Raw genomic sequence first — 288,358 nt, 5'->3', positions numbered from 1 at the left:
TAGCCCTTAGGTCCCATTCTTTTGAATGATGCTGTGGGGTAAATTTGAAAATTCATATTCAAAATAAAAAGTTCAACAGACATCTATCTCTGCACAGAAGAAAATTGGTTAGCATGTTCTTGTTTCTAACAACTTGTGTCACTTTCTTATTTTTTTTTTGTTTTTGAACAAACTTAGAAACATTTCTCACTATTCTCACTGTACTCCAAATGAAGAAATATGATTCCCTAGTTCAATGCAACTACTTTGTCTGCCTAAATTTGACTGTGATGAATCTACTCCTTCTAAGAGGAAAGTTCTGGGCCCAGGACCAAGAACAAAGATGGTTGAACCACTGAAGCAAGTTGAAGATTTGGCCCTCAACTCAGGCCAGTAGAGTCCAGTTTCAGAGGTAGATTTGGAGGACTTCTGGACTCTTGAAGATTTTTTGAGTCTCTGAATGTTTTTTAGAAACTGAAAAAGCCTACTACATTCCTTTGCTTTCTCTTTATTTAAATTTTTGATTTTGAACCAATGGGCTCCTAGTGGTAACCTGACACTTTACTGGGATGTGTATTTTAATTTAAAATGAATCTTTGGGTCTACTTTGCCAAGTGCAGGACTTTGGTTCTTAACAAGCCCAGAAAATGATGCAACAGCCCTCACAGGAATCCAGCTGTTCCAATTTAGAGAGACTAACAAATCCAAAGCCGTGCTGTAGCTGTATTAGATGGCTTTCCAAAAGCACTGTAAATTTCATTGTTACTTGGAATTATATGATAATCACAGATCTTCTGAATTTTGGAAAAACATTCTCTTTTTGTTAATATGTTGAATAGTTATATAATTCTAGGCTGTGTTTTGCCCCTATGTATCTGCACAGATAAACTGTTGAATGCTCATTACAGCACTGTCTGTCTTCCTTTTCTCTGGTTGGAACCTGAACTACTCACTTTGATTACTTATCAGAGTTCTGCACCATTCACTTTACCTAGCAAACAGTGACTTCTCTAAATTTCAGTTTCTCCATTTAGGAAATGGGGATAACGTAAGAGTCCTAACGTCTTAGGGGGCTTTCATGATGAGATTTGCAATGTAGGTAAAAACCCTTGGCAGAGTGCATAATGATTGAGTATTTGCTGTTTTAATAATCAATTCTGCTGACTTTCATATTCGAGGGGTTGGAGATGGGAACTGAGGGTAGTAGTGGCCAATGGTAAAATCACACTAAAAGTACAAATTGAGAACTTCAATTCCATGATTGTCCTCCCATCAGGGAGGGGTTTTCTGAGAGTTTGGGAGACGAAGCTGTTTTATTTCTTCAAGGATGGATTAAAATGATCCCCACCCCAACCATCTTATCTTTCTCTTCAGATTTCACTTCTTTGCTGTGGTTAAAACTGGGACTTGTATTTTTCTTATGAAATGTTTGAGGTTTCCAGTTCCAAACATCTCTTATGTTTTTGCTTCTCTGTCTTTATCCAGACCGACAGCTTTTCTTCTCCCCATATAAGTCCAGAGGGGTGTCAGCTTGCCTGTTAGTCCAAGTATGATGTTTTAAAATACTTATTGTAGAGCTGGGGCTGTAGCTCAGTGGTAAAGTGCCTGCCTCACACGTGTGAGGCACTGGGTTCGATCCTCAGCAACACATAAAAATAAATAAATAAATAAATAAACAAAGATATCGTGTCCATCTACAACTGAAAGAATATATTTTTTTTAAAAAAAATAAAATACCTCTTGTAGTAGCTGCAGTTGTCTTTGTAGTCTCAGCTCAAGTGGACCCAAAGGTCTTTTTCTTTTTGCTATCAGTCTATCTGAAAACAAACAAAAATAAACCCACCACATCAGAAGTTTGGCCCTCCCTCTTTGGTCCTATCATCCTTCCTTAACTCTTTTTCCAGAGTTCTCACTAAAATGATGCTCTGTAGGCTTCCATTCATCATGTGTCACCAACACTACCACGCATGGATTTCCATGAAGTTAATCAATTTTCTTTTCCTTCTAGCTTACCTCTATTTTCATCACTCAAAAGCTTTCCCTCTTTGTCACAAACCAGTCTGTTATGGTTAGATATGAGGTATCCCCTAATAAACTCATGTGAGAAAATCCAAGAAAGTTCAGAGGCAAAAGGATTGGGTTACAGAGCCTTAACTGAATCAGCACATTAATCCACTTCAATGGATTAGATGGGTGGTAACTGGAGGCAGTTAGGGTGTGGCTGAAGTTACGAAGGTCACTGCGGGCATGCCATTGGGGTATATATTTTGTCTCTGGTGACAGGAATGCTCTCTCTGCTTTCTTGTTACCGTGTTCTGAGATGTTCTGAGGTGAGTGGCCCGGCTCTGTGAGCACGCAGGCTGTCTGCATGCTCACTCCCTTCTGCTTCTGTATGTGGAGCAGCTGTGACTAGGTTTACACTTTCATTACACAACCAGAACACAGACAGAACCTATGTAGCTTGCACTGCCAGAACGGTGCAGTTCAGATAGACCAGCATCCAGAATGAGAAACGTGAGTGTTGATTTGCTGAGACATGTATTTTGGGACCCTACAAGAATTTTCTGGTTGATGCTTGGAGGTACAAAGTAAGCAGCTGCCACTATTTGCCCCAAGTAGCTGGCTCAGGGATAACCTTCAGTCACGGAAAGTCCCTTCCCCAGTTAGTCTCTAGTTTTCCACTGGCTTGTCTTGCTGCTAAAATAAAACCAGGCTAATCCCTCAGCCATCCAGCATAACAGGTGGGGCTGCCTCTCTAGCCCCATTTGTCAGAGGTGTGAAGAGGTCATTTTTTACCCTCTGGCTGCCACAACTCTGACCCGCTCCAGCTAAACTGCTCTTATTCTTTCTGGGGTTGCTTTGCCAAGATCATCTTCACAGTTACTGCTTTCTCAGTTAACCTCCCACTGAACTTGGCCTCCAGAATTAACCTTGCTTTTGGTTTTGAAAAGCTAAGTCTATGAACATAGGCAGACATTAGCATAGGCACTGTGCTACCTACCAAAGATATATCATGAAACTACTAAGTTCTGGCTGCTCCCTTCTACCCAGCACTCATATGAATCCCACAGATGCAGCTCCATGACTTTCTTATGTCCTCCAACCACAAGATTGGTGCTATAGAAAGAATTAGCAACACGTACACTTAGAATTTATATTTATAAAAGCAGACTTAGTCTGGGTTTTTAGTCCTGCTGCAGAGAACAAAACTGACTACAGTGTGTGACTTGATTGCACAAGACAGACATTAACAGAACACAGCAAGGAACAGTCCACTCCTTTCTGCAGGGGCCCTCCCCATTTTCACTGATGTTTTTCCCAAACAAGCTTCTGGAGACATTTATTTACTTGGGTGGACTTTGTTGTTCATATCTTTAGTGTCTCCTTTGAGTGCCTTAAAAGAATTACGCCAAGTCAGTCATAGTGAAATAGGTTCAAAATTTTTTTTACATGTTAGATTGACCCAACCATTTAATTGATGGCCTCTGTGTGACCTATGGAAACCAATAATTTTTAAGGAATAAAGAATAACAGAAGATCAATTACAAATTTAGGAGATTTTTAGAAAAAGCACATAAAATATTTCACAGAAAGCACATTTGTGTTTTTAAAATTTAGGAAAAGCTTACTGTTCAAACTTGCAAAGTATCTTTTTTGAACAGTATGCAAATATTTGAGAGGAAAAAAATTTTAAAGGAGAATGTCCAATCTCCTTCTCTAATGAATGACTAGGAAAGGAGAGATGAGAAGTGATTTCAATTTCACAAGCAAACACGTATGTGTGCATACATTTGTATGTCTATTTTCTGATTACATCATACTCCTGGCAACCAGATGTTCTGTCAAAATGGGACTTCTCAGAGGCACAGCTGCCAGACAATGTGAGAAGGGAACCAGAATGCTAAGCTTTTCAACACCATGCTGGGGAGGGTCAGGTGCAAAAAGACACAATGTTCCATTAGCTGTACTCTTTGCAACCAGAGAGGCAGAGGAAAATGTGTTCATCCTGAGTAACTTCTGAGAACTTCAGGGAGAAAATCTGGAATTCTGATCATGCAAGCTGAGGGGCTCAGTTGTGGAGGCCCATAGAGTGATGCCCCTGGTTAGAACAGTTATTTCTCTGCCAAAGGTCATGTGGGCACATCACTGATCTGTGTGAACTGGAGGCTGAGCAAATACTGTTGCTTCACTGGGTTTTCTCCAGTAGCCCCAGTTCACAAGGCAAAGCCTGTCTGCTTGATGTTTCTAGTCTCTTAGTTCTGTGAGTGATTTTTCCTGCTCCTCCTACTGCCAGAAGAAAATGTCCCATTTCTCCTCCCATAAGTGGGTTTAAGGAGTAACAAGGTCTTTCCAAGAAGGTGGAGCCAGAGTAAAGGATCAACACAGCAGTGAGATTAAGACACTGAGAATAGATAAGCACCCAGGCATTGGTCCCAGTGATAGTTTCCTGTTCAGAAGAGTGTGTGACAGTGTCCAATCCTGAGTCCTCATGGTGTCAGGAGCCTGGGGGAACATTCAGTGTTCCTTCTGAGGAGATGACTAGCTGGGCTACCAGCTGGGTGGGGGCTTGGTCCACCTCTGCACCCTCTCCACAGTACAGTGAGAAATCACGATTTCACAGGACCTTGCAGAAATGAGATGGTGCTTTGGACCTATAGAGCAGTGGGAATCACAGAGGTGCGAAGGCCACACCAAGGTTTCTGGGCAGGAAATCCAAGCTGCTGGTCTTTCTGGGCATTCCCGTGGCCCAGGGAAGTATGCAGCCATGTTCTGATAAATGTCAGGTGAGAGTGGGAGGGTCCCAGACAGTGAGTTGACTGTCATGCAGCTTTTGTCCACGTCTAACTTTCTGAATTGACAATGCAGACACAGGTTAGGTGCTTCTGAGCTTCTCAGGGTTTGCCTCTGTCTGCAGTTGTGGCTTTTTTTCTGCCTCCCTTCTTACAGGGTGTAGCTCTCCCCCAGCTCCTCTCCTTCCTGTGTGAATGAGAGTTGACTCCACAGAGACGAGTGGAGTGTTTGGCAGTGGGTTTGTTGCTGTAGTCATTGTGTTCTTCAAGAATCAGCACCAAGATGGATCATTTGTTGTCCCCCTCTTTATGCTGGAGGCTCAGAATACAGGGATCTGGTCTCTCCGAACCACATCCAGGTCATCATCCAGAGTTAACAAAACCTGAGATGAGAGCGACAGAGAAATGAAAAGAATGCTTACTCACAGCCACACCACATCCCTACTTTGTGATTCCCACAGAGTAAAAACTCTGTTTCCTGAATTGTTTTCCTATCCTCTGTGGCTCCTACAATGTCTTGCTCATAACAAGCACTTATTATAACTATATAGTTCATTTGTTAATTAATTCAAATAGTCATGAAAATTTATTATATGTTATTCTAGATGCTGAAGATGTAGTTGAAGTAAAAGAGAAATATCCCACCCTCATGGAGTTTCCATCCAAGAGATGGCTTTCGATATGAAACAAATGCATGGGTAAAACACAGTATTTTAGAAAGCTATATGAGCTAAGAATGAAAATTAAACTAGGGAATACAGGACATGTGGGATTGGGTGTGGCAAATTTTTACAGGGTGGCCTGGGAAGTCACTTAGAAGGTAACATTTAGGTCAAGACTTAAAGAAAATGAAGTCTTTTGCACATATTAATGCTATATAAGAAATGGAGCCTTCTCCTCCAATTCTAGTTCCTTTGGCCACCACTTTCCCCATATAGAATCCTTAGCTCCATTTTTCGTTGTCGGTCTCTCTCAAGAACAGGACTATCAAAAAGAAAAGTCCTACAGAGTATTCATACAGATTGGATGAACTTCCCAAAGGTGACACTAGGGGGTAGCCCTGCTCCACTCTTGAGGTAGTACGGCCAGCCTGAGACTGCTTCAAGTGGATGGCTTTGGGAGTCCAGTGGTAGTGTCAAGGGAACCTGTGTGCAGGCATGACAGACTTTTAATTCTGAAATGTAAAAACAAGATTAGAGGATGATGGGAGCTATCATCCCAGGTTGACATAAATATGCATGGCTTCTGGGAAAGAATTTTGGGCAGAAAATAGAGGAATTACAGCAGAGATTTGGCACAGACGGTTAGAAGGCAACACAGGCCTGGCGGCTGCCCTGAACCACTCTAGGAATCTGTGAATCATTCATAAAATATTAAGTGAGAGCGGAGGAGTGGGAAGAGAAGGAATAACCCAATGTTATAGGAAATTTAGTGAATGCCAAAAGTGGTTCCTGGAGGGACTTCTGGGCATATGAGTCTAATAACCAAGTCAGTCCTGATGTGCTATGTTAGTTAGGAAGACGATTTTTGTCACTCTGTGTCTAAAATTATTGAAAAGTAAAAGCAAAATGAAAATTGAGATACGATATTTTTAAAAAAGAAAATGATCTGCATGTTGAATTATAATGAGGAACTGGAAAGGGAAATTATAGAGGAATATAAAAGAGGATGTAAGGAAGAGTGGAAGAGACCAGAATGTAAAGAGAAAAAGCAATAAAAAGACATGATAAACTCACCAAGAATGAGAAGACATGATAAACTCACCAAGAATGAGAAAAACAGGGCAGTAGCAGAGAGGAAGTGCCAAATGTCGTGGTCATCAAAGAAATTCAGCAGGATACACTCACGATTCTTCTCTCGAGATTCTGCCGGGGTTCCCTGGAGGAAGGCGAGGCAAGATAGGAGCAAGATTCCCACAATTCAACTGTTTCAGGGTTTCACATCCAGGAAGCCATAAAGAAGCTACTAGATAGCTCAAAAAATTAGCTTCCAAGAAAACAGACCTGCACACAAAACTTGTACACAAATGTTCACAGCATCATTCATAAGTCAAAAAGTAGAAACAGCTCAAATGTCCATCAGTGGGTGAATGCATAGATAATGTGGTGTAATCACACAGTGGAATATTATTAAGCAATAAAAGAATACAAAGTACTGATACAGCTGTAGCTGGGTGAACCTAAAACATTATCTTGAGAGAAGAAGCCTGACTGAAAGGCCATATGTTATTTTTTTTCATTTACATAAAGTGTTCAGAGGTGGATTTATGTTGCTGATCAGGGAGAAATGGGAGTGACTGCTTATAATTACGGAGTTTCTTTCTGAAACGAAAAAATGTTCTAAAATTAATAGTAAAATTAATAGTAGTGGTTGCCATGATGGAGAACTGAGACTTCGTCCCTGCGATATGCCTCAGATACAGTGCTGATTTCCAAGGCCTTAGCTTTCCTATCCTGGAGGGGATGTAGTAACAACCCCAACCCCTCCCAATCCCTTGCTTTTTGTTGATAGAGGGTGATGGTGATGAGAAAGATGGAGAAGATACACTCATCAAACATTTACATACAGTAAAACTTTACTGGGAACAGAATCATCATACAACAACACATAATGAAGATTGAATTTGCAGTGTCTATAGGTTTACAAATTTATAAAGTATTACCCTGAAAATGATGAGCCCATGTCACGGTTGAACATTTATGTGTGGACACTAAAACCCATCCCTTGGGCTGGGGGTGAAGCTCAGTGGTAGAGTGCTTGCCTAGCATGCGTGAGGCCCTGAGTTCAGTCTCCAACACCACACACACACAAAAAATAATAATAAAATAAAATAAAACCTATCCCTTCTGGAGGAAGCTTTCAATTTAGAAAATGTAAAAAATATTAAAAGCAGCAAGCACGATAAAGAGGGTGGTAGGAAAGTTCAAAGGAAAGATGGAAAGAGAACTGCTCACCTCCCAGCTGCTGAGATTCTGGAAGAAAAAATACAGGGCAGCAGCCCATACCACAGCGGTGGCCAAAATGCAGAAGAGTGGCACTGGGAGGACCTTCTCAGAGCTGCGAAGCTGTGGGGGAGACACAGTGGCAGTGAAGCTGGGGCCAGAACCTCTGCCAGGCAGGACCCTCCCAGCTCCCCACACCTGCACTTACCTTCATGATGATGTAGAAGGCCAGGTACAGCAGCAGGTTGCAGATGAAGATGCCCAGCATGTAGGATGCAAAGTCTCTGGGCCGGTAGATCAATCCAAAGAGGGCACTGGGGACATGGGAAGAAATATTTGTAGTGGAGAAGGCAGCTTCTTACATCATTGTCTTTTCCCTGCCCTACTCTGATTTGGAGGGGGAGGAGTTCATTAAAAAACCCACTTTAGCATACTGTCATGCATCACTTAATGATGGGGATGTTTTGAGAGATGAATCGTTAGGCAATTTGGCCCCTGTCAAATTGGCAAGCATCCTGGAGTATACTCACACAACATAAGGACAGCTGCTACATCACTAGGCAATATCATCTTATGGGACCAGTGTTTATATGTGGTCTTCCACTGACTAAAATGTCACTGTGCAACATGTGACTATATGCTGAACTTTTAAATTACTACATCTTCAAAACATTCATTTCTAATGACTATGTAAAAGTTCACAAAGTGAATGTGCTGTACACAGTCATCTTATCCTTCAGTTTTTCATGATCATAAACATTTCTGCAATGAATAAATGAATACCTTCACAATTCTGTTTGAGCTAAACTGCAATATCCCATGTAGTAGCCTCATGTGGTTATTTAAATTTATTATTAATTGAAGTTAAATAATATTGAAAATATTAATAAATAATATTGAAAATCCAGTTCCTTAGTCACAGTAGACACGTTTCAAGTTCTCAGTAGTACTAATAGATCCTGTATTGGACAATGAAGTTCAGAACACTTCTATCATTCCAGAAAGTTATACTGGATAATGTGGAGGTGGTCACTATACCTCTCTGCCCCTCCTTACTTCTGTTTATCTTACTTTTCAGGGATCTTTGAAATTTTCATCTAACTGGGCAAATAAATTTTAGAATAAAATCCCACTAATTTAATTATAGCTCAAATCCAAATTTATATATTAACTTGAAAACAGATATCTTTACAATAGTTAATCTTCCTGCCCAGACCCTGATACTTCTCTTCATTTAGTTACATTTTCTTTTATATCTCCTAATAAGACAATCAAATTTTCTGAAAAGAGGTTCTACACATCTCTCAAATTTTATTCCTAAGCATGTCAACTATTATTAACAGACTTTCATTTGATTCCCTTTGAATCCCAACTGACTTATAATACAGGAAACTTCTGCCTTCCAGATTTTGAAATCTTCAGTAAACTAAAAATCTCTTGCATAGATTTTAATCAGATCCACCAATTATTAGCTTTTTGCGTACTCGCTTTTTGATTCTTGCTCTCTCTCTCTCTAGTCACACATACACACATATATGTATACATTTAATAGCCATATTACTGTGTGCACATATATGTATATACACATCTGTACAAATGCATACACATACACATGTATACTACATACCTCTCTCTTTATACACACACACACACACCATTATTCCTCTTCATATCATAGGAAAGTGATTCTCTTTAAAACACCATTCATACCAACTCACAATGTGTCTTTGCAGAGCTACTGAGAGGGAGGAGCTCTCTAGCAGGTAATCAGGGTGTTAGTGTGTTATAGCACCTTGTACATGTGTAGGCCCTAGTATCTCACAGAGGTGTCTAAGAAGAGAGAGGTCATTTATCTTATCTTGTGAGAAGACTGTAGGTTTGATTCTAATTGTATGTGAGGCAGAGATGAGCCAGGTGATTCTGAATCGCTGGGTTCACAGTCATAGGTTGTTCATTATTAAGAGGTTGGAGCACAGTGGCACATGCCCACCATCCCAGCTAATTGTTTTGGGTTGATTCTGAAGGTATGTCTCTTTCTTCATGCTTCATATGTCTTAATGTGTGCCAAGAGCATGCATTTTTCTATCAAAGGACACTGATCCAGAGAAACATATCAGCTAAGAGCCATAAACAAAAGCAGCTAAAATTACTTATTTATTTTCAAGTTATCAATAAAATATCTCACATGGTCAAGTGAGACTAGGTTGCATAAAATAATCTCAGCTATTTTGAATCACTTTGAAGAAAAAGGCCAAGGGGATGACAAGAGACAAAAAGAGAAAGAAAAATGATAAAGGTGGAGGAGGAATAAGGAGACCCAGAGGGAAAGAAGGAAATAGGAAAAAGACTTGCTCTTGCTCTTATGCTCCGCCACTCCTCCATCTCTCTTTGACAGACAGTCGCACGTACACACACACAAAAAAGAGAGATTCTACCAAAAAGAATGCCTATGGGGGGGGGCTGTGCTCAGCAGTAGCACACTTGCCTGGCATGTGTGAGGCACTGGGTTCGATTCTCAGCACCATGTATAAATAAATAAACTAAAGGCCTATTAACAGCTTAAAATTTTTTTTAAAAAACTTAAAAAAAATGCCTATGGGGTAGCCTTTATAGAAAAGTTCTACAAAATAATTTAAAATTGTATTGCATCTTTGCAATACAATTCACTGATTAGAATGGCCCAATTCCTATGAGCAAGCATAATCTATCCATCCATCCCATCCCTTCATCCATCCATATGATCTGATCTGTCTTCATAGATGTTTTTCTTCTTGAGCAAATGAACTCAATCACTGTATCAATGCTTTAGAAGAAGCCACTATTGTCACTTTAGTGTTTTCTTTGCAGGGAAAAGAAAACAAAAAACAAAATCTTTTCATCAGGATTCCAACATGGCGTCGGGCGCGGAGAGATCAAGTCTCTGACCTCTTCAGCTGTGCGGGCATAGGGAGTCGTAAACAACTTAAATCTGTTTGCTCAGGATCACTAGGCAATGCTGAGCTGACGTGGATCTGGGGCGAACAGTCTGGGCCTCTCAGAACACACACTGAGCCCGGATCAGCTGAATTCAAACTCCCGTTTGCCTGCTTCCCGCAGACAAACAGCCCTGACTCAGCATTAATCCATCCGGCTGAAACAACTAGTCAGCCCTTCTCATCCTACGGAGGTAAATGCCTACCGAGCCTTCATAAGTAGTGGCCACAGGTTTGAAACGGGGCTTGGGAGAGACAGTAAGGACCACCCGTTGCATTGGTCGCCCGGCAAAGGGAAACGAACTGTCGCCATTTGCAAGAGACACCACTATGGCAGAGAACTGACGTCATCAGACTGTGGCGGAGGAGATAACTTCATTGAAATCTGCGACTACAGGTGTGTAATCCCCTAGCCTTCCCTCTCCACACATCGGGGAAACCTTAAGGGCCCCTCCCAGCTCTCCCGTAAGGGCCCCTCCCAGCTCTCCCGTGAGTGCGACAGCCAGCCCGAGGGAATCAGAGGTGGCGCGGGACCCGCGGCCCGGAACTACCGCTCAAACCAGGGCTGACTGCTGAGGTCTCTTGCACCAGCTACCGGGGGAGTGGCTACCGGAGGGCAAGTAAAATTCGCTGAGGATTCTCACCCCAAGCTCTACAAACTTAGGGTCTGAGGGAATGGCAAACAGGGAGAGTGTGCCCAGTCGTTCATGAAAACAGGGCTCCCGGGAGCAGCAGACCTGGCGTGTAGCCAGTATTGTGATGAGCGGTACCTGTGAGAGGGGCCTGGCTAGAGGAAAAGTGGGAAGTGACTAGACACAAGAGGAGGCCCTAGACACTCAGGATTGGAGACTCCCCCAGTCTGGGAGGAGCTGCTGCACAGTGATTGGTTCCCACATATTGACAGGAGAAACTTGACCTGGTGGGCACAGCGCCACCTACTGGAAGAAAAGTTAATCAAACTCTAAGACTGCATTTATTAGTTTTTTTTTTCCTTTTTTTCTTTTCTCTCTCTCTTTTTTTTTTTTTGATTTGGGTTTGTCTTTCATTTTCATTTTTCTTTCTTGTTGTTTTTTAATATTTTTTTACAATTTTTTAAAATTTTTTTTCTTCTAATTTTAATTTTAATTTTTTTTAATTATTATTATTATTTTTAAAATTTTTTCTTTTTTTATTTTCTATTGTTTTCTTCTTTTGTCTTTTCATTTTTCTAATCCCCCCTTCCTTGAATTCTACCTGCTTACTCTCATTCTCTTTAGTGACTTCTTCCCTTCCCTTCTAATACCTTTCCTCCCAAGCATCTAATAAATTTATAGGAGTAAACAGTAACTCAGCAGTCAAACAGAACAAGAAGTAACATGAGCAGCATCAAAAAGCAAGGAAGAAAAGGAGTACAAACAATGCAGGACAGCCTAAATATTCAAGAGGACCTAGAGTCATCAGAAAAATGGTCATATAAAGAACTCAAGGAACACCTTAGACAGATGGAATGGAACCTTAAAGAGGATACAAGACAGCAAATTCAAGCAGCGAAAGAACACATTGAGAATGAATTACATAAACAGATAAAAGAAGAAGTTAAGCATCTTTATCAGGAGATAGAGATTATAAAAAATAATCAAACAATAATTCTAGAAATGAAGGAAACGATAAACCAAATTAAAAACTCAATTGAGAGTATCACTAACAGAGTGGAGCAAGTAGAAGCCATAACGTCAGATAATGAAGACAAAATATATCATCTTGAAAAGAGTCTAGCCAACTCAGAAAGGCTGGTAAAAAATCACAAGAAAAACATCCAAGAGTTATGGGATAACATAAAAAAACCAAACTTACGAGTCATCGGGATAGAAGAAGGTACAGAGATTCAAACCAAGGGAATGAGTAACCTGCTGAATGAAATAATTACAGAACTTCCCAGAAATAAAAAAGGAAACAGATATACAAATTGAAGATGCATACAGGACACTGAGCACACAAAATCACAGTAGACCAACGCCAAGACACATTGTTATGAAGATGTCCAATATACAGAACAAAGAGAAAATATTAAAAGCTACAAGAGAAAGGAGACAGATTACATTCAGGGGTAAACCAATAAGGTTAACAATGGATTTTTCATCACAGACGCTGAAAGCGAGAAGATCCTGGAACAACGTATTACAAACACTGAAAGACAATGGATGCCAACCAAGAATTCTGTATCCAGCAAAATTAAGCTTCAGGTATGACAATGAAATAAAAATCTTTCATGATAAACAAAAGTTAAAAGAATTTGCAGCCAGAAAACCAGCATTGCAAAGCATATTGAGCAAAACACTACACGAGGAAGAAATGAAAAAAAATAACCAAAACCATCAGTGGGAAGTGCCTCAGTAAAGACAGAGGGCGAGGGGAAAGATAATCATGGAAAAACAAACTAAATTTTTTTAAAAAAGTATAAATAATCAAACATGGCTGGAAGTACAAACCATATATCAATAGTAACTCTGAATGTTAATGGCTTAAACTCTCCAATAAAGCGACATAGGCTGGTATCATGGATTAAAAAAACAAATCCAACAATATGCTGCCTCCAGGAGACACATATGATTGGAAAAGACATACACAGGCTGAAGGTGAAAGGATGGGAAAAAATATACCACGCACACGGTCCTCGTAAGCAAGCAGGGGTGGCCATCCTCATATCGAATAAAATCGACTTCAAGACTAAGTTAATCAAAAGGGATAAGGAAGGACATTATATACTGTTAAAAGGAACCATTCACCAACAAGACATAACAATTATCAATATTTATGCACCAAATAATGGTGCTGCAACATTCATAAAACAAATTCTCCTCAAGTTCAAGAATCAAATAGACCACAACACAATAATTATGGGTGACTTCAACACACCTCTCTCACCACTGGACAGATCCTCCAAACAAAAGTTGAATAAAGAAACTATAGAACTCAATATCACAATCAATAACCTAGACTTAACTGACATATATAGAATATATCAACCATCATCAAATGGATATACTTTTTTCTCAGCAGCACATGGATCCTTCTCAAAAATACACCATATATTATGCCATAGGGCAACGCTCAGTAAATATAAAGGGGTGGAGATAATACCATGCATTTTATCTGATCATAATGGAATGAAACTGGAAATCAATGATAAAAGAAGGAAGGAAAAATCCTACATCACATGGAAAATGAACAATATATTACTGAATAATCAATGGGTTACAGAAGACATAAAGGAGGAAATCAAAAAATTCTTAGAGAAAAATGAAAATACAGACACAACATATCAGAATCTATGGGACACAATGAAAGCAGTTTTAAGATGGAAATTCATCGCCTGGTGGTCATTCCTCAAAAAAAGAAAAAACCAACAAATAAATGAGCTCACACTTCATCTCAAAGCCCTAGAAAAGGAAGAGCAAAACAACAGCAAATGTAGCAGAAGGCAAGAAATAATTAAAATCAGAGTGGAAATCAATGAAATTGAAACAAAAGAAACTATTGAAAAAATTAACAAAACTAAAAGTTGGTTCTTCGAAAAAATAAATAAGATTGACAGACCTTTAGCCATGCTAACGAAGAGAAGAAGAGAGAGAACTCAAATTACTAACATACGGGATGAAAAAGGCAATATCACAACAGATGCTACAGAAATACAGAAGACAATTAGAAATTATTTTGAAAACCTATATTCCAATAAAATAGAAGATAGTGAAGACATCGATAAATTTCTTAAGTCATATGATTTGCCCAGACTGAGTCAGGAGGAAACTCACAACTTAAACAGACCAATATCAATGGATGAAATTGAAGAAGCCATCAAAAGACTACCAACCAAGAAAAGCCCAGGACCGGATGGGTATACAGCGGAGTTTTACAAAACCTTTAAAGAAGAATTAATACCAATACTTTTCAAGTTATTTCAGGAAATAGAAAAAGAGGGAGCTCTTCCAAATTCATTCTATGAGGCCAACATCACCCTGATTCCGAAACCAGACAAAGACACCTCAAAGAAAGAAAACTACAGACCAACATCTCTAATGAACCTAGATGCAAAAATCCTCAATAAAATTCTGGCGAATCGAATACAAAAACACATCAAAAAAATTGTGCACCATGATCAAGTAGGATTCATCCCTGGGATGCAAGGATGGTTCAACATACGGAAATCAATAAATGTTATTCACCACATCAATAGACTTAAAGATAAGAACCATATGATCATCTCGATAGATGCAGAGAAAGCATTCGACAAAGTACAGCATCCCTCTATGTTCAAAACATTAGAAAAACTAGGGATAACAGGAACTTACCTTGACATTGTAAAAGCTATCTATGCTAAGCCTCAGGCTAGCATCATTCTGAGTGGACAAAAGTTGAAGGCATTCCCTCTAAAATCCGGAACAAGACAGGGATGCCCTCTATCACCACTTCTATTCAATATAGTTCTTGAAACACTGGCCAGAGCAATTAGACAGACAAAAGAAATTAAAGGCCTAAAAATTGGAAAAGAAGAACTTAAATTATCACTATTTGCAGATGACATGATTCTATACCTAGAAGACCCAAAAGGGTCTACAAAGAAACTACTAGAACTAATAAATGAATTCAGCAAAGTGGCAGGATATAAAATCAACACACATAAATCAAAGGCATTTCTGTATATCAGCGACAAAACTTCTGAAACGGAAATGAGGAAAAACACTCCATTCACAATATCCTCAAAAAAAATAAAATACTTGGGAATCAACCTAACAAAAGAGGTGAAAGATTTATATAATGAAAACTACAGAACCCTAAAGAGAGAAGTAGAAGAAGATCTTAGAAGATGGAAAAATATACCCTGTTCATGGATAGGCAGAACTAACATCATCAAAATGGCGATATTACCAAAAGTTCTCTATAGGTTTAATGCAATGCCAATCAAAATCCCAACGGCATTTCTTGTAGAAATAGATAAAGCAATCATGAAATTCATATGGAAAAATAAAAGACCCAGAATAGCAAAAGCAATTCTAAACAGGAAGTGTGAATCAGGCGGTATAGCGATACCAGATTTCAAACTATATTACAGAGCAATAGTGACAAAAACTGCATGGTACTGGTACCAAAACAGTTGGGTGGACCAATGGTATAGAATAGAGGACACAGAGACTAATCCACAAAGTTTCAACTATCTTATATTTGATAAAGGGGCTAAAACCATGCAATGGAGGAAGGATAGCATCTTCAACAAATGGTGTTGGGAAAACTGGAAATCCATATGCAACAAAATGAAACTGAATCCCTTTCTCTCGCCATGCACAAAAGTTAACTCAAAAATGGATCAAGGAGCTTGATATCAAATCAGAGACTCTGCGTCTGATAGAAGAAAAAGTTGGCTCCGATCTACATATTGTGGTGTCGGGCTCCAAATTCCTTAATAGGACACCCATAGCACAAGAGTTAATAACAAGAATCAACAAATGGGACTTAATTAAACTTAAAAGTTTTTTCTCAGCAAGAGAAACAATAAGAGAGGTAAATAGGGAGCCTACATCCTGGGAATAAATTTTTACTCCTCACACTTCAGATAGAGCCCTAATATCCAGAGTATACAAAGAACTCAAAAAATTAGACAATAAGATAACAAATAACCCAACCAACAAATGGGCCAAGGACCTGAACAGACACTTCTCAGAGGAGGACATACAATCAATCAACAAGTACATGAAAAAATGCTCACCATCTCTAGCAGTCAGAGAAATGCAAATCAAAACCACCCTAAGATACCATCTCACTCCAGTAAGATTGGCAGCCACTATGAAGTCAAACAACAACAAGTGCTGGTGAGGATGTGGAGAAAAGGGTACACTTGTACATTGCTGGTGGGACTGCAAATTGGTGCGGCCAATTTGGAAAGCAGTTTGGAGATTCCTGGGAAAGCTGGCAATGGAACCACCATTTGACCCTGCTATTGCCCTTCTCGGACTATTCCCTGAAGACCTTAAAAGAGCATGCTACAGGGATACTGCCACATCGATGTTCATAGCAGCACAATTCACAATAGCTAGACTGTGGAACCAACCCAGATGCCCTTTAATAGATGAATGGATAAAAAAATGTGGCATCTATACACAATGGAGTACTATGCAGCAATAAAAAATGACAAAATCATAGAATTTGCAGGGAAATGGATGGCACTAGAGCAGATTATGCTTAGTGAAGCTAGCCAATCCCTAAAAAACAAATACCAAATGTCTTCTTTGATATAATGAGAGCAACTATGAACAGAGCAGGGAGGAAGAGTAGGAAGAAAAGATTAACATTAAACAGTGACATGAGATGGGAGGGAAAGGGAGAGAAAAGGGAAATTGCATGGAAATGAAGGGAGACCCTCATTGCTATACAAAATTACATATAAGAGGTTGTGAGGGGAATGGGAAAATAAACAAGGAGAGAAATGAATTATAGTAGATGGGGTAGAGAGAGAAGATGGGAGGGGAGGGGAGGGGGGATAGTAGGGGATAGGAAAGGTAGCAGAATACAACAATTACTAATAGGGCATTATGTAAAATTGTGGATGTGTAACCGATGTGAATCTGCAATCTGCATTTGGGGTAAAATTGGGGGTTCATAACCCACTTCAATCTAATGTATGAAATATGATATGTCAAGAGCTTTGTAATGTTGTGAACAACCAATAAAAAAAATCTTTTCATCAAGTCTCTAGGGCAAGCATATGCTTACCCTTTTCTTAATTTCAGATTTCCTTGTAAAAATGACAGTCAAGAGGGGCTGGGACTGTGGCTCAGTGGTAGAGCACTTGCCTATCATGCGTGAGGCACTGGGTTCGGGCCTCCACACCACATAAAGATAAATAAAGGTATTGTCCATCTACAACTAAACAATAAAGATATTTTAAAAAATGACAGTCAAGAAAAGTTAAACCACAGTATTACAGACATTAATAAAGACAAAAACCTATTTTTCTAAGACTACTTACAAGGACCAGTTAACCAGATTGCCCACAATGAGCAACACCATTCTATCCTGGAAAAGAGGAAAGAAAACATTAAAGGAGAGGTCATACAGGCTGATTTTTTTTTTTTAACCCCACTGTGGTGTAAGTATCAACCATGGGAAAATGATTGCCTTGTTGACTACCGTGTTCTGTGGTTCTAAGAAAGCCTTGCCTATCATCTGAAACTAAGCCTCTACAAGAACTAGAGGGCAAGGCCCCCCACTAAAAACAGACATGACCTTGTCCCCAGAAAAGAAAAGGAAATGCGGTCAGCAAAGTAGGATGCTGGCTGTTTCCCCCAAGGCTCAGCGGAGCTGGGCAGCTGGACCCACTTCTTAGTGTGAGGCCGGTGGTGAGTGCTGATTATCTAGTAGTGCTGATTATCTAGTAGTCCCTAGTTCTATGTGATTGAGGACCCATTCTCTGATTTTTGTTTCTTGATAACCTCCATTGCAACTGTCAGGACCACTGAGGGAGTTAGTTTTGTACTAATTACTCTGGCTCCAAGGAGGCCCTGCAACTCCCAGGCTTCTGGTCTCTAACGACACACAGTCTAGACAATATAGCTATTGATTAGAGGATAAAATACAGAGGAACAGTCCATCTTAAAGGGTAATTGCTTTGATAGAGGTTTATTCATAATCTGTTCCTGCTTCTTTGCATACTACTTCAAATTTTAGATACTAAATAATTATATTTTAATTTCCATGGTCACTTATCTTCTATTTAAAACTAGCAGTTCTCTGTCTTTAAAGGGGATCCACCCAATTTGGAGGAAATGTCTTTATTTAAAAAACAAAAAACAAACAAACAAAAACATTAATTCACTGATTAGAATGGCCCAATTCCCAAACTCTGACAACACCAAATGCTGAAAGGGTATGGAATGATAATAACTTTTGTTCATTGTTGATGGGAATGTAAAATTATACAGCCATTTTGGAAGACAGTTTGGCAGTTTCTTATAAAACTAAACACATGCTTACCATATGATTCAGCAATTGCTTTTCTTGGTATTTTCCCAAATGAGTTGAAAACTTATGTCCACAACAAAAACCTGAACACATTTGTTATAGCAGCTTTATTCATAATTACCAAAACTTGGAAGCAATCAAGATGTCTTTCAGTAGGTGAATGAATAAATAAGCCTTTAGATAATGGAATATTATTCAGCACTAAAAAGAAACTAGTTATCAAGCCATAGAAAGATATGGAGGAACCTTAAAAATGCATGATACTAAGTGAAAGAAGTCAACTTGAAAACGCCACACATTATGTGATTCCAATAACATGACATTTTGGAAAATGCAAAACTATGGGGATAATAAAAAGACTGGTGGTTAGCAGAGGTTAAGATGGAGGGATTGATGAACAGGGAGAGTACAGAGGACTTTTAGGGCAGTGCCACTGCTGTGTATGGCATTACAGTTGTCAGTACATGCTATTATTATTTGTTAAAACTCACAGAAAGCACAACACAAGTGAACCCTGTGCGAACTATGGGTAGGGTGAAGATGTGTCAATGTAGGTTCATCAATTGTAACCCATGGACTGTTCTGTTGGGGATGATGACAGTGGGGGAGTGTGTGCATATTCAGGAGCAGAGAGGATACAGAAAATCTCCGTACCTTTGCTTAATTTTGCTATGAACCTAAAACTGCTATAAGCACCACTTAATGTAAAACAACAACAAACAAACAAAACATGAATGGCCCTTCCTGGTTCTCAGCTAAAACATACGTAACTCTCAAAATACACATAGGTCCTAATGGGCTTTTTAATTCGCCACCTGAATAAACCCTTTACCCTCAATTTCCTCAATTTTTTGATGCCTGTAGTTCCTACCCAAGCTATAGAGGGCTATAAGACTCCCATGTTCTTTTACATAAAAATCGGTCTGATTATAAACTATTAGCAGGTATTTGTTGAACTCCTGTGTGCCAGGCCCAAATGTATCACTAGATCTGACCAAAGGCTCAGGCAGTGAGCTCAGACCAGACAAGTAGCCTTCCCGAGATCATTAGCCAGTGTGCCAAGACAGCTGGCCAGGGCCCTGGTCTCTAGGCTGAACGTAGAAATGGACAATATGCTAAAAACTATAAGAGAGGACTCTAAAGTTTATTTCAATCACAATTTTTGCTTATTGTAAAAACCAAACAATGCAGAAATACTTAATGTAAAATGTATTAAGCTCCTAATGAAAGTGACTAAGTGACTACATGTCCCAGTATGCTTGGGACAACTCTGGTTTTTACCTGCTGTTCTGGTTAATACATTAATAGCCTACCTTGTCATTTCACCAGGGTACCTCTTTAGGTGATTATTTATAGGGATATTCTGTCTTGATCCTCTTCCACAACAATTAACACTACTTAAAAGTTTGAATTAATTAATTTTTTCCCCCATAGATTAGCAAACATTTCATTTACAAAAATGGGACCATCCTAGCTTGTCTTTTATGAAAAGGAGTAAACAACATGCTTCCTCCACTAACTGGATCCCAGCCACTCTGAGCCATCTGGCCCTTTGGATTTTTGAAGCTTTGAGTGACTGCCCCAAGCCTGTACCTCCTGCTGTCCCCCGGCACACACACACTTTTTGGGAGAAGGCCAAGGAACAAGGGAGCATGCACGTACCATGTATAGTGGCCGGCTACACTGCTGGATACAGTCTGTGTATATCACCATGGCTGCCCGCCGGAAAATTCCCAAATCTGCTGATGACATAATCACACCATGATAGTCAGAGAAAACACAAACACTGGGAAACATTTGGAGCTTTAGAGGCTGGAATGCTATAGTCTTCATTTATGAAAATGTACTAGAATGCTTTGCACCTAATAGGTGAGCACTAAATGTTTGCTTTAAAAGTTGGTGTTGTCATGGGGGGAATGCCATATCCATGCATCATAACCCAGAACAGCAAGCAAGATGGACATGAATAACAAGCACCTGCAAACGACATGAGTGGCTCGGTGTCCCTTATTCTATTTCCCTGAGCTGGCTTCCATTTATTTACAGTTTGCTCTGCAGGTATTTCTTTCACAGCAGAGATGTCATGGGTCCCCTCAAATCAACCTTAAAACATTCCACTTTCCTTAGATAATGGGAAATCTTAGCTTGTGAAGGTTCCATCTCTATTTCTCAGTGTATGAGTTAAGTAAGAACTGAACCAAGGGATCCTGGGCTGTACTGTGTTCAGAAAGCCTATCTGTATTGAAGCAATAGTCAAAATACCCAAAAGAATGTAAGTTAAGTTGAGAAGAAAAAGACAGGGAAGTTTTTTAAAAATGCAATCTATCAAAGGAAGATATGAAATGTAGTAAGTGTGTTTGTTATAATTGCTATTGAATAGGGTCAAGGTCAAAGGTGGGGCTGTCTTTATGTGAGTCTGCCCACATTATAGACATCAAATGCAACACTGGGTCTGTCTAGAATAATCATTTCAGTTCCCAGTTCTGTTAAGAATACTATTTTATGCCTATAATCCCAGCTATTTGGGATGGGGAGGCAGGGGGATTGCAAGTTCAAGACCAGCCTGGACAACATAGTGAGGCCCCGTTAGAAAACAAAGCAAAAAATATCTAGAGGAGAATGAGAATGCTACCCCTTGTTAAGGCTACCCCATACACTGAATTTAACCAGGAGTGAGGGGTCTACCTATGTGACAACCCAGAAGAGGTTGGGTTGGAATTCAGCCTCGGCTCTGAGCCTCCCTCCATCCCACCACAACAATCCTGCCTGACCTGTCCACAGAGCAGAGCTGACAGCCTGATGGGCTTCTTTAATAAGGAAACAATCTAGAACATTGGGAAGGATGGCAGGACATTACCTGTGTCAGACACATCTGAATCAGTGGGAGGCAGAGAAGAAAAGAGAGAAAGAAATGATTTGTAAGAAGGAAACCAAACAGGTAGACTACTGGTCATTTTATTATTTTCTCAAAATAATGGCTATAATTTTATTTTCTAATTATAAAGTAACGTTTGCTCATCAGAAAGAACAAAGAATCTTTCTGCCTATCTCAAACAATCAGAAATTGACTCCTCAAGGAATGAATCAAGACTTTTCTCTCTCCCTGTTTACTTTTGTGCACGAATTACAATTTATACTCCATCCTCTCTCATGAACAATTCCTGAAGTCCTTTTCTAGAGCTCTAGGACTAAGGGACACGGTTGTGATCTGGGCAGGTAGCTCTATGACTTTCTGTTCTATTTTTGAAATGTTCTGTTTCATCTCTGCTGTCTTTCCTACATCTATGCTTATTTTCTTGAGTGACCTCAGGGCCACTCCTATTTAAAAAACAATGGTAGCGTGGGAAATGGATAGAGAGGTCAGAGTGGGTTCAACCACTGTCCACTAATCACCTCTGACTTTTGAACTAACTGTAAACATAATCATTGTCACAAGGAAATAGCAAGCTTTCCTTCTGACTCTGGTAAATCTATAACCACCCGGGAAAGACTCCCTGGGCATAGAACTTGAAAATACTTAGTTCAACCCTATGCCAGCCATTGTCCTGTTACCATTTGTCTCTTTGTCCTGTGCCTCCCTGGGGAGGCTGTATGACTACAGTGGGTTCGCTCACTGTCTTTGGATGAAGAAAATGGGGAGTACTGGCAAAACTCAAGGGACAAAGGAAAGAGAAAGAGCTCAGAGAGGTTATTTCCCTGCAGCCCTCCGTGAGAGGAGAGACCATGTCTGTCACTGGAGGTCACTGTTCCTTTCAGAGTGACTTCCTCTCTATGACACATTTTGGTAACCATTTCCTACCTTTCTTTGGGGTTTATGGATGGTAAAGGCCCAATGCCAGTGAGCCTTTCCATTCTCCTCTACTCCACCCATGTCTTGTGACTAGTCCCTTTGTGAATAAATTGTCATCAATTTTTGTGTGTGACATCATTTTCCTGTCAGGACTCTCATAAATTATTGCATGGTCATAGCATAACATGAAATTCCTTCTTGTTTAAAAGGAAAACGAATTTAATATTGTGTTACCTTTGGTCCCATTGGGACCATTAGGATAGCATGACCATGGTGGTAGTCATTACCATTACCTATGTCTATTTTCAAGTTGTTGTTTTGTTTCCTTAACTCTAGAAGAAACCAGAATGACAACATTCTAATTTATTTTCCTTATCAAAGTCTGGTTTACATGACTCCACTCACCTTTGTTCTGGAAGATGGGGCATGGCCAAAGCAACTTATCAAATGTTCTACTCCAATGGCTAGTGCCACTGGGGCATTTGAAGGTATACTGGCTATGTTAATGCCAAGGGTAGGTCAACTTACCATGCCCAAAGAAAATTAAACTGTGAGCATGAGAATGTATCTTATTTGATCTTCTGGACTTCAGGCCATTTGTTTATATTGAATTGCTCTTAGACCTGGGCCAAAGGGGTCCTTTATTTTAGAGGACCTTTATTCCCCCATGAGTGAGAAGTCTGCAGGGTAAGGGGACCAATCCTTCCTTTTCTGGATCTCATTCTCAATTCCTGGAACTAAAAATTTTCTTCTCAGATAACCACGGCCTGCTCTCAGGGTCTGCAGAGCCCCCTCCTCTGGTTTATATTCCCTGAGGGCAGATGACACCATTAGTGCGCAACTCTGTCCAAGGAAGGCAAGCCGGGCCATTTGTGAGGAATGTGGATGGACACTGGATATTGGACAAGGATGTCTTTATGCAGATCTGAGAAACCCCTTAAGATAGAGAATAGAGAACAAAGCCAGAGGTAGGAAGAATAGCTAGGTTCTGTAGTTGTTCTTTTGAGGGTCCCAAAATTCTAAATCTGAACCTGGACCTTCTAGGTTGTAATGAAGATAAATTTAACAGTTTGCTATTTTCTTTCTTTCTTTTTAAAATTATTATTATTATTATTATTATTATTATTATTATTATTATTATTATCATCATCATCATCATCATCATTTTGGTGCTGGGGATCAAACCCAGGGCTTTTTATATGCTAAACACATGCTCTACCACTGAGCTATATTCCCAGTCCTTCCTTCTCTCCCTCCCTCCCTCCCTTCCTTCCTTCCTTCCTTTTTTTTCATACTTAATAACTTTGAGCCTGTTTTATAAATTTGACATTTTCACATATATGTAAGTGAGCTTTAGTTTGCATTCTTCCCCTGGGCTCTGTGAATATCAGGGGCAGGCCTAAGCTTATATGCAATAATTTGTCTTTAAATATACAAAAGAATATTTAAATTTGACTTCATGCACCTTAAAATGATTTTTTTAATGTAAATGCTCTAAAACAACTTAAACTTCCTCCAGTGTATGACAAATAAGCAGCAGATCACAAGCATGCAGAACCCTCAGTGCTCCCTGATCAGTTCACACTGTCCTTGGAAGTTAAGCAGGTACCTACAATTGACAAATTTGTCTCAAAAAGTTCTTGCTCTAGAGCCTGGAAATACTATCTAATCTATTCTTGACAACCATTTCGCATAGTTAGAGGAATGCTTCTTTTTGAAAACTGCAAATAGAAAAATGTTCCTCTACGTGGGATAGTGGTATGACGAACATACCATTCTTCAAATGTACTTTCAAAGTTGAGCGAATTATATGGTGTTTGCAACTAGGAGCTGGAGGTATGTCTAGGCTCTGAGGTGCAGTAAGTTTAGTTTCTTAGCTGCAAACAGAACTAGTGATAACAGCTAATTCAATCCTATAAGGGAGAGGAATCTCTTGGAGAGAAACACAGCACAGACTTCAGAGCATGCAGTCATGGTGACCTGTCACATCAGTTAGGGTGAGTGAAGGCAATTTCCTGCTTTTTCAGGGGAAGTCAATTCAGGTGTTCACATAGAAAAATAGGTGACTCACCTATCTTGAAACGACCCATGTAGTAGATCTGGGTACTGAGGGCCAGAGAAGCCAGAATATGGATTGCAGACAAGATGACCCAGAACCACACATCATTTTTTCCAAACACCTAGGAATAATAATGGAGGTTACCTTGATCTACAGCCTTCTGAGGACTCATTAAATAAAACCATTCTCTTAGGCATACTTAAGGAGTTAAAAACTGAGCTGTGTGTGCATTTTGTTTTCTCCCCCTTCTTGGAACTCACAGGGATCTTTCTGCACAATGGACAGGAAAAAGAATGTCTATCTGGGCAAATGGAAATGGAAAAGAAAAAGAAAGGGGGGAAGGCAGCTAAATGGCCACAATAATGGGGCCATAGGTCTAATGTAGGGGCTAACGCTCTTCAAATAACTGAAGACCATCAACACTGTGGTCCAGGCACATTCAGAAAGTAGGTTCTGTTTTTTCAGGTTGGTCTCTCCAAAATCAGCTGGGATGTTTCTATTCCAATCTCAAATGAGTCAGGTCTCAGCTTAATATTAAAACTATCCAGGGGTAATTTTACAGGAGCATGTCACATTGTTAGAAATAACCAGCTGCATAAGTAAGAGTGCCTTGAGTGGACCCAGGATGACAGCGAACCCAAGATTACTGTAAATCCAAACCTGTACACTCGAGGTCCAACAAACAAACAAACAATACAAAAAGCCCCTCAAGAGAGCACTTTTTGAGAGCCAGACAGAAGGCACATATATAGAAAGGAACGCACCACTCCAAGGACGGTGATCATGATGACCACGGCAAAGGAGGCATAGGCAGAGTAGGCGCTGGCATTGATGTCCGGGTGGCGGGTCTGATAGAGCTTCAGCATGCAGAGGCCAGCGATCATGTACATGAAGGATGTGTCTGATGACCCAGAAGAGGAGAGGAGACAAGAGGTTTAGTGGGTGACAGACAGATGACACATTCCTGTGTTTCCTACATACTCTGAGTACCCCCTCACTCAGTGCATGTAGTATTTGCTGCTTTCAGACTGTGTGTAGACCTGCAGCAGTCAGCCTCCCTTGCTGCACTCTCTAGGCAGACCCAATGTGCTCCATTCCTAACCCCTCTCCAAGGCCATGCTTGGCTCTTAAAAGAAAAACACATAATAGGATAACAATCAACTCTCCCCACTTGCACAGTGTTTGCTTTTTAAAGGCTGATGTTCAAGAGTGATAGCAAAAGAATCCCTAATGGTGACAGTTTAGGCAGTGTGATGGTAAGATGAATGTCAGGTGGGTGTAGGAGGTTGCTCTCAGCACCCTGAAATATAACCTCATTGATTACTGCATGTGTGTGTGTGTGTGTGTGTGTGTGTGTGTGTGTGTGTGTGTGTGTGGTTTTATAGCCTAGTGATGGAAAATAGCTAGTCATTAAATGTAGCTTAGCTGAATTAGAACTGGGAAATGGGAAAATGCAAAGCAGAATGCATTGTCATGACAATGCAGGGCCCTATACTACTCAAAACTTTGCAAATAAATTAAATGTCTGATAATAACAAAAGTTAATGGTGGTGTGGGGGAAATGGAAACTCACACAGCTAGTGGAAATACAAATTAATACTCTGGAGAGAAATTTGTTAATTTTTGGCAAAATAAAAGATGCATATACAGGTGACTCACAAAATTCTAGGTCTCCCAGGGAACCTCTCTTACATCTGCACAAGGAGACATTTATAAGGATGTTCATTGTATGTAATAGCAAAATATCGGCATCTAAATGTTGTTCAATGGAGGAGTTAATGTGATATCTTTTATAATAGAATATGGTAATCCTTAAAAATGTATGAATTCCATGTTCTTGATTTAGTTTTGAAAAATCCTGAAAACACTGTTGAATGAATAAAGAAGGTAGAAAAACGATGTGATAAATTAACATTAATTTACTATGTTTGAACGTGATTAAAATATAAAAATAAACTGGAAGGATAAATATCAAATTAATCTTAGTTGTTCCTCCAGGGAAAATATTGAAAAATGAATTTAGTTCATGACACTTTATTTCTTAAAATGTAAGTCTAAGGTAAATACTTAAAAGTGTTGACTTTTTTCATTCAGAGTGGTGAATGATATTGTTCTCTGTAGTTATCTCCACTAAAAAGGCTTTATAACTTAAAATGATTAAATATAACAGAATTATGGTGGTGTTCTAACAGCAGGAGGCCAGAGAAGAAATATAAAAATGACTCTTTTAAATATCCTTACCCTGGAAAGTGGAGGACATTGCTAATTGGTTACCAGCTCAACTCCTCCCTCCCTCCTCTTGTAACAGCCTCAATATTGACTCAGTATTTACCCCTTTCAATTTAGAAATAAACATGCTTCCAGCCCCTTGGCTTCAGGAAAGCTAGTCCTGCCCTTGGTTCCAGGGATGGGTCTGATTAGTCTAAGGAAATCCCAACTCCTTTGCTGACTGGTGTAGCAACCCAGGCCTGAGCTAACCAGGATTTAGGGAATAATTCAGGAATGGGCTCAGGGGTGTAAGAGAACATTCTCTGGGGGTTTCTTGAAGTTTCCTTGTTCTTTAATGATGGCCCCTGGAAGCCAGCTTGAAAGCCCCTCTGGACTTGGGGAATGGTGATGTGAAGCCAGCACCTGCTCTAACTACTTTTGCCACCATGAGTGAAGTTAATCACGGTATAAAACCAACATATTGGCTGGGTACAACCAAAGGGATTCCATAGAAAAATGGAAACATAGTCAACAGATTCGTCAACCATAAACCCTTTCTATCTCTGTACTTTGAGTGAGCTATTAGATGTCCTTATTACTCAACCCAATCTGAACTGGGTTTCCTATTATTTTTACTCCAGAGCAGTTTAACTGCTAAATTACACCAAGTTATTCCAGAAGTCTGTTGGTGGATTCTCCATGACTTGCTGCCTAATGCTTAGCCCATTGTCTTCCTTTAGGTCTCTCTATGGGATTATCATTCAGCATCAAGTGTTTTCTAGTCTAAAACGTGGTGTAAAGGAAAAATGGTAAAATGTGGAAATCACACTTTGTGTTAGGTGCTCTCAGATCACTTCAGCTCACACAAAATGACTTTTAATTCCTGCAAGTTGAGTTGAGCATTTTTGGAAAGGTCCCAGAATAAGACTCCTAGAACTCAAATCTTTGTAGTTGTTATAAATTCTAATTACCAAACTGGAAATTGGAGTAATTAGGACAGACATGGTAACAAGCACTGAGCACTCCTTCCATCATCAGTGCAATGCCCATAGCGTAGAAGAGACCAAAGTGTTTGGGAATCCCGTACTCCTGAAAAAAGAAAAAGGTAGGTCAAAAGGAGGACACTGGTTAGTGATGTGCTCCCAGAAAGTGAAAGCCTAGGCTTTTGGCCTCAAGCAGCTCATTATACGTAATATATCATCTCAACATCAAGCCAGATGTCCTTCTCCTTTGCAGATCCTGTCTGGAATCATGGTCATTCCCAGCTCCTACCTCTGATTTGCCCACACTGTCCTCACCATAGCAAAGATGTCCTTGGCTTCCAGGGCTCTTCGATGGAGAATGTCCCGGCGCAAGACTATCAGCAGGAAGAGGAAGCCCAGAAGCACATGGCCCAGGTTACTCAGAATATTGTTGAAGGCACTAAGGGATGAGTGAGAAACCATGAGGGTGAAGGTCATCAAGAGAATTCAGAAAATGAATGAATGCACAAATGAGTGAGTGAGCTCGGCATTTTCACCACCAACCTGTCCTTAAGATTTCAGGACTGGAAAGTCATAGAAAATCCTCTTTAACCTAGCTCCTTCATTTTAAGATGTTTATTTAGCTTATGATAATATGTCTATTCCCTTTCAGGAATGCCCGCTCAGCATCCCTAACACTGGCCCCATCTCTTCTTGTCTCCATGGCACGGCAAAATATAAGTCCTAGGAAAGAAAGCTGACCCAAGTTTGTAGCAATATTCAAGTTACATAGCATATTCACTAACTGTGAACTTAAGGACAAATGTTGGCCAATCACAGCCAACAGCTTTCTATCAGGAAACGAAAGCTGATTTAGCTCTGGAACAAGAAGCCAACCTCCAGAAAAGTGTTCTTTCCTTGTCATCAAGTTCTAGCTAGAGATCAGCCATGATGGCTGCAGGCCTGGGGTGAGGTCCTCACTTCACTAACAGCTGAGGGAGCTTCAGCAAGTCCCTACCTGGCTATGCCTAAGCATCTTCATCTAAAAAGTGCTGGCAATGAGCATCTATCTCATGAGTTTTTGGATAGACTGAATGAGACTACAGGCTGCCAGCTCATGTCCATGAGCTCATGCCATGACAACCAAGGACCTGACCTTTTCAAAAACACTGATGCCTGCTTCTCAGCAGGTGATTTTAGGAATGTGGCCGGAGGGCTCTCAGGAATGAGAAGCATACCTGCTCTTAACCACTGGGTTGAGTTCCTCTTTACCCTAATTGGAGTAGTTTTCCACAGTTGCTTTTAATGTTTTTGAAAACTGAAACCACATTAGACAGAAAGGAACCTCTACATGCCTCATGAGCAACCAGAGGACTGGGTTTACCTCAGGACGCCCAAGGGGTGAGCACAGAGGAAGTTGTAGTAGCAGATGTCCTGGTTGCCAGTGACATTTACCACCTGTAAAATCAAGTGTGAGAAGAGGAAATGTGGTTTTTCTCCATCCTCCGAGCCCCACCTGAAGTCACAAAGAGCAGACGGGGCTCCCAGCCATGTCCTGTCAGTGGCTCACTGTGTATCTGGTGAGCTTTCCTTGTTAGGGCTGGTTCATTCTTTACCACCATTGCATATCACAGGCACGTTTCCCATAAATGTTAGCATCGAGCTTTTTTTTTTTTTTTTTTTGAATTGGGGGATGAATTCAAACATGCTTTACCACTGAGCCACATCCCAGTTCTTTTTAATTTTTGAGTCAGTGTCTCACTAAGTTGCCTAGGGCCTTGCTAATTTTCTGAGGCTATCCTCGAATTTGTAATCCTCCTTCCTCAGCCTCCTGAGTAACTGGGATTATAGGTGTGCCCTTCCAGGTCCAGCACCATTGTGCTTTGAATGCAGACATTCTATGTGTCTCACTAAGTGGCCTCAAGATGGAATTCAGCCAAGTGTAGGTCCTTTATTATCATAATAAAAGGACTATGAAAGAATACTATCATTTGCACCTGTTTTCTAAGTCTGCCTTGCTAGGCCCTATTTTCTTTATAAATGCTGGGGAATATGGAGTAGCCCCATTCTCTGGGTGGAAACGATAACCACCATTAGCAGGTAGACTTGTGTGCATTCTGCTGTCCATGTTTATCGCCATCTATCAAGAACCTACCCAAGCCACAGCACGGCCACAGCTGTGTTTTCTCACAGGGGCCCCAAAGTATGCAGAGAATATTTACATTATAAACAGTGTTTTTCAAACCTCATAAAGTCCTTGCCCTCATTATGTAACAAGTATGGAATGAACTAAATATTTTTAGACCATTAGCTCTCAAACATGGCTGTACTTTGGAATCAGTAGGGGTTTAAACAACATTGATACCTAGTACCACTGATACCCTGATCTTCCTGGGGCCCAGCCTAGACACTGGGATTTTTTAAAGTATCCCAAGCAATTTTAATGCACAGCAAAGTTTAAGAGCCACTGCAACAGAAATGTCTTCAGCCCTGTGCTGTTCTACAGTGGCTTTCTCATGTGCCTCAAATTCTGGAGAATTCACACTTAAAGTTACCTGGGCTCCAAATTAAATTCTCACATGTGAGTGATTTAGACCATCGGGTTCTGTGAAGGAGCAGTGGAGATTCTCAAGCTGTTTTGACATTGTCTTTATTTGATGTTTAACTTTTTTTTTTGTTTACATTTTACATTTTCTTTTTGTTTTAATATTTTTCTAGCTTCATGAAGCTGTCTTTCATTGTACAAAACTTATTTAACCTCCATGAGAAGGCACGGGTTAAAATAGATATCAGATTTCTTTGTTATGGTTTGAAACTTTACTCCTTGTTCCATGATGATCAGAGAGCTTAGACTGGAAAATAACAGAAGCAATTGGTAAATATTGTAAGTGAATGCGTGCAAGGTAATAATTTCAAGTTGGTAGACAAAACAATATAAAAAGTCCAAGGTTCCTTTGTGATCAAACAGTTGGGAAAGAGATTGAAAGGCCTGGTAAAAATCAGGCAATAGAGAAGTCCAACTGGAACCCAAATGGAAAAGTAATTCTTGAACTGATTCCAAGTTACACCTTTCTGGTAGGTCACAGTGAAGACTTTCCTGAGATTCTGGGGCTAGAGGCAGCACTTACTGTCTGGTAGGTGATGACCAACTGGATCACAGGTAGTGCATAAAACACAGCGATGGTGATGATGTTCCTAAGCAGGCAGAAAGAACCGCAGACAGACATTTCCAAGTTAAGAACAGAATCTGCTCAGTTAAAAACAAACAAACAAACAAACAAACAACAACTCTATAACTTGCAAAAACACCTAGAAGCTAATATTTGGCTCCTGTTTCTCTAGTTTTCCTTTTCTCTTCTTTTCCATTTGGTACACAATATCTTGACTAAAGGGGAGGTCTATTTATTTTAGCTTATGAAAATATTAACTTAAATGATATATTTAAAGGCTAATGATTGGCACCTAACAAATATTAGTCTTTTCCCTTTTCTCTTTATACAACCATTAGCAAAATAGTATAAAATCTGCTTCTGGTTCAACTGCATAAGAAAGCCTAAATTTTTAGGATGCTGTTATGGTTTAGATATGAGGTGTCTCCCAAAAGCTCATGTGCAAGACAATGCAAGAAAATTTAGAGGTGAAATGATTGGGTTATGAAAGCTTTAAGATAATCAGTGCATTAATTCTCTGGTAGGGATTAATTGGATGGTGACTTTAGGCATGTAGGTTATGGCTGAAGAAAGGAGCTCCTGGGGGAATGCCTTTGGAGTATATATTTTGTGAACTGAGCTTAGTTTCTCTCTCTGCTTCCTGGTGGCCGTGTCCTGAGCCACTCTCCTCCACCAAACTCTTCTGCCATGATGTTCTGCCTCACCTTGGGCACAGAGTAATGGAGTTGGCTGTCTTTGAACAGAGACTTCTAAAATTGTAAGCCCCAAGTAAACTTTTTCTCCTCTAAATTGTTCTTGTCAGGTCTTTTTGTCACAGCAGTGAAATGGCTGAAAATGGATGCCATTAGATTAAAAGTGATCAGAGTGCAAGTAATGGTCGAGTGACTGCACGCCAAGGGTGTAGCTCTCTTAGATAACTCTTAGTTCCATAATGATAGTCCCACTAGGAAATTCTATGTGGCCCCATTGTCCCTGTTTTCTCAGTAATGTCTGTGTTCAAGGACATAGGGCATTATTCAATAGAAAAGAATGGGAAGGGTTGCTTCACAAGAGGGCCTGGGCCTTTCTCAGGGGAGGAGGAGTCCTGGCCTGGTTGCTCAACCTTTTGGCTGGGTGGGAGGTTGCATCCATGAGTATGACCACCACAGGTCTATTTATCATTAGCTGGTGGCATCATTGCCTATCCCTGTGCCTCATTAAGCATCAACTTGTGACATAAGGGTTGCGTTTTTTACAAAGAACTTAAATTTAAGTAGTTTGATTTTATTTAGGGAACCATATGGGTCATCCACTTACCAAAAATAAATCTTATATTTTTTGCTGACAATTCTCCGGTCCTTCCTGGACAGATCTGACAGATAAAGGAACATCTGAGATACCAAAGAAAAAGAGAACACAAATCTGTACCTGAATTTTCTTGCATAAAACAGGGAGACTGACAAATTTCAATTAAATCCTTCCCTAGAATTTAAATTATTCAACAAGACTTTTCTTTTAATTTTGCTTTCCAAGGATACTTCAATAAAAATCGTTATATTTTCTTGAAATACTAAGAACTGGCTGATGGGAACCATGATTAGGTGTCTGAAGGCTTCTTATATGTTGAGTATTGATTTCCCAGCTTTTAGAGCTATACACCACATGGTTGTTGAATTATAAAAGGTTGAAACTGTATGATTATGTTCATATCTTTTACTGGTACAATATGGTAAATATATGGCAGAAAGAAAAAAACTTTACTCCTGAAAGACGATATGTATAAAAACTGGGAACTGTTGCAGGACGCCCCTCCAGTGGATCTTTCCCTCTGGTTGAATCCCTTCATCCCTTCTTGTCCACAGTTAGCCACCTCAGATCCTGAGAGTGTTTAATGCTCTATCTTTAATTGCTCACATTTCCCCCTCAAAAAAGTGTTAATGAACAGCATATTGCCTTGATTATGTACTTATGTTTTAATTAAACTTTCTAGGAAATTTCATTTTCTTGAAGGAAACCGAGGTACTGGTGAAGTTTATTCTATAGTTGAACTTTCTTGCCCTCTTAAAAAGCGTGGCCAGACAGAAGAAGTACCTTTGTCCGGATGACGTTTTTGTCACTCTCAATATCTGGCATGGTGTCAAAGTCACTCTCTTCCACGGAGCTGTCTGTGTCTGAATGGCATGGCTGCCCACCATCAGAGGGGGACATCTGCCTTCCAGGGCTGGAGCTCGACTCATCTGAAACAGAAAACTCACTAGCCTTTAAGAGCCAAGGACCCCTATGAAGTCCATTTCTCTGCATAAAGCACAGTGCTGACTCATTCTAGAAAGTACCATATTGGTCAAAAATCCCTCCTTGCCCATGAGGCATGCTCTTCCCTCATACCTTCCCAATGGACATTTAGCTTTCTCTTCTATTTTTATATTTAGCTTGTCTATCTTCAGGGCTGAATATGTTTTAGAATATAAAGACATCTGCTCTATTAACAATTTGGATAAAAAAATAACACTGTGCTTTTATTTCATGTCTCATATTTTAAAATGTGAAAACAAATATATAAACATATATATGCTTATAGTTATGTGTAGCATCTACCATAAAGATGTGTAAGCACACACGTATCAGCAGCTATATATTTCTCACGGATAAAGTATTTATACACAGAAATCCCCCACATGCCATATCTATGATTATATAAAGAGAACAACATTCTCAGGCAGAAGGATTCTTCTGTTCCCATGAATGTTTCCCAGAGCAGATGGGATTTGTGCAGCATGAGCACATGAGTGGAGCCTACCTTCCGTTTTATTTCTTCTGTCAGATGGCTTTAAAAAAATCCTGTTCTTACAGAACTAAAAATAAACAGCCTACACTGAGCCCACATGCTCAAAGTTACAGAAAAACAGGGTAGGAACACAGGACTCCCAGTCCCTGGACATGGACATTTTAAGGAGCATCTTTGACAGGCCCATGGGTATCCTAGAAGGGGCAGGGTGCTCAGTGGGCTCCAGCTCACAAGGCAGGAACAGTGATTCTGTTCTTTTGAGGCAGCTTAATTAGTGCTGGGTTTGCCACAGGAATGACTGGGTGGCACTGAGCAGGCTCAGTTGTGAAGGTAGCCAAAATGGAGGGCTATCAGGCTATCATGGTTCACCTGCCAAGCTGCCTCAGTCTTCCCACTGCCCTTACTCCACTGAAACCTGAGAATGCAATGACTGATCAATTGATGTCAGGTTCGCTGTGACACATCTTTCATGCCCTAGACTGGGGCTGGATATGTAAAAGTCCCTAGTAGGCCTTGGGAGTTGATGGAAACCATTATAGGGAACAGATTCAGGTGTGTCTAGCAGAGCCAAGAAATGGAACAAGAGAACTGCAGAAACTTAGAGCTGGAAGGAAGCTTCCAGATTATCTAACCGACTCCTCTTATAAATAAAAGACTATTTCATAGGAGACTGACTTGCCCATGATCATGGTTCTTAGTGGCTGGAATGCCACTTGTATGTTAATCTATGCAGGATCAGGAAACGGTTCCACCAATAGGCTCATCATAGGAAATACCTATTGTCCCATAATTGCTCCCTTCAGGTGTGCTGGCAGCAATGGGATGTGACACCGCCATGTTTCCAGAGCCTGTGAAAAAAAAATCAAACAGGCAAACATTTTATGTCTAGCTGCTAACACAAAACAATGCAACTCTAAGTAGCTCTAATCCAGATCACAGTATTTTAAATTTAATTTTCTTTTTACTCTGAAAGTCACCAAATTGTAGTCCTTAGGCCAAATCTAGCCTACTAGCTGCTTTTATATGGCTCTCAAACCAAGAATGGTTTTTACATTTTTAAATGTTTGGGGGAAAGATCAAAATAAGAATAATATTTCATGGCAGATGAAAATTATATGAAATTCAAATTTCAGTATTCAATTCTAAAGTTCTAGTGAAACACAGCTACCCTTGTTTGAATATAAATATGGTTGCTCTTGTGCTACAATGGCTGGTTGAATAGTTGCAACTTAGACGATATGACCTAGAAAACTTGACATATTTATTATTTGACTCATTAAAGAAAAAAAAATGATGACTTCTGCCTGACAGTATTGCAGAAGCATAGTATCCTGGGTCTGGAATCACTGGGAGGAAGGCTACCACCAAACTGAAACACTAGAGATAAACTAGAACTGTTAAGTCATAATAGTTTGGAGGTTCATTGTTATACCATTTAGCAGTTCCCTAACTATAGTCAGGAAGTCCAGGTAAGATGGAAGTTACTGCACTCACTGCAGCAGTAAGTGCTGACAACATGAACTCAAGACATGGAGACTGTGGCAGTGTGGCTATACTTCTACTGGCTGCTGTTTACTGGAAACTTACTGTACTAGACACTTTTTTAAGTTCTCCCCAATAATTTAGTCCTTTGACTTTTCTAGTTCTTTGAGGAATAGACTGGAGGCAAAATAGGTGTGTTTGTAGTCAACTGGTTTTGATAGTAAGAGAAAAATAGACTCAGATAATGCTCCTCAAAAATTTCCAGTGAAATAAAGACTTCTAGAGTCAGGGAGAGTGAACTCATTGCTCTGAGAATCTAGGGATTTTTCTGGAGCCACCCCATCATAAGCACCAGAGAAAAATATTTCCCAGACTTCTTCTTAATGGCTATTAGGCAAGATGCTATCCCTTTAAGTTTATGCCTTTCTGAGAATTAAACCAAACTGAACCGAGAGGATGAGATCTATGAACTAGCAGGCATCCAGGAAGGATCTCAGAATCTGACTTAGTGCCACAATGTTTGCAAGAGCCGCATCATCTATGGAATTTCATGAAGACATATCTTCACTGCCTTCTGAACTCTGCCAGGGATCTGGATAATGTCTGGCTGATGGGGATGTCAACAAATTCCTTTCTGAGAAGTGAAATTGCTGGTGTCACATGACAGATAAAGAGAGTCTGTGAATCAATTAGCCAGTTTGTCTATGTCTCTGTCTCTCTTTTTCTCTCTCTCCAGTGCTGGAGATTAAACCCAGGGTCTTGCACATGCTATGCAAATACTCTACTACTGAGTAGAACCCCCAGCCCACTGGTCAGCGTCTTACATTTCTTCCAGGATATATGTTTTAAGTGAAGAAACTTAGAGAATATTCTAAAATACCCTTACTGTAAATACATTTCTATGTCTTCAATGAAAATTTAATTTATTATAACTTCCAAGAAAGGTACAATGTACAACACATGTAAAAGAACCTAAAGCCTTAAATATTTCCTAGTTGTCAGTCAACTTTCTTCATCCAACTTTCAAATTTCATTTCCTTTGGTGGGTCGTAAAAATATTCAACACCACTTTGTAGGCTTGATTTTTTTTTAACTCTTTGTGTACCCGTTTGTTTCCTCCAAGAAGAAAAATAATTCAAAGTTAAGGTTACAAACTTTTAGCTAGGTGATGAGAAACAAATCTAATGTACTTGGAGACCCATTTTCCTTTGGTGTCTTAGCTAAGAGCTGGCTGAACTGCAAGGCTTTTTGCGAATGCTGTGTTCTTGGCAGGCAAGGTTGTTCCCAGAGCTTGCAGAATGTAGACTTTGACCCTTAGAGTGCATGTTCCCTGGCGTTCTTAGTAAGCTTGATATGTTTATTATTTAGAGAAAGAAAGTTCTTGACCTTCCTTGGGCTAACCCATACATATGCAACACAGCATCATACCACCAATGCTTTTTACCCAAGTTTGAGGCAAACGAACAAAAGTAGTTTACCTTCAGTCTCTTAAGTATGAGGGAGCAAATCTTTTGAGCACAATAAATGTTAAGTGAAGATGCTCTGTACAATTTATCTTCCTTTTTTTTTTTTGATGGAGGGCAGATTTGGCCACAGTTATAGCACAGAGCTTTGTTGTGCTTCTGCTACTGCTACTATTGACAAGTACCACCACAATTACCACCCCCTGGTACTGCTGTAGCTCCTAATGCTTTTATTGCTATTATTGCTGCTACTACTTCTACTGGATGCTGTTTATTGGAAAATTACTGTACTAGACACTCTTTTAAGTTCTCCCCAAGAATTTAGTCCTTTGACTTTTCAACAACCTATAGATGTGGGTACTCTTATTATCATCATTTTAAAGATGATAAAATAGAGGTGCAGAAGGAACAAACAGTTTGCCCGGTCACTTAGAGGATGGTGAGTGCTAAAGTGTTAAAATTTACCTTCCTTTTAATTTTAAAAAAAATTTAAATTGTTGATAGACCTTTATTTATCCATATATGGTGCTAAGTATCGAACCCAGTGCCTCACACGTGCCAGGCAAGTGCGCTACCACTGAGTCACAGCCCCACGCTTTATCTTCTTTTTTTTGAGGTTCATTATTTATTGTATATATTTAAGATGTTTAACTTATTTTGATAGAAATATGCATAGTGAAATGGTTACTATAGGTAAGCAAATCAACATATCCATCACCTTTCATAGTTACTTCTTTTTTATTGTAAGAGCACCTAAAAACCACTCTCTTAGAAAAAAGTTTTAATATAGGATACAATACTATTAACTAGAGTCCTCCTGTACATTAGACTCATTCGTCCTACATAAATACAAGTCTGCAAGTCTACTCACTGTTTCTATGTCTTATTCAATGTGTTGTCTGCTCTAGATTTCACATATAAGTAAGATCATACAGTGTTTTCTAGATTATATCATTTAGCAGAAGGTCCTCCAGGTTCATCCACAGAATCACGTAAAAAATGGTAGTATCTCCTTTTAAAAGGTGAATAATATCTCATCGTGTATATGTATCCCAAAACTTAGGGTCTTAATTGAAAAAGTACAGATATTTTCCTTAAAACTATGAAAAACTGGCAACAAACATGTTACTTTCACATAGTGCCTGAGAATATTTTTTAAGGAGGCTGTGGTTCCTTTGTATCTCCACTTTAATAAACTCCTATTTTTAAACAGTAAGAACAACTTTTGCTGTTTAGATTGGCTGGTGTGTCTTGTCAATGATTCCCTGTAGGGTAAGGCCACAGTGCTCCTTTTTTTTTTCTGTCTAGTTTATTGCCAGAGTCTAAAGATAAACCCCTGCTGTGGTCTCATGCTTAGATGATGTTGTAGTCTTTTACATTTCCCTCAGTATTTTTATATTAGCCTTTAAAGTTTAAGCTTCCGGTTTTTAACCATTAACCTATATATTTTGTTTAAAAGATAATTTTGAAAAGTTATTACGTGTGCAAATAGTACATAAAGAATGACATGGGAAACCGTTAGACTTCCAGTGTTAGTGGGATATGGAAAAACTGGAAGTGTGCACAGAAAAATGCCTAAGTTCTTCTGTGGTAGGAGGTTGAAATGTTCCTGGGAAGGTTTCAACCTGTTCTGGGATGTGTAATCAAAAAGAAACAGGGCTGGGCTGTATTTGCCTCACATGTGTGAGGCACTGGGCTTGATCCTCAGCACTACATAAAAATAAATAAAGATATTGTGTGTCCATCTACAACTAAAAAATATTTTAAAAAAAGAAAGAAAAGAAAAGAAAAGCCAAAAACTAAAATCAAAGCAAGGGAACAAATAAGGATCACCAGTTTTGTTAGGTAACAACTACGTTAAAATGAAAAAGTCAGCTGTATAGGTCTTTACAGACTTGGATGAACCACTGATGTCTGTGCTCTGCACTGGCTCCTAATTGAGCACGCTCTGATTTTGGTTTAGTTGCTGGCCCTGTTCACTTGGAGGCAACTGCAACATCATGGCTTCTGTCATGGATAGGAACACCAAGGTTGTTGTACAGTACAACTGCCAGATATAAAAATGAGTGACTCTATGGGTTTATCCATGCACGATTTTAAATATGAGATCAACCAAGGTGAATAACAAAATTCTGTTAATTTTCCTTATGTCTAAGGCCTTTTAAGAATGCAAAAAGTCAAAGCATATCCTTCTAAACTTCAAAGTGTAATCATGGTCATATTTATATTTTAAACTGTACAGCATTTAAAAAGCAGAATTAAACACAAGATAACAGTTTACAGGACAGATCAAAATGTTCTGGCTGGGAATAGCAGACATAAGATTGTGAATGAACACATCTTAATGAAGACACTTGTTTGGGTATATTTTTTCTCTGAGCATGAGCCTCTTGCCATCTGTCTCCTTTTTATCCTAAATGCCCTATGTGAGCAGAAGAAATTCATTTCCAGTTGAGCATGTTTGGGTTTTTCAGGGATTTCATATTTACAGTTGTCCTGCCCCTTTCACGAGATTGGAAGCTGAAGAGAGTCAGAAATGATGTGAACTAGCCATCAGGAAATGTTATCTTTATACCAATAGGCTACTACTCCAACTAGTCTCATGTTTTGTTTCAAAAGTTGAAGAAGACTTGAAGAGAACCATTAATCTTTAGAGAGAACTGACGTCACCAGACTGCGGCGGAGGAGATAACTTCATTGAAACGTGCGGCTACACCATCAAATAAATTTATAGGAGTAAACAGTAACTCAGCAGTCAAACAGAACAAGAAGTAACATGAGCAACTTGAAAAAGCAAGGAAGAAAAGGAGTACAAACAATGCAGGACAGCCTAAATATTCAGGAGGACCTAGAGTCATCAGAAAAATGGTCATATAAAGAACTCAAGGAACACCTTAGACAGATGGAATGGAACCTTAAAGAGGATACGAGACAGCAAATTCAAGCAGCGAAAGAACACATTGAGAATGAATTACATAAACAGATAAAAGAAGAAGTTAAGCATCTTTATCAGGAGATAGAGATTATAAAAAATAATCAAACAATAATTCTAGAAATGAAGGAAACGATAAACCAAATTAAAAACTCAATTGAGAGTATCACTAACAGAGTGGAGCAAGTAGAAGCCAGAACGTCAGATAATGAAGACAAAATATATCATCTTGAAAAGAGTCTAGCCAACTCAGAAAGGCTGGTAAAAAATCACGAGAAAAACATCCAAGAGTTATGGGATAACATAAAAAAACCAAACTTACGAGTCATCGGGATAGAAGAAGGTACAGAGATTCAAACCAAGGGAATGAGTAACCTGCTGAATGAAATAATTACAGAACTTCCCAGAAATAAAAAAGGAAACAGATATACAAATTGAAGATGCATACAGGACACTGAGCACACAAAATCACAGTAGACCAACGCCAAGACACATTGTTATGAAGATGTCCAATATACAGAACAAAGAGAAAATATTAAAAGCTACAAGAGAATGGAGACAGATTACATTCAGGGGTAAACCAATAAGGTTAACAACGGATTTTTCATCACAGATGCTGAAAGCGAGAAGATCCTGGAACAACGTATTACAAACACTGAAAGACAATGGATGCCAACCAAGAATTCTGTATCCAGCAAAATTAAGCTTCAGGTATGACAACGAAATAAAAATCTTTCATGATAAACAAAAGTTAAAAGAATTTGCAGCCAGAAAACCAGCATTGCAAAGCATATTGAGCAAAACACTACACGAGGAAGAAATGAAAAAAAATAACCAAAACCATCAGTGGGAAGTGCCTCAGTAAAGACAGAGGGCGAGGGGAAAGATAATCATGGAAAAACAAACTAAATTTTTTTAAAAAAGGATAAATAATCAAACATGGATGGAAGTACAAACCATATATCAATAGTAACTCTGAATGTTAATGGCTTAAACTCTCCAATAAAGCGACATAGGCTGGTATCATGGATTAAAAAAACAAATCCAACAATATGCTGCCTCCAGGAGACACATCTGATTGGAAAAGACATACACAGGCTGAAGGTGAAAGGATGGGAAAAAATATACCACGCACACGGTCCTCGTAAGCAAGCAGGGGTGGCCATCCTCATATCGAATAAAATCGACTTCAAGACTAAGTTAATCAAAAGGGATAAGGAAGGACATTATATACTGTTAAAAGGAACCATTCACCAACAAGACATAACAATTATCAATATTTATGCACCAAATAATGGTGCTGCGACATTCATAAAACAAATTCTCCTCAAGTTCAAGAATCAAATAGACCACAACACAATAATTATGGGTGACTTCAACACACCTCTCTCACCATTGGACAGATCCTCCAAACAAAAGTTGAATAAAGAAACTATAGAACTCAATATCACAATCAATAACCTAGACTTAACTGACATATATAGAATATATCAACCATCATCAAATGGATATACTTTTTTCTCAGCAGCACATGGATCCTTCTCAAAAAAAGACCATATATTATGCCATAGGGCAACCCTCAGTAAATGTAAAGGGGTGGAGATAATACTTTGCATTTTATCTGATCATAATGGAATGAAACTGGAAATCAATGATAAAAGAAGGAAGGAAAAATCCTACATCACATGGAAAATGAACAATATGTTACTGAATGATCAATGGGTTACAGAAGACATAAAGGAGGAAATAAAAAAATTCTTAGAGATAAATGAAAATACAGACACAACATATCAGAATCTATGGGACACAATGAAAGCAGTTTTAAGAGGAAAATTCATCGCCTGGTGGTCATTCCTCAAAAAAAAGAAAAAACCAACAAATAAATGAGCTCACACTTCATCTCAAAGCCCTAGAAAAGGAAGAGCAAAACAACAGCAAATGTAGCAGAAGGCAAGAAATAATTAAAATCAGAGCGGAAATCAATGAAATTGAAACAAAAGAAACTATTGAAAAAATTAACAAAACTAAAAGTTGGTTCTTCGAAAAAATAAATAAGATCGACAGACCTTTAGCCATGCTAACGAAGAGAAGAAGAGAGAGAACTCAAATTACTAACATACGGGATGAAAAAGGCAATATCACAACAGATGCTACAGAAATACAGAAGACAATTAGAAATTATTTTGAAAACCTATATTCCAATAAAATAGAAGATAGTGAAGACATCGATAACTTTCTTAAGTCATATGATTTGCCCAGACTGAGTCAGGAGGATACACACAATTTGAACAGTCCAATATCAATGGATGAAATTGAAGAAGCAATCAAAAGACTACCAACCAAGAATAGCCCAGCACCGGATGGGTATACAGCGGAGTTTTACAAAACCTTTAAAGAAGAATTAATACCAATACTTTTCAAGTTATTTCAGGAAATAGACAAAGAGGGAGCTCTTCCAAATTCATTCTATGAGGCCAACATCACCCTGATTCCGAAACCAGACAATCGAATACAAAAACACATCAAAAAAATTGTGCACCATGATCAAGTAGGATTCATCCCTGGGATGCAAGGATGGTTCAATATACGGAAATCAATAAATGTTATTCACCATATCAATAGACTTAAAGATAAGAACCATATGATCATCTCGATAGATGCAGAGAAAGCATTCGACAAAGTACAGCATGCCTTTATGTTCAAAACATTAGAAAAACTAGGGATAACAGGAACTTACCTTGACATTGTAAAAGCTATCTATGCTAAGCCTCAGGCTAGCATCATTCTGAATGGACAAAAGTTGAAGGCATTCCCTCTAAAATCCGGAACAAGACAGGGATGCCCTCTATCACCACTTCTATTCAATATAGTTCTCGAAACACTGGCCAGAGCAATTAGACAGACAAAAGAAATTAAAGGCATAAAAATTGGAAAAGAAGAACTTAAATTATCACTATTTGCGGACGACATGATCCTATACCTAGAAGACCCAAAAGGATCTACAAAGAAACTACTAGAACTAATAAATGAATTCAGCAAAGTGGCAGGATATAAAATCAACATGCATAAATCAAAGGCATTTCTGTATATAAGCGACAAAACTTCTGAAATGGAAATGAGGAAAAACACTCCATTCACAATATCCTCAAAAAAAATAAAATACTTGGGAATCAACCTAACAAAAGAGGTGAAAGATTTATACAATGAAAACTACAGAACCCTAAAGAGAGAAGTAGAAGAAGATCTTAGAAGATGGAAAAATATACCCTGTTCATGGATAGGCAGAACTAACATCATCAAAATGGCGATATTACCAAAAGTTCTCTATAGGTTTAATGCAATGCCAATCAAAATCCCAACGGCATTTCTTGTAGAAATAGATAAAGGAATCATGAAATTCATATGGAAAAAATAAAAGACCCAGAATAGCAAAAGCAATTCTAAGCAGGAAGTGTGAATCAGGCGGTATAGCGATACCAGATTTCAAACTATATTACAGAGCAATAGTGACAAAAACAGCATGGTACTGGTACCAAAACAGGCGGGTGGACCAATGGTATAGAATAGAGGACACAGAGACTAATCCACAAAGTTACAACTATCTTATATTTGATAAAGGGGCTAAAAGCATGCAATGGAGGAAGGATAGCATCTTCAACAAATGGTGTTGGGAAAACTGGAAATCCATATGCAACAAAATGAAACTGAATCCCTTTCTCTCGCCATGCACAAAAGTTAACTCAAAATGGATCAAGGAGCTTGATATCAAATCAGAGACTCTGCGTCTGATAGAAGAAAAAGTTGGCTCCGATCTACATATTGTGGGGTCGGGCTCCAAATTCCTTAATAGGACACCCATAGCACAAGAGTTAATAACAAGAATCAACAAATGGGACTTACTTAAACTAAAAAGTTTTTTCTCAGCAAGAGAAACAATAAGAGAGGTAAATAGGGAGCCTACATCCTGGGAACAAATTTTTACTCCTCACACTTCAGATAGAGCCCTAATATCCAGAGTATACAAAGAACTCAAAAAATTAGACAATAAGATAACAAATAACCCAATCAACAAATGGGCCAAGGACCTGAACAGACACTTCTCAGAGGAGGACATACAATCAATCAACAAGTACATGAAAAAATGCTCTCCATCTCTAGCAGTCAGAGAAATGCAAATCAAAACCACCCTAAGATACCATCTCACTCCAGTAAGATTGGCAGCCACTATGAAGTCAAACAACAACAAGTGCTGGCGAGGATGTGGAGAAAAGGGTACACTTGTACATTGCTGGTGGGACTGCAAATTGGTGCGGCCAATTTGGAAAGCAGTATGGAGATTCCTGGGAAAGCTGGGAATGGAACCACCATTTGACCCTGCTATTGCCCTTCTTGGACTATTCCCTGAAGACCTTCAAAGAGCATGCTACAGGGATACTGCCACATCGATGTTCATAGCAGCACAATTCACAATAGCTAGACTGTGGAACCAACCCAGATGCCCTTCAATAGATGAATGGATAAAAAAAAATGTGGCATCTATACACAATGGAGTACTATGCAACAATAAAAATGACAAAATCATAGAATTTGCAGGGAAATGGATGGCACTAGAGCAGATTATGCTTAGTGAAGCTAGCCAATCCCTAAAAAACAAATACCAAATGTCTTCTTTGATATAATGAGAGCAACTATGAACAGAGTAGGGAGGTAGAGCATGAAGAAAAGATTAACATTAAACAGAGACATGAGATGGGAGGGAAAGAGAGAGAAAAGGGAAATTGCATGGAAATGAAGGGAGACCCTCATTGCTATACAAAATTACATATAAGAGGTTGTGAGGGGAATGGGAAAATTAACAAGGAGAGAAATGAATTACAGTAGATGGAGTAGAGAGAGAAGATGTGAGGGAAGGGGAGGGGGGATAGTAGGGGATAGGAAAGGTAGCAGAATACAACAGTTACTAATAGGGCATCATGTAAAATTGTGGATGTGTAACCGATGTGATTCTGCAATCTGCATTTGGGGTAAAATTGGGAGTTCATAACCCACTTCAATCTAATGTATGAAATATGATATGTCAAGAGCTTTGTAATGTTGTGAACAACCAATAAAAAACATAAAAAAGTCTTTACAGAGAGATATAAAATTAAAACTTCCCTAGAGAAAAAATTGGGGGGGGGGAGGGGAGTCAAAGAAATTTTGAAAAAGAGTAGAGATCAGGACTAGAATTTGAAACCCATTTCCAGGCAGGCTGATGATGGGTTTTGTTCCTTGAGTTCCCCAAACTCAACATGCTCTTTGTCTTATCCCCATCAGACCCTGCTCTTTGATAAGTAGCTTATGAAATAATGACTCTATCCAAGACACAGTTTGGTCAGTGCCATGGTTTGAATATGGCTTCAGTGTATCCTTCAAGGTTTATGTATTAGAAGTTTGGTCCCCAGTGTGGCAATGTTGAGAGGTGGGCCCTTGTGCAAGGTAATTAGATCAGGGGATTAATAAAGTTCTTACAGGACCCTAATTAGTTCCCAAGAGAGCAAATAAAAGAGCAAGCCTGGGCTTCGAATCTCTTCAGGTTCCTGTGTTGTCATGTGACTCCTTTTGCACACGGTCTATCTACTTCCTCTGTCAAGCTGTGGTGCAGCCAAGGGGGCCCTCACCAGGGGCGGAACACATGGAGCTGCCTGATCTTGTACTTTCAGCCTCTAAAACCATGAGTTAAATAACCTCTTTTGTTTACAAATATTTAGTCTCAGATATTCTTTAATAGTGACCCTGTGGAGAGCAGGCTTTGCTCTGCTCTGAGTAGCTCCATGATTACAGAACAACAATTTTCAGGCTGTGCCTAAACTTGAGTTACTCCATGTTGAGTTTAAGTGCTAAGGTGGAATGATTCCATACCTTGTTTGTACAAGTAAACAACCACTATCTGCCTGGCACAACCATGAGACACAAACTGATGAATAAATTAATCACGGCAATAAAAAAATGACCACCTTTGAACTTATGAAAATAATCAGAAGCATATATGGATGCATGGGCATATCAAACTCATATTTGGAGACCCATATGGGAAGAGCCCCCTCAAGAGTGTATATGGCAGCATCCTGATCCCATCACCTGGTCGGTCACTCATCATAAGCCTTGCCCAGGAAAATCGCCACAGTGACAGACCTCTGAATCTCTGTCTTTGAGATTTAACAAATGGCTGTTTTTATTGCCTGTGATGATCATGCATGGCCCACTGCAAGCTGACATCTCAAGCTGATATTGCGAAACTGTTGCCCATTTGGACCTTGGCCTAGAATAAGTTCCTGTGTTTTGACAGCTCTGCACCCTGAACAAATTCTTTGGTTCTTAAACTTATCTAACTACCTCTAGTGACTCTTTGACTCTGCCTTCATATCTCTCTCTGCTTGTGTTCTTGGCTCAGCATCCTGTAACCCTGTGGCTGCCTGAATCCTTTCTTACTCTTTCTGTGACCTTTTACATATCATTGTGTGAAGTATGATGTGTGATGTGAGTGTTGTGGATATTAGAAATTAAGATTAGAATAATAGAATTTGTATTTTCCTGGCTTATGACTATCAGGTGACGGTGAGTATTTGGAGAACCACCACAAGTGGCATAATTTATTGTTATTCATTGTGGAAAGAGACAAACGTGTTTGGTCCACGTTAGTGACACAGCTTGTTCACACAGACAGAAAATGGACTAACAGTTGACCACTGCTTCTTAAATCTACTATCTTGTTGGGCTTGTCATCTCTCTCACTTGAGAAAGTAACCTACACTTAACGCTGCCCCTGTGGTTCGTGGCTCAACCATAAGGAGTCCTGCAAGGAAGGCTTCATTCTCTCTCTTCTCCTTTGGCAATTGAGTTTCTATAGAGGCTCTTTAATAAGTATTTGAAATTTGAGGTTTCTCCACTGATAGAGCCAGTGGAGGAAATGCTTCAAAGCACAGAGCCTTATCCAGTGTCCCTCAGATCAAAAACACAAAGCCCTTTCCTTTATGAAGTGAGGATTCAAGAATCCACTGTCCAGCTATTCTGACCATGACAAAAAAGTCTCTTCCAGGTCGGCTCTTTACCAGCTGTTTCCACCCCACCCAGGTTCCAGAGTCTCATCTTCTTCATTCCATGAAGTATGAAAGAAATCCATTTGCTTGTTTAGTAGAGTTGGAGCCAACATTTTGTATTTTTCAAATAAAACTTAGTTAAACTACAAATTCAGAGTAGCCAGCAGATTTTCAGATGCAGCCCTTCTATCATTACCTAACAAGACAGAGCCACTGCCATTTGGCAGCTTATATAGCACCTGGCTGTATTTCCTTCACCTCAATCAAACCTAGGGCGGAAGCATTATACTAAAGTTCTCTTGATGTTTAGCTCCATAGAGGTGTGGGATGCCTGTGAGTCTTGAATCTCTGTGTGATACCATCCCAGTTCCCCTTTCAGAAGCTCTCCTAGCATTTTCTCTGACCTCCAGCCCTCAGAACATTTCCTGTAGCTCTGAGCTGCAGAGAACTTCTGTGCCCTATGTCACACTGATCCTGACCTCAGGAGAGAAAGACATTTCTGTTTCCTTGTGCTTGTCCAAAGGTCCCTCCCACGGCTGTCTCACATTAACTTTCTGATCTTCCTGACTTGCCTTTGACTCTCTCTCCTGGCTGACTTCTCAAGCTCTGTCCCAGTCACTCACTGGCTCTTCCCTCCAGAAGAGCTTGTCTTTTCCTGCTCTTGATTTAAACAAATTGGTCTTGGCTTGCGAGTGGTCATGGGACACTGGAGGTGGTGCCAATTTTCCAAAAGCTTCCTTATATTACAAAGGCTCCTATTCTCTATGCCTCAAGCTGCCATTTCATCCAAACATTCTCACCTGTGCCTGGCAGCAGATGTGTTAGGTTAGGGATTCTCAAGCAGGAGAAGGGGGTCACTTTTGTCTCAAGAGAACATTTGGTAGGGTCTGGAGACATTTTCAGTTGTCAAAAGGATGAATTGTACTCTGGAATCAAACAGGAAGGCTGAAGGATGCTGTTAAACATCCTACCATGTATAGAAGAACCCCAATGACAAAGGCTTATCTGGCTCATCATGTCAATAATATTGATTTTGAAAAACCCTAGTCTTAGGGAGAGAGGATCTCCTTCTAATTCTAAAAGTGAGTCTGCGTGATGTGTACATAGACCTTTTCCTTGCAGTGACTAGTTTAACAGTATATTTCCCTGAAGACCACTGAAACATGAGAAAGTGGCTGGGGAGGGACTTCGGAAAAATGCCCTCCCTCCTCAGTTGGCAGGTAGAGGTGTGAGCCTAGACCCTTCTTCCCCACCAGTTCTTGGAGCCAAACAGAGTTGAGGGAATGACAGGGAAGTGGACTCCTTCAATTCTGAACCCCATGGCTCTGCTCACCTTCCAGGTAAAGGAACCTCAAATTGTTTTAGTGTGTTTGAGGCATTATTTTGTTGTGGTTACAGATTTTGTTCTTTGCAGTCAGGTAGATCTTAATGATGTAGCTTTATTATTTTTGGTCACTCATTTGTTTCTGCTTGTCCTCTGAAGGATGTCTGTACCTCTTAGCTAATTTTTAGAGCCTTCTTGATCTTGGACAATGATCTGGTTCAAATATCAACACTGCTTATTTATGCTTTATTGTTCAAGAAACTGGAACATGAATTCCTTTAATTATTATCACAATGAAAAAACAAAAACAACGGCACTTGTACAAAAAAAATGCCATCTATTCCCAATGAAATCCATCCAACTGGACTTAGTCCCAAGTTTGATTAGACCTAAACTAATAGCAAAACCTATCATTATAAGAAAAAGATAAGATTCAGATGAAGATAAATTTACTGAAACATTTTGTAAATAAAAGAGAAAACAGCACTTGGCATTTAGAGCTATGAGAGTAGATCTTCTTCTGCACAGTCTTTTATATTGGCAGTTGTTCATTAAAACAAAGTGCCTGCAAGGCTGGAAAAATAGACATGCTGACTTTAAGGAAGATGAAGATTAAAAAGAAAAGCAAGCCTTCCAGCAGAGGGAGAAATGGTCCTGCTGGGTGGGTGCAGGGCGAATTTGTATCTTTCTAAGATTCCTGTGGACTCATTAAGTGGGGCAGATATAGAACAAAACATCTACTATCTGTGACTTAATAGTTCGGTTCCCACTTCATCATCTCTTCTTTCAGATTCTTTCTCAGTACCAAATACTTTATCAGCACTGAGTAACTTATCCTGATTTAGGCTTTTCAAAAATGAATACTTTTAAACTTTTGATAAGATGATCAGGCAACTGAATTCCTTTGTTCAAATTCTTAAATTGGAGAAAAGGGCAGATAATGATGGTTCCATATTTAATCACTCTGGATTACCCCAAATTATCATATTCTTTATTATACTTGACTAATCTCAAACATTTTGGTTTTCTAGAAACCTAGTAAACAAACAAAAAAGCTTCTACCTCACTCTAGGAAATGTAAACTCTTTATTAGAGTTGACACAATAAATTCTTACTGTTGTTCCCAAATCAGTTTTGGGACACGATAGATATGAACAATTATTTCTAGGAAAAGAAGAAATGCTTTTAAAAGATGAGGGCTGACAGAAGGTCTGTGAATACAAGCGACCCTCCAAGTTAAGGTTTTTAGTGTGAGCTCGATGTCTCAATAATTATCAGCTACAAAATCAGTTCTCACTGGCTCCGCTTCTGCAGAAAGACTAAAGATTAGACTATGTGGGATAGGAATCAAGGGAGGGTTTGTAAATTGCAAAAGGCAGAGAGTCTAACATAGCACAAAAAGGATGTTATCACACTATTCAACATCATTCTGAGTTAAAACTAGGGATTTTTTTTCTTACCATCATTGGAACCAAAGCTTCCATCAATGGATTTTCTCTGAAACCTGCAAACAAGCACATATATGCTTCTAAGACAGTGAAAACTTCAGCATTTTACATTTGTTTGCCACGAAATCCATTGCAGATTTGTCTGATAGGATCTCTTTAAAATAGGTCTTTGGGGGCTGGGATTATAGTTCAGTGGTAGAGTGCTTGCCTAGCATGTGTGAAGCACTGGGTTTGATTCTCAGTACCATGTATAAATAAAATAAAAGTACATTAACAACTAAAAAAATATTTTTTAAAAAATGGACCTTTGGATATAGGGAAATTGGAACCCTGATACATCACCAATAGGAATGTAAAATGGTACTGTAACTTTGGAAAACAATTTCACATCTCTCAAGAAGTTAGAGTTACCATATGAACCAGTGATTCCATTCTGAGGTATATGCACCATTGATTTAATAGCGCAATAATTTATTATTTTTCAGATATAATTCACATATTGTAAAATTCACCCTATAAAGCACACCTATTCAATGAGTTTTAATATGCTCACAAAGTTGTACAACTATCACCATTATCTGATTGCAGAACATTTTCATCACCCCCAAAGAAAGCCTGTTCCCATCAGCAGTAACTCCTCCTTCCCCCCTTCCCAATCCATGACAACCACTAATATACTTTCTGTTTCTATAAATTTGCCTATTATGGACCTTTTGTATAAATGAAATCATACTGCATATGAACTATTTTGACTGCTTCTTTCACTTAGCATAATGTTTGCCAAGGCTTATCCATGTTGTAGCATGCATCAGTCAGTATTAATTCAGTCTTTTATGGCTGAATAATATTCATTATGTGTATATACTACTGTGGAGAGCGGTGGCTTTGACCATGGTCTTTGACTGCCTTGGAGCTATGGCTATGCTTTGTTCTGGGAACTTTCTGTGCAAAGGTGCAGGACAAGATTGCCCAGGAGCCATGATGAGCCCTGAGGGAGTTCTGTGCAAAGGCATGGAATTATATTAGTCTTGACCTTGAGTTCAGATACCAGCTGCCCAGGACAGGGTTCTGAGCATAACAAGATAACCAAAATATATCTTGCAAGTGCTGTGGTCTGCAAGCCTGCCTGATTTGCAGAAACTTTCCCACAAATAACCTTCTAATGGTAAAGCCTATATAAGAAATGTGCTGTGCTAGCTCTGGGTCATTATTCCTCTCTCAGAGGTCAGTGTCCCACCTGATCCCAGCTTTCTCTTTGTACATGTTTGTCTTTCTTTCTCTTTCTTTCTTTCTTTCTTTCTTTCTTTCTTTCTTTCTTTCTTTCTTTCTTTCTTTCTTTCTTTCTTCTCTCTCTCTCTTTCTTTCTTTCTTTCTCTCTTTCTGTCTTTCTTTCTTTCTTTTTTCAATGCTGGGGATTGAACCCAGGGCCTTTTGCATGTGAGGCAAACACTCTACCAACTGAGCTATATCCCCAGCCCCCTTATATCTTTCTTAGTCCCCTATCACCTCTTGCCGATCTTTAGGGTTTAGCTGTGTAAGTGGCAGCATACTACATTCCATTTATTTGTTTTCACTAGATGAATGTTTTTGTTGTTTCCACTTGCTAGCTAATGTGAATAACACTGCTACAAACATTTGTGTACACATTTTTCTGTGGATATGTTTTCAATTTGTTTGGGTGTTATACCTAGGAGTGAATAGCTGTGAGATAACTCTTGTGTTTAACTCTTTTCCCAAACTGTTTGCCATGAAGGCTATGTAGTAGAACTCTTTTGCATGGATGAGGGTTCCAATTTCTCTATATCCTTGCCAACTTTTCTTTTTCATTAAAAAATTTTATTATAGCCAGTCTTTTGGGTATGACATCTCTTTGTAGTTTTGATTTGCACTTCCCTAATGGAAAATGATGTTGTTGAACATCTTTTTATGTAATTATTGGCCATTTGTAAATATTCCTTGGAGAAATACCAACTTAAATCCTTTAATGATTTTTTTCTATTATATTTTTACAATTGAGTTGTAGGAATTTTTTATATAGTCTAGATATTAGACTCTTAGCAGATATGTGGTTTGCAAATATTTTTTCCTATTCTGTAGGTTGTATTATCAATCCTTTGATAGTTTTTTTAAGCATAAAAGTTCTCATTTTTATAAAGTTCAACTTATTTATTTTTTCTTATGTTACTTGTGCTTTTGTGGTCACTTTATGACTGCATCCCGCTGAGATCTCTGAACCCAGGCCAGATTAGCAGAGCCATCCAACTGACCCATGGATTTAAGAGCAAACCCATGGATTTAAGAGTAAATTCATTGCTATATGCTGCTAGAATTTTGTGGTTGTTTTTAAAGCAGTATTATTGTAGAAATGGATAACTAATAAAAGAATCAAAGGGAAGGATGAGGACTCAAGATTAGGTGGTTTGGACTCAACATCTGGCAGGGGTGGTTGTGAAGAACAAGTAAGAGAACACACATGCAGTGCTTGGCCTTAAGCCTGAACATTCTTTATAGAATGCTGAATGGATTGGGGCTGGAAGATGGACAGCAAATGGTGCTTACGTGCCAAATACAGCATAAAGGTACTATAATCTTAGCTCCCTGAGGGCAGGGCTCTGTCTCTTGTCAATATTTCTCATCATGATCTCATAGCACAAATTCCACTTGTACTAATAAATACTAAAGTTTAGGGGACCCATCAAGTAGATGTCATTATGCTGAGGAAACTGGTTTCAAATGGTTTTGCAGAAAACTTTGTTTCACTTAGTTCAGTGAAGGAAGAGATCTCCCATTAGCATTTCCCCCAGTCTATTCCTCTGTTTAGAATGCCACATGGTTCTTATGTCTCCAGATTTCTATTTTCAGTTTGTCTATCTTTAGAAAGAATATATGCTTGTGCATTTGACTGTAGCAAAATAATTTGCAGCTAGAAGTTTCAACAGAGCCTTAAGCTACAAGTTTCAAAATCTGTGCTCACTTCAGTTGGTTGAATAACAACTTTAGAGAGATTTCTAATCGGCTATTTACTTAATTTTTTTTGTCTCTGTGTTGATTATACATGCTAACTAAGACTAAATCCTATTTTTTAAAATCAGAAGTGGAGATAGTCTAAGAGAGGCAGAAGAGAGCTCCAGAACATTGGAGCTCATCTGAAGCAAAATTGGAAACTTTGGGGACCATTTTAAAATTGCATCCTTGCTGGGGTGCCTAGGCTTTTGGTAAGGTCTCCCTCACCAGGACTGTCTTCCTTCACATGCCCTGACCACTCCAGACCCATCTTGATCAGTCTGCCTAAGATATCAGGAGAGGAACCAGCCTGCCTGAGTTCAAAACCTAGCTCTTTCATTTACTGGCTGTGAATTTTTGGTCAAATTGCTTAATCTCTCTGTGCCTCAATTTCCTTAACTGTTACATGGTGATAATAGTGGTAAATACTGTTGGAGGCATGAGATGAGAAAAACTACTTAGAGGGCTCAGCACACTTCTTGGCACAGAACAGGTACTTGTTAAATGTTAGTGACTATGATCTGGTAAATTAATAAAGCTGATGATCAGTTAATATACATACTTTCCAGGTATAAAATTTGCCCTACCCTGAGGTTTTTGTTTTTAACTTTTTATTTGAAAATAATTTTAAGAACAGAATATAAAACATCCATATCCCCATTACCTACATTCACTTATTATTAGCTTATTACTCCATTTGCTTCTATTGTTCTTTCTCTGTATGTGTATCTAGCTATCTATGTATTTCATGTATCTATTTAAATTTTCTTTCTGTACCATTTGACAAATTGCATATGTTGTAGAGTTTTATCCTTAAATATTTCCAAAGAGTAAAGTTATTATCTTACATAACCATTATACAAGTATCAAAATTTCTAGTACAAGATCCAATCTGAGATCAGGTATTATCTTTAGGTGTCAGATGTTTTTACTCACCTTTGATATGAAACAATTCCATATATCCTTTGTCTTCTTTAAAAAAATTTTTTTTGTAGTTGTAGATGGACAGAATGCCTTTATTTTATTTGTATATGGTGCTAAGGATTAAACCCAGTGCCTCACACATGCTAGGCAAGCGCTCTGCCACTGAGCTATAGCCTCAGCTCTATCCTTTGTCTTCTATGAACATTTTGTGTCTAGTTTTTCCACATGAATAAATTCAACATATGTCTTTCTAAAACACCACCTATGTGATGTCATCTTCTTCAGGGTGTCATGTTCAGAGGACCACCCTCTCCTTGGTGATATTAATTCTAATCAATGTGTTTGATTAATTCTGTATAGTTCTTATCCTTTCCCCTTTCAACTAGAAAGCAATTAGTGAGAATATCCGTTAAGGTCACACAAATATCTTGATTCTCATAGGATTTCCCCTCTAAATTTAGCATCCATTGAAAATGTCTAACCTGATCTAGTCTTTACTATGATATTTCCAAAATGATAATTTTTCCAATTCCAGGATCCCCTTTCTATCTACCAGTCAGCTCTTGGTCTTCTGCTGTAGGCAAAAGCCCTTCCTTTTACTGTATTTGCTAGAGGCATCTTTCCCTAATGGGTATGTTTTAGTGAAGTTGTTGAATTCATTGGATATATATCTGCAGATATTTAAGTCTTTCCTTTATTTATGATATATGGGCTCATGGCTTTCCATTTTTCCCCTAACGGTTTGTAATTCATTGTTTTCAATTATTTTGGTGCTTAAATTCTCCCAGATTTGGCTAGAAGTGGTACCAGGGTTTTTGAGGGCAGTATCTCAATTCAAAAGCGTCCTAAAGATCAGAAGGGACTTGGTTGAGTCAAAGATAGTTTTCAATCATTGAGACAGCTGTATCATTGAGATAGCAGAGAGATTTTCCTATAGACGGATTCATCTTGCTCAACAGTCCTAAAACTCCATGCTGGCTTTGTTTTCTTGACATATTCAAGGGGAGAGAGAATATTTGTTTATTGTAAACCTCCTGCCATCCTTTAGTAGTTGTTTCCCAGAAAGCACAACAAAGAATGGAATTCTCAAGACTCAGTCCTGCTGAGAGTGAAAGAAAGATTGGCTTTTTTTTTAATGAGGGGCTCCAAATTCTTGGGAAGGGAAATTTCTTTGGCTAAATTATGGCACAATTAACTCCCTTCTTTTTCTCCAAAGGAACATTTTACTGGAAAATTGATACTATAATAGTAGAAAAGCACCTGGTAATGTGGTGGCATCAGAACATATTACTCTTGCTACTTATGGTACCTCAAGATTTATTTTAGGTATAAAATTTACTTATTTTATTTTTTATTTTTATTATTAGTTGTTGAAAACATTACATAGCTCTTGACATATCAAAAATTTACTTTTTGATAGAATGTTTAAAGCGGTTTCATGTTAGTTCCATGTTAGGGACAACTGATCATTTCCTACAGTCTATAGGATTTCAGTTTAAAAAAATAAGCTGCCTTTCGGTTGAGTTTTCATTATGAAAATAGCCAACACCGTATCAGCACTAACCATGTGCATGACCCTGACATGAACCCTGCTAGTTACACTATTCTATGAGGTAAATTATTATCTCATTTTACATGAGAAACCCGAGGCCCAGGACGTTAAGTAGCCTACCCAAGGTCACAGTCAGTGGCTGAGGTAGCTTTGACCCCAGTCAATATGGCTCTAAAATCTCTGCTGTCATTACATGGAGACAGGCAAAGGCGTGAACAGTCCTTGAAACTTTGGACCTACCTCACGTAATGAACAAACACCATGAGCAGGCATCCCACGTAGAAGGAAAAGAAGATGAAGACACTGAAAAGACTGGCTTTCACGTAAACGGATTCTGAGAGGAGAGAAATGATGTTGGTCAGGTAGTCCTCAGGAGGAGGAGGACTACGTCTGGGACAGGACAGCTTAATGGGCCCACCTCCATTATACCCCTTCTTAAGTCCCAAGAAATTTTCATTCAGAGCAGCATAGGTGCGGGAGGTCATCCACACATCACCCCTTCTTATTATCCTCAGGCAGCTGGCTTCCTCAAGGAAGACTTGGGAAGGACTGCTGTATTCAGCTCTAGAACCGGGTTCCCTTTCTAATGAGGTGTCCTGAATCCCTCTTCTATCTCTAAGGCAAATGGACTTTAGTTTTTCTGTGATGATCTTCTCTGGGAGGATGACCGTGTTGAACCATGTGTGAGAAATGTCCTGACATAGGAGTCTCTCCACCACATCCCAGAGTCAACACTGACCTTTAATGGAAGGAACGATGGTCACTTTAAGTTTCTTTGTTCGTTGTAGATTCCAAGTCTGGTTCTCATTTTCTGATAAAAACAAAACAAAAGCCAAACCAAACCAACAAAAATAAAAAAGAAAGACCGAAAACAACAACAAAAACAAAGCAGAAGGTGCAATGGATTAGATATGCAATTCTTGTCCTCTCTTCTGAGTAGTTGTACAAAAATGTTCAGCATTAACTCTGGCTGCTGAATTTCCTTTTAACAAGAAAAGGAGGAAAATCTAACTTTCAAATCTTCAAACTATCTAATATTCCTTTTGGTTAAAAGTCTCAATTTGGCCTTTGCCTGAGCACATTTTAGTTGCACCAACTGATGCAAAAGAGACTTCAGTGTCCTTCCTTCGGTGAAGAAGGATTTGGTCCTTCCCTTTATGTCCACAGAGATCTGAAGAAAACAGCTGTAAAAACCAGAAAGCTATGTCTTCCTTTAGTTTGCGTTTTTCTTCTGGCCAGTAAAAAGTTTGTTTGGTTTTTTTTTTTTTTTTCCTTGAGCAGCTTATAGCTTACTAAGGAACACTGACACTGGTAAAACTCCACAGCTATATAATTAAGAGATTAAAGAGCATGCTAGCAGAAATTTCACCCAAACACTGAAGGAACCATGTTATACTCAATAGTAAATACTCTCTGTGTTGTTCATAAATTGTTCTTCAGCAGGGGATGGGAGGTCAATTCCATTCCCAAGGTAGAACTGGGTAATTACCCATAACTCTTTGTACTATGCCTGAGAGCTCACATAACCCCTTATCTTTGGGATAAAGCCATGATACTCAGCTTTCTTACTATCTTATGTGGTATAACTTTGGCAACCTGAATAGTAAACTCTAAATTTTTCTTGTATGTCTTTATAGAAATGATTACTACTGATAAATATAAGGGTTCTATCTTAGGAAACTCAGGAAATAGACCTTGACCCACTGTGTAATATCTTTACTTCACAATTGCAAATATTTGCTGAGTAAAGGGCCAACCGAGCGAGTTTACTTACATGGCCTGAGGGAGTATAAGACTTTAAAATGTTAGGATGTACTAAATGACATTTTGCAGCGTCAATAATACCTTTAGTCTGTTATTTTCTTCCTCAAGTGTCTCTCAGACTGCCCTGCCAAGTCACTGCTGATGGACCCATAATGGAAACTAGAGATAAACTTGTGGCTTCCTTTCATTCCCTTCCAGGTATTTCTCACTATCTCTTACCCTGGATGAAGAATGATCCTCCACACGTGTAATCTTCAGGTTTTATCACAAACACCACGAAGAACTGCTCATCTGGAAAATCCTTCTTCTGTGTAAGACAAAACAACCTTATGATAGGCCCATAAGGAAGACAGTGAGAAGAAGGGAGAAAGTCCATGGGGGTAGGGACACAAAGAAAGAGAAAAGTAGAGTTCATTCCAGCCCTTTACCCACTTGGAAAGGACTCTCACATAACTGTAATTGATTCCAGATTATCTACAATAAGATAATTATTGCATCAAAGAAATTAAACAGATATGCTACTATGGTTTGAGTCTATTTTGTGCCCACATGAGTGCTTAGAACTATGATAGGCACCATACAAATAATGTCAATAACCTACACTTAATAATTAATATCTGCACATTAAGTTTTTGTTTTAAAATATAATGATAAATGACTTTTCTAAACATCATACACTCAGCAGTTAAATAAATAATTCAGGTGAGGGAGGTAAAAGACCCAAGGTGGGAGTTATAGTCTTGATTTTGACTGTCTTTGTGCTTCTCTGTGTCCCAGTTTTCTCATCCATGAATGTACTATGGTTGATAAGATAACATTTAAGGTATATTAGAGTTCTATAACCCTGAATTTTTATTATTATTTATTTATTTATTTTTAATTTTTTTATTAGCTACACATAACATTACAATGATCTTGGCCTGAATTATTTTTTATCATCCTCAAATTTCTGGTATTATGTTTTTCCCACTGAGAAAATGGTCTAAGACTGAAGTGGGGGCTCCAAAAGAAGTTTATTAACAATTACATCTAAGGCAGACATGAACTGATATGCCTTGCCCTTCATTAACGAAGTATCCTGGGTGAGGTAAAATCTGAAGTTCCCTATTATGGTTACTTTTCTGTCATTTTTGTTTATTTTGGACCATGTGATGCTGAGATGCTAAGGAAGAAATACTAACAACAAGAGAAGATATTTGGGATATCAAATTGAGACCCTCAAAAATTAAAGTTAGACTGATAGAATTTATGAGGCCTGATACCTCTTCATTCTATGCCTATTATTCAAGAAACAATATCACCTTTCCCTAGAGAATAGGTCAAGTCACAGGTTCTTTAAGTCAGTACCACTCCAAGGGCAAGGACAGAATCTGTTTGAAAATATGCTGCTATGATGTATGTACCTTTTTACATGGAAATAATAATTTAATTACAAATACCAAAGGAGTAAACTGCTGCACACAACAGTTCATATTGCTTTGAATCTGTCATTTTGTCCAGTTGAAGTCATATTTTGCTGTTACTGGTACAGACTGTTAGAATATATTTAATTGCTATAAGTGGATCTGATAAACTTTATTGTAAATTGACAGCTTCCAATGAGTAGAACTCTTTTGTCCTTATTTCTCTAGGCAATCTGTCAGTTATGTGTCCCACTGCACCATGGGTTCCCAAGAATCCCCATGGATGGGGAGAAATCCCTACCTAGAAGAATAGCATCATTTGTGATCACTCAGCTTTGATTTTACCAATAACAATCTTAGTTTTAAACCAATCAGAGAGGAAAGAGATCCAAGGTACACAGGGGATAGCCATTTCTTTTGAACGCTAGTTCAGTAGGTAAACTGACTACTGATTAAGCATTGTCATGACAACAGTGGACACAGAAGCAACGTCTCACCTGTAGTGTGATGGCAGCTTTCTTGGTCATGGACTGATAGACACCATTAAATTCCACATTGTGGTCAAGATCATACACTGGGCACTACAAAATGCATAAAGATTAAAATGAAAGAATCATTAATGTTACATAATGTCATGTCACATGTAGAACTTGTCCAGGCGTTTCCACCTGGACCACAGATCAGGGGAGTCCTTACTAAACCAGAAACCATGAAAGGTTTCTCCTCAGCACAGTTATGAAATAGCCCGCCTAATATCTGGTGTCTTGGCCTTTCAAGTTAAAGTCACTTTACACTCAAGATAACTATGAAAAGATTGTCTTAAAGTATATAACACATTCCCTATTTCTTTTTGTTAACACCTGGTAACATTGAATGTTACAATAAAAATTTTAAAACAGAACAAATGGTAGGTTTCTATTCTACTTTTTTTGCAGAACCCACAACTTGGTCTTCCTTGTTCTTTGTCAAGATCCATATTACCTCTTCCCTTCCTCTCTCCTTCCCTCTCTTCCACCCTTCTTTCTTTCTTTCTTTCTTTTTCTTTTCTTTTTTTTTTTTTTTGGTGAGAAGCCAACTATTCTTTGTCTTTTATCTCTCTAAATAAATGTCTGCAAACATGAACATGCACTTAGGTGCATAAGATACTTTTCTTATTATTTATCAATTTGGGGGAGACATAGTGTAAAAGGATGCTGTTGTCCTTGCTCTTCCCTTTCATTTATTCTAGATAATACAATACTACCTATTAGAAGGCTGACAAATATCAGGACTCACCATGATGTTCTGGACTGAGACAACAGAACATGGATAAGCCATTTCCGATACCACTTTAATGATAACTGAGTCCACATCTTTGGGAAATTTGTATAGAAAATACTGAGAAAAAGAAAAGGAAAGACATGATTTGTTAATATTAGGAAATACTTACAGTGATGGACTCAAACTATTTTCACTCGAATAAGACTGTATTCTCTACTATCAAGTACAAAGTTCAGATGCAAATCTCAATGAATTGTTATTATTTCAGACAGCACTCATCTCATGCATATTGAGCAACTGACAGTTCTTCCAGATGTTAGAAAGATTTAGCAGGAAATATGACAAAGTCACCATTCACCCAAAGATGCCATTTCATTTTATGTTGTGACCATTTCTTTTCAAATAAATTGTGCATTTCCTACTAAAGAAGTACCCCCCGCCCCCCACACACAAACCCTTAGAATTATAAATATGCGGATATAACATGAGGCAAGATTTATTTCTGTGTGGCCAATGTGAAATATGAAGCCTCACCTTGAAAAGCAGGTAAGCCTGTTCTTCAAGCATTTTGACCACTTTCTCATAGGCAAGAATTAGTGCTACACCAGTCTTTTACTTAGACCTTCCACCAAAGAATCTAAGAAGACATTTAGATTCCAAGATGAGATCCTATATCTAGCTCCTAAAATATGTTCACAATCTTTGGCAAACTCAGGCATATTTAAAGACACTTGCCAAAAAAAATCATCAGAATCAAAACATTTAAAAAAATCATCAGAAGTAGGAAACATTTCTAATAGAAAGAAGTTATACTATTTACATATACAGATTATGAGTCCACTGGGTATTCCCAGTGGACTCATAATCCATAAGTATTGACTCTTAAGTTTTAAACATGTCACTAATGATGAAGAAAGGGAGAATCTGCTCAATAATGATAAGCTTGGGAAGTCAATGAGAAACTATGTCAAGCTTCTGATTAAGATTTTGAGGAAAATAATGCAAATGAGCCCCACATCCTAGGACTCTAATAAACCCATCACTTTAAAAGACAAGCAAAACATAATACAATTTATATTCCAATATCATTTTTTTTTACTAATATTGTTTTGAGAACCAGGGCAATAAAAATGGAATGTTTTTCAATAATCCAAAAGTTTCTGATGGGGAAAAATCATATTAAGATAAAGAAATGTTAATAATGCTGCTTTTTTTAAAAGAATTCGCTTTTTTTTTTAAAGAGAGAGTGAGAGAGGAGAGAGAGTGAGAGAGGAGAGAGAGAATTTTTAATATTTATTTTTTAGTTCTCGGCAGACACAACATCTTTGTTGGTATGTGGTGCTGAGGATCGAACCCGGGCCGCATGCATGCCAGGCGAGCGCGCTACCACTTGAGCCACGTCTCCAGCCCAATAATGCTGCTTTTTGAAGTTTATTCATATCTTGTAACAGTCAGTGATACCTCCAAGAACTCTCTTCATTTTTGAGTTTGATTCAAATACATTTAATACAGGGCTCTTTAAAAGGTAGAGAGTCTGGAATTCCCAAAAGGAATTTTTGGTACTCAGGGGAATGGCACTTTGTAATTCAAGAGGATTATTATGATTACTATTGGCAATGTTGAGCATCATATATATTTCTCATGATGATTATTGAATTTGTGCAAGCAGTTGCTACTTATGGACACCTTATTGATATGCTCAAGTATTATCAATCTCGTTTTCTCTAAGTTACCATAAATCCCAAACAAATGTTTTTGACCCCTTCCCTAAGAATCTACTTCAACTAGAGTAAGCAAAGGACAAGTAGGCACAGCAATGGCTGGAATTTAGGCTAAAAATCACCATGTAGGCCCTGACTAGCCACCCAGTTTCTGTAACCAATCAGTTCAGCAACCTGCTTCTACCTTATAGGAGGAGAAGCAGTGATTGACAGAGGCTGTCTGGGAATGTACAGCTACATTCACTTTAGATGAGTTTACAGCATTAGAAAATCTTTTATGTAAACAAAGAGGATAATAAAATACAGGTCAAATGGAAATAGTTAAGAGTAAAGTAAGACTTTTATAGGTATCAAAGACTTTTCATGTTTTGTTTTATTAGTTTGTTCTAAGTATTTGTCATTCTAGTGTGGGGTTTATATACAAAGTATTTAGATTTTGACATTTACATATTTTTAAAAATAAAAAGGAGTCAAATATATAATTGTCACTGATTGTCAGACTACAAGCTCTTCTATTAGATTGTGTATACAATATTCATGGATCATATTTATCATAGTCTGTGCATACTTCACTCTTCCTGTAGTTAGTGCAAGTTGTTCTGTCTTTTTCTAGGTATCTCTCATTGTACCTAGAAATACTGCTTTTTTTTTTTTTTTTTTTTTTTAATTAATGGTCAATAAATGTTGAAGGCAACTGATTGTGGTCTATGGCCCTCTCCTGCCACAGGGTGGCAGCATATATGCACAACAGAGACTTTCACTGAAAGGGGCAATTTAACTTTTTTTTTTTTTCTTTTTCTGGTACTGGGGATTGAACCCAGGGCCTTGCTCATGGTAGGCAAGCACTTAACCCCTGAGCTATAGCCCAAGATCTTTTAAAGATTTTTTTTTTTTTTTGGAGACAGGGTCCTGTCCAGGCTAGCCTTCAACTTATGATCATCCTGCCTCAGTCTCTGCAGTAGTCAGGGTCACATGGATGTGCCACCATGCTTGACTAATTTTAATTTTTAAAAGATGTGTAGGAACCGACGTGATTCTGCAATCTGCATTTGGGGTAAAATTGGGAGTTCATAACCCACTTCAATCTAATGTATGAAATATGATATGTCAAGAGCTTTGTAATGTTGTGAACAACCAATAAAAAAAATAAAATTTAAAAAAATAAAAATTAAAAAAAAATTTAAAAAAAGATGTGTAGGAGTAAGTTCATACAGACTTGAAAAAGCTCATTGCATGCATCTCTTCCCAACTCTATGATTTTGAAATCAGCCATGATAGAGGTATTTACACCGCAGGAATGGGCAGATGCCATAAAATAAATGAAGGCATTTTCTCTGAGAAAAGTTGCTCAATATTTACCAGCACACCAGTGACTGTAATAGATTTACAACAGTTCAAAAATATTTTAATATCAGCTTTACTATATCCAAAGCAAAAGAATTTAGGACCAAAATTGTATAAAAGCCTGCAGAAAATTTATAATAAATACTAAGACAATAAATAAACCTGTTTTAAATTTGCTATTTATACTTTTTAGAAACTATAAAAAAGTTAAAAAAATTACCTAGAAATGTTACCAAAAACAGCCTGAAATAATTAAAATTTTCATGTATTCTGTTTGTGATTATGACTTCATGAGGAACACCCAAAATTAATTCTCATGTTACATTTTTGTCAGCATTCCTGCTCTTTTTTTTATGCCAGGAGAAACTTACATATTCTAGCAATAACACTGTATAAATTAAAATCTGGCCTATTTTTGTCGTACTTTCGAGTTAATTATTGGTGTATCTGTTTGGTGTGTGAGCCTTCCACTTTCTGTTCCTCCCCATTCCAAGTATTACATCCACAGTGATAGAATTTGTATCTCTCTCTTCTTTATCCTGTGCTCCCAGTACCTGGTGCAATCTCCATTGTACTTGGGACATAGTAAACATACAATCTGCTCAATGAAGATTAAACCAAGGCACGCCAGGAAACAAATATCATGTCTTTCATTTCACACCAACTAAGGGGATAAAATTAATGTTGTGGTGCTGGGATCGTGGCTCAACGGTAGAGTGCTCGCCTAGCATGTGCAAGACCCTAGGTTCGATCCTCAGCATCACATAAATAAATAAATAAATAAAATAAAGATATTGTGTCCAACTACAACTAAAAAATAAATATTAAAAAAAATTTAAATGTTGTGTCCCAAATCCCAGTGACAGGAGGAACAATCTAGAATGCAAATACATCTCAAATTGTGAAAGGTCAAGGGCCACACCGAACGCAGACTCTGCGTTACCATGGTTTCTGAGGGTAATACCAATAGGTGGGCTCTTAATAACTCTTGGGGCCCTCACTTACCTGAGGTTGAGAAGGGCTGGCAGTGAAGTGAAAGGCAACGTTTGTCCTGAGAAATGTAAGTGGGAGAAGGGAAAGAGGGAAAAGTGAGAAAAAAGCATGAGTTAGCATGCATAAATCATTTATTTAAAAAGAAAGTCATCTTAACCTAGACAGAAGGAGGGCCTTACGCTTTGTGAAGGGAGTTTATCCCCTCAAACTGATAACTAAATGGGGAGTTGGTGGTTTCAACTCTTAAGAATGATCAAATTGGAGAAGATGATTTTTATATCTTTAAATATCCACGAAGATCTACCTATATAAGTAAGTGCTTTGGTTGCTTTTAAGGACATTTTTGCCTTTGGACTCATATTTTTACAATCAAGTATAGAGTTTAGGTATTAGAAGTGAGTTGAAAGAAAAGAAATGAAGACTTGGGGATAAAGTAAGGTAATTACACTTTGGATAATGTAGGTATCATTTTAAAATAATTTTGATAGATACATGGCAGAAGATAATTGAAAAAGAAAACATGATGAATAGGTAATCACTCTAGCATGGTTGCTGGTGATAAGCACAGCTCTTTTTCTCTCCTGTTGCCTGACACACCTGCTCAAAATTCACCAAGATTTTGTCCTTCTTGGGTTAGGTATTGCCTTCTAAGGCCCAACTTTAAAATGTAAATACTGCCCAAAGAATATATTGGAAGCTATTTTCTCTCCAAATGAAAATTTACTGCAAATCATTTTATTAGATATTTATGACAGCAATGATCCAGGCACTAAGGAATGGAGAACTCAAGGAGTATGGAGGATGCATGCTTTGAAGGCTGCCTGGAGGGAACATCTGAGAAACAGTTCAAGAGGCCGGAAAACACAAAGGACAAATTGGTTCTTCTCTACACCTTGTGAGAGTTGCTCTTGGGCTGTTTTGCTTTTTCTGGCTCCTGCTTCATTGTTAGCCTTGTAGATCTTACATACAAGTCTACTGTTCTTGAAATTCTCCAAGCTGCTGAAACACCTCTTCTAGGGATGTCATACCCTAAACCTGTCTAATGTACACCCCTCTCTGCTTTTTGGGGAATTTGAACCGGAATTTTTGGAATTTGTCACCATCCTCATCTCCTGGAGCTCTGTGAAGACTCTTTCTTCCCACTCCTAATTTTCCTCTTTTAAAAATTAAATATCTTTTAAACTTGGAGCTTCCTTTATAAGGGGCATGTCAAGACATTTAAGCAAGATATGTATAATTTGAGGTTTTATTTAGAAGCATAAGACTTGAACACTATTTAAATAAAGACATGGCCACAATTTAGGCTTTTATTGAACTGGGCTCAGAATTTAGCTCATAACAATGGACGAAATTTTTATATATTCCTTTTCAACAGAAATCGTCATCCATGTAGAAGATTGGTTCTGCTAAAGCACTGTTGAAAACTCCTGGCCTTGGGCTGGGGATGTGGCTCAAGCGGTAGCGCGCTCGCCTGGCATGCGTGCGGCCCGGGTTCGATCCTCAGCACCACATACCAACAAAGATGTTGTGTCCGCCGAGAACTAAAAAATAAATATTAAAAAAAAAATTCTCTCTCTCCTCTCTCTTTAAAAAAAAAAAAAAAGAAAGAAAGAAAACTCCTGGCCTTAAGTCACCTAAAGGAGCCCAAGTCCATGTGAAACCCTGTTGTGAGTCTCTACTAAGGATCCACAACCTGAGTCAGGATCTGTGGTTTTGTGTGTGGCCTGAGAATCATCTGCTGTCATCAGGGCAACAGGGGCACTCAGCTCACTTTATTGACAGGTCAGAATAGGAAGAGGACACTGATTTTCTTGGTTAGCAACAGATAGCATGAGATTTCCTGAAACAACTGTGTACTTAGGGCAGAAATTTGATTTTTATCTACCTCTTCATTTGAATTCCATTATAACAGAATTTATGGACATCAATATGCACTTTGTTTTTTTCTTGTTCGTTATGTTTTATTTGCTAGTATAATGCATGAAAACTTTGAAAGTATATCATCATCAGCAACATCATCATCACCATTATTATTATTATTATTTTTTTGTACTGGAAATGGATCCCAGGGGTGCTTTACCACAAAGCTACATCTCCAGCCCTTTTTAGTTTTTATTTTGACACAGGGTCTCACTAAATTTCTGAGACTGTCCTCGAACTTGTGATCCTTGTCTTAGTCTCCCAAATGTCTGGGCTTACAGGCATGTGCCACCATTCCTGGCTGAAAGTACAGTATTGAATTTAAGACTATTACATTTAACTCCTTTTTTTCTCTTGGAGTCAATGGTATTTGCATAATAAGTGTTGTTTGTTGGGGATGAAATATTGTTTCTTCTTGTGTGGTTCCTAACAGAGGTGGAGATAGTTTTATCAAGGGTCATTAACCATAAGAGTAAAGCTAATAGAAATTCATATGTACTTTTAGTTTTAGAGAAAGAAGCATCAAATTTTCAACTTGTTTGTTGTAAAAATCAAGAACAGGAAACAATACTTATTCAACAAATACAAGAGATGAAAGTGCAATTTTGTTTCTTTGTTTTGCAATTTCAAGGAAGGACAGAGGGAAAAGAAACAGACAGAATCAAGGGCAGGTGCAGATGAAGGAGAGGGGATAAAGAAGAGGCAGACAGGAAATCATGGGGACAGAGAAAGAAACAAGAAATCATTTTTTTAAAAAAAATTTTGTATGTGTTTCTGGGGATTGAACCAGGGTTTTATGCATGTAAGGCAAACACTCTACCAACTGAGCTATATCCCCAGCCCTTTTGTGTGTATTTTTGGGGGCAGGAGTACAGGGGATTGAACTCAGGGGCACTCAACCACTGAGCCACATCCCCAGCCCTATTTTGTATTTTATTTAGAGACAGGGTCTCACTGAGTTACTTAATGCCTCACCACTGCTGAGGCTGGCTTTGAACTCTCAAACCTCCTGTCTCAGCCTCCAGTGCTGCTGGGATATAGGCGTATGCCATTGTGCCTGGTGAAACAAGAAATCTTTACAGGAGGATAATAAAATAGATGAAAAAGGAAAGAGGGTTGGGAAGAAAGGGTAAGTGGAAGAAGAGGCAGGCACAAAAGTTCAGTAGTTTTTTTTTTTTTAATTGCATATTTTAAATACATGACAGCCGGAAAAAAGTTCAGTAGTTTTTGAGGTGAGTCCCAGAGAGGTCTCTCAGAATCACAGCATCATACTCATCAGCAAGCCCCTGACACAGAGAGCCATGGGTGTTCCAAACTTTTATTTGTTGAAGGAAATGATGCTGTATTATTGCCTTGGACTATGGACTTCATTCCCTATAATCTTCCAACTGACATCTGTACAGAGTTCCAGTCACTGCCCAAACCTTTCTCCAGCCCTTCTGTCATCTCCAACCCTGTCCTTCATCCCTCTGGTCTAAGTATGAACTCTGTGCTTATATGCTAAATTCTATCCTTTCTATCCTTCTCCAGGACTTGGCTTTTACAAACCAACTTTTCTGTGAATTTAATCTGCCTTTCAACCCCTTGGTTATAAATATATCCCAGTATTGACCATTTTCAAAATAAATAACAAACCACCCCAACATTATTCTACCCTTATCTCTGTTTCTCCCTTCTTTAATGTAATCCTATACCCTGCCTTTTCTTTTTTTTTTTAAAGAGAGAGTGAGAGAGGAAAGAGAGAGAGAGGAAAGAGAGAGAGAGAGAGAATTTTTAATATTTATTTTTTTAGTTCTCGGCGGACACAACATCTTTGTTGGTATGTGGTGCTGAGGATCGAACCCGGGCCGCACGCATGCCAGGCGAGCGCGCTACCGCTTGAGCCACAACCCCAGCCCCCCTTCCTTTTCTTCACAAGCCAGCTTATTTATTTAAAGAGCTTCTACTCTCATTCATTTTTCCCTTTGCCTGCTCTCGTCATGGTTCCTTTCCCATCACCCCCTTGAAACTGCCTGTGCTGATGGGAACAGTCCCCTCTTGTTTCAGTCCATTTGGGCAGCTGTAACAAAATACCATAAACTGGGTGCTTACGTTTTTGTTTGTTTTCTTGCTTTCTTGGCTAGGTGTGGAACCCAGGGCCTCATGCATGCTAGGCAAGTGCTCTATCACACTGAGCTACACCCATCATCAATCAATGGAGTACTTACAAAGGTTAGAAATTTATTCCTCACAGTTTTGGAAGCTGGGAAGTCCAAGATCAAGATGCCTGCAGACTTGGTGTCTGAAGAGGGCCTGCCTCTTTATTGATGGTACTGTTTCACTGCATCCTCATGTGGTAGAAAAATGTGAAGAGTCTCTTCTACAAGAATGCTGATCCCATTCATGAGGGCCCGACCCTCATAACCTTTTCACTTCCCCAAGGTCTCACCTCCTAGTACCATCCCCTTGGTGGTTAGGATTTGAATATATCAATTTGGGGGAACACAAACCTTCAGACCATAGCACCTTCTAACAACTAAATCTAGTGACTTAACCCTCAACTATCTTTATCTCTCCATGAATCTGATATTGACAATCACTTTCTCTTTTTCTTTCCTTTCCACATTTTTTAATTGGTGCAATAGAGTTGTACATAGTGATGGAATTGTTGTTGCATATTTGTACGTGAACACAAAATAACAATATAATTTGGCCAATATCACTCCCCAGAACTCCCCCCTTCCTCCCACTTCTTCATCCATTTCTTCTACTGATCTCCCTTTGATTTTTAGGAAAAAATCTGCCCCCAACTTTGTTTTCCTTTTTCCTCTCTCGCTTCCTTATATGAGAAAACCATATGACTCTTAATCTCTAAGTTTTGCTTAACATGATGGTCTCTAGTTCCACTTATTTTCCTGCAAATGCCATAATTATATTTTTCTTTGTGGCTGAATAAATCTCTGTTGTGTGTGTGTGTGTGTGTGTGTGTGTGTGTATCCAACATTATCTTTATCCATTCATCTGATGATGGGCACCTGGGTTGGTTCCATAGTTTGGTTATTGTGAATTGTGTAGCTATAAACATCAATATGCATGTGTCATTGTAGTAAGATGACTTTAATTCTACAGGATGAATACTGAGGAGTGTATTCCTGGGTCATATGGTGTCCATGCCTAGTCTTTTGAAGAACCTCCATACTGATTCCCATAGTGATTGTACTAATTTGAAGTCCCACCAACAGTGTAAAAGTGTTTCTTTTTCTCCACAACCTCTCCAGCATTTAATATTATCTGTATTCTTAATTACTGCCATTCTGACTGGTGTGATATGAGATCTCAGTGTAGTTTTGGTTTGTTTCTCTAATTGCTAATGACGTTGAATATTTTCTCTATTTGTATTTTGTATTTTAACTATTTGTATTTCTTTTTTGAGAAGTGTTTGATTAATTCATTTGCCCAGTTATTAATTGGGTTATTTGATATTTTGGGTGTAAAGTTTTTTGTGCTCTTTATATATTCTAGATATGATTCTGTCAGAACAGTTGCTAACAAAGATTTTCTCCCAATCTATAAGTTCTCTCTTCATATTCCTAATTGTTTATTTGTTATGCAGAAGCTTTTTAATTTGATGCCATCTAATTTATTAACTCTTGGTTTTATTTACTGAGCTTTAGGGGTTCTATTGAGAAAGTTGTTGCCTATGCCTACAAGCTTTCTCTGTCTTGAAACACTTCCCTCCCCAGGCTTTATGATACCTGCTTTCCTGGGTTTTCTTTCACATATCTAACTGTATTTACTGAGCCTCTTTTGATAGCTCCCACTTCTCAAACCATTCTTCTTTTTTTTTTCTCAAACCATTCTTTACGAGATGCCAGTCATAGTTCTGTTCTTGATCTTCCCATCTTTCTTAGCCACATGTATATATTCAGTTGCCATAAATACTCCAAAAGTAATGGTGAATCTCAAGTTTCTCTGTCCAGCCATCTCCTGGGCTCCAGTTATAGAACAGAGATTACCTGTTAAGCTTCTGCCCTTGAACATTCCTCAAGCACCTCAAACTCCACTTGATTAAAATGGAAGGTACTGTCCCTTCTCTGATTCCGATTCATCATGTCTTTTTGACAATAAACCTCACCAGACTTCTAGCATCATCATGGGCTTCATCTCAGACTTCTCCCTATCACCTTCCATTTGAGTGATCCTCTCATTCTATTAGTGTGAAAGTTACGTGGATGTACTTGTTCCCCACTCAAAACACCATCTGTGCCCACTATAGCATCAATAACAAAAAGTAATATAAATATTTTGAGTCTCTCCCAAAATACTAAGGGATGATTACATAGTATAACACATAGTAGAATCATCCAAGTGCCTCTTAGCCATCCATTTCCTCAAACAAACAACAAAGAAAACTACTTTCGCAGCATGGTAGTTATGTCTCATTTACACATTTTATCTGCTCAAAAAAAAGATTCACGATCTTTACTTAGAAGGCTACAGAGGGTCAAAGGCTATAAATATTCACATAAGACTATAATTTTTTATGTCTCTTGTATCTATTGAATTTGTGAATTTGCCCCCTGTGTATTACTTGACTCTTCTTCTTCCTTACAACTTTGTTACCTCTATAATATGTTCAGGTTCTAATTATTATGTATTTTTCTCTATTCAACTAACTTTTCATTTGTCCATTTGCTTGTACTCTTTCCTCCACTCTAATCCATCTTCCACACTGCCACTGAAGTCATGTCAAAGGTCAGATACATTCATGTTATTTTGTTGCTTAAAATCCTTCAGTGGTGTCCCAACCCTCTCATTCAGCCTCCAAAACCTTAAACATCAAGGCTGGGTACTGTGTGTTTCTCTAGCCCTATCTCTCATAACTCTGCCTTAGATTCGATGCAGAGCAGCCTTCCTGAAGGATTTTTACTTAGTGGGCCTTTCTTTTGGTGCTAAGGATTGAACTCAGGTGCACTCAATCATTGAGCCACATTCCCAGTCCTATTTTTTATTTTATTTAGAGACAGGGTCTCATTGAGTTGCTTAGCACCTCACTATTGCTGAGGCTGGCTTTGAACTCTCGATCCTCCCATCTCAGCCTCCCGAGCTGCTGGGATTACAGGCATGCACCACCATGCCCAGCTCATCTTCCTTCTAGTAAGAGGACATTTTAAATTTTGTTCCTTTTAGTTATACATAAAAGTAGAATGTATTTTGACATATTATAAATATATAGAATATAACTTCTCATTCTTGTGGTTGTACATGATGTGGAGTTACATTGGCCATGTATTCATGTATGACCAGTAAGAAAGTTATGTCTGATTCATTCTGTCTTTCCTATTCCCATCCTCCCTCTTTTCCCATCATTCCCCTTTATCTAATCCAATGAACATCTATTTTTCCCTCCTCATCCCTTTATTGTGTGTTAGTATCCACATATCAGAGAGAATTTTAGGCCTTTGGTTTTGGGGGGATTGGCTTATTTCATTTAGCATGCTAGTCTCCAGTTCCACCTATTCATCAGCAAATGCTGTAATTTCATTCTCTATGGTTGAGTAATATGCTGTTGTGTATAGATAGCACATTTTCTTTATCCATCATCTGTTGAAGGGTACCTAGGGTGGTTCCATAGCATGTGAATCAAGCTGCTATAAATATTGATTGGACAAAGAGGAGGGAGGAAGGGAAGGGGCATGGAAGTAGGAAAGATAATGGAAAGAGATGAACATCACTGTCATAGGTACATGCATGACTGACTGCACATGTGATGTGACTCTACATTGTGTACAACCAGAGAAATGAAAAGTTGTGCTACATCTGTGTACAATGAATCAAAATGCATTCTGCTATCATGTATCAACTAATTAGAACAAATTAAAATTTTTTTTAAAAAGAATACAAGTAACAATAAATGTTGGCAATAATGTGGGGGAAAAGGTACACTCATACATTGCTGATGAGACCACATATTGGTACAACTGCTCTGGAAAGCAGTATGGACAGTCCTCAGAAAACTTGGAATGGAACCACAATTTAACCCAGTTATCCCTGTCCTTGGCATTCACCCAAAGGACTTAAAATCAACATAGTATAGTGACAGGTCCACTTAAGTTTTGTCAACTTCACTTCCTAAATTTTTTAAGTCACCTTCTCTTTATTTATCCTGACCACTGACTGCATCAGCCTTCTAAGTCCTCTGCCTCCAGTCTTGTCCCTTTCAAATCCATTCCCTGTGTGACTATGTAATGTAGACAATTATCTAAATTTCTTAACACCCCTCTGAACCTCCTCCCACCCTGTGATCATGTGCCTGTTTGCTCCAGAAAGCCCCTGCTGCTTCCTGTCTACAACTTCACACTGAGCAAGAGGGGGGGGCACTTTGGGAGTATGTGTAGCAAAGTTGTATACATGTGTGGTGTGTGGAGGGAGTGGGAGAGAACGGCAGTGAGTGAGTGCTTTAAGGCTGAATTGTTTTGTTTAAAGTTGGATTTAAATAAATAAATGTTTTATGGAATTGAGAAATATATTCAGGGGAACATAAAAATTGGAAGGACAGTTTTAAGTACAAAGTAGAAATAGCACATGATGATAAGAAGAACTCCAAACTGAGAGTTGGAAGCAAAGTTTAGCCCTGATTTTACACTTTCCTAGTTGTGTGATTTTGGAAAAGTCATTTAACATCTTTGAGCATCTGAGTCATAGGTAGTTCATGCCTGTAGTTCCAGTTACTCAGAAGGTTGAGGCAGGAGGATCACTTGAGCCCATGAGTCTGAGGCCAGTATGGGCAATATAGTGAGACCATCTCTCAAAATAACAGCAATAACAACAGTAACAAAGGAACAAAAATTCCCAAGCCATCTCTGAGCATCAGATAGCTCATCTGTGAAAATGAAATGGATGCTTTAGACTCCAAAATTCTTTCAGTTCTTAAAGCGTATGGTTCTAGCTGGCCACTGTGGTGCATGCCTGTAATCCCAGTGACTCAGGAGGCTGAGACAGGAGGATTAGAAATTCAAGTCCAAACTGGGCAACTCAGTGAGTCCCTGTCTCAAAATAAAAAATTAAAAGGGATGGGAATGTAGCTTAGTGACAGTATAACCCTAGGTTCAGTTCCCAGTACCTTCAGTGCCCATAAAAGTATGATTCAAGGGGGGGGGGGGAACAACCCCAAAACATGTTTCATATATTTTCTTGTCTGCAAAAACTACAATATCAGGAACTTCTGAGGTAATTCTTAAGTTTTTCTCTCAATAGCTGGAGCCCAATTCTTACAGCAATCCTCAGCCATAGATTCTTAGCCCCTGGGGCTGGCTGGGGTTGTAGCTCAGTGGTTGAGCACTTGCCTCGAATGTGTGAGGAACTGGGTTGGATCCTCAGCACCACATAAAATAAATAAATGAATAAATAAAACAAAGATATTGTGTCCATCTACAACTAAAAAAAAAAAAACAATAAAAAAAAAGATTCTTAGCCCATTCTCTGGATTTCTGGGTTATCAGCGATGCTGATAGAGCCAGGGAGGCAGAAACACAAATATCTCAGCTACCATTTTGGACTTATCTTGATCTCATAAAACTTGGTAACACTGTGAATTTTAAAATGCTCTCCATTTCTGGTTGCAGAGGCTAAAGAAGGCTAAATTGTATCATAAGATGTGGAAACAGAAACCGATGTGACAGAATAGATTTGCAGTTTCACTGACATGCGAATCATTCATTAACACTTGCACAGAGTTGTGACTTTATGACTTCAGTCTCTCAGAATTCAGTTCTCCAGGGGGTCCAATTGCCTCCCCCAAAACCCATACTACAATTCAAGTACACTGCCACCGGGTGACAGTGGGGTCAGAGACACTAATCAGCAAAGGCAAGTCTTCTCTGAAAGGTTAAACTGCACTCACTGTTCAGATAGTGGGCTGCCACCCCCACTTAATGTATAACCATGGATTCCCATATGGTTTAATATCAAACTGATTTTAAATTATTAAGTTAAACTGGATAACCACATTTGGAAATTGCTTTAGGGTAATGGTTCTCTACTCTGACTGCATGTTGGGATCATCTGGAAAACTTTAAAAACTGTTTCAGTGCACAAATCTCCTCACTAAAGACCTTGATTTTTTTTTCCATTCTTTTTTGGGGGTGAACGGAGGGGATGTCTTTTGCTCTTAACATTATCACATCATCTTTTTCAACACCAGAATTAATGCAAGGACTTAAAACAAACTGCTGGGTCTACTTCTCCAACCTTCTGACCATTCCTTCAGCCATTTATCCAGTTGTTTCGATAGGTACAGTAGTATGTCCAGGATGCGGTGAAGACTAAGATAAATATTCAATTCCTATTAGCAACTTCACTTGCTTAGACTGCTTTATAAATGGCCTTATTAAATGTAAAGAGGGGCTTTCTAATAGAACATTCTGTTCAGAAAAAAAAATGAGCTGCAAAATAAGGTAGCATATACTATTTTTTAAAATCCTGATTTTTAAACTAACTTTTTAATCAAAATAGAATAAACATACAGAAAAGCACAAAAATTGTAAGCATATTTCTCAGTGAGTTAATAGAACCACACTTTTACTATTTCCTTCTTCTTTTTTTAATAGATCAAATGATTTTATTCTTATGGTCTAACGTAGCATATTATTACATAATATGAATGAAAAATTCTTATATTACATATTTAAAAGGATTTTAAAGAAAAATTATGTGACTTCCATCTCCATTCGATATTTACACTTTTTTTCCTAATATTCACATTTCCCATCTTCTACAAGTTTTATTTATTTATTATTTCCTTCTTAAAGACATCACTATCTTGGCTTCTAATATTACAGAGCAGTTTCACCTGTTAATAAACTTTATATAAATGAAACCAAACAGCATGTACTTTTGGGGGGTGTGGGTATTAGGGATTGAACTCAGGGGCACTCAACTACTGAGCCACATCCCCAGCCCTAGTTTGTATTTTATTTAGAGACAAGGTCTCACTGAGTTGCTTAGCACCTCACCATTGCTGAGGCTGGCTTTGAACTCTGTCCTCCTGCCTCAGCCTCACAAGCTGCTGGGATTATAGGCATGAGCCACATGCCTGTTGCATGTGTTCTTTTGTCTGGCTTTTGTTCAACATTGTGAGGTTTTCCCATGTCATTAGGTACAACAATAGCTTGTCCACTTTTATTGTCATGGATATTCCACTGAATAAATATCACAATACCACAACCTCTAAATCCAGGAGTGGAGTATTTAGTTAGGACTGACACTACATCATCAGGCCTTTCAAATGATAATATTTTGGTAGTTGTAGTGGAATTTTATTGTGGTTTAAATTTATATTTCTGACAGCTTATGAAATGGCTTTTTTTTTTTCTTTTGAGGGAGCTTCTTTGGTGAAATGTCAGTTTCATGCCAATTTTTTTCCAATGGGCTTGCCTGTTTGTTTTGTTTTTTAAAAAACAGGGGGAAATATGCTAGTTACTCCAAAGAAGGACAAAGCCACATTGCTATCTACATTCCCAACCTCAATGAAGAAAACTAAAATAGCAATCAGGATAGAAAAATTAGTTTAGTCTTCCTTAAAACAAAATCACAACTTCTTCCAGGAGTGTGGCAGTGGTTAGACATACAATGGTATCCAGACACCAATAATTCTTGACTGGATTATAGGCAGGACTGGGCCATCTTGCAGTCTTCCAAAAATGGACATATCTATGAGACCAACAGCCCTTTCCCTCTGTACCAGTCCCCTGCTACCTCCCTTATGATTAGATTAAGGCTTTGCCGGGCAGGGCCGTTCAGAATGTGTTAAAATAACATGCTAAATGGATTATTTCCTTGCAGAGTGCTAATCTGTAGGGATGGAAGCCAAATTGAACATCTACAAGCACAGGAAATACAGACAAGCAGAGAAAGGCCGCATGAGTCCTGCTTACCGGAGCTGGAAGTTCTTGATCTTGGTGACTAGCAGTTTGTAGTGGACACCAAGTGGTGCCATGGATGCCACGTCTACAAATATCAGTTGTTCCAAAGGTCCTGTTTCATTGGTTGCTTTTGAGGGACATAAGGTGCGACTGACTTCCTGGTAGTTATAGCTCCTCTGATATCTGTAGCAGATAAAGGAGGGCAACATCAGCAAGAATAAGGAAGAGACTCGGTGAACCAGCAGGGGGAAAAGATGATCTCATTCCAATTATTTCCAAATTGCTTATTTTAAATTTTAGGCTGGATCTATTGATAGTGATTTTAGAACTGGTGTTGTTGGCCAGGCGTGGTGGCACATGCCTGTAATCCCAGCAATTTAGGATCCTAAATTCAAGGGCAGCCACAGCAATTTAGCAAGGCCCTAAGCAAGTTAGTGAGACGCTGGTTCAAAAAACAAAAAGGCCTGGGATGTTGATCACTAGTTATGTGCCCCAGGTTCAATCCCTGGTACGTAAAAACAAAAGACAAAAGAACAAACCCAACTAATGTTGTTGTGGCCTAATAATGGGCACGTGAGAACTGGTATGTGATGACTTAAGCACTGTCTACATTAGGTCAAGCCGTCTTCCCATCTTCCTATTCAGTGAGGAAAAAACATCAGATATTGAGGGGGATGGACAACCTAATTAAAAAAAAAAAAACTGGTTGATTCCATTTTTCTACTATTTTAACTTATGTTAAAATAGAAGATAAAGAAAATCCCAGATCTAATAGTGTAAGCTATCAGAGCCACTATTTCAATCTTCAAATTTCTGAACCTTTGAAAATGTATAATACCATACTCTGTGTCTTTGGGTTTTCTTTATTAGTGTGGTAATGTCTTACATAGTTCTTCCCTGAGAAAATATAAACTCCGTGAGGACAAGGACTTCGTTGTTTTTTGTTTGTTTGTTTGTTTGTTTTTTTTTTAACAGCTGTATCCTCAGCACCTACCACTTAATAGTGATCTATAAATATTATTGAATGAAGAGTGCACCAGCATGTAGGTGGGGGAGGTTACTGCCTATTTATATGTTCACTGCTAGGCCTAACTCACTGAATGGCTATTGGATGAACCATTTCCCAACCAAGAGAAAACTATGGTAGATTTTAAAACTGTAAAAGGGAGCTAGGCATGGTGGTACATGCCTATAATCCCAGTTACTTGGGAGGCTGAGGATGGAGGATTATAAGGTTGAGGCCACTCTGGGCAACTTAATAAATATTTATTTATTTATTTTAAAATAAATTTTAAAATAAATAAATAAAGGAAAAATTTTTTTTCCAGTTGCTGCAAATCTAAGAACAATTCTTATGTGAAATTCAAAGCAGATGGAAATGGAACGGAGATGAACAGTTCAGGGTACGCACCACAAACTTTATTTGCACTTTGCATTTATGACATTTCAATATTCCCATGTCTGATTTCTCCTTTCACTAGAAAACCAACTGATCATTGGTTACAGGACATTGAAGAAAACAAAATGTAATGAAACCATCTGGGGAAAGAATCACTTACAGTCCTTGGAAGAGCAGTGGAACCTGCCAAGATAGCACCTCTTTCTGCTGACGAACCACAACAAGGACTGGATAGCTGAGGTTCTCAGAGGAACTGTTCACATACACCCGCACGGCAGTCACCTGCATGGCAGGGCAGAGAGAAGAAGTTCAAACCATGTGTATGCACACATACACATGTGCACACACACCCACAGCACAGATGTCATCCCAAGCTGAGGCAAACTTTGATTTCTGCCATTTGTTTCTCACAATAATTCAAGTGACCCAGTTGTTTCCCTCATTTATACTGTAACCGGAGAGAGTCTCAACCTTGATTGTATGTTGAAATTACCTGAGGAAATTAAAAATAAAATTGATACTTTGGTCCATCCCCTTCCCACAAATTCTGATTCAATTGGTCTTGGATGATGCCAAATTATAGAGCCTTCAAATAGCAGGCTGAGTTTGAACTGAACAGTCAACCCAAGGTTTTAAGAATAAGCCCAGAATAGAAAAGGAAAAGATATTGATGTTTTTATTTTTATTTGAATATAAATACAAAAGATACAAATATCTTTTTAAAAAACCTCACTCCCTTGGGCTGGGGATGTGGCTCAAGCGATAGCGTGCTCTCCTGGCATGCGTGCGGCCCAGGTTCGATCCTCAGCACCACATACAAACAAAGATGTTGTGTCTGCCAAAAACTAAAAAAAATTAAATATTAAAAAATTCTCTCTCTCTCTCTGTCTTTAAAAAAAAAAAATACCTCATTCCCCCCCCACCATAGGGGCTGAGCGTTCATCTCCTTTCCCTGGTCCAAGGTATAAACCAACCCCTTACCCCCACCCCACAAAAGTTTCCTTTATATCAGCAGTTCCATGGCTCCTTCCGAATACACATATCAAGGTCTTAATCCTGTCATGCCTGTTTTGAAGATAGAAAGTGATGTAGATGGTTTTGGTGTTTTACTTCCAGTTTTACAATACCATAAACAATATCAAAGAGAACAAAAGAGAAGAAAGGCAAGTTAAGAAAAAAAGGTAAAATTTGATTTTCCACATGATTTTCCACACTGCCTTAGTGTTCTCTTGAAAACTCCTTTATAAAATAAGAAAATCTTGCAATCAGACCTGAAGATCTATAACACATTCAAAATGGAAACTGAGAGGACACAAAGGTGTGTGCATTCTATATTGCAACTTAGCTCATAGTGCCCACTCACCTTGATCCAGTCACTGTTTCACTTTTTAAATATTCACACAGTCTAAGAGTGATTTGTTAATTTGATCAGAAGCACTTGCTCATGAAGGGGAGTGTTTTCTTGTGCCTACACTCTACATGTTTCTATGGAAATTATGCTGCAGTTGGTAATTGTCAAAACTGTATCTCTAATGCAGATCTCTCTCCTAAGTTCTGGATATTCCACAGGCACTTGAAAGTCAGTGTGTCTGAAATGGAACTTGTCACTATCTTCAGCCCTCACTTTAACTTTATTGAATTCCTTTGCTCGATAAATAGTTTTACTATGCAGTTTCATCTAAGCCAGAAACCAGAGTGGCATCCTTTATTTCTACTTCTCTAGCTCCTTCAATCAATAGTTCTACTGATTCTAAGTCCTTCATACTGTTCATCACCAGGGCCTTCTTCCACCCCAAAGACATTCTCTTAACTCAGTCCTTCACCAGTGTGACCTCCTTGACAGCCCAGTTAGGCTTCTTATGCCTGGTGCTATATCCCTTAATTTAGCCAGATTTAAAGATAGGTAGTTAGTGGAGTTAGGTAAATCGGGTCTGATATAAACTCTTATTCTAAGACCCTCTAAACAGTAATCTTTCTTTAGTTTTTCAGAGCCCAGGACTTCTGATGGTCTTCAGATAACATTCTGATGGTCTTCAGATAACATGAAAGCATGATCTACAGATTTGCTAATCTTGTTCTTTAATTAAATCTGAAATAATATTTAATTTTCAGGCAAACAACATTTATTGATTGTTATTTTAAGGACATTCAGGCAGAAAAAAAAAAAAACAAAACACAAGGCTTGGATGATAAAATCATATGGCTGTGACCCTGAGAGCTGAGACTGGTAGGCAGCCCCTGCTGTGATTAGCAGTCAACACTGAAATGGGCTTTCTTGGTTGCAGAGGCCTGAAGTTTACATAGACTCCCCCAACCCCAGCAATAAAGAGGAGAATCAAGTTTTGTCTCAAACTCTGATTTCATAACCTCATCAGATTAATCCATTTGATGGATTAATAATTTGAATGGAATTCTGGATGGTAACTGGAGACAGATGGAGGTGTGAGGAAGCAGGTCATTTGGGGTATGCCTTTGGGGATTATATCTTGTTGGCTTCCTGACTGACATGAGCTGAGGAGCTTTCCTCCACTATGATATTCTTCCTTACCTTAGGCCCATAGAAACGAAGTTGGCTGACCATGGATTGAATCTCTGAAACTGTGAGCCCAAAATAAACTTTTGCTCCTCTAAATTGTTCTTATCAGGTAATTTGGTCACAGAGATGAAGAACTGACTAACATGATGTTTTTGATATTTTGGGGTATATACCCATGAGTGGAATTGCTGGGAGACATAGTCACTCTAGTTGAAACCTTTTAATGAATGGCCAAAATGTTTTCCCAAAATGTATATCATTTTACATTCTAATTATTTGTATAATCGGTGATGTGTAGGTTTCCAGTTCCTCTACATCCTTTTCAACACTTGTTTATGTCTTTTATTATAGCCATCCTAGCGAGTGTGAAGCTGTATTTCATTGTGGACCACACAATGTTTTAACTGTTCATTTAGTTGTTTGGCTCTTGGAAGCTGCGAACTTCATCTTTGGCATGCTAGAGCCCAGCAGAATGATTTACCTTACAATGCTTATTTTTGAGGTATAATATAAACACCAGCATTATAGAGCAGGTTAAATTCATAGCAGTCAGAACCAAGGTAATCCTAAGGAAAACTGTGAAATTGGTAAATTTCATTTTTAGCTGTCTTCTTTCCTTTTATTCACTTAGGAATCAACCTTATTTGCCTTTCTTAGGTACTTAGTACCAGAGGGGATTGCCTTCAATTTTTTTTCACACTTTGAGATAAAGCCAAGGATTCTCAAATCTTAGCAATTCATATCTTTAAGCCAACCACCAAATTTCTGTTTAGAAGATTAGGAATAGAAATTTAAGCTATGCATTTTTAACAAGCATGCTGGGGTATTCAGATGTACTTGGTTTGGGACCTAACTTTGGGAAGTACTGTTCCCAAGAAATGATCTAATGGATGACCCCATTTGTCAGCTGATCACCAACTGCTCATTATTATTAGATGCATATCTAGGAGCTCACCAATGTTATAACACATCTGGAAGCTGGTGTTTGCTGGGGCCAAAACTGGGCCTGCAGAACAACTGTAAGATTGCCATGTTTATCCTCACTCCTCACTCCACTGTTCATCTTCCCACCCTGGTGGATCTTGTAATCCACTTACTTTTTATTATTTAATAATGTTCTTACTAGTCATACTAAAACCAGGAACTGACAATGCTGGCATAATAAATTACAATGAAAATATTAGAGTAGGAGATAGAAGACACTAGGCAGTTTTTCAAGATGAATAGATAATATATTACCCTCAGGAAAGGATAAAGAGCTCTGTTCAAAATTTGTTTCCAGAAGCTAATGTGCAGCTGAGAAAATTGGATTACATTTGCAGCCGTGAAGTCAGCTGTGTAAAAGCAGAGCTAAATGAAGGATAGAGTACTGACCATACTTAATGGGTTCTGACACCTTGTAACAGACCATTCTTAAGGGCTAAGAGTTTTCCTCCTGTTGCTTCTTACTGTTGTCATGACAACTCAAGTATTTTTATTACGTAGATTTGTTTTCTCCTACATTTACTACAAGCAGGGAATTGCATTACAGCTAAAAGAGAATTTATTTAAGTATTTCTACCTCTGATATTACATAGATCATGATTATGAAAGGCCTCACAGCTTAGAGACTCCCTTTTTAATCTTTTAGGATATGTTGGTAGGGAAAAGTTCAAAATTGTAAGTAATAAATTTCTATTGCACAAAAAGGACAAAAGTGAGTTTAATTCAAACTCTAATTTATTTTTGCTAAAATAATGACAATTCAGCCTTTTAGTTGGAACATCAGATTACAACTCAGAGAGTATTGGCTTCCATTATTAAGTACACCAGAATTTGCCTGTGTGATCTTCAAAAATAGACTCCACTTGTAAAACAGCTATAAAACTATTTGCTGATGGTCCTTTTGGTTTATGTGTAAATATTTTAGCAACTCTCCTGTGTTCGCTGGGTGAATATCTGCAGCTGTTAAAGACCTTCCATTCTCCCTCCTTTTCTTCCCATGGTCCTGTAATCATTCATTAAACATTCACTGAGGATTGACCTGACTTGGGAATTATAGGGGATGCTGAGGATATGCTAAGGCAGCCCTGTCCTAAAGGAGGCTTGTGATCTACTCAGAGGCACAAATAGTACTCACACTGATAACAGCACAATGCCAGGAGAATTGTGACAGTAATATGAGCAGTTGCTGTGGACACAGTGAGGATAAGGTGACTACTCCATGGGGGCGTCAGGAGAAGTGACACAGAGGCTGTTCCTTCACATTAGGGAAGTTGGGCTCTCCTGCCACTGCCTATTTGTGCATAAGAGCATGACTCATAGTGTTAGAAAACCTACTGGGAAGGTGCTCAGGGAGATCATCTATCCAACTCTCCCATCTACAGATGAAGAGCCCAAGCCATGGGGGTGATGGGAATCCAGTGATACTCAAGTCATAGAAGAATCATGACTAGAACCCAAGCTTCTTCCTGTGTTCCAGTCTCTACAAAATGGTTGGTCAGAATATCCTGTCATCACTATCTTAGATCCTTGACTCCACTAAACAATACTATGAATCTTCTATTATTCCACTAGGAAATTTGGAAACTATATTAGCACCATAAATCATGAAAAAGACAAGCCACAGACTAGGACATGTTATTCTTCCCTTCTTCCCTCCCTCTTTCCTGCTTGCCCCCATCTTCCTATTAAAGATTGAACCCAGGGGCACTTTTATCACAGAGCTACATCCCCAGCCTTTTTAATCTTTTATTTTGAGATAGGGTCTTCCTAAATTGCTGAGGCTGGCCTTGACCTTGAGATCCTCCTGCTTTAGCCTCCTCAGCTGGGATTACAGGTGTGTGCCCAGTTTATTTATACATTTATAATAGTCAGAATACCAGTAGCTTAAACATATAAACATACAAAGAACTCTTCAAACTCATCAGATAAAAACACAACCACCAATGGAAAATGGGTTAAAGATATAATAGCAACTGAAGGAGACAAAACTGACCAAAGAACATGTAAAAGGACATTCACTACTGTATACTCATCAGACAGGTAAAACCTCAAAAGTGTGATGCTACCATATTTTCAAAGATGTAAAGTAAAAAAGGACTTTTGCATATTGCAAACCAAAATGCAATTTGGTACAACCATTCAGATGGAAGATGAAGATGAATTTTCATTACATTTTAGCATTTACACTCCTAAGTTTATACACACAAAAAAATTCCTACATGTGTACAAAGAATCATGAACAAAAAAATTTCACTGCCAGCATTATTTGCAATAATAAGACTTGAAACACCTAAATGACACAAAAATAAACTACACAACATACGTATGAATGAATAAATTGTATAAATTTAATAAATTAAATGCTATACAGTGGTTAAAAGTTAATGGACTGGGTAGATCCATGGATAAATCTCTAGAGGATAAATTGAGTGTATTTCAGGTTTCTGGAGGATACATACTGCATGGTCCCATTTATGTAAACTTCGGAAGTAAAACAATACTATATTTTTACATATTCATCTTTAGTAAAATATACATAATGAAAATAATAAGTGCTAAATGTAAGACTGTAGACTTCAAGAACTCTGGAGGATCTGAGACTTTACCCTATTTGATAAAATTTCATCAATACTGGGAGAAGATAAAAGTCTCCTGGCTTGAAGACAAAGAACTTTATCACTACTGTCATGACAAGCAGTATTAGCATCACTTCTGCTTGCCCAGAACTGTAAAGGTGTAAATGGGGGCAAATACATGCAGTGAGTTGCACAACAGGAGAGGAACCCCGAGATTTTAGGGAATCAAAATCTTTTATAATGGGCAGTAAGCCTATCTGCTATTTGCTCCAGATGGAGACACTATCCTTGTTTTCAGTCAACACTTTTTTGTAAGATGTGCAAAAATCAAGAGGGCTGTGAAGGATTATCTCCTAAAACTGGTTACTTTGGGAGATGAGGGAAAAGGATCAGGGTGAGGGTAAACAGATAACTATAATTGTTCTTTTCCTAAGATGGGTAATACGTCTTTTACATTATTTGCTATGCTTATTACTTACCTAAAAAGTTTCATAATAATGATTTTTAAAAAGCCATGATATGTTTGCCTTTGCATTTACTTACTGATGAGCAATAACTCTCATTTCCTAAGGCTTCTTCTTGCTTAAGGATGTGGCAAACAGGCAGTCAAGCAAAACTTTACTTGAGCTATTGCTTGTCAATTCCTACATTAAGGAGAACTGAAGCTAAAACTAACCAATCAGAAGCCACAGACTAATTTATATTACCTAGCAATATAACCAACTTACAACCCAACAGGATATCCCAAATATAGTAATTATAAAACTATAACCAATCAAATATTTTCTTTGCTTCATCTCTGTATTTACCTTTCAAAATGTTCTTTTTTTTTTTTGTTCCTTTGGCTAAGTACCCAAACCATATCTAGTTTAGAGCTGCATGACTGATGAATTGTCATTTGTTCAAATAAACTCTTTAAAAATGTTATTGTGTGTCAGTTTACCTTTCAATACTGTGATACTTTTTTTTCCTAGTGTAGGTAATTTTACTAGTAAGTAATTTCAAATTTTTGAGGGATATATATATATATAATATATATTATTCTAGACATAGAAATAAAACAACCAGAATAATTTTATGAACCAGTTGTCATCAAGACAATCAAATACAAGGGAAATTTTTTTAAAATGAAAGCTATTTTTGTATGTAATAGATATCAACACAAAATACTCAATAAACTTCTCTGAAGCCAAAATTCAGTTCAACAGTTGAATTATCAAGAACTCAGAATGACCCTGGCCTAGGCCCAAAGGTGCTTTATAAGGAAACTTTTTTCTTCCCCATATTTTTTATTGGTGTATTATAATTATACACAATGATGGGATTTGCTGTTACAATCAATATATGCACAAAATATAACAATATAGTTTGGCCAATATCACTGTCCATAGTTTGGCTATTGGGAACTATGCTGCTATAAGCCTATGTGTGTATGCATCACTCACTATAGTATGATGACTTCAATTCTTTAGGGTAAATACTGAGGTGTGGTATCACTGGGGAGTGGTTATCACTACTTCTTTTGAGAATTGTCTGTTTAATTCCTTTGCCCATTTGTTAATTGGGTTATTTTATTTGGGGGTGCTGTTTTTTGAGTTCTTTTTATATTCTTGATATTAATACTCTATCAGGAGAGTAACTAAAAAAGATTTTTTCCCATTTTGTAAGTTTTCTCTTCACATACCTAATTGTTTCCTTTGCTGGACAGAAGCTTTTCCATTTGATGTGATTCCATTTGTTAACTCTTGGCCTTATTTCCTGAGCTTTAGGGGTCCTATTGAGAAAGCCATTGCCCATGTCTATATGCTGGAATGTTTGGACCCCGTGTTTTTTTCTAGGAGTTGCGTAGGTTCTGGTCTAATACCTGGGTCTTTGATCATTTTTGAGTTGCTTTTTGTGCAGGGTGAGAGACAAGGGTCTATCAATTTTCATTTTTCCCAGCAGCATTTCTTTAAAAGGTTGTCTTTTCTCCAATGTATGTTTTTGGCAACTTTGTCAAGGATCAGATGACTGTAGATGAGTGGGTTTTTCTCTCAATCTTCTATTCCATATCATTGATATAAGTGTCCACTTTTATGCCAATACCATGCGGTTTTTTGTTATTATAGCTCTCTGGTATAATTTGAAGTCAGATATTGTAATGCCTCCAGTGTTACTTTTCTGGCTTAGAATTGCTTTGGCTATTCTGATTCTTTTATTCTTTCAGATGAATTTTAGGCCTTTTTTTTCTAGTTCTGTGAAGAATGTCATTGATATTTTGACACTGAATATGTACATTGCTTTTGGTAGTATGGCTATTTTAACAATATTAATTCTGCTTATTCATGAGCATGGGAGGTCCTTCCATATCTTTGCGTCTTCTTTAATTTTTTTCTTCAATGTTCTACAGTTATCATTGTAGCCTTCTTTCACCTAATTGGTTAGATTTAGTCCTAGGTATTTTTTTTAGACTATTGTGAATAAAGTTGTTTTCCTGATTTCTTTCTCAGCAGGTTCACTATTGGTATTTAGGAAAGCTTTTGATTTTTATATGCTGACTTTGTAATCTGCTACTTTGCAAAATTTGTTTTGTAAGCTTGCATGTCGCCGTTGAGGGCAGGACTGGTAGGAGCACTCACATGTAACTGGTATAAAAAAACACCTGCTGGTCAGCAAAACAGCTGCTCAGTCCTGGATCCCTTTCTCATTGGAGGCCAGGGCATCCTATAAATGAAACATTTCATCCCAAGATTTTCCTAACTATACTACATTAAGCTTAGCAGCTTCAATCAAAAGTTATACTTTTTTTAAAAAAATTATAAACATGAAAACAATTCCTGACATTATTGATGTGACTGTTTAAATTCTCTCAGTCCGATTCAGCCTCAGAAAATTTTCTGTATACTTATACCACAATGAAGAAAGATATATAGATGTGGTTTCTATTTCTGGCAGTAATATCTACAAACTTGGTAGCCTTTGATGTTAAATTCTCTGGATCTCAGTTTCCTCAATTATAGAGTTAGAATGATGACACCCAGACTATTCACTTCTCTGGGCAGCATGCATTGTCAACCAAATGGCAGGTGATGTGGAATGGTGTTGTGACCTGTAAAACATCAGGCAGAAATGTCCCAACTGTGCTTTGGGTTGGGATAACACTTTTCCACTCCTATCCATTCATCAATCAATTAGTAACTGACTGCCTGTTGCCCTGGTATGGAGACAATCTTATAAGCCAAATCATCCCTGACACGGGAGAAGCTATAGGTCCATATCCCATAGGGTATTAATTTCCTTTCACAGCCTGGCTTCTAGAAACAGTTCATTCATCTCATTGAAAAGAGCAGTTTATCCCTTGGGAACTATTTGCTTCCTATGCTTTCAGATTCTCAACATTTTGTATTCAGTGCATTTCTCTATGAAGAGTGCTTTATAGACCCCATCACACCAATTTCATTATGCCAACAATGATCTCAACATGAATACACTTATATAAGCCTTTACATTTTAGTTTATGATCTAAATTTTATATTAAAAATTTCAATTCCGGGGCTGAGGTTGCAGCTCAGGGGTGGAGCACTTGCCTCACATGTGTGAGACACTGGGTTTGATCCTCAGCACTACATAAAAATAAATAAATAAAATAAAAGTATTGTGTCCATCTACAACTACAAATATATTTTAAAAATTTCAATTTCACTAAAAACATGGGTAACCATTGAAGAGATGTATAATCATTGGTGGGCCAGGGATGCAGAACAATACACAGCCAGACTCTGGTTATTTTAAGATAAACTGTGTTTGTTCAATAAATATATGACTCCTTACCCTGTGTCTAGCATTACACTCAACACAGAGATATGTCAGTCATCACCGTGAACTCCTTTCCTCATGGAGATCAGAGGTTTGCATGCTGGATAGCAATTAACCCGTTTTATCACCATTTAAGCTTCTGCAAGAGTGCATAAAATATAGATATTTGGGAGAATATTTTCCCTAAAAGATGAGTAGAAAAAGACCAGAAAAATGGGTTGGTGGGTTGGGGCAGAGCAAGAAAAGTTTACAAATAAAAGGAAAAGTGTAGAAACATAAGAAAAGGGGAAATGAGAGAGAAGGTGAGAAACATGTTTAAAGAATTGAAGGAAAATCAATTTTCCTGAAGCATGGAGGACCATCATTTTCCTGAAGAGTGTTATAAACCATGTTAGGGACTTGAGGGCTTTATTCTAAGGGCATCAGAAAGCTTTTGGAAGGTTTTAAGTGCTGCCACTGTTTCCACAGTCATCCCTGGACATCCAATGTTGCTTCAATTGCTGCTGAATAACTTCTTCCTTGCATCATTGGCTCCCAAATCAAAATCTGAGGAAATCTGTTCTTATTGGCAGCACCTAGGCTATATGCCTATGCCTGAGTTGGACGGGTGTGGGGTTGTGAAAGCAGGAGGGAAGATGAGAAAGCAAGTGCCTGGTGTTCAACTGTGACATGGAAGGGGAACCACCTCCAGTTGAGACCCATGAAATGGGGAATTCCTCCAAACACATGGGAATGGGGTTCACATGCTGGACAGTCAAAACATGTCTTAGTTCTAAATGCAGTGTCAAGACTTGTCTTCTAAAACAATTATTCCATGAAGCACACTCTAGGCAATATTGTCCTAGATATTTTTCACAGGAGCTGATGTCAATACAGGTATGTCCAGAAGACTCTAACCTAACTGTGAGCTGCCTGTGCCTCATGCTTCAACACCTACCTGTCTTCTGTCTCAACAGGGTTTCTCTCCATTTTTGCATTGGTTTCTCAATTCCACTGGCTTATCTCTGAGCATTTCCAGGCTCAGTTCCTGGGACACAGCCAGCAACCTGTACTAGTTCACCATTCTTTTGGGTATCTGAGACTGTTCATTTGTATTGATTCCTTTTCTCCTCTTTAAATTTCCTGCCTCCTTCTATCTCTTGCTCAGTCTTTTCCTATAAGGAGACTTCCAAAAAATAATTATTTTATGGTTGAGCCAAACCCAAGGATCCACTCCCCAGTTTTTATTTATATGCTGTCTGATTGCACAGCAGACAAGCTCCTCCTAGAGCTATTTTGAAGCCTACTTAATTAATGCTCTGAAGATGGAGAAGCATCAGAAAATTTTTGTGATGATTGTAAATTATCTGTGCTTATTAGCTATTTATTTCTGTATAAAATTTGTTGCCCAACTGGTGCCATTTATAACTGTAAATAAGTGTTTATAGGATATAAGTGCTATCTAAAGGAACTGCTTTCTAAACAAGACAAAATTGATCATCTACAAACATGTTCCTTTTCAAAGTCTTCAAAGACAACTTCTCTAGATAAGCAGAAGGGGCCTTAGGGGAGAATAAACCATGTCTAACTGTGGAGTGACAATATGGCAGAGGTGAAATATCCTCTTTGAATTCTTTTCTGAAGAATTCAGGTGAGATGCTCCTCTTTAAATGGGAATAGATAGAAGGCAGTGTGTGCATATCAGTGTTCTTCCTGCCAATGTCTGGGTCTACATTAGCTATTCTCCAACAAATGCACTAGCTTCAGTGCACCCCATGAGGGCTTTTCTTTTCTTTTCTTTCTTTCTTTTCTTTTTTTTTTTATACCAGGGATTGAACTCAGGGGCACTCAATCACTGAGCCACATCCCCAGCCCTATTTTGTATTTTATTTAGAAACAGGACCTCACTGAGTTGCTTAGTGCCTTGCTTTTGCTGAGGCTGACTTTGAACTCCATCCTCCTGCCTCAGCCTCCCAAGCTGCTGGGATTACAGGTGTGCGCCATCGGGCCTGGCCCATGAGAGCTTTTAGAAGGGTTTGTTTGTAGGCTGTACAGCATCCAAAACTGTTGCATGTTTTGGAGGAAAATCCCCTATTCCATCCCACTGTATGAACTTTATGGGGGATGGACAAGGCAGCCTCTAGATCTCAAAGGCTCAGATGCAGGACCTATACATCCACTTGGCACTTTCAGTTGAGAGGAAATGACACAAAGATGAAGGGAAGTTTAGATTTCACTGGTGATGGAGACATCAATGGGGCACAGGTGGAGGCTATATGCAATGGTAGTAGAGGCAGTGATGGCAGAGTGGGCGCCATGACCGAGTCATTCCTGCTGCATAACTATGGCTGTGGTTTCCTATGGCTTAGTCTCTTGGTCCCAAATGTTGTCTCAGGCTGGTAACTCACGTTTCTCTACTTATGTTAGCAGGTTGACTTCTGTTGTTTTTAGACAAGAACCTTGCCTGACTCTATGTCCTCTTCCCTTCCCTGTCCATTTCTCTTATACCTAATAGTCATTTGGGGGCTTCACTATTCATAATTTTCCCCAATCCCTCTGCACACCAAAACTTCACCACTTTTTGTCTCTCCTTATCCTTCTGTTTTAAAGATAATCATTGTCTCTCTTTCCTGGAAACATATAATTCTTCCTGGTGAGAGTGGTATGGAAAGGGAGGAAGACAAATACAGGAATCTTTTAGGAGATAAGTGGAAGAAATAAAACTGTGGGCATTCCCGTTTTGGGCTCACAACCTATGCTTCCAGTTAGGAAGTTAATTATAATAGCTGTGAGTCACTCTGTCCACAACAGGGCAGTTAATCTCGAAGGACAGAAACAGTCAGTTAGTCCTGTTTATTGTGGCTTATCTTCATGGCTGCTTAGTGAGGATCCAGAAATACCAGTTCTAAAGAATAACACTGCCCTGAAGTAACAGGTTAGTTGCATGGGCCTCCAAGCTGCCCTGTATCTTGATGAAAACAAAAACCCTAAAGGGATGAAGACAGGCCCTCTGGGATCCAGAGGGGTCACTGTAAGCTCATGTTTGGTGGTGGCTGTGGTTCTTTGAAATACTTAAGAAAATCTGCCAACTTCATAGCTTGACTTAGTTTCTGCCCTGCTTGCCTGAGATACACAGACCAAAGAATGCATGGATAATTCATGGGGGAAAAACAATGATAAAAATCTTGTTTCACTTTTCAGTAATTGTAAGGAAGGTAAACATGAGTCTTAAACTGCATAGCCAAAAGGTGTGGCTGTGAGAATGACACTATAGTATTTTAAGATTATTGTTGTTGATAATCATTACAGGTATATATGCTCTTGTGGGAAGGAGAGTGATTTAATAGAAATATCCTGAGAAAATATCTTCTGGAATTTAAGATACATTCTTAGATTTGCTTTAAACTAGATTTTTGATTTTTGAATAAGTAATTTATTTCACTGGCTTTGAGTTTTCCTCCTGTTAAGTGAGAAGAGATTGACTTAATAGATTCTTTAATCCTAAGTTTAAAACACAATTAACCCTTTCTTTTGGTTTCAAAGAATATTTTATATAAGTTTCTTTTAGTGATAGAAAAAAGAATAGAAAGTCTCAAAGGAAGTCTCAAAAAAATTTCATTTCTGTAGCTAAGCAGACTTGAAAAAGACAACCATTTTGACTTGAGCAAAGAAAAGAGTGGCACATGAAGTCAACTCAAATATTGACTGTCTGCCCCAATAACATTTCCTTTTCATCCTCCACTGTTGGTACTGTTCAAACTCCCTAGCAAAATCTTGGTCATCAGGAGACCAGTTTCTAGTAACTGAGTTATTCATCATGGCTCTGAACCAGGAGTAAGAAACAAAACTTACCTCCTGGAACAAATAAGACATTTATCTTTGCAGTTAGCAAAGCCTCAAGCAAGTAGAGGAGATCATGTCCAGAGAAGCAAGGGAAACTTGATGGACTGTCCACGTTCATAAGATATTGGAAAGTTTAAAAAAAAATTAGAGATTCATAGAAACATAAGATGCAGAGCAAAAAGGAGAGACAAGAGGCATTAGAGGTGGTGGCAGCAGAAGGAAAGGTGGGGAATGATAATAAGAACACTAAGTACCAGGTGTGGAGTTGCTTTGTTCCAAAGCAGGCAGTAAATGCAAACATACTAAGAATATAGGGAGGGTTTTTCAACAAATGGTGCTGAACAAATGGACAGTATATGCAAAATAATAATAATAATGGCCTAAATAGAAACCTTAACCTTGAGATCTGTTAAATAAATTTGAGTTTGACTCTTAAAAAAAAAAGAAAACTTTTGCCTTTCACAAAAAGGAACCTCAAATGGATAATATACCTAAACACAAAATATGAAACTATAAAACTCCCAAATTTCTGGATATAAAACCATTGGTTGATATTAATAAAGCCAAAGATTGTTCTCTGGGCACAGAAATGCATAATACATGTCATTAAAAGACAAATGCTCAGTTTAATAAACATAAGAGACATTTCCAGGGAAACATTTCAAATTCTATGACAAACATTCAGTTCTGTTATTTAAAGCCTCAGAAGAGATAACCTGTTGTGCAGTGGTTAGATTTTTATTTAAGGGCTTCTTATTACCATCTACCTCACACAGAAACATCTGGTCATTGCCTTGCCAGTCTCTACAAGGATATTCTCATTTCCCGGTACACTTCAGTTTGTGCCCTCTGTCCCAAACAGATCCCTGGTGACTTTCCAATAAGGTGATTTCCTTGTAGTATGAATGAGCCCTGTGGTTACAGAACACCCTGTTTGCACAGTGTAACCCTATTCCTCTTAAAGAAAGTCTCCAGAAACTTCCTTTCCAGAGAGATGAAATGAACCTGATCTTGCCTAACCTGCACCTTCAGTCATTATCTCCATTATTTTTCTTCACACTAGTCACTCTACTGTTTCAGGTTTTTTTTCCCCCAAAATGGCAACTTCATATTTATATGACTCTATGGCTGGGAGGCATACAAGACTCTTCCTGGTGCTGAGTCCAGCTAACTTAGCATGACACAGCTGGGTAAACCCATCCTCTAGGACGGCATTTGGTATTGAAAATGCAGTGGCTGATGGAAAGTATTAGGAGCAAGGCACCCACAACTCCTTTCTTTCTTCACCAAAGCCTAAATTTATATTAGACATTCTCCTGAAAGGCAAAAGGAAAACAACAATGGCTTGAAGAGGAAGGGGTGAAAGATTAAAACTCAAATTTTTTTTCTAAACCACAATTTTTGTTGATTGAAGAAAGGTGATGGGAAATAACCTTGCAGGGAAAGGGACCCTGACCAACCGAGACATTGGTCAGGTTAGTGGAAAACCAGTCTAGCCTAAGTTTCTGCTCTGGAGATTACAGATCTTTATTTAGCAGAGCTCCTTAGTGAGTTTGAAGTTGACAGTGGAGGGGAAAAAAAAGTTCAACATGAGAGAGTAATGAAAATTTAGAGTGTGGAGGCCAGCATTTGGAAAATGTTGGTAGTTCAGGGCCTGAAAGAAAGAGCTACCATCTTGAAATCTGTTGCCTAAGTTTCTTTCTTTTTTTTTTTTTTTCTTTTTTATTTTTTTTGGTGGTGGTGCTGGGGATTGAACCCAGGACCTTGTGCATGCAAGACAAACACTCTACCAACTGAGCTATATCCCCAATGTCTCACCTACCCTGTGCTGTGGTGCAATTCCCTTGTGTTATTTCAAACCTTCAGTAAAATTCTGCTACACCCCACCACCTATGTTCATGACATTGTTCTTCAACTTGGGGCAAAGCAGATCAAGAAGAGAGGAGGCCATCAGTAGAAAATGAGTAATGGTTTGGACAGACAGATCTGGAAATGGTCATCTCTGGCAAAATCAACAGGAACATGGCTGGAGAGAAGAGGGTAATTTCCTCTGGTAAGTAGATTGGGGGTTCCACTCTTTCATTTACATATTGAAAATACGTCTCAGAAAACTGTAAGGTTTGACATCTGTTTTATATTAGTGCATACCGACATTAAAATAATTGAAATGATTCTCAAGTTCGTATTTCTCAAACTAGTAGTAACATTTTAGTGAAAATTCAAAGGACTGTGAGGTTGACAACTTTTAAAAAAACATTGTTTCATAAAATAAAGGTACTATCTTTTTTTTTTTTAAATGGTGTCTTATTATATTGCTGGTTGGCTTTGAAACCAAAATCCTCCTGTCTCAGGCTCCCAAGTAGCTGGAATTACAGAAATTGGTTTCAATAAAAGACATTTAAACACACATACAGGCAACATATAAAGGACACAATAGAATATTTTAAAATTTTTTGTTCCTCTTAAAAGTAAAATTTATTTTTGTTTTTATCTGAAATGATCTCACATATTCGAACCTATTAAATTGAAAGCAATGCATACTTTAACTTCAGCTTAAAGGTGTTTTAGTCTTTTATTCACTTACTTGTTCATTTTTTTTAAAAAAAATTATAAATCTATATGTGCCAGGCACTGCACTAGGTACTAAGATACAGTAATGAACATGATTGTGTCTTTGCCTTCAATAACTCAAGGTTTAGTAGGAAAATCAAGTAGGTGACCTCAACTGCATACACAGCAACTTGTGCTGTAGTAGAGAAATTTACACAGAACTAAGGAGGGAAAATCAAAATCAGCATTTAAAATGCAGTCAATTTGGGCTAGGGTTGTGGCTCAGTGGCAGAGCACTTGCCTTGCATGCGTGAGATACTGGGTTTGATCCTCGGCACCACATAAAAATTAATAAATAAAATAAAGGTATTGTGTCCATCTACAACTAAAAGAATATTTTTTTTTAAAAAGCAGTTAGTTTATCTCAAAGCAGCACTGCAAGAAACATCAAAGTCTGATGCTAGGATTTACTTTGCATGTGTAAGCTGTTTCCTTACCAATGACTGAGGGAGAAGTTGATACTGTACCCCTGAGATCATGGGGTTTTTCAGACTTATCCATTCCATGGGAATCACAGGGCTGGGAACATACCTCATGGGTAATATATCAATCAGCTTGTAGGGGACCTCATGCTAGATAGGAAGAAGTTGAGTGGGTTTGGGAAATAAAAACTGCCCCCTCCCACTTGTCTGCAATGTAAGTTACTGCACATAGTCCCTCTGTCCATTACAGGACATACAACCTGAAGGTGACAGGAAGGTGGAGCAGGGTAAGGGCTGTGCCGCCATGGACATAGTGCCACAGGATTGTCTGGCAGACTCAAGATGGGAAACTTAGGTCACTTCATCAGTACACAGAATTGGAAGATATCTGGGAGTAGCAAAAGGCACATTTGTCCCCCTCCCCGGCCCCACCACAATATAAGCCCTTTCTAGTTAAAGCAAGGAGGTTTTCCAGTTGTGAGCCTGAATGAGAATAACAATCAGAGAAGGAGAAATATGGTGGTATCCCAATCATCTGGTTCTGGAATTTTCCAAAGGAGTTGGGAATGCTGGCACAGTAAGGTACAAATAAACGCATCAATACGGGGAAGAAGATCCAGAGGCAGGTACACTGTAGATTCTTTCTCTCTTGTTCTGTGTTCCAGAAGGTACCATATTGAAGGGACAAACAAGCGAACCACATACATTTTCTTAAAATTATGTAATCAGAGTATATATGTCAAAAGCACAGTTATTGAAACAATCCTCCGCCCTTGTTTCACCTCAACTTTCTCAGAAATAAGTCTAGAACTTTTACACAATTATTCATCCTTACTTAAGATAAAATCCTGGGCAGATCAGGTGATGGCTGCAGTTCCAATGTCTTTGACCAGGTCTTCTCTCTTCTCTGAAGCACATACTGTGACAATGGTACCGAAAGGCAGGAAATGACTATTGAACACACGGAGGTTCTGCAGCTTTCGTCCATTCTCACACGATTTCCATTTTAGAATCTTAACAGCTCTCCCTCCCCGTGCGCAATGAAATAGAAGGGTCTTGGATCACACAAATGAAAGGAGATTCCTTTCCCGCACGGGTTTGGGAACAGAGGTTCGGTCTTTCCTGCCCTCCCGCAAACCTAGGAATTATGACTTTCCTGGAGAAAGGCCCAGCAGGGAGCAAGGACCCGCAGAAGGTGCAGGGAATTAGCGCCTCTGCAGAGCCCAAATTACCAGTGACCAGGCCGGCGTAGGCGCGAGGTGAAGCGGAGTTGTCTCCGAGGCTGGCTGTGGCAGCTCTGGCAGGGCAGTGATTGCTTTTCGGGAGAAAGGAAATGATGGTTTCCAAGTCCCAAGGCCAATTCTCAGGGGAACCCAAAGTAGCGACCCAGGCGTTGAAACCTGGCAAGTTCTAGGAGTCGAGCGAGGGGAGCAAGTGTCTTACCTGGCCAGGCTGGCTGGTGTAGTTGAAGGAGTAGATGTTCTCGGTGCTGAGGTTCACCACCCCGCTGTAGACGTGATCGAAATCTGCGCCCCTGGCGGGGTCGCTTGGGGCGCCGCGCAGCACTGCGGACTGCGTGGGGGGCTTCGCCGGGCGACCCGCCGCCACAGCCCACAGTAGCCAGGGCAGCGCACAGAGCAGCGCACAGAGCAGCGTGAGCCGCTGGCAGGCGCGCATGGTGGGCGCCGCGCCGGGCAGGGAGCAGAGCCACCCTGGGGAGGGGGCAATCCGGGAGCCCGTCCTTCCAAAGCGGTTTGCAGAGCCGGCGCCGGCTTCAGCGCAGTGAGAGCAATGCCTGGCAAGCCCCGAAGGGCTGATTAAACATTGATGTGCTGCCTGGGGTCTCCAAGGGAGGTCACTGGTGGAGAGTAAGGGGAACGCGTGCTGTGGGGGCGGGGGTCTGCTGCTTTCCCCTCCTGCTTCTAAGTCTCGCCTTCCTCATCGCAGAGAATCTCCCACTTACCCAGACAGAATTTCAACCGATCTCTTCCCCCTCTACCTCAACAAATATAATAACAAAAAAGCTATTGAGCTATTGAATACATTAGTCTGGAAAAATCGACCTGACCAGCCATCCGAGGAGGAAATACGGTCCCTTTCAAATATGCACCCTGGCTGCCGGTGAGCAAATAGAAAGCAAAAGAACCTGTACCCCAAGAGGGTGCACGAGTTCGGTTTTGCAGGTTGCTCTCTGCAGAGAACTCTTGAGGGTGTGAATGATGATTATTCTCTATTCTCCCTTCTCTGAAAGGAGCCCTTCTCGGACACCTGTTTTATTTCCCTGTTACCTCCTATTCTCTCAGGAGAGCCTCACGTCATCACTCTCTCTCTCTCTCTCTCTCTCTCTCTCGCTCCCTATATGTGTCACGTATGTAAATATGAACAGTCATAAAAAAATAGATATGGTAAAGAGGACAATTTCAGCTCTGCCTGAAGTCTGGTCCCAGAATTTGTCAAAGACGACTAGAGTAACTAGATTTATGCAGACGGCATTTCTTCCTAGCGTCTTGCTTGCTTTACCTCTGCAACGACTTCTTGCAGATTCCAGGATAATTCCCAGTATCCTAAATTGCTTTTTAAGAAACAGAAACCACAGCCCATCACAAAAAGGAAATACCCTTCTGGCAAAAATTGGGGCTGTAGATTTAGAGAGCAATAGTACCAGGTAAGGAGTAGAGTAAGAGGATCCATGATAAGTCCTTGGAAAACAGCCAATTTAGGTGTGGGAGAAGACTGACTGTTTTATTTCAGCATTTTGTAAACTAGAAGAAAATAGAATTGTTAACCTGAAGGGACATTAAAATAAATCTACCAAGAAAAAAGATCTTGTTCAAAGATTTAAGATTAGAGATTTAAGTCTTAGTACTCGCCATTCAAATGAAGGAGGATGTTTGTTTTCCTCACTGAATTCCTACAAATTATTAAAGTATCAGGAATAAATGCAGTATCTATACAGTTTTTAAACTGTAATCAGAAAACAATGCTGATGGAAGATTGACTTAGACTACTCCTTATTAGGACAATTTTCACTTTAAAAAAATAAGCTCTTGAAAATGTATACACATGTAGGCAAAAAAAAATCTTCCTTCAGAGAAGTGTCTAGGAGTAAAAATTTTAAATAGAATTTACTATTTTTGAGAAACATAATAATTTCACCAATTTGAATGGCTTTAAACTGCTTTATTGATAATGTGTATTTCTCTTTTGAAAATCTAACAAAATTTCACTTTGAACTTGAAATTTATGAAGGCCTTTGAAATTAGTTGGGGTGGCCAGTCCAAAGCAGTCTCTAGAGATGTAGGATACTGGAGTCTTAAACATTATGAGACATTAGGAACTGGCTGTTTCACAAAGCAACACCTTCTTTTCTGGACAAGCATCTCATTTGAAAGATATTTCAGATTCTTAGTTGAAACCTACCTTTCTCCCAAATTCACTTATACTAGTCCAGCCCTCTGGAGCCACTGGAATAAACCTAATCCTTCTTCCACATGACAGCCTTGTAGATATTTGAAAGGAGCTGTGATTCTTCCTTCAAAACTTTGTCCTAACTTTAAGCCATGAAATTAGGAACAATTGGAACAGATTCTTGGACACAGAATGAATATTTATTATATAAGTATTTATTCCTAAGCCATTGTAGGTGGTATCTATTTTCTACCAGAAAACTTGCCTTATGTACTACACATGATTCTGTGCTATGATCTAATCCTGATTCTGGAGACCAAATCCATTGAGTTACTTTCGATAATTAATCTCAGAATCACAAGATTGTTGTAAGGATAAAAGGAAGAAAAAAGTATTAAAAGTGTATTTAAAAGTTTATAATTGTTGTACAAACTAGCATTATTATTGTATGACTGCCAGTTCAATAACTAAAAAATAAAATATGGTCCATTGGTAGGTATTTTTAATATCTACAGCTCCAAAATTCCACTTTGAGAGACTGAATATCCAAATGGGCATTGGGAATAAAACTTTGGCCCATAACTTCTGCAGCTACTGACTCAGGAATCTGACCTATAACCTTAGTGGCAACCAGTTCCGTGTACCAAACTACAACCTTGGCAGCAAGTGGTACAGAAAGTTAGGATTGGCCAGTGAGTCAGCTTACCTAGCTTTTGGCCCTGCTTTCAACACAAGATCTACTAGAGGAAGCCAAATATGCTCCTCAAATCATAAAGTGCCTTGCTTCTAGTTAGCCTTCTTTCAGCTTCTCCACACCATAAGCCAATCGGCACGTACCTGAAATGCTCTCTTGTTTTTTTTCACTACAAAGATTTCTCTCCCCTGCTTACCTTTGAGTCTCTGCCAAGCACAAGTGATGGTGGCTCAATCTCTTGCTACATCATGCTCCGAATGACCTGTATTTGTTTTCATTTGTGTGATCTTTGTTTATTTCCATAATTTTTCAGAAGATTCCACAGAGGTACTATCTGTATATCCTGTTCCTGTGCACCCTAGTTATCTACCAGATGTGATACTCACCCCTTGCGCACACAGCTTGAATATGTATTAACATGTCAGACCAGCGTAGTGTCTGAACCCAGCTGTCTTAGCTTTTGCTTTGGCTACCTAGGCTCATTTTGGTACAGAATTTTGGTTTTGGTTCCCATTGTTGGCCATCATTTTAAAAAAATATTTTGTTTATTTAGTTGTAGTTGGACCCAATACCTTTATTTTCTTTTTATGTGGTGCTGAGGATCAAACCCAGGCCTCGCATGTGCTAGGCAAGCGCTCTACCGCTGAGTCACACCCCAATGATCCCTGTTGGCCATCTTTGTACGAGTTGGGCCATTCTTTTTTTAATCCCTTTTTGCTCTCTTCTCTGCTTCTGTTTTGTGTTGTGCTGTCTAAAAGTGTCACAGAGTAGAACATAGGCATAGGCCCCATAACCTTTCAGTTTGAGTTGGCCTTTACAGATCAATGCGGTTCTCATTCATTCAGACAAACTTTGCAGTAGGTCACCAATAAAACCAGATAGAATCATCTTTCCACCTGAGAATTTGGTCCACAGAGTGTTCTCTCTGGTATTCCACCTGCCTGGGAGCACAGATTATCAGGTCTGCATTTGGAGACAGCTAACCAATAAGTTGGGGGCTCAAGATGCAAAAGTGCAAAGCTTCACTTTTGACCAACCATTTCTGGTTCTTATGAAGTCAACTCAGTCTGATTTTTCTCTTCTTCCAGGAAAAACTCCATCTTATATATACACACACCACAATCCTAATTCTTGCATTTAACTCCCTGAATGGCATAACTTCACCAAAGATAATAACAGCTTTCAGTGACCATTCTGGGAAAACAGTAGAATTGAACAAAATTGTGTAGCTGAGATAGATCCTATCAAACTGTTAACACCCAAACTCCCCCAATATCCACTGAAACCAAAAGCAAAGAATGACCTCAAACTTACAGTTAAGGGCTTTATATCCAAAAGTGCACTAGCCCTTGCAACATTCCTATGCCACTAGGAAAGTAACTAAATGGACAAAGATATTGATTTGTTCAAGATCTCAGGAAGGAGTGGGGATGTAGCTCAGTGGGAGAGTACTTCATGAGGTCCTGGGTTTGATTCTCAGCACTGAAGACAAACAAACAACAAAAATAAAAAAAATAAAAAAAATAAAAAACTCAGGGCCACAAACAAATGGTTACTTCTCATTCCTCATTAGCATCGAACCTAAACACTATCCTGTAATTAGCTCCTCTTCAAATTCTTCCTCATAGAGGATTATTGCCTTGCTTTTTTCAATGTTTAACAACAATTAATATCTTTTTGCTTTCATATGAGAGGATGACACCATACCAGGATAGTAAGACCCCTGGGACTCAGTGAAATCCTTTCCCATTTTCCCTAGGCCCTTAATCAAGAACGAATAGATCCAATTTCCCTTGTTATTAAGGTTGGCTATATATGTACATGATCTCCTACCTTGTTCAGAAAAACTTAGAAAAAGCATTCCATTTACTTGCTGTAAGTAGTAGTAGAAAAGGAACATAAAGTTTCAAGAAAGGTAAATTAGTATTTGCCAAAACATAGTCCATGTTTTGGAGCATGACCTATTTAAGCTAAAGACTGTCTAAACTTATTGGAAACCCTGACAAAACTTCACTGGCAATGACTTCTGTGTCTAACGGTGTATGTTTATGACAATTTTGGATGCCAAATTTTTTGAGACTGTGACACCTCTATGAAATGGGTAAATCCCCAACGACAGCCCTTGTCTTCTGAGAGCCAGTGTATTGAATGAGTCTTCTATAATCTGAAGCAGGCTCTTCAATACCTTTTTTCCCCTGGCATCTTTAACTACAAAAAAACTTTTCACCTATTTCTGCAAACCTCAGAGGTTTAACCCAACTTCATGAGAACCATCAAAATACATCACTTACTGCAACCTCAGCCTCAACCCAATTGCAAAGCCTTTGCCTTTGGGTAATAGCACCACTGTAAAACCTGTTGAATTTGTCCCAGGCTCCATTATTGACCTTATGGTTCCTCGTGCAGTACAGACTTTACAACTGACTGAGAACATGAACACTTTCCAGCCTATTAGCCTCTTTTTTCTAATGGACTATCATTTTACTGCCTATTTCTCTCTCCTTTAAGCTTCTTAATCTCTTCAAAGTTTCTGTTTTTCTTTCTCACATTACTATTCATTGCTGTAACACTCTGACTCCTGCCACTCTCCTGACCTTACCAAAAGAAGAGGAACCTCATGAATATCTTACCTTACTAAAGAATAGCCTTGCAACATCTTGCTCAGATTTATTAGAAAATTCCACCAAAAATATTCACAAATAATCTTATAATATTTGTTGATGGGTCACACCTCAGAATTGGGATTACTGAGCTACCACAAATGCTATTCCTATCTGAGCTTTCCTCTAAAAGTCAGTCTTCTACCTGAGGTAAACTCAGATGAGATTGCAGGACTTGAAATACTTATTAGGGCTTTTCAATTAGCCAAAGACCAAGGAGTAAACCTGTATTAGATGGAAGATATGCTTTTGGCATAGTAAATGATATTTTGGAAATAGAAGATTTTCCTGGAAATGTAAGGGTTTCTTACCTCTGCAGGAATGTTAATTAGATATGAACAACAAATGGAGGGGTTTTTAGACACATTCCTACTTCTAGTTAAGTCATTCTTATAAAGATTGAGGCCCATGTCTAAAGAGATAACATGAAAGTTAAACTAAATGCTCTAGTATAAACAAACAGCTTTAATAAAGATATTGATACTAACTAAATCCCCAAAGGATAGCTCTCTAGACTAACTGAAAGGTGCTTACATAAAATATAAGCATTTAGTGTCTGACTTAAAAAAAGAAGAATGGAAAAAAAATTGATTTTTTTCCTTCATTCAGATAATCTTGACACTCCTAAATTGGCTATTTGGTGGTGCCAGGTGATTTCAAATGAATAGTTGAATTTAGTTGAATTTCTTTATGAAACTATTCATCATGGTAAAAACAGATTAATTACTATCTTAAATCAACATTGATGGGGAAACTTTAAAAAGACGTCTGAGATTTGTTTTGGGGTAACAAGTTACTTGTAAACAAAACAGTATTGGAAAAATGGTTAAGATGAAGAATGGCCCAAAACTGAATCCTCAAGGAATCTTTGAACATCTTTAGATGGGATATTTCCTACTTTTAGGATGGGTTGAATGTTTCCTTGCTGAAAATCTCCAGCCCTTATAGTCTCTAAAAAATTGTTTAACTTTGCACTTCCAACTTGGGTTATATCAACTTACTGAGGCACACAATTTACAGGAGTTATTGCAAAATAATTTCACAATTATTTCAAAAGAATTTTACCCCATTCTCAACTACTACACAACCCGTACCACCTACAAATTGCTATGCAGATTGAAAATACCAGTGGAATCCTTAAATTAAAATAAGCAAAATTTTCAAAACTTCTTGAGCCACCCTGGCTAAAGACATTCACACTAGCCCTTATAGACATATGATCTATTCTCTCAAGGAACACATTGGTTATCCTATTAAGAATCATCAACAGAAAGGCCTCTGTTTTTAGAAATTTCATCCCTAGTACTAGACTCTTCCCTGCTGCATGTAGATTTAGTAAAATATTGCAAGGGATTCATTTACTGTACCTAGCCCTAAAAAGAAGAAGTTAAGGCCTCCTTCCCACAACATCTTCCTAAATGAACTCCTATGAACATCAATCAGGAAATTTCATTTATGGAGAGGAACATTGGATAACCAGTGTTGTCATTTGAGAGAACCTTAATCAGGTATACTTATTAACAGATACAGCAGTGAAATTCCAACAAGCCAATCTTGACTTTATGTCTCACAACTGTATTAGTCAGCTTCTCATTACTTTAATGAAACTGAGATAATTAACTTAATATAGACAAAAGGTTTATCTTGGCTCACAGTTTTAGAGGTTCTAGCCTAAGATCAGGTAGACTCACTGCTTTGGGCTTTTGTGGACATCCTGGATGGCAATGGAGGGGAGCGCATGGCAAAGCAAACCAGGAAGCAAAGGAGAAAGGCATCAGGGTCCAAAATTCAGAAAATTTCATTAAATGAGAGACAAATTGGAGGAAAATTGCTCTTGCACTTCATTGGAAGGAACCTTAATCAGGTACAGTTATTAACTAATATAGCAATGATAGAAAACTAAGTGACCTCAGGACCTCCACCTGGGCCCCAGCTCCTGAAGATTCTCCCATCCTCCAATAGCACTATCCTCAGGACCAACCCTTTAATTCATGAGTCTTTGGGGACATTCAAGGTCCAAACCCTAATAACAACTATAGAAAGAACTCAGAATTCCATACTATTGGAAGGCTCTTCCAATAGGGGACCTTAAGCTGAAAAGTCTCAAAGATCCTCAAGAAGCAGCTTATCTTAGGAAATAGCCACTTGACTGGAGATCTTTGGAACAGAGAGATGACCTCTTAATAGATAGCTTCTACTCAAGACCTCAGACCAAGACCTCTGTTTAAATGATTATCAATAAGCTGTTTTGTTTTTAACAGCTTATTGATAATCATTCTTCTCATTTACTAAAAGCCACTAGTTACAGACAACCCCAAATAGCCCTTTTTCTGTTTTCACTTCCTCTTTATTGTAATTGTTAAATTAGAACATATTCATTCTAACACAATTATTAGATTATCCCAAACAGTAGCCACTGTCATCAATTTTACTGTCTGTTGGATATGCCATCCATTACAGGACCATCATAATAAAAGTCTGTCGGTGATTCCAGCCTGATCAAATGAGATCATAGGGACTTACGGCCCATGTCATTTCCATCTACACTTACATGGACAAACAGCAAACACATTAAAATGTGAATTGGCTAGTTTTCCTTCTTCTAAAAGGAGAACCAATATTAAAATCCTTTTATCAGATACCAGGTAATTTAAAGATTGAATTCAAAAAATTTTGAAGGTTGATGCCAAATACTTGCCATGTGGAAAAGACTAATAGATATCTAAATACATAACCCAACTAATGTAAGGCCTTGGTTATGACTTCATGTTATGAATACTTTTTTTTATTTTTTGGATTATGGGCCACTACCCCTTTTGGAGGCAGGACACATGGTCCCTTTTGCCTTAGATTACCACTTTATGAACTTTAGTAACCATATGCCAAGATTTGTCTGCACACAATCTTTTGTCATTGTGTTAGATGTATGTCTTTTGTAGATGTATTTAATCAGGTTGAGGAGGTTTCTTGCTCTTTCTGGATAACTGAGAGTTTTTATTAAGAATCAGCACTGGATTTGTTCAAATGCTTTTTCTGTGTCTACTGAGATGAATATCTATATATCTAAATCTATTACCTATTTTTTAATGTGTTGAATTACATTGACTGACTTTCAAACAAGTCCCATTTGTTCACAATGGATCCTTTCAGTATATTTTTAAATTCAATTTGGAAAATTTTGCTAAGTTTTTTTTTTTTGCAGTTATCTTCATGAAGAATATTGGCTTGTAGTTCTCTTTTCTTATAATACTTCCTTCTGTTTTAGACCATGGGGTAGTACAAGCCTCATTGAAGGACTTAGGAAATATCCCCTTCTTCTTAGTTTTTCATTATACAAAATTGTTAATATTTCTTCCCTAAATGTTTGGTAGAATTTGCCAGTGAAGGCTTTGGGGACTATAGCTTGCTTTGAGGGAGGGTTCTTAACTACAACTTCAATTTAAAAAATACGTACATTTTTTAGTTGTTGGTGAACTTTTATTTTATTCATTTACTTGTAGTGCTGAGAAGTGAACCCAGTACCTCACACATGCTAGGCAAATGCCCTACCACTGAGCTACAATCCCAGCCCTGGCAACTTCAGTTTTTAAAATAGATTTAAGGGTTATTCAAATGATCTACTTTTTTCTTGAGGCTTTGGCAATTCGTGCCTTTCAAGGAACTTGTCTATTTTTATCTGTGTTGCCACAAATTCAAAATATTATATAATTCTTAATTTTTTTTATCACAAATGGGTTTTATTTTATTGTTCTTTAGGATCTATGAAGTCAGTAGTATTATTACCTTTTTCATTACTGATATTAGTAATTTATGGCTAATTTTACCCTGATGAATTTGGATAGAGGTTTATCAATTTGATTGATCTTCCCAAAGACCTATCTGTTGATTTTGTCCCTTGGTTTTGTTTTTCTGTTTCATTGATTTAGCTTTGATTCTAAATATTTCTTTTCTTCTGCTTTTTTGATTTTAACTTGTTCTTTTTTTCTAATTTCTAATGGTAGACTCAGATCTTTCTTATTTTCTAATACAGGTGTTTAGTTCTGATATATTGCATTTTCATTTTTATGTACTTTAAAATATATTCTATTTTCTGTTTTTATTTCTTGCTTGATTAGTGGCTGTTTTAGTCCATCTGCACTACTAAAACAATACAATTTAGACTGGGTAATTTATAAGTAAAAGAAGTTTATTTCTTATAGTTCTGGAGCCTGGAAGGCCTATAATCAAAGCACCAGCAGATTCAGTGTCTGGTTGCTATGTCTTCATAAGGTGGACGGGGCAACTATCGCATTTTTACATAGCAGAAGGGGTAGAAGGGCTAAAGGTCCTAATAAGCTCCCTCAAACCCTTTTATAAGGGCACCTCATAAAAGTCTCACCCCTTAATACTATTCCATTGGTGAATAAGTTTTAAACTTATGAATTTGGGCGGACACATTCAGACTATAATAATGGCTTATTTAGAAATATTACTTTTTCCTTCCAAATTGTGGTGGCTTTTCCAAGACTAATTTGGTTATTTATTTCTAATTTAATTACATTGTGGTCAGAGTACACAGCTAGTGTGATTTGAGTCTTTTTGAATTTATTGAAACTTGTTTTGTCCAGATTATTGCCTATCTCCTAAACATTCTGTATACAATAAAGAACCTGTGTATTCTGCTGATTGTTGGAGGAATGTTCTATAAATATTAATCTGCTCAAGATGGTTGGTGTTGTTCAAGTCTTTTATAAACTTGATAGTTTTCTCTTTAACTTGTATTATAAATTAATCAGAGAAGGACGCTGTTTATAACTGTGAATTTTTCATTTCACAGTGGGGTACTATCATTTTTTGCTTCATGTATTTTGAAGCTCTGTTATTAGGTGTGTAAATGTTTGGGATTATTACATCCTTTTGATTAAATGTTTCCTTTGCCATTATGAAATGAGCTTATTTGTCTCTGGCAATATTCTTTGTTCTAAAATATACTTTGTCTATCATCAATAAAACCAGCTTTTTTGAACATATCTTTTTCTATTTTTGTCCTATATACTTACTTTTGTCTTTATCTTTAATGTATTTTTTTTCCTTGCAGGCAGGAATTTGTAAAATCTGATCTGATAACCTTTGCCTTTGAATTAGGGTATTTAGACCATTTATGTTTAATATGATTATTAAATGCATCATCTTGAGGTTTCTTTCCATTTTCTCATCTTTGTTTATTTTTTGCTCTTTTCTGCCTGCTTTTAGAATAATCAAGTGTTTGTTTTATTATTCATTATATCTTTTTACTATACATTTTATTATTTCAACAATACATCAGGAATGGTATAATATTCCTAAAATGCATAATTCTATTTCCCTTCTCTGATCTTTATGCCATTGTTCCCCAGCTTTGTACTTTTACATATATCATATAACTCATAATACATTTTTATTATATTTTTAAACAGTCAGTAATGTTTAAAGAGATTTAAATAATAAGAAAAATAATCACATGTATTTATCATAGTAGTTATCCTTTCCATTGCTCTTTATTCTTTTATAAAGTTATAAATTTCCATCCGGTATCATTTTCCTAATATTTGAAGTATCTCTCCCTTTAACATTTCTCATAATGAGAATCTACTAGTAATAAATTCTACCAATTTCTATGTGTGGAAACATTTTATTTCATTGTTTTTTTAAAATATATTTTTGCCAAAAAAGACTTATAAGTTGAAAGTTTGTATTTAAGCTATATTATCTTCTTGCTTGCTTTGTTCTAATAAGAAACTGATATTATCCTTATTTTTGTTCTTTTGTACATGTCTTTTTTACCTTTAGCTGCTTTTAAGATTTTTTTTTCTTATCACTGGTTCTGAGCAATTTGATTATGATGAACTTTAATGTAGTTTTCATTATGTTTCCCGGGCTCATGTTTCATTGAACTTCTGAAGATGAAAGTAAAGATGAAGTCTGTGAGTAAAGAAGCTGATAGGAGGATTAAAGTAGTGATGAGAGCTTATTGAAATTCTGATTAATTCAGTGTTACTAATGAAATAGGTCATTGGCTGAGATTCAGGATAGAAGATGTTGAATATGAGAGAAAGTATAAAATTGTCATAAAGGAGGGTAGATGAATGGAGGAACAGGGAACTTGAATAAGATTTTCAAGCATCTTTAAAGACCCACTTAAAGTTAGTGATCTTGAATTTAAAACCAGCATTGGTTTTTCTTCTATCAGGTTCAGCTGCAAGAGTGCAACACTTAGTAAGTACAAAGTTGGGATGCCCAGTATTGGCGAGTTGCCCAAGTGATTACAGCATCTCAGAGATGGGCAGACATTGAGAATATAAGCAAGGGCATGATTATATTGATTGGCCATAAAATATATCTATATCAAACTTCCTTAATCAGAGTGGAAACTATTAGAAGACAGTTCCTTACATTGAATATACATTGGTTGATCCAGTGTTTATTGGATGTATATATGTTTCTTAATAGTAGAAAGGGGGCTAAAGGAAGTTGTATCAGAGCCAATTAACAGTTTTTGAATGAAGTGTTATGTGTACAGTTCTGCCTGTCCTGGCTCCTGGGCAGCCTCCCCTTAATACCAACCACTCACTGTGCTCTCAACTCGAGACACATTGGACTTCTTCCTAACCCTTGCCATACACCTTTGTATATGCAGTTGCCTCTGCAGAAATGCTCTTCCATTACCTGGTAACTATTCATTTTTGCATCTAGGCTTTCCTTAGATATTCAACTATTCCTATAATAAACTCAGTATTTAGTTAGTATACTTCATTCTTAGTATTCATCACCGTTTTACTCTTACATTCGTGTCTTTGCTAGCTTTCTGCTACTATGCTTAAGCTTCCTGAGGACAGAGACTTGTCTATTTTTAGTTCCCACTGAAACTAGCATACTCTCTGGTAGACAGGTAAGTGGTAATAAACATTTTAAAACAGGGGAAAGCAAATAAGTGCCATATGCGAAGCCTAATGTCTCTCTTTTTCTTTTTTCTTTTGTACCGGGGATTGAACTCAGAAGCACTCGATCCTAAACCTATTTTTTATCTTATTTAGAGACAGGGTCTCACTGACTTGTTCAGAGCCTCACTTTTGCTGAGGCTGGTTTTGAACTGGCGATCTTTCACAGCCTCAGCCTCCCATCCCCTCAGGATTACAGACGCGCGCCACCGCGCCCGGCACGTCTGTCCTTTTGGAGAATTCTGAAGGCCCTGACTAACACTACTTGCCTATCTTTCAATGCTTTGCGGTGAATGCCACAGAGAGCTCACCGGCTGAAAAGAGACACTAAGAACCTGGTCCCAGAGCAGAGTCAGATTCTGGGAAGCGCAGGCGCACTGAGCTCGCCGGATATGCGCAAAGGCGTGGGGCGGGGCTCTGGTAACCCAGGCAACAGCCCGGAAGCCGCGGGCTGCATTGACCTGTGGCGCGCTCCGCGGTTCCTGAGCCTGAAGTTTTAGTAGCGGTGGAGGCAGTCGGAAAACAGTAAGGCAGGTTAAGATGCGGGGAGGAGGTCTGCAGCCCCCAGGCCCTTCAAGCCGCAGGGACCCGGACTACGGACAGGGTGGGGAGAACCGAAGTGGTGTCTCTTTCTGTCCCCCAGGTCCGGGATCCTTACTACAGTAGGCCCGACGACACTCTGTGTGGTTTGACTGTGTGTTTCTGTGTTTCTGTTTAGCGTTTAGTGCGCTCTCGGCGCACCTAAGTGTGCTCATGCACACTGCTTTTGGGCACTTTTGCAGCGAGCTGAAAATTGAGGGTACTCGATTGTGTCTTTCAAAGGGTTTACGGTCCAGCAGGTGAGGAGACGAGCTACCTTGGGGTACTTTGGGACAGGGAGGATCATTTCGATTGATGGGTGTTCAGAGGGATTTCTGAGAAGGGCCCTCTAATGTTTTGAGGAGGCTAGGAGGAGAAAACCCGGTAGGGAATGGAGTGAGCTTCTCAGGGGTGTGTCAGGCACAGAAAAAAGAATGGAACTATGTGTAAAGGTGAGAGCTTGGTTTTGGGATGTGTGGGAGATGTGAGGAAAAAACTGAAAGGTCAGTCGGGTCACATGGAGGGGGAGCTCTGAAGCTGGGTTCACAACAATGGGGCACCCTTTAGCTCTTTTAAGGAAGTGAGTAAAGGACTGAGATCTATACTCTATTCATGTATCTAGGTAGGGTTAATGAAAGGGTTTGGAAAGAGACCTTATTTCCCATATAAGTCGAAGTGTATTTGTTAAAATTCTGTTCTAACTCCCTGATTAAAGTTCTTCAGTGGTTTTTTGTGTATTCAAATTGCCCTGACTCCAAGGCCATGATCTGCCCCTCTGCCTTTCTTTCTAGGCTCTTCAGCCTATCACTCTCTCAAATCTTTGTTAAATGAAACTCATCAAGCTTTTGAAGTGCCTTCTCTCCTGCCTGGAACATCCCCTTCACCCCTTCTAACTTATTCATGCTTCAGCTCTCAGATTAAACTTTTTGGGTGAGTAGGGAGAAGAAGCAGCCTTATCTCATTGTGTAGAGTAAGTTAGGTATTTCCATGGCACATGGAATTTACTTCCCTCGTTGCTTTTTATTATAGTGACTTGTTTAATTGTGGTGCTCTGAAAAATTCTTGTGAGGGCACAGATGATTCTACTTTCTTGCTGTATCAGGTGCCTGGCTGTTAGCAAGCTCTTTTAAAATATTTGTTGAACTATTAGTTGGATAATGAAGTGAATGAATGATTGAGTGAAAGGAAAACAAAAGAAATGATGAGAACCTGGAAAAAATGTTCCTAAGAAATAGAAAAGAATGGATAGGTGGGAGACATATCTTAGGTAAAGAATTAATAGGCTCTGGTATCTGAGTGACTTAAGAGACAAGAAGGCTGTGATGCTAGCTAAGGTTTTAAACTGGAACAACTAGAAGGATTACAATTCTGTAAGTTCAGATTAATTCAGCAGGCATTTACTGAGCACCCAATTATATATCAAGAACTAGAGGTTGAAGGGAATATGGATGATGAGCTGCATTTTGTATACTGTCTTTGAGATATTTGGGAGATATTGTACAGTGGCAGTTAGAAATAAACATTTAGTATTTTTAGGAAAGGTATGAATTTTTGATTTGGTACTCAGTTCAGCAGTTTGTGTGCCCACCGTATTCACTGCTTCGTTTAAGGGATTTGGTGAGATCCCTGAGGGAAGATGTGAATATCCCTTGGTGATCTAAAAAGTAAGTTCTATAAGAACTGACATGATATTAGACATTTTAGTATTTTATCTCCAGTGCCCAACCAGAACATGGTATATAATCTACTTCCCCAAACAATTATTGGATTTAATGGAAAGGTAATAGGGCTGGGGAAGAACTGGGTAGAGTCCTTGCTTAAGATGTATGTGAGGAGGAGTCAGAATATTCTGTGAGGGAGGGGGAAAAAAAACAGGAGAAAGAATGTCATGGAACCCAATGGAGGAAAAGTCTTCTAAGAGTTGAGAGTCTGCACTGAAGGAAAGTGCCTGAGAAATAAGAATGAACCAGTAATTTTAGTAATTGGAAAGTTGGTAGTATTTCAGATTTTCCAAAGATAGGCCTGGATTTTCTGGGCTGTATTAATTTTATTTGATTTCTTAGCACAGTAAACCATCAGAATATCTCTGTCCTCACGTATTAGCAGTAAATAAGGCATTCTTTTTTTAATATTTATTTTTTAGTTTTAGGTGGACACAATATCTTTATTTTATTTTATTTTTTATGTGGTGCTAAGAATCGAACCCAGTGCCTCATGCATGCTAGGCAAACGTGCTAACACTTGAGCTACATCCCCAGCTAAATATTGCATTCTTATGATCTCTGGTTTTTATAAGTGGCACAAAATTTCTTTGTTAAACCACAAAATCTGATCCTTTCTTGAGAAAAATATCATCACCACTATTGGTGATATTCAAGAGAACATTTTTCAGTGCAAAGATGGGATCAGAGTTCTTATGTTAGCAGAAACTTGAGGTGTAATTATGTTAGTAAATAGGTGTTAAAATTTGCCTCTTTAGGAAGTTTGTTGGCAAAGGGAAGGCCAGAGATAGTTAGCTGCATAATTACTTAATCTTAGTGATCTTACAGGGCTTATTTAGAGTCAGCCGGTTGCTAGTTTACTATTTAACAAATTACCACAATTTAGTGATTTAAAACAATTACACATTATTGTCTTCATCTCTTTTCTGATGCATTAAATGTGAGACTGGGCAATTTATTAAGAAAAGTTTTATTTAGCTCATAGTTCTGGAGTCTGAGAAATCCAAGATCAGGTAGCTACATCTGGTATAAATCTCATGTTGCTTCATAACATGGTCAGAAGAGGCAAAACAAGAGGGCAGCCACTTTTTATAAACAGTCCACTCTCTGGATATACCCAATCGAGTTCCAAGAGAATTAAGCCAGTCCTCAGAAAGGCATCAATCTCTTTTAATGACCCAATCATCTCTTAAAAGCCCAACTTTGCAACACTGCCACAAAGGCAATCCAATTTTAACATGAGTTTCAGAAGGGATGAACCACATTCAAACTCTGACATTGTCTCAGTTTCCATAGGTTATGACTTTAGACAAGCTTAGCTGAGTCCTGTGCTTAGGGTCTCACAAAGCTGTAAGAAAGATGTTGGCCAATCAGCGTTGGTATCTGGAGGCTCAACTTGGTAAACTCCACTTCCAGACTCACTGAGGTTGTTGGCAGAATTAATTTCCTTTAGATGTCTGTATCACTGAGCCTCCCCTATGCTGCCCTCAGCTTCTTACTGAGTACTGCCCTCAGATCCTCAAAGCTACTTGAGTTCTGTGCCATGGGCCTTTTCCACAGTCAAAATGTGGCATTTTGCTTCTTCAAGGCCAGTAGGAGAGCATCTTTTGCTATGGTCATATCTAAGACTATGTTGTGTAACATAATGCAATCACAAGTCATAGTTCCTGCCCAAACATAAGGGAAAGTTATACAAGGGTGGGACTCATTAGAGGTCATTCACAACTAGCTTTACTAGGCTGAATTACCAAGTGAAAATATGAAAACAGATGCATACCTTTGTTTTATCACTGTGTCACATGAATATGGTTTCATTGAATAACATTTTCTTGTGTTAAAATTGGCAACTGTTCACATTCATGCTAATACTTAGGTATTTGATCATGTCCTTATTAATTTTCATAAATTTTTGCTTAAATTTTTTTTTGTTTGGATGCATTGTATTTTCTATCACAAATCATTATTAGTGTACAAATAGCATGATAAAAGACTTCTTAAATTTTTGTTGTTATATCAGGGCTTCTTCTATGAAAAGAAGCAAATATATGGGCCTTTTGACAACTGGTTTTGACTATTCAGAAGCCCTTGTGTCCTTCAGATTCATGACTGTTTTTCAGAATTGAGGCTGGTGGAATTTTACTGTCTAAATAAGAGTAATACTTTAAATATTAAAACTTCAAATAAAAATTCCTCCTATTTTAAAGAGTAACATAGATTCATTGTAGAAAATTTGGAAAATATGAACTCAAGCACAGTTAACCCAGTTTTATCAGTTTACTAGCTTATACTTTACAATCAGTAAGATCTGGTTTTGAGTGTTTTATGCGCTTCTTATTATTTTTGTGACTTTGAGCAATTAACTTATACTCTCTAAGCCTTGTTTTTCTCATTTGGGAAAGGAATTAATGATTGTTTTTACTGACATCATTATTGACAGCTGAGCAGGACTTAGTCTACCAGGCAGGGATTCTAAACACCTTGCATATTGAGTTAGTTCCATTTTAGAGTTAGTGGCAAAACCCAGTGTGTACCCAGTCTGTATCCAGATTGTTCTCTTCCATATTTTTTTCTCAAGACAATACATGCCTCCTAGAGTTGTGGGATTAAATGTGATGCTTTTAGCACACAGAATTGTTTTATTAATAATGCATATAAGCATCATTGAGGATATACTATACACAAACTTCTGTATTCTATTCATATAGATTTATTGACATTACAATTCCCCTTTGCTACTGCAGACTAAATTAGAAATCTAAGTGGTTAAAGATCTAGGTGGTTAAAATACACTAGGTTAGGTTCCTTTTATCCAGCAACTATTATATTTTCCTATATTTTTTTAGATAACACCTTTATTTAGAGATAATTAGTAATCACAAAATTTGTCCTTTTATTTATTTTATTTATTTTATTTTATTTTTTAGAGAGAGAGAGAGAGAGAGAGAATTTTTAATATTTATTTTTCAGTTCTCGGCGGACACAACATCTTTGTTGGTATGTGGTGCTGAGGATCGAACCCGGGCCGCACGCATGCCAGGCGAGCGCGCTACCGCTTGAGCCACATCCCCAGCCCAAAACTTGTCCTTTTAAAGAATACAATTTAGAAGGTTTTAATATATTCACAGAGTTGTACAAGCATCACCACTATTCCATAACATTTTAGTCATCCCACAAAGAGACCCTTTGCTCATTAGCAGTAGCTTTCTCTTCTCTCCTCCCTCCAGACCTAAGCAACTACTTATCTACTTTATATGTCAGTGGATTTGCCCATTCTGGACATAGATAAATGTTCTTATACAATATGTGGTCTTTTGTGTTCAGCTGTTCTTTAATGTAGTTTTCAAGGTGTATTCATGTTGTAGGATATATCAGTACTTAAATTCCTTATTACTGCCAAATAATGTTCCATTTTATGGATATATCACATTTATTTATACATTTATCAATTGGTAATTATTTAGGATGTTTCCACTTTTTGTCTATTAGAAATAATACAGCTATGTATAAGTTTTTGTGTGACCATATGCTTTTAAATCTCTTGGGTATATACCTAGGAATGGAATTGTTGGGTCATGTGGTAGCTGCTTTTTAACTGTTTGATGCATTGCCAAACTATTTTCCTGAGTGCCCATATCATTTTACATTCCCATCAGTAAACATATGAGAATTCCAATTTCTCCACACCTGTCACTGCTTATTGTTTTTTATTATAGCAATCCTAATGGTGTGAGATGATATCTCATTGTGATTTTCGTTGGTACTTCCCTAGGGATTGCTTAAATTGAGCCGCTTTTCAGGTGCTTATTGGCCTTCTGTAGTATCTTTTTTGGAGAAATGTCTATTCAAGTCCTATGCCCATTTTAAATTGTTTTTAAATTTTTTTTTGTAGTGGAGTTATAAGAATTCTTGATATATTTTGAATATACATCCTTTATCAGTGTTATAGTTTGGATCTTAAATGTCCTGCAAAGGTCCATTTGCTAAAGGCTTTGTTACCAGCCAGTGGTGCTGTTGGGAGGTGGTGGAACCTTTAGAGGGTATTACTTAGTAGAAGGAAGTTAGGTAATTGTTGGGGAGAGGGTGTTTATTTGAAGGGGATGTTGAGACTATCCCTTCCTATCTCTCTTTTTGTTTCCTGGCTGCTGTGTGGTGAGCAGCCTCTCTACTATTTGTTCCTGCCATGGTATTGTTCCTCACAGGTCCAAAGCAACAGGGCCAAGTGACCATGGACTGAAACCTCTCAAACCATGAGCCAAAGTAAACCTTTTGCTTTATTAAATTGATTATTCTAAGTGTTTTTCACAGCAGCAGAAAGCTAACACAATCAGATACAATAATTTGCAAATATTTTCTCCATTTTGTCGTTTGTCTTTTTACTTTACTTTCTTAAAGGATTGTGCCTTTGTGCATAAAATTTTAAATTTTGATGCTAATTTGGTTTTTTTAGTTGCTTATACTCTTAGTGCCATAGCTAAGAAACCATTGCTTAACTCAAGTTCCACAAATATTTATGCTTATGATTTATTTTTTTAATATTTATTTTTTAGTTTTAGGTGGACACAATATCTTTTTTTTATGTGGTGCTGAGAATCGAACCCAGTGCCTCACGCATGCTAAGCAAGCGTGCTACCACTTGAGCCACATCCCTTATGATTTCTTAGAGTTTTATAGTTTTAGCTTTTACATTTAAATGTGATTCATTTTAAACTAAATTTTTTTATGATATGAAGTAGTGGGATAGCTTATCCTTTTTTATATGAATATTCAGTTGTCCCAACACCATTTATTGAAAAGATTATTCATTCCCCATTGAATTGTCCTGGCACTCTTATTGGAAAATAAACTGACAATGAATGTAAGTTTGTTTTGGACTTTTAGTTCTATTCTATATCTTTTAAAGTGATATTTATGTCTCTGCTACTTACTGTGAACTTTACAGTTGGATAACTCTGTTCCTTAGTTTTCTCTCTATAAAATAAGTAATAAACAGTTAAGTACTTCATGGAGTTACTGTGAGGATTAAAGAAGATACTATGTGTAAGATACTATACTTAGTAGTATCTGGCTTATAAGAAACAATATGTGATAGCTGATGCCAATATTACTACTGTTACAATTATCATCATCATCACCATCATCATGCATTTAAAAAAAATTTTTGATATTATTCCTAGATGTCATTGGTCAGAGTGAACCGTTACTGTCCCCGGGGAAGTGGAAGAAAAACACTGAAAGTGAAGAAGAAGAAAACTTCAGTGAAGCAAGAATGGGATGTAAGTCTAGGTGGGATAATAAATAATATAATGTTACTCTGGAGGAATAGACACGATGACAAGGGTCTAGCCTCTCAGAACCGTATTTTGAATGGGGCTCAGTATTTAATATGGTAGAAGAAGTTTCTAGGCATGTTGTATCCTTGATTTTAGAGGAAAAAGCAAAATTCTTTGGGATACTCATGTCCAAGCTCTTTTAAAGACTTATAATTTTCACTAGGCATAAAGTATTTTTTAAAAAAGTCCCTTCTCCTCCACTTTGAGAACTCATTGCTCTAAGGCAACTCTGATTAACCTGTGTCACTGAAGTCTATGAATTTTTTTAAATTTTGGTACTTTTTTTAGATTAGCCTTTAATAACCAGTGATACCATAATTATGTGGATGGCACTTTGGACTGAAAACGTGAGTGAACCTGGCTCTCTTACCCCTTGATTTATTTGTTGCATACCCAGAGGGTAGTCAGATTCAGTACAAGATTCTCTTAAGTACCTGGAACATATATGAATCCTGGCTTCTAATCTGAGTATTACCTGGTATTATCTTTTGCAGCTTGATACTTAGGTATGGACATTATACTTTAGGTGCCTTTACTTTCCATTGTCGAGAGTAACTAGTCAGAGACTAGTTTGGATCTCAGGGATTTTATTTTGGACTTGGAATATTCTGGATAACACTGACTGCCTTAGTCAGATATTTTGGGCAGATCTGATTGGCTAATTACTTATAAGTGTTTTATAAGTATTTAGCCAATACTCTCCTCAGAGTAGTTACTTTGGGAGGTTCAGGATTTATTCATTATGTAGCTATTGGTCAAAAATTGAATCAAAACCTATCATTTGAAATTGCATCAAGAACCTTCCTTGTTTACACATTTGTTATCTCCAGTGCTGGAAAATTTTTATTTTTTGGAGGTAGACTGCACTTGGAAAATAGTCATAGATCTTTTGGAGTGAATGGGGAGAGATCAAACTAATTAATAGAATTTTGATAAGAATAGCAAAACATTTTCTGAAATGGCTTATAATTAGATTTAAAGCAATTTCAAAAGAAAATAGTTCTAAGCAATAGTAGTACTGGTAAAATGATATTTTCCCCCATGAAAGCTAATTCTAAGCATGTCACTTCTTTGTATGCCTGAATTTTACTAGGATTATTAAAAATAGTTGTACCTCTCTGCATTAATGTGTAAGGAATAACAGTTTTTGCCTTGAAAAATCCTTGATCTTAATACAAATCATGGCCAAAAAATTTAGTTTTGAATATATTGGAAATTATTTAGGTTCAGTTTTCTTAGTATATCCCACCATTTAGAAGTGAAACTCAGCCAGTGATAGTGGTACACTCCCATAATCCCAGAACCTCTGGAGGCTGAAGCAGAATGATTACAAGTTCAAGGCCAATCTGGTCAATTTAAAAAGATCCTGTCTCCAAATAAAAGATAAGAAGGGGTAGGGATGGAGCCTAGTAGAGTGCCTATGGATTCAATCCCCAGTACTGGGAGAAAAAAAAAAAAGTAAAATTTTAAATTGTTTTTATTTTCTGCCTTGTTAAATCTGTGACAAAATGACTGATGTCATTTTGGAAAGTGCCAAATTTCAGGACTGCTATTTAGAGCTGTGCATCACATCATTCAAGGGGCTGCTATTAACATGGAATAGGATATTCATGGTATACTTCCTGGAGTTGTGCAGTGAGATAACCCTGCCATGTTGGTTTAATGCCTTTTATATAGGTCACTGTTTTCATATTTTATAAGGTTATGCAATGCCTATATATTTCATCTCTTATTGTAATAATTTCTATGTTTAAGGTATTTGTGGACACTAATTGAACCTTTCTGTAGTGATCATACTTTCTATTAGAAATCTTTCCAATTGGAATTCTATAGAATACAGTTTGAAGATTACAATTTTAGTTAAATTTACTCATTTTGAATATATATTACCCTTGTTTATTCCTTGTTTTAATGTAACTGAGTACTTATTTTTTGTAAGACATCTAAAATTGGCCTGTTACTTTCTATAACACTGTAAATAATGTGTTAATTTTATATTGAGAAAACTGGTTCCTAGAAAGAAAGAATTTTTGGTATTAGCATTTTGAATCAATTTCCAGCCATCAGAACCTAGTAAACGTTAATATTTTATAAGAAAACTTTTTTTTTTTAAAGTGTCTTTTTTTTTGGCAGAATACTGTGAATGATCTAACAGTTCATCGGGCAACTCCTGAAGATCTGGTAAGTTTAATATCAAAAACAAAGTCAGTTGTCATTGTTTCATTTGGTATTTGATTTCTGACCTTCAGAATAGAAACCATAGTGACTTCTTAGGTGTTGTTCAATTACATTTAATTTTTCTTATGCCTGGATAAAATCAAAAACATATCTTCTGGACTTCTTGATTTTACCTAGTTACGTCAATTAATCTTAGAATTTCATTAGATAGATTTGTTTTGCACTTCAAATCTCTGTAGTCTAAAATTGCCCTGTATACATCTCTTTTCCTATATGTCGATATCTTCAGCATTATTTATTACTCTTTCATTATACAAAAATATTGATCTATCAGTATAATAATTTATCCCTTGAATATGCCATGCTCAAATTTCTACATTTGAGCTATAATTCATGCTATTTTCCTTACTTTAACAGATTCCCCATTTTCTTTTCCACCTGTCTAAATCTTGCTTTGCTTCTTTATCCTAGTTCAAATCCTACCATTTTCTTTTTTGTGAAATTTCTATTATAGGTGTTTTTTATCATTTCAGAATGAATTTTTTTTAAAAATTTTTTTTAGTTGTGGATGGACACAATACCTTTATTTTATTTATTTATTTTTTTAATGTCGTCCTCAGGATTGAACCCAGTGCTTCACACATGCTAGGCAAGTGCTCTATCACTGAGCTACAACTCTAGCCCTTAAAAAATTAATTATTTTTAATTGACATAACAATTGTACATATATGTAGGGTTGTTTGACTTGATACACATGTGTAAATTAGGGTAAACATCTATCTCTTCAAGCATTTATCATTTCTTTGTGGTGAATATATTCAAATTTCTTCTTTAGATTTTTTGAAATATACATTTTCTTTATCTGTAGTCCCCTTAATGTGCAATATACTGTAGGTTTTTTAAAAATGGATTTATTGAGATAAAATTTACATAGCAAAAAATTTACTCTTTGAAAGTATAAAATTCAGTGATTTTTAGTATATCCACAGAATTGTGCATCCATCATCACTATCTAATTTCAGAATGTTATCATCATTCCCCAAGAAAACCATATGCCCATTAAGTCATTCCCTATGCCTATCTCCTTCCATTCTGTGTCAATGACTTATCTGCTCTCTGAATTTGCCTATTGTGGACTTTTCTTTTAAGTGGAATACCATATATGACTTTTTGTGTTTAGTTTCTTTTTCTCAGCATAATTTTTTTTTCTCAAGATTGATACATGTTGTAGCATGTATATGTACTCCATTCCTTATTATTACTGAATAATATTTCATTATATGGATATACCATATTTTATTCATTCATCAGTTGGTAAACATTTGCATTGTTTTTTGGTTTTGGCCATTTTGAATATTGCTGCTGTTAACATTTGTATAGAAATTTTTGCGTGAACCAGGCTGTCAGTTCTTTTGTATACATACCTAGGAATAAAATTTCTGGGTCAGATAATATCTTCATATTTAACTTTCTGAATAACAGCTGAACTGTTTTCCAAAGACACTCTATTATTTTTATTCCACTAGTATGTATGGGTGTTCAGTTTCTCCACATTATTGTTATTGTCATCTTTTTAATTTTAGTTCTCCTTGGGTATAAAATGCTAGCTCTTTGTGATTTTGATTTACATTTTCCTAGTGAGGAATGATGTTGAAAAGATGATGAATATCCTTTAAAGTGTGTATTGGCCATTTTTAGTTTACTCTTTGGAGAAATATCTGTTCATATCCTTTAGTCAATTTTAAAAGAATTATTTCTGTTTTTATTGTTGAATCATACAATTTCTTTACATATTCTGGATACAAACTCCTTATTCAGATATATGATTTACAGATTTTTTTTTACTTGTCTTTTTACTTTCTTTTTTTTTTTAAATTTTATTTTTTAGTTGTAGTTGGACACAATTCCTTTATTTTATTCATTTATTTTTATGTGGTGCTGAGGATCGAACCCAGGGCCTTGCATGTGCTAGGTAGGTGCTCTACCACTGAGTCACAACCCCAGCCCTCTTTTTACTTTCTTGATAGTATCCATTAAGCATGAAAGTTTTTAATTTTTATAAAGTTAAATCTATCTATTTTTCCTTTTGCCACTTGTACTTTTAGTGTTATGTCTGAGAAACCTAACCCATGGTTCATAAAGATTTATCTTTCATTCCAAAAGTTTTATAGTTTTAGCTTTTATAGTTAGGTTTATGATTAATTTTAAGTTTTATATTTTTGTATATGGTGTGAAGGAAGGGTTCAACTTCTTTTTTTTTTTTTTTTTTTGCAAGTGATATCCAGTTGCCCAACCATCATTTGTTGAGAAGTCTCTTCTTTTTCCCATTGAATTACCTTGGCAGTCTTGTTGAAAAACTAATTGTCCATTAGTGGGAGGGTTTATTCTACACTTTCAATTCTATTCCATTAATCTATATGGCTTTCTTTATGCAATATCACAGTTTTGATTACTATAGTGTTGTAGTAAATTTGAAGTCTTGGTGTTTGAAACTGCCCAACATTTTTCTTCTCTGAACTGTGGCTTCATTTATTATCTAAATAAAACAGTGAGTATATGACATCTGTTGCATATCATTTAACCTTATATGGATATACCCAGTCTCTCTGGGCAGATTATTAATGCTTTGGGAGATAGAATGTAATTGTACTTATCTTTGTAGACTTTGTAGTCTTAATCCTATTAGGTACTCCTTAAGTATTTATTGAGAATAATAATGATACCCAATTGACTAAACATTTTTTAAAAAATATTTTTCTAGTTGTACATGGTCACAATAACTTTATTTTGTTTATTTATTTTTATGTGGTGCTGAGGATTGAACCCAGTGCCTCACATATGCAAGGCAAGCATTCTACCGCTGAGCTACAGCCTCTCCCCCTTAACATTTTTTTAATGAAAAATTACAAACTCAAGTCAAAGTGGAGACAGAAATATAAAGAACTCCTTTGAAACATCAGTTATTAAATTTTTACTATAGTTGTTTTATTTATCACATTTTCTTCCTTCGCTGAAATATTTTAAAGCAAACTCCAGAGAAAATGTCATTTTATGTCTACATATTGAGCTTGCATTTTAAAAATACAGACTTAAAACATACCAACAGTGCCATTATCGTATTCAACAAAAGTAAAAACAATTTTGGGGAAATATGTAGTACATGTTAAAATTTCTGTAATTGTCTCAAAAAATATTATCTTTGGGTGTGTGTGTGTGTGTGTGTGTGTGTGTGTGAATCAGAATCCTTGCATATTTGCTTGTTAACCTTTTAGTGGACAGATTTCTTATTTACATGGTGAAAACTCAACAATACATTTTGTTAGATGACATATGAAGTTTATTTACGTTCATAGTTCTGAATGCTAGAGTATTTGTAACGTCAGTTATCTGCTTTTATTCTTTAGCCACCTCAGAGAATTCCTCCCTTTTAATTCTTAAGACCTGTGGCTGCATATCTCTTCTTCTGCCTGAGGAAATTCAGTTCCCTGGATTTCTGTATTTGCTGTTACTCACTTCCACATGAAACCTTAGGGCTATAAAAACACTGTTTTACATTGTTCTGGGTCAGTGTGTGTATAAAATATTAGTTTTGACACACTAATTGATATTACCAGCCATTAAATGAGTTCTATTATTTGAAAAACTAGTTTAATGGATAGTCTTATACAAAGGAAGTAGAAATCAGATTATTTTCACTGTCTTTTTTTTTTTTTTTAAAGGGAGAGGGAGAGAGAGAGAGAGAGAGAGAGAGAGAGAGAGAGAGAGAGAGAGAGAGAGAGAATTTTAATATTTATTTTTTAGTTCTCGGTGGACACAACATCTTTGTTTGTATGTGGTGCTGAGAATCGAACCCGGGCCGCACGCATGCCAGGCGAGCGCGCTACCACTTGAGCCAATCCCCAGCCCTATTTTCACTGTCTTTTTAACTAGGTCTACTAGTTATAGAGAACTCCTTTTTTTTAAGATCATTTTTGAAAATTTAGAGGCCTATGAAAATTTGCTGTGAAATATATATAAACATATGTATGTTGGACCAGAAAGGATTTAAAAGTGATTGAATAAGATTATGTTGTCCCACCATCTGAATAAGCAAACTCTTTGTTACTGAAAAATATTCCTTCATAAATTTTTTCCTTCTATATAGGTACGTCGTCATGAAATACATAAATCGAAGAATAGAGCTTTAGTGCACTGGGAACTCCAAGAAAAAGCTTTGAAGAGAAAATGGAGGAAGCAGAAACTAGAATCTTCAAGTCTTGAGAAAAGAAGATTGTCTATCATGAGAGAGGTAATGCTAAAATGCATTACCTTTAGAATTAGAGGAAGGAGATAAATAGGTTTCTTTTTCCCTCAACTTGATTGACGTTATAGAGACTAGTAATTACTATATCTATATAATCTACATGTAGATTTTTAAAATAGCAGCAAATGATGATTTGGCAGTTTGATTCTTGCTCCCCAACTTACTAGCTGTATAACCTTAAGCAATTTATTTACTTTCTTAGCCTGAATTTTCTCATCTATAAAATGCCTTGTTTTGAGATTTTAATGATATAATACTTATATAGTGATCAGCACAGTCCTTGGTAAATAATTAGTTCCTTTTATATGTAAACTGCTATAGTTATTTTTCTCAGTTCAACAGCAGTGCTGTTAAGTTACTTAGCAAAGCAACAAAAAATGAATGCTGTGTCCTTTATGGTTAGTAAACCATTTATCTTTGGCTTAACCTTTTGCCCAATATAGGGTTTTTGGACAAGTAATCAGATAATATATGGATAAACAATGTGGGAAATAAGAGGAGACTATAACCATATATTTTTTTTTAATTTGAGCTGAAATCATTGTAAATTGTATATTGTATATTGTGCTTCTTGTTCAGATTAGAGTCTCTGACACTTAGCTGTCAGGGTTATCTTTCATTGCAGGTGTAAATTACACTGTTTTTTTCAGAAATTTATTTGGGTTTTTAATGAAAAAAGGAAGTCTTCATTTTATACATCATCAGGAAAAATTATATCTACCAAATAAATGTTTCATGTCCTTGAGAAAAGAACAGTGAATTGAAAAGAGAATGCTCCTTTCCAGATAAATATATTTTGGTGATTTTGGACAAGTTCACACACATTTAAATGTTATATGCTAATTCTCTTCAAAAGTCCTAAAAATACACATCTGACCAGGAAAGAAACCCAGTCTCCCTGAAGTATATCAGACTCTGAGCTTTTGTTTTCCTTCTCCAGTGGCTCCTGCTCATGTCCTGAATTTCTCATATAAGTAATAGATGTGGTAGAAGTAAGGTATTGGAAGTTGAGTGGTGAGAGGATGAATAAGGTTGCTCTGCCTTTCTTTGGTAGTGCAGCTTCATTCACTTCTAGTGTAGTGGTTCTGCACATTAGAATTACCATGGTTGAGAAGCTCCATTAAAAAATTATTGCTGTATCTAGAGGCTGAAGTTGTAGTTTAGTGGAAGAGTGCTTACTTAGAATGTGTGAGGCAGTGGGTTCAATTCTTAGCATTACATATAAATAAATAAAATAAAGGTCCATCAACAACTAAAAAAATTAAAAAAAAATTATTACTGTATCTGGACCTTTTACCCAGAGTGTCTGATTTAGTTGACCTGGAGTGTGATTCCACACAGATATTTTCTAGACAGTTTCCTGTGTGATTTTAATGCACTAGAGGGGTTGAAAACCTCTGCTCTTAATGGGATTCAGTTGTTTCTCTTCTCTTTAACAATGTATTTTGGAATTTATTTCATGTTAATACTTAGAAATCAACCGTGTGTGTGTGTGTGTGTGTGTGTGTGTTGCTGAGGATTAAATCTTGTGCATGCTAGGTAAGCACTCTTCCATGGAGCTACAAAGAGAGCCCTTTAATTTTTCTTTTTAACTCCCAGTAGTGTATAAATATACTAAAGCTTATTTATCAGTGCTTTTTTGGTGGACACTTAGGTTTTGTATTATAATGCAGTGTAAATTTCTGGAACAAAAATCCTCAAAACATAGTCATTTAAACCAAATAAAGATTTATTTCTCTTTTATAAAATAGTTCATTTGTAAATGGTATTTGGTGGGAGACCTGTACTCCTTCATTACATGACTTCTGTCTTGAGTATAGAATGACTGTTGCAGCTTTCTTCAGTTGTATGCAAGCCAGCAAAGAGAGGAAAAGACAATGTACTCCTTTTACATACCATCCAGAAATGTTAGTATCTATCCTGGTGGCCAGAAGGTCATTGCATGACCATTCTCACTTGCAAAGATGGTTGGAAATCTACCTGTATACTTGTTAAAACTTGGGAGTCCTGCTGTTAAAGCACAAAGCAGAAGAAAGGGTGTTAGTGGATAAGTAGCAATGTATGCCACCCACAGATTGCTTCCTACCTTGCTACTATAAATAATGTAATGAATATTCTTGAGTATGTTTTGGGATATATATATATATATATATATATATATATATATATTTGTAAGATAAATTATTAAGAATTGCTGAGTCAAAGGATAAGTGTATCTTTTATTTCAGTGTTACTACATTTGTAATGTCTAGGTTTAGGGGATGTCATAATATTAAAAAAATTCTCAATAAGAATATTCATGTAGGCTTAATCATTATACACTGAAGCTCTCAGGACCCATCGCCCTGAAACTGGACTCCTAGATTAATATAAATCAAGAGGAAAGCTCTTTGGCCAGTATAATCTTAGATTTCATTTACTGTATGATATACTAGGCCATAGAAATCAAGCACAATTAGGGTTCAGATTTAAGAGGAAGGGAGCCTTTCATAAAGCTTTTTACAAATTCCGAAAGTGTAATAAATTCCTAAGTATCTTTGTAATTTCTCAATTTCATCTGGTTTCTGTTACCATGCAATAAAAGGGCTAGGATGAGGAGTTTCCGATGATGTTTTTTCTGGGCTCCTGACTGATCGTTTGAAAATCTAAGATGTACACCACTACTTATAAGTTTAATTTTTTGCTCTGCAAATCCATCTGGAGTATAAATATATACAGATGGGCTTACAGAGATCAGTTTACCTATCAAGAGAATGGTTTTGTGAGAGGAGTGATAAATCTCCAAAGAGCAAAGAAAATCCAGCACATTGATCTTTGGTCACTCAAACCATGTACCCAAGGAGCCTGGTCAGAGGCTAGAAGAAGGGGGTAGAGCAGTAGCTTTACTTGAGACCTCAATTATAACTAGTATCAATTACATCTCTGTAATTTCCTTCTGTTTCTTGGTTTTGTTAGATCAGTACTCTCTTTTAAAAAAAATATAGTGAACTCTTAAAAACTTCCATTAGGATTTGATCCCTATCACCACAAAAATAAATAAACAACAATAACAAAAAATCTCTTGTCATTAAGAGTTAAATTTTTATAATTTTTCTAGTGTAGTGATAGATTAATAGATTGCATTCTTTCCTAAGCTTTTAATTGCATGTACTTGTAAGAGACTCATCAGTGATAGAAATTTATAGGATAATATAATTTACATCATAACAGTAGCTAAAGCTTCTCTAGAGTGTTGCATAAGTTTCCAGTGTGTCTACATCCTTGTAGCATCTCTGTAGGATTGAGGAGGTGTTTGCAACTTGGGAAATTAAGTTTAAAGAGGTTGGATTTTGCTTAGCATTTTTTTGTCTGGGCCTAGAACTCCAGTCTTCCAGCTCCAAATGTGCTCTTGATCTTACCCTTCCAAAGCTTACTCTTTGTGGAAGGAATAAATTCAGGACTTCATTCTTATCAACTGAGCTAGCTGACCTGCTTGGTCACAGCAAGTGAAGAAAGGGAAAAGTAACTTATTTTTCTTTCTGTATCCTAAAAAGGTTATATTGTGTAATTATTTCCATGATACAGAAAAATTCTGGTAGGAATATTTGTTACTAGATGTTTTGACTTGAGTCAGTGTTGGAAACTAGGTAGCTTCTTAATTTTGAGACTCCTTTCAATTTAAGAATGCCATCTGGTGGTGGTAGATGGAGTTGACTCATTTTTGGCTTGCGGCTTTGCTTGTAATTATGAAAGTTCTGTCCTGGTGGAAAAGCGTGTAATCAGAAGCAGGAATGTAATGTGATTTTTTTTTTTTTTAGTTCCCAAATCTTTGGGATTAAAAAAACAACTTTTTTAAAACACAGAGACATCACCTTTTTGTTTAATTCTAACACTTATTATTATTATTTTTTTATGTAAGTCATGACCCAGTGTAGATTATGAAATCATTTAAGTGGTTGAAACATCTCTGAGTTTATGGCTCAAAGATTTTTTATATTTAATCTTTTTTTTTTCAAATTGTGGATGATAATTTGTTAATGGATTATGAAGTTGAGTTAGTGTCTTGTCACCATCATTTAAAAATAGAAGTGAAAAAGAAAATATAATAGTACTTTTTAATGGAGAAAGTTTATTAAGTAAACTTTTGTTTCATATACATTTACATGTATGTGAGTGTTTGGGTTACAATTTTAATATGTATTACTTTGGATTGCAGCCAATCATTTGCAAACTACTAATTATTGTGATAGCCCCATCTACTGGTACTAAAGGATATTGTAACTGAAGGATTTTAGGTGGTGGTTTATAGTTTATGCTCTGTGCCTTTATATAGTCTTTTCCTTTGTGATTTGAAGAGTATATATATATTTTTTTTTCTGAGTAATATTTGTTATTAACACATGTCTAGATTCTTTCTGATCAATACCAGATGCAGGATGTTTTGGAGAAATCTGATCATTTGTTGGCTGCAGCAAAAGATCTGTTTGATGTTCCTCGTAAACGCACAGGTAAATAGTTAATTAAAATAAAGCTTCTTTTTCTTATTAACTATAGCCCACAAGTGGGTGTTTAGAAGAAGTTTAAATTCATTTCTCAGGCATTATATTATTTGCATTACAAATATTCAAGGTAGGTAGTATATAAGGTTGTTAGGGCTAAACTTTATGTAATTTTTTTGCTTTTTACTAAGATTATTAACTTATAAATTATTCAGCAAAGGAAAGATAAATCATTATATACTAAAATATGGTGTAATACCAGAAAAAACAAGTAACTCAATAAATGGGCCAAGGAACTGAACAGATACTTCTCAGAAGATGATATACAATCAATCAACAAATATATGAAAAAATGTTCAACATCTCTAGCAATTAGAGAAATGCAAATCAAAACTATTCTAAGATTTCATCTCATTCTAGTCAGTATGGCAGCTATTAAGAATACAGACCAATACATGTTGGCAAGGATGTGGGGGGAAAAGGCACTTACATTGCTGGTGGAACTGCAAATTGGTGCAACAACTCTGGAAGGCAGTGTGGAGATTCCTTGGAAAACTTGGAATGGAACCACCATTTGACCCAGTTATCCCTCTCCTTGGTCTATACTCAGAAGATTTAAAAACAGCATACTACAGGGACACAGCCACATCAATGTTTATAGCAGCACAATGCACAATAGATAAACTGTGGAACCAAACTAGATGCCCATCAGTTGATGAATGAATAACGAAAATGTGGTATATATACGCAGTGGAATACTATTCAAGATTAAAAGAGAATAAAATTATGGCATTTGCAGGTAAATGGATGGAGTTGGAGAATATAATGCTAAGTGAAGTTAGCCAATCCCCAAAATCAAATGCCGAATGTTTTCTCTGATATAAGAATGTTGATTCATAATGGGGTTGTGGGGGAGCATGGGAGGAATAGACAAACTCTAGATAGAGCAAAGGGGAGGGAAAAAAAGGGAGGGGGCATGAGGGTAGGAAAGACAGTGGAATGAGATGGACATCATTACCCTAAGTACATGTATGAAGATAGGAATAGTGTGACTCTACTTTGTGTACAACCAGAGATAAGAAAAATTGTGCTGTATATGCATAATATGAATTGTATATGCATAATATGTATATGCATAATATGAACTGTAATGCATTCTGCTGTCATATATAACAAATTAGAATAAAAAATTTAAAAAAGATCTTTTATCCTTTATATGAATAATGAATATGTTTATATTTATGTTTATATGAATAAACATAAATCAAATTTTTTCACTTTGTTAAAAAAAATCTATTATTGTGTTGGATCAGTTCTCCCACAGATAACAAATATAAACAATATGAAATATTATCTTGCTTTAAATTTTTTAAAAATATATGCTTATTCAAGGAAAAATATGGTGTAATAGGGATTTCATAATTTAAAATGAGACTTGCTTTTCAGCTTATTAATATGTTACCATATAATTAAAATACTTGTATTTATATATAATCTGCGTAAAACAATTTGAAACTAAAGCAAATTTATTTTCTTGCTAAAAGAAACTTTGAATTTTAGTTTACTGATCTGTAAAATAATCATAGTACCTACCTCATACAATTTTGTGAGGGTCAAAATGAGTTAATATACATATAAGCATTTGGAACAGTGGCTGATATATAGTAAGCAATATATAAGTTTAAGCTGTTTTTATTATTTTAGATTTTCATATAATGATGCATATATATGGCAGTGTAGAACTTGAGAAGTCAATTTAGTTAAACAAAATCATCATGACTTATTTTCTGTCCTCAGGGTTTCCAAATGTAACAATGGCTCCTGATTCCTCTCAGAGTCCCATAATGGTAAATCAAGATCCTATTGCCCAATCTATCCTTAATGAGTCTGTCATAGACCCTCAGGTAATGTGATCTACTCACAACTATAATGCTCATGCTGAAATGAAGTTTAAGTTGATGTAGGCATTTTGGTAAACATTTTAGAAGCTTAAATATTAATAACTTCTAGTTGCGGTTGCTAGTTACTCAAGCACATTGCATTTTATATGAGTACCATTTGCCTAAATAAGATTGGAGACTGGATAGTAATAGCCAGCGTTTATTGAGTGTTTACATAGGATCTAGGTACTGTTGTTATTCTCATTTAATAGAAAAAGAGACTGAGGTTCGAAAAAACTAAGTGAGTTGTTCAAGATCATTTAGTTTGCAGCAGAGACCAAATTCTAATTTAAGTCCTGTGGCTCCATAACACTGTCAGTACCTCTTAAGATATCTGATTGTCACAGAGTGCTTTTTGTTCGTTTTTATTAAATTGGAATAAAATATACCTGACATCCTTGTTGTATGGATCTTGAGATAGATTACATAAAGTATTTAGCATGATACCAGGAACATAGTACTTCATTAAATGTCAATCTCTTTTAATGTATTAGTATATTTAAAAGGGATCTGCCCAGAAAACTTGGAATTTACGGGAAATAATACTACATGAGGAAATGATACTATACTAATAAAATATTAATTAGCCAAAATCTAACAATTGAAATTTTTAGTCAAAATGTTAAGAATTTTGAAATAGTACATTTTTTAAAAGCTCATGAAGAAATAAAGCAGCTTTTTAAGATTGACTAGGACTTGCCTAGTCACCTGTTTATTCTAAACGATACCTTCCATGAAATAAAGGAAGAATCTTAAGTTGGAGGGATGATTCTAGGGAATGCAGGTCCAGAATCATAAAAGACAAGTTAATTATATTATTTTCTACTTAAAGGAAATTAAGTAGAATGTTAAACATATTTAAAGTAACCAAATCCATTAGCTAAGCAAAAAACATTTATGCTTTGGTACTTGTTGAAAAATCAACTCTCAGATATTTAGAAATTTAATCATTTTAGAATATCCTACTGTTGGAATATATCTGAAGGAAGCTTTTTCATTTACTTAAATAAATTGTATAATGTAGTGTTCTATTTATTTGGCAATCATACTTTCAGTCATTTGGAGCTGGGAAACAAGTGTACGATGTATCCCAGCATCACAGAATAAAGCAGTTAGATTTCATTCTGGTGAAGAGAAGAGTCCATCCTCATACCTGAGCCAGTTATGTTATTAGTAATTTCAAAATAATTTTCTCTATATAACTAGTTTTCCTAGCTGGCTTAATTTCTTTCTGAATTTACAACTGACAGATTAAGATCAGTGAGGTAAGCTTCTGAACATAAACCTGAGATAGCAGAGGAAAATGGCAGTGAGGGAGGAGAAAAAAGACACTTTTATAGGTAAGGAGAGAACCACTATACATCAGAAAAGAAACTGATGTTGCAATAGATATCCTGGAGCCTCCAAGAAAAGATGCATTTATAACTGCATTACTTAAATTCTCTGGATTTTACTTTAGAACAGGAATGAGTGAGACTAAGTTTATATACTTGTTCATAGTGTAGTATATTAGGCCCTGCACTAGAGGTTGGGATACATGGATGAATAAGGTATGTCTTCATTGGGATGGAGAAGTGGCAAGATCTGAGGTTAGAGAAATAGGCAGGAGTAGGTCCTGAAGGGCTAAGGACCTGGAAATTAAGAATAGAGCCACTAAAGGAGTTTAAGAAGCATGTAGTCATGATGAGATTGAGTGGTATGGAAGATGAATTGGAGAGAGGCTAAGATTGAGAGAGGGTCTCTGTCCTAGCCTGTTTTTTTTTGCTGCTAATAACAAAGTACCACAGACTAGATTAGTTATAAAAATAAAAGTGGTTTATTTTGGCTCATGGTTCTTGTCCAAAATTGAGGGGTCTTATCTCTTGATGACCTTGCTTCCAGAGTTTTGATGTGACACAAAACATCACTTGGTAAGAGAGAGACAACAAGAGAGACCTAGGCATGCTGGCTTTTAAAAGCAGAACCACTCTTGAGATAATCCATTAGCCTATTAATTCATTAATAGCATGAATGGATTTATGTACTCATGAGGGCAGGACTGTCAGTACCTCATAAGGGTCCCACTTGGACCTACCTCTTAATATCTCATAGTTGGGATTTAAATTTCAACATGAGTTTCAGAAGGCATAAATCATTTAAACCATAGCAGCCTGGTTAGAAGACTTAGTTTGGAATTGTGTTGAGAAATAGTAAGGGTGTGGCTCAAAGTAGTGCCAGAGGAAGTAAAGGATAATGATACATTTGAGAGAGGTTAAAATGAGATAGAGTTGACAGGATTGGGTTGCTGATTAGTTGTGATGGGTGAGAAAGAAGGATAAATTTCTGTTTTGCCAGCTTGGGCATCTGAGTAGATGGTGGCAGTGTCCATGGTCTTATGTAGTATTGGCAGAAAAAGATTTCTGTAAGATTGCTGGGAAAGACTTAGGAAGATGTTCAGTTTCGGACATATTGAGTAGGAATATCTTTTAGGCAGTTGAATATAAATGTCTATGGCTCAAGAGAGTTCTGGTTGGAGAAAGAGATTTGGAAATTAACAGCAAATGACTTGTAATTACAACTTTGGACTTGGATAAAATCATTGAGAAAGTAGATCAAATGAGAGGAGAAAAGGCCCAAAGGGAGGACCTTGAATCCCACCAGATACTAGGGAAGAGTAGAAAAAGAAAACCAATAAGGTAGATTTGGAAGGAGCAGCCAGAGAAAATGAAGAAATTTTTAAAAAATACAGTATCATGGAAGTTAAAGAACAAGTTTATCAAGAAAAATTTTAAAAGAAAGAAATGAATCATCATCAGAATCTAAGGTGTCATAGAATTGAGGGAAAACAAATACAGAAATATTCATTTGATTTAAGAATAAACATGTTGATGCTGAGTTTGCAGTGAATCGTTTAGAGCAGTAGGGCAGAAACAAAATTGAAGGGTATAAATGGCATTTGAGAAATAGGAATAAGTCTTTAAAGAATTTTGGTGGTGAAAGAGAAAAGATAGTCAAGGTAGCTATGAGATCAGGGCAAGATGGGAGAGTTTTGCTTGCATTTAAGTCTTTGATGAACTTAAGCCAACAGAGAGATTAAGGGTGGGTGCTGGAGAGAGAAACTCCAATGGAGTGGAAGCAGGTAAAAGGGTTTGGGTTCCAGAATATGTATGGAGTGATTAGCCTTAGGGAAGTCTCTTTCTGTTATGATAGAAAAAAGGATGAGAGTGTATATAGTCAACTTATGTTGTTATTTTTATTATTGTTTTGAGATAGCCTCTTTTTTTTTTTTTTTTTGAGATAGCCTCTTAATGAAATAGATGATGAAGGAGAAGAAGGAATTGTTAATAGCCAGTCAGAAGAAAGTGAGAATGAATTGGATAACTCTCTGAACTCTCAATCTAATACGAACACAGACAGGTATGTAAATATGGCATAAATAGCTACAGCTTTTACCTTTTTTTCAAGCCTATTTCAAATGTTTATTGCATCTTTTTTTTATTAACAAAGGGTATATTTTTATTAAAAGTTTTGGTATTTTGATATAATTTCTGAAAAGTTTTAAAAGTAGTAGAAATACCTCCTCTGTACTTTTCACCCAAATATACCAGTTATTAACATTTCCCATTTTTGTTTTATCATTTTTCTCTTTTTTGTGAATTTATACACATACACACACATGCATATGTACACATACACATTTTTTAAAACTTTTTTTGTAGTTGTCGATACACAACATGCTTTTATTTATTTGTTTATTTTTATGTGGTGGTAAGGATCCAACCCAATGCCTCACATGTGCTAGGCAGGTGCTCTGCCACTGAGCCATAGCACTAGCTCCTACATACACATTTTTTGAGAACCATTTGGGAGTAAGCTACATACTACATGTTCCTTTATATCCAAATACTTCAGTGTGGACTTTCTAAGAGCAAGAATATTCATTCACAGAACCACAATACACTTATCACAATCAGGAAATTAAGTTAATACCATACTTCTATCAATTAGATTTCTCTAATTGCCCCATTCATATTAATTATGGTCCTTTTTTATTGTTTGGAGAACCAATCATGATAGTTTATTGTATTTATTTTTCACATTTCTTTGACTTTAAAGATCTGGAACCTTTTAAAATCTGATTATAGTGTTTGTCTGTCATAATATCTTTGTGATTTCCAAGAAGTACATAAGCAGTTACTTTATAGAATTTCCTCTGATTTGGTGTTCTCTGATATTTCCTTGTTATTAGACTCAGTTTATACATTTGGGGCAGGAATATCTCTGAAGTGATGCTAAGTCCTTTTCAGTGTATCATATAATGAAACAGTGATGTCATGAGTGAGAAAGAAGGATAAGTATTGATGCTGTTAATTTTCATCACTTGGTTAGTGATGCCTGCCTGGTTCCTTTATTAGTTAATTATGTCTTCTATTTTGATGTTCATTTGTCACAGATTTGGCCAATGAGAGCATCTTCAAGTCATTCCTGTGTACTTTTTACAAATTATCCCCCTGTCCCCAACTTAATTTCTGGTACAACAGTCATGCCCTTGGCCTGGAATCAGCCATTTCTTTGAGAAGTCCTTATTTGTTTTATTGAAGAAGGGTGTTTAGAAATCAAGATCTAAGTATTAGGTGTGCTTATTGTACCTGACAATCCTGGTTTTTAGTACCTTTCAGCAGGTACAAACACAGATACTCATATACACCTATGGTCATATGCATATGCACATATCCATATTAATATCTTTTTAGTTATAAATTATGAGCTTATACTGATACTTTTAAGACCAGTTTAATAGTATTGGATTTTGATTAGTCTTTCTAATCAATTCTATATTTGTATTTCTCTTCTTTCACACTGAGATGCATGTTTCTATGCATAGTATATTTACTTCTATTCAAGCTTACAATGCATAGAAAGTAGTTTTGGAATTGTTGCTCCCATACTACCACAGAAATAAACCTACTAAGTAGAGTTCAAGATTGTTAGAGTATGTTTTTTAAAGGTTATTCTATTCATTTGAAATATAATTAGGTACATTTTTCTATTTATATTCATTTTAAAGTTTTTCCCTCCATCCTTTTCACAAAACCATACAAAAAGCTGTTTTCAGGGTAGTGTTACCCATGCCCTATCCCTTCTAATGATTTGCCATATGTCCTTACTCTGTACATAACTAGTTTAATTAGTTTTGGTTTTATTCTTCCTGAGTTTCTTTTTATAAATATAAGCAGATGCACATATCTTATTTTACTATACTTATGTAGCTTACTATATTTGCCTTTATCCTGGAAATCACCTCACAGCTATTTAAAAATTTATAGGCTCTCCTTTTTCCCCCCTTTTTTATTGCAAATGAAACAGGTGCATAGTTCTGAACTGTGTGAATGTGTTATGGTTTGAACACTCTGGCCATTTAGGTTTTTTGCAGTTTTATAATTCCAGAAATACTGCAGTGAATAACCTTGAAGATATGTATTTTTTTTTATTATGGGGGGGGGTCCATATTTAGGGAAAATTGTTAGACATAGGATTTAGGGCTTAACAGGTAAATGCTAAGCATTTTGTGAAGGCCATAATATTTTAATATTTTGCATTCTTACTGACTGTATGTGTGTGTCTGACCAACAGAGTGTATTGTCAGGATTTTAAAAAAATTTTTGCAATAATCTCATAGGTGAGCAGTGATATCTTAGTATAGGTTTACTTTTCATTTCTTTTATGAGGTAAATTGAAATACTTTTCATATGTTTAAGGGACCTTATAGTGAATTCTCTATTCATGTCATTTGTCTATTTTTCTAGGATTTGATCTTTTCTTCCTTAATTTGCAAATATCTTTGCATATTAAAATGTTAGCCTTTATCTGTGTAATGTAATGTGCTATAAATATTTTTCCTAATTTATCTTTTACATTTGTGGTGGCATTTTTTTTCTTGCCAGCAAAATATAGTTTGAACTTTTTTTTTTTTTTTTTTGCATGCGGATTCTGAATCATACTCTGAAATAATTTCCCAAAACCCATATTATTGAGGAATTGAGGAATTCATTCATGTTTTCTTTTAATACTTGTGTGGTTTATTATTTTACATTTAGTTCTCTGATCACCTAGCTAAGATTACTTAACATTTTTGGGGGTATATAATATGAGGTCTGTGTCCAATTTTTCTTTTTTTAGATGACTATCCAGTTATCCCAATACTATTTATTAAAAAGACAAATCATTCTTGCCCTACTTATTTGAAATGCTACCTTTGTCACATATTAAATTACCATAGGTACTTGGATCCATTTCAGGATTTTGTACTCTAATTTGCAGGCCTTGTTTCTCCAGTCATGCTCCAGTACCACACTGTTTTACTTAGAGAGAATTTGTAGTGTTTTAATAGACTCACTCATAGCTTTTTTTTTTTCCCCCCAGAGTTTTCTTGGGGATTCTTACGTATTTTCCATTTGAACTTTAGTATTAGCTTGCTTAACTTTGTATAAAAGCTTTTTGATATTTTCTGTTAGGACATACTATATCATTAATTAGTGAGAATTGATGTCTTTTTGATGTTGAATTTTACTAAGAATAAATTTATTTTTCCATTTATTTCAAGTATACTTTTCTAAGAGGTGTTTTAATCTTTTTCTCCTATAGATTTTACTGTTTTCTTGTTTATTCTTATATATTTCATGAATTTTTTCTTATTTTTTAAATGGCTTTATTATATGTTCTAGTTATCATTTGTGCTTCTGAAGGCTTTTGTATCTGTATTTTATCTTGATATTCTGTTACTTTATTGAATCTTGATAGAGTTAGTTTTAGCATTGATTTTACTAGGATTTCTAGGTCTACTATCTTGTTATCTGCAAATCAATAGCATTTTTACTTTTTTTCTTAGATTATAATTCTAAATAGTTTCTTTTGTGTATTATTTATAGGAGAGTATTAAATAATTGTGAATATAGTGGCATCCTTGCTCTGTTACTGATCTTATGAAAATGTTTGTTTTTTCTTTTTAAGGTGCTAGCTTCTTTATTGAAGCCTTTAAAAAAAATGCTAGCAAATGTCTATCAAGTTTTTTTTAACATTTATTTTTTTTTAGAAGTAGTTGGACACAATACCTTTATTTTATTTATTTATTTTTATGTGGTGCTGAGGATCAAACCCAAGGCCTCACACATGCTACACAAGCACCTTACTGCTGAGCCACAGTCCCAAAGTTATAGTTTTTGGGTTTTTTTTTTTTGTGTGTGTGTGTGTGTGTGTGTTGATGTTGTTTGTTTGCTTTTTGTTTTTGTGGTTCTGGGGATTGAACCCAGGGCCTTATGCATGAGAGGCAAGCACTCTACCAACTGAGCTATGTCCCCAGCCCTCTATGAAGTTTTATTAAGTGTTTTTACCAGTAGTGATTGTTGAATTTTGTCAAGAACTTTTTTATTGTCTATAGAGATAATATGAAGTTTCTTTAGACCTATTAATATGGTACATTTTTTATAGATTTTCTAATATTAAGCTATCTTTGCATTCCTGAAATAAATTTTACTTGGCCAAGGTGTATACTTTTCATTAATATAGTGTGGGATGTTTTTTATTACTATTATATTTAGTATTGCATTAAATTTCATAAGTGATATTATCTGTAATATTGTTGTGTCTGGTGTCAGGTTGAGGTAACACTGTGATACTTGATTTCATAAGAAACATCTGGAAGTTTTTCTCATTTTTCATAATAAACATTCTAGAAGTTTTAAATTTCTTTTGTGTTTATGAAGGGTGTAATTTTGTGTAGCTTTGGGGTTGTCTATTCTTTGAAAGCTAATAGCTTTCTTCGGTAAAGGTGTTTGTGCCTGGTACTTTTTTTTTGTTAACGAAGGTTGAAAATATATATATTTTTAGAATATATTTTCTTAGGAAATTTTCTATTTTATTTAGGTTAATCACTAGATTTCTGTAAAAGTATGCCAATAGCTCTGTACTTCTGAAAAATTTCTTACTTGGATATATGAGCACTTGGTAAATGAGCACTGTTACCCATCATATATTTTAGTCCTCCTCTTTCCTTAAAATTAGGCTAATTAATGATTTGTCCATTTTAATTTTTCATAGAATCAGGATTTTCTTTATTTATTAGAGCTGCTAGTTTTCTGATTTCTTCTTCATCAGTTTTTGCTTTTATTTCTTTCTTGTTCTTTCTTTTGGTTAACTTTGTTTTTCTGGCTTTTTGAGTTGGAAATTTAAGTTATTTTCATTATTTTAATATTAAAAATAAATTAGTTAAGGCTCTGAATTTTCCTCTAATTACTTCAAATGTATACCATACATTCTGGTGTAGTAGTGTTTTGTTACTTTAGAAATGAAGTAATTTCAATTTATATTTTCCTTTTTATCTAAAAGTTGTCTATTAGAAAATTTAAAGAAAATTTCCAGAGCCACCTTATTGTTTGTAGTTTTATTACTTTGCATTCACAGTGTGATTTGCAGTATTTCTACTTGTGGAACTTAATGATGTTTTCTTTGTGACCTAATATATGATCACATTTTTGTGAATGTTCCATGTGTTTGCTTGAGAAGAGGTTATAACTCTATTAAAAAGGTATAAAGTTCTATAGTATTTCCATAAGATCTGCCTCAGGGGTTATGCTGTTTCTTCCTTCCTTATTTTTGCCACTATCTTCTTATACTGAGAGTAAAGTATTAAAAGTCTCCTGTTAATGTGTTTTTGTTTCTCTTTGATTTTTTGCTTAAGTATATTTAATTGCTTAAATCCTTTTTTATAAAGATGATGTGTTTTTTGGTACCTGGATAGTCATAAATGTTATATCTTTGATTAATGACTTTTTAGAATTGTAAAGTATCCTTTGTAACATTTAATGCCTTTTAGTTCAGTTCTGTTTTATCTCATATTAAGAATGAAACCTCTTTTTTTGTTTCAGGTTTTTTTTTTTTTGTTTTGTGTGTGTGTGTGTGTGTGTGTGTGTGTGTGTGTGTGTGTATTTGTTTGTGTTGGGAGTCTCCCTCTGTTGTTCAGTGTGGTCTCAAACTCATGGGTTCAAGGGATCCTCTTACCTTACCTTCCCAAATAGCTGGGACTATAGGTGCACACTACCTGCCAACTTCTATCTTTACTTTTTATATTTAGTTTTTTTTATTTTATATTCTTTTACATCTTTTTAGAATTGTTTTGTATCAGGTATGTTTTGTGTTCAGTGCAGAGTTGAGTGTGACTTTGTTAGACAATTTGAAAATATTCTTCTTTTAATTGGTGAAGTAAGCTTGTACGTTTTTTTATATGGTTGGTATGTTTAATGTTAATTTTTTTAACATTTTATTTTAGTTGTAGGTGAACAAAATATCTTTATTTTATTTATATGTTTTTATGTGGTACTGAGGATTGAACCCCGTACCTCATGCATGTGAGGCAAGTGCTCTACCACTGAGCTACAACCCCAGCCCTTTAATGTTAATTTTGTCTTATTATTTTTTAGTATGTTGTATTGTAATACAGTTTTCCTTTTCTATGAATATTTTTAAAGCATTTCTTTCAGTGTTTAGGAAAGATATAATTTTGTTTTGTTAACTACTTTTTTATATATACTTTTTACAGAGTCTTTAGTCTTGTTTTCTTATTTAACCTTTCTCTGTCAGATGTGTGCTTTAAATGTTGTTTTTATTTTTTACTATTTATTTTTATTTTTACGTATCATCTGTGAAACAAACAAGGCATTCTATATTTATATTCTTTCTGTTCTTCTTTCCATTTTTAGTTGCTTTCTTTTTGCTTTGACAGACTATAAAACATTTACATACTGTGCTTCCAAGTTTATCCTCATTTGTTTTTTTTTTAACTTTTTTTTTAAGATTTATTTTTTAATTGGTCACAATATCTTTATTTATTTATTTTTATGTGGTGCTGAGGATCGAACCCAGGGCCTCACATGTGCTAGGCGAGCGCTCTACTGCTGAGCCCCAGCCCCTCATTTGTTTTTTTATCTCAGAGTTACAATTAGATAGAGTAAATGCTCATCATTAGCCTTTTTATGTTTCCCTAGTTAGCCTTTAGTTGTATCTCTCCATTATATGAAGCCTCTGCCATTAGGCTTGTGAACGTGGTGTTCCCCAAGTTTTTCTATTGCTTTTATATTTGAATGACAACTTGGCTTAATATAAAATCTTTGCTTCACATTTTGTTGCTCCACTCATTGTTTTCTTTGTATGTTGCTTTTGAGAATTCTGATGATGGAATAATTTTCTTGTACTTATAAGTAATTCGGTGTTTTTGTCTAAGAACTTGATTTTTTTCTTCTTAAGAATCTTTCCTTTATCTTTAAATTAAGCATTGCTAAGATATTTCTCAGAATTTACCTTTTCAAGTCAATCTTTCTTTTCTCTTAGGTAGCCTTTTAAAGTTATAGATAGATTCAGTTTTTTTCCCTTACTATGATAGGAAAATTTTCTTGGATTATAGTTTTAAATATTAGTTCTGTATCATTGTTTCGGTTTTCTTTTTCAGGAATACAGCTTTTATTTATATATATATAATCTTCTTTCCTGTGTCCCATTTCAAGTACTTTTTCTTTGACACGTTGTAATTCTTTATCTTGTTTTCATTCTTTTTATTATTTTCCTATAGTTCCTCAATGTTACATATTAAACTTTTCTTTAACAATTCTCCATTGAACACATTGTTAATTAATCTTTATTTCTGAGGTAGTTTTTTCTTTTTAAAAAATTTATTTTCTGAGTTCAGTCAATTCTTTCTTTCTTTGTTTCTTCCTAGGGTTTGTCCATTTTCTGTTCTTAATTTTGAAATTTCAACTCAAAACTCTGTGTGTGTATATGTATGTATCTCCAAATACTTGTTTAAGTCCATCTAATTAATTATATTTTCTTCTGCACCCCATTTTTGGTGCGGTTGAAGATAAATTTTATTAACTGAATTATTTAATTTTCTATTGTGTTACATTATCTTTATATAGATGGTAGATTGCTTTAGTCTGTATATTTTGTGGTTAAGGTTGGGAGTTTGGGTTGGCTTACAGCATTCCTAGTTTAAGAGCACATTATTCTGTCAATTATAGTAAAGCACGGTTTTTTTTATGAATACTTTTTTCTTTAAGGTTTTGGTGAGGAAAGTTGATTTTTTTTTTTTTCAGTTCTCTAATATTATGGTTCTATTTTGCCTTGAAGGACTCTTGCTCTTTTTCCCTTCACTGAATGAAGTCTCTAAAGGGAAGCTCTCCCTAAGAAGTGATATCTTTTTAAGACTATACACAGTCTCATATTTCTTCTTTGCAGTGTTGAGACCTCTCATGTATTTTTTTTTTCTTTTTAAGTATTTGCAGACTTGGAACAAACTTTTTCTTTCCAGGGACAGTATTTGTCACCATTAGGCTCTTAACTTTCTTCTTCCCTGTGCTCATTTTGAACTGGCACCCTATTTACAAAAGCTTCTGGCAGCAGCTCAGGAAATATCTTTGATGGAATTTGGAGGGGCTGTTTTCTAATTAAAGGTAATTTCAGTTAGTATACCTTCTAGTAATTAAAAAGGTGTGTGTTATGCACTGGTTTATTTGCTGTTCTTGTTGCACTGGATAATGTTTTGGAGGATATATAGAAGAATTTAAATTTATTTGGGGATACCTGGAAATATATATCAACTTTTAAGTATTTTTTCTTTCAGAAGTCTAGTATAACTAGTTTCAAATACAATGCTTTGATTCTTTACATTTGTTTGAGATTACTATTTTTTACTTAATTGGTTGAGATGGTATCCTAGTACCTTAATTTCAAAATGTTGCCTGCTAAGTATTTATTATGAGGTATTGGAAGATACATTAAAGTTGGACTTTAGAGACCAAGCTTTTGGCTATTTCCTAGTTAATGTGTGGTTTGTTTCCTAAGTTGTAAAATTTGATAGATAAAGCATGTGATGTTTAAGGAGCCTTTGGTTTGACTGTTTCTATGAATATATGCTTCTGTTAGCACTACAGAGAGTTTTCATGAAGATAATATTCTAGCCCAATCCTCAAAAGCCTTTTTTGGGTCATTGATGTTTCTGAGATCAGTACCTTCAGAAAAAGAAGCAGTGATCACAAATTTTTCCTTTACATTTCTCTTTGCCACTCACTGTCTTATTCACCCTGTATCCTTTTGTGAAAGAAAAGGAAGGTGATATTAGAGGGTCAGTAGCATAAGGGAGGAAATCCCGAGGGACAACATCGTGGGGACAAGGGAAATTGCTTGGGAAGCTTCTTTTGTGTGGGGTGTTTGTATGTTACAAATTAAAGATGCTGATGTTCCTAAATTGTGTATGAACTCATGTCTTTAGAATACTGTTGTAGTTGATGGTGCCATAAAATAGAATTGGTGCTAGTTGGTAGAGTGCTTGCCTCACATGCACAAGGCCCTGGGTTTAGTCCCCAGCACCCCCCCACCCACACACACACACAAAAAATAGAATTGGTGCTAAGTAGTCATCAACAAAATTAAAGGAGCTTGGATTTAAATCAGAGTTCCAGATCTAAGGGAGTTTATAGTCTTTGGATGGAGATAAACACTTTAAAGTTCCTCTACACTTATATTTTTAAAATAATATATTAAAAGTACTTTAGGCTTTTAAAATGAAAGTTGATAAACACATCTAATATGTTGTGTTAATTTCTAGGTTGCTCTAACAAACTAGTACATGCTTGGTAGCTTATCACAACAGAAATGTGTTGTTTCCCAGTTCAGGATACTAGAAATCCAAAATCAGATTCACTGGGCTAACATCAAGATATCCTCAGTGCTGCACTTCTTCCAGAGGTTGTACAGGAGAACTTGCTCTTTGTCTTTTTCAACTTCTGGTGACTTTGGGCTTTCCTGGCCTTGCAGCCACATCACATCTATCTCTGCTCCCATCTTCACATCACCTTAGCATCTATGAGTCAAAATATTTCTACTAGCCTTCAGAAGGAAGCAGGCTACACCTCTTTACTTTGAAATATTGTTAGCTAAATTTCTAAACTCATTGCTTACAAATTTCTGCTTTGCATGCAACTAAAATTTCTGCTCCTTTATACCAAGGATTGGCTTTCCTTTGGTTTCAAATCATGTGTTTCTTATCTCCTTCAAAACCCTCACCAGAAGCTCCTTTAATATATTCGTTCATATCAGTATTCTATTTATAATATGTAATATGTGTATTCTCTAAATCATTATATTCTTTCTCCACCATGCTTCTTACTTCCTGCTGAGCCCTCACTAGAAGAGTCTTTAACATCCATATTTCTTACCAATAGTCTGTTTAAGGCAATGTAGGCTTTTTCTGTAATTCATCTAAATATCTGTTCAGCCTTTACTCATTATTCAATCTTAAAGTTGCTTTCATATTTTTAGGTATTTATTATACCAGTACCCCATACCCAGGTCCAAAATCTGTACTAGTTTTCAATATTAGTTTACTGAACAAACAACAAACTTGGTGGCTTAAAGTAATAGAAATTTATTCTCTTACAATTCTTGAGGTTAAAAATATAAAATAATTTTTAGTAGACTAAAATCAAGGTGTTGGTAGGGCCATGTTCTTTCTGGAGGCTCTTGATGCAAATTTATTCCTGGCCTTTTCCACCTTTGATGGCTGTTGGCATTCCTTGACTTGTGGCTACATCACTCCAATCTCTGCCTCTAACTTCACATCTCCTTCTCATGATGTATTTCAGATCTCCCTCTGCCTGCCTCTTATGAGGATGCATACAATTCATTTGTAGGACCCTTCTTGGTAATCCAGGATCATCTCCTCATTTTATGATCCTTAATCAAATTTGGCAAAATCACTTTTTAGTCAGATAAAGTAATACTCATAGTTTACAGGGATTAGATTGTGTTTTCTTTTGGTGGCCCATTTTTTTTCTATTTATTTATTTATATTGGCTCTTCTTAGTTATACATGACAGTAGAATCCATTTTGATAAAATTATACAAACATGGAATTATTCTAATTAGGACTCCACTCTTGTGGGTGGGCACGATGGTGGGATTCACTTAGGTATTTTCATATTTGGACATAGGAAAATTATGTTAGATTTATTCTACTGTCTTTACTATTTCTATCCCTCCTTCCTTTTGTTTTCCTTTGTCTAATCTACTGAACTTCTCTTCTCCACACGGCTTTATTGTGGTTTAGCTTCCACATATCAGCGAAAACATTTGACCTTTGGTTTTTTGGAATTGGCTTATTTCACTTAACATGATAGTCTCCAGATCCATTTATTTACTGGCAAATATCATAAAGTCATTTTTCTTTATAGATGAATAATATTCCATTACACCCCCTCCCCCCCACACACACAAATGTATGTATGTATGTCACAATTTCTTTATCCATTCATCTGTTGATGGGCATCTAGGTTGGTTATGTAGCTTAGGTATTGTGAATTGTGCTGCTGTAAACATTGATGTGGTTATATCCTGTAGTATGCTGATTTTAAATCCTCTGGATATATGCTGAAGAGTGGGATAACTGGGTCAAATGGTGGTCCCGTTCCTAGTTTTCTGAGGACTCTCCATACTGCTTTCCAGAGGGGTTGCATCAGTTTGCAGTCCCACCAGCAATGCGTGAGTGTTCACTGTTCTCTACATCCTCACAAACATTTATTGTTATTTGTATTCTTGATAATTGCCATTCTGACTGGAGTGAGATGAAATCTCAGTGTAGTTTTAATTTGTATTTCTCTAATTGCTAGAGATGATGAACATTTTTTCATATATTTGTTCATCATTTGTATTTCTTCTTCTTTTTTTTTTTTTTTTTTGGTTTTTTTGGTGTTAAGCTTTTTGAGTTCTTTGTATATCCTGGAAATTAACACCCTGTCTGAGATGCAGTTGGCAAAAATTTTTTCTCATTCTGTACATTCTGTCTTCACGCATTCTATCATTTCAACAATGAATCAGTTGAAAGAGAAATCAGGAAAACTATCCTATTCACAATAGCCACATACATAAAAGTAAAATACTTAGGAATCAATCTAACAAAAGAAGTGAAGGATCTGTCTAATGAAAACTACAAAACACTAAAGAAAGGAACTGAGGAAGACCTCATAACATGGAAAGATCTCCCATGTTCTTGGATAGGCAGAATCAATATTGTCAAAATCGCCATACCACCAAAAGTGCTATACATATTCAATGTGATTCCCGTCAAAATTCTAATAATGTTCTTCATAGAAGTATAAAAAGCAGTCATGAAATCCATTTGGAGAAATAAGAGGCCCAGAATAGTTAAAACACTCTTTAGTGAGAAATACAAAACAGAATGCATCACAATTCCAGATGTTAAATTATACTACAGTAACAAAAACAGCATGATATTGGCACCAAAATAGGCAAGAAGACCAATGGAATAGAACAGAAGGTACAGAGACAAACCCACCTAAACACAGTTATCTCATATTAGACAAAGGCACCAAAAACATACACTGGAGAAAAGATAGCCTCTTTAACATATGGTGGTAAGAAAATTGGAAATCCATATGTAATAGGAAGAAAGTTAATCCCTGTCTCTTACCAGCACAAAAATCAGCTCTAAGTGGATCAAAGATCTAGAAATTAGACCAGAAACCCTAAACATACTAGAAGAAGAGGTAGCCCATCACTTCAACATATTGACACAGGAACTGACTTCTTGAACGAGACTTCTAAAGCACAAGAAATTAAAAAATCAATAAATGGGATGGCATCAAACTAAAAAGCTTCTTCGCAACAAAATAAACAATCAAGAATGTGAATAGAGAACCTACATTGGTGGCCCATTTATTAGCCAACTGTAGATGATATTGTATTTTTGTTGTTATGATTATTTCACATAACTGACTCTTAAAAATACCATAAACATTAGAGATAGTAATATAGGTGTCAGACTGGTTGGAGTTTATTTGCCCAAATTGTGTAGAAATCTCATTATAGTACTTCTTGAGATTTATCCGGAAGGTTGGATTTATTTTTTCTGCTGCTTTGTTAATTAGTCCCCTTTGAATAAACTGTATCATGGACATTTTGCTAAATATAGCTTTTAGCAAATAGTGTACTAATGTGCCACCCATATGTTGCTTGAAAGCAACTAAGGTTTTAGAGCCACTAAATAAGATTCCCTTTTCCTCCCTCCCTTCCATTTTTCTTTCAACAGCTTTATTGATTTATAATTCATAGGTGTATAGCATGCTCATTAAAAATGTAATATTCAATCTTTTTAGCATATTCATAGCTATACAATCACTAACCGTTTTAGGAAGTTTTATTGCCTCATAAAGAAATCCCATGGGGCTGGGGATGTGGCTCAAGCCGTAGCATGCTCGCCTGGGATGCGTGCGGCCCGGGTTCGATCCTCAGCATCACATACCAACAAAGATGTTGTGTCTGCCGAGAACTAAAAAAATAAATATTAAAAAATTCTCTCTCTCTCTCTCTCTCTCTCTCTCTCTCTCTCTCTCTCTCTCTCTCTCTCTCCTCTCACTCTTTAAAAAAAAAAAAAAAAAAAAAAAAAAAAGAAATCCCATGCTCTTTAGTTGTCAAACCCCATATCCTCCCAAACCTTTTGGGCCTAGATAACCACTAATCTACTTTCTATCTATAGAATTTGTCTATCTGTGTATATGTTTTTACAAATATTTATGTATTCTATCTCATATTTATGTATTTAATATTATATGTGTGTGTGTGTGTGTGTGTGTGTGTGTGTGTGTGTGTATATATATATATATATATATATATATATAATGCATTATGCTCTGTTTTGTCTGGTGTCTTTCACTTAGCACCTTATTTTCAAGGTTCATCCATGTTGTAGCATATATCAATACTTCATTCCTTTTAAAGGCTGAATAATATTTTATTGTATGACTACACCATATTTTACTCATCCATTCATCAGCTGGTGGACCTTGAGTTGTTTCTACTTTTTGGCTCCCTACCTCTTTTAAATATCAATCCAAGTAAGAAAATAGATACATGAATCAGACTAGTCAAATATTAAAATATCAACTTAATCAGTATAAAGATGTTTATAGCATAAAGCTTAGATCTGTAATGAAAGAGCTTGCAAATACTAAGCCCTAAACTACAGCTTTTCTTTTTACTTCTGTTCTCTGCCTGATACATAGAGTCCTGTTCTGCTCCAATGAATTTACTTCAGTACGAGCAGTGGCTGTCTGCTCAGTGGGCAGATTCTTTTGTAGGAGAGAGAAACCAAAAGGAGCTGAGCTGTATATACTTAATTATTTTAGAGAAAGGGGAAGATGGAGCCATACCACCAAACTGCAGAAGGGGCAAATGCTTCTATATTAGGGACCCAAGGTAGATAGGAAACTGAGAAGCAGATGGGATGATTCCCTCTAACACAAAGAGGAATAGATATTTTAGCTATCTACCTATTTTATCAGTTAAAGAGAAAGTTAGTTTTTCTTTGTGATTTCTAAAAATCTTTCAAATCAAATATGTAAACATTTGGACAGTTTTAATGATAGTACTTTTTAACACTACTATACGTATTGTCTTGAAATTTATAGGTTTCTCCACCAACTAACGGAAGAGAATTCTGAGTTAATTAGTAAACTGTGGACTAATATTCAGCAGAAAATAGCAACACAGTCAAAAATAACAACCCCTCCAAGAACTCCATCTGCTGTTTCATCAGGGGAACAAAGAGGTTTGTCTTTGTATTATTCCTAGTAGCCTACTTGATTAGTTTTTTTCTTGAATACAGTAATTTATTTATTTATTTATTTAGGTATTAGGGATTGAACTCAGAAGCACTTTACCACTGAGCTACATTCCCAGACCTTTTTATTTTTCATTTTATTTTTAGACAGTCTCTTACTAAGTTGTTTAGGGCCTTGCTAAGTTACTGAGGCTGGCTTCGAACTTGTGATCCTCCCTCTTCAGCCTCCTGGGTAGCCGGAATTAAAGGCATGCACCACAACACACAGCAAAAAATAGTCATTTTCAAAGGAATGTTGTTTAACTTTTGACTTCCTTATGTAACCTAATTATTTAAAATACTAATGGATCTGTCATTTAAAAGACTTTTCAGAGAAAGTTTGTTCTCTTGAGATAACCTTTTTTCATTGTCCTTCCTTTTAGCTGCTCTGAATACTACTGATGCTGTCAAGAAACTCCAAACCAGGCTTCAGCCTGAAGAATCTACTGAAACTCTAGACTCAAGCTATGTTGTAGGACAGGTGCTCAACTCAAGGAAGCAAAAACAACTGCTAAATAAAGGTTAAGTCTCTTTTTAATTTGCAAAAATGATTTCTAAACATGTAATCTGATATAGCTGTTTAATCTCTTACTAAATTTTTGCCCCCTTAAGCTCATCTATTGGGATCTAATTAAGTAAGAGTTTGTTGGCACTTAGCTAAGAAATCCTTCCTAATCCACAAAATTCTGATGGATGATTCCAGTATATTCATTATAGTGTAAACCTTGTTAAAATTGAATTTATTTTTATAATAAAAATGGTAATAACTTATGTAAAAACTTTTTATATATTGTGAATAATTAAAATATTTTTCTCGTAATTTTGTGATTGTAATTTTTTCTTGTCTTGAAATACAATTATTTCTGTCATTCTCAGTGAAAAGAAAACCAGATTCGCGTGCTCCTTCCAAGCAGAAGAAAAACATGTTATCAGCTAGCACTACCTCTGCAGACTTATCAAACAGCAATAATTCCAGCTTGGATGTCCTCAAACATATGATACATGAAGTGGAACATGAAATGGAAGAATATGAGAGGTGGACAGGACGTGAGGTCAAGGGACTGCAGAGGGGTCAGGGTCTCACAGGCTTCACTTTGTCTCTGGTGAGCTCTCTTTGTCGCCTGATTCGGTACCTGAGAGAGGTAAGGGCATGACATGGCTTCTCTTCAAACAGAAATATATGTGAATTTTTTTTCTTAGTTTATTGTAACCTTCAAATAAAATTCAGTCAAATTCAAATAACTTTTATTTGAAAATTCAGTTTTAGACTATCTGCAGTAATTTGGTTTTAATCTACCCCTACTATTTAGTTGATACTTCCTAAAATAGTCTATTTGATGCAAATATGAGCTTTAACAAATTTTAATTAGTAAGGGAAATCTGATGTAAATAGAATTATATCTTGTGCTGATATTGAGATTATTAATAGTCTATAGCTGCCAAACAGCATAGATTCTGTTTGGCAGCTATAGATTAAATAGCACAATTAGCTGGGTCTTCATTCTCTTGCCTTTCTCTGCTTGCTATACCCACGTTAGTTCAGTTTGGAGTTCTGTATGTAGATTAGATAGGTGGGAAAATTTCTCATGTTTTTTGTATGATTGGTAGCTCAGTATGGCTTGAGTTTTTAAGTGGCAGATGTTTTATTGTGAAAATAATTTATAAAACAAGCAAGAATTTTTTGTTTATAAATACTCATCAGTATTCAGAATGCCATAGAATTAGAATACACTATGCATTTTATCTTTTATAAAATCTATTTAAACTTAACATTCATAAATCTATTAAACAAATATGACAAAATGTTTAAGGACATTTTATTTAAAAAATAAAATTTATTACTCTTAATTCAATGTTTCAATTGCTCTGGAGCTGTTTTGCTAAGATTGCCTTTTAATGAAAAATTTGTGGTTCTCTCAGACTTTAAATAAAGTGTTAACATTCTTTTACCCTTAAGTCAGGAGTCTTCAGGAATGTACTTCTGGTGCTTGGAAAGTATTGCAGGCTTAGAAGAATGTCCTTTTTAGCTAATCACTTACTTTACAAAGATAAACCATTTAATGGATGTATTTAAGAGAGTTTAATGTTATTTGTTTTTAATTATAGTTTAGCAAACTTAATTTTTGAATCGATGACTTGTCATATGGTGTGAAATTCAAAGATACAGAGGATATAAAATGAATACTCTAGTTCTTATCTCTAACTTCCAGCTAACCTATTTGCTTTCTTGTGTCCCGCTATCATTACTAGATACCAGTGTGCCTTTCTAGAGATAGTCTATGTATATTCAAACAATATGTATATGTATATCCCTTTAGTTTCTTTCATGAAAATATAATTATTTAATGTTACATACCATTTTGTTTATTATATTCTATCTTAAAAAAACGAGGATAAAGCAGCTTGTTTTATTCAATTAAATATAATAAACTTTGTAATGCAATTTTTAAATTTTTATTACTATCTTATAACATGTAAATATTTGTAATTGTCTTCTTTGACACTTTGAGTAGAAACTTTTAGTTTTCAATATATGATGCTAGTTTTGATTTTTTTTGTTTTTTTTGGTAGAGTGAGCTTCAACTACGTAAAGAAGTAGAGACAAGGAAGCAACTGGAACATGTATTAGGTGATCATCGAGAGCTCATTGATGCTCTAACAGCTGAAATTCTTCTTCTGAGAGAAGAAACTACTGCCACACAGGTACTCAAATGCTATCCCAGACTTTTCCATGTTTTGTAGTATGAAATGTCTTTGCACATGTGCAGGATTCTCTTAGGGGAGTTGATTTTGTTTTAGCTGTGCTGATGTGATTTTTTTTGACATATTACCATCATCAATGGTTGGTGTTATTGAACATTTTTTATATTGAAGGTACTATAGTAGAAGTTTAGACTACAAATTGTATATAGAATAAGAATATAAAATAAGTGTGCTGAGTTTAATACACATACTATTTAGGGTAAAAGAATATATATTGAAATGATAACTGCTGGTATTATAGTGGTTAACCAAAATGTGCAATGTTTTGATAGCTAAAGTATGAGTGTTATGGTTGCCACTTTTAATTTCAAAACAGCAGAGGATAGCTGTTGCAGAACTTTCCTGGAAATTGCTTCAGGTACTATTTACAGTTAACAAGTGTCTTCATATTTGATTTGCCACTTGACTAAATGCCAAGGCCTTTTTTTTTAAGGCATACAATATCTCTTCTATTGCTTGGATACTGCATTAAGTACTTCCTTTATATATTTTTGATGCTCTCTGGATATTGCTATCATTGCATTTACTACATTATGTTATGGTTATGTGTATTTTTATATTATCACTTTGTGCTACATGAATGTAGAGGCTATTTTGGTCATCTTTTTGTTCTTATGGGTATTTATTATTTATCAGCTACAAGAGATTAGAAAAGAATAATAGACAAATTCTGTTTGTGTCAATGAACACTAGATGTAAAATGTGTAATTAAAAAAAATTGATAATGTAGTCTGCATACCATTAAGTCCACCCTTTTAAAGACTTGTGTACCAGCACTCTCATTTCAATCCAGAATATTTTCATCTTCCTGAAGAGGAACCATATGCCCATGAGGAGTCATGCTAGATTTGCCTCTTTCTCTAACCCCTGGCAGTCACTAGTCTACTTTCTGTCTCTATGGATTTAATCCAGACATTTTGTAGCAGTGGGATCTGTGGTCTTCTGTGTCTGGCTTCTTTCATATCACTCAATAATATTCCATGTTATGGATATGCCTTTTATTTGTCCATTCATCAGTCGATGAATAAACATTTGGATTATTTCCATTTTTTTGTCTATTACATTGCTGTTATGAACATTTATGAACATGATTTTGCATGAATATATTTTCAGTTCTCCTCAGAAGATGTGAAGTGTTAAATTATACTGATTCATTTAACAAATCTTTATTGTGTGTCTACTAAGGACCTGGCATTATTTTAGATGTAGTAAATACAGCTGTGAACAAAATATAGAAATCCTTGTCCTGGTGGAGCTTACATTCTAAATAAGTACTAAAAAATAAAGAAGTTATATATGTAGTCAATTAGGTGTTTATTTGTACTTTAAGAAAAATAAAGTAAGTAAAAGGCATAGGAAATGCCTAATGGGTGTGGAATATAGTTATAAATGGGATGGGCCATGCCTTCTGTAGAGGTGACATATGAGCAGAGGCCTGGAAGAGGTAAGGGAACGAGCATGCACATAGCTGAGAGAAGAACAGAGAAAAAGCAAGGCAAAGCTGACATTGTGTCTGTGAACTTAGAGTCATCAAGGATACCAGTGTGGTGGGAATGGAGCACGGGAAAGGGAGAGCATTGGAGACGAGATCAGAAAAGCCAGGTCACAGGCTTTCCATACTGTTTAAGGATTTGGGAAAAATGAGGTGGGAAACTGGCTTTTGAGAGGATCTAGTTTACAATCTTGAGACTAGATTAGAAATGCTGCCTTGAGTGATGGTACCCTTAGTGACTCATGGCACCCCTTGGCCAAAAGAAATATCTAACAGTTCCATTTATTAAGAAGTTAGGTCCAAACAACTCATGTCTAACAACTTAGGAGCTATTATAAAAAATAATATGCATAAATTGAAATACAAAGTGTGTATTTATTAAATTCTTAAATAACTACAGTTATTTACCAGTGGTATCTGTGTACCTTTTGAGCACTGCACAACTTTTCAAAACTTAGAATGTATTGAACACCATTGCTCTTATTTCCTGTATTTCCACTTAGAACTTTTTTTTAGCATAGCAATTGCTGGAAAACCAGCCATAAGAAGATTTGACATTATTAAAAGTAATGTAATCTAATCTTATGTTGACATTGTGAACTGCCTGAAGCTAATAGTTCACCAATGTCTGATAAATGTTGGACTTCACTATTTCTCTTGAAAATTCAAAATGTCCTCTGGGGACCTGTGAGTTCATTCTTGTGCCCTCAGTATCTCTATATACAATTTGGGAACAGGTCTAGACTAGGTAGTCAAACCCTGAAGCAGGACATTACATATAGGAGTTATTGGAATAATTCAGTTGAAACATGGCAGTTTGGTCTATAGTAGAAGTGGCAGAGGGTGTGAAATTGATCAAATTCTGAATATATTTTTGAAAACCAGCCAAACCCATTATAGATATGGGGTGAAGAAGAGAATGTGAAAGAGTCAAGGGTGATTCCAGAATTTGGGACCAAACAATTAACAGTTTCTACTTACAAGGTCATGAAGCCTTCAGGAAGAATTTGGTTTTGTGTCTTAGGTTTGAGAAGTCTATTTGAGTCTTAGGTGGAGATGTCGAAGCCACTGCATATATGAGTGTGAAATTTGGGAAGAAATATCAGCTGATGATATAAAAATGTTTAGCATGCTTTCCCCAGTTATATCATTCTACTGTATCATAATATTTCTAATATGTCTGGATCAACAATGTATATCTGTAAGCCTATGTGAGACATTTATATACTTAGATAGTTTATTACTATATATCATCCTTGGTTTCTCTTACTTAATCTTTGCAAGGTCTGAGCAATTTATACAACTTTCCTTTCTTTCCTTCTACCTGCCATCTTTTCTTCTGCTAAGAAGTATTTGCTAAGTACTTAGCTTAAGAAAGACCTGCATTATGTGGTTGTAATTAAACTTGGTGCTTTTGATTGACTACTTTGATCTTAAGTGTGGAAAAGATAAGAACAACAAGTTCATCTAAACTTTTGGGCAGTCTAGTTGACTTTTAAATATAAGAATGGAAATCCAAATACATCCAGCTGTTTGATATAGAGTAAATCAGCAGTGAGGTATTTTGTGAATGATCCTTTAAGTAAAAGAAAGCCTTATATAATTTTCTAAAAATTTATGAATTATGTATACATAGACAAATATGAGAATACATATGTGTGTACATATATAAAAATAATTCAGACACATGTAAAGTTATAATCATTGAACATGGAATTTTGTGCTTTCTTGTTCCTTCACCATTATTTCATATATATTACCATAAATTTTTTTCACATTTCACATTAAATGAAACATATTTAATAGATATTTATAGATAGGTTTCCAATCAGGGTAGTTTCCTTTGGACTAAGTTGAAATAAGTAATTAAGAAAGCAAAACAAAATTCATCTACTTTCACAGTTATTTTAGTGCAAATGAGTTATATTTCAAGACAGTGTTTTGCATTTGGATTGCATGAAGTAGCCTGAATCGGAGCAAGGTAGGTGAAAATTTCCTTGGTTGGTCTCTTCAACAACCTTGTTTCAAATACTTTAATTTTTTTAAATTATTTTTTATTTTTGTATTTATTTTAATTAGTTACACATGACAGTACAATGACCTTGACATATCATACATTTGAATCAGATGGGATATAATATCTCATTTTTCTGAGTATACAGGTTGCAGACCATAAATCTTTATAGTGTTTATGTTTGCTAGTTTAAATGCTTGAGGAATATTTTATTGTTTCCTCTAATGTATCAGTCTCTTGGGGTAGCTTGAGAGTCAGTTGAAATAATATTATATGAAGAGGTTTTGTAAATGAAAGCCTTATAAAAAAGGTTAATTCTTATTTTTATAGCAGGATATTAATTGGCCATGATTTATTTAACAGTTTATCTTTCATGGGACTTTTAGAATATTTATAATTATGAATAGCATTTCTTTAGAGTTTTAATGAAAGTCTGGAATTCTTGGAGTATTTAAAATAAAATAATGATGTTATGCACACATTCATATCCTTTATATGACTTTATTTCTAGTGATGATTTGATGTTTTTTATGCTGATGATTTTATTTCATTTCTTCCCTTCTCCAGGCGAGACTTCATCAATATATGGTCACAACAGATGAGCAACTTATATCACTCACACATGCCATTAAGAATTGTCCTGTGATAAATAACTCCAGACAAGAAAGTCAAGCAACAGAAAGGGAAGCCACAGGTAGAATTATAGACAATCCAAGTAGGTATAGTCGTTTTATTCCAGATTGTCGGTGAACTGCTAAATGCCTTTAGAATAACAAGCAAACAAATCAAATCCTGAACCTCTAAACTTGTATGGAGTTATTAGCTACTTATGGCATATACTGAATTATCACTATTGCAATTGCCACTGCTTTACCAGCTGATATTTATTGAATACTTTCTATTTTCCAGGTACTTTCTGAGTCTTACATGTATTTTCTCATTTAATCCTCATAATAGCCATATGAGGCACCTGTTTTGTTATCCCCTTTTTAAATGAGGAAACTGAGGCTTAGAGAGAGTCAGTAACTTAGCAGTCATGCAGGTAGGACATGGGAGAACTGAATACCTAGGCCAGGTGAGATGTTAGTGTTAAGTTTTAATCATGGTGTCCCAGATTCAGAAGAGATAGTATTGAAAACAAAACACCCCTGAGTTTTAGAAATTCATAACTTTTGTTCAGATGTGGTGATGTTTCAAAATCCTCTCTTCACCTGTGTGCCTTCATGTGTTAATAGGCTGAATAAGACATTTAGGCTTTTTCACTTTTCATTTGTAAGCAATACTTTGATGATTGTCCATGTGTAGAGTGTTTTATGTATTTAAAAGTATTTTCTTAGGATGGATTCTAAGTAGTGGCAGCCTAAAATTTGAGTTGCATGAAGTATCTATTTTTGTAGGGGTTTTCTATTAATATCTCAGTCAAAGATATGTGCTTTGCTATTATCTGAGTCATTTCACTAGTGAGAAAACTTTTAGTTATCCAGAGATGAGAAAGGTGGAGTGTGAGTTTATTATAAGATTATTGTTAATTCTTTTTATTGTCTGTGGAAAAAGTAAGATTTATGTATGTGAAACAAGGTTATTAGCATCTGAGTCTCAGCTCTGAGTCTCACTTTTAAAATAATATTGAATGTGATAGTACATGACTTGTGAAATTACCTTGTTTGGTAGTGAGCCTTGTATATGGACAGTCCCATTCTTGTCATTTTGTTACTTCTAGGACCATTAGAAAACTATAAAAACAAATCATGAAAAACTCTAAAATGCCAAGTAAGATTTTTTTTATGAGTTCCTAAAAAGTGACTTTCTTTTTATGACTTTGTGGCGCTTTGTACTTTTCTCAGAAATAGCAACTTCTTCCCAGTGCCGGCTCCACAGGAGGCTGCCTATGAATTGCTGGCAAAGGAGAATATAGCCTAGGAAGTGAAGGCTCTAGGGGCTGAATGAATTTTGTATTCTATTTATATGTATGTAAGAATTAACACCTGAGGTGTGCTCATACTTTCCTTACATATTAATATCTTCTTGTCTTCTGTAGAGGGTCCAGTTGTAAGTGCTAATGTCTCTGTGCCATTGATGTTCAGAGGGGAAGAAGTGGTTGATTTCCCACAGGAAGAGTTGCCTGTTAAATTGTCTCAGGTGCCAACCCCCCCTGATAGCGTGAATCTGACCACCAGTTTTCCAGCACGTATTTTTGAGCCAGCTGTGTTGTTAACACCACCCAGGCAGAAAAGCAACTCAGAATTCTCTCCTCTGCAGGATGGTAAGCAGGCTTCTTCTCAGGTTTATAGAAGTTATTTTTTTTTTTGCTGTATTACATAATATATTGTGTTCACTGTTACCTACAAAATAGAATTGAAAAACATTGATTACTGACCACAATCTTTAGCTGAAGGAGGAATTTTCAGTGTGCTTTTTATTATGTCTTATATGTATAATGAAGTATGATGATGAATTAATTTCATTATATGTCTGTTCCATTAAACATTGTGAAAATTAAACTCAGATCCAAGGATCAAAGTTCTTAGCATTAAGATGCAAAATAAGGGGAATTCCCTTTGTCCCCAAGGTCTAGGAGCATATGAAGGAGGAAGAAACAAGAGGAGATTATACCTCAGATAATAAGGAAAGTTTATACCTCAGATAATAAGGAAAGTATGACCAAGGAAAGAGTAGAACTGGGACTTAAGGATTTTATAAGTCATATCTGATCATGTTAACCTTTTTCTCATTGGATGTTCTCAACTCAGTTGAGGAAATTTTTACAAGAAGTAGATAGACAACTAAAAATAGCTTTAGAATTACTTTTGTAATTTAAAAAAAATTTTTTTTTAGATGTAGATGGACACAATATCTTTATTTTTTTAAATAATTTTTTAGTTGTCAGTGGACCTTTATTTTATTTATATGCAGTGCTAAGAATTGAACCCAGTACCTCACACATGCTAGGCAAGTACTCGACCACTGAGCTACAACCCAGCCCCATTATAGTTTTAAATAAAAAATGCTAACTCTTTTGGTAATCTTTCATTCAGAGATTCTTGCGTTTCATGAATGGTCTTCAGAAGTTTCTCACTGTTGGGAAAATTTGTCTGAATGTTCATTGTTGTTTTTGGTTTTTTTTCTGAGCTACTGCCTTTATTTCATTTTTCAGAGTTTTTTAGTTAAAAAAAAGAGATAAGAACCATTACCTTAGATTCTCCTCTAAAGTTTCTTTGAAAATATTATTGAGCCTTGATTTGCTTAAATTTTTATTAATTTAAAAAGTTTGTCTATATTCTTCTGTTGGGGACCAGTCAAAAATGACTTCTGTTGTCATTGGGAAAGAAAAATTTTGTCAGATTTTTGCACTTTCATGTATGTTTCCAAAAAAGCACATGAAGTGGCCATGAAGCATTAAAGAAAATGACAAATCCTTGCTATGAAATTTTATTTTGTTATTTATAATGTAAATGTAGTGATTGTCAGTTCAACGTGGTATAGAGGAGACAGTGCCAGGCTGAGAGAAGTGCTGGCAGGCAGTACTTGTGAGGCGTGGGGCTAAGATACTTACCTTCTCTGGACCTCAGTTTTCCCATCTCTAGTATGAGAAGATTTTTCTTGAATATCTCTTCCTGCTTTCCAACTCTATGATTCAATATTTCCTCTTTAGAGGGCTGGAGAATGTTATTAATTAAGGAAATTTAATTTCAGTTCTAATATCTGTTAAGATTAGATTTTTTTTTCTTTAAAGTAATTGTTCAGATGTTTTCCTGTTGTTAAGAGGCTGTTCCAATGATTTCTTCTCAAGTATTATATATTATGTTTCATTAGTAATGGTAAACTAGCTTAAAATTCTTTTAAAGAAACGATTACAATAAATATTTTTACTTTTGATTGTAAATACACTAAGTGCTCATTAAAGCAAGTAATGTAATTGCTTATAGAGCAAGTAATTACTTTTACAATGTGCAGAGAAAGATGTTTTGTATATGAATCCTGAATTGGTAACGTTGTATTATATTTTTCAAGCAATGTGCTTGGAATACTCACATGTAAAGAGTTGTTCAAAAAAAAAAAAAAGAGTTGTTCAGTTAAACTTTGCATTCAGATGAAGGTAGATAAGGCCTCATTGGCATTTAGTTATTCTTTATAATAAAGTTGTCCTGTAGGAATTTCTGTGATGATAAAAATGTTTTTTATCTACTCCATCCATTTTGGTGGTCAATATATCATGACACTGTTGAGTGCCTGATATGGCTAGTGTGACTAAGAAGTGAATTTCAAATTTTATGTAATTTTAATTAATTTAAATTTGAATTTGAAGAGTCACATGGCTAGAGGCTCCTGCTCTACAACTCTGGGATTTTCTGTCATAAATGTTGTCTTCTGGCTAGTAACTTTTTTTACTTTTTTTTTTTTTTTTTAATAGCTGTTCTTCTTGAAAGAGTGTGCGTACACACACATATTTTCATTTTCTCTCTCATTCATACTTTATTTTATTTTAAAGTATTTTCTAATTCATATTTTCATATGGTTAAAATACACATGTCTCCTCCCCCACCTCTAGGCCTGTCTCCATAGGCAATAATTTTATCCTAATTTGATTTGTGTTTATCTATTATCTCCTTTCTCTTTTCTTGAGACAACACAAAAATTAGAGACCCTCAATTACAGAAGAAATGGTGTAACTCACTTTAACACCTATCTCCCTTTTTTAATTTGGATAGCTATTTAATTTTTCTGTACTTTCCATTCCTTCTTCATTAATTTTAGGTGGCATCTCCTTGCTTTTCACTATTTCACTCTTCCTCTCCCCTTCCTCTGCCTTTCCTGTTTTCTTTCCCGACCTTAAGTCAGCTATACCTTTCATTTTTATGTTAATAAGTTTAATTGCACCAATATTCTGTTCTACTATCACAATTATGTTTTCTGTGTGGTTCTTTCTATGTGGACAGTGAAAAGTGAAAACAAGTAACATTTTCTTTCTGAGTCTCTTGTTACTGCCAATCCTTATGCCAAAATAAAAAAAAGTAAGTTCTGATTAAAATCAAAGTGAATTCTCATTCTATCAGTTGTTGAAAACCTTTTGATTTGCCATATCATGACTTTTTGTTTAGTTTTTGCTTTTTCTTGACTTTCAAATTGTTTTTACCCTCTTGTTGATGAAAGAATAATGTGCTTTCATCACCTTCAAGTCCTTTCATCATCTATGGCTTAAAATTCACATTCACTCAGAGATTCTTTCCCTAAGCCCTTCAGACTTGTTCTAGTCTTTACTGATTACCCTTGGGCATGCCGCATAGTTCTTATCTTGGGACTTGTTATCCTTATACTTCTAGATTGGATCAGCTATTTCCTGGGTTTCATTTCTTCTTGATCATTTCTTTCAGTAAACTGAGGAGGAAAAAAGAAGAAATAAAATTGTTTTCATTTTTCTCCTCTAGTTGGTTGATAATGTGACTAGATAAAGAATTCTAGGCCATAGTCCTTTTTTTCTCTGTGAACATAATGCATCTTTCTGTTAGTGTCTAGCATCCAGTGTTTAATTGAGATGCCTGATGTTATATCTAATATTTATTTCTTTAGTTTTATGGGATTTTTTTTCTGCTATGAAAGCTTTAAGTATTCCTGTATTTTTATCCTGGAATTGCACAAGTTATGCCTAAATATTTCTTCCCTCTTGCTCTGTGGGACACCAGTGGGACTTTTTAATCTGAAAATGTGATTTTCTTTAGTTTCAAGAAAATTTCTGTTGACCTTCAGGAGTATTTTCTCATATATTTGCCTTTGTGTTTTCCTTCTTATATTCTGAAAGATTTTTTTTTTCACATTATGTTCAGATCTGTCTTTTGGATTTTTTTTTTAAATTTTCATAGTATATTCTTTAATTCTTCTCACTGATTTCCAGATCTAAGGCTGTCATAAAAGCCAGTGTGGCTACAGTACTGTATAGCAGGGGATAAAGAATTGTATAAAATGAAATCAGCTTTAAAATCTGTTTTAAGACAATTTATTAGAACAAAGGCAATGAGATGTCAGGGGCCAAAGACAAAGTAAGTAATAGCTACACTGCTGAAATTTCATTACATTCTAATAAAGACTGTATGCCTGATAACCTAGTGGTAATTCATAAGTTTAGTAGTTTTGCAATATTTTTAGGAAACATAATATTAATATGCTTTTAATAAGGCATTATAAGAGTGATATGATTACTATAATTCTTTAAAAAAGCCTTGGTCTATTTCAAAAGATCAACAATAAATTTTAAAAAAGAGGAAAGAAAAATAAGTTGTATGCCCACCCCAAATACATAAGAACCACTTGCTGGCATTTGTTTTGTATTTTAAAGGCCTGGAATAAAATGGGCCAGATTTTCAAAGGCAATTAATAACTTGTACAGGGACTTGATTCATTTGATTTTAGCATCAAGGAAAATAAGAGTCAGTATCTCAAGGAAGACACAGTGGGTTTTTCCTCTACCTCTCAAATTGCACAACTTTTACCAAGCCAGGATATATAACCACGCATCCTTGTTGCCCTGCTACAGAGTCTAAAATGATTTAAGTATTAAAATGGCTGCTCAGATGACACCAGCAGAGTTTTTTCCCTTTATGATAGGATCGCAATCAATGAACGCTATTAAGTATCAATTTCTTTGATCAAGAACAAAACTTCTTTAAGGAATAGTCCTTCTTAACCTATCTTGTAAATTCTCTATTGCAATATGTGTTTGCCATTTATGTTGGGTGTTAGTCAAGTGAACATCCTCCAGATGTGCCTGATCTATTTCTATTTCCTTAATGATAAAGTATGCTTACTTTACATAGTACCATGGGTTTTCTCTTTTCTTTATTTTTCTTTTTGCTATAACTTGTTTATCAAGGCATAGTGTATGTTTAGATCAAGAAAAAACTGACAAGTATATCTTAAACATACATTTCTTAACCTCAGTAACATCTGAAAACCTAAAATTTTATTAAATTTTTCACTGAAAAGTCAGTGTTGGTGGCTTACCTAAGAACTTAAAATGTCAATTTTTGACCCAAATAATGTCCCTCGGTACACATGTATTTTTCAAAAGAAAATAAGTCATATTAAAGTAATATTTTCTCGTATGCTAACGTTTTTATAGAAAATTGAAAATTCTGAGTAAACTGAAGGTATTTCTAATGACAAAATAAATGTAGTATATGTAGCTAGCTTATATGTTTCTTAGTGTAAAGGCAGCAGTGAATTTGCATCTTGCAACGAATCTGTAAATCTAGTTGCTTTTTTCCTGGAATTTCATATAGTATCTTACCATACCATGTTCCACGGGGCTAGAAAACATTTTTTTGGCATCAGTCTATGCAGAAGCCTCTGATGAGGTATTTTCCCCAAATGACATGTACTTTTCCAGCTTTCCCAGAAAAATACAAAAATTTTATCAACCACTTTTACTGAACAAAAATGTTACTACTAATTGCTCTTTTAACTTTTACTCTAACAAATTCTTTAAAAAATTTTTGATATCTCTGATGTTTTTGAATTGCACACTCATAGACTATAACTGGATAAAATATACTAGATGATTTCAAAAGATCAATCTTAGTATCTGAATCATTTGGCACATCCTTCATAATATCCAGAATAAATCAGTAGAAATAAAACAATTTTCAAAGAATTCATACATGCTGGAATCTTAGTAAAAGGAGCTGCTAATGCAAAGATGAGTAGGTTCTGCTCATCTTACCAGTTACACGCTTTTCTCTTCATGGAGTAACTGAGGCTTTCTGGTTTGTTTGTGGAACTTTTGTTTGTAGGAAAGCATATACATAGGGCCATATCTTGTTGGTTTCTGTTCCAGAAAATGTTTCCAACACTCCTTTTTTCTAATAATACTCCAGAACTGGCTCCATTTGTGCTTCATTGCTGCAGTCCGGCTGCAGCAAAATAACCGGGGGGTGATGAACAACTTGTGTACATTGATACAGCAGGAATGGGAGCCGTTTATTGTAGGACAACAGAGGTATTTATACATTCCACACAGCTTATCTTAATTAACATAAACTAGATATGGCAGTCAACCAATAAGAAATCTCCACACTTAATGGCTCGCTGGCATTACTTCACAAACCACTCCCTCTGGCAAAATGCCAGGCGCCATCCAGACTTGTTTACAGACTAACATTTGTTAGGCACCATCCTGACTTGTTTATAGACTCTAACACTTCATAAGCCTTCAGTCTCTTGATCACTGTCTCTGGTCTATCATCCTCACGCTGAATCAGAGGCTCTCCCGTCAGACCATCTGTGCCCACAGTTTTGGGAGGGTTGAATTTAATGTTGTAGACTCAAGTCACTGGCTGGATGAATCCAGCGAGCAGTGAGGTGGTGTTTAATGACCTCAAAGGGCACATTCAGATTGATTACTGTGTCTATCTGATAAACTTTATCCAGGGCTTCTGCCTGTGGAAGTGTCCTTGGAAAACCATCCAATAGCCAGTTACATTGGGTGAGATTTTTCAGCTCATGGAGGGCTAGCCGAGTCATGACATCATATGGGATGAGCTTCCCTTGGTCAATAAAAGTCTTGGCTAACACACCAATCTCTGTGCCTTGAAGCATGTTTTGTCAGAGCAGGTCCCCGCTGGAGAGGTGCTTCAGCTCGAAGTGTCTGGTGATGCATGGGGACACAGTGCCCTTGCCGGAGCCAGGAGCCCCCATGATCACTGTGTGCACTAGCCGCGTGGAAGCCCCAATGGCCGCTGACAGAGGACCTGGTAGGGTGGACAGCGCTCACCCGCTTTGAGACCTAGGATGGCCCGCTGGAAGCGCTGCAAGCAGGCAGCGGCCCAGCACCCACGTTCTCTGTACTTTGGATTTTTAAAACAAAGTCTTTACAGGGTTTCCCCAGAAAAACTGGATTTTACCTGTTGCCTTCAGGTAATTTACAAATATTCTGAACTATGGCTTCTGCTCATTTTCATTCTTTTACACACTCCTCATCTACTCTGTGTCTTACAGAAATTTGTTAAAATGTCTTATTTGCTAATGATTGTCTTCCCAGACCATTCTGTTTACTAATGTGTTTATACGTGATTTTATACTTCTTTGCTGTCAGAGAAAGAGAATGAAATAAGTTTGTGCTTGGTCTATTGTCCTGAAATAAAAGCATCCCTCTTCCAGATCATTCCCAATTTTGTCATTCCACCTAAAGCATTCCACATAAACCGTGTCCAGCATACACATCTTTGTCTCTACCTTTCTAGATCTTACAGTAGTCTGTACACAGTTAACCACTCCCTCTCTGTTTCCTTGTTACTACCTTCATATAATATTCTTACTTTCCGGCTGTTCCATTTTAGTCTGCACTGCTAGCTTCCCACTCCTTTACCAGACTCTAAATGTTGAGTTCCTCATGTCTTGGTGCTTCTTGCTTTTCTCATTCTACTCTCATGACCTATATATCATCTATATACAAGTGACTTCTAGTTTTGTATCTTGGCCCAGAAGCCTCTCTTGAATTTTCAGCTGCTGCTATTGCTGCTGCTTTTCTTTTTAGTACCAGGAATTGAATGCATAGGTACTTAAACTCTGAGCCACATTCCAAGCCCTTTTTATTTTTTACTTTTTTTGAGACAGGGTCTCATTAAGTTGCTTAAGGTCTCACAAAGTTGTTGATGCTGAATTTGAACTTGGAGTCCTCCTGCCTCAGCCTCCTGGGTCTCTGGGTTTATAGCCATGAACCATCACACCTGACTGTAAAGCTTCTTAAATTTAGCACTTTCAGAGCTGAATTCTTTTTTTTTTTTTTTTTATTTTATTTTTTTATTTTTTTTTTTTATTGATTATTTAAAGCATTACATAGCTCATGATATATCATCTTTCATACATTAGACTCAAATTGTGTTTTGAACTCCCATTTTCACCCCAAATATAGATTGCAGAATCACATCTGTTACATATTCACATTTTTACATAATGCCATATTAGTGTCTGTTGTATTCTGCTACCTTTCCTAACCCCTACTATCACCCCTCCCCTCCCCTCCCCTCCCATCTTCCCTCTCTATCTCCCCTGCTGTTGTTCAATTCTCTCCCTTTTTTTTTCCCTCCCCCTTGCCCCTCATAGCCTCTTGTAATTTTATGTATCCTTGAAGGTCTCCTACCATTCCCATATGCTTTCCCTTCTCTCTCCGTTTCTCTCCCCCCATTCGTCTTTGTTATCTGTAGTCTTTTCCACATGCTCTTCCTTCCTGTTCTGTTCTTAGTTGTTCTCTTTATATCAAAGCAGACATTTGGCATTTGTTTTTTAGGGCTTGGCTAGCTTCACTTAGCATAATCTGCTCTAATGCCATCCATTTCCCTGCAAATTCTATGATTTTGTCATTTCTTAGTGCTGCATAATATTCCATTGTGTATAGATGCCACATTTTCTTTATCCATTCATCTATTGAAGGGCATCTAGGTTGGTTCCACAGTCTAGCTATTGTGAATTGTGCCGCTATAATCATTGATGCAGCCGTATCCCTATAGTGCGCTCTTTTAAGGTCCTCAGGGAATAGTCCGAGAAGTGCAATAGCTGGGTCAAATGGTGGTTCCATTCCCAGCTTTCCCAGGAATCTCCATACTGCTTTCCAAATTGGCCTCACCATTTTGCAGCCCCACCAGCAGTGTACAAGTGTACCTTTTTCCCCACATCCCCGCCAACACTTGTTGTTGTTTGACTTCATAATGGCTGCCAATCTTACTGGAGTGAGATGGTATCTTAGGGTGGTTTTGATTTGCATTTCTCTGATTGCTAGAGATGGTGAGCATTTTTTCATGAACTTGTTGATTGATTGTATGTCCTCCTCTGAGAAGTGTCTGTTGAGGTCCTTGGCCCATTTGTTAATTGGGTTATTTGTTATCTTATTATTTAATTTTTTGAGTTCTTTGTACATTCTGGATATTAGGGCTCTATCAGAGGTGTGGGGGGTAAAGATTTGTTCCCAGGATGTAGGCTCTCTATTTACCTCTTTTATTGTTTCTCTTGCTGAGAAAAAACTTTTTAGTTTAAGTAAGTCCCATTTGTTTATTCTGGTTGTTAACTCTTGGGCTATGGGTGTCCTATTAAGGAATTTGGAGCCCGACCCCACAATATGTAGATCGGAGCCAACTTTTTCTTCTATCAGACGCAGTGTCTCTGATTTGATATCTAGCTCCCTGATCCATTTTGAGTTAATTTTTGTGGATGGCGAGAGAAAGGGATTCAATTTCATTTTGTTGCATATGGATTTCCAATTTTCCCAGCACCATTTGTTGAAGAGGCTATCCTTCCTCCATTGCATGCTTTTAGCCCCTTTATCAAATATAAGATAGTTGTAACTTTGTGGATTAGTCTCTGTGTCTTCTATTCTGTACCATTGGTCCACCCGCCTGTTTTGGTACCAGTACCATGCTGTTTTTGTTACTATTGCTTTGTAGTACAGTTTGACCTCTGGTATCGCTATACCTCCAGATTCACACTTCCTGCTTAGAATTGCTTTTGCTATTCTGGGTCTTTTGTTTTTCCATATGAATTTCATGATTGCTTTGTCTATTTCTACAAGAAATGCCGTTGGTATTTTGATTGGCATCGCATTAAACCTATAGAGAACTTTGGGTAATATCGCCATTTTGATGATGTTAGTTCTGCCTATCCATGAACAGGGTACATTTTTCCATCTTCTGAGATCTTCTTCTATCTCTCTCTTTAGGGTTCTGTAGTTTTCATTGTATAAATCTTTCACCTCTTTTGTTAGGTTGATACCCAAGTATCTTATTTTCTTTGAGGATATTGTGAATGGAGTGGTTTTCCTTATTTCCATTTCAGAAGTTTTGTTGCTGATATATAGGAATGCCTTTGATTTATGCGTGTTGATTTTATAACCTGCCACTTTGCTGAATTCATTTATTAACTCTAGCAGCTTCTTTGTAGACTCTTTTGGGTCTGTTAAGTATATTATCATGTCATCCGCAAATAGCGATAGTTTAATTTCTTCTTTTCCTATTTTTATGCCTTTAATTTCTTTTGTCTGTCTAATTGCTCTGGCTAGTACTTCGAGAACTAAATTGAATAGAAGTGGTGATAGAGGGCATCCCTGTCTTGTTCCAGATTTTAGAGGGAATGCCTTCAATTTTTCTCCATTCAGAATGATGCTAGCCTGAGGCTTAGCATAGATAGCTTTTACAATGTTGAGGTAAGTTCCTGTTATCCCTAGTTTTTCTAGTGTTTTGAACATAAAGGGATGCTGTACTTTGTCAAATGCTTTTTCTGCATCCATCGAGATGATCATGTGGTTCTTGTCTTTAAGTCTATTGATGTGGTGGATAGCATTTATTGATTTCCGTATATTGAACCATCCTTGCATCCCAGGAATGAATCCTACTTGATCATGGTGCACAAGTTTTCTGATATGTTTTTGTATTCGATTCGCCAGAATTTTATTGAGAATTTTTGCATCCAAGTTCATTAGAGATATTGGTCTGTAGTTTTCTTTCTTTGAAGTATCTTTGTCTGGTTTTGGGATCAAAGTGATGTTGGCCTCATAGAATGAATTTGGAAGAGCTCCTTCTTTTTCTATTTCTTGAAATAGCTTGAAAAGTATTGGTATTAATTCTTCTTTGAAGGTTTTGTAGAACTCCGCTGTATACCCATCTGGTCCAGGGCTTTTCTTAGTTGGTAGTCTTTTGATGGCTTCTTCTATTTCTTCTTTTGTTATTGGTCTGTTTAAATTGTGTGTGTCTTCCTGTCTCAATCTGGGCAATTCATATGCCTTAAGAAATTTATCGATATCTTCGTTATCTTCTATTTTATTAGAATATAGGGTTTCAAAATACTTTCTAATTATCTTCTGTATTTCTGTAGTGTCTGTTGTGATATTGCCTTTTTCATCCCGTATGTTAGTAATTTGAGTTCTCTCTCTTCTTCTTTTCGTTAGCGTGGCTAAGGGCTTGTCTATCTTATTTATTTTTTCAAAGAACCAACTTTTAGTTTTATCTATTTTTTCAATGGTTTCTTTTGTTTCAATTTCATTGATTTCTGCTCTAATTTTAATTATTTCTTGTCTTCTACTACATTTGCTGTTGTTTTGCTCTTCCTTTTCTAGATTTTTGAGGTGTTGTGTGAGTTCATTTATTTGTTGGTTTTTTCTTTTTTTGAGGAAAGAACTCCAAGAAATGAATTTCCCTCTTAAAACTGCTTTCATTGTGTCCCATAAATTCCGGTATGTTGTGTCTGTGTTATCATTTGACTCTAAGAATTTTTCCATCTCCTCCTTTATGTCTTCTATAACCCATTGATCATTCAATAACATATTGTTCATTTTCCATGTGATGTAGGATTTTTCCTTCCTTCTTTTATCATTGATTTCCAATTTCATTCCATTATGGTCAGATATGGTGCATGGTATTATCTCCACGCCTTTATATTTACTAAGAGTTGTCTTATGGCATAATATATGGTCTATCTTTGAGTAGGATCCATGTGCTGCTGAGAAGAACGTGTATCCACTTGATGATGGTTGATATATTCTATATATGTCGGTTAAGTCTAGATTATTGATTGTGCTGTTGAGTTTTATAGTTTCTTTATTCAGTTTTTGTCTAGAGGATCTGTCTAATGGCGAGAGCGGTGTGTTGAAGTCACCCATAATTATTGTGTTGTGGTCTATTTGACTCTTGAACTTGAGGAGAGTTTGTTTTATGAACGTTGCAGCTCCATTGTTGGGTGCATACAAATTGATGATTGTTATGTCTTGTTGGTGGATGGTTCCTTTTAACAGTATATAGTGACCTTCTTTGTCCTTCTTGATTAACTTAGGTTTGAAGTTGATTTTATTCGATATGAGTATGGCCACTCCTGCTTGCTTCCGAGGGCCATGTGAGTGGTATGATTTTTCCCAACCTTTTACCTTCAGCCTGTGTATGTCTTTTCCTATCATATGAGTCTCTTGAAGGCAGCATATTGTTGGATTTGTTTTTTTGATCCAGTTTACTAGCCTATGTCTCTTGATTGGTGAGTTTAGGCCATTAACATTTAAGGTTACAATTGAGATATGATTTGTATTTCCAGTCATGCTTCTTTATTTATTTATTTTAGTTTGGTTAGTTTTGCTTTTTGGTTATTTTCCTCCCCCTTTACTGAGATACTTCCTGCTGTTAGTTTTGGGCACTATTTTTCACATCCTCTTCTTGTAGTGTTTTGTTCAAAATGCTTTGCAGAGCTGGTTTTCTTGCTGCAAATTCTTTTAGCTTTTGTTTATCGTGAAAGATTTTAATTTCATTGTCAAATTTGAAGCTCAATTTTGCTGGATATAGTATTCTTGGTTGGAATCCATTATTTTTCAGCGTTTGAAATACGTTATTCCAGGATCTTCTCGCTTTCAAAGTTTGTGATGAGAAATCTGTCGTTAACCTAATTGGTTTACCCCTGAAAGTAATCTGCCTCTTTTCTCTCGTAGCTTTTAATATTCTCTCCTTGTTCTGTACGTTGGCTATCTTCATAATTATATGTCTTGGGGTTGGTCTATTATGGTTTTGAATGTTTGGGGTCCTGTAGGCTTCCAGGATTTGGCAATCCATTCCATCTTTCATCTCTGGGAAGTTTTCTAGAATTATTTCATTTAATATGCTGTCCATTCCTTTGGTTTGAATCTCTGTGCCTTCTTCTATCCCTATGACTCTCAGATTTGGTTTTTTTATGACATCCCATATCTCTTGAATAGATTGCTCGTGGGAATTAAGCATCTTTTCTGTGTTGACTATATTCTTTTCAAGTTGATAAACTTTGTCTTCATTATCTGATGTTCTGACTTCTACTTGATCAAGTCTATTTGTAATATTCTCGTTTGAGTTTTTAATTTGGTTTATAGTTTCCTGGAATTCTAGGATTATTGTTTGATTTTTTTTTAATATCTCTATCTCCTGGTAGAGCTCGTTCTTTGCCATTTGAATTTGTTTGTTTAATTCATTTTCAAAATATATTTTTATTTCTTGGACTTGCTGTCTCATGTCTTCTCTAATATTCCTTTCCATTCGAGTTAGGTATGCCTTGAGTTCTTTCCCTATACCTGTTTCTGAAGTTTCTATGTCCTCCTGTAGAATTGAGTAGTCTTGCATTGTTTGTAATCCTTTTTTCCCTTGTTTTCTCATGTTGTCCACGTTACTTTCCAGCTCTTTTTGATTGTCGTGTTTCTGCTCTCCTCTATAGATTTGTTTTGTTTCTGTATTACTCTGATGTCTCTCCTTTGTGTTGTTGAAGTATGACTGCTAACGTGGATTCCGCTGGGAAGGAATTCCGACGTTCGAGCTCCAGTGACGACACTACTCTGCTATGACGGGCCCCAGTCTCCTTGCTGGGGTGCCCTAATGGGGGGGTGTGACTGGACTGTCTCTGTGTGGTTTCAGCTTCCGGTCGTGGCAGGCGGGTAGACTCCAGCCGCCCAGTATCACAGGCCGCGGGCAGGTGATCCGTCACCAACGGGAGGGCGTTCTCCTACCGCCAAGTTACGCGGGCAGTGGGTGAACTGTCGCCGGTGGGCCTGCAGTTTACAGCTGCCCAGTCGCGAGGGCCTTGCCTCTAGGTTCCTGGTTTCTCCTGCTAGCCTTGGTTTCTCCTGCTAGACCAGATTTCCCCTCAGTGATGATTCTCGGCAGTTCAAACTGTACTCTGTGCCTGTTTTGTTGTTGCAATCTGTCGGACAGTGGCGGTGGATACTTCAGCTGTCCAAGATGGTGGCCGCTGGTTACCTTAGTGGAGTGTCCCTTGTGGGGGGTGGGGCTGTACCGCTTCCGTCCCCGCCAACAATCCCGAACTCAGCCCGGGGGTCAGTGCAGGCTTGGGCTTAGCTGGTGGGATACCACCGTGTCGCAGCCACTTAATTCCTTGCTGACTCGTTAACCCCTTCTCTGGGGCGCCACGCCTTCTGTAGCCTCGGGGCAGGCCGCGCGAATCAGACAGCCTGGATCTCCGGGGTCACACCATTGGCTTTTGGGATCCCCAGCACTCTATGGTTTTGATTTTTTCTGCTTGCCCCTCCCCAGCGCTGGCTAGACAGGTTTTCTTTTGGCCGCTGATGGGAGGGGGGGGGGTTGAGGGTCAGGTGCCTCTAGCTCTCCTTTAGTCTTTATGCAGGCTCACTCTGATAGTCCCTCCCCCTGAAAGTCTAGGAGAGATTTTAAGCGAAATCCCCCTATGTATGGGGGCTGAGCTGGGTGATACACACCTGTTTGTTGTTGCAATCTGTCGGCGAGTGGCGGTGGTTACTTCCGCTGTCCAAGATGGTGGCCGCTGGTTACCTTAGTGGAGTGTCCCTTGTGGGGGGTGGGGCTGTACCGCTTCCGTCCCCGCCAACAATCCCGAACTCAGCCCGGGGGTCAGTGCGGGCTTGGGCTTGGCTGGTGGGATACCACCGTGTCGCAGTCACTTAATTCCCTGCTGACTATTTAACCCCTTCTCTGGGGCGCCACGCCTTCTGTAGCCTCGGGGCAGGCTGCGCGAATCAGACAGCCTGGATCTCCGGGGTCACACCGTTGGCTTTTGGGATCCCCAGCACTCTATGGTTTTGATTTTTTCTGCTTGCCCCTCCCCAGCGCTGGCTAGACAGGTTTTGTTTTGGCCGCTGATGGGAGGGGGGCGGGTTGAGGGTCAGGTGCCTCTAGCTCTCCTTTAGTCTTTATGCAGGCTCACTCTGATAGTCCCTCCCCCTGAAAGTCTAGGAGAGATTTTAAGCGAAATCCCCCTATGTATGGGGGCTGAGCTGGGTGACACACACCTGTTTGTTGTTGCAATCTGTCGGCGAGTGGCGGTGTTTACTTCCGCTGTCCAAGATGGTGGCCGCTGGTTACCTTAGTGGAGTGTCCCTTGTGGGGGGTGGGGCTGTACCGCTTCCGTCCCCGCCAACAATCCCGAACTCAGCCCGGGGGTCAGTGCGGGCTTGGGTTTAGCTGGTGGGATACCACCGTGTCGCAGCCACTTAATTCCCTGCTGACTATTTAACCCCTTCTCTGGGGCGCCACGCCTTCTGTAGCCTCGGGGCAGGCCGCGCGAATCAGACAGCCTGGATCTCCGGGGTCACACCGTTGGCTTTTGGGATCCCCAGCACTCTATGGTTTTGATTTTTTCTGCTTGCCCCTCCCCAGCGCTGGCTAGACAGGTTTTGTTTTGGTCGCTGATGGGAGGGGGGGGGTTGAGGGTCAGGTGCCTCTAGCTCTCCTTTAGTCTTTATGCAGGCTCACTCTGATAGTCCCTCCCCCTGAAAGTCTAGGAGAGATTTTAAGCGAAATCCCCCTATGTATGGGGGCTGAGCTGGGTGACACACACCTGTTTGTTGTTGCAATCTGTCGGCGAGTGGCGGTGTTTACTTCCGCTGTCCAAGATGGTGGCCGCTGGTTACCTTAGTCCAGAGCTGAATTCTGATTATTTCCCTTTCCCCAAGTCTGCCTTCTTACTTCTCCATCTCAGTAAATGGCATCACCATCAAATCTTGCCATCTTGATATGTTTCTATCACTCTTAACTTCTAGTTTACAACACTCATTTCCTGCTAAAAACAGCTAAGTCATTCAAAAATCAAACCCTTCTATTGAAAGACTTCTTTAACTATCATGATGGGCTAATGAGTTGATTATAGCACCCATTTATTTGAAAATAATACATGATTATTATTTTTAAATTTTTATCTATAGTATTGAGGAGAACTGTTCAAACTCGTCCTGCTCCACGAATTCCTCCAACTGTGGAAATCATTGAGAAGGAACAAAATTGGGAAAAGACTTTACCTATTGATACAGACATCCAGAATTCAAGTGAAGAGAGTCGTCTTTTCACTCAGAGGTGGAGAGTCTCTCACATGGGAGAAGATTTAGAGAATAAAGTTCAGACCCCTTTTGTTAACTTTTCACAGAACCTCTGCAATTTCCATCCCAACACTCAGCAATCAAGAAATCTTGCCTTCTCAGAAGAGCCCTCAGTACAAGGAAATGGGCAACAGCTTAGAACAAATGAGGCATCATTGGTACAAAGAAAGGACGTAATGGCACGAATTGCTGAGTTAACACTGCAGAATTCAGCCATCAAGACACAGCTAAATAATATTACTTGTCCAGTGGGAGAGCAAGAGGATGGACTGCGGGAATTGAATAAACAGGAAAGTGCAGGCGATGTGACTGCTGTGAGTACCACTTACACATTAACAGGGGACATGTAGGGATTTAGGCGTGGGCATCTTAAAGAGGTTTTTTTTTTTTTTTTCAGAAGTGATTCTGGATAGCTTTTAGGCAGTCACTAGATAGCTTATGCTTTGGCATGTTCTCTTCACAAGATAGTTAAAAGATACTGATTAGTTTATATTGAACATAGAAGACAACATGAAAGAAAAAAATACTTGAATGAAGAAAATAGGACTAAGGTAAAATGTGTAGGAAAGCTAAAATTAGACTAAAAAGGTTTTTAAATATAAAATATATAGAATTAATATGACTTGAAAGATGCTATACAACTACATTTTACTGAAACTATTTTGACTCTTAAAATAGCTCATAAAAGAGTAATTGGCTTTCCATTTATGACCAGCCAATTTTTTTAAGACATAACATGCATGTGCTGAAATGATGTTAAAGGATCATTAAAGTCAGAGTTTAATGTGCATATGACTCATGGTGTGGCGGGGGGTCTTGTTTAAACGTGGTTTCTGGATGAGCAGGACTAGGGTAGGACCTGTGAATTTCTAATAAGTTTCTAAATGATGCTAATGCTGCCAGTCCAGGTGCTCTATTTTGATAAGCAAAATTCTGCATGTTATAGTACAGGAGTTTTATAAGTAAAATAAACTTCATGGGCTAACCTGTAACTTAAACCTTGATTTCATTATTTGTGGGGAGAAAAGGGACTCTTAAGTTCCAACTGGGAGTGTTTATAACACACCTTCTTGTGCAGTTCCCCATGATAACATATATTTTGTTTTATCAATTTTTGAGCCAAAGTGTCTTCTATGAGGGTTCTAATGGAGGCAGTACAATGTTTTTTGCATTGGGAAGGACATAAGCATCCTTATTATGAATTAGGGACTCCTGAGGTGGCTGTGTCTGTGTTTTAAAAGTAATGGATTGAGGGCTTTGGTGGGCAAGGTAAGGGAGAGGTGAGTGTAGGGGCCACATCTGACATCCCTGGCTCATGGGGAATAAGGAGAATGTGGAACTGAGCCACAGAAGTAGTAGTCAGAGCTGGGGTTGGTGGTGCACATCTAAAATCCCAGATGAGGTAGGAGGATTGCAAATTTAAGACCAGCCTCAGCAATGCAATTTAGGCTCTAAGCAACTTAGTGATGACTCTTTCTCAAAAAAATAAAAAGAGCTGGGCATGTAGTTCAGTGGTAAAACACCCCTAAGTTTAATCTCCAGTACTAACAACAATAATAACCAAAACAAAAAAAGTAGTCAGAAGTGACTGGTAGATGAAGAGCCAGAAAGTGGTTTTAGGAGTAGGAAGTAGCCATTGGTACAGGTCTAAGAACAAACTGCCTCAATTTTGAGTAATTGTTTGCAGAGTTTTGAAGATTATTTGAAATAGGTAACTCTTGGTTTAAAAATGATAGCACAGTTATATATTGAGCTTGTGTCCTTTCCTATTTAGAATATACATCAGTCTAGAAAAGACAATCTATTATTGTTGCCCACACCACCCTCTTTTGTTTTAATTGAAAATACAACATGATCTTTAATCATGCTGATTTACTTATTATTTTTTTAAACTAATAGACAAGCTAAAATTTAGGAAATTCTATTAGGGATTGCTTTTTCCCAAAGGGAAGTATTAAGTGACATTATTGTGAAATTACTGTGAATGATATAAATATACTTCTCTTGGGAGTTTTCAGATTGAACTTAATGTTATATTCCTTTCCAATTACAACTATTCTTGAATCAGTTATCCTAAGCTAAAAGTGGTCAGAAGGAGTAACTGGGTTTTCAGAATCTTTGTCAAATAATTCACTTTGTGTGTTTGAAGATTGTAATTGTAGAAACAGCTGTTTCAAATAAAGCAGATCCTCCTTTGTAATGTGTCCAACTTCAGATCTGTCATCAATAGGTGTGTGGCATTTAGCTTACTAGGAGTTATCTCTTTGCTCCTGTGATCTCTTGTGCAGCTTAGCAAATACTAAGAGATGCAGGAAAGCTTTGTCAAACAGACTGTGTGTTCAGACATAGGCACTGGAGGAGGGTATATGTGGTAATAGTAGTAGGAGGTTTAGCATCCTTTTACTTTAGTCCTAATTCTTCAATTAAAGGATTTGTAAATTCTATTGCTTTCCCACTATTCACATTTGTATATAGCAAGGCTAAGAACATTAACTTGCTTACACTTGATAGAAAAATTAAAATAGTGTGGATTTTTTTTTCCATGTTGAATTTATACCTTTTTTTTCTTTTTTCCCCAAAGACTTTTCCAGTAGCACAATCTATAGCACCCAGTAGCATGGAGGAACGGATTGCAGAATTGAATCGACAGAGTATGGAGGCTCGGGGGAAACTACTTCAGTTGATAGAACAGCAGAAACTTGTTGGTTTGAATCTCTCCTCTTCAGCAGTATCACCTGTTCAGTCGCCTCGAAGAGCATGGACTGGTTGGTCACACATTCATGATTTATAAACTAGAAATAGGAAGGTTTTTACTTTACTAATTTTACAAGTTTGTATTGAACCAAAAGAAATCTTCAATTTCATACCAAAAGAAACAGGCTTGTTTGTGTCAGAGTGTAAGTGACAGAGATAGGACTAGAAAGCAGGTCTCCTAATCTTCTTTAGCCCATTTGATCTTTGGTGTTTGAGTTCCTAAGTTGCTCTACTTCTAGATGAGATTCATTATGGTACATACACTGTAGCTAATTATAAAATATAAGCATCAAAATTATAACTGAAATTTCATTAACATCAGATTACAAATTAGTGTTCTGTTAAAACCATTAAAACATTTTCATTTGTTAATTTAAAAACTTTCGGTTCTCTTGTTACATTTAGGAATGTGAAAAGCTAGAGGGAACTCTGAATAATAGAATAGTAATTTTAAAAGTTATCATAGCATTCCCATTGAAAAATGATACTGAGGAAATGAAGTAGATCTCAAGTTGATTTTTAGCCAGAATTTCATTTAAGACCCTGAAGGAATGGAGCTACTTGAAGAGCATAGAGAATGATTTAGGTCCAGAATAAGAGAAGATTCGAATTATCAGGAATAGATAAAGCTCTATCAGTGAAGCGCTCCCTAAGGTGTCCAAACAGGTGTTTTAGAGGACTCATTTGTCTTATGCTGATTGAAATAGGTTACCTTTAGGGCATCTGCCAGTAAGAATTTTTGCCTCAATTATAAATTATTTCTTTTTGAAATAATTTTCTAGAAAAGCAGATTTTCTGGAAAGTACTGGAAAATGATACAAGTAATGCATTTCCCAGGGTCCTTCCTCTTTCTCTAGGCTTCTTCACATGTCAGCCTTGTATTCTAGTCTTTTTTTTTTTTTTTAAAGAGAGAGTGAGAAGGGGGAGAGAGAGAATTTTTAATATTTATTTTTTAGTTCTCGGTGAACACAACATCTTTGTTGGTATGTGGTGCTGAGGATCGAACCCGGGCCGCACGCATGCCAGGCAAGCACGCTACCACTTGAGCCACATCCCCAGCCCCTGTATTCTAGTCTTTATAGTTCTGAAGTCTAAAATCAAATTTTGATTAGAATAAACAAACTTTTCAAACTACTATGTGCCTGCCACTTGGGTCTTGAATATTCAGATATTCAAGTTGGAGAACAGGCAACAAACAAACAACTAAATAAGTGAGATAATGTCAGTACTGAGTACAATGAAGAAACATAAAGCAGATCACTTTTAAGAATAATTTTATGATTAAATATGACATCTTTGTCTCATAATTCTATAAGGTTAAAAATGCCTTTATTATGTCATCTAGAACTCAACACAGCCTAAGTGTAGATAGGGCTGTTATTATGCCAATTTAATAAGTAAGCTGAGGTACACAAAGTTTAAGTGATCTGTCTGAAGTTCGCAAATTGTGGATCTGTGTCTGTGTTCTTTTCATTCCAGTGATTATATCTCAGGTTTTTTTTTTTTTTTTTTTTTGGTAAGTAAAATTCTTAGTTGCATAGGAATCTCTCTGGGATATCCTGATAAAAATAAGAATAAATAATTTGCCATGAAAAAAGAAGTTTGATTTTTTTAGGGAAACTAAGGAACATTTTATAAAATAGGGCTTTTATTACCCCTCAATGCCATGAAATCACTGGTTTTAAGTAGTGGTTCACAGGAGCCTCTCTGAAACTGCCTGGGATGGACATAAAGTCTTTCACCAGTAAATATGTAATAAATGCTTGTTAATCGAGAACCTACTTTGAAATATTGAAAATGTACATAATTATACTTACTTTTGGCAGTATGAGCTCCTCAGCCAGTTTCCCCCCTCCAATGTTAGTGTTGTCAACAACTGTAATACTGTTATAAATTTAAAAGATTGAAATTTTTACTAAATGACTTCAGAAATTTTTTTTTCCTTTTTCTTTCTTTTTTAGGAATTTTTTTTTTTTTTTTAAAAGCTCTTTTTGAAAAAGATCTCAAATTCTTTAGGGCTAGCTTTTCTGTTTTTTTGCTTCCAGATCTGACATGATACCATGTGCCTGAAGATTCTGGCTCTCCATGAACTGACATGCTCCTGAATTGACACTAGTAACTAAGTTTCTTGTCTCACAGTTTATTTAAAAAAAAAAAAAAAGGGGGGCTGGGGATGTGGCTCAAGTGGTAGCGCGCTCGTCTGGCATGCGTGCGGCCCGGGTTCGATCCTCAGCACCACATACCAACAAAGATGTTGTGTCCGCCGAGAACTGAAAAATAAATATTAAAAATTCTCTCTCTCTCTCTCTCTCTCTCTCTCCCCTCTCTCACTCTCTCTTTAAAAAAAAAAAAAAAAATCTTTCAAGTGTGTACCTGTGGGGCATAGTGATAAGAATGTGCAAAGAAATTCCCAAATTTTAATAAGATTGAAATTGAAAAAAAAAATCTTTTTTATTTTTCTTTTGGGTGTACCAGGGGTTGAACTAAGGGGCACTCAACCACTGAGCCTCATCCCCTGCTCTGTTTTGCAGTTTGTTTAGAGACAGGGTTGCTTAGCACCTTGCTTTTGCTGAAGCTGGCTTTGAACTTGCAATTTTCCCATCTTAGCCTCCCAAACCACTGGGATTATAGGCATGCACCACCATGCCTGGCAGAATTGAGAAAAATTTTTATTTTACCTATTGAAAGTTAATGAAAATAGTATTTACTTTTATATTTTAGAAGGAGGAAAGAGGACCATTGAGGTATCTATTCCAGGAGCAGAAGCCCCAGAAAATACAAAATGTGATACTATCTCTCCTCTCAGTGGGATAAGTACAAGAAGGTAAGTTACTGCATGAATAGTTACTTTGAAAAAATTAAGAATGTGGTTTGTGTTTTATTCTCTTTGTGAGAAAAGGATGTGTATAATATGTGGCTTAAGTTCAGACTCATGTAGAGCAAATAAAGTAAAGAGAATTTGGGGGCAATAAAATGAATGAGGAATAAATTTTTAATTAAGTAGAAAATCATGGGTTGGCTACTGAAAACAAACATGGGCTTACACATGTGTAGAGTATTTATGAATTATGATTTAGGAGGTATATATGAAGGTAATATATGACAGGGTGGTTAAATTAAACAGTAGCATCTTCCTCCTTTATAGTAGGTGAAACTGAAGCTCACAGAGCTAATTGGGTGGGTTGCCTAGATGGTCCACATGGTTGGTAATTGGTGACACAGAAAGTCTTCTGTCTCTACTCCACATCTTCACTATTGTACTGTACTGCTTCTGTTCTCATTGCTCTTGAGTGTTTTGACCTTCTTCCCCTCCACTGCACAACAATTTTTCATCTTTAGTATTAAAAACTTATTTGTATGTTATTGTAATGGCAGATACATGTCATTATACAGTTGTCAAAATCCACAGAGTGCACTATACAAATAGTAAAACCTCATGTAAATTATGGATTTTAGTTAATAATAGCTTATCAATATCAGTTGTAACAATAGATGTGCCACATTAATGCTACATGCTAATAATAGAGGAAACTGTGTTTGTTGGAAGTGGGGTGAGGGTGGTACTTGGCAGCTTTGTATTTTCCACTCAGTCTTTTTGTAAACCTAAAGCTGCTGTAAAAAAATAAATTCCATTAGTTAAGGAAAAAAGGAGTTATATGTTGGTGATATTATGTTATAAATAACTTACCTTATTTGAATCTAAGTTATTCATTTTTTTTTCAAGATTGAGAATTGTTATTGTTTTCATAATTTATTGAGTTTATTAATAATATCTCACTCTCTGTCACTTTATTTTTAATAAATAGATCTTCAGGGGCAACTAGTAACTCTTGTTCTCCTTTAAATGCCACCTCAGGAAGTGGGCGATTCACACCTCTTCTTCCAAGAACAAAGGTAAATTATAAAATGTCTTTGTAAAATACATGTAGGGATCAAGAGTGAGGGTAGAAGATGACTAATTTGCTGTTTTCCAATCTTAGTTGTCATTTCTGTTATCCTAAAGATGATATAAATTCTCAGAAGAAATTCACCTTTATTAGAAAAACAACAAACCATATATTTGTTTTGCTTTCCAGGGTAACTAAGGAATAAGATAAAATTCAATAGGATTTCAACAGTCCTTAAAGACTGGATATTACTGGTTTCAGATAGAGCTTCCCAAATATTGTAGAAGGACATCCAGGTGTGCCTTGAATGGGTTGTGGGTACACCAGAATATTGGTTCCCCAGTTGTTCCTGTGTCTAGGTAGAATATGGTATAACAGAGACCTGGTTCAGGCATTTAACGAGCCATATCTGAGTGTGATCCTAGTTAAACAGGTTATGGTTCAAAAGATAAATAAATGTTTTATGTAGTCTTCATGTTTCAGTTTACTACAGGAATGTTTAGAAGCTTGAATTTTTACAAAAGATGTTTTTATTTTTCCTGTGTTGATAATGCAGTAAAATATAGTTCCTTTCAGTGTTTAGTCTTAGAAAATTATGAGGTAGTCTTTAAAATTATAAAAATGACTTTTGCTGACTTGAGCTAACAACTGTCTATGGGGGGAATCTTTGTTATTATTAACTTCAGTAATCAGAACAAAGAATGGATGCTTATAGCCCCCACATTGATTGATAGCCTTAGCTACCACAGTTGCCTAGCACTAAAATTTTTGTCTTTTTCTATTCTAAAAAAGTTTTAAAATTAGCTATTTTATGTAATTTATTCTTATTAGTTTCTGGAACTTAGTAACACTTAATTTACTAAGATGAAATAACTTTTAAAAAATAATTAAAATTATAACCAAGAGTCACATAAAATATTAGACTTAATCCTTTTTTAAAAATGAGAACTCTTGGGGCTGGGGTTGTAACTCAGTGGTAGAGCGCTTGCTCACTCTATGTGTGAGGCACTGGGTTCAATCCTCAGCACCACATAAAAAATAAATAAAATAAAGGTATCATGTCCATCTACAACTTAAAAAAAATACTTCTTATTTTTAAAAAAATGAGGACTCTTAAATCAATAAGGAGGTCTGTTGATCAGTGGTCAGTTATTTGGTGGTGAATAACAATTGCCAATAATAATTTAATTTCTAGTACCATTTAATGTAACAGGATGACTTTGTTGTATATACTTGTTCTAAATGATCTGTATATCTTGAGTTGTCTCATGTTTCTGGTTACCTTCTAAATCTTTTCTGTATCTTTGTTCAACAGATTGAGAAACAAAATGAAGAAGGCTGGTTTGCTCTTTCTACTCATGTGTCTTAAGTGAGGTTGAAATTGCATTTTACGGAGTTTGTACTCAGTAATTTATTCTTGGCCTTCCACAGTCCTTTCCCTGCTCCTGCTTTCAAGTTTTTATGTACTTCTTCAGATAAAACCTACAGAGATCCTGTGAATTAATACTAATACAACAGAAAAAATTTTATTTTAATTTTTTAGCTTTTCAAATAGATTTTCAACAGCCAGCCAATGTATAATTCCCTGTGAATAAAATTTTGATTGTAGGGAAATTAAAGTTTTATTTTCTAATAACTTCTTAAGTACTTTAAGGTTTTTTGTTTTTTTAAGCAATTCATTTTTACCTAGTACTATCATCTTGAATCAGATTTTGTTGTTGTTTACTGCAGCTTAAATGTTAATATATTTCATTTTTCTTTTTCTTGAAGAAATTAGTTGCTTTGCATGTAACATACAATAAGATGCTTCTATTAGAATCTGGCATTGAGAAAAATGTAACACTTTCTTTTGGTTTCTTTTTTGGTGGGAATATATTGCTGTCTATCAAGTGGAATAGGCAGCTTTTTAAAATAGGTATGGGAAGGCTGAGGATGTGGCTCAGTGGTAGAGTGCTTGCCTAGCATGTGTGAAACCCTGGGTTTGATCCCCAGCACCACAAAAAATTAAAAAAACAGAATTAAAAAAAAATAGGTATGAAAGTGTTTGTATTTGCTTAAGCAGGTAAGACTGGATATATATATTATAAAATTCTTATTTAATTTTTAAAGGTGAAAAATCAATAATGATAATGTACATAAAATAAATAATGATCATAGAGCTCAAATGTCTAAAGGTAGAAACATTGGTTCAATGGTCTATTTAGTGTTTGAAACAGAATTAAATAAAAACACTTGTCATTAATTTTCTTACCCCAGAATCCAAGCAGATTCATTCAGAATAGGTTTTTCTTTCAGGCACCTGTTTGGTTCTCAAATATTGGTTTCTGTTTTCAACTTGAGTGAAGTGGGACCTGGGAAGGGCAGCACATTGAAACTACCAGGGGAATTTTCTCTGACAAAACCTTTCTGCCCTCTGAATTGTAAATCTCTGTCCTAGCCCCATGCAACTTTTTACCTGGACCTTTTTATTGTTATGGCAAAAATAAAATTATTTTCTGAAGCACTATGGATTTATTTATGTGATGTCATGTGTATTCGTTTGCATTCTTGCAGATTATTCCATCATTTGCACATTTTGAAACTCGGTAATTAATTATATACCTGTCAGTGACATAAGCCATTTTAGTGTTGCTCTTTATCAAAATGTTATCTGCTTGCTTCATGAATATATTCTTTTTAAAAATATGTTTATTGGTATATTTTTGTTATGCATAATGATGGTATTTGTTGTAAATATTCATATATGCACGCAATATAATAATACAATTTGGCCAAACATTTCCCAGTACTTCTCCCCTCCCTCCCTACCTCTCACCCCCTGATTCTTTTCCTCTACTGATCTCCCATTCACTTTTCATGAGATCCCTGCCCCCCACTCACCTTTCTTTTCCTTTTTCCTCTATTACTTCCACATATGAGAGGAAAAACATATGACCCTTGACTTTCTGAGTTTGGCTTATTTCACTCAACATACTTGTCATCCATTTTCCTCTAAATGACATAATTTCATTTTTCTTTAGGGCTGAATAAAACTTGTATATATATCGTGTATATATTATCACATTTACTTTATCAATTCATCTGTTGGTGGATACTTAGGCTGGTTCCATAGTTTGGCTATTGTGAATTGTGCTGCTATAAACATAGGTATGCATCTGTCACAATAGTATGATTGATGACTTTATTTATTTATTTAGGATAAATACTAAGGAGCATGGATAGCTGAGTCATTTGGTAGTTCCATGACCATTCTTTTGAGGAACTGATTTCCATGGTGGTTGTGCCAATTTACAATCCCACCAACAGTATAAAAGTGGTTTTTTTCCTCCACATCCTCTCCAGCATTTATTATTATTTGTGTTCTTGATGACTTCCATTATGAATGCATTCTTTTGATATGGATTTCCCTTAATGTTTTCCAACTGATTAGCACTTATTTTAAACCTGAAAAGCCATTGTTCTCAATTTGGGAAGCATTTTAAAAATACCAAATGACACCAGTGAGTTGAGCCTATATGCTTAGTTTCCATCACCCTGAAGTAGGAGCCCAAAACATAAGATCTTATTCACTCCTTTAAATAGCCCATAGAGATAATACAAGTAGGGTTTAAAAACAAAACACACAGGCACACACTCTCACCTGCCCCTGGGATTTATATCTGCTATTGATGCTGCGGGCAAACCGCCTCCCGTCGTTCTAGGAACTCCCCGCCCTGCCTTTACACGTTTATTTTTAATTGGTAAATAATAATTGTCTAGGACCCTTAAATTCGAAATTAAAACTTACCAACACAGACCGCTGTTCAGTCGAGGCCCCTTTAGGCCATTTTGGAATAGGGGGCAGTTATTTTCGAACGTTTCAAATGTTATTGGTCAACATGACACCCTTTAGGAGTTAATTGGTAGAATGCCGGGCTTATCTGTCTTGCTTTGAGCCAACCTGCGGCGAGAAACACTTCACTGAACTGGGCTGCCCACAGCAGCGCGCGGAAACGCCCTAAGCCTGTCACTGGACGGTGCATGTACCTTTAGGTCGGCCAGAGACGGGGCCGGGGGGCGGGGCGGGGGCGTTGCCATAGTAACCACAGTAAACGAAGGCCTTGTGTGGGTGCAAGGGAGAAAACAGCGGCAGCGGTGGGGACCTCGGGTGGTAAGTTTGTACTTCAGCAGCCTGGCTGCTCCCAGGACTTTTCCCTAAAATTACTTAGCGATCTGCAATGCAGAAGTCCAAGCCCCACTTGGACTTCTTTTACGCTGAACAAGTGTTTTTCAGGTTTTGCTGAAACACGTTCCTTCGTCCTTCCTGCGGTAGATCAACAAACGTTGGACTCCCCGTGGGCACCGATCCTGCCTGGAAGGAGCTTGCAATCTGGCCATGAGGAAGCCTAGCAGGCTACAGCAGTAAGGGTTAGACTAGGCTAAGCCAGAAGCATCGAATCTGGTGAAATGTAAGGACTCTGGGGTCCAAGCAAAGTCATCTCTCCCCATACACATTTGTGTGTGATACTTGGCAAATTGACCCCTCTGCCCTTCACTTTTCTCCTCTGAATAGAGAAAGATGGTAATGCTTACCTCATGGGCTTCTTGTTATAAATAGGGATAATGCAGGCTAAGTGCTTAGCACCAGCCTAGCACATGGTAGGTGCACCACAGACACTTGCTGAATAAATACAAAAAGACATAGTAGCAGTGTGTTCAGTCATGAGTTGTTCTGGGTGCCTACTGACTGAAACTTTTTATGTTCCACCATATTTTATCCTTTCTATTCTCCCTTCTTCCTTTTTTCGTTTTTATTAAAACACCTACTAAATTTGAGTGCATAAATATTTAAGCCATGGTGACATCTACTAAATACTGGAATTTATATATGTAGTCTATAGGACTATTTTGCCATATTTCCTTTATGCACTAGCATTTTTCACTTCATATTTTATTTAATTTATTCTTTTGCGGTACTGGGGGATCAAATTACATCCCCACCCTTTTATTTTTTCAAATTTTAATACAGGATTCTACTGAATTGCTGAGACTATCCTCAAACTTGCAAATCCTCCTGCCTCAGCCTCCCAATTAGTTGTGATTACAGATGTGCAACAATGGCTCATTTTTTAAAACCTTTGAGAAGCTAGCAAGAGATGAGGGAGAGAGAAAGCAAGGGGAGAGGAACCACCTATAGACCCTATGTGGGAGGACATTTAAGTCATGCCAAGTAATCTGAATTCTTATTTTATGACAAGAGCCATTAAAGATTTTAAACAAGAAAAGTGGCACATTAAAAGCTGTGTTTCAGAAATTCAAGAGGCAGTATAGAAAGTGGATTAGAGAACAGAGAGTCAAAGATATGTAGCGGTGATAAATGGTAGGGGTCAGACACAATGAGTTATCAACTCTAGCAGTGACAGTGGGACTAGAAGGGAGTGGATGAATTCAAAGGACTTACCAACCAGACCTTTGGTAAATCAACTGCATAAGCTGGGCGAAAGGCAAGGGTAACTACTCTGAAATCAGAGTGATGTCACCTTGTGGAACACTCAGCAACACACTTCTCTGCACCATTGGTATTGTTATTTCTTTTTTTTTTTTTTTTTTTTTACTCTTTCTTGGGGTTGACTCAAAACTGGGTGGTCTAATGAGGTGGTAATAAGAATGGTCTGTGGGCTGAAAACCAATAAATCTGAATCTAATGAAAAAAATTGATGGTCGTTCTGCAAATAGACTCCCAAACCTTGCTAGTAGAGTTGAATAAGATAGGACATAGTGTAGAACACACAAATAAAGTTTTATTTATTCTAGTTACAAACTGATTTTGATGAGTCAGTATATGATAATCCTGTCTCTTGTCCCCATCCCCGACTAATATAATTTTAGATGCCTTGAAGTAATACAATGGACGTTCTTAGCAGATGAGGTGATTAGATAAGTGATAGTTCCTCTCTTCTGGAAAGTGTCCAGAATTTATAAAAGTAAGATACAAATTTGGGAGGGATATATTATGCATTGGGAATGTACTTGAGACTATATAGTGAGAAAAGTTAGAATCATGTCATTGAGGAATAATTGAAAGAATTGGGATGTTTAGCTGAGAAAGGGGATCTAGGGAGAATTGAGACCACCTAGAATTATTTGAATGGCTCTAGCATCTACAAAAACTTGTTTGTTATATTTACAGAAAAAAAAAAAAAAAAAGGTCCAATGGATCCAAGCTGTAGGGTGGCAGATTTCAGCTTAATTTAAAATTTAAAAAAAAAAATTTATGGTACCAGAGATTGAATCCAGGGTCACTCTACCACTGAGCAACATCCTAGCCCTTTTTATTTTTTATTTTGAGGCACAGGTTTTTGCTAAGTTGTCAAAACTGGCCTCGAACTTGTGATCCTCTTTCCTCAGTCTCCTGAGTAACTGGAATTACAGGCATGCACCACTGTGCCTGGAAAATTTTAGCTTATGCCGCAGTCTGGCTGGGCACAAAATCACGAGCCACTCAAGCAGGAACAAACTTTATTTCCAAAACTCCCATGAATGCCACGCACGGACACACTACACCAACAGGAGATTCCTCCTCCGGAATTCCCTCCTAGGGCACTTCCCCAACCAATGGGAACTCTCCAGGAGTCCCTGAGAGCTCCAAAGTAGCAGGCCTAGGCAGACAGCAGGGGTCTAATCTCCAATTGAATGCACATCTTAACATAATTATTATCATCTCAAGGGCTTGCTGGGGTCACCTTTCAACCAAAAATGCCATGTGTCATTCCTACTTGGCTATGGCTCTCAGCAAGCTTGATTTAAAATATACTAGGAACTAGAGCTGAGTGTCAATAGAATGTGCTCACCCTCTTACCTGAAATATTTAAATTGAAGCCAACTGCTGCTTAAAATGTTCCTTCATTTGTTCATTTATTCAGGAAGATATTAATACATTCATTCCCTCAACCATTTTACATACTGAGTGCTTATGTACCACTTAAAGTTTTACTCTGTTGACAGCCTGAGATGTCAAAACAGTCTTATGAAGTAGGTACTGCATTTTATGAAGTTCTAAGACAAAGAGAGGTTAAATATTTGTTTAACAACCAGGATTTAAACTTAACCAGGATTTAAACTTCACCAGACTGATTGTAGCCAATATTCCCAACCTGGACAACACTTTAGGCTCCTTTTATAATGGTGCTGGGCTAGATTTTTTTAATGGTGTTGTGAATGTGTGGCCTGTGTTGGATAGGAGGCTGGCCTAGATACAACTTCTTTTGACTCTGAAGATTATATGACACATAGATTGAGTTTGATTGATTGATTCATTCATTCATTCAAGACAGTGTCTCACTATTTGCCAAGGCTGGTCTCTCACTCTTGCCTTAGCCTCCCAAGTAGCTGGGACTTCAGGAGCCCAACTTATGTTCATATTTAATTAAAGCCCACCTGAATTAAATAGACTATAATAGTAGTAACAGTAAAAATACCTTTCATTTCTGGGCACCTAGTAGGTGTTTTATATAAACCCAAAAGTTCTTAAGATTGGTTCTTATCACTGGCTGCATGAAAGAATTGCCATGGGAAGTAAGATCCTGTTAATGGTATTTTGCTTTTAATGTTTTTCACGTGATTCTGAACTGTAGTCAGAGTTGGGAATTATAGATATAAAATCACATTTAATTTTTTTAAAAAAATATATACCTTTATTTTGTTTGTTTGTTTGTTTATTTATTTGTTCATTTATTTTTATGTGGTGCTGGGGATCTAACCCAGTACCTCATGCCTGCTAAACAAGCCCTCTACTACCCATTATGACAACTCTACTAGACAATAGTATTAACCCCACTTTACATAAAAAAGGACTAAGATATTAAGGAACTTATTCCTTGGCCAACCTGGAATGTGGACCCACATCTCTTTGGCGCCAAAGCATCAATTTCCCAATCTTTTTGATCTAAAAACAAAGAAACATTTTATTTCATCTCACCAATTATGCTGCTAATCTCCAGGAGTCCAGTAGCCTTTGGTACATGACTTGCTCAACTGCTTTTTTTTTTTTTTAATTGTAGTTGCACACAGTGCCTTTATTTTTTATTTATTTTTTTAATGTGGTGCTGAGGATCAAACCCAGAGCCTTGCACGTGCTAGGCGAGCGCTCCACCGCTGAGCTACAACCCCAGCCCTCAATTGCTTTTTACAGATTATTTTGTCACCCTGTAGAGCCCAGAAAAAAACTAAGAATAGATCACAATATTTATCATCCAGTATTGCAAATTAAGAACAGTGGGTCCAGTATTTTCTTTCACACTATATACAACCTGACTGGTTTGTGATATTAAAAAGTACTGCCTGGTAGTGTTAGCCATTTGACAAACTTATTATTTATGTTAGCATAGAATAAAGTGTAGTGCTTTTGTCTTGACACCAAGTTATCTTTTGTTGTGGTTCAGCATCTTTGTTTACTGTAATTGTTTATTACCCACTTTACGAATAAATTCATTAGATCTTACAGCCTATTTTTATTATATCCAGGATAGAGTCAGTTACAGTATGTTTAAAATAAATGTGTTTAGGGAAAAAAAGGCTAAAAGGTAGAAGATGATCTCAAGATGATGTTGACTGGTGGGAAGAGGAAAGAAAACTATGAGATGCAAATCATTGAAATGTATTTGGTCAATCCCATTTCTGGCTTTAAAGGGGACCAAAAACCAGTGAACACAGGTGGCCTCTGAAGGCTTAGAATGACTGTTAGATGACAACCAGCCAAGATGAAAACAGGGGTCTAGGTCCTACAACCACATGGAATGAAATTTTGCTGGCAACCTAAATGAACCCAGAAATAGATTCCTCCTCAGAGCCTCCAGAAATGAAGATAGCACTGTCAACACCTTGATTCTGATCTTGTGAGACTAGGCAGAGGGCAGCTGACATTGAACCTGGCTGGACTTTTGATCTACAAAACTATAAGATAATCCATGAGCGTCACTTAAACTGCTGAACATAATTTTTATGACAGCAATAGAAAAACTAAAACAATGGGGAACTCTCAGACTAAAAGCTTTCATTTATTTCTCAATTGATCAGCAGCAATAGAATATCAGTTCAGTTTTGTGGGCAAACCCAGCAGCCACCTTGCCTTTACTTATTGGGGCCTGCATCATGTAGTTTAGTTTCTTTCCAGTATTTTAAATGTTGATTTTTATCAAATAAATGATTACCTATTAATGTTTCATGACAGCTAGATTGTTATTATCCTCAAATAAGAAATGCTGGCAAGGATTCAGGGGGAAAGAAACTCTTAAACACTGGAGTGGGAATGTAAATTAGAATAGCCATTATGAAGAGCAGTATGGAGATTCCTCAAAAAAACTAAAACTAGAACTACCACATGATCTAGCTATTCCACTTCTGGGTACATATCCAGGGGCAATTAAATCAGCACACCAAAGAGATACCTGCACAACCATGTTTACTGTGTCACGGTTCACATTATTCAGAAAGCTAAGATATAGAATCTGCATAGGTGCTTACCAACAGATGAATAGATAAAGAAACTATAGTATTATTTTCTTATATTATTATTCAGTCATAAAGAAGAATGAAATCCTGTCATTTGCAACAAAATGAATGGTACTGTTAAACGAAATAAGCCAGACACAGAAAGACAAGTACTGCTTATTTTCTCTCATATGTAGTAGCTAAAAATAAATAAATATTATAAATAGAAAAATGTCGAATATAGAATAGTGGTTAAAGAGTTTTGGAAAGGTGGGATGTGGAAAGGGAAAGTTGGATTTGATCAGTGCTATATGTACATGTTGAAACATCACACTTAATTCCATTAATATGTACAACTTATAAATAAAAAATAAAATGATTTAAAAAATCATTATAACCACCACTTTCATATTGACTATCAAACATACAATTCTCCTCAAATTCAGATGGATCTGAATCAGTGACTTAGAAGAGAAGTTTATTCTCAGAGTATATTGAAAGAAAATTGTTGATTTCTTCTTCTTGAATTATAAATTAAGGCTAGGGGATATAGATTGCTCATTGTTGTGTCTTCTGCTGTGCCAAGCATAATACAGTTTATAAACATGTTTAATAGTTTTAAGAATTGAATTCACTTGAATTATGAAGAGTCTTGAAAGCAAGGGAGAAAATAGCATTTAGATATTTTTAGAGCCTATCTGAACAGTTTTAGCTACTGTATGTGGTAATTTGCAACCCAGGTCTGCAAAAATTGGCATTGCCTTGCACAGTTCTTTTTTTTTAGTCAGTTACTTGCTATAAGCATAAAAAAACTATGTGTCTAAAAATACACTGAATGATAGAATATGGATTTTCAAGGATCTTGCTACTTAAAAATTTTCTATCATTCAATTCCTACCCCAACTCCTAAACCCCAAGGGGCATACATCCTACAATGAGATGGAAGGAAGGAAATAAGGAAGGAAGGTAGTAGGTAGGTAGGTAGGTAGGAATGGAGGGAGAGAAGAAAGGAAGAAAGGATTAAGAAAAAGAAAAGTAAAACCACATAAATGTTTTTTAAAAGTAAAGCATTATCTTAGACATGAGCATCATGTTAAGACCTATTATTTTTGCTAAAAGTTATAGCAAAAACATTTGGTCAAGGCACTATTGTCCCCCAAATAAAGAGAGGACATCATTATAATGCAAGAAAACAAGGAAAGAGCCCTAACGGCTAGTTGATGAGAAATAGTCATACACTACTCATTAATCAGTGATCATATAATTCACATCATATCTGCTTATGGCACACTAGTCTATCTTCAGACACCAGGAAAGTATAATAATGTACCAGTTCAATTAATCCTCATATCAGCCCTGTGAGTAGTTTCTCTTCATTCTCATTACAGTTGAGGAATTGATGTAAATTGATTTAATTTATTGCTTGTTACATGGTAATTCTGAGATTCAAACATGAATATAACCACAAATCTGGTCCCAATAGAACTCTTATTCTATTATGTGTTCAAGTTAGGCCATGAAATAATGTGGAGGAAACATGGGATGTTTAATGTAGAGAAGTGAAGACTTGGAGGTACCAGAGTTCTTTTCAAAGAGCTGCAATATAGACAGAAGACAGAGAAAGCTGTTATGTCACTCCCTCTTTAAAACCATTCAGTGGCTTTTAATTGCCATAGAAACAAGACCTAAACTTCTTAGGGAAGTTTAGAGACTATTTCTAAATCTGCCACCTGCCGCCTCTTCACATTCCTTTGTCTCCCACTCTAGGCCACAGGCTGCCTTCTGCCTTTCTCTGATGTTCCCTGTGACTAATGTACTTTTCCCCATTCTATGGCTGGCCAGCTCTTCATCATTACTTGGGTCTCAAACACCTCTTCTTTAAACCCCAAGCATGGTTTAAGCTTCTTGCTGTTTATGTTTACAGCATCCCATTGCTTCATTTTTGTAGCACTCATTATATTTCAGTTGCTTGTTTAATATCTATATTTTTAAACAAGTTCTATAAAGTTAGGTACCATATTTCTCTTGCACAGTATAGTAATGTAGTGCCTAATGTAAGACTTGGTACATACTAGGTGTGCTTGACAAATATATTTAAATGGAGTTTGATTAGTAACACCAGGGGAATTTGATAATGGATAAAGAAAAAGGGAGAGACAATTAAAGGAAAGATGGTGGAGGGATAATTTTAGTGGTGAAGCACTACTTAAAAGATGGACTTGGGTGTCAAGATTCACTGTGGACCTTTGGAAATTCACAGTGCCAGGTTAGCATGGAGAAAGGGAATCTGTGATTATAATTTGCTGTTTTGCTGAGTTGTCTGACGGTGACCACACCCCGCTGGTGTGTCATATTGGATACCCTGCGAACATGACATGTTTTTTAAAAAATTTTTTTAGTTGTAGATGAACTGAATGCCTTTATTTTATGTTTTTTATTTTTATGTGGTGCTGAGGATTGAATCCAGTGCTTCACACATGCTAGGCAAGTGCTCTACCAATGAAACACAACCCCATCCCAAACATGGAATTTTCAACACATGGGAAAATTCATCAGGGGAAAAAATATATTAATTTCTATTTTATAGCATTGTCCTTTTATCTATCTCAATTTTACATTTACAGGAGACATGAAGGAACCAAATGATCAGGATACTGATGGGGGGAAATCAGAAAGATCAAAAAGTAGTGATAAACGGTCTAGTAAATCAGAATCAAAATGTAAGTAAAGATAATATACATGTTATTATTATTAAATTTAGGTAAAATAACTTTAATATTAGTAAATAAATAATAAATTTTAAATTAAGAATTTAAAAAATTTTAAATAGTACATATCTATATTTATAGAATAGAAATTGTTTACTTGGTTAATTTCCTTACAAACTTTAAGTTATTTAAGGGCAGAAAAAGTGTTTTAATCCTTTATCTTCTGCTTCTGGCACAAAGAAGTTACTGTCATCTCATTACAAACAACCTGTCCTATACATCTGGTCTGGAATTCACCTGTGAGGTCCAATTAAATCTTTAATGACTTCTCTAATATAGTGGAAAGGGCTAGACTTTGGTTTTGAGCCCTGGGTCTACCACTTAAAGATGTTTGATCTTGGAGGAATTACTGTAGCTTTCTGAACCTCAATTTTCTTGCCCAGTTAACTTATAATTGTTATCTTTCATTTCTACTTTTCTCCCTAGTTTTCTGACCAAAATTGTCTACTTTTTGGCAGAGATTTCCTAGATGTTACTTTCAGCTTTCCATGGATGGATTTAATGATAATGATCCTGTGTCTATCACTGCCTCAGGACCTTGTTTTCTTATGTCTCGCCCTCTTAAGGGAAGGCTTTATCAAGTGGGGCCTAGCCCTATGCTTAGCACATTAATTAGCACATCCATCATGAGTATTAGAGCCCCAAATGATAAGGTGAAATAATTTTCCTCAACATCCTCTAATGAAGTATGAAGAGATTTGCCATGCAGACAGTAAGCGTAAGAAGACTGGAGTGGCTATATTAAAGGATCAATTTATTAGGAAGACATAACAGTCATAAATATATGTATGCACCTAATAACAACATAACAATACATGGAGCAAAAATAGAATTGAGGAGAAAATAAATTCCACAATCATAGTAGAGAGTGATCAAGTACCTGCTACCTCATAATGGCCAAAGGGGAAGTTTCTACTATAACATTTCTTTTCTCTTTCTCTTTCTTTCTTTCTCTCTCTCTTTCTTTCTTTCTTTTTTTTTTTCTTTCTTTTTTTGTAAAATGAAATAATATACTTTTTAAAATTACAATAAATTATGGATAGTTCACATGGATTTTCTATGGGCACAATCATATCACTTATAGTCTTCCTCATTGTATCCCCAATATCATAGAGAAGATAGAAGAAAACCAAGAAATCGTAGAGGTAAACTATTTATAGAATGCAATATGTCTCTGTGGTAGCCCCTGAAAAAAAGTCGTACGGCTTCCTATTTTCATTGGCTAAAGAGAAGAAAAATATTGAAGAAAATTACATATAAAATCCTAAGCCATATAAAACAAAAATTCCAGCCAGTCCTTTTTGATATCTATGGTTGTGGAATGCTTTCTCCTTCATCACCTCTCTCTCCTTCCTCCTGTGCCTGTTCTTCTTCAGTATGCATTAATTTTACCAGCTTTCTTTTTTTCTTTTTTTGCTATCCCCAATATCCATTTTGACTTGGAGTGTAAAGTGCTTCTAGTTCTAACAACAACAACAACAAAAAATGGAGTTTGTGTTTTTTCCTTCTTGATGTTGATTTAGATTGTTTCCAAGACTACAAAGGCAAATACTTACTGATTTATACTTAAAATCTGAAAGTCATTCACCAGTCTATTTGGGAATTATCAAAAATTATAAGATATTTCTAGGAATTACCAAATTGCTTAGATCTGCTGCTTTGCTAATTTTTGCAAATTTAGTGTTGTTTCCAAACTTTACTTTTTCTTCAGTGACAGCATCCTTTCCTTAGCCTTGAAATGTCTATTATGATTATTATTGTTATTATTATCTGCTCTCCATCTATATTTACTCCTTCTTCCTATACCAGTAATTACCTCATTACCTAGATGGCAGCTTTAAGTCACCTACTGGCAGTTGGAACTCCTTTAGTTAGGGTGACCGGTGATTCAGAGTATTGATTTTGCCAGGCATGGTGGTGCATGTTTGTAATCACAGCTACTTGGGAGGCTGAGGCAGGAGGATCACAACTTTGTGGTCAGCATGGCTGAGACTATGTTTTAAAATAAAGTAAAATAAGATAAAATAAAATAAAATGGGCTGGGGAGGTAGTTCAGATACTCCTGGGCTCAGTGACCCCAATACCACCACCACCACAAAAAAAAAAAAGAGTGTTACACTTTTTTTTAACACCCTAATCTTAAAACGAGGAAATAGTATTTGGTTGCTATGGGAAAGCCATGCTGTGCTTAGCCTATTCAGGTACCCAGGACTACTTTCTTTCCATCCAAATGTACATTCCTCCAGATGGTGTCCTATTATCTAGCTAATTGGCTTGACCCAGCTTTTCTGTCTCATTCATATTAGTTTCAGGCCTTGTCCTTATTCTCTTAGCCTCATCTTAGATAGATCTACTAGGAAATTCTGGTGCACTTACCATTTCTTATTCTGAAAGTACCCCTAGTCCTACCTTTCACGTTGTGAAAGTATCTTTTACATTGTATATTTTAACCATGCCCATGGTTGGACTTGATCGGAATGTTGGTTTATCTCTGGGACCATTTCTACTCCCATTCCAATTCTCTTTCCCTATTAGCTTGTCCTGAAGCCAATATTCTTAGTCCTGGTATATAATTTCCAAGATAAATAATCAAACTCAGATAGGGTCATTCTTGAATAACATTGTCTTTGTCTTAACAGATCCTTCATAAATGTTGGTAAAATCCAATTGAATTGAAATTATGGTAACAGTATATTAATCTCTTTTTTCTCTATCATTTACTTTTTTGGTAAATATACAGTGATAGAAAATATACTGGAAAAAAGTGAAAATGGAAATGAACTTACAGAAAAGAGCTTCATATTTTTTTAAAGTTAAAAGACTGATCAAATGAAACAATTCTTCTAGGAATTTTTGAATACTTCTTATACTTAGAGCATGAGCAAATTGGAAGTTTTAGCTACTTTTGAAAGAAGAGAGTATTTAATTCAAAATTTAGAAATTATTCAAAACATTATTTTTAATACCTCCAGCAAAAGATGGTTTCGAAGAAACCACAGATGACACATTGACTGAAGGGGAAGAATCATATTTTGAGGAAGATTCAGATTTGGAAGACTTGGAAGGAAGTTCAAGTTCATTTCCATATGATGATACAGAAAGTGGCCCAGGTAAATGTTTTTAGTTTTCTGTTGGTAATTGCTACTGTTTTAAGGATAAATTTCTGAGTCACATTGCACAGTTATAAATCCAGAGAAAGAAAAATTTGCAGGTAGGGATATGTGTGCAGATAATAAAAGGAAAAGTATTGTGTACGGTCAGGTAAGGTAGTTTTAAGAGCTTGGAGTTGAATATTCCATTTCTGAGGCTCACATATAGAGCTCTCATACTTGGTCTTCTGGGAATTGAGGTGATCTAAGGAGTGTTCTACTCTAGATCAGAGCTCACCAACTTTCCCTTGGAATTGATGGGAAATCATTCTTTGAAACTGTTGAAACTATGACCAGAGCTCAACATCCACCCCTAATTCCCACAAGCATGTTCACTCTTCCTCCATTGCTCAGTAGTAGGTAGTATCTTGTGTTCAGGCCAGTGTGGGACTTACTGCCAGTATACTGCCAGCATATGTATGTTCCTCCTGTGTTTAGGAAATGTAATTTTAGGATTCACCAGACACCTTTCTTAGTTAAAATATTTTAATGTTTTAGCATCTCGGGAACCCCCTGGCCAACCTGCAGAAGAAGCAGAGGAAAAGCCTAAGAAGAAAATATCAGAGAGCTTCTTTTATGATTACAATGAACTTGCCTCAATGCCTTTTGTGACTCCAAATTCGAACATACCACTGGATTTTCTTGTACTTGTGTATCCACTCCAGTTACATATGCATAATTTGGGGATTTCGTTTTTTGAGTCAGGGGTTGGCAAACTTATAACCCGTGGAGCAAATTTAGCCTCTACCCTGATTTAGTAAATAAAATTTTATTGCAGCATAGTCACACTCATACATTTACATCTTATCTATAACTGTCATAATAGTATAGGAGTTAAATAGTTGTAACAGAGACCATCTGGCCCCTACAACCTAAAATACATACTACCTTCTCCTTTATAGAAACAATTTACTAACTTCTGTCTTAGATAATTCTAAGAATCTACGCCCTTAGAGCATTTGATCTTAATTTGAACTAAACTTTTATTTGATTCCAGATAACTATAAAGAGAAATGATGCTTTTCTTTGTACAGGTGAAAAAGGCAGGAATTCATGAGATGTGATTTGAAAGAGAACGCGGGCCTCTTATTCTCACTTCCCTCTTCTTCCAGCCTGGCCTGCCTTTGCTAAAACCTTTCAAGCTAAATCTTTGATTTCTCTTCTTAAAACACTGATGTGGCCATCTTCAAGCTTTAATACTTTATTAGGTATCAGATGAATCACTGGAGAAGATGATCCCAAGGAAATAGGGAACAAAATAGTAAGTTTTCATTGGTCTGAAGAATAAGAGTCTGTGAAAGTGGGGATAAATGACCAGAAGATTTAATGTTTGTCATTTATGATGTTAGTTTGTGAGGCAGATGGTTAAAAGATAATTTCAACTGTGGTCCTCAGCTGGCAATTGAGCATGCTTCCAACTTCAGATGGGTAGTGGTTATTGCTACATGGCCTGACTACCTTCTTATTAAAGGTGTGCTTTCAGGAATGGGGTATATTCCCTGATTCAGTTGTGCCTTTGCATAAAAATAGAATACTTTGTTAATGTAGCTTCTAACTCTGGTTCAATTCTAGACATGACTAAATTCATTCATTCCAAATCATCTTGTAGCTGTAATTTTCTTTCTTTAGGGTTTTTCTTTTTTGTCTTTGGACAAGTTTATGACAATAGTCAGGCTGTTTGCTTTCTTCCAGCCTGATATTTAAAAATGGAATAGGACTGATATATCATAGTTCTCCAGAAGCTTTTCCCGAAGTACACAATGATCTGATGACTTCCTAGACTTACTGTGCTATTTCTGTGTGGAGAAGTTGGGCATTTGTATGCTGAAAAAGCCTCCCAGGTGGTTTTTCACATGTGCCTTCTCCTGAGCCCCAATACTGGGAACTCACAACAAGGACAGAAGAGTCTTTAATTGAGAATGTGTTCATATTCTACATATTAGTAAGAAGGACCTCAACTTTTTTTTTTTTTTTTTGGAGCGGGATACTAGGGATTGAACTCAGGGGCACTTGACACTAAGCCACCTCCCCAGCCCTATTTTGGATTTTATTTATAGACAGGGTCTCACTGAGTTGCTTGGCACCTCACTTTTGATGAGGCTGTCTTTGAATTCATGATCCTCCTGCTTCAGCCTCCCGAGCTGCTGGAATTACAGGCAAGAGGGAGTTTTGAAGGTGCAGCAATATTAAAATATATTTTAATATTTTCAAAACTCTGATAAGGGACTGCCAATTACCTCTGGGTTAAAAAGAAAAGATCAGACTCTAGTTATGCATTCATTAATTTGGCAAATATGAAATAGCTAATTGGCTCAAGACACTGTACTAGGAATTCTGGGAAATAGAGATGATGAGAAGCAGTTTCTGCTCTTAATATAATTTAGAGGAGGAGAATTTGGGGAGGTATAATCCCATGCATTCTGGCCTTTTGGATTTTTTAAAATTTGTTTTTAACTGATACATAAACCCCAAAACCATACAGATTTATGGGGTATCATGCAATGTTTTGATACATGTATACATCATGAAATGCTTAAATCAGGTTAAGCATGTCTATCTTCTCAAACATATTTATTTATGGTGAAAGTATTAAAAGTCTTTCCTTCTAGCTTTTAAAATACAGTGTATTATCATAACCTATAGTCATCCTGGTATGCAATAGCACACCAAAACTTCTCACTCCTATATAACTATAACTTAGTGCTCATTGGTCAATCTTTCCACATTTCTCTTTCCCTCCTTTCCCCAGTGTTTGGTAACCACCATTCTACTCTTTCTGTGAGAATTTTTAGATTCTACATATGAGTGAGATCATGCAGTATTTGACTTTCTGTGCCTGGCTTATTTCACCTAACATGATGATCTTCTGTTTCATCCATGTTGTTGCAGATGACAGAATCTCATTCTTTTTATGGCTCAATAATATTCCATTGTGCTTATGTGTCTCATTTTCTTGATTTGTCCCTCAGTTGGTAGCTTCTTGCTTCCATTACTTGGTCATTATGAATAGTACTACAATTAGATGAGAATGTAGATGTCTCTTTGACATAGTAATTTAGTTCTTTGGTTTCATAGTAGTGCCAATCTGGAATTGAAAAATCCTTTGATCAGAGGAGCAACATGAAAGAAGGAGTCTTCCCACCATCCCCTGTGAATTTTTTTTTTCTTTTCTCCCCTGTGAAATTAAAGATTTAAATAAATGATAATATCTTTGATTGCTAATATTGACTCAAGTTAGTGAAGAGATGGTAATCCACTTCTAATCTCATGTATAGACATGTTTAGCCCTCTACAGTATTATATTGGCACCTGGAAAGAGAAAAAGAAAGGGAAAAAAAGAGAAGGAAGTAGGAGAGGTGAGAGCAGTAGTTCAGGGAAATGCAAAAAGACAGTAGGCAAAACTTACTGCCCTATACCAAGTTCTATAAAGGTCAGGAAATCTTAATGTACCTCCAACTCTCTATTTGCACTATGGCTAATGAGGTCCCAGGTTTTGAGGTCTGAATAACGTCATTCAGATCTCTGAATCACACATATTCATTCACATTTCTGTATAAGATTAAATTTTAGACATTTATGTCTTCAATAAATTTATAGAATTCTTTATTCTTGAATAGAGCAAATGTTCTGAAATGTTTTATCCTCTCTTTCTATGTATCTATTAGATGATAAGTAACAAAACTGGTTATAAATTGTTTATACATAACTATTCAAATTATATTAAACTATTCTTTATTATAATGTATATTTTCTTGTTAAAGGTTTCACATAATTTCTTTCTCTGAATTTTTTTCTAACAAAAAATCCTGTAATCCTCTAAAGTCATAATTTGTTTTTAAGCAAGAGCTCAAGAACTATTCTTTCATTGATCTTTCAACTTTGGTATTCAGAAATGAATTCCTATAAATTAGGAATCTATCAACTTAGCATATGTTGTATAATATTTCTTCTGCAAACTCTAATTTTTTCATGGATCCATCTCATTTAGTTTACTTATTACAGTTATATCTTGGGTTATTTTAATTTGACTTGTGTATTAACAATGTACCCTACAAGATATTTATGTAACTCAGATTTTTTAAAATTCATTTTTTGAAGTATAGTATAATTTTACTCTATAATATAAACATATATACAATTGCCCACACACCAATGCACATACTAACAAGGGTAGAAAGAAGGAGTTAACTTATTGATTATATATTTCTATATTATTAGTGATTTTCATTATTTAAATGAATTAAATTTCAATTACATTTATGTTAGTTTATTACAGCACTTGTGTTATAAAATGTTGTATTTAGAATTTTATAGAACTGTGAGAATTTTAAATATCTTGTCTTTCAACATCAGGGAAAAAGGCCTATATGTTATTTTTTACTATGGTTAGTCAACAAATCTATCAGACATCAAGTACAAAGATTTTGAAGACATGGACTGTGTCCCATGTTATATGGTGAGATTTAGTTTTAGTGAGAGAAGGGAAAATGAAATGATTTAGGTGACAGTTTTCCTTGTGTGTGATACCTAAGCAGAAGGTTTAACATCTCTTTGGATGTACTGGGGATTGAACCCAGGGACACTTTATCACTGAGCTACAGTTCTACCTTTTTTATTTTTTAATTTTGAGACAGGGTCATGCTAAATTTTCCAGGCTGACCTTGAACTTATGATCCTCCTGCTTCAGATTCCCAAATCACTGGGATTATAGGCAGATGCCACCATTCCTGGCTTGGTTTAACATCTACTATTACAAAAAAAAAATAATGTGCTTTCAATATTCCTTTAGGAAAATTAAAATAGTAACTAAATCAGTATATGAGAATTTTTACTAAATTTAATAATAGAATTGCGTTAGTAATACATAAAAAAATTATGAGTTTCAGGGAAAAAATCAATTACTTTAGCCTTGAATCTTTACTTAAGACTATGGATTTTTAAAATATTTCATCAATCTTCTGTCTTAGGATGGTCATTTGTTTCACTTTTTTTCCTTAGCAACTTTCTCTCAGACATTCTTTTGGTTATGACTGCAGAAAGCGAGCCAACCTACAGCTTCTAGACAGTGATACCATGATGTATATCGCTGGGAACCAACTGATTCTTCTTAATTTTAAAACCAAAGAACAGATCTACCTGAGAAGTAGCAGTGGTCAAGGAATTGGTGTCATTGGGGTATGCCTTTAGTAACTTAGAAGAAAACAACATATTTCCTTGTTCTGTGGACCCACTAACAGAAGTTGTTGGGTGCCAACACTATGCATGGTACCGAGGGATCACACAAGAGCCACGGCCATCTTTATTCTAAGGTGCTTTCAAGTTGATTACAATTACTACATTCACTGACCCTGCCTCCACCAATATGATAATAATAATTTCATTATATTCTTATTCCATTTTGTGGAGAAACTGTGACTTTAGAGGTTAAATGACTTTCATACAGTTGTGCAGGTTTTTTCCACACTTAGATTTGAAGTGGAATTGAGTGAGGAAGTGTTTGAGCTTCTTGATCTGGGTTCTAAAGCAGGGAATGAAGAACAGGAAGAGAATGTGAGACCCACAGATATGATCTAGAGATAGATTGACTATGGAAATAGGATATTGTGAGATGCTCGAAGTGAAAGAATTTCATGTTTCTTTTTTTCCTTGATCATCATCTATTATATATGGCATATGCAGATGATAAAAGTCCCTGTCTTCAGGGACTTTAAGACTAGTTAATAATAAACTCAGTAAGAATTTATTATATAGTACCAAGTATCCAATTCTACATATAACATACAGTGAAAGATTTAAAGAAAGAAAAATCTATGCCTCTATGAATTCAAAGGGTTTGAAAGTTATCTAACAAAGTACATGATAGTGTGACTATAGTTCTGTGCAAATAATATGAACCCAATGTGAAGGTCATAGGTTTTGTGGAGGGAGATCTATAAAAACCATAAAGTAAAAAAAAAAGTTAAAAAAATTAAAAACAAAACAAAACAAAACAAAAAACATAAAGTATCATGAGCCTGAGACTCACACTATTTGTAGAGGACTAAAAAACTTCTAATTATAATGTATTTATTTATCATTTTATGGTCATTAGTAGTCTTTATATTTTCTATTTTGTTATTAAATAATTTGGTTTGAGGACAGTAGTCAGAGATGTGGTGTGGGCAGTGATGCTAATCTTAATTTTCATCTACCTGGATGTGAGCAGTTTTATGTTCACAAGGTTTTCATAATGTGTACAAGAGCTAGATAGCGACGGAGGCCTCTCCTCCACTATATGTCACCTGGTATGTCCTATTCAGTTGAGGATGAGAAATACTTTGGCAAGGCTATGAGAAATCTGTGAGAAATGTGTTTAGTGCCTATAAATGATCTTCCAGAAAAGGCAGAGTGAATTCATCTGTTGAGTGTTAATTTACTAATTCCAGGTCTCTGCTGAAAGCAAAACGCCCAAAACTCAATCCCACAGCAGCTTCCAATCTAAGGGGTAAAAACGTTTTTACTTACTTTGGACAAGATCTAAACAGGTGAAGGAATCTCCATTCAGGTATCTGAATCTCCAGGTGTCTGTGGTCACATAGCCTACATACAATTTCCTTGTCACTGGGTATCTAGACAGGTGTAGTGCTACTCTCTACCCCTACCTCCTGGGATCTTCAATTTCTTAGTCCCATTCCCTTCTTCATTGGTTAGTTGGGTCAGTGAGCAGCAAGTCCCAAAGAATGACACATTAGTAGGAGAGTTAAATTATCAATTATTTCTAGAATAAAGGACAATCTAGATTCAAGTCTAGGTTCGACCTTTTAAAAAAGCTTCTAAAAATAGGTCTGGAAAGGTTCAATTGTTTCTCCTGTAACTTAGTTGGATTCACAACATGGGGTTGAATCCTCTCACATTTACCACACTGCAGCCTGGATGACTGAAGACAATTACTTAATTTTTCTGATCCTCAATTTGCTTATCAATAAGATGGGAATGATAATACTGTGATTGATGTGAAATTTATAGAATTAATGCATGTTAAACTTAGACCAGTGTCTGGTACATAGTAAGCACTCCATAAATGCTGGTTGTACTCAGTGGTACCATTATCTCATTGAGTGTCCCTCCTCTCAACCTGAGCCTATTTTAAGATAAAGTGAGAAGGATTTACTTCAGTCACAGGATAAGAGGCAGTTTGCCAGTAGGAAATTGACTGATCATAGATCTTATCCTGAGAGTGGAAGGAAGAAAAAGAGCTACTACATTGTTTTGGGTAACAGGACTTGCCATCTGTGTCTGAGAACTAAGCTCCTTGTCTTTAGATATGTAATCAGGAGTTGCAAAACAGTAATTGAAGATAGAATTTTATAAATACAACATATTTTAAATAGCTTATTCTTATAATACCCTACTTTTATTTCTATTTTTTACTATTTTGTTCTTCCTGCATTTTGACTGATCAATGAACAAAAATAACAAAATGAATATATAATTCTATCTAATTTATATGTGTTTATTATTTAAAACATTGAAACAAATAGTTTATCCAGCCTGTTTATTATGTTTTCCTGTGTCTGGCTTATAAGTATTGTATCTTTCTCACTTCTGTTACGTTTACAGTCATTTTAGGTAAGTTTGTCCAAGGTAAATATTTAAAAATTGGGATATAATCTACTCTGGAAACAATGAATTTCATACTGCTAACCTTTGAATGTGTCCTCTGAAGTTCATGCATTAGAAACTTAATTTCCAATGCAACAGTGTTGAGAAGTATGCCTAATAAGGAATGAGTAGGGCTTGAATGGATTAATAGTGTTTTTGAGGAAGTGGGTTAGCTATAAAGATAGAGGGTTATTTATTTTATTTTATTTATTTATTTATTTATTTTTGGCCTGGAGAATTTGTTACAACCCAGAATTCTGGGTTCTTTTTTTTTTTTTTTTTTAAAGATAGAGGGTTATTATAGAAGTGAATCTGGCCTGCTCTTGCTTTCTTACTCTTACCCTCTCTTGCCCTCTGACCTTTTACCATGGGATGATGCTACATGAAAGACTAGATGTAGTTCCTTAATCTTGGATTTTTTTACTCTCCAGAACAAATTTCCATTCGTTATTCAGCCTCAGGTATTTTGCCATAGTAGCAGAAAACAGACCCAGACATATACATTCCATGAAATTTCCTATACAAAATTTAGATTGGCATGTATCTAAATTTTGTGTAGAAAATTTGCAAGGAAAACAATTTATCCAATTTAGTGGTTCTTAAGGCATAGTCCCCAGATCAGCAGCATAGACATCACATTTGAACTTGTTAGAAATGTGAATATAAATTCTCAAGTTTCAGCCCTGACCCATTGAATCAGAAACACTGGTGTAAGGGCTTCCAGCCTGTGTTTTAATAAGCTTTTCAAATGATTTTGTTGTACATTAAGGATTGAGAGCCATTGTTCTAGTTTCTTTAATGACAGTTAAAAAATTATAAAGTTAAAAATGACTGTCTTAATGAAAGTAAAACTTAAAGTTTCATCTTTACTTTCTTCTGATTTTCAATTCAAATTCTATCCCTCTGGTGATTATCAGATGCCCAGTTTTAGTTTTCTATGGGAGTAGATCCTAATTAATAAGTTATAAAAGAATGGTCACTGAGTACTATATTAATAGGATTATGTATATGAAAATATTCCTTTTAATATTTTAGTAAGATTCTCTTTTTTGTAGGTTCATCCACATAAAACTTACTTCACAGTAGCTGAAAAAGGGAGTTTTCCAAAGATTATCATCTATGAATATCCTTCTCTGAGGCCCTACAGAATCCTTCAAGGTAAGTGCAGTAAAATCTTTAAAATATTCCATGTTCAAGGTTAACAACATTCTGCATATATGAGATTATTGAATTAATCAGGGTGTTCCATAGAAATCAAATTAGTAGTAAATGGAAAAGAGATGTATTAATGGAACTGGCTTACACAATTGTGGAGGGTAGTAAGTATGAAATTTGTAGATCAAGCCTGATGGCTGAAAACTCTGGGGAAGGAATTAATGGTAGCAGTCAGGTAGAATTTCTTCTTCGGGGAATTCTCAGTTTTAATTCCAGGGCTTTTCAACTTGTAGGCCAGGGGCCCAATGAGATTATTAAGGACAATCATTACTTACAGTCAACTAATGATGGTTATTAGCTACATGTGCAAGATCCCTTTACAGTAACATCTAGATTATTATTTAATTGAATAACTAGAACATTGATGAATAACTAGAGGATTGAATTTTCTCTGTGGCCATACTTATAACTTGTTAATTAGGTTCTACTCCAGTAGAAAATTAATCATCAAATTATTTTATACTTACCTTTTTCATATAATTCATTTCAGCAGCCAATTTTTGTTTTTGGAGTTGTTGTTTGACAAATTTTAAATCATAGATTAATTTTTCTCTATTATGTAATATACTTTTGTGTTTCCCTTCCTCCAGAAGATGAACATGCTCACAAAATTTTTCTCATACAAAATATGAATATGACTTCTCCACCCTCCCCTTTGTATTATGTAATCTATTCTAAAACCCAGGGTGATAGATGATTTTGGAATTGCTCCTTCAAGGGAATTCTTGGCATTCTTACATTAATATATATCACAAGATCTCTCTTTCTCTCTTTAATACACTTTTTGATGATGAAATAATTATTGCCCTTATTTACTAGATTCCTATTCATCTTTCCAGATGGAACTGAAAAGGCATATGCCTATGTGGACTTTAACTACAATGGTACCTTGTTGGCCTCTGTTGGTAGCTCCCCTGATTACACACTGACCATTTGGGATTGGAAAGAAGAACGACCCATACTGAGGAAAAAAGCTTTTTCTCTGGACGTTTTTAAGGTTACTTTCAATCCTGAAGATGATGAGCAGCTTACTACAGCAGGATCAGGCCACATCAAGTAGGTCGGGGGATGAATAGAAATGCTGATACATATTACAAAGGTATTTTCTAAGGAGATCTAAGGCCTGGAGACATTTTTTATATTGTTAAGAAAATTAGGATAATTTCCAAATGTGTATTTTTAAAATTAACTAGTGGTGTACCTTTTCTAATTAGATGTGTGGAATTTTACTTCTGAGGAGAGCAGAGATGAAAGGAAGGCTTTAACGTTAGCCTATTGTCTTCTCATAGGGTCACCTCCTAAAAGAATTTGAATAGCACTTTTTAAAGTTGTTGATGAACACTTATTTCATCCATATATTTACACGCCACGCGGTGCTGAGATTTGAACCTAGTACCTCACATATGTGAGGCAAGTACTCTAACACTGAACCCCCAGCCCTGAATAGAGTTTTAATAACTAAATTTGGTATGATGTTTTTAACTTCACATTGAGTTCTCACAACACTATTAAATTTCTTATTTGGAGCAACTCAGTTTTCACCTGTAGGACAATTTCTATTATTCCTGACGGGGGACCCTCAGTACTGAATGTAGCAGAACCTAATTTTTTTTTTTTAGTATTTTTTTTATTTGTAGATAGACACAATGCCTTTATTTATTTATTTTTATGTGGTGCTGAGGATTGAACCCAGTGCCTTACATGTGCTAGTCAAGTGCTCTATCACTGAGCCACAACTCCAGCCCAGAACCTTATCTTGATCTCAGGTTGCTGTCTCCAATTCCATGCTCATTTCACTGTGTCATGCCCTTGTCTGTTTCAAGGATGGAATGATTTTATCCTTCTCTATTTTTTTCCCATGCATTTATTTAACACCCTTCTATCATTACCCCAGAGCTACCCATAATCTGATTCTCAGTGTCTCTTTTTTGGGAGGTGGGTAACTAGGAATTTAACCCAGAGGTGCTTAACCACTGAGCCATATCCCCACTCCTTTGTGTGTGTGTGTGTGTGTGAATGTGTGTGTGTGTGCAAGCGCGTGGGTATTTTATTTAGAGACAGGGTCTTGCTGGGTTGCTGAGGCTGGCTTTGAACTCATATTCCTCCTTTCTCAGCTTCCCGAGCCCCTGGGATTGCAGTGTGCCACTGCGACCCACCCCAGTGTCTCTTTAAGAGAAAGACATTTTTCTATCTCAAATTCCTCTTGTCCCAATTTATATTTGGTCTTATATTATTAACCATTTAGAAATACAGAAAAACCAAACAGATTTTTAAATGTAATCTTGGAGGAAATTCTAAAGAAACTCTCTGCTAGCTATAGGCTAAATTTTTCTTCTCATTTTATATTTTGTGTGCATTGAATCTTTTGGGAAAGACAAACATTGAATAATTAACTTCATATGTGAAGTGATATGAAAGAAAGAGAATACATGGAATTATATGTTTGGGGATCTACAATACCTTTGGAGATGTTGGTAATCTGGACTTTTGGCTTTGTATTACTGGCTTATTGATGCTTCCCATTTTCTGTTTTATATCTAGTTGGTTAGCCAGATTATTTTTGCTAATCTTTAGCATTCTGATTGTCTATGTGTTTAAATTATTAATAAGAAAATGTTAGTATTAATTAACATGTACTGATTGCACTATAGTGCAATATAAACTTATAGTTTTATAAGATAGATGTTACTAATATTCTCATTTTATACATGAGAAAATAAAAGCATGCTATCTTCAATAAAATCACTCAGAGGCACACAGCTAGTAAGTTAAAACGTTGGGCGTAAACTTTTATATCCCCTAGCACAGTACAGTCCACTAGAACTTTCTTCCAGGCCAGAATGTTCTTTGTTGTCTCATGTAGGAGTCACTAGCCATATGCACTTATCGAGCACTTAAAATTGACTGAACTGGCTGAAACATGAATTCTTAATTTTATTTGATGCTAATTACTTTAAATTCAAATGGTTAGTTGTGGCTGGTGGCTGCTGAATCAAACAGCACAATAATACAAAATATAAACTTCATGAAGACAGTTTTTTTCTCTGTTTTTCTTATTGCTAAATTCATATTGCATAGACCTTTGCCTGACAGGTAGTAGATACTTCCTACATATTGATCAGATGAATAAATGAAATAATGTATGTGATTATGAAATATGTAAGTATTTGGATCATACAAAATAAAAATGAGTAAAACTTACTCAAACTAGATTTGATCTCTTTCTTGTTTGTGTGCAGGTTCTGGGAAATGGCTTATACATTCACTGGGCTCAAGTTGCAGGGATCACTAGGTCGATTTGGCAAAACAACTACTACTGATATTGAAGGCTACATGGAACTCCCAGATGGGAAGGTCAGTATAGCCGCTGTTGTACAATAATAAAATTATTTTCAAGTACACATAGGAAAACACACATATATAAAAACACATAATATATTCTAAGAAGTTCTGCCAATAAGAACAACAGATATTATACTTGTCAATGTAATGAACATTTAGTGTTACTTTTCAGATTATCTGTTGTAATTAAAATATATTCTGAAAATATCATAATCCAAATTATGATAGATATTTGCTAAATATTATATATAAAGTAACTAAGCATTTTCATGTATCAATACAGTGCCATACTTGTTAGTTTTAATTATATCACAGAATTGCAGAATTACTTAACCTTTTTCCTGTTTTTTCTTTGCTATAATGCTCTAAGAGGAAATACTGGGTCAGAGATTATATACACTCTTATGACTTTTGTTTTTATTGTCAGATTATTAATCAGGAAGATCAAGCTGCTTTGTAGGGACATCTGTAGTGCTGTAATTAAATCTGTTATTTTATTCTTTAATATTGTTAGTTCATTTCCTCTCTTCCTTTTATAAAACTTATGGGCTTGTTTCATGAAATAATAGCTAATTAGGACCAGTTCTCCATTAATATTTTATTTGATTTCTGAGTAGAATGAGTTATATAGTACTAATGTGATTATTTCAGTTATAATATTACTGTAACCTCAAGAAACCAAATGGTCTAGGTATCTACCAAATGGAATAGTCTCAATTCAAAACACATTGTGTATAAAATAAAATAAAATTCTTGGATGCCAATTGAAGCATGTACAAACTTATAAGATGATCAAATCAATCTAGCTTCAAATTGTGAATATTTTAAGAATTAAGATTAGTACAACCCTTGTAAAGAACATCATACAAAATACTTTTTGGAAAAGGTTCAGTAGAGTTTGTGTAGATGTAAGGGAGAAAGAAATTATTTTGAATGATAAAGTCACAAAAGGAAATATTTAGGGCTAGGAATAAATGTTGGATATTTATAGAGCAGAAAGGAATAAGACATTAATACTGGGAAAGAGTGCAAATGCTGAGTTGAGATGTTTGATTGGATCTTAATGCACTGGGAGTTTAACAGCAAGGCAGAATTTCATACATTGGCAAAGTAGTGTTACAAATGAAAGAAGAAGTGGACAAATTTGTTAATAAAATGCCAGATGGATTAGAGAAAGGGAAATTGTGAGTCAAAGAGTTAAGCTAGGAAGGGAGATGTTACCATCATCTGAAAAGAGATGATGAAGGCCTTAACTTCTCAGGACCAATAGAAAGGAAAGCTGGGTAGAGTGACACTTCTGAAACAAATGCCTCATAGGTTTTGGTCACCTCTGGTGGCTTTAGATATGGAGCAGTTAATTTCATGGAAGTAAAATAGTGGTCACTAGAGGCTAGGAAAAAGAAGGGGAGCAGGGAATAGAGAGTAGGTGGACAATGGGCAACAAGACACAATTATAAAAAATAAATAAGTTCTAAGTCCTATGGCACAACAAATTATTATGTGTTTTATAAAGAACTAAAAAAGAGAAGTTCAAAGCTTCCCAGCACAAAGAAAGGACAAATTATTTAGGATAATGAAATGCTAAATACTCTGATATGATCATTATTCATCATGTACATGTATTGAATTATCACCCTGTACCCGATAAATATGTAGAATTATTTTGTGGCAATTTAAAAATACTGTAGAAAAAAAGAGAAGAAAACAAGTCTAAAGATTCCACTACAAGTGATCAAGGCTTAATAATTAATAGGCAATAGAGGCAGGGTAGGTAAAAATCCTTTGTACAGTCATCAGTTCCTCCAGTGGAGGGGTCCTGGGAGTAGAGAACCCTTGAGCTGGGAGGCAAAAATAAGGCCAAAGCCTCCTCCACCAGAGGGCATCATGGGGAACATCAGTCTTCACACAAGCTCTATGAAAATATGACCTTTCTAGTCAAAGTTCTCTGCATCCAGAAATTCTTCTCAACAAATACTTTTGGGTTAAAAGTTGCCAGGGGTCCTAGAGAAAAGCAAACTCATATGACACTTTACTATAGGATTTCCCTTCTGACGCAGTGTAGTTAGGAGAGTTGAGCCATGTGCTTAGACTGGGATCCTAACTCCTCTGGGTAATTTTGGGCAAGTTACTTAACTGTTTTGTGCTTCAGGTTTCTCCTCTGTAAAATAGGGATAATAATGAGTTAGCATTGGCCCATATCATTCTTTTGGTGGGTATAAAAAAGAGTTGTTTCTTTTGGGAAAAATAAAGTATCCAACATGCACAACTGTATATGGTATAGATTATAAATGTACCTAGTTCATGCTTTTTAAAAAATATTTTTTAGTTGTCAATGGACATTTATTTTATTTATTTATATATGGTGCTGAGAACCGAACCCAATGCCTCACACATGCTAGGCAAGTGCTCTACCACTGAGCCACAATCCCAACCCTTAGTTCATGTTTTTTTAGCATTAAATAACTTAATAAATGTTAAGTGTACAAGCAGTGGGAATGCTGATTTAATAAATTAATTTGAAGTGGTTCCAGATATTATCCTTATTTGAAATCAGATACTGTTATGCTATAATCTTCCTAGTTCAGTAACAGCCTCACAACTTATCTAACATCTTATAAAATTTGATAGTATTGTACTTAAAATGCAGAATCTCACCTATCAAGGACTTTAAACACATCTCTAATTTTTGATCAAGTAATTTTACTCTTGGATTAGACCCTTAAGAAATGTACAAAGAAATCTACATATATACATATTGAAAAATTGCCAATAACATGTATCCTAATCACAGTGATGTAAAACTATTCATAATGCTAGAAAGATATACATCAAAATGGGTTTTTTTCTGGAGTTATGGGGTTATATCTGGGGTAGTGAGTTTTTATTTCTGTATTTTCTTATTTTCCCAAATTCAAACATTTTACATAATCAAGGCAAATCACCCGTAAAAGTAACTCTCACCTACTATTTGAGACATAAATATCACCTACTATTTGAGACATAAATATATATATATATAGTCATCTGCTTTAGTGACATCTCTTTCCTTCTGCACACTTACCAGGTGCTCTCAGGGTCAGAATGGGGCAACCTACTGCTTTGGGAAGCCAGTCTCATCAAAGTGGAGCTCTGTCGATCTGGAATGAAGCCTTGTCACCATGGTCCCATTAACCAGATAATGCTGGATGAGGGAGAAGTTATCACTGCTGGGTCAGATGGGTGTATTAGGGTAAGTTTTCTTGATGCTTGGACAGTCACACCCATGTGTAAGACTTGCAGATCATTAAAATCATTTCTTCAGGGTGGTGTTGATGGCATAGTAGCACAGCTGCCTTTTCAGGTGGTTTCGTCAGATTTTCATTTCTCATAAAGGTCACGTGGTAAAGGAAATCAATTGTCATTTATTCCCAAGATCAGCCCTTTCTAAACAATGCTTCTCATGTGGGGAACATTTGCATTCCTGTCAAGATTAATTTCTGTGTCTTAGCACTGAAACTTTCTGAGGGGACCTCTTGTTCTTTTGGGGTTCAGTTGATGAAATAATAGTTTCACAAAAGGAAGGCTGTGTTATTCCAAAATGCCCAGTATGAATGGGTCATTTTCTGGAAATAAAAGTGATAAAATTTGCTATCTCTTACTGAGAATAACAATTAGAAATATATTTGGTGAGCTGATACAAATATATTTGGTGGGTCTGCCCTTGGGCGCTATTCTCCTTGCTCCTAACACCAAAGGAACTAGCCTGCTTTCTCTTGTGGATGCTATTCTGCTTAAAGCCTGTGTTAAGCTGATACATTGTTTCTGCATCTAATTCCCATGGTTATTGTTCTGTTGCAGATCTCCCACCCACCCAGCACCTTCTGTGAATATGTAACTCCCTCTTGATAGCCAATGTGTACTTTTGTGATTTGCATTTGGTACATGTTTTTTCTGGGACCTTTCATAAGAAAATGATAATATTCTCTTGACATCCTTTAAGAAATATTATCAGAAATAATATTACAATTTAAGAAATAGTACTGGGAAGCAGTGTGGAAATTTCTCAAAAAACTATGAATGGAACCACCACATGACCCAGCTATTCTATTCCTCAGTCTTTATCCAAAAAACAAAAATAAGCATTCTATAGACACCTCAGTGTTTATAGCAGCACAATTCACAACAGCCAAATTATGGAATCAACTGGATGCCCATAAGTAGATGAATGCATTAAGAAAATGTGGTATGTATATATGTATAATAGAGTTTTACTCAGCCACAAAGAAAAATGAAATATGGCATTCACTGGTAAATAGAAAGAAATGGAGAAAATCATGCTAAGTGACATAAGCCAGACTCAGAAAATCAAAGTCCAAATGTTTTCTCTCATATATGGAAGCTAGACCAGAATAAGGGAAAGAACACAGTGGGGGAGGGGATCAAATATCATAAAGATACAGGAAAGATGAGTGGAGTAGATGTGGGAGAATGAGAGGGAGGAAAGAAAGGAAAGGGGAAAAATAAATGGAATGAATTTAGCAAAATCATGCTATATTCATACATAAAGATGCAAAAAGGAATTTCACTTTTATGTTTATATAGAAGAAAGGAAGATTAATAGAATAGAGGAAAGAGAATAGTGGGATAAAAGAGGGGAGGAAAAGGTGATAAATGGGCTTGCAATCAAATTCCTTCCATATATGATTTTGATTTTGTCAAAATGAACCCAAGACCTACATAGAATTATAATGCTCTAATAATTTTTTTTAATACAATCATCTGATCCTTGATAAAGGCACCAAAAGCATAGAGGAAAGACAGTCTTTTTCACAAATGGTGCTGGGAAAACTGGATATTCATATGTGAAAGAATGAAACTAGCTCTCTATATTTCATCCTGCAAAAAAGTCAACTCAAAATGGATCAAGGACCTAAGAATTAGACCAGAGACCCTGCACCTAATAGAAAAAAAGTACTCCCAAATCTTCATCATGTTGGATTAGGCCTCTACTTCCTTAATAAGACCTCTAAAACTCAAGAAATAAAATCAAGAATCAATAAGCAGGATGATTTCAAACTGAAAATCTTCTCAGTGAAATAAACAATCAGTGAGGTGAACAGAGAGCCTACAGAATGGGAGCAAATTTTTAATTGCTAGGATATATAAAGAGCTCAAAAATTTAACACCAAAAAAAAAAAACAAATAACCCAATCAACAAATGGGCCAAGGAATCGAATACTTCTCAGATATATAATCCATCAACAAATATATGAAAAAATGTTCAATATCTCTAGTAATTAGACAAATACAAATCAAAACTACACTAAGATTTCATCTCACTCCAGTCAGAATGGCAGTTATCAAGAATACAAGCAAAAAGTAAGTGTTGGTGAGGATGTGGGGATATAAGCATACTCTTACATTTCTCGTGGGACTGCAAAGTGGTGCAGCCAATCTGGAAAGCAGTATGCAGATTTCTTAGAAAACTTGGAATGGAACCACCATTTGACCTAGCTATCCCATTTCTTGGTTTATACCCAAAGGACTTAAAAACAGCATACTACAGGGACATAGCCACATCAATGTTTATAACAGCACAATTCACAATAGCTAAATTGTGGAACCAACCTAGATGTCCTCCAATAGATGAATGGATAAAGAAACTGTGGTATATATACATATTGGAATATTATTCAGCATTAAAAGAAAATAAAATCATGGCATTTGTAGGTAAATGGATGGAGTTGGAGAATATCATGCTAAGTGAAGTAAGCTAATCTCAAAAAACCAAAGGCTGAATGTTTTCTCTGAGAAGTTGGTGCTAATCCATAATGGGGGTGGAGGCGGGGTCGGGGAGCATGGGCAGAATGGAGGAACTTTGGATAGGGCAAAAGGGAGGCAAGGGTAGAGAGTGGGCATGGGGGTAGGAAAGATGGTGGGATGAGATGGACATCATCACCCTAGGTACATGTATGAAGACATGAATGGTGTGAGTCTACTTTGTGTACAACCAGAGAAATAAAAAATTGTGTTCCGTTTGTGTACTATGAACTGAAATGAATTTTCCTGTCATGTATAACAAATTAGAACAAATAAATAAATAAATTTTTAAAAATGCTAGAAATGAGGAAAGAAATAAAAACACATTTAAATATGTATAAATGTCCATGAACCATTAAGGTCACAATAAACAGAGAAAAGAACAAAGAAAAAAAAAAGATCTCCATGAAAAGTGAAAGAATTGTTTCCATTTGTTCAAAAGATGCTCAGCTTTCCTTCTCGGCTGTTAGATGGGGTTGTCTCAAGTATGATGCTTCTCCTCCTTGGGGCAGAGTTGCTAGAGTGAGAGAAGTAATTCCAGTAGGTGGAACTCCTGGAGGGAGGGGTTAGACTTTAGGTAGGCTCTTCACTGGGTGCCAAATGGTTTTGAGATTTTAAGTCAGAGCGCCTCTAGGACCCAGTAATTACCAATCCACTCTGGAACACTGCACCCCAGGCTCTCCCCTGGATTCCACTTGCATAGTGGAGGAGCAAATTCTTAGTCCATTTTATCAGCTGCAGACCCCAAGTTTCCTGGTCTGAGGTTCAGTCTCCATCCTTACCCTTTTGAATTCTCAGCCAAGCATGTCTCTCCCAGAGGGTCCTGTAAGCAGCTGGATTAGAGGGATGGGAAGAGAGCCAGGGGGGTTTCCATGACTAGTTGTCCCTTGTATAAACTTCTCTCCACATTTGATAATCTCCTAGTCACTTAGGCACATTCTATATAGTAAAGGGTGGGTTTGCCAGGCCTGTATTTCGGCTAAATTCAGGTTTGCCTCGTCTCAACTCCCTCAGCTGCTGGTCTCTGTACTGTGACTACAAAATGGTTTCTTCCTCTGTCCTTTGCACACCACTGGGGGAGATGTGGTTTCTTTCCTGTTTAAGGATAGTGTGCCATGTGCCTTTCAGTTTAATAGGTCAATGTCTTTGATCTCTAAACTCTCTGTACCCAGACATGCCTCAGTCCTCTTAAAAATGTCAGTTCCTTTAATTTCCTCATCCCTCCACTGTGCTCATAGAGGGACTGCATTGGCTGGTGCCCCTAGCTGTAGAAACAGCTGTAGTGCTGGAGATTTTGTGGTTATCTTATTATTAATATCTAACCTCTTGAGTTCCCGATTTACTTTTGAGTGTCCAGTATTAAATTTCAGAAGTCCCTCCCTGCCTTTTTTTGGTACCAGGGATTAAAACCAGGAACAATTACCACTGAGCCACATCCCCTGCCCTTTTTAAATATTTTATTTGAGACAGGGTCTTGCTGAGTTGCTAAGTGCCTTGCTAAATTGCTGAGGCTGGCTTTGAACTCAAAATCCTCCTGCTTCAATCCCCACCCTCCTCCCATTTTGCCGAGAAGCTGCCTGTCTGCTTTCTTATTTTCACTCCATGGAATGGCCAGAAAAGCAACCTGCTCTATTACACCATCTTGAAAACCCTCATTTCTAAACTTGTTTCACTTTTCAAAGCCTACCCTCATGTCTTCATTCCTCAGACTGTAAATCTCTACCCTTTACCTTCAAGGGAAAACCTACCCCAATTGCCATGGATTTGTCTGCTCCTAGAATCTGGCCTTTTCCACCCAACCAGGCTAATCCATGGGACAATAACAATCTTCCAGAAGTTACTTGCCTATAGTTTGGGTCTAGGATAACATGGCAGGCAGGGTATGTGAACAGATCTCTCTGGGGCAAGAGTTGGCATTTAACGGAAGTCCTTCTGAGTCTCTGCCATCCATGGTGAAGTGAGACAGTGCTCCTTCAGCCTTCTGTGGTATTCTTGTCTCTCCTCCCAAGGAGCAACTATCCTTATTTGAGATAGTAGAGTATAAATTGGTATTAAGGAAGAGAAGCATTTTCTTTAAATAATTTTTTATTGGCTCATAATAATTTTAGAGAATAATGGATTTCACTGTGGCATATTCTTACATGCACATCACATAATTTGATCAATTTCATTCCCCAGTACCTCCTATTGGCCTTTTCTCCTTCATCCCCTTGACCACATTCTTCTACCCTACTGGTCTCACTTGTATTTTCATGAGACTTTCTCCCCTTCTTCCCCCCACCCCCCGCCGTCTTCTCTTTAGCATTCACATGTGAGAAAATATGTGACCCTTGACTTTCTGAGTCTAACTTATTTCATTTATCATGATGCTTTCCAGTTCCATCATTTTCCTGCTGATAGCATAATTTTGTTCTTTTTTATGTTTGAATGAAACTCTATTGTGTATACGTACACCACATTTTCTTTAAGGAACAGAAACATTTTTTTAAATGAAGCCATCATCTATATGTGTTTTCTCAGCTTATAATTAAGATAGTACTTGAATCGCTACACAAGAGTATATTTCCCCTTCCAGAGGCATTCTGGTGTATGTAAAACAAGGCTCACTATAATGTCTTGCTGAACAACTGAATTATTTACTTTTTATGGACACTTTTTATAAACAAAAAACCTTCCAATAAAGCTCCTTTCAGGCAAATTAAAATTATTATGTAAGATAGTACTTTCTCACTGAGCTTGGTGGTGCATGCTTGTAATCCCAGCTGCTTGGGAGGCTGAGACAGGAGGATGGCAAATTCCAAGCCAGCCTCAGCAAAGGTGAGGTGCAAAGCAACTTAGTGAGACCCTCTCTCTAAATAAAACAAAATAGGCCTGGGGATGTGGCTCGTGGTCAAGTGCCCCTAAGATCAATCCCTGGTACCATCCCACCCAAAATATAGTACTTTATCATTAATCTCTACACATACAAAGGATAATAAAATGATTTTTTAAAAAAAATATTTATTTAGTTGTCGACAGACCTTTGTTATTTATTTATTTGTATGTGGTTTTGAGAATCGAATCCAATACCTCACACATGCTAAGCAAGCGTTCTGCCACTGAGCCACACCCCCAGCCCTTAGAATGATTTTTTATACCTCAGTTCAGAATAAGATTTCAGAGGTCAGGTTTGGTGGTATTGTAATTACTCCTACTCATTGTTAATTTCCATGTAACAAGTATGACTTTTGCAAAAAGTTGTAACTTCTGGCTTAGAAATAAATGAAACTACTGATTGACTATTTTCTTATTAATTTTATAAGATATGGGACTTTGAGACAATAGACACTGCTGATACTGTAGATGATACTGGATTATTGGAGATTGAGCCTATTAATGAACTTCAAGTAGATAAGAATGTCAAACTATTTTCTCTGATAAAAATAAATGCACCTGGATATAACTTGTGGTTGGCTCAGGTAAGTTGCATTGTTCTCTCTGGGCTTTTGAAAATCACCAAGATATAAAATTAAAAGAGTAGTATAATTGATTGTCTGGATTGGATGTCCTTTTAACTATAAGTATTATGAGATTGCTTTGCTTATTGGGTGGTTGTATTCTAAAGTATATACAAGTTGCTTTTATTAAATGCCAATCACACTTTATAATATATGTAAGCTTTTGATATTATTGTTTGTTTTTACTTTAACTAAAAAATAGAAGGAAATATTTTTAATTTGATGAAAATTCAAAATGAAAAAATATAACACATTTAAGTGTTTAATTTTTTAGGATGCCAATGGAGCCATATGGAAGCTTGACCTTAGTTTTTCAAATATCGTAAGTTGTCCTTTTCCCTTATCTTATATAGTAAAAAATTCATTGAAAGATACTTTATATTTCTTCAATTTGGTCATTATTCCAATAAAAAAATCTACTAAACATGCAATACTCTTGGACTCTCTCGTTATGATTTTTACATAAAAAGTATGTCTCATAGCCAAATTTGTCCAGAAAGTAGCAATGGCAAAGCCTAGCATTACACAATGCACTTTTTGTACATATGTGGGATTTTCATTTATATTATGTCATGAGATGCTCACAGCTATCTTCTTTAGTAGGCAGGAAGTGGTCATCATTTCATTTTATGGAATTTGAAATAACTCACATAAAATCACAGTCATTTGTACAAAACCAACACTCCATCTGGTTTTCTTAATTTCAAAGTACAGTGCTTTTTCTAACTGGTTATTCTTTTTCTTATTTCTTTTTTTTAATTTATTTTAGTTTGTCAATGGACCTTATTTTTATGTATTTATATGTGATACTGAGAATCGAACCCAGTGCCTCACACATACTAGACAAGCATTCCACCACTGAGCTACGACCCCAGCCCGCTTCTTATTATTTCTATTCAAATAAAATCAGACTTGTGTAAAAGGGTTCTCTGTACTGCTATAAACTTGACCTTAATTCTACATCACCTTGTCTTTGGCATTAACTAAGTTGTTTGTTCTCAGACCCAGGATCCAGAATGTCTCTTTTCCTTCCATTCTGAAGCTATTGAAGCCATAGCTACTTCTCCTCTCACTTATCTCATGGCCACAACTGCCCTGGACTGTAAGTGGGAACTCTTAGTGAAAAGATATCTGGCCTTATTTTGTTTTCAATGTAACTTTTTATATGTGTTAATTAAAAACATATGAGAATTTGCCTTTGGGAAAAAAATTTTCCCTTTGGGAGTACAGGTGAGGTAGGTTGCTGTGGAGTGGAGAGGGTGGAAAAGCATCAAGGTTATTGTGAGAAATTAAAATGAAGACTCAAGCTCTTTAAGTTGTTCATGAAAATTCATTTTGATATTATCTATGTTCATGCTCTTCCTAGTTTTTCCATCATCTTTTTTCTTTTTTGATTTATGGCAAATCAGTGTAGCCTGTCCAAGGTGAAACCAATCTACCAGAGAGTCATCAGTTGTCTTCTTCATTATTCATTTTTATGAATTATCTGTATGAGGATGGACAAGGAAAATTTTTAATAATGAATGAAGGGTTGTTGAATTGCCAGCTGATTTGATTATTTATGAAATCTCTTTTTTATAATACTCAACATAAAAGTGAGTCAAGATCATTTAAAGAAATATTATGTATATAATTTGTTTTTTTAAAACCATCTCTCTGTAGGTTCTGTTCGAATCTATGATTTTGCTAGCAAAAATCCTTTGACTCAGATGAAATTCAAACAAGGAGGTACTGCCCTCACCTGGGTACCCCGGATAGTAAGTTTTATATTATAATGAACTTCTACCAGATTCTATTTATTACTAAATATATCATTGCTATTTTATGGGAAGACAGATATTTCTGACTCAGAATTTTAGAAAAGAATAAAAATTTTGTTAGTTTATTTCACTCAGAACATAATAGAAATAATATCATGATTTCACTAATGTTATGGGGTTGGTCCTATTTTGAATGAAAATGGTATTTTTTAATGCCAACTACAGACTAGTAATAGTTCAATGTGGCAAAGTCATTACCCAGGAGGTCTTTGTGTATCTACCTGCTTCTGATTTCATTCATCCTGTTAATATTTCTAGAGTGTCTACAGTGTGCTGCATTTTGTTCTAGCTTCTAGGAATACAGCAGTGAACCAAAAGATAGAAATACTTGCCTTCCTGGACTTTAGTCTTTAGTGGGAGGGAGGCAGAGACAGATGATACACCAAATAAATAAATTAAGTACATGCTCTGATATATAATGACAACAACTATTGTGAAAACATCGCCAGGGATAGGGATTTTTTATCGGTTATCTATTACTGTGGGATATACTACCCCAAAGTGTGGGGTTATAAAATAATAGTTATTTAGTTTGCTCACATGCTATTTGGATTGGAAATTCACACAGGTGATAGCAGGGATGTATTGTCTTTGGTTCAGAGTCTGAGGCCTCATCTGGGAAGACTTGAATGGGGCCTGGAATAATCCACAGGCTTCTTGATCACAAGGCTGGCACCTGGGTTGGATGACTTGAAGGCTGGACTAAACTGGGATTATCACAGGAGGATTTCCCTAATGGCTTCTTCATGTGACTTCTACTTCATCACAGCATGCAAGCCTCAGGGGAGGCTTTTATTTATTTATTCATTGGCATGGGAATTAACCTGGGGCACTTTACACTGAGCTATATCCCTAGCCCTTTTTATCTTCTATTTTAAGAAAGGTCTTTCTAAGTTGATAAGGTATCACCCACATCCTGCGTGGGTGATGGAATCAGGGTCACTCCACATGGATTGGTCTGGCAACAAAAAGACCACACAAACACACAAATACTTTTGTGGGGTCAGGAATGGCTCTGAGACCTCAGGTGTCAGCTCCCATGCTGGAGGGCAAGAGGAACAAGGGAGGCAAGAGAGAGAGTGAGCACCTCGAACCCCTATATTTATTAGGGAAAAAACATTCATAGAATATTCCACCCAAACAAGGCAAGGGATTGTGTTACAAGAAACTGGGGCAGGAGTAGCCCAGTCCCATTGGGTGATGCCCAAGCCCAGAGCTGCACTTCCTTGCCTAGCAAAGGTAAGGCCCACTTGCTTTGCACAACGTGCCATGCCAGTTCAATACCCTCATTACTCATTACTCATGGCTGAGGGGGTGTGCTTATCTCTTGTGCAGGGTGGCCCCCTGACAACAAAGGTCTTACTAATTTTCTGAGACTGTTCTCCCAAATCAAAGGGATTATAAGTATGCACCACCACACCCACCGTAACACACCCTTCTTACATGGTGACTCAGGGCTCCAAGAGATAGTTTTCCAACAAACAAGGCAGAAACTGATGGTCTTTTATGATCTAGTCTCAGAAGTAAAAATATTTCTACTATGCTCACTTGGCTAAGTGGTCACATAGTCACAAACCCCATCCAGATTAAAGAGAGGGGGACTTTCAACCTCATCTCTCCATAGGAGGCATGTCAGAGTATTCTCAGCCTTGCTTTAAAATGCCATGAAAATATTTGGGGGAAGCTGGGCATGGTGGTGCATGTCTGTAATTCCTGTGACTTGGGAGACTAAGGTAGGAGGATCACAATTTTGAGGCCAGCCTCAGCAACTTAGTGAGGTCTTAAGCAATTTAGCAAGACCCTGTCTCAGCAATAAAAATTAAAAAGGGCTGGGGATGTGGCTCAATGTTACAGCACCCCTGGGTTAAATCCCTGCTGTGTGTGTGTGTGTGTGTGTGTGTATATATATATATATATATATATATATATATATATATATATATATATGTATGTATAATCTTTACTCTTTTGGGTTAAAATCAAAGAGAAAATGTTCAATCCCAAAAATAGATAGGGAGACTGGAATGGAGGAGAATGTTATAATGGGATCAACACTAGAAAAAGAACTTAGACCATAAAAAGAACTTATGAATTTCATCTTGAACTCATGAATTTCATCTTGAATATTTTGAATTTGAGGTCTCCTTAAGACCTTATAACGGTGAGGTTAGAATAAGTACAAGTGACAAAGCACTTGGATCAGTAGGCCTAGTCTTCAAATATAGCTTATGCCCTTTATTCATTTATTCAGAGAGTTGTGTGATGTTCATACAATGTTTCCTTTTTAACTTTATATCCAAGTAATGATCATACAGATGTTATGCTTGAACTGAAATATCTTTTCTGCATACCCAACTGCTTGCCTTCTGGAAGACTCTACATTATTCTTGATGACTTGGCTCAGGTCAAACATCATCTCCTCATGGCTTTCTGTGAACACATCTTCAAGTAGACTTAGGTCTTCCTTCCTCTGTGTGTTTTCCTCTAAAGATTATGTGCATTTCTCTGACAGCATTTATTACAACATACTAAAATTGTTTGCTTTTTTATTAGACTTTTACTGTGACAGCCATACCTTATTCTTCTTTACCTCCTGTGCCTCTACAGTTACTAATACATTTAGACACTTAGTAAATCTTCGTTGAATGGCGTGCCATTTTCTTATTCCTAATATTCTTATAATTGCCTGGCCTCAGGGATGGTCATTCTGCTTTAAAGGATGCCTGGGCTTTTGCACTTCTCCCCACTGCCCTCCAAGACAGGATATTTAGTGCATACAGACATTACTGGATTTATATCTCTTGCTCAGAATTTTCTTCTAAGCTGCAGGTTAAATATCCTCTCCATTTTGAGATTTTAAGGGGACCTCAAATTCAAAATGTCAAGATGAAATTCATGATCATCTGTTCAATCCCAGTCATCACTCCCTCTAAAACAACTAGACACCTAGCTCTCTTCCAATATTTTCTGTTTCAATAAATTCTACTATCAGTCATCCCTGACACATTCCCCTGCCTTCTTCCCCATATCCAGTCATCACAAATAGGGCTATCATACTGCTTTCTAAAATATATCCACATCCCTCTTCTCTACTACAATACCTCAGACCAAGTGGCCACCACTGATCTCCTGCAGTACAGTAGCCATCTCTTAGAATGCCTTCCAAAAGGTTTCCTTACACCCTGTCTAGACCAACTTACATCTGTTTTGCATACTGCAACTTGGATGAAAGTTTTGAAACAGTCTGACCAATGTCACCCCCCTTTCTCCTATAATCCCTAACTACAAACTTTTTGACAATTTCCTATTACTATTTAGACATAGGCTGCCTATGTGTCATGTAAAGCAATTTTATAACCACGTGCCTGCCTGTCTTCCACCCAAGCCTCTTGTGGAAGCTCAGCTTCCTCACTCTAGTCTGCTATAGTGGAACTATGACTTCCCTGAGTTATGTTCTTTTTTGACCAGAACCTTTGCACAAATTATATCCTCTTTCAGGAGTTCATGTCCCACCTCCCTGTATCTAGTTAATCTCTGAGTATCCTTCTAATCTTAGATCTACTATCTCTTCCTTATGGAAGCCTTCAATCTAGGTCAGTTTTCTTTTTTGTATGTCCTCAGAGAATATGTTTCTCTTGTTCATCACTTGCTTCAGTTCATATTTCACACGAATTTGTGTGACGATAGGGGACTTTAAATTCTGAAACCAAGGATTGAGTCTATTTATGTTCACTGTTGAGTCACTGGTGATAGTATCCTAGGATGCTGCAGCAGCCACTCTGCTATGTTTGCTCATTAAAGCTTGCATTGCCATTGTTTGCCCTTCTTGTAGCCCTTAGTGATTAAAAAACATTGTCCTAGAATGATAGAGGTTACCTGAAAATGATATGAGAAATTACCAGTGGGCAGGCAATGTAAATTACCCAAATTGAGGTAAAATGACTTATTTGTCCTGTAGTACACATTTCTAAACTAAATTTAGGTCCTGCACATTCAATTTTTTTTTTCAGGTGAGCTACTCTGGAGCACAAATTGCTGTAGGATTTGAAGATGGGGTTGTTCGAATTCTTGAACTTTATGATCCGAAAGGGCTCAAAATTTTTGCAGGACGGAAAAAAGTTCCCGATGTCGATATATTTTTGAAGCACGTTTTCAAACCCCATACTGCTCAAGTCACTGCTTTAGCATATGAACGTGATGCAGAAGTTCTAGCCACAGGGGTAAGCTGAAGATTCCCCTCCTGGTTCCTATTGCAATGTGATGGTTAACCTTACCTTATAAGTCCACCTACTTAATTGTGCTTTACTGAAATTAATTATCTAAGAATATATTAATATTTTGCTTTCACTGTATTCATATTCTTTCAGTGTACTCTGTTCAATATTTAAGATATTCTTACCAATTTGTAAACATTACTCAATTTAGTTTTTATTTATTTTAAATACATAGAAAATTTCAACTGCTAGATGTATTATTTATAAATCAGCATTTTATAGTGTGGGTACATTCTTAAGTAGAATTACCATAGCTGAGTGTGTAGCTTAGTGGTAGAACACTTGCCTAATATTCACAAGGCCCTAGGTTCAATCTCTAGGACTGCAATAGCAACAAAGTTGAACTGGCATTAATGAAGAGAATAACTGAAAAATTTTCATGCATTAAGATGTGAGCATATGCATTATAGAACTTTTTGTGAATTGATTTATGTATAAGAATGATAATCAAAATTTCAGAACCACATACTAGAACACATGGGGAGATAAAGCAAATATTTGAAGAATTACTTCAGAATAATCTGAGATATATGACCATTGTATGTATAAGTATTCAGTGTATATAACATATACCATTAAATGTTATTCATGTTTTAAAACTAGATTTCATAGTAATGTAAGTTTGTTGGGTGTACCTCTTTTAGAGTAAAGATCAAACCGTCTTTTTCTTTGAAGTGGAAAAGAATTATAAGCCAATTGGTTACATTAACACTCCTGGACCTGTTTGCCAACTAATATGGTCTTCAATTTTACATGTGAGTCATTATTACTTTTCCTCAAACTTCAATCTCAATTACTATGTATGTTTTAGTCAGCTTTTTTTGTTGCCATGACCAAAAGTACTGACAAGAACAATTTGAGGAGGAAAAGTTCATTTTTGGGCCCATAGTTTCAGAGGTCTCAGTTCATAGAAGGCTGGCTCCATTCCTCAGGGCTCAAGGTGAGGCAGAATATCATGGTGGAAAGATGTGGCAGAGGAAAGCAGCAGGGAACATTGCACCAGGAAGCAGAGATCAGCCTAAGATCAGCTCACAACATATACACCAAAAGACCTGCCCCAATGACCCACCTCCTCCAGTCATACCCTACCTGCCCAGTCACCACTCAGTTAATCCCACCTATTCAGTTCATCAGTTAACATACTGATTAGGTTAAGGTTTTCATAACCCAATCATTTCACCTCTAAACTTTCTTGTCTTGTCTCGCACATGAGCTTTTGGCATATATCTCACATCTAAACCCTAGCAACATAGTGAAGTGATTTTGTGGCTAGAGAATAGTGAGTGGAATTATTAGCCCCAACCTTTGGTTATCAGGTGGCTTGGTCAGTTGAGCATCATTCAGGACCTCTCTGCTCTCCTCACCACCTTCCTTCTCTTCTGTACTCTTAATTAGGTGGCCATGAACATCTCTCAAAAAACAGGGTTGTATCAGGCTTTTCTTGAACAATGATGACTTGGGCCATTGTCAGAGTACACACATAATACAGTTGTTGGGTACACATGTCAGATTGCTCTGACTTGGATCAGTCAATTGGTCTCTCTGACAATCAGAAGCTCATTTCTAAGATCTAAGTCCTTATCTTTATATGTAGACAATGTATGTTGTGAATTTAGAGCAGGGAACTATGAGGAGAAAAGTTACAAATTATTATTATTAATATTTTATATTATTGTACCTTAATTTTGAGGACTCATGACATGTGGAGAGGTGACAGGTGCAGGGGGTTCAAAAGAAGGGAGTGATAACTGCACAGGAATCTCTGTATGAAATGTGTAAATGTTACGTCACAGCATACAACATAAGTGCATCCTTTAGTCATTTCCCTTGGCACAAAGTTAAAAATCAAAGCAATATTTGCCAGTGCTTAGGAATGGTGAGCAGGAAGGGAGTGGGTATTCCTACAAAGGGGCATCTTGAGGGAGATTTTTGTGGTAATGAGAGAGTTTGTATCTTGATTTCCATGATGATTACATGAGTCCGCACATGTGATAAAATGACATAGACTTATACCTGTTCTATACTGATGTTGATTTCCTGCTTTTGGTAGTGAAGGGTACATGATACCCTTCTGTACTAATTTTTCAATGTCCTTTGAATCTATACTTGTTTCAAAAAAAGTTAATTTTTTAAAATAGACATAAAAGATTTTTAAAACAGCACAATTTTAAAGTCATTTCAAGAAGTGTTGTCTGTCAAGTGTTTGTGTTTCTAATATTATTTGAGGATGACTAATGTCAAAGTAAATTATCTATGTACTCTACATATACTGCATACTTCATTTTTTCAAAAGCAATAGTTCTTTGCTTCTAATACCTTGTCATATCTTGTACCTGCCTGAAAACATTAAGTTTCTGCCTGTTGTTTCTGGGTATTTCTAATGAAGTTACATTACATATGCAGACACAAGCATTTGCCAGTGGGGTGATAACATTACAAGGGAAACAGATCATAGGCAGTGTGTCTATTGAACAGCTGTGTTCCAGACAAGCTGTGACCAGGACATGAAAGACTGGACAGAGATATGTAGAAAACAGAATTTGGTGATCTTTAGATTTTTCTGAGGATTATTTGAAGTGTTTAAATAGAATTCATTCCTGTTAATGTTCTTTCTCCTGTATTTCTCTGGGTCTACCATTCTCCTAATCACCAAAGTCAGAATCTTGAAAGTGATTCTAATTTCTGTCTCTAACCACCTTGGTCTTCAGTGTTTTACTAAGTGCTATTAATTACACATCTGAAACATCTCTTGAATCTCTCCCCTCCTCTATCTCATTTTTGTTTCTTACTGTTTAATGTTTCATGCTTTGGATCTTGATCTTTTCCACCTACATTGGCCTACCTCCTTGTCATATTGGCACACATAAACCAGCTTTTAACACACATACACAGACTCCATTTGCTAATATTTTATTAAGGATTTTTGCATCCATATTCACGAAAGTGTGGTAGATCATTTCCACCTTTTAAAATGGCCTTGCCAGGTTTTGAATCAAGGTATTTTTGGCTCCTATAAAGAGAATGGACCCAAGTTATTTTTTTTGTAGGAGGATTTTTAAAAAATATATTCAGTTTCTTTAGTAGATATAGGACTATAAAGAGCTAAAAGAAAATAATTTTTGAACCACACTTTTATACCCAGGAGTAGCATCTTTCATAATTGATTGTGGAATAAAACATAATGTAACCATTGGGATGAAATGAACAAATCATGTTCCCATATGGCATAGGGCTATGTAAGTACTTCAAATGCCAAGGCCCAGCAGAGTGCCAGGCTCACTTTTCTGCATTTTCTTTCTTTCTGGGATCTTGTTGCCTTACTTTCTTATAGTTTTGGCCTTCCAACTTTTTCTCCTCATTTCTGAGATAATGCCTAAAGCTCTAGGACACAGCATTCCACTTGGCTTCTAGGTTCTGTGCTATAATTGACAAATGTACTCAGGAGAAAAATGTACAGAGAATGTCCAGCTCACCTCACTGTGTTTCTCTTCCCTCTGGCTTCTTGACCCCTGAGCCCTGGATTTGCTGGTTCTTCTCTGATTAGCTGTTTTAGAAAACTTTTTTATGCTATTGAATTCAGGTTGTTAATATTAGAATTTTTCATCTATGTTTATAAGCAACATTGCATTATTTTCTGTCCTCATATTTCATCATCAGACTTGTTATTAAGGCTATTCTACCCCCTGAGAAAAATTGAGAACTAATTCCTCTTTTTCTGTTCTCTTGAAGATTTTTTATTATATTAGAATTTTGAATGTTTGACAGATTTGGTACCAGAGTCATCTTAACTGGTTTTTTTTTCCTTTATGATATAATTTTAAAGTTTGAATTCAGTGTCTTCAATGATTACAGTGATATTAAGATTAACTATTCTTGACTCAATTTTGGGAAGTACATGTTTTTTCCTAGGAAACTTTCTTTTGAATTTTAAAATGTATTACTTGTAATTTTGATAATATCCTTAATATCACAGAATCTGTAGTGATATGCCCTTTTCATATTTTATAGTGGTTATTTATATTCTCTGTCTTCCTCCCACCCTTTCCTTAATTAGTCTTGGTAGAAGTTGATCAATTTTATTAGTGTTTTCAAGAAGCATTTGGCTTTATTATTTTTTATTTCATTAAATTATGCTCTTTTATCATTTGCATACATTTACTTTCTTATGGTTTATTTTATTATATGTTGCCCTACTTTCATGAAATGGCTATTTATACTTTATTATTCGTCTTCTTTATAGGCATCGTTCTGAAACTATGTAGGTTTTTGCTATATCCCACAAGTTTAGATGACATAGTATTTTCATTATCATTCAGTACAAAATATTTTCTCAGTTTCATTTTGATTTTTTTTTGACATACTGGCTATTTAGAAGAATGTTCTTAATTTCCAAACATAAGGAATTTCTAATTATCTTTTTATTATTGATATCTACAGCAATTGCATTTTAGCAAAAGAATAAATCCTATATTATTTTAATACTCTAAAATTTATTGATGAGAAGTTTATAAATGCTCATCTTATGTTTGAAAAGAATATATATTCTACTTTGTATTTTTATAGTTCAAGTTTTTAAATTGCATAGTTAAATTATCCATATTATTTGAATCTTCCACTTGGTTGTTGCTGCTAGAGATATTTTATAAATCTTTTTGTTTCATTGAATATTCTCCCTTCTGAGTTTGATGCTTTTTTAAAAATATTGTGAAGCCATACTATTATTGTTTGTAATTATAAATTAGTAATTTTCTGGTGAATTGAGCCTTTTTTTTTTTAAAGAGAGAGTGTGTGGGGGGGGAGAGAGAGAGAGAGAGAGAGAGAGAGAGAGAGAGAGAGAGAGAGAGAATTTTTTTAATATTTATTTTTTAGTTCTCGGCGGACACAACATCTTTGTTGGTATGTGGTGCTGAGGATCGAACCCGGGCCGCACGCATGCCAGGAGAGCACGCTACCGCTTGAACCACATCCCCAGCCTGAGCCTTTTATTATTATGAAATAATCTTTTATATCTAGTGATGTATATCTTTTACATAATATAGTTTAATCCTAAAAAGTATCCAAATTGATAATCTTTGTATATTAAACATGTGTAATTTATTAAATGTTATGAGATGTCCCCAAGAGCTTATGTGTGAGATAATGTAAGCATGGTCAGTGGTGAAATGATTAGATTAGGAGAGTTGTAACCTAAGATTGATCCACTGATATGGATTAGCTGGGTGGTAATTGTAGGCAGGTAGGTTGTGGCTAGAGGAGGTAGGTCACTGGGGTGCCTTTAGGGTATACATTTTGTCCCTAATAAGTGGATCTCTCTGCTTCTTGATTGCTTCATCCTGAGCTGCTTCCCTCTGCCACACCCTTCTGTCATGATTGATGTTTTGCCTCACTTGGACCCAGAGCTATGGAATCTGCTGACCAGGGACTGAACCTCAGAAACCATGAGCCAAAACTAAACTTTTCCTCTTCTAATTTTTCTTGTAGTCTTTTGGTCACAGGGACAAAAATCAGATTAAAATATTGTATGTCAATTATACTTAAATAAAGCTGCTTTAAAAAGAAAAGAAATTTCCTAAATGTAAATGGCATGTTTAATCTTTCTTTTTTAGCCTGACAGTACTTTATTGATTTTCTGTGAGAATGGTTATGTTCTTGAAGCTCCATGTCCAACCATTAAGGAAGAAGAGAAAGATCGTGATGTAGTTTCCTATGAAATCCATGATATGTGCTTAAAATGTTTCCATTTCACAAGTGTCAAATCTAAGATTCTGGTATGTGATATTGTTAAGGCATTATCTCCTAATATTTTCTCTCTCTCTTTAGGATATAAACTATCCTGTAAGAAATGCTGGGGGAATACCAAGAAAAACAATAAACAAACAAAAAAATAACAAATACACCCTGACCTTAAGGAGCTTATAATCTGGTAGGAAAGCAGCTATTAGAATGTAGTAGTGAATAAACACTAAAATTCAAGTAGTGTCCACTAGAAGGATCAAGGAAGAATTTTAAGGATAGAAGATGCTGATGTCAGAGTGGGAGGAGTGGGAGGAAGTCAAAGATGGTTGCATGGAAGTGACCTTTAATACGTAGAAGCTTGGAAGGATTCTGAAAAGTTGAAATGGAGAGAATGACATTCAAGATTTAGTGGGCGAACATCTTGATGGAAGGCAGAGTTGTGAGTGTTTTCAGGAGATGAAGAATGGACTGGTAAAATGGAGGAATGCAGTTTGTGGAGGGATATAGTAGAAGTCTGTGACCAGAGAGCCTGGAGCCCCTTAAATACCAGCCAAGACATTTCAATTTAGACCACTGGGATCGTTGTGAGTGTTTGAGGAGAATATTTTTTTTAATTTTTTTATTGGTTGTTCACAACATTACAAAGCTCTTGACATATCATATTTCACACATTAGATTGAAGTGGGTTATGAACCCCCAATTTTACCCCAAATGCAGATTGCAGAATCATGTCAGTTACACATCCACAATTTTACATAATGCCCTATTAGTAACTGTTGTATTCTGCTACCTTTCCTATCCCCTACTATCCCCCCTCCCCTCCCCTCCCAACTTCTCTCTCTACCCCATCTACTGTAATTCATTTCTCTCTTTGTTTATTTTCCCATTCCCCTCACAACCTCTTATATGTAATTTTGTTTAGCAATGAGGGTCTCCCTTCATTTCCATGCAATTTCCCTTTTCTCTCCCTTTCCCTCCCATCTCATGTCTCTGTTTAATGTTAATCTTTTCTTCCTACTCTTCCTCCCTGCTCTGTTCATAGTTGCTCTCATTATATCAAAGAAGACATTTGGTATTTGTTTTTTAGGGATTGGCTAGCTTCACTAAGCATAATCTGCTCTAGTGCCATCCATTTCCCTGCAAAATTCTATGATTTTGTCATTTTTTATTGCTGCATAGTACTCCATTGTGTATAGATGCCACATTTTTTTTTTATCCATTCATCTATTGAAGGGCATCTGGGTTGGTTCCACAGTCTAGCTATTGTGAATTGTGCTGCTATGAACATCGATGTGGCAGTATCCCTGTAGCATGCTCCTTTAAGGTCTTCAGGGAATAGTCCGAGAAGGGCAATAGCAGGGTCAAATGGTGGTTCCATTCCCAGCTTTCCCAGGAATCTCCAAACTGCTTTCCAAATTGGCCGCACCAATTTGCAGTCCCACCAGCAATGTGCAAGTGTACCCTTTTCTCCACATCCTCACCAGCACTTGTTGTTGTTTGACTTCATAGTGGCTGCCAATCTTACTGGAGTGAGATGGTATCTTAGGGTGGTTTTGATTTGCATTTCTCTGACTGCTAGAGATGGTGAGCATTTTTTCATGTACTTGTTGATTGATTGTATGTCCTCCTCTGAGAAGTGTCTGTTCAGGTCCTTGGCCCATTTGTTGATTGGGTTATTTGTTATCTTATTGTCTAATTTTTTGAGTTCTTTGTATACCCTGGATATTAGGGCTCTATCTGAAGTGTGAGGCGTAAAAATTTGTTCCCAGGATGTAGGCTCCCTATTTACCTCTCTTATTGTTTCTTTTGCTGAGAAAAAAACTTTTAAGTTTAATTAAGTCCCATTTGTTGATTCTAGTTGTTAACTCTTGTGCTATGGGTTGAGGAGAATATTGAAGTGATGAGATCCTATGAATTAGGAAGGTAATAGAGCAGAATGAACAAAAGAGGTAAAAGACAGGAAAAGGAGGGACAGTAGTGTTGGGGTATTTTTCAATGACTAGATGATAGACAAGGAGAACCTAAATCACAGAGTTATTAAAGCTGGAAACAACTTTCCCCAGGGACTGTTTCAATCCATCTAGGTCCTGCATGGATAGTAACAGGCTCTGAGAGAAAACTATGTTTAAACCCTCTGTTAGGAGGAAATTACAAAATAATTTCTATAAACCAACAATAGGGGTTAAAACAGAAATCCTACAATGATTATTATTTTTAAATGTTATTGTTTGTTACATCAGAGCTATGGGTTTTTCTAGAACCCTATCTTCCTTCTACTTTCTTCTCAATAGTGTAAAGGAATGTTACAGTTGTTTTGATATCTACTTCATGTCTCTTTTAAAAGAGATTAATAGAAATTGAAAAGAGAGAAAAGCAAAAGGAGTTGAAGGCAAAGGAAAGGGAAGAAAGGATAAAGAAGCTAATAGAAGAGATGGGAGAAGATGCAGAAAAAGAATTCCAGGAAGAGGAGGAAGAAGAGGAAGAGGAGCCACTGCCTGAAATCTTCATTCCACCCAACCCCTCTCCCATCCTTTGTGGCTTCTACTCTGGGCCAGGGAAGTTCTGGGTTTCCTTGGTGAGTAACAATGTAATAATTTTTACCCCTGCCGTACACCAATCTAGTTTATAGTTAATATCACCAAAATTCTTACTTTCTTTTTCATATGTTAAGGTTTTATTTATTAATTGCTATTCAAGTTGTGAAGATTTGACAAATGGATGTTAGCTACTTTTTTAATATCATCTTAACATCTCTTTTGTATGTCTGCTTTTAATATCTGCTATTTTCTGTGACAGGCATACATGTTTAAAGCAGGTCAAAGGGAAGAAGGATCAAGGATAGAAGGGCAAAGGGTTAAGGGGTTTTCTAGCTGAGTCCATTGTTTCTTAGTTTTGCAAATAATAAGTTTCATGGCAGCACCAGCCAAGACTTTTGTTGACATCATATCACTTAGAAATATGGCTGTATGGCGTATGGAACTGTAGGAATATGAATTTTTTCTTTTTAAAATTCCACTGTTGCAATGTGCTATGCTGGGAGCTTCATCCAGTACTCAGGAAGCCCATGGTCTCAAATTCAGTGGCAGGCCCAGGAGCAGCAGCACTGGTGAAACATTGTAGTTATTTTGCTGTGTTCAGAATCCTCTGCCCTTGCTTCTGTCCCTGGGAGCTGGTCTTTGAATTCAAAGCTATGAACTAAAGAATTCCATGGCAGGCACAGAATTCTCCCTATTCCAGAGGCCACCATCAACTGGGCAGTTCTCAATCGGCAGATTCCACTGAGAAATTTCCAGGAGCAGCGTCTATCCAGGGATCAGTTAAAGCAATGATTCATTCTCTGCTCCTGACAGCTATTCTCATTTGAATCTAAAAATTTTGTAAATTTCTCTCCTGATTTCTTCTATCACCTTATTTGTCATTCAAAAGTAAATTGTTCAGTCTCCATGTGTATACATATTTTCTGTGTGGTTTTGTCATGTTGATTTCTAATTTCATTCCATTATGGTCTGATAAAATGTAAGGAATTATATTATTTTTAAAAATATTACTAAGAGTTGTTTTGTGGTCTAAAATAGAGTCCCTTTTGGAGAATTTTTGCTGTTGTTGTTGTTGTTTTCATTATTCTTGGCTGAAGCAATCCAATCTGCCATTGCAAAAGTGAAAACTTAATTTGATTTTTAGAGGTCATATTTTGTTACCATTTATTTCTCATGCATTTATTTTTCATAAAGATGTTGTGGCCATTAATTTACTTCTCTTGGTACGGAATCTTTGGTTCATATAGAAAAAGAAAGCAAATTAGAGTCGGAGCAATATAATTCATCCAGATGATCACTTGTCTTTTTTATTATATGGATAGATTTTTCCTAAATAGCCCTTCCTGAAAAATTAAATGTTTGAAGTCACCCCAGACTGAATGCTAGCTATGAAAACAATGACCTGCAAAACCTGTTACAAAATATTACTTATTACAAATAACACTTGAAGAAATAAAATGGAATTCAGTAACTAGTCAGAGGTGAAATCTCTCTTGTATTGACTTCTAAGTGGGAATACATTACCATAAAGTATTTATTATTATAATTATATAGTTGTATATAAATGGACAATAGAGACATTTTATAGTAAATAAAACTACTCTGTAATCAAATATAGAAGTAGATGTTTAAAAATATCTATATTGCTTTTTAAATTTTGAAATATGTGTTGTATCCAAATACCACCATCTATGTTATTTACCTTTCCCAGGGTGGCTATGATGCTGGTTTTCTATATCACTGTGAATTTCCCTTATGTGACAAAAGCAGCAATTTTGAAGAACAGAGAGATGAACCTTTTGATTTCCGTTTTCTTGAGGATACAGAAGAAAATCCCATCCAAACTATCATTTTCAGGTGAATAGAATGTCAAAGAGCTTTGAAAAATGATATCCTATTAGGGGGTCTATATTTTTGTATATCATGGATATTGTCAATTTTAAATATCCATCCAAATAAAGAGATGCTCAAACAATGTGTAGTTAAATAAATCAAGTGAATCAGAGCTAGTCCTGAAATTATATTAAAATTTTCTCTGTAGATATTCTGTCAGAATTTCTACTTATGACAATTAGGTTGCATGGATTTACCCTCCTTTACTTAGGAGAATGCTATAAACTGCATGGTCAGATAATTAAGGGTCAGAGTTTCAGTGATTCTGGAGAAATTACAAGATGAATCATTAGCTCTTTAGTAATTTAGAACTGAGGATATATCCCTATCATTTTTCTGAAAAACAGATGGACTAGCTCCAATTTTCAATTGACCTTTCCCCACTTTCTCTTTGTATTAATTTATTAGGGCTCTGAAACAAAATGCCACATACTTGGTAGCCTGAACAACAGAAATTTATTTTTTCATAGTCTGGATACTAGAGTTCTAAGATCAAAGTATTAGCTGATTTGTTGGTTTCTCTTGAAGTCTCTTTTCTTGGTTTGCAAATATCTGCCTTTGGGTGTGTCTTCACTTGATTCTGTGCACAATATCTCTAGTCTCTCTGTCTTAACCTTTTTTTCTTATAAGTGTATCAGTCAGACTGGAATAGGATCCATCCAAATGTTCTAATTTAACTTAATTACCTCTTTAAATACCCCATCTCACAATATAGTTACATTCTGAGGTATCTGGGGCTAGGGCTTAAATATATGAATTTTAGTGATACACAATTCAGTTCATAACACCTTTGTTATTCAAATATAGACATTTGTCAATTAATTTAAAATTAAATATTACTTTTAGACTAATAGGAAAAACAATTTACTTTCCTTTTGACTCATAGCTTTAGCCAAACAATGATGTTTTGTGGAATGAGAAATGGAGCCATTAGAGTGTATATCCTAAATCAGAATGAGCCTTTACTAAGCAGTTTGGAAGACTACTGGCACTTCAGTATTCATGACAATGATTATGGATGTGTTAAAAGCATGGTAACTAGCTTTGATGATCGTTTCTTGATAACTGCTGGAGCAGATAATAATATCTTTGTTTTCACCATTTTTTCTGAACTTGAATTCCTGAAAATTGTCAAGGCCAAAGTGCCATCTCCCAAGGTATGTAACTAATTAAACAATGAACTAATTAATAACAACAAACTTTATTCTAAGATAGTGATATGAAATTGCTCATGTGCTTAAAAAATGAGAACAATTTAGACATATTAACTTTATTATCTAAACTTCCTACCATATTATAATTTTGACTTTCTGATGCTTCTATATTTATATTAATGGTGTTGAATTCCCCTTATTATAAAGTTATGTAGTGCTCAAAATTTAAAAAGAATATGTTGATTTTTCTGTATCAATGACTTTTAAAATCACAGCTTCTTCTTTTTCAAAAATACACAATATTTTTCAGACATATATTTTGTTTTTCATTTATTCATTCACTCGTCACATGGGTCTGTACAGGATGTATACCATAAAGTACGTTTTTTTGAAGAGGTTGAAAAATATTAATATCTTTCATTTTGGAATGTTCAAAGATTCGAAACAAATTATTCTGTTCATAGGCAAAATAGATTGTTTGCTTTGTGATGAATTTTGAGGGTACACATCTCCAAATTATATCCTTTGTCATGTCACAGAACCAGAATCTTTTGTTGTCAAAGTGGTGCCTTTGGATAAAGTCATTTAGGGACCATTAGAATTGTTCCTAAAGACTAAGGAGTTGTAACAGAAACATCACAGTTAAAATTCTTAAGAAAATGTTAACTTTCCATTTAACAGCCTATTTCAAAACAACATACAAAGAATGTAGGGAAGATAAGAGCAGTTAATTTTAATTTCTTTTAATAGCAGCAAAATTTGGAGTATGGGCCAATGTTTAAATAGGGTCCAGCTTCAAAAGAGGAATTACGCAGGGAAAGCATATAAACAAGAAGAAACATTTTTATTTTTGTACCTAATGTGAGATCTCTCTATAGAAACCTATATTTTTTTGGATAGAAAAAAAATCATTCCACAATTTGAATAATAGTGTCCTCTTATTTGTGGATACAGTCAATATTTTTTACATCATTGAAGTTGACTCTGCTTTTAAGAAGACAAAAATCAGGAAAAAATTGAAATAATTTTTTAAAAACCCACAATAACCAATTAAGCTCTGCAGAAGTTCTGAGGTTCTTACTTTAGGGCACTGAGAGTCCTTAAAAGTACAGATGCCTGAACACCACCCAAGAAAAATTAAATTAACATCTCTGAAGGTGAAACCTAGGCATCAGTGTTTTATAAAATATCCTCCACTTCATTCGAATGTGCAGCCAAGTTTGAGAGCCTGTGGCATATATTTTGTAACTATTGGAAACATCTTTGTTTAACTCAACTGTATTGTAAACAACTGTGACTAGGATACAGTTAGTTGGCTGAGCATCAGGGTTAAATCTTGGCACATGGATGTTAGAGAACCAAGGGACTTAGCTCTTGGAGATAAAAAAATAAAAAATAAATTCAATATATTTATGTTTTGAATGAGTAAGCAATGATTGATTAGCCATCACTGGCTCTTATATTAGTCAAGTATATAACTTCACTTTTACTAAAGTCATAAACCTTGACTTCCATAGAAATATATAGGTGTATGTTTCATATATATAACTATTTTATGTTTACATTTCATATATATGAAGATTATAATAAAACAATTTGATCAAAATTTATTTCTTTACAAAGAACAACAGGAAAATAGACCATCTTCTATAAAAGAGAATAGAGAAAAAGTTCAGCTTTACTGAAGAACTGATTAGATAGCAAATTAAGACTCTGTTTTGTTTGCTGGGTTGTAATTCTTCTTTCTTAACATCGCAGACATTTTCAACACAGCACCTGAATACACAAATTTTAAGTAATTTACTTCTCGGTTCCTCTTAAATCAATTTCCTTTCTAAACAGAGATTTGTATTTCTTTTTTCATATCTTTTTCTTTGAAGAAGGGGGATTATGTTTGCATTTTCCACCTTATATCTTCTTTTGATTAGGGTAACATCAAATTTTACTTAAAACTAAAACATATATATGTATATATACACACATATATATTTAAAATATATATTTAAAAATCTAGGGTATACATGAAGTATTTTGGGGAATTATGCATATAATAAAGTGATATACAGGAAAACAATGTTTTGAAATATATTACCTAGAAACTTTTAGTGTGTATTTTCTATTTTGCTATTAATAACATGTATTAATAGCTCACATGAATCAGTAATTGACATTTTGGAGGAGGCAACTGTGATGATATTAACATTTTGCAAAAACATGATTGTATCTCAACCTTTTAATCTTTTTCTACCTACCCCTATAAATGATGCAGAAACAAATAAATTTAGTCAACACAATTTTTTCCATAGTTTGTTCTGTGTGAAACTACTTTTCAGACCTATACTTGTTAAAAATTAGCAGGTAAAAAAACCTTCAATTTTCTTAGATATTTTGAGGGAAATATACAATTTTAAAGGACTAACTTTGGGCGAGGTGGCAGCGAGGAGGTGCAGTGCTGCGGATTCTGTGGGCTCCTGCCAGCGGTGCAATGGCTGTGCTCAGTGCTGAGTTCTGGGTTTGAGATGGAGGAGAGAAGTGGTCCAGTTCGGTTCTCCACACCGGTCAGACCACGGAGGAGGCCAGCGGCTGCCATCTTGGAGAGCTGACGTAATCATCCCTGTTTTCTACTGATCTCAGCTCATTCAGCTATGGAACAGGTGATTTCAGGCTGTTACTTGCCTGCGTCTCGCAGACAGATTGCTCAGGCTCAGGGCTAGAGAACCCGCGGAGACTGCTTCTTGGAGCTTGCTCCTAGCGGAGCGTGCACCGGGCTCGGAGCAGCCAGGTTCTGGCTCCCGGAGCTGCTTTGGCCCAGGGCTGGGGAAACCGTGGAGACTGCTTCTCGGAGCCTGCTCCTAGCAGTGCGTGCACCGAGCTCCGGGCGGCTGGGTTCTGGCTCCCGGAGCTGCTTTGGCCCAGGACTGGCGAACCCGCGGAGACTGCTTCTTGGAGCCTGCTCCTAGCAGAGAGTGCACCGAGCTCGGAGCGGCCGGGTTCAGGCTCCCAGAGCTGCATTGGCCCAGGGCTGGGGAACCCGCAGAAACTGCTTCTCAGTCCGGGTCCTGCTGGGTGCTGTGGGGGCCAGAGGGGCAGAGTGGAGCTGCCGCCTGCGCCCGGAACATGCCAAGCGACCAGCCGGCGAGGTATCACGTCACCCCAACTGCAGCTGGGGCCGAAGAGAGCAGCCGCCCACGCCTGGAACAGGACCAGCGACCCGATGGCGTGGTAGTCAAGTCACCCCTTTTGGAGTAGGGGCCGAGCAGAGCCGCCGCCCGAGCCTTCAAGGTAGGCAGACCTGCGACCCACCGGCGGGACAGGCCCAGTGGCCTGCCAGCGTGGTGGACACGTCGTGCCCATTGGAGTGGGGGCTGAGTGGGGCTGCTGCCTGTGCCCGGAAAAGGTCCAGCGACCCACCGGCGTGGCAGTCAAGTCACCCCATTTGGAGTGGGGGCCGAGCAGAGCCGCTGCCCGAGCTCGCAAGGTAGGCAGACCGGCGGCCCACCAGTGGAACGGGCCCAGCGGCCGGCCGACGAGGCAGACACGTCACACTGGTTGGAGTGGGGGCGGAGCAGAGCCGCCGCCTGTGTCCGGAAAAGGCCCACCAACCAGCCGGAGTGGCAGTCAGGTAACCCCATTTGGAGTGGGGGCCGAGCAGAGCTGCCGCCTGAGCCCGCAAGGTAGGCAGACCTACGACCCACTGGCGGAATAGGCCCAGAGGCCTGCCAGCGTGGTAGACATGTCACACCAATTGGAGTAGGGGCCGAGCAGAGCCGCCGCCCGCATCCGGATCAGGCCCAACCACCCGAGGGCGTGGTAGTCACGTCACCACAATTGGAGTGGGGGCAGAGCAGAGCCGCCACCCGCGCCCGCAGGGTGGGCAGACCTGCGACCGACTGGCAGAGCAGGCCTAGCGGCCCACCAGCATGGTAGACAGATCACCCCAATTGGAGGAGGAGCACAGCCACTACCCGCCCTGCAAGGGAGATTTTTCAACTATACAAGAGCAATATAAATAAATAGGGGGAAAATTTAAAAAACACAACAGTTTCACCAAGCAGAAAGAAACTCGAGCAGTATGAAAAGACAAGGCAAGAAAGGACCACAAGCAATGCAGGGCAACTCAACTTTAGAAGAGGTAATAGCTTCAACAGATGGAATGTCAGATAAAGAATTCAGGATATACATGCTTCAGATGATCTGGAGTCTCAAGGAAGACATGAGACAGCAAAATCAAACAATGAAAGATCACTTTGACAAGGAATTACATAAACAAATCCAAGAAGCAAAGGATCAATTATACAGGGAGATAGAGGTAATAAAAAACAAACAAATAGAAATCCTAGAAATGCAGGAAGCAATAAACCAACTTAAAAACTCAATTGAGAATACTACCAGCAGAGGAGATCACTTAGAAGATAGAACATCAGACAATGAAGACAAAGTATTTCAACTTGAAAAGAACATAGACAGCTCAGCAAGACTGTTAAGAAACCATGAGCAGAACATCCAAGAGATATGGGATAACATAAAGAGACCAAACTTAAGAGTCATTGGGATACAGGAAGGCATAGAGGTCCAAACCAAAGGAATAAACAATCTATTCAATGAAATAATACGAGAAAACTTCCAAGACTTGAAGAATGAGACAGAATCCCAAATCCTAGAAGCCTACAGGACACCGAATGTGCAAAATCATAAGAGATCCTTAAAAGCTACAAGAGAAAGAAAGCAGATTACATTTAGGGATAAACCAATCAGGATAACAGCTGATCTTTCAACACAGACTCTGAAAGCTAGAAGATCCTGGAATAACATATTTCAAACACTGAAAGAAAATGGGTTCCAACCAAGAATCGTGTATCCGGCGAAATTAAGCTTCAGGATGGAAGATGAAATTAAAACCTTCCACGATAAACAAAAGTTAAAAGAATTTGCAGCTAGAAAACCGTCTCTTCAAAAAATCCTTGGCAAAACATTACAGGAAGAGGAAATGGAAAATAACAGTGAAAACCAACAGTGGGAGGTAGGACAGTAAAGGGGGGAAATAATCAAAGAAGAAATAAAATCAGGTTTAGTAATATTAATAAACAAATATGGCTGGAAGAACAAACCATATCTCAATAATAACCCTAAATGTTAATGGCTTAAACTCACCAATTAAGAGACACAGGCTAGTTGAATGGATTACAAAACAAGACCCAACAATATGCTGCCTGCAGGAGACGCATTTGATAGGAAAAGATATACATAGACTGAAGGTGAAAGGTTGGGAAAAATCATATCACTCATATGGACTGCGGAAACAAGCAGGAGTGTCCATACTCATATCAAATAAAATAGATTTCAAGCCAAAGTTAATCAAAAGGGATAAAGAGGGACACTACATACCGCTCAAGGGAACCATACACCAACAAGACATAACAATCATAAATATATATGCCCCAAACAATGGAGCAGCTATGTTCATCAAGCAAACTCTTCTCAAGTTCAAGAGTCTAATAGACCACCATACAATAATCATGGGAGACTTCAACACACCTCTCTCACCACTGGACAGATCTTCCAAACAAAAGTTGAATAAGGAAACTATAGAACTCAATAACACAATTAACAACCTAGACTTAATTGACATATGTAGAATATACCACCCAACATCAAGCAGTTACACTTGTTTCTCAGCAGCACATGGATCCTTCTCAAAAATATATCATATATTATGTCACAGGGCAACTCTTAGACAATATAAAGGAGTAGAGATAATACCATGCATCTTATCTGATCATAATGGAATGAAACTGAAAATCAACGATATAAGAAGGAAGGAAAAATCATGCATCACTTGGAGAATGAACAATAGGTTACTGAATGATCAATGGGTTTTAGAAGACATCAAGGAGGAAATTAAAAACTTCTTAGAGTTAAATGAAAACACAGACACAACATATCGGAATCTATGGGACACATTGAAAGCAGTTCTAAGAGGAAAATTCATTGCTTGGAGTTCATTCCTTTAAAAAAGAAAAAACCAACAAATAAATGATCTCATACTTCATCTCAAAATCCTAGAAAAAGAAGAGCAAAACAACAGCAAAAGAAGTAGAAGGCAAGAAATAATTAAAATCAGAGCTGAAATGAATGAAATTGAAACAAAAGAAACAATTGAAAAAATTGACAAAACTAAAAGTTGGTTCTTTGAAAAAATAAATAAAATCGACAGACCCTTAGCCATGCTAACGAAGAGAAGAAGAGAGAGAACTCAAATTACGAGCATATGGGATGAAAAAGGCAATATCACAACAGACACTTCAGAAATACAGAAGATAATCAGAAATTATTTTGAATCCTTATACTCCAATAAAATAGAAGATAGTGAAGGCATCGATAAATTTCTTAAGTCATATGATCTGCCCAGATTGAGTCAGGAGGATATAGACAACCTAAACAGACCAATAACAATTGAGGAAATAGAAGAAACCATCAAAAGACTACCAACTAAGAAAAGCCCAGGACCGGATGGGTATACAGCAGAGTTTTACAAAACCTTTAAAGAGGAACTAATACCAATACTTTTCGAGCTATTTCAGGAAATAGAAAAAGAGGGAGAACTTCCGAATTCATTCTATGAGGCCAACATCACCCTGATGCCTAAACCAGACAAAGACACTTCAAAGAAAGAAAACTACAGACCAATATCTCTAATGAACCTAGATGCAAAAATCCTCAATAAAATTCTGACGAATCGGATTCAAAAACATATCAAAAAAATTGTACATCATGATCAAGTAGGATTCATCCCTGGGATGCAAGGCTGGTTCAATATACAGAAATCAATAAATGTTATTCACCACATCAATAGACTTAAAAATAAGAACCATATGATCATCTCAATAGATGCAGAAAAAGCATTTGACAAAGTACAGCATCCCTATATGTTCAAAACTCTAGAAAAATTAGGGATAACAGGATCATACCTCAACATTGTAAAAGCAATCTATGCTAAGCCACAGGCTAGCATCATTCTGAATGGAGAAAAATTGAAGGCATTCCCTCTAAAATCTGGAACAAGACAGGGATGCCCTCTCTCACCACTTCTGAACATAGTTCTCGAAACACTGGCCAGAGCAATTAGACAGACGAAAGAAATTAAAAGCATAAAAATAGGAAAAGAAGAACTTAAATTATCACTATTTGTGGATGACATGATTCTATACCTAGCAGACCCAAAAGGGTCTACAAAGAAACTATTAGAGCTAATAAATGAATTCAGCTAAGTGGCAGGATATAAAATCAACACCCAGAAATCAAAGGCATTCCTGTATATCAGCGACAAATCCTCTGAAATGGAATTGAGGACAACTACTCCATTCACAATATCCTCAAAAAAATAAAATAAAATACTTGGGAATCAACCTAACAAAAGAGGTAAAAGACTTATACAATGAAAACTACAGAACCCTAAAGAGAGATATAGAAGAAGATCTTAGAAGATGGAAAAATATACCCTGTTCATGGATAGGCAGAACTAACATCATCAAAATGGCGATATTACCAAAAGTTCTCTATAAGTTCAATGGAATGCCAATCAAAATCCCAACGGCATTTTTTGTAGAAATTGATAAAGCAATCATGAAATTCATATGGAAAAATAAAAGACCCAGAATAGCAAAAACAATGCTAAGCAGGAAGTGTGAATCAGGCAGTATATCGATACCAGACTTCAAACTATACTACAGAGCAATAGTAACAAAAACAGCATGGTACTGGTACCAAAACAGGCGGGTGGACCAATGGTACAGAATAGAGGACACAGAAACCAATCCACAAAACTACAACTATCTTATATTTGATAAAGGGGCTAAAAGCATGCAATGGAGGAAGGATAGCATCTTCAACAAATGGTGCTGGGAAAACTGGAAATCCATTTGCATCAAAATGAAACTGAATCCCTTTCTCTCGCCATGCACAAAAGTTAACTCAAAATGGATCAAGGAGCTTGATATCAAATCAGAGACACGGTGTCTGATAGAAGAAAAAGTTGGCTATGATCTACATACTGTGGGGGTGGGCTCCAAATTCCTCAATAGGACACCCATAGCGCAAGAGTTAATAACTAGAATGGGACTTTCTCAAACTAAAAAGTTTTTTCTCAGCAAAAGAAACAATAAGAGAGGTAAATAGGGAGCCTACATCCTGGGAACAAATCTTTACTCCTCACACTTCAGATAGAGCCCTAATATCTAGAATATACGAAGAACTCAAAAAATTAGATAATAAGATAACAAATAACCCAATCAACAAATGGGCCAAGGACCTGAACAGACACTTCTCAGAGGAGGACATACAATCAATCAATAAGTACATGAAAAAATGCTCACCATCTCTAGCAGTCAGAGAAATGCAAATCAAAACCACCCTAAGATACCATCTCACTCCAGTAAGATTGGCAGCCATTACGAAGTCAAACAACAACAAGTGCTGGTGAGGATGTGGGGAAAAGGGTACACTTGTTCATTGTTGGTGGGACTGCAAATTGGTGCAACCAATTTGGAAAGCAGTATGGAGATTTCTTGGAAAGCTGGGAATGGAACCACCATTTGACCCAGCTATTCCCCTTCTCAGTCTATTCCCTAAAGACCTAATAAGAGCATGCTACAAGGACACTGCTACATCGATGTTCATAGCAGCACAATTCACGATAGCAAGATTGTGGAACCAACCTAGATGCCCTTCAATAGATGAATGGATAAAAAATGTGGCATTTATACACAATGGAGTATTACTCTGCATTAAAAAATGACAAAATCATAGAATTTGGAGGGAAATGGATGGCATTAGAGCAGATTATGCTAAGTGAAGCTAGCCAATCCCTAAAAAACAAATGTCAAATGTCTTCTTCGATATAAGGGGAGTAACTAAGGACAGAGTAGGGACGAATAGCATGAGAAGAAGATTAACATTAAACAGGGATGAGAGGTGCGAGGGAAAGGGAGAGAGAAGGGAAATTGCATGGAAATGGAAGGTGATCCTCAGGGTTATACAAAATTACATACAAGAGGAAGTGAGGGGTAAGGGAAGAATAATACAAGTGGAAGAAAAGATTTACAGTAGAGGGGGTAGAGAGAGTAGAGGGGAGGGGAGGGGAGGGGGGGATAGTAGAGGATAGGAAAGGCAGCAGAATACAACAGACACTAGAATGGCAATGTGTAAATCAATGGAAGTGTAAATGATGTGATTCAGCAATCTGTATACAGGGTAAAAATGGGAGTTCATAACCCACTTGAATCAAACTGTGAAATATGATATATCAAGAACTATGTAATGTTTTGAATGACCAACGATAAAAAAGAAAAATAAATAAATAAATAAATACATAGTACAATAAAAAAAAAAAGAAAAATATCAGACAAAAATACCATCTGACAGAAGGAGACATAGCAACTAAAAGTGTACTGCATTTGGTTTGTAGCCTGAATGGGATCCCAGAAAAGAATAAGGATACTGGATTAAAACTAAGAAAATCTTTATAGATAACAGAATTTAATTAATAATAATGTATCAATATTGATTCACTAATTATGATAAATATAATAATATAAGATATTAATAATAAGGAAAGCTGGGTGTGTGGTGTGAGAAACTGTGTTCTATCTTTATGATTTTTGTAAAACTTCTTTAAAATACTAAAACCACTATAAAACAAAACATTTAAGTAAATCAATAGATGCATTAAAATAATCAAGTAGAAAAAAAAAAGAATTAGTTTTCACCAAATTGAGAATTAAGCTTTTAACAAAACAAATAGAATCAAAGAAAAACAACCACCCAAACCTGATCCCCAAATACAGTGGAGGTTTTTGTTTTGTTTTTTTTTGTTTGTTTGTTTTTTTAAAGAGAGAGAAAGAGAATTTTTAATATTTTTTGTTATAGTTTTCGGCAGACACAACATCTTTATTTGTATGTGGCGCTGAGGATGGAACCCAGCGCCGCGTGCATATCAGGTGAGCGCGCTACCGCTTGAGCCACATCCCCAGCCCTACAGTGGTTTTTACTGAATATTTCCAGAGTGCATGAGGTTGTCATATCATAACGTCAAAGTGTGGCCTGTGAATTTCTCCCCAAAGTCACGGCCTCTTAGTTAATTGCCTAAATTCTCTCTCTCCTGAGTCTCCCCCCATCCCACAGCTCCTCAGAGTCTGCTCTTTTCTCCTGTGCCAGCTACTCCCTAAGGTCACTCCCCAGTCCCCAGTGAATTCATTGCATTCTAGTATAATCTCTTCCCTGGTGAGTGTGGGAGGAGCCTGTGATAGACTTCTAACCAATAGAATACAGTAAATGTCAATGGGATGAGCCTCTCTCAGCGTGACAGTGGTTCGTTATGACCCTTTAAGACTCTGCCTGAGATGTCTAAGTCTCTGTCTTAGCATTTTGGAGAGGGGGACTCTCCTACTAGCCTCACAGAAGAAGTTGCTATCATGTGGCATCCGTTGAATGGGCCACACTGTAGGAAACCACAGAGATCCTCTAGGAGCTGAGGGCCTTAATCTCACATGCGTAGGGAAATGAATTCTGCCAACGCCCATAGGAGCTTGGAAAGGACCCTAAGTTCCTTCAAAGTCCCAGAAAGAAACAACCTGGCAACTTTGATTGTGAGACTATGAACAGAGGACACTTGGTCTAGTGATGAGATTAAATGGGCGAGGTTTCAAGCTGTTTTTTATGGGTTAAATTGGTACACAGCTATATCCTGTAGTCTTCTTGGTTTCATTGATTGGCATGCCCATGGACCACCCCTTCTCAGTAAAACAAAAGGAACTCCCTTAGTATCTATGCTCTTAGAAATCAGGGTGTGTGTGTGTGTGTGTGTGTGTGTGTGTGTGTGTGCTTTTGCCCACTTGTGTGAGGTGAGCATGCATCATAAAGAGATTGTTAATTACTCATTCCCTTAGTAAAATCCATTGACTCACAACCTTTGGAGGCCACTGCTCAGTAATAGGTGTATGCATTACTGCTTCCACAAACGAATGTCAGAAGAGCCAATAGTGTTTGTTCCCAGATCTGACCATACCAATTGTTATTGCAAATGGCATATTGTAAATGACATATTGTAAAAGACACAGTCAAATATTACATAAACAAAAAGTCCAAAAGATATTTTTTTCCCTCTGAGAACTATGGAAATTGCTGCCATATCAGGTGTATATATAAAAAGAAAATAATAGAAATCTAAAAAAAAAAAAAGGACTAATTTTTCCTCTTTTGCCTACAGTTTGGAATTGAAACACAGCCACCCACAGAAGATATTGAAGATCCCAAAGCCTACAGGTATGGGAATTTTTAATAAGTATTGCTTAGATAAGTGATCTATCTATCTATCTATCTTTCTTTCTTTCTTTCTTCTTTCTTTTTTTTTTTTTACAAAACAGACCAAGATTGTACAGAAGTTGACCAAGCTGAGTAAATTTCCAAATTACTGAATACTGATTTTCTCTTCTGCTGTTTCTGCAGCCTAACATGCTATCCTTTTAAATTTCTATTCTCAGTATTGAGAATGCTAGGAAGAAAAGAGAACATGACAAGTTAATGAAAGAAATGGAAGAATTAAAAGCTGGGAAGAGAGAACAAATCCAAGCTTTGAGGAATACATTTCAGAAGTTAATAGAAATGAACAAAGAATTACCAGAGCATATGCAATTTAAAAGGACAGTAAGTCTAAGTAAAATTTTAATAACATGCAATTTCTGAATCGAGACTACTATTTTGCCATCCAGCTGGAACATAAAAATAATCATTATGGTTTCATTTATCTGGCTGGTCAGTGTATTTGCAGCAACTCAACTATTGTAAAACTTGTTTGGTTTGGAAGCAGATAAGTCTCTTTATGTAATACAAAGTTTCTACTGAATATAGGTTCCTCACACATGTTTTATTTGTTTATTGATGGGTAACAAAATAAAATATAAATTCGGGTTTTGATTTGGCTATCAACTCTTATTGTACTTAGTCAAAATATCTGTTGGGTAGGTACATGCATATTTTGACTCTTTGTTGTTCCATTTCTATATATTTATCAGATATGTTGAGAAGATAGTACCTAGTTGATCCACAAAATTTCTAAAAGTTGTCTTAGTATAGTTGCAGCTATAAGGACAATCACAAAATTGTTTAAGCCAATTTTAGTGTTTATTTTTCCTTTTGTGACTTACTGCAAGCCCCATGTGCCTGTTAGTGATTAAGTATTTTTTTTTGAGAGAGAGAGAGAGATTGATTTAATATTATTTTTCAGTTTTCGGTTGACACAACATCTTTATTTTTTTATTTTTGTGTGATGCTGAGGATCAAACCCAGGGCCCCCATGGATGCTAGGCGAGCGCATTACCACTTGAGCCACATCCCCAGCCCAATTAAGTATTTTTTTTAAATATCTATTTTGTATTTCTTCCTAAACAGAATTACTGTTAAGAGTCTAATCAAGATAAAAGCCAGAATTTATCATCTTGAATATATCTGTGGATTATCCAATTCTGTAATTCTAGAAGTACTTTGTGTATTTCACATGAAAATGCTGTGATGTCATGATGATTAGCTCATTATATTGACTAAAAAAAGCCAATTCATAATAGTCAAAAGACCTTTATACTATTTTATTAAGAAAGAGGCTGATACTCCAGAGTATGAGCAATAAAGATAAAAAAAATGAGGCAAGATATAAAGATAAAGAACAACTGTACCAAGTACTGTGGCAAAGCATTTTACAAATATCACTACTGAAAACACAAACACCTCTGGAAAGAATAATTACTGCTCACAGTTTAGTGTGAATGTAGGCTCTGATATTTTTCTGGGAGTGAAGGTAAGAAACATGATGCCTATAGGTATCCTTATGGGAGAAAGGCAACTGCTCAGTGAGCAACATCCAACAAGAATGTCAAGAAGACATCCATATGTGAGGGAATATTCAGCTGCCACCAGCTTCTACCCTGTGCAAAGCAGGTTATGCAACAGTACTTTCTTTGGGATGGTGAGAGTATTGTTTTAAATTTTGTATACTCTCCAAATATTATTAGTATTTATCACTTTTATTGTGGGGAAATATTTTAAGTATGTAATGTTGTTTCCATATTATTAATCATTTCTTCATATATAATGAAATCTACACCCCACCAAGATCAAAAGATCAAAAGTAAAATATTTCTGTTCTGGAATAAGAGTTTAGGATATTCTGGAGTTATGATGCAGTGTGAAATTGAAGACAAGACTAAAAAATATGTAACTGTGTATAAGACAGAGGAGTGATAACAATACATTGATTTTTTTAAAAAAACCCTTTGTATAAACAAATCTACGTATTTGCAGGACTTTGATCTTGATTCCAAAATTCGAGCTGAAATTGACAGAAAAAGTGTTCATAAAATTCACCAACTAGAAAAGGAATTAGCTTGGGAAAAGGAGAAGTATTATCTTGGCCTGAAGAAGGTACAGAATAGGTAAGATACACATTTCCTATAAATTAAGATGTTTTAGTGCATAAGTTTGAATAGCTTACAGTAGTGTCAGTGAAGTAGCAGATAAAAGGTTTTCTGAAGTACCCACTGACTTTAATCTTAAGGCCTACTCTTGTCACTAATATTGATATCTCCCTGAGCTTTCTGCTTACTCCTTTCTAGTTAAATATGAGTTATTTGGTTAACAGTTGTACTTTAAAAAATTATATAAATACATATTTACTTTCTGTTTGTGATAAATTATTTATTTTATGCCACATTAGCATAAGAGCACATATGCATTAAAAATTTTTAAATCAAACAGAATCAAAGGACTTTTAATAAAAGACAACAACCTCCTGCATAGTCTCATGCATCAATTCAACTTTCCAGAGGAAATTACTTTTTTGACTTTTATTTTGATGTAATTTATACAAAGTATATAAATCTTAATCAAGTGGCTTAATATTTTTTTAAAAAATATGAACACATGGGGCTGGGGATGTGGCTCAAGCGGTAGCGCGCTCGCCTGGTATGCGTGCGGCCCGGGTTCAATCCTCAGCACCACATACCAACAAAGATGTTGTGTCCGCCGAGAACTAAAAAATAAATATTAAAAAAATTCTCTCTCTCTCCTCTCTCCTCTCTCACTCTCTCTTTAAAAAAAAAAAATATGAACACATGTTTCCACTACTCAGATTAAGAAATAGAACATTTATACCAGTTTAGGAAGTTTCCTGGTGGCATACTTCTTGTAAATACCTACTTTCCAAATTTAAATCTGTATTGCCATAGACTAGTTTTATCTGAGAACTTTATATAAATTAAATGTTGAACATGAATTCTTTCGCATCGGGTTTCTTTTATTCATATGCTAAGATTATTCATATGTCTAAGATTATCCATATTGTTGCACGTCACCCGCCATAGTTTATTCTTTTTCATTTTCTTGCAATATTCCATTATTTTAATTAATTTGAATAATTGTGGCTATGCCACAATTTAACCATTTATCGTTGATAGCTTTTGGCTACTATAAATAATGTTGCTAAGGACATTTTGGTGCATGTTTTTTGGTGGATATCAGCACTTACTACTGTTGGTAATATATCCAGGTGTAGAACTGCTAGGCCATGGTTTTTATGAATATTTAGTTTTTATTAAATACTGCCAATTTCCCAATATAATTGAATCACTTTATACTTTGACCTCCCAAGTGTAAAATATTCCAATTGATCCTCATTGTGTCCGTTTCTTAGAGCTTCCAACAAAGTATCATAAAATGGTTGCTTTAAATAAGTAACATTTATTGTTATGGTTCTGGAGGCCAGAAGTTGAAAATCAAGGTGTCTAGCAAGTTGGTTCTTTTTGAGGACTGGAAAGGAGAATCTGTTCCATGACTCTCTTTGAGGGTATGGTGGTTTGCCAGCAGTCTTTGTTGTTCTTGACTTGAGGTACATCACTCCAAGTCCTCTTCTTTCACATAATGTAATCTCTGTGTCTTGTAATATAGCTTTATCTCTGCACATATCTCTGTGTCCAAATTTCCCTTTCTAATAAGGACATCAGTCATGTTGAAATAAGGTCCATGCTAATGGTCTCATTTTAAATGAATAATCTCTGTTAAGAACTTATTTTCAGATAAGGTCACATTCTCAGATACTAGGAGTTAGGACTTGAACTTACCTTTTTAGGGATTCAGTTAAATTTCTAACATTCATGCTTGTCATCAGTGGGGATTGTCAGATGTTTAAATTCCAGTCATTCTTTAGTAGTATCTCATGTGATTTAAGTTTGCATGTCCCTGGTAAGTGATAATTTTCAGCCCCTTTTCATATATTTACTAGTCATTGGTATATTCTCTATGTTAGGTTTTTGTTCAAGTCTTTCGTTCATTTTAAAAATTGGATGTAGGAGCTATTTATATATTATGGATTTGAGTCTTTGGTTATGTCTATCTATCTGTATTTATATATGAGCAATAGGTATGTGTATGTATATATATATATTTATATAATTATATATGTAATACATATGATGCATATGTGTGTGCTTATGTAAGATATCTTGATCTAGTCTGTGGAATGTTTCTTTACTCCTAATGGAGTCTTTTGTTGAATGAAAGTTTTTAAATTAAGTTTAGTTTATTGGTCTTTTTCTTTCTTTTTCTTTCAAGGTTAATGTTTTTGTGATGTATATAAGAAAACTGTGCCTATTCCCAATTCATGAAATAATTCTCCTATATTTTCTGCTATCAGCTCTATTGTTTGCAATTACTCATCTTGAATAAGTTTTGTAGGTAGTATGAGATATGATCCAATGTCGTTTGTTTCTCTGTCAATGTCCAATTAACTTAGTATTATTTGCTGAAAGACCACACTTTCCTCACAGGATTGTGGTGATGCTTTTTCATAAACATGTGTCTGTTTCTGCATTCTTCATTATATTTCACTGGTCTCTCTCTAACTTTGTGCTGGTATCACCCTGTTTTAAATCTTCATGTGTAATATGGTGAATCCTTCAGCCTTGTTCTTCATCTCCAAGATTGTTTACATTCATTGCTTGTTAATAACAACTTTCACAAAAACCTTTCTAAGATTTTGATTGGAATTACATGAAACCTACAGATGTATGAAGGAATAACAGACATTTAAAAAACAAATATTGATAGAGGACACAGAGACAAACCCACATAACTACAGTTATCTTATATTAGACAAAGGCACCAAAAACATACAATGGGGAAAAGATAGTGTCTTCAACAAATGGTGCTAGGAAAACTGGAGATCCATAAGCAACAAAATTAAATTAAACCCCTATCTCTCACCATGCACAAAACTCAACTCAAAAGGGATCAAGGACCTAGGCATTAAGCCAGAGACCCTGAGCCTAATATAAGAAAAAGTAGGCCCAAATCTCTGAAATGTTGGACTAGGCCCCAACTTTCTTAATAAGACTCCTTTAGCACAAGAATTAAAATCAAGAATCAATAAATGGAATGGATTCAAACCAAAAAGTTTCTTCTCAGCAAAAGAAACAATCAGTGAAGTGAATAGAGAGCCTACATTTTGGGAGCAAATCTTTACCACATGCACATTAGATAGAGCACTAATCTCTAGGATATATAAAGAACAAAACAAAGACAAAGACAAAACAAATAACCCAATCAATAAATGGGCCAAGGAAGTGAATAGACACTTCTCAGAAGAGGATATACAATCAATCAACAAATATATGAAAAAATGTTCAACGTCGCTAGCAATTAGAGAAATGCAAATCAAAACTACTCTAAGATTTCATCTCATTCCGGTCAGAATGGCAGCTATCAAGAATACAAACAAGGGCTGGGGATGTGGCTCAAGCGGTAGCGCGCTCGCCTGGCATGCGTGCGGCCCGGGGTTCGATCCTCAGCACCACATACCAACAAACTAAAAAAAAAAATAAATATTAAAAAACTAAAAAGACTAAAAAAAGAACTAAAAAAAATAAATATTAAAAATTCTCTCTCTCTCTCTCTCTCCTCTCTCACTCTCTCTTTAAAAAAAAAAGAATACAAACAAGAATAAGTGCTGGTGAGGATGTAGGGAAAAAGGCACACTCATACACTGCTGTGGGACTGCAAATTGGTGCAGCCGATATGGAAAGACGTATGGAGATTCCTTGGAAAACTTGGAATGGAACCACCATTTGACCCAGCTATCCCATTCCTTGGTTTATACCCCAAAGACTTAAAAACAGCATACTGTAATGACACAGCCACATCAGTGTTTACAGCTGTACAATTCACAATAGCTAAACTATGGAACCAACCTAGATGCTCTTCAGTGGATTAATGGATAAAGAAAATGTGATATATATACACACACACACACACACACACACACACACACACACGAAAACTATTCAGTGCATTAAAAGATAATAAAATCATGGCATTTACAGGTAAATGGATGGAGTTGGAGAATATAATGCTAAGTGAAGTTAGCCAATCCCAAAACTCCAAATGCCAAATGTTTTGTCTGATATAAAGAGGCTGATTCATAGTGGGGTTGCAAGGGAGGAGCATGACGGATTAGATGAACTCTAGATAGAGCAAGGGGAGGGAGGGGAAGGGAGGGAGCATGGGGTAGGAAAGATGGTGGAATGAGATGGAAATTATTATCCTAAGTACATGTATGAAGACACGAATGGTATGACTCTAGTTTGTGTATAAGCAGAGATATGAAAATTTGTGCTCTATAGGTGTAATATGAATTGTAATGCATTCTGCTGTCATACATAACAAATTAGAATAAAAAAAGAAAAAAACAAAATATTGAATTTTTCAGCCCATAAACATGATATATCTTAAAAAGAGCCACTTTTAATATTTTCTCTAGTTCTTCTATTTCATCTTTTATATCATTTCTTACGTCAGTTTTATCATTATGACTATCTTAAAGTCATTCTTATTGACTTCCTGGTATAATAGGTGAAATTTTTGTTCACTTTAACATTTCCATTCTTTTTTCTGCCTTCATGATTATATAGAGTATATCATAATAATTGATTCAGTGTCCTAATCTGTTAGATCATTGGTATCATTACTGGGGCTATTTCTGCTGACTAATATATTTCTGTTCATTTTGAGTCAGCTTTTTCTGCTTTTTTGCTTGCCTGATAAGTTTTGGTTAGATGCTAGACACTGTGAATTGTACTTTGTGGGTGCTAGATATTTTTACATAATTTTAAGTATTCTTGAGCTTAATTCTAGGGGACTCAGTTAAATCACTTGAAAATAGTTGGATTTTTTTTAAAGCCTTCTTTTAATCTTGGTTTGGTGGGATCAGGGCAGTTGTTAGTCTAGGGCTAATTCTTCCCGACTAATCTTCTGAGTACTCTACCCTAGGACTCATGTAGTATCAAGATTGTGGGGACCCAAGCTGTTTCAACCTGTGTGGAGTCTGGGGATTATTCTGCCTGTTCCTTTTTTGGTGTTTCTTTCCCTGGTTTCAGGTAGATGCCTTCTTATCTTTAGGTAAATACTCACCAGCACTTACCTAAAGAGGGGAAGGGAGTCCTCAGATCTTCAGAGCTCTCTCAGATGTGCATCTGTTTCCTTTCTGGTACATTGTCCAGTAAATTATAACACTCATTGCCTGACATTAAATCCTTGAATATTTGAATTTCTGGATAATATTTGAATCCCCAAATTATAAGCAGATTGCTGTCTGCTTAGAAATGAATGTGGATAAAAAGTTTCTCTCAAAAAGAACCTCAACATTGTAGCATGTTTATTCTTAGTAAATATTCACCATATATTTATAAAAAATGTGTGTGTGTGTGTGGGTAAGTATGAATCTTAACCCACAATTTAGGTTATGTAAGTAGTGGAGCTATTCTTTATTTTATTTATATTAATTTAAATTTGACTCTGGGCTCTTATTCTACCAAGAAGGCAGGAAAGTCAGTCTTGATACTCCTGAGGGTCCTGTACCAGCCTACTTACTTCTTTGTGTTCTTTGATTCAATGGTTCTGTGCTCAGCTGGAGCGGACTATCTTTGTTAGGGCCAGAATCCCCCCAGCTTGCATCAAACACATATATAGCACATATAGCCACCATTGTGAGGCCTTGCCATCTCTCCAGATGCTGTCTGAAGGAGGGCACAAGTATCCACAGTGCCAAGATGCAAGTTGCCCATTCTCCTAATCAGAAGGAGCCTTGTCCTCCTTGCCATACTTGTTCTCAAATACTTTTTTAGCTATTTTCCCTCCCTGGTCTATGTACTCTCCATTCACCATAGCATCATGTTTTTGGTGGACATATGGAAGGAAGGAAATAATAAATACCTAACTCTTTAATTAGAATGTGGGGAGGGGATAAAATTTGCCACCACATAACTCTGGGTATTATCAGTGTTTTTACCTTTACCAATCTAATAGGCCAAACATGGTAACTCTTGTTTGAATAACTTGAAGTTTTTTTTTTATTATTGGTAATGCTCACATTTCTTTTCATGTTTATAGTTCATTTATACTTATTATTTTGAGAATTAACTGCTTAGATTCCTTGTTCATTTTTCTTTGGGTCCTATTTATTTTCTATGCTGTATTGTAGGTATTTGACTTTTATCATTCATATGGTAAATGCTTTCTCCTACTCTGCCATTTTCTTTGAACTTTGTTCATATTTTTCTGTGAAGAAGTTTTCATTTTGATGTATTCAAAATTATATATATTTTCCTTCATGTTATCTGAGTCTCATAGGAAAGCCAAATTTAAAAAGTAAAACTCCAATAGGTGAAAGTTAAAGGGAATATGTCTTAAAGAGATGAGAAAGATACTATGCTATGACAAGAGAGAGAATTAAAGAGAAAAGAAAGTAGTTTAAAAGGGAGAAATAGAATTAAAAGGATTGAGTCATAAAAATAGTTAAGAAAAGCAAACAAACTAAGACTAATAAATTCTAAAATTAAAAATGTGTGATGGTACAGGGGTGATAGTGAACCAGTGCCCCAAAATAATAATTTAACTGATGAGAAATTATTTGAAATTTTTTAAAAAAAATTGACAGTTGAAGGATAAATCTCAAATCTCTGTGGGCTATAAGAGAAGGGTGAACTAGAAAGTAGTATGAATTTCTAAGTGTGATTTTTTTTTTTGGTGGGGGGGAAATAGGGATTGAACCCAGGGCCACTTATAACCACTGAGCCACATTCCCACCCTTTTTAATTTTTTATTTTGAAACAGGGTCTTGCTAAGTTGCTTAAGGCCTGGCTAAGTTGCTGAACCTGGCTTTGAACTTGTGGTCCTCCTGACTAAGCCTCCTAAGTTGCTGGGATTACAGGTGTACATCACCTCACCCAGCACTTGATGATTTTTATAGAGTCAAGAGTGGAATCTGATAGTTTGGGGGTTTCATGAAACGCCCTTGAAATGGAAAGCTGATGGACAAAGTAAGAGTGGGGAGGCTTACCCTTGTATTCAGTTTCCTAAAATCTGCTCCCCTCATAGTTACTACATACAAATAAATTACATTATCACAAGTATATGAACATATCCTTATCCATATATCATATAATTTATGACAACAAAATATGTTTAGATACCTTAGTAAGGTGGACTTTCTTAACTCTCTTGAAAATGAGTGTTAAAAAATTATTTGGATTCAGGAGCCCCCCCCCCCACATATTTGTATATTTTATATAACTTACATATTTATATTTATTTATATATCCATATAAATACATATGAAAACAACATGTATATATTATATTTAATAACCTATTTTATGTAATACATAGGGAGGTAGATTACATTTCCTCAGAGTTTGATATGATCTATTATCCATTAAACTGCAGTCTGTTTACAAAATTTTCATTTTTCCACATATTAGCAAAACAGCAACATTATATTAATAATGACTTGTTTAATATTTTCATTAGAAATAATTCCCCCTTTCTTCCCTTCCTTTATTCCCTCCTTTTTTGGCAGGGAGTGGGGGTGATGGGGATTGAGGCCAGGATCTTACTTAGGCTAAGTAAATACCTATTACTGAGCTATACTCCTAGTTCTCTACTTGCTCTTTATGAAGTCCAATCCAATTTCCATTACATCTTGATAGTAAATGCATGGTTAAAGTTTGAGTCTAACCCAGATAGTTTGCAACTGCTAAAAGAAAACAAGGTTAACACTCTAATATATAATTGGAGGTGACGACTTTCTCAGTAGGACTCCTAAAGTTCAGGAACTAAAACCAATAATTAATAAGTGAGAAGGTATCAAATTAAAATTCTTCTGTACAACAAAGGAAACAATAGTATGAAGAGAAAGTACAGATTAGCAGCTACTATTCTGACAGAGGACTAATATCCAGAACACATGAAGAAATTAAAACAACTTACCACTAAAAATCCAAATAACCCAATCAATAAATGGGAATATGGACTAACCAAACACTTCTCAAAAGAAATACAAATGCCCCCCCCCCAAAAAAAAAAGAAAAGGAAAAAAATGTTCACTATCTTAGCAATGAGGGAAATGCAAATCAAAACTACCCTGAGATTTTTATCTCATTGCAGTTAGAATGGCAGTCATCAAGAATACAAATGAGAAATTTGGTGAGGATGTGGGGAAAAAAATGGAACTTACATTCTATTGTTGGAATTGTAAATTGGTACAACCATTATGGAAATCAATATGGAGATTCCTCAAAAGACTAGGAATGGAACCTATTGGATCCAGCTAGCTGCCACTCTTTGGTATTTATCCAAAAGAATTAAAGTCAGCATACCAGGAGGATGCATGCATACCTATGTTTATAGAGGCATAATTTAAAGTAGTCAAGTTATAGAACCAGCCTAGGTCCTCATCAACAGATGGATCAATAAAGAAAATGTGGTATATACACAATGGAGTTTTATGCAGCTACAAAGAAAAATGAAAGTCATTTGGAGAAAAAGGGATGGAACTTGAGAGCATTATGTTAAGTGAAAAAAGCCAGACATCGAAAGATTATATGCTTCTCTTGTATGTGGAAAGGAGAGAAAATAAGGGAAAAGATAAAGCAGGGGAGGTCTCATGAAAATAGAAGAGAGACCAGTAGAGTAGAAGAAGGAGACAGGGAAAGAGGGTGGATGTTGAGGAAAAGGAAGGTACTGGAGAATGAAATTGACCAAGTTATGTTATATGCATGTACAAATATGTCACAGTGAATTCCACTATTATGTATAATTATAATGTACCAATAAAATTCATTAAATTTTTTTTTAGTCCACGACAATACAATGGATTATAAGAATAGTATTTTGTGATCTTCTTTTATTACTTAATCATGCAGAATGATTAAAATGGTCACTATTGCAAACACTTGTTTTGTTCTTTCAGATTTCGTGATCCACTGGAAAATGACACTATTGTGGTTCATGCTATACAAACTGACCACAAGATATCCTCCTATAGGCTGGTAAAGCCCTCTAAGTATTCCAAACACAAACGAGCAAGTCAATCAGAGAGAAGAATGAGTAAACTGGACAGATTTGAAAAAGAGGGATCTGGAAAAAGGGATAGCCAGAGAGAAACAGGTAGCCTAAATGACAAGAAGGCTTTTAAATCATTATTTATTAAAATTTGAAAAGTGAATTATCTTTTCATGAGAAGAAACTTTGAACCTTCTTTGGTGGCTTGAACTCAATTTGTTATTCATCCCCTTCTCTCAGGATAATCTCTTTAGGAACAAGTTGTCAAGGGAGAGAGAGTTGTGTGGTATGATTGAGAATGAGATGTCACAGTTTTCCAACAATGCTCCATGCTTACCTTCTTTTTTGATGCAGTCTCTAAAGAAAACTCACCCTGGTCATGTGACTGACAGGGTGTGAGACTACTGGATGCTACAGAACTATTCTCCAATCTAGAATTTTCCCAGATGGCTAGTTTTTAGACAGTGTCTCTTTCCGTATTCCTTGGCCCCATTTTTCTTCATTGAATAATCTGTAATCTTTTTTCTTGCCCAGGATGAATTCTGAAACCATTATCCTGGTATTTTAATCTTTTTTTTCTATTACTATATAGTTTCCCATAGTACCTAATCATGCTGTTCAACTTACTGTCCAGGTTGCTATTCCTTAATTATTCCTGATATGTTTATATCCAGGCTCCTACTGAGTGACCTCTGACCCCTCTTCTGTCTGAATTCTACCAGTTCTTGGGGATCTAGCTAGACTTAATGTATTTGTTATAAAGCCTTTCCACAATCACCCAGGCCACATTAAACCTTTCTTTTTCCCTATTACCATATATTTGACATATGAAATATAAAGTAGTAACTAATCATATTTTTTATTTTTATATAAAGCATATTTTTTGTTTAACTTAAACACAATAATTTTCAAGAAACACTTGTTAAAGTTGATCATGTTTAACTTCCAGATTTGGTTCTCTTTCTGACTAGTTTTTAAATTGACTTTCCCAGCCCCCACCATTATATCACCAACACTCCTTCCAAGCTTCTAAACATCTGTCAGTGGCCCATCATTACTCATTTTTCTAATTGCTTGATTTGTGTTTTATCTTGCCAAATTTTAAATAAAGTCCTTAAGAACAAAAATTGTGTTTTTTATCTCTTTACATCAGTATTTCACAGTAAAGACAACATCTAACTTATGATGGTTCCACTTCTAATTTTTCAACTCTATGATTGTGTGAAAGTGTACCCATACAACCATTTTTTTTTCACCTTCAGTGTAGTGGTTAATAAATTACAAAAGATATTCAACACCTTATTATAAGATAGACTTTTTGTTGGGTAATTTGTGTCTGACTGCATGCTAATATAAGTGTTCTCAGTCTGTTGAATGTAGATAGACTTGTCTAAGTTATGATGTTGTGTAAGAAAGGTGTATTAAATGCATTTTTGACTTAACAATTTTCAGTTTACAGTGGGATAATCAGGATATATATCATCATAGGTCAAAGAGCATTTGTGCTTATGGAGTTAAATTCATGGTAGTTGCTCAATAAATATTTTGATTTAAAAAGTCAGTATATTCTCTGAATTTTTAATTTTTTTGGTACTTATAAATGTTTATTTGATGAATGAATAGAAAGATAGATGACTCCTATCAAGTCAGCTTGAAGAGACATTTATTGCAACTGCTTATGCACATATCAGTGGTTTGCTGATGTCTCACTCTAGCTGAAATCACCTAGACCAGGTGTGAAGGAACTCATACACAGCAATGGCTACCATAGTGGCTAATAATGGCAGGCCATTGGAAGACCAGGAAAACAGTAAAGCTCATGTACTTCACCAGCTGAAATATTCAGATTGAAAGTCAACAGGCTCTGTCTTCAGGAGATTGCTTGACTTTCAAAGCATGATGCTTATACTGCCTTATACACTACCATCAGCTCTGATGTGGGAAAGAAAGGAACCTGAACTAGAATTCTTTAGGGTTTCTCTGCTATTCTGAACTGTTCCTTTCATCTTGGGAAAGAGAAAACTGTACCTGAAGACCACAATAGGGATGAAATGTGCCTTCCTATATTGAAGTAGTAGTTTTAGTCTTTAGAGAGAAATTTTATTTTTGTTTATGTACCAGGAGAAAAACTAAAGAAGCAGGAAACAGAAGCCACTTCCCTCACTAAACATATATAAAGGTCCATCTTTGAAAGTTTTGTTTTTCTGTTTCAAAAAGACTGAAAAAAATGTTGATTATTTGTACAGGTGGAAGTATTAGCATGCAAGAAGAATCAATGATAGAAAAAGGGAAGAAATTTCGACCTAAAACCCTAAGTGAAATTATGATACAAAATCAAATTGAGAAAACTAGAAAACTCATACAACAAGCAGAAAGAGCCCAACAAAAGATCCAACAGCGGAAAAAAGAATGGGAGGAACTGTGAGTTTTTAACCTAAGCTCTTATCCTTTTAATATGTAAGCCCCAAAATATAGCTTAAAAGATCTTTATACTTATTGACATTGCCATTATTTAAATTAAGAAATGAAAAAAATAAAACTAGAGGAGATAGTAAAGACAGGTCAATTAGATCTTTTAAAGTAGTGATACTTCCTGTTGGAACTTCCATGATCCTTAGAGTTTCAGTCCCAGGGATTCCATTTTGCTAATATAGTGATTGATTTGAATATTTGTGATCTTCTATAGTTACATATGAATCATAGGAAAATTTTTTCTATTTCAGTAAAAAAAATGCCATCAAAGGAATTATATTGAATCTGTAAATCACTTTTGGTAATAAGGATTTTTAACTGTAGATCATTTTTGGTAACAAGGACATTTATTAAGTTTTCTGATTTGTTAACACAGGATATCTTTCCATTTGTATTTTTTTATAGCTTCCCAGTAATTTTACATTTCCAACTACCTGTTCCCTGCCCAGCTACAGGGTGTTTCACATTACCCATGTACTATGTAGATAAATATCCATCCAAAAACTTAAGGGAGCCTTGTATTGATTTCTGAAGATATTCCTTTATATAACTCTGATATTCTTTTCCATGAGTTCTAATCCTTGGGTCTTTTGATCTCTGTCTCCTCAATTAGTGAGGTCAATAGGTTATATTTGGGTCAGTTGGATCCTGTCCCTACTTCACAGTCTAGTAATTTCCTCCATGCAGAAAAAAAAAGTGATAGTATTACTTCACTTCTCCTCTCTAGGAATTATAGTTTTATATTGTCTGTATTCAATGTTTCCTGCCTATGTTGAACATAGTTGTTCCATGTATTTTTTTGTTCAATTCTCTAATTTTTTAGATCATGAATGTAATTGTGGGCCTGTTTTCTAACATAGCTAGAAGCAGAAGTACCTCTTTTTCTCTTCTCTCCTTCCCTCTATTTCTTTATCCTTTCCTTCATTACAAATAATAATTCTTCCTTTTATTTCAGATATACACAATGAATGATTGTCAATTGATACAAAAGGCAGTATAGATTTCCTTTGCTATTTTTTGTTTTTGTTTTCCTAAAAGGCTTTCTCCTAAAGCAAATTGCTGACTGCAAACTGTACATTTTTGTGTTAACTGATACACTTCAATTTAAAGAATTGGAGTCTCCTAATTAAGGGTCTTCCAAGGGAATGTTACCTGTACCCATAGATGTCTTAAAACTTCCCTGAGAGTTTGGTTCCTATAGAGAGCAATTCTTCCATTTTTGTAGTGGTATAAATGTTGCTTGTATGTGGGAAAGTTGGGAGGGCCCAACTGGTTCAGGAACCCCTTTTCAAATCTTTATTTTGCTAAATATATCTACCATTCCATTCTATTCTTCACACCTGCTTTCTTTGTTCTTGGAGTCTCTTAGGTACTCTACAAAGAAAATCATATTCAATTATTTTATAGCCTTCTCCTGCAGGTATTCTGAGCTATATTTTGCTCTGGTCTGATTTATTCACTAATACAATTTCATCTTCTTTCTGTCTTACAGAAATATATCAATATCACTGATTTGTCCATTTTTTTTCTAAATATCATTCTCAGCTTTCATAATGATTCACTACTTTTTATACTGTCATTTCCACGGGATTTGGGGAGAGAAGAAGAGGCAAATACATATGCTCATGTTATCATCTTGAATTAGATGACTTTTGAAATTTTTGTGATAATCATTTGTGTAATAAAAAAATTTCATTGACTTTTTTGGTGATTTTTAAAAACTATCCAATTTCCAAAGCTTAATTTATATTAAGAGAATATATAGCAATTTTAAGTGTGAATTACTTAGACGTGAACCAAAGCCTGACGGTGATTTGTATTATTTCAATACATTGTAGTGATTGGTTTTTATTTATTTAATTGTGTATTTTTTTTCTTGGAGTCCTTAAAAAATAGTCATTAGTTTAAAAAAATACTTGGGACCTAAACACAAATGTGACAATAGAGGCTCAAATTTGTTCTTTTGCTTCATGATTGACTTTAAAAATGTACTTTGTTAAAAGTAGATAAATTAGAGTTTACTATTGTATTTGTGTCTGGGTTACCTTTTTTTCTAATAGATATAAGAGTAAACCTGATGATGACTATGAAGATCCCAAAGATGTTCAAGCCATTAAAGAAGCCCAAGTGTATATGGGAGATTTCAATCTGAAGACAGCTGCAGACTACAAGATACCTGAACACATGAGAATAAATGCTGCCAAAAAGGAAGAGGAATTGGGACAACTTGTTTCTATGGTACTTACCCACAGATAAAGCACTCTGTGTTTTTAATTGAATTCTGATAAAAGCCACCCATTTTTTCACCTGGTCCATAAGGAAATATAACCATAGAAATTTAAAACTAGAAAATACTTTCATGGATATCTAGAATGCCCTCTTTTCATAAATGAGTCCCAGAGAGGACAACAGATTTTGGCTATCATCATCATTGTCAGTTAATATGGCAGAACCAGCCTTCACATCAATTATATATCTCAATACCAGTTTCATGGGTGAAAGCACTTTACTACTTTGTAGACTTTGAACTTCCAACATTCAAACAAATCTTTATTGGATTTAGTTTTTGACTGCCATAGAACTACAAAGGACTTGGGGAAAAAGTCATTGTTCAGTCTTTCTCTACATGACTTCCACCCTTTTATAGGCAATTCAAACTAACCAATGAATGTATTCCTTTTTTTGTCTGCATTCTTCCAAACCTCTTCTAATCATCCTTCATAGTTTACATCTGAAATGTCCCCCTAAAGCTCAAATGCTGAAGGCTTAATTTTTCAAATGGTGATACTACTGGGAAGTGAGGCTGGTCACTGGAGGGATGCCTTCAAAGGGTGTATTTTGTCTCTGTCCTTTACTTCTCTCTGCCACGAGGTGAGCAACTTTGCTCTATCACATTGTAATGCCAGATTTGTGGGACCCCAATAGACTTCCAGGAGCCGAATCCGATGCAGTCACACAAGAGTCTTTATTGCAAGCTTGAGCCTGGACTCACAACCGTTTCTGACGCAGCGGTCCCAGGGAGTGAGTCCCAGTCCTTTATTCAGTGATATTTTATAGGTTTTTGGGGGATACTCTATGCATCACAGCATCACACAGCAAATCATTTCACACTGCAGGAAAATCAAACAACAACTCTTAACATTGATTAGCACATTTACTGGCGGGAACAAGTTGGGTAGGAGTGATTGGTTAGTACAATAGGGGGATTTGTTTGAAATGATTGGTTTAATCCATGAGGGGTGTATGTGCTATACTACATGGTTTCCTAATATGTTATCAACCCCTGAGACTACTGGGGGGGGGGTCTTCTGGCATCCCAGGTATTTTCCCTGTCTCATGCTGATTGGTGGTTGCTAGGGGGTTGCTATGGGTCCTCACCTAGTCTGACTGAGTCAGGGACACCTGGCACAGCAGATCTCTCCTGTTGTTTGCAGACAAATAATTCAGCAGGGAGGGATTGTGCCTAGGCTTGCTCTGTGGGTTTTTCCAAGGACAAGGGTCACGCCCCCTCCCTCTGGACAGGCCTTGAGGTAGAAGCTATTTTCAAAAATGGAGTCACAACAGTTTCTCAACATGCTCCCTGTCATGATGTTTTACCTCATCATAGGCTTAGAAACAATGGAGCCAGCCAACCAGCTGACCTTGTACTGAAACCTCTAAAACTGTAAGCAAAAATAAATATTTGGGGCTGGGGATGTGGCTCAAGCGGTAACGCGCTCACCTGGCATGCGCGGGGCACTGGGTTTGATCCTCAGCACCACATAAAATAAAATAAAGATGTTGTGTCCGCTGAAAACTGAAAAATAAATATTAAGAAGTTCTCTCTCTTTAAAATAAATAAATAAATAAATAAATAAATAAATAAATAAATAAATAAATAAATAAATAGATAAATAAATATTTATCCTTTAAGTTGTTTTTATCAGGCATTTTGTCACAGCAGCATTTCTGATCCTTGTTTTTCTTACTAAAGTTTCCTCTTCCTGAAGTATTTATTCCCCACTCACTATTCAAACTGATAAGTGACTTTTCACATTTAGGGGTTTAGAAAGTGTCCAAGCTATCATTTATAGGAGAAATTGATACTTGGCCGCCTGATGTGATTGTGTAGGTTTCACAGATCAAAGCATCACATCAGAGAGAATATTGATAGTCATATCACATAAACAGTATCTTTGAATATTTTATAATTGTCTGACAAATGGGAATGAAGTATCCATCTGTTTAGAGTTGCTAACTAGCTAACTGCCTATATATGTGTATCTCAAATTACAGATTTCATGTGACCATAATTTATCAGTCATTCAGCCTCAAATTTCCTTCTCTCCTTCCCTTCCTCTCTTCTTCTTCCCCACCCTTTTCTCCCCTTCTTTCCTCTCACCTTCCCTTCCCCTCTCTTCCTTCCTTCCTGGTGCTGGGAATCAAACCCAGGGCTTCAGGCATGCTACAGAAACACTCCACTACTGAGCTGCATGCACCCTCAGCCCATGCAACTTGAAATTTCATAGTCTTGCTAGAGGAGATGGGCAGATGCAGTGTTTTGAATGAACTTAAATGCATTACATGGAAATCTACTTCAGTAAATGGTAGTGTAAAATATTATAGAACATATTATTCTATTCTACAAGTCAGAAAACTTTCCATCTCTGGCACTAGCCATGTGAACTTTGCCAACTCATGTAAATCTCCCTAACCTTCAATTATCTTATCTGTGAAAAGATATTAATGCCAATTAATACAATAAGGCATGTTCACCTCATAAGGTTAATGTAATGGTCAAAATCAATAAATGGTAATCATTGTTATGATCAAATTTAAAATCATTGAAAAGTATTAAGAATTTAAAAAATACTATATTATCCTCTTTTCCACTGGCCAGTGTTTAGGCTCATGTGTCATTTGTAAAACTAGAAAGAAAGAGTTGGTATGTAAGGAATGTTTCTCAAAGAAGTGGGCTATGTAGCCACTAGAGTGGTTTGGGTTTTTTTCTTATATATGTAATCCTCAATCCTTCAGGTACTTTAAAGGTGGTTCCCCATTCACCCAAGTGCTAGCTTAATGCTTTAAAGGCTTATTATCAATTATGTAAAACATCTTGTATCTGTCCTTAGGCTGTGATAAGAGTATTTAGGAAACTCAGACCAGAGAGAGAACTGGTAGTGAGGGAGGGAGCAATGGATGTGTACAGACCCTTTGCTGAAGGCAGAGGCACACTTTGGCTTAGATAAATGGAGAAGGAACCAAGGAAGAGAAGTTCCCTTGTTGTGATGTGATACTACTGAAATTCAGGATCATGACTTTGCTTACATGAGAAATAAGTAACAGTACCATGTGGCCAAAATACAGAATGAAACACAGGTAAACTTTTGTTGGTCTCTAAGTGGGCCACTGAGGTAAGTCTAAGCTAAAGTGATTCAAGATCCAAAGCAGGAAAGGCTCGGGTGCCCATTTTATCAGTCATCCAACCTGAATTTTTATAATGGATTAATTGGTTTTTACCTTCCCTGGTCAGGTATCCCCAGATGAGCACAGGATTCAGGAAGGACTTTCATGGAGAGGTGAAGGAGGACAGGGGAACCCATCCCTACAAACCAACTAAAAGAAAACAGGGCTACTGCAGGTCACATTCAAACTGTCTTCCCATCTTACAGGGGCTAAATAGGAAAAGCCTAAAAACAAGAGAAAAGAGTAATTTAGTGCTGAACAGAGATGCTCAGATACATTTTTATCTCAAATTTCTACTAGGCCTACTAGTCAAAGGATAAGAGCAAATGCTGTTTCAAATTGTCATTTGTGAAAAGGTTGTTCTTTTCCTTTCTTTTCTTCTTCTATTTTTTTCAGGTCCATGGGAAAAAAATGCACATGAACAAGTGTATCCTCTCTCTCCGAGACCTTAAGGTAGCTGTTATTGAGGAAATACAGTGCCTGGTACAAGAACTGAAGAACATTCAGTCGACCCTCGACATATCCAAACACATTCCTATTCCCCAAGTTCCTCAGATACACCCAGAAGAAGTTCCAGAAAAGAGATTTCACTACGATGAGGAAACTCTCAAAAAGTTTAAACGACGGCACATGAAAATTCAGGAGAAAAAGCTCAGCCATGTAGAACATGGGTCTATTGGCTCAGGCAGAGGATTCCTCAAACTCTCTTCTGGAAAGGATGGAGATGTGACGACACGAGACTCGTTGTCTAGGTCATCCAGGGCATCGACCTTCAGCCTGGATCTTCCAAAGCCGGTTGAGTTTGAAAAAGCAGAGCCAACTGAGGTGGAGTTGGAGATCATGAAGAGGGACGAGATCAAACACTTGTACATGCAAGAGTACTTGACCAACAGGGTATGGGTTGAAACTGTCCCTATTTAGAGCTCAAATAAAGGAGAGCATTTGAAGAATTAGATTTAGTGTACTATTTATCTATTTTAAGTTTCTCTACATTAAACTTTCTCTATCTTGGCCCAGCTCACCTTTCTCTAATGGCTTTGGCTCCCTCCCTATCCCTGGCCCTTCACAAATCTTTGTGCACTTCCCAGAACTTTTGTGCTGTGTAATTTTATTTATTTATTTTTCTTTTTGGAAAACTGAATTAGAATGAAGGACAAACCTACCATGTTTCAGTTAGTTGCAATCTAAGTGAAGTATTGGTAAAGTACTGGACATAGAGAGCAGCTCTCAAATGATAGATTGAACATAATTAAAAATCTTCTGAGAAATGGGGCACCTGTGCTTTTCACACATCCTCTTTCTCTAACAAGTGATTTGCTCCAGCAGGTGGGAGTGTTTATGGTGATGACTCGATTAAAAATTGTTCTGGAGCTATAATGGCAAATATTGTTTTTTTCTAGAAAAATCAGGACCAGTCTGGGGCCAGATGTGTAGGATATGTTCTAAATATGAAAGGAAAGGAAGCTTTCTTAGATAACTAGCTCCCTGCTCCCAGCTATATAGAAAGAGCCCTATTCCTTATTGTCTTTTCAACTTCACCCTTTCCTGGTACATTTGTAGCTTCCCAATGTTATTCTTCTCCCATCATCTCTGCTTTATCCACCCTGTTTCTTGATGTCCCTACCCCCCCCCCATTCTCCCTTTACCTCCATCTTTATATGTATGCTTTCCCCTTTGTTATTTTCTTCTACGTACAATGACTTCCTTCTAGAGTTGAACCATCATTCAAAGCACAACTTAGTTCCAAACCTTCTTGTCAGCTTCTGCCCACAAATGTTCTCTTTCCTAATTTCTAAACTCTAAGTGTGCTTTATGTTTCACACTGGTTTTTCTTACTGTTCCATGTGTGTTATAGTTCATTAGATTATACAATTCATGAGGGAAGGGCCACATGTACTTCCAATTCCCCTACATTGTCTAGGACAATGACAGATATAGAGTGATATTCAGTCATAAATTTGGGTTCTATTATAGCTAAATTATTAATGTAAGGAGTATTTATTGGACATTCTCTGTGCAGAGACAGTTCTAGCAAAGTGTAGGGATACAATATTCAAGAAAGACACCTTCTGTATCCCTACAAAACTTTCAGGCACTTGTATTGGAGAGAAAATATATATATCTCTCCTTTACAAACTTGGAGACCTGTGTAGTTTAGTTTCAGAATGGCCTTGCAATGAAGAAAATGTAGTCCTGTCTCCAAAGAAATGTAGTAAAGATTTGTGTTTGTTGAACAAGTGTTAAAGAGGAGCCCAAACACACAATCTGTAACCGTACTTATGGAAAAGCTTTTCTTTTTCTTCTCCTTGGGCTTTTGTTTGTTTGCTTCTTTTAGCTCTCTAAAATTCTCTAGTAATTTCTCTGCTCCAAATCCAGAGATCTCTTCCTCTTCCTCAGCCCCTAGTCTGGGACCTCATATATGACAGGTGTTTGTCAGTTGAGGCTCCCTATCATGTATATGTGCAACCTAATGAAAAACAGAATGCTTTGCCTCTTCCTGTTTTACTGGTTTCCTCAGGAGAATCAATCCTGGGGCTTTCTCTTGATCTCTTAATGTACTTTGGGATGAGGGGAAGAAAGCTATGCCAAAATCAGAGCAAGACTGAGAACTGGACCACAATGGAATAAGGTCCCTATCAGGACTTGGGATACTTGAGTTCTTCTCCCATCTCTGAAATATAGTAACTTTGATCTCAGGAAAGTCACCTTTGGTCTCATTTGTAAAATAAGAAGATTAAATTTTTCATTATGGCTCTGTGATTCTAGTACCTATTTAAAAATATTTACCATTGTATGTAGAGTAAAAGTTTTTCAAAATAGGAAGTTGGGGAAATATTTATGTTTCCTATAAGAAATGCAATTCAGTGATGTTGTAGGGGAATGAAGAGGAGAAAAATATAGATACCTTATAAAGAGCTCATTTTCCACATAATGTAACAAGAAGAGGATTGTTGATCCACAGCTTAATCAATGTGAAGAAATAGCTTTATGCAAATTTAATGCCATTAATGAACTAATTTATATGCCCATACATATAAAAGGAGCCTAATGAAAAAAATACTTTTAGATAAATCAGAGCTACTCAACAGTGTAAACAAATACATCTCCTCATTCCTTTTAATTTCTAATATATCTTCACATCTTTTTCTACCTCAGATCAAAGAACTGATTGTCACTTTTGATGCAGAACTTCGTCTCCTGAGACATCAGAAACTGAAATTAGACACTCAGATGAAATTATCTGATCTACACCATGTCACATTATTTCAAGAAATTCTTCTTCTCAAGAATTTTGAAAAACAGGAGAACATACTTCAAGAACGAGTTAATGCATGTGACAAAGAGGAACAGGATATGCAGGTGAGAGCAGCAAGAACCCTGGCTGGCTGCTCTGTTAGTTATGGAGGAAGCCTGGTTCCTTCTTTTCCTTTCATTTTCTTCTTAAATTTCCCTTCTTGTTCTAGCCCTCATCTCTTTCTGGTCTTCTCCCCCCGCCTCCCTCCTCCTTTTTTCCTGTCTTTATTATTTTGGGTGAGAAATAATTCAGTATTTTTAGTGAATTTGATCCAATATTTTATAAGATAGGAGAATGAAATTTTTTAAAATGAGCCTTTTCTTTTAGTTCATATATGGATTTTAAATGTCTGTATTTTTGTAACCAGCTACTAAAAGGAAATTGGTTTTCGATTATGGAATCCTTATGAACATAAGTGGAAAAGAACTTAGTGAAGTTCTTAAGTATGATAACTAATTTCAGTGTAGTGTACAATTGAATGCCATAGGAAACAGTTTATTTCTGATGTGTTCAATTCAAAGAAGTAAATTATACAGTTATTAAATGGATATTATATACTGAATAGTGAGATCAATTTTGAGGAATATCAGTTTTACAAATGTGTCTTGTTTTAATTATCATATGTCATTACAGAAAAGTCTTTATTTTTGAGACTTGCAAAAATATTAACTGACCTCAAGATATCAGTACAAATTCCAATTTACTTAATTTAGAAATTTTTTTGAGAAAGCTAAACATTAGAAAACTGATCTTCCTGATTCTTAATGCAAATTATTTTTACAAAAGAGTTATAAAATTTTAACCAAATAAATGGATGGCTCTGCAAATATCAGAAAGTGAACCTCTATGAAGCACATTGCCTTCTAAACTTGGTTTATTAGAAACATTTCATTTATCATTTTTCTCTTCCTTTTGTTCATTTAGTGGAAAATAAATGAGCTTCTTAAAGAGATGGAAGAGAGAAAAAATGAAATCAACAAGCTCCAAGAACAAGAAAAGTTACTCTATTCTGGTTTCCAGGCAGCCCTTGGAGAAAACAATAAGTTTGCAAACTTCCTCATGAAGGTCCTAAAGAAGAAAATTAAGCGTGTAAAGAAAAAGGAGGTTGAAGGAGATGCTGGTTTGTATTCCTTTGTCACATATTATTCCATTTTCTCTCCTTAACATGAAATAGAGAAGTAACTAAGGTTTTTATTAGATGCCACTATGAAGAGGCTCTGTGGAGGGTTAAAGAGGAGGGGATACAAACCTTTGGGGCATCTGGAGTTAATCATGTGTGTGTGTGTATGTGTGTGTGTGTGTGTGTGTCTGTGTGTGCGTATGTGTGTGTGTGTTATGAGCTAACATAGGGTAGTTAATTTAATAAGCACATCTTTTCGTATGTTTACCTTCTATCTGTGTATCCTTGGTGTAATGTATCTTCACGTCTTTTGTCCATGTTTGAATAGAATTATTTGCTTTTTTACAATTGAGGTTTTTAAAAATATTTCTTAGTTATTTTATTGACCTTTATTTTATTTATATGTGGTGCCAAGAATCAAACCCAGTGCCTCATACATGCCAGGCAACTGCTCTACCACTGAGCCACTACTCCAGCCCCTACAACTTTGAGTTTTTTAAGAGTTCTTTGTATCTTTTTTGTTTGTTTGTGGTGCTAGGGATTGAACCCAGGGCCTTGTGCATGCAAAGCAAGCACTCTACCAACTGAGCTATATCCCCAGCCCAGTTCTTTGTATCTCTTAGATGCTAGTCCTATGTGTGACATGTGGTGCACAAATTTTTTTTCCTGATTTTTGTTGTGATGAGTGACTGTCAATTGAAACTAGTACCATATCATGAGATTGTATCTTATTTAAATCTTTATTTTACTTGGTTCTCCAACAATGCTCTGACAAAGAAGGGGTAAGAAGTACACATTCCCATTCAGCCTTCATTGTCACCTAATGGAAAGGGATCTTTTTGCTGACATGCATGAATTCTAGCTGCACATGTAGTCTCTGCTGACAACATGGTGTGGATGGCTTTGGTATGTCTGGGCAACAGTAAAAGTCCTGACTCTCTTCTAGGGATCTCCTGAAAATTCCCTGAGACGAGAAGAATACTTGCCACTGCTATAGGTTGTAGAAATCCAAGAGACCCATGTGTTTGTTTGTTTGTTTGTTTTGGTGGAGGAGATACCAGGGATTGAGCTCAGGAGCACTTGACCCCTGAGTCACATCCCCAGCCCTATTTTATATTTTATTTAGAGACAGGGTCTCACTGAGCTGCTTAGCGCCTTGCTTTTGCTGAGGCTGGCTTTAAACTCATCATCCTCCTGCCTCAGGCTCCTGAGCTGCTGGGATTATAGATGTGCACCCCTGTGTCCAGCTCCCATGTGTTTTTTTTACAGACATTTTGGTGGTAGTGGTAAAGCTGGTTACTAGCCAGCAGGGATATATGTCCTGGTTCCCTACTTGACGTTCCCTGACATCATCCTGGTGGGAGTGTTGGGGTGCCTTATTATAGCCCTGTGAGAGTGGATATAGATTCCTCACTTGGCCTTTGCTGATGTGGGTGGAGTGGAGACCATAGATTTTCTGTAGTGTTTGATTTAAGTAAATAGATAATATGTAAAATTTTTATTATTTTACTAGGTTATCCCTTTCCTGATTGTTTGGCTAGAGATAGTAAGTTTTTGTTGAATCTTTATTTATCTGAACCTGTTGAGGGCCAACTTGTTCATCTCCAAGTCTGAAATATATGAGGCAAAAATAAGACCCAAGGAACTCTCTACAGCATTGTTTTTCAGGTTCTGAGGTACATTACTAGTTTGCTTTCTTTTTGCCCACATTTCAGAGTCTTCTCATCTTGTTTTACACATAATATTTAGCTATATTTTGGAGGGAAAATAAGGAAAAGTGGGTCTGCTTCCTCTTCAGGAAGCAGATATCTATGTAAAGAATTCTATGAAATTTCAAACTTTTATGGTTCATTTTATATAGTTGCACAGATTACTTTAAATGATTTTAAGAGTAATACTAAATTTTTAAGAATTGAGAACATGTGAGGTCCTTCTCTTATTTTTAATTTGAAGTTCCATAAAACAGGAATTGAAAGTTAGTGTACCCAAGGTGTTTTAAAAGAAATGGGGCAAGGTGGAGCAAAGAGGTCTACAACTCTTTGTCCAAAACCCTTGGGGGTGGATGTGTTTTAGTATTCAGACATTTTAATATTTTATAAAGATAATATACATGATATTATAATTAAAAATTATTCATGATACTAGTTAAAGAACAAAAAAGGCAGACTTGACTTGGGGGACTACTACAATGGGGTTTTGTAGGAAAGAGAGACCAAGCTCCACTTTGAATACCACAAGGACAATAGAGATTTGTAACAGAGGAGTAGAAAATAAGTAGCATCATTCTTTGCTCAGCTGTCCTAACAGAATTTTTGCTGAAGGCAGGCCAGAGTGGCATGATATCAAGGGTGTGAGCATGAGGAATTTGATCAGATATCAAGGGTTCAGGAGGTTTGCTAAACAGACTCAGCAGGATTCTTTCTACCACTAAACTAAATGGGTTAAGGTTAGAAATTAAGGTTAGTTTTAGAAAGAGGACTCAGAGAAGCCTGACTCAAGTTTGGTGAAAAGAGAAAGAGTCTATGAACAGAACAATCTCAGTAGGATCTGGTTCTAGAGTCAAATGCTTAATACCTCTGCAACAAAATATGAATATTCACACTAAATGTAAAGCAGAAAAGGGGCCACAAGGCCAGGAACTGCAGAACAAGAATAAGGCACCAAAAGGAATTTTATTGGGGGGGGAGGGTGCTCCTGGGCAAGGTTCACCTTCTCAAAAAGGGTGAGGGCCAGTGGGGGGTCGCTAGAGGTAGGAGGGCCTAGGCCAACTAAATTGTTACTACCATTAGCGGGTTGACCAAGTGGAGTTTAGGGGCCAGATCTCTTCAGCCAGGTGAAAAGTCCTTGCTATGGGATGGGGAGGGGTAAGGGGAAGGGAAAGGGAAGAGAAAGCTGCCGGCCTGACACTAAGTAGATTCAATGAAAGCTGATGTTTACTTCAGTTCAGGTAAGTACGCAAGTTTCTTCTGTTTTTAGAGCTTTTTGTGATTTAGGAATTGTAGGCCTGTTTCACCAAGTGTGTGTATGTTAGGTGGTTACCACACAGGCAGCTTAGCAAGTGGACCCCGACACCATCTGTATTTATGTGTTAATAATAACTATAACCTTCTGCAAGCATTTGAGTTTGTGATCTCCGTGTCCTTAACCATTTTAACTCTTCTAAAAACATTGAGTCATTTCCTACTCTGTGTCTTCATTACTTTTCCAGTGACTGACTCATTGAAAAATATTTTGAAAATCTAGAATTTTGTTTATCATAGGAACTTCTCTGCTAACCAAGTCCTCCTCTTCCCTCAGATGAAGATGAGGAGAGTGAAGAGTCAAGTGAAGATGAATCCAGCTTGGAGAGCAACGAGGAGGAGTCTGGATCCGAAGATGAGGTTTTTGATGATTCTATCTGCCCAACAAGTAAGTCAGATAAAACCATGTGTTCTCTGAAGTGTGAACATGGATGGACAGGACTCAGAAGATCGCTATTTTTTTATTTCTCAATTCTGTTAATAAAATTTAAGGAAAGGGTGGTTTAAAATGTGTGAAGTAGAATCTAATGAAACTTTGGGGGGGCTCTCTGAATAATTTATTATCTGTTCCTTTAGGCAGCCTTTTATAAATGGCAAATTAAATAATCTGAAACTGATGGTTATAGAATCAGTTACTATGAATTATGTAATAAGTTTGATTTTCTAGAGAAGCACTCGATAGTAACTTCTATAGTTTTTTTTTTTTACAATATTTTCCTTTTTTTGGAAAAATCCATTCAATTTTTTCTGTTTCAAATCTTTTTTGTAAGATAGTTTTGTTTTGTTTTTGTTTGTTTGTTTGTTTCTAAAGTGTGGTGATATTTTATTTAACAGTCTCATTACAAAAGTAGCAGAGTGAGCATGGAAGCAGGATTTAGGAAGAAGCCCCAGCAGGCTGCATGTGAATGGGTCACCCTCTCCCACAGGCTTCCCAGGGCAGCCAGTCTGTATCAGGGACTTCTGTGTTTAAGCAGATAGGCAGTGTGTAGGGAGGCTGTGCCCAAGACTCATGGCCTGAGGGCTTGGCTAATACTACAGACCATGGATCATCCCTGCCTTTTTTTTTTTTTTTTTTTTTTTTTACTGGGAATTGAACCCAGGGGTGCTTTAACACTGAGCTACATCCCCAGCCTTTTTTATTTTGTATTTTGACACTAAGTTGCTGAGGCTGTTCAGAAACTTGGGATCTTCATGCTTCAGCCTCTAAAAAATTGGGATTACAGACCTGCATCAATGCGTCTGGCATTTTTTTTGGGGGTGGGGTGGGGGGTACTGTGGACTGAACCCCCTGGGCACTTTATCACTGAGCTGAGCTACATCTCTAGTCCTCTTTTAAAAAAGTTATTATTATTAATATGTTAACTTGGGTCTTGCTAAGTTACTGTGGATCTCACTAAATTGCTGAAGCTGGCCTTGAACTTGTGATTCTCCTGCCCTAGTTGCCCAAGTTTCTGGGATTACAGGTGTGCACCACCATGCTAAGATCCCCTCCAATTTTAAACAGCAATCTAAGGTTGTCTTCCCAATATCAGCCACCATCCCTGCCACACAGTTGAATTCCCCTCAACAAGACACACTTCCACCTAGCCAGCCAGGAAGGCAGCAGCTAAACATGGTGATGGGTGACCCTGAAAGTGTTTAGAACAACTTTTCCCAACTGTCCTGGGGGCCTGAACCCTGGCTTTGCCATGTTCCCAAGGAGGCCGCAGCAACTCTTGGGTCCTAGAGTACCTAAGTAGGAGCCAAGGTTGAAAGAAGAAGGCTGTGGTGAGCATCCAAAGGGGAGCCCTGGACTTTATTCCTGATAAACCAGGGGCCTAGGAAGGGCTGCCCCGGGAGGCTCAAGTTTGCTCTGTTGGGAAGGCCACCAGTGGGCAGGGGTTGGCCCCTATCTCTGGGGAAGCCAGCAGAGGGCCTGAGAGGCCATCCATGGAGTTTGTGTTGAGGTCCAGTCTCCAATAAGCTTCTCACAGAGGCAATTCATTAGCTTTGCAAAGACTCAAGCTTTTCCACCACCAGAAACCTCAGGGAAGGATAGGAGCAGGCAAAGAGAAAAGCCAGGGAGGAGGTAAAGCAATATAGAAGCAGAGTTAAGAAAACATGACTACCACCCGACTTGCCTTCCCTTCATCTGTCTGCATTCGCCCTTCTACCAAGAAGGCCTGGCTGGGAGAGGGGCTATGGGGGCCTCTGTGGAAGGGTACTTGGTACTGGCTTCCTGGAAATGATTGGACATTTATATTTACTGTTTCCATGGTGAAACAAATTTGGGACAGCTAAATCAATCTTCTTATAGTCAAGATAAATGGCTCTGCAGAGTAAATAATTTTCTTTGGTTTATAATTTGACTTTCTAGATATTTAAAATAAAGTTTTAATAAAATTTCAAAAGTTTAATTTCAAACAAATTCTAAATCCTGTTTCACTTTTGAAAACCAGAGTCTTATTTTTTTTTTAAAAGTCATTTTTTTTTTAAAGAGAGAGTGAGAGAGGGAGAGAGAGAGAGAGAATTTTTAATATTTATTTTTTAGTTCTCGGCGGACACAACATCTCCGTTGGTATGTGGTGCTGAGGATCGAACCCGGGCCGCACGCATGCCAGGCGAGCGCGCTACCGCTTGAGCCACAACCCCAGCCCTAACCAGAGTCTTATTAAGATCATATTTATAATAGAGGAGAGCACAGAAAGGCAACCATTTTCCAGCAGGATTAGAGCTTGGACAATATCATGCGGCCAGCGTAGTGGTGGAGCTAGGGCCAGAACCGTGGTTCCCAAATACCATTTATTGTTATTTTTTACATTCCTGATCTATTACTTGGTGGATCTATGTGGCCCTTGGTGTGATGGTGGAATTAGTACAGAGATAATGCACTTGAAACCCATTTAGTCACATTGTAGTTATATCAGCTGAGACTTAGGGTCTTCGTGTGCAAGGATAAGGAAATAGTTCCCGCCTTGCAGGGTCCAGCCTGGAGTGAGACAGTGTGCATAAAGGGCCAAGCATAAAGTCTGGTTCAGAGTGCTGTTCAGAATATCAGTGCTAGTGTCATTATTACTGTCTTAATTATTAATACTATTGGTCATTTTCTCCAGGGACAATGGAACCATAAGTGTAGAGGAAATGTGTTTCCGTGGATCTACACACAGATTTTAATTACGAAGTCCCAAAGTTCACATTTCTAGTACTACTGCATTCCCTAACAAATGGGGGTACTTTTTTATTTTATCTTTCTTTTCAGATTGTGATAAGGGTCTCTTTGAACTTGCCATTCAACTTCGAGAAAAAAGACTGGACATTGAGGAGGCCTTAGTTGAAGAAAAGAAAACTGTTGATAATCTCAAAAAGGAATATGATACATTGTCCAAAAAAGTATGGTGATCTGCCTTTTTATTTGTTCTCTCCCAACTATGATATTGCAACTTCATAGCAGTGGCATTGTTAAGAATTCTCAGAGAGAAACATTTCAAATGTTATGAACAGGTTTATATGTTATAAAGCATTAATTCACAAGAATAAGATAAAAATAAATCGAAATAGAAACTGATATTTTCTATTTGTACTATAACAGATCATTTTGTTGATCCTCTGGGGTGCATGCATTTCATGTTGGAGATCACAAAGCTAAACTTCTGGTATAATATTGATTACTTTCTGCCTTTTCTGTTCCCTTTCCCTCTGAGGTGTTCTTGTTTAGTACAATATCATTCAACTTGATTCCTATTTAGAAATATAAAAAAAATAGAAATATTTTTGATAGATTGGTCTCCTCTTGCAAATAGAAAATGATCTGGAAAACTTCCAGGCTTCTTAGAGATAAAGCATATGCTTTAGAAATACTGAAGTTAGTAGTTTAATTATTTAAAGCACTTTTCCCGTTAATTTATTGAGGTTATTATGAACAAACAAGAATTCTTATCATTTTAACAAAGATTCCATGCCAGGGGCTGCTTTTCATGTAGAAAATGAAAGTTAGCCAAGGATGTGTCTTCTAAGCTCTTATTCACAAAAAGTATACAGTTCTGGGAACACAGGAATGATTGAAAAAGTAATATGGATTCTAACTTGGAAGGAAGAGAATAATATAGACTCCTGGAATGCAGACTGGAATGGTGCCCTTAACCACAGCCTGGCCAAAGACACCCTTCTGGCCCTGTACTTCCTCTCTCATTTACCACTTAGGTATCCATTCACTGAGTCTTGTCAGCATCTCTCACATGGGACTTTCTGCAGGTAAAAATCGTGGCAATGAATCTGAATGCAGCAGAGGAGGCCCTGGAGGCTTATCAGAGAGAGAAGCAGCAGCAGCTGAATGAACTGCTGGTTGTGTTACCGCTCAAGCTCCACCAGGTGATGTGTCTGAGAGGCTGCCCCGCCCTGCATGAGCAGAAGAGTCATCATACCCAGGCTTCTCTAGAAAACATCTGTGGGTCACCAAGGGGGGAAATTATGGTCCTTGGACTGAAGATTCCACCTGTAGAATGACACCAGATTTTTCTTATCTATTAACAGACTGTTTTTAAAGCATAACATCAAGAAACACACAGATTTTCTTGTGGCTCATTATCCCCTTAAAAGTTTAATCATTTCAGCTCTAGAGAAATGATATAAGGATGAAATGGCCTGGAGGTTGAAGTGTTGAATCTTGTACACATGTCGCTTATCACACCACCTGAAACATCAGACATGAACTGAAGAATTATCTTCATTTAATCTCTACTCAGACCCAAGGAAAACATTTTTTCTTTATTCCCTCTCTTTGTTCATTTACACTTTAATTTATTGAGGTTATTTTGTTGTACTGTAATATATTAAATTGTAGGAATATAGATCAGTGAGGAAAAGAGGTTCATTGTATCCTCTTTTCTCAGGTTAAGAGAAAAAGCTGTATTTTAGGAGAGAAAAGAAAAAAACAAACAACCCCCCACCCCAGGATCAGCCTTCTATATATTCTGTGTAACCTGTTCCAAACTGATGAGCCCTCTCTAGCAATTTGCCTACAGAACCAAGCAGGAAGTGTTAGTTCCATTGTTAAACAGTAGACAGTAGGCACCATATGTGTGGGAAGATGTGCTGTCCTTAGAGAGGCATAATATGGCTTGCTATTTGCCAACTTTCTGTTTACCTGGTCACTGTCACTCATGGTGAGAGAGAGAGGCAGGCCCAAGGGCATTGAGCTAACCCAGGGTGAGAGAAGGCAGCTCTCCCCCTGGGCTTTCTCCACTTTATACTTTGTACCTTTGTCTATTTCATTTATTTTTATTTTTTACAGATAGAGTACATGCAATCTGGGGAAATACCCCATGATCTTTCGGGCACTTTGGTCTTCTCTAATCAATCCTTGGGACGGCTGCAAGCACGAATCATACAGCTCCATGAAGAGAACTCCAGGCAGCAAAAACTGAACAAAGAATGCCGGGAGAGACGGAAACGGCTCATTCGAGAAAAGAGAGAGATGGTAAAAACCATCCGTAGTGAGTATCTGAGCCCAAGGATTACTAGGATTAGTTATGGGCCCACAGGGGAACCATCGAGCAATAGTCTCCAACTTAGAAAATGGTGATCATAGAGTCAAAACCACTGAGAGAGGAGACAAATTCACCTTCTCATTTTCCTACCTCACCAACCAACTCTCCTGATACTTTGAAAAGATCACTGTCCTATTTGAAACGAAATCCTTTATCACAGGACTGTTTCACTTTGTGTATGATAAAATATAGAATAGCATCATAATCCACATACCCACTACCACACTCAAGAAATAAAACATCATGTTGTATTGGAAGCTCCTTTTCCTTCTAATGCCATCTGCTGCTCCTTCCAGGGTTAAAGCAGGGTGTGCACCTACACGTATGTATATGTTCTCGCACGGCACATAGAACCACCTTACACATTTCTGCAATGATGTTTTTATTTTGTGGTTCACTTTATTAAGCTGATTTTTTAGTTATTTGTCTTTTTTTTAAACAGAGAGAGAATTTTTTAATATTTATTTTTTAGTTTTTGGTGGACACAACATCTTTATTTTATTTTTATGTGGTGCTGAGGATCGAACCCAGCACCCAGAGCATGCCAGGCAAGCACGTTACCGCTTAAGCCACATCCCCAGCCCAGTTATTCATCTTACTACAGCTAATTTATTCACTTTAGTACTCTAGTATTCCATTGTATGCATATAAAAATATTTTCTTCTTCAGTCTCCTCTTGATGGATATTTAGATATTTCTCATTTTTCATTATTACAATGTTACAGTAAATCTTATATACTTCTCCTGTGCACACACATGAGGAGGTGAATCCCTAGTACTGGGATTCCTGGGTTATGGAGGGTTTTGTACACTTTCTGCTTTCCTAGGTATTGCCAAGTTGCTTCCTCATAGTGAATCAACATATCCTCCTCTGGGAGTGTAGAAGAAGTGGCCCAGCTCCACCTTGTTGTCAACCCTTCACACTATCAGACTATAGTGTTTTTGTCAGTCTGGTGAATATTATATTTCATTGCGATTCTTATTCATATTTCCTCAATTACTAGTGAATTGAACATTTTTTATACACAGTTATTTGCCATTTATTTGTTTTATTTGTCTAATCTATCATAGCTTTGGCCCATTTTTCATTTCTATTTTATATTTTTTTATTAATTTTAAGGAATTCTTAATTTTTGTCCATTAAATCTACTTTGAATCTTTTTTAGTTTGTTGCATGCTTTTTTACCATCTCTGCAGATGTTTGAAATCTTAATCGTGGTGAATTTGATCTATATTTTAATGACTTGTGATTACTTTAAGAAACCATCTCCTATTTCAAGATCATAAAAGTAATTTTCAGTTCATCAATCCCACTACTAGGTGTATATCTAAAGGAAATGAAATCAGTATTCCAAGAGATGCATGCACACCCATGTTTATTACAACACTCTTCATAATAGCCAAGATATAAAATCAGCCTAAGTGTCCATCACAGATGAATGGATGAAGAAAATGTAATGTATATACACAAGGGAATATTATTCAACCTAAAAAAGAAGGAAATACTGACATTTTAGACAATACGAATAAACCAGGAGGACATTATATTAAGTGAAATAAATCAGGCACAGAATGACAAATACCATAAGATCTCACTAATATGTATAGTGTTAAAAAGTTAGACTCGTAGAAACAGTAGAGTTTGTGAAGTAGGGTTTGGAGGTTGGGAAGATATTGACTTGAATATAATATTCAGTGGGACAGGAAGAAGAGGTTCAGGTGTGCTGTTGCACAACAAAATGACTGTAGTTACACCAACATATTATCTTCTTAGAAATGGCTGAGAGAATAAGTTTAAAGTGTTCTTACCACATACAAAAAATTGGGTATGTGAAGTAGTATGTTAATTAGGTCAATTTGGCCATTCCACAAAGTATACCTATTTCAAAAGAACTTTTTGCATACAATAAAGATATATAATTTTTGTCAATTAAAAAAAAGGTAGGTTTTAATAGGTTTCTTTACTAATAATGTTCTTCACATTGTCTTTAGTTTTCCTGGAATTGAGATAAGTGTGTGAGATGCATAGTATAAAGAGAATTCTCTTTTAGAATACTTTTTGTAATATTTGGTATATGGGATGTATGTAGAAGTTATCAAGTATTATAACAAAATGAATCCTGTGAACTCACCACCAAACTTAATGACAACAGTGTTACCAATATTGTAGCTCCTGCCTATGGGCACTGTCTCTATTCCATTTGTCTTCCTATTCCCAGAGATAACCACTATTTCCAATTTTATGTTTAGCATTCCTTTCTTTTTAAAAAAAGTTTTTGCACAATTATATGTATTCCTAACCAACACATTGCCTTAAAACTTTATATAAAAAAAACATTATATGTATCTCTTTGAAGCATATTATTTCATTTACTATTATTTTTCTAAGATTAGGAGTGGAGTGAATAAAGAGAGGCCCAGGAAAGGAAGAGGGAGAGACAATGGGCAGGGTAGGGCAGACCATGAAGGGCCTTGGGCACCACAGCAAGGATTTTAATTTTTACTTGGACATGATGGACTTCATAAAGTGCCTTCTCTCAACCTAATGCTAGATGCTGTAGAGATCAATAATTTAAAAAATGAAAAGGGTCATAAACCAATTGGAGCCTGTTAATAGTCTGAGGAGGGACAGATGGAAATGTATTTGCCATTTGGGAAAAATGAGTCCATTTCACGTAGGATTTTGAAGATGAAAAGACAATACAGAAATAGACATTTTAGGGCAGGAGAGTCCCCGCGGGAGCAGAGGGTGCCTGAGGCAGGGGCCAAGAAACAAAGTTCCTGGGGCTGCCTCCAGGGCCGCTGTCTGGGCTGCCTGTTGGGCCACTCGCCTCCTTGCGAAGGCCATGGCTTCCAAACTCCTGCGCGCGGTCATCCTAGGGCCGCCTGGCTCGGGCAAGGGCACCGTGTGCCAGAGGATCGCCCAGAACGTTGGCCTCCAGCATCTCTCCATGGCCACTTCTTGCGGGAGAACCTCAAAGCCAACACGGAAGTTGGCGAAATGGCAAGGCAGTACCTGGAGAAAGGTCTTTTGGTTCCAGATCACGTGATCACACGCCTAATGGTGTCAGAGCTGGAGCTCAGGAGCGGCCAACACTGGCTACTGGATGGTTTTCCAAGGACAATAGTACAGGCTGAAGCCCTTGACAAAATCTGTGACCTGGATCTAGTGATCAGTTTGAACATTCCATTTGAAACACTTAAAGATCGTCTCAGTCGACGTTGGATTCACCCTCCTAGTGGAAGAGACTATAATTTGGACTTCAACCCACCTCATGTGCATGGAATTGATGACATCACTGGTGAGCCACTCGTCCAGCAGGAGGATGATAAGCCTGAAGCGGTTGCTGCCAAGCTAAGACGGTATAAAGATGCAGCCAAACCAGTCACCGAACTATACAAGAGTCGAAGAGTGCTCCACCAATTTTCTGGGACGGAGACAAACAAAATCTGGCCTTATGTTTACACACTGTTCTCCAACAAGATCACACCTATTCAGTCCAAAGAAGCCTACTGAGCCTGTCCCATGGAAGAACCAAGAAGATGTGGTCCTTCATTCAATCGTGTGTGTAGCATTGATGCCATGTCCAAATTAGAAGTCAGCTGAGATAGCGTACAGCATCTTTTCTGTGTAAATGGTGAACTGATAGGAAAACTAGTAAATAGAAAGGGCTCATGAGGAGGCCCTCCTCTGTCTTTCAAAAGAAGGCAATTCTGGACCTGTCAAGCCCTTCACAAGCAAGCCGGTGCAGGCTGGATTTCAGGTGTCTAACCTACACTCTAGTTGGGTTTAGACAGCCAAGTTGTTGCTTTAATAGCCTCTTTTTGCATGTGATGACGGTGGTCTCTGGTTCTCCCCACCCTTCCAAGGCTGTATTGAAACACAGAACCAGTAAACACGAGAATGCAGAGGACGCTAGTCTTGGCTTTGCCACAGTTCTCTGCTTTGTGCCCCCTCGTAACAGTGGAATTGAATCTTATTGCTCTCAGTGGTTGCTTATCTTGAGTGACTGTGTTCACAATTCATTTTTTTTTTTCCTGCTAAGAGTAACGCCTTTCATCCATGCTCCACGGTGTCTCTCCTTTGCAGACATCCTGGAATGAAAGGATTTGTTTTCTTACATCTGTTTTCTCTCATTTTAGGATTAAATTAAATAGAGGCTATTAAATAATACAGATAGTTGCTGCATTTATCCCTCTCAGATTTGTTTTTTTATGAACTGAGAGCTAGGGGTTACATTGAATCTCTTCATGCATCATGAACTGAGCCATGCAGAGGGTCTTATTTAAAGGCTGGTCTCATCTTCATGGGCTTGTTCTGCTCATTTTATTGTGAAAAAAAATTAGAACCTCCCCCGCTGAATCTTTTGGAATCCTCAAAAATTAATCTATAGAAATGTTGGAAGATTATATTTTGTGTATAGAGGAAATAAGACCATATGGAATTACTGGACTAATAGAATAGTTAAGCTTTTTATTCAAGACAACAAAATGAATTTTGAATATGCTGCTAAATATTGATGGTGACAGTGTTTTTTCTTCTGTGAGTGATCCAAGCCGATTTATAAATAGTCTTTAAAGGGAACAGAGCCTTGTGGGGTTGAGGAAAATATTGCACTAGCTGTATCTAGATTAAGTTTGACAGCTTTACAAACCCCCCCCCCATCCCTCCATTCCAAAGATGCAGTCTATGGGGTGGCCATATAGCCTAGAAATAAAGATCTTAATATTTTGCTAAAAAAAAAGAGAAAAAAGAAATAGACATTTTAAGTGAGAAAATTAGCAGGTGAAAAAAACGCAGAGGAAAAATCAACGGGTAACGTAAATATCATCTTGCAAAAAATGTTCCATAGAATTTTATTGTTATTGGTGTCCATTTAATAATAATGGGCACCATTGAACAGCCTGAGACAGTGACTGTCTTTTTTTTAGAAATGGAAGAAACCGTCCGTCAACTAATGATTGACAAGTTTGGCCGGGTGATAGATCTAGAAGCCCTTCAGACTCTTTCTGTTAATACAGCACTTGAAGAACTAAAGATCAGAAAACTTCGAAAAGAGCTGAATAATGCAAAGGAAATGAAGATATGGGAGGTGAGGAGAAGGGTCAGGTAGTTTTCTTTCACTGGATCTGGGTGGCGAGTGGGAGCTCTGAAAAACTGTGGTTCTTGGTATATGTGGTTCTTGCTCTCCCAGGATCTTTGGCCTGCTCACTTGGAGGGGTTTGTCTATCTTGAAGTGACAGCTGCAGCACTGAGTTTTGTTATCAGAGGCTGAGAGTCTACTGTGGAGTGATCGCTCCTTGGGAATAAGGCCTAAGATTAAGGCAGTGACCCAGCACAGAAACAGAAGGACAGCAAGCAGGGATGTTTTATTAGAGCAGGTTCATTGTAAGGGAAGGGAAGGGCAAGAAAAGAGATATACCCAAGGGAGAGGGACAAGCATATCAGCTAGGGACCAAAAATGTGACAAAAATGATTAGGCTTCCAGTTTTTGTTCAGGCAGGAGGTAAGAATTTGCAGTGGACCAAAACCTTGGAGTGGCAGGTAGCCATGCGTCTTTGGGCCTTGTGCTTACACAGCTGCTGCCCATTTGGGGGAGGTCATATACCTCACTGTGTGAAAATTGAGGTCATGTATCTGTGTATTTGGGTCATTTTGCACTTTCTGGCCTAATGCCCCCAATGGCATATCATATAATAGTCAACTGACCCTAAGAGCAGCTTTTGGGGGCATGCATAACCTAGAGAGAGAGAGAGATGTCCCCAATGGGAGAGAATGTGAAGCCTCTTTCTGAAATGTGGAAGACTGGTAGTGTCATTCAGTGAGTCTCAGTAGTCTGCCTACCTTCCTAAGATATTTTTCTTTCATAGCCCTATCCATATAAGGGGAAGGGGGAATTTATGTTCTATGGCATGGCACAATGGATATGGAGTCCTCTGAGTGAGTTGGCAGTCAGGGGACCATTTACAGCCTCTGTCCCACCCTAACTCCTTCTGTTCCCTTCTAGCTAAGTATCTATGCTAATGGTTTTAGGGTACAAGTGAATATAAATATGATGCAAACTGGCATAAAAGACCATGGACAAGGCAGGCATGGTGGTACATGCCTGTAATCCCAGCTACCTGAGTGGATGAGGCAGGAGTATTACAAATTTGAGGTCAGCCTTAGCAATTAGCAAGACCCTGTCTCAAAATAAAATAAAGTAAAATAAAATAAAATAGGTTGAGTATTCTACTACTCAGTGGTAGAGTGCTTACCTCATGTGTGAGCCCCTGGGTTTAATCCCCAGCAAAACACACACACACACACACACACACACACACACACACAATCACAGGGCCTACTTTGGGGCCTATTTTAAAGTGTAAATGCCCTGAAGGTGTTATAAATGGAACTGCTATCTTCTGATGATCCTCATTGTATTATTGCATAGTTTTGGTATGCTGTTCTAATTTGGAAATTAGAAAACACATCTAAATAATAAGTTTTGTAAAAGGCATCAACTGTGTAGCTATGGGGTCTTAGAAGATGTTAATATCTACATATCATTCCCTGATTCATGAGATGAGACGGTACCCCACTTCCAGCTTGATTCAGGACAGGACTTTTAATGAAGTTTTTATAAGCCCTCAAATCATTATGGCTTGTCTAATTTCCAGTCTCGTCTTACCAGCAGATAGGCTAGAAGGAAAGGTTCCTAGGGCTGTCTTGTCCAATGACCCTGTCTTATCTTTGACAATCTGAGGTTGATCACAGTACTTTGAAGAGGCAAGTTGTTTAGGTGTTCATGTCAATTGAACTGGTCCCTATCAGGGGAACATTGGAGATAATATGTGCAATGTAAAATAATTTTTTTAAGCAACTCAAGAACAGAAGAGAGCCATTATACACATAGATATGTATCCATTCAAACCACCTACCTGAGATAGACTGGGAAAGGGCACTAGATGGGAGTTTTTCTGCTTAAATTGTAGTAAGTACCAGTATCCACACTAATATTATTATTCAGTGATACAGGGATATCTATCTGTATCTTGTTTTACTTACTTTTATCTTTGAGTATTCCTACATTCTTCTTATGTTTAATAAGAACAGACTCACCACCATTACTGCAGATTACATCTTTATATTGGCTTCTGATTACATTTTTTGGGGGGGGTACTAGGGATTGAACTCAGGGGCACTGAACCACTGAGCCACATCCCTGGCCCTATTTTGTCTTTTATTTGTCTCACTGAATTGCTTAGTGCCTTGCTGTTGCTGAGGCTCGCTTTGAATTCCTGATCCTCCTGCCTCAGCCTCCAGAGCTACTGGGATTACAGGCATGTGCCATCACACCCAGTTCTGATTACATTTTCATATGTACATATCACTCCTTTTGCCTGATGATTTTGACCAAATCTGGACATTTTTTTCTCTTATTCACTTAATTTATTTTGTTTCTTCCTGCCCTGGTAGGAAAAGATTGCTCAACTGCGATGGGAAATAATGATGAAGACAAAAGAACACACCAAAAAGCTTCATCAGATGAATGACTTATGCATTGAAAAGAAGAAGCTTGATACTCGGCTGAATACACTACAGAACCAGCAGGTATGTTCCTTCTCTTCATAGCCTTTTTCAGAACTGAGGGAGCTCTGCCAAGGTGACTATTCACAAGAATGTCACATGCTGGAATTGAAACAGACCTTGATCTTGGACCATTTCCAGGCCCCCTGCATCCCTGAGGACGCTGAGTTCATATTAGCCACCTTAGAGTGGGGCTCTCTCTCGAAAGACTCATTTTATTGGATGTCTCCTGGATGCCATGAACTTATATAAGAACTAATCTATAGGGTTTGCCTTACTCCTAGAAAGGTGAGGTTACTTAGGAATAAATGAGGATACCGATACACTCCCTGAGTTTAATGGTAAACATTCACTTCCAATATCGTTATTTCATTTGACCTAAAGCAGGCATCTTAAATTGTGAGAACTTGCATGTTCCTTTGCTAAAATGCTTGCTATTTTTTGTGTGTATTTCAACTTGCTATTCTATAATATTTATTGAGCCTAACATAGTATTTAAACAGAATGAAGTAGATGATTTTTAATGAAAGTTTACTCAATTCAAGCCTTGCCCTCTAGAAACCTGATACCACAGAGCTACTGAGTCAGGAGTGTAGAAAGGAGTGGAAAGGGAGGGCTGCCAATCTGAACATTAACAAACTTTATAGGTGATTCTGATGCATGCCAGAGTTTAAGAATCATTGGTCTAAACATAAGTTCCAACGTAGGAAGATTTCTTCCTGTGGAGAATGAATAAGGATTTGGAGGTATAATATAATTGGAGATTAGAACTGGAAGAAAGACTAGAATTTGGATATCAAGGGCCCTTTATCCAAATTGAAGAATTTTTGAGTTAAGAATCAAGGGAGTGTTTGAGAAAATCAATGCCTAAACAAAATCTTCATGGACTAAGCAGCCAATAAAATTGGTTGAGTTGGTGTGTTTTTTTAAGTCCATATGCATTGAAAAGGAAAGCTCAGAGGCAGGAGATCAGTTGAATGGGAAACAAAATTACCAGTCTATATATTTTTTACTTAATATGTCTTTACATGTAAGGCATCTTTACATTGAATATCTCATTTAATCCTCAAAACACTACTTTTCAAAGCTTAGAGAAGTTAAATAACTTTCTCAGGCTCTCAAAGAAAATGCATAGTTAAGTTAGTTTTTAAACCCAAGTGTATCTGCCTCCAAAGCTGACTCCATTGCTTCTTACAATAATGATCTAGGAATAAAGTGTGGAGGTATTTGGTAATGAAAAAGGTAAATGTCAAAAGACATATCAAAGTAAGAAAATCCAAAATTTGATTGAATATGGTAAGAAAAATGGGGGTAAAGTTACCAACTGGAATGATAGGGCATGAGTTGGCATATCAGTCATGCTTTTAGCAGAAGTAATCAAAAGTTTCATTGAGAGTGACTTAAACACTTGGCAGATATATATATATATATTCTCATTTGACAAGAATTCTGGAAGGAGATGACTGTATTTTGGCTTAGTGAGTCTGTGATGTCAAGGTCAGTATCTCAGTGATTCTGTCAGTGTTTTTTTTTAAAGTCACAAGATGGCTTCCAAGCTCTGTTCCATATCTATGTGCCAGTCTCTTTTTTCTCTTTTAATAAAAAAGCAAAGATTTTTCTGGATACAGTGGCATATGATCTGGAATTCCTGCTATTTGGGAGGCTAAGGCAGGAGGATCAGCCTGGGCAACTTAGTGACATCCTGTCTCAAAATTAAATTTTAAAAAGTAGGGATAAGAATGTAACTTAATGGCAGAGTGCTTGACTAGCAGGAGTAAGACCCCTGGGTTTAATCCCTAGTTATCACCAGGAAAAGAAAAAAAGCAAAGAAAGAAAGCAAAACTTTTTCTGCTTACATCCACTTAGCCACCCTTAGCTGAAAGAAAAACTAGGTGAGATTGGTGTTTAGCTTTCACAGTCTCTAAAATAAAAGTGAGCAAGAGAGAAGAGGCAGAAGGGTATCAGGCAGCCCCTTCCTGTGCAGGTCTGCCATAGTGTTACCAGACTTGAATCTGACAGCTCACTACTCAAAAGCTGATATTTGGGAGATGAAAGTTGGTGGGGAGGAAATAAGTTTTTTCAAGGGTCAGGGGTGAAAAGGGTTTTTGTAGGGGAAAGGAAGAGCAGGAGCACTGAGCAGGAAGACTGCACAGAGTCACGCATCCAGGCTCACCATCCACCTCCGTCACTCAGAGGGTGTTTTTCTGTCTCTTTTCTGCTGAAACATCCTTGCGATGATAATCAAACTTCATCTCCCTATATTTTTTTTTTTTGGATAAACATATTATTTTCCTGCAAGTTAAACATTATTCAATTTTTAATTAAAGAACAAGGTTAGCAAGTCCTTGGCCTACATTTTGATGTTATCTGAGGACCCTCCGATGTCCTGGGTTTCTGTAAATCTAGAAAAAGGTTACTTATTAGTAAGTTTTATGACAAAAGTGTTTTCAGTTCATTTCCCAGGAATAAGGAATCTCAGAGTTACTTATAAAGATACAAAACACCTTCTTTCTCTGGAGAACAGGAGACAGAGAAAGGCAACTGTTTCAAGTCATTAGTGGGCTTCAGTCAGAGGAGTTATGTGCAGTCAAGCTAGTAGGAAACTAATAATGTAATGCTCAGCTACATGACCTCCAAAATTAGTGGTTTCTAAAGTAATCTAACAGCGAGGGAAGGAAGAGGATTTATTTGGATTTCCCCTTGGTTACAGTGGTATATAGTGGTAATGGAAAAACCATGGACTTTTGGTTTCAGGCAACTTGTTTCTACCCTGCTTCAATCTCTTAAAAACACGGAACCTGGGGCCAGTTAGCAAATCTCTCTCTCTGAGTCTCAGTTTCCTTATCTGTAAATCTGTAGCTACAGTTGCTATGATGATTAGATGAAAAGACACATTTTTTATTGAGCATCTACTTAGTAACAAGCATAAGAGCAGGTAATGAGTAGAATGGGGAGACTCAGTCATACTGGACCCTATCTCTAGGAGGCATAAGACCCAGAAAGAGAGATGATACCAAACGAGCATTTGTGGAACCATGTGAAATTGCTATAGGTTAAAAATCTGTTGAATGTCATGGTTTCCTATGGTTTAACTTGGTAATGAGCAGTGACTGTTTAAACTGACTGTGAGATCTGCCTTTCTAACAGATAGTTTTACATTCCAAATGATGCTTAAAGCAGAGAGGTGTTTTCTCCCAACAGGGCAATGCCTTCCAGAGCCTTCGGAAAGCAGATATTGTGGCAAGAGAGAAGATGGCTGAATTGGTCGAAGCCCAGGCAGAAAGGATTTCAGCCTTAAAGGAAGAGATTGCTCTTTTGCGCAAGAAAGGAGGTCTCATCCTCCCACCCATTCTGGCTACACAAAAGAATGAATGAAATAAGCCCCATGAACCTTTAGGTCTGCTGTTTTCTCAAATCTGTCCAAGATCTCTGACATGATTCACCAGAACTTTTGTTTCCTTGTCACCTGCAACAATCCTATTATGTTAAAGTCAACTTACCTAAAAATAAAAAACCAGATCCTGTTATGTAGTATTAATATTTTTTCTCCAACTTGGTTATCTTAGAACTGTCTGCTGCACCCGACATCTAATTATTACTGCACTGAACCATTTTAGACATTTAGACCCTGCTGGATTGAATATAAAATCTCAGAAAGCCGTATATCAGAGTTGCCAGAAAGTGTCTGTAATGTATTCTGCTTTAGGAAAATGTGTTTTTCCAGTATTCTAAATATTTAACCATTGGCAAGAAAAACTATCATTTAGCAATTTGTGAGAAAACTTCCTTTTCTTGGTTCTTGAATCCTTAGAAAATAAACTTTGTTTGTGTTATAGATTCTCTGAGAGAACACAAGAGAAAAAGAAACTATTTGCAAACAATATCTTAGAATAAGAAATATAAATTGGAATTTCGGCATTGTTGACTTCAGAAAGCAGTGCTTTGAGGGCTGGGATTCAGAAAGTGCAGACAGACACAGCAAAGTAACTCTCTTTAGTTTGCTTTGGGTTGGCAGAAAGCAGAAAAGACACCAGCTTCCTGAATCAAACTCCCCAGTTCTGAGCAGAGCAGAGGAGCAGATTTTACAAAATGGTTAATCAGGGGATTTTCTTTGTAGATTTTTTTTTCAGCTCCATCAGTATCCTAAGTATCCCTGTACTTACTTATGTCCTATGCCATCATCTTATAGGTTTGACTTGTCATTTGCTGATTTTGATACAGATCAGGAAGAAATTAAATAAATTTACATCTCTCCAGAAGTCCTCAGTAACCCTCACTTTCAATTATGCATAACATTTCTAACTAATTTAAGAGTATCTTTTGGTTGAAATTCGTGACTGCAACCATTGAAGAATGATCTCCCCAACACTTGATTCTAATTAGTAACAGAACATGGCACTTTGAACTCAGAGCTCTGTGACTCTGTACTAATGAGCTTAGTTGAGGCTGTCCCAAGGTATAAGTTGGTCACTAAGAAGGAAAAGTGAAGGAGGCAATACTTGTATTGCATAAATGTGGAAGGCAATTCTGCAAAGCCATGACTTCCTAACCTGTGGTTAGACTGCTAACCTGCCCCACAAAAATATATAGACTAGATTTGCTTTCTTTGTATGTTAGAGTATTTTTAGAGGGTGGTCATTTGGCCTGTTGTCTAAGATCCTTTTACATTCCCATTTAAGAGGACACAATCATTTATTATTTGTACCTATCACTATAAATCTGTTATAGTAGCTTCTCTACTGGAGAATATCTTGTCATTGCTTTCTCTGTGTACCCTGAACTATCTGTGCCTTTCAAGCATTTTTTAAAAAATGTTCTAGTTATGACTCTGAGTGTTTTTATTTATTATTGTATTAAAAAATAACTCTAAAACTTAGTTAAAAAACATTATCTTACCCAGAGAATTTCTGAGGCTCAAGTATCTGGGAACCAGCTATGCTGTGCTACATACTTATATCCCAGAGGCTTGGGAGGTTGAGGCAGGAGGATCATGAGTTCAAAGCCAGCCTCAGCAAAAGCAAGTCACTAAGCAAGTCAGTGAGACCTCGTCTCTAAGTAAAATACAAAATAGGGCTGGGGATGTGGCTCAGTGGTCAATTGCCCCTGAGTTCAATCTCTAGTACCCTCCCCTCCAAAAAAGGAATGTGGGAACAGCTTAGCTGGGTGTCTCTGGCAGATGTGATATACCATCACCATTGCCAAATGGTTCCCACAGGCCTGCCCTGGTAAGATGTGGAGTAGATTGTGAATACCAGGCAGTGATCATTGGGGGTTATCATGGGGCTGGTTATGAGAACCAGCACCCAACTGGATAAAGTTGGTCTCTGAATACACTCTTCAGGAGATACTATTCCATTTGCATCATAGGAACCATAAATTACATAATCTTCCTGGGCCTCATTTTATTATCTGACAAGTGAGGAATTTGGATAAACTCAATGCCTCTTTCCCACTCTGAAATTCAATGATTCTAATTGTAGCAAGAGTGGATTTAGAATATATGGAAGAGCGGTGTCAAGAATTCTATACACATTTCATCTTAAGAGTAAAATCAATCAAAATTGTTTTTATCCCACCTTGAGCTAGACTAAATCTCAGCCACGAGACCAGCACGCTAGCTTCATATTAGAGGTTCAAAACATAGAAATTAACTAGTGAGTTCAAATTAAAGACACATAACTCTCAATTTACCTTTTTCTTGCCCAGCTGAGAGACGGCTTCTCCAAGCTCTTGCCTCTAGCCACCTGTTGCGATAGCGAGGTTTACACAAGAGGCCAGCAAGAGAGAGAGAAGCACGCCAGGGAGTGAGCTTTTATTGAGGAACAAAAAATTCAGGGGAAAATTCCATCCAATGAAGGTAGAGGGGGGCAGCATTCCAAGGTCAGGGTCAGTGATTGTTTTTTTAGGTCAGTGGTCAGTCACACCCCCACACGGACAAGCCCTCACACCTGGGGCAGGGTGGGGAAGGCTCTGACACAGTGTGTCTAAGCGCCTCACACCCAGCCAGAGAGGTAGCTCAAATCACGTGCAAGAACGGCTTCCCACATAAATCTACAATACAATAATGAGCAACAATATTCAGGGCTTTGCCCAGTGTGTTTGGGATTTGACAATTTAGATAACACTCCATTATTTTATCTTGAGTTGGACACGATGTCTAATTAACTTTACTTTCATTTCTGCTCAATTCCAGTTGATGTCTTGAATCTGTAATTAAGTATTACCTCTCATTATTTGGAAATTTAAGCTTCAAACAAAACCATCAAGGTGCAGCCTGGGCAGAGGTGGCTGGAAAACTACCCTGTCCCCTTCCCTGTCACACTGTTCTCTGCCTCCTCCAGTCAGGGAGCAGCCTCACCTCTGAGGGCTAAGCCAGATGTCACCCTGAGTTACTTGTGGATCAGTCATTAATATGACGTGGCCATTTTGAATTGTCATCTATAATATCATTGAATTGAGGCACTGAAAAAAGAAAGAAAGAAAGAAAGAAAAACAGTGGATGAGTCCAGTCCCTGGGTCACCACTTCACAGGAGGAGTTCCTCCTTCTTATGAGTCAGCCTATCCCATTAGAGAAGGTTCTGGACCTCAAAGGTCTGTGGTCCTCAGGTGACCTTTGTCCCCCACCATCTCCCACCCAGCAGGTCTTCCTTTTCCCATCAGCAATTTATATAGCCATGGAAGACTAAATCAAAACTTTCAGAAAGTATAATAATTAATTGACCTGAATCTCAAGAAATACAAAATACAATGAAGTTGAATATCTGAACTGTTTAATTTCCTGGACTAACATTCAAAAGCCTGATATCTTAACTTTTTTCTTTTGCCAGGAATTGGCTTAGTATTTATCTTATTTAACCTGCCTCAGAAATACTGATTGATCGATTAGTTAATTGATTGATACCAGGGCTATTTTTTTTTTTTTTTTTGAGAGCTAAAATCTTTCAGTTTGTCCAAGGCTGGGCAAAAAGTAGGTATTTTATATATCACTTCAATAAAGTTCACAAAAATCAACTTTAACAATAAACTTAGATCCTCTATGAGAAGAAACAAAGGGAAATTTAAAAAAAAAACTTTCATAGTAAGTGATTTAAAGCTCAGACTTGAGGTTACCTGGATTAATTAACAAAGGTGGATTGGAAACATTAGTCCCACCCCCTCCTGGAAGTAGCCCTCAAAGTCAGATTGTGTCTGAAAT

General features: G+C 36.8%; 3 protein-coding genes and 3 pseudogenes across 21 annotated transcripts in view; 3 read left to right on the top strand and 3 right to left on the bottom strand.

Annotated features, from left to right (window-relative positions):
• Positions 1–2,349, bottom strand: part of LOC308653371 (large ribosomal subunit protein eL29-like) — a 5,751-nt pseudogene extending 3,402 nt beyond the window's left edge. The window contains exon 1 of the transcript in view: positions 2,289–2,349. The product of the transcript in view is annotated as a large ribosomal subunit protein eL29-like (transcript). The remainder of the gene's footprint in view (positions 1–2,288) is intronic.
• A 2,686-nt stretch (positions 2,350–5,035) lies between these two features.
• On the bottom strand, positions 5,036–94,963 carry SIDT1 (SID1 transmembrane family member 1; the record flags this gene model as incomplete). 5 transcript variants are annotated; one of them, XM_081301644.1, is made up of 26 exons in its annotated part: positions 5,036–5,152; positions 6,534–6,647; positions 7,724–7,834; positions 7,920–8,025; positions 17,684–17,730; positions 20,338–20,417; positions 21,533–21,547; positions 24,537–24,645; positions 25,289–25,425; positions 27,704–27,821; positions 28,031–28,154; positions 29,079–29,152; positions 30,823–30,889; positions 32,161–32,234; positions 32,935–33,080; positions 34,405–34,476; positions 49,369–49,412; positions 55,076–55,169; positions 55,575–55,646; positions 56,819–56,906; positions 58,500–58,583; positions 59,278–59,379; positions 63,333–63,378; positions 75,155–75,325; positions 76,702–76,823; positions 94,730–94,963. In XM_081301644.1, 26 exons carry the CDS (start codon positions 94,961–94,963, stop codon positions 5,090–5,092), a joined length of 2,514 nt encoding a protein of 837 aa, XP_081157770.1. In that variant the 3' UTR covers positions 5,036–5,089. The 5 variants fall into 5 exon arrangements, with proteins under 5 accessions (XP_081157770.1, XP_081157768.1, XP_081157769.1 ...); XM_081301642.1 differs by lacking the exon at positions 21,533–21,547 and having other exon boundaries at positions 24,516–24,645; XM_081301643.1 differs by lacking the exon at positions 21,533–21,547 and having other exon boundaries at positions 20,338–20,414.
• Positions 94,964–107,423: 12,460 nt separating this feature from the next.
• Positions 107,424–178,573, top strand: SPICE1 (spindle and centriole associated protein 1). Of its 12 annotated transcripts, none has more exons than XM_081301631.1 (18): positions 107,424–107,529; positions 114,479–114,577; positions 116,768–116,815; positions 120,957–121,100; positions 125,503–125,602; positions 127,391–127,497; positions 130,814–130,929; positions 145,044–145,183; positions 145,618–145,755; positions 146,111–146,376; positions 147,806–147,937; positions 152,071–152,218; positions 153,542–153,766; positions 169,175–169,659; positions 171,927–172,110; positions 174,821–174,923; positions 175,956–175,993; positions 177,302–178,573. In XM_081301631.1, exons 2-18 carry the CDS (start codon positions 114,479–114,481, stop codon positions 177,304–177,306), a joined length of 2,478 nt encoding a protein of 825 aa, XP_081157757.1. In that variant the 5' UTR covers positions 107,424–107,529; the 3' UTR covers positions 177,307–178,573. The 12 variants fall into 12 exon arrangements, with proteins under 12 accessions (XP_081157757.1, XP_081157766.1, XP_081157756.1 ...); XM_081301640.1 differs by having other exon boundaries at positions 125,524–125,602; positions 175,906–175,993; positions 177,302–178,572; XM_081301630.1 differs by having other exon boundaries at positions 127,391–127,440; positions 175,906–175,993; positions 177,302–178,570.
• LOC308653142 (GTP:AMP phosphotransferase AK3, mitochondrial-like) lies at positions 158,822–160,335 on the bottom strand (annotated as a pseudogene). Its single transcript has one exon. The product of its transcript is annotated as a GTP:AMP phosphotransferase AK3, mitochondrial-like (transcript).
• A 9,510-nt stretch (positions 178,574–188,083) lies between the features above and the next one.
• Positions 188,084–284,537, top strand: CFAP44 (cilia and flagella associated protein 44; the record flags this gene model as incomplete). Its single annotated transcript, XM_081302687.1, has 34 exons — positions 188,084–188,174; positions 191,195–191,332; positions 191,870–192,023; positions 196,384–196,546; positions 200,068–200,170; positions 201,067–201,283; positions 203,467–203,581; positions 206,634–206,798; positions 212,671–212,826; positions 213,140–213,187; positions 213,868–213,967; positions 214,528–214,622; positions 218,696–218,905; positions 219,604–219,714; positions 224,566–224,727; positions 227,040–227,270; positions 228,944–229,089; positions 230,012–230,282; positions 241,543–241,598; positions 241,817–241,979; positions 243,630–243,760; positions 252,624–252,820; positions 254,962–255,136; positions 257,248–257,425; positions 261,029–261,526; positions 263,789–263,992; positions 264,852–265,047; positions 268,345–268,455; positions 271,306–271,436; positions 272,298–272,414; positions 273,337–273,538; positions 278,525–278,685; positions 281,052–281,186; positions 284,364–284,537. 34 exons carry the CDS (start codon positions 188,084–188,086, stop codon positions 284,535–284,537), a joined length of 5,505 nt encoding a protein of 1,834 aa, XP_081158813.1.
• On the top strand, positions 276,325–277,656 carry LOC308653913 (adenylate kinase 4, mitochondrial-like; annotated as a pseudogene). Its single transcript has one exon. The product of its transcript is annotated as an adenylate kinase 4, mitochondrial-like (transcript).
• Positions 284,538–288,358: the final 3,821 nt, after the last annotated feature.

Source organism: Spermophilus citellus (genome assembly GCF_964194105.1).
Source record: "Spermophilus citellus genome assembly, chromosome: 7".
NCBI lineage: Eukaryota > Metazoa > Chordata > Mammalia > Rodentia > Sciuridae > Spermophilus > Spermophilus citellus.
This window is presented reverse-complemented; position numbering and strand designations above follow the sequence as displayed.

Coding starts and splice junctions, on each gene's coding strand:
- SPICE1 (XM_081301629.1), top strand. CDS start 114,479: ATGTCATTGGTCAGAGTGAACCGTTACTGTCCCCGGGGAAGTGGAAGA. Junction 116,816..120,956: donor GGGCAACTCCTGAAGATCTG/GTAAGTTTAATA, acceptor CCTTCTATATAG/GTACGTCGTCATGAAATACA. Junction 145,756..146,110: donor AAAACAACTGCTAAATAAAG/GTTAAGTCTCTT, acceptor TGTCATTCTCAG/TGAAAAGAAAACCAGATTCG.